This window comes from Diplodia corticola (genome assembly GCF_001883845.1).
Source record: "Diplodia corticola strain CBS 112549 chromosome Unknown scaffold46, whole genome shotgun sequence".
In the NCBI taxonomy this organism is placed as follows: domain Eukaryota; kingdom Fungi; phylum Ascomycota; class Dothideomycetes; order Botryosphaeriales; family Botryosphaeriaceae; genus Diplodia; species Diplodia corticola.
The window spans coordinates 1-232440 of record NW_017971525.1 but is presented as its reverse complement, the minus strand read 5'-3'; the positions used below and the strand labels follow the sequence as shown (position 1 = coordinate 232440).

Sequence of the window (232440 nt, the reverse complement as noted above, 5' to 3'; positions counted from 1 at the left end):
CAGTCGTGTTACGCTCCACGAGCTGGTAAAAAGACAGATGGAACTCGGTCTCCCAGAAGTTTTTCGCAGCTGCTGTGTCGTCATGAAAGTACTTTTGCCAGCTGGCGTGCCGGTTGAAGAACTCCGATATGGATTCTCTTTGCGACCCGCACGTGGCTAGGTAGGATAACAGTGCCGTACACCTATCTCCGCGTGGCATCCATACCAGTCGCTTTTTAGCATCCTCTGCAGTGCGGTACTGGTTCAGAAAGAATTTAAGAAAGTAGTTGCTGCATAACGGGAGTCTATCCTCCCAATCATGCTTAGAGATGCCCCTCCTCGTGTGAGCAGTCCGCCGGACATCCAAGATTGCAGCTTTCTCGTCAAAATCTTCTTCTCTAAGCACACACTGCAGGCCATCGCCGTTGTCTTTACTCTCGAGCAGTTTTCCCAGTACGGAGTTTTCATCCAACGACTCCCTGACATTCTCGGCGTACTGTTCGTCTTCCAGTCTGATGCTGGGATGGAAGTCGAGGAAGTCGGGGTATTTGTACAACCATTCGTCCACCAGCTCAAGATCACTGCCTTGATTGATCGTATACCTCATAGGAATCGCTTTCATCTTTTTCAAAGAGTTGCTTGAAAGCTGCAGATCTTTGGATCTACCGAAAGGCATGTCAGGACCGGAAAATAATCCTTGACTTGAGGTTTGGAAGCCAGTAGCAACCTTCTCATTGTTGGAAATAGGTATTGCCGTGGATTCTGTGGAGTTGTGGCCGGCATCGTGGGCCTTGTCCAATCTCTCCTGGTCCTTCTGTGGTGGGGGTGGGTCCATCGGGAATGCTCTGGCGTATTCCCAGAATATGAGAGGGATCTCGAACCCTACGTGCCAGTAGAAGTTGTGATGCCTTCGATTCGAGAGGACCCTAGGCTTTTTCGTTGTGCCGTCGAGCTCGCCAGCAAAGACGCCGGTAGGAAGACAGCTCCTGTACAGGATGTCTGCTGCCTCATTGAAAGACTCCCAGTGTTGCTTAGGCTCCATTTTTAGCTGCTTGCCCTTTGCTGCCATGATTAGAGCCAGCGCATATCGAAGAGGATTGTCCCACTTCCCCATGTTGTTGTAAGTGTGCTGCTTTTGAAAGTCCATAGTACTCTCCCACAATGGGGATCGAGAACCGGCATCAAAGAAGCCTTCTTCCATGGCGTAGAACAAAGACGTGTCGCGTGAATGGAATAGAAAACGTGTCTCTTGGGCTGACCGTGTCGTTGCCAGCATTGACTTTTGTAGGACGATGTTTTCCGTTGTAAATCTCCGAAGTATGTTGACCTGTAGTTCTCCAGGCGTGAATGACCTCAAAACTATCTCTTTCTGTCCGCGAAACATGAGAGGTTTCAACTTCTTGGCCAAACCAAGATCTTCGATGCTTTTTGCTGCAGTCCAGATCCAAATGTGGTCATCCAAACGATAGCGACCGATACCATCTTCTGTTGGTCTCGAGAAGGTGTAATTTCCTCGTCGGTCCATCTGGTACAGGATAAAGACCCACGTGGTAATCAGGCCACTGACATGCCTCCGTGAGATCTCTGCCGAGTCGAAGCCCTCCTTGTATTTGTCGAAAGTTCTGTGAAATTCACCAGCTTTGATAAACTGAAAAGGGGTGTTGGTAAGGGATGTTGAGGGAGCATTCCGCGAATGCTCAGAGAAGCCAATGGCATCTCCAGATATCCAATACTCAGACTGGAATCCTTTGATTTCATTTTCATCTGATACAGGAGACCAGGTGTCCTTGTGCTCAGCACAACCCGACCACGTTTCGTCCATGACCAAAGTCTTCGGCAAAGCCTTGGTGAATGTCCATATCAGGTGACCTTTACAGACTTCAAATATGCACTCGCGCAACAGACCTGATCCAGCTATGCCCTTTAAGTGAGTAAACATTGCCAATAGAAACCGGAAGGCAAAGCTAAAAATAAATCAGCAAAAGAATACCAGGTCATGGGCAGCTATTTCACCCACAAGCTTGCTGATGTGACAATGTGGTGGCCTGACAAGTCTCCACACGTCAAGGCGATAGCTTTCCCCTCCTCTTTTTCCGAATCCACTTTCCTTGATGGGGTTTCTCTGCCCTGAGAGCCCCAGATTGGATGGTCTGATGTCTCAATTGAGCAGACTGCAAGGATATGCTGCAGGTTGCGCCGGAGCACAAAATCGAGCTTGGGAGAAGATGAAAGTTTCAGTTCCGGCACGTAACTCGCCGTCATTGCATCAGCAATGCTTGCTTGCGAAGCAGTAATGACGGATGACTCCCAATGGTTTGCACTACTGGACAACAACTGTAGCCTATACGCCATTGTGATTCGGACCGTGTTCGTGGCGCTGAGGAGACTTTCGAGGTCAATTTTACTCCCGCTCCCTGCTGGTTTGGGGAAGTATTGACGAGTCGATACAGCTTGATCGTTGATGAAAAGTGACATAATCACCCCGACAGCCGATGGCTTCCTGGCTTTTGCTTGATCTGATGCCTTTTGATTATCGTGCCCCGTCTCGCCATCTCCCTTCGCCGATTGGCCATGCATGCTCCGTCCATCATTACTCCCAGCTTCTGATCGGCCAGGATGATCTGGATCGGCGCTTGGTGTACCATTTTCACCGTTCTGGACAACATCAACGACTTCCTCCTCGGAAATGCTTGGCCTCCGGCTTGCGTTGTGTACATTGGTACATTGAACACTTTCGTGGTAACCTGGCGGGAATTCGTGCGCGACAATAAACCCAAGACTGTCGAGACCTTCAACCATATGGTACGAATCAAACCGACTGTTGTACTGGTTGAAGAAAGCCTTCCCCTCACAGTCTATGATGGACAGATTTGCCACATCGATAACCATGTGAGGAAGGGAATGTGAGCTACTCGTCTCTTCCCGCTCGATGCTGTAGTGCTGAATGATCGTGCCGTCTTTGACCGCGTACTGGCACTCAATCTTTAGCCCCGACATCTTTGTGGTGAATCGAGGCCAGCGATCGAACACAAAGTCCAACTTTGGCGTAGGAACTTCAGGCTTGCTGCACAGGCGGAGTCCAATACCACTTTCGGCGTGATTCAAGTCGTCGAGAAGGTACTTAATGCGCCAAGGGACGATGTAAGGCTCAGGCGTGCGCTTGGAATTGACCGCGAAGAAGCCGGAACGTCCAGCCGCCAGGTACCGCGTCAACTGGATGAGATTGCCGTATGCGTTCACGCTGGCGGTGGTGCCATTGTCGCCGAAGGAGGCGCATGAGCTAACGCGAGGGAACTCTGCCTGATCTGCCTGCTCAGGGCAGCACAAGCTCCAGGATTTCTTTTGTTGAGGTCGAAGCGGATCATTTGGCGATCTGTCGAAGTTGGTTCTATCCGCTGCAGGTGGGGCAGCCTGAAACCAGTCCGAGTATTTCTCAAGATTCCGGGTATTCTGTGGCCCCTGCGACGATGATCCTGTCTCAGGCGATGCATCAGCTGCTGATGAAAGCATTCTGATGCCGTCTGACGGGGAAGTGTATTGATGAGAGAGACTTTGCGGCTACACAAAGCCCATGTTCATCGCGCGGGTTGATGTGACGACGGAAATTTTCGAACCATAAGCTTGGTGCGGAGAATCAAGGAGGCCATGGGGGGTCGTGCCGCTTTCATACATAAATGTGCCACTGCTGGTGGGTCTAGCCTTGCAGCCTTTTCTGAATAAGCAATCATCACGCATCACTCAAGCGACGTGCATACGCCTTGATGCAGTAGCCAGCCAACCAACCCCTTGTCTAAGCCCTAGGCTTCTGAAGAGGGCACGGAATGGTCTAAAGCATAAGCGAAGGCTTTTTTTGTGTGACAACAAGTGAGGGGAATCGGGTAAAAGAAGTCCGAAATATCAGCCCGCGATGGAAAAGGTCAAACTTGTCCTCGGCTTGACCCTGACTGATCTTGACACATGGCTTGCATCTGTTGCGGCGAAATCGCCGATTGTTTCACAAAGCCGTACGGCAAACACGTTTCCTCTCTCCCTTCTCTACCACTCTTCATGTGACTTCTTTGACTTGAGTAGTGACGGCAGCATCTCCCTACCGCTCGACAGATCCGTGCCACTCGAGCCAGCCTCGGACTCCGGCGGCGGCGGCCGGCTGTGCCTAGGGAAAAGAAGAAGAAGAAGAAGAAGAAGAAGAAGCATCTCCACCGTCGCGTCGTAGCCTCGTCTGCAATGATTCGACAAGTTGCGCATCCACGCCGCCGAAGTCGAAGCCCTCCGGAACGAAGACGCGATCCGCTGTGATGACGATCCTGCGCTCCAACCCCCCATCCCGCACCTCCTCCTCCTCCACATCCTCCACCTCCCCCTCTTCCTCCTCATCACCCACGGCAATCTCCCCCCGCACGCCCTTCCCCTCATCCCCCCGCCTCGACCCGCTCTCCACCACACCGCGCGCCGCCTTGCGCGCCGCCTTCTTCTTCTTCTTCTTCTCCTTCGCCTCCTCCCGCCCCACACTCCCCGCCGTCCACCAATACACCGGATACTGCCGCTGCACGTTATTCACCACCAGCGCCACCGCCAGCATCAGCGCCGAGCCCAGCAGCACCAGCGGGACGTACAGCCAGCCCAACGCGGCGACGGCCGGGTCCGTCGCGGCGAGCAGCGCGGTGGCGCCGCCGGGGGGGTAGATGGTGCCGGTCACGGCCATGAGTGCCGACGCGCACGCGCAGCTGAGCGGGCCGGCGAGCCAGCGGTGGGCGGTGAAGGACGGGGAGGGGGAGGAGGATGGCGATGGGCCGTCGTCGGTGAGTAGCATGAGGAGCTTGGTGATGCAGACGCCGGTGAGGGCGGAGAGGGTGTTGCCGAGGAGGGCGTTGCGCGGTTGGGCGAAGGGGGTGGCGATGACGTTGTAGTCGAGGATTGCGGCGGCGCCCTGGATTGGGGTGGGGGAGTGGTTGGTGGGAGTGTTTGGTTGGATGGTGGTGGTGGTGGTGGGGGGGATCGAGCGGATGTGGTGCAGGGGGGTGGGCGGGCGTACCAGACTGGCGATTATGACGGGGGGGTTGTGTTTTGCTATGCCGGGAGCGAACTTGTAGACGGCCGTCACGACGGTGAGGCCGCAGAAGGCGCCGATGAGAGCCCATGCTGCTTGGAGGATGTTGCCGATTGGCGGTGCGGGCTCCGCTCGATATCCCAGGAAGCGCGAGAGGGGTTTCGGCAGCCGGTGGATGCGGTTGTGGGGCACGAAGCGGTTGAGGTACTGGTCAATGTCGAAGTGCACGTCTTTGGCGGCTGGGAGCTTCATCTTGCCGTCTGCTGCAAGGAGAGGGAATTGGAGTGAAAAGGAGGTCCCGCGGCGGGCGTTTGACAAGACGAGAACCGGGCAAGGCTCGAGACATGTCCGTCGCAGCAGAAGTGCAAGAGCGGCTCAATGGATTCCCGACGTCTTTCCCGCTCCGCCGAAGTTTCGTGGGAGACGCGAGGAGACGCTGCGCCGAGGCTGGATTGGCAAATGGCGTCGACGCAGTGTTGCCAACGTGACTTTTCTTCCTGGAGCTTGCTGCTTTTCCATAACGTAAGAAAATCATGATCGAGAGACCCGTTCTCACCCGCTTTGTGTGCTTTCTCCGCGCAGCTGGTGGACCTGAAATTGCGGGGAACTTTGGCCGTGGGTTGAGGCTCAGCCTCCCCCTCAACACCCGAGCTGTATAGGGCCATGGTGTTGACTTTGCGATAGACGTCTGCGCAGTCTGGGGGCGATGAGGCTCCACCGCTAGTGCAGGGAAGAGACGAGATAAGGGAGCACAGCTCGTCCAATCATCGCTGCGCTTGCCGACAGTGCTACTGGAGAGAGGAGCTAGTCAATAAGTTTGCACACTTCCGCGGAGATGGTGCGACCTGCTTTTGTTTGAGTATATATACGTCAAAAACCGCCCTCTTTGGCACGACTAGGGTGTCTCGGGCATCCAATTCAGAGAAGATCTCAGGTCTTCATCCAGTCTCTGTGGTCTAGTCGGTTATGACGTCGGTCTCATATCATCAGATGTGACTTCTTCTCAGAAGAGGCGATCCGAAGGTCCGCAGTTCGATTCTGCGTAGGGACATTTTTGCTGCGCTCTGAGTGCAGCAACCTTTTTGCCCTTCACAAGCGAGACAAGGAACCCCTGGTTCGGCCCGGACCCAACCGACTTTTTTGCATTCCCCCATCTTAACGCCAAAGTGAAGTGTAGCAACAATCAGATGCACCAGTCTACCCATATTCTCGCTCACCCCATGTTCGTGTGCTTGGGCTGAACATTCCCCAAACGTAGACCTTGTAGTGGTGCTTGATTTGGAAAGTTCCGCCGCAATTGAAAAAACTGGCAGGCAATTGGAGGACTTCTCTCCTGCTTCAAGGACAATTTATTTGTTAGCTGCTTCTTCCTTAACGCGTTCGTCGACTTCATCATTGTTGAGTTCCAACAATATGTACTACAAAGCCGATAGATGGTTTTAGTTGACGTCTCTCGAAGGAACTGAAGGAGAAAATCACTTTTCCACACTCCCCTTAGTTCCCTCCATCCGCTTTATGCCCACAAAGGCAATAGTCACTACAGAAATGGCTCATTTTACACAGTGGGGGCTTTGTCGAGAAGTGCCTCTTATGGAGCAGGCAGGAGTGAGATGAGCTTACAGCCTCTATCAACAAAATCAATTCAAGGCAAATCCCGATGCTCGGAAGACAGGGCGTTGTTAAATTTTTGACAAGTACTAGGTTGGTTTTCCGAACACGAAGCACTTCAATTAAATTGTAGTTCGGAGTATCACATAGAATGTGCTTGCGCTTTGTGACAATTGCCACTGTTTGCCAGCACCCGCACAGTCAGCATATCTCACTAGCCTTGTCCTCACTGCACATGAAATCTGCATCCAAGCTGACCACTCCATCCACTGTTTGGGTGTACGTAAAGCTTAGCTACGACCCAAACACTCGTCGACCCCAACCCTCCGCCACCAACCCCTCACAGACATCCTTCATGCCTGGAGCCTTCTAGACAGGCGCCCTTCCCCAATCACTTGCCCGCATTTCCCATACCACCGGTCTGGACACCTCCCTGAGCAGCGTTCGCGTTCTTGTCACCGGCAGCCTGAGCCCTGGCCGCGAAACCCGTGGAGGACATGTTGCCGCCTCCAGTAGCCTGGGTAGACTGGACGCGAGAGGCATCGCTTTTGGTCATTGAGGATTGGCCGGAGCCGGTCTTGCCGTTGTTGTTGTTGCTCATTTTGATGTGTTGTGTGAGTTCAGATGTTGGAATTGTTGAATGTGTTGAATGTGTTGATGGGTGGTGGTGGTATGATGGGCGCAAAGGGCGGAGCTTATATGGGCTGTCTGCGGCTGTGTTTTCCAAGTGGGGTTTGATTGTGAGGGGCATTAGTGGAGTCAGCTGGGAGTGTGAGCAAACATTGCCAGGCTCGCGGGTCTGATTACGCATATTGTGTGCGTGTGCTGTGTGCATGTGCTGTTTGACTGGGCATGTCTGCTTGCTGATATCCACGTGCCTGTAGACCTGCTGCGGTAAAACTTTCCTGTATGCGTATGGCATGGGGAGGTTGTGCGCAATAAGCCAGCATGTGACCGTAAATGAGATAACCGTGTTGATATTGGCGCGGTACCTTGTGTCCTAAGTTCTGCAGCGTTCTTCTGTGGGGCTGAATAAGGTTGACCGTAGTTATCTGAGTAATGTGAGATAATCAGACTGCGAGAATATTGCTTGAAGGGCTTTTCTTCTGTACATACTTTGGTGGATTTTGGGCCCAGCAGACCCGTCAGATGGGTATTGCTGTTAACAAACGAAAGTGATGGGTTAAGTCTGAGTTATTAAGCGCAACCCGGAAAAGATATGGAGTACGATGTCATCACCAACACCTCTACCAACGAGAGCAAAGACCTGGATACAAAGACTTGTGATAGCGCATACTCTTTCATGAAACAATATGCCATTCGGTAAATAGTGATTCTGCATGCATGGTTGAACCGGGTGTGAGTAATCCATACGAGACATGGGGAACAGTGTAAGCCAAATAGACACTTTGAATTCACATCTCAAGCGAAACTGTAGCAAAACACAGCCTATGGCGCAACGCAACAACACTACGTGGTCTCCCATACGACAGATAAGCCATCTCTTCCAACTGTTGAGGCTCTTGGTTGCAGCACTGAAGGTCCCCGAAAACACCACCAGCAAGCTCACAGCTGACGGAAGACTAATCCCTTCCCCTGCTTGCGGCTTCGTCACATAGCCTCGGGATTCATATGCAACGAAATCTGGACAACCCCGGTCTTGGAAGCAGTTCCGGACGTTGGTGACCAGTGCACCGCATCTGCAAAATTTCTTCAAGCGGCAAGTAGGTACTGTCGCCGAAAAACGTACGATTCGGCCGGGCGAGAGAAGTACAAATGCCGGCACATTGGTCAGCACGCGCTGAGATTTCACCATGCTACCTATCTCATGTCTCGCGAGCAGAGGTGTACGGGTACAAGGGGATGCTGCCGGACACGGGCTTCCGCACCGACGGGCAGTGCGAGATGGATGTGCGGACCCTGGAATTTTCTACAAGTGTCATAGTAACTGAGACAGCAGCGGCTCCGCACTTGCTGGGGAAGGCCAGACCGTTCTCACGATTGCTCATACAAAAAAAAAATCTACGTCAGCAAGGCCTACTATGCGCCGAGTCTAGACCGACGGGCCCGGGACTCAGCGAGTCGATGTTCGGTTGCTTGAATAAGATCCCTGCTGTGACAATTACTATGCCCCAGAGCACCGGGCCGCTCGTCCGGGCAACGAACGGCTTTCGAGCACGGCAAGCGCGACGCGAGTAAAGCCGGCGTAGGTGGATGGTTTCTCGGGAGCGAGGTCCGGCGGCCAACATGCAAAGAAAGTGCGGTGTTTGGCAGTCGGGGGGGGGAAGTGCGGGATCTACATCCAGAGATCGTAAGGCTGTGATCTGCCAGCAGTCGACGGCTGGATATGGAGCGCATGGCCGGAGGCATGGCCGGAGCCAAGGCCGGCGTCAGGAGACTTCTGGGCCTTGCGACTCGGCATGGCAAGTCTTCCGCTGACCAGGTGGGCGGCGGGCTCACACAGTTCGCAAAGCGAGTCGGGGGATGAAGAATGGGTTCGGCAAGCCGGGGGCAGCTCATTTGGCAGGCCCGCATATGTGGGTTACTGGCGGAGTGAGGCGGAGGAGCGGCTGAGAGGCTGGGCTTTCGTCCGGACGATCACAGAGCCGACGGCTGTGCGCAGCGCTCGCAAAACATGCCGCATGCGTGGGGACTTGGGAGGCACGGAGGTTGTGGACGGGCGGCGCGAGTGGTCCGTAGTGCTGGCAGAGGTTGAGGGTTGCGGCTGGGGAGAGCTGGGGAGAGCAGCTGCCGGGCGTGGGCGGGCTAGCCAGCAAGAGCAGGCGCGAACAAGAGACGCGCCAGGCAGGCACGCCTTCGTCTCTCGCGTTTTCTTTTCTTTCTCAACTCCATCCACCCCTCCACGCCCTGCTCCCTGCTCCCTGCTCCCTGCTCCCTGCTCCATCGCCCGTTACACCCATCTCGCAGCGCATCATCGGTGGCCGCCGCCGCCGCCAGCCCAGCTCGTATCGTGGGCCGTCGCCGTCGCCCTCGACGCCTTCCGCTTGCACGCCCGCCCGCAGCCTCCGCCACCTGGTGGTGATTCACCACAAAGGGACCTGTCTCATCCCGCGGCCAGATCTGCTCGCCTGCAGCGTCAGCATCCCCGGCCGCCGTCGTCATCGCCCTCTGTCGTTGCTGACCTCTCCAGCTGGCATCTTCCGCGCCCCGGCCCTTTGCTGCCCGCGCCGCCTGTGCCCGTCGCTTCCTTCAACCACGCCCATGATGCTCCCCGGCCGGTTTCAACTTCGCTCGCTTCACCCTAGCAAACACTCCGAGTGGCCAGATCTAGCCGCATCCCGGCCTATATCGCCCCCGTGAGTGGCCAGCCCTGCCCGCGACCCCCGCCGTCTGCTCACGCTTCCGACTTCCACCCGCCCGCCTTCCCGACGCCTCAACCCTCTTTTCGGATTCCGCCCTCCTGTTCCACCGCACCGGCTCCCTCATCTCACGAGTCCTGAGCGCGCCCGCTTGGCGATGGCCACACCCTTCGGCCTGCCAAGCACCACCCTTGGCCATCGCATCGCATGCCCGCTGTTTTGGTCCACTCTTCCATCGCATTCCCAAACGCCCGGGGACGCGCCACACCCAATGCCCCTGCAGCGCCCTTCTCGCCTCTCAGACCCGCCTGCCGCCTGCTCTCGCCCCGACCGTCCACCCGGATCGGCGCATCGACTTCAACCACCTCCTGCACATCCGTACCGACACGGCTACCGCCATCGGATCTCGGTCTTGCGCCTAGCCAACCCGCCGTCGCACAAGGCATCCGCCGCTCAATCCGGCACCTTTCCCTTCCAGCCCCACGCCAATCACCATTCAAATCCCCCGTCCGTTGCCCCATCCCCTCGTCTTCATCGCCCGCTACGGACAGCCCCCGGCTCGTTCTTATTCATTCCGACTCCACCCACCACGCGACTCACCGCAGCGGGGCAGACGATACGATGCTCAAGGCCAACCCATCCGAGCGAGACAGGTGCCCCGTCGCCCATGCCCGCCGCCGGCCCTCGCAATGGCATACGCCGTGACGCACGCGCGCAGCGCACGCACTCGGGCACGCGTCCCATTTCATCCACCACCCTTCACATTCACGCGAACCCCTGCACCAACCGCAGAAAGTGTTCCTACCTGCATATTTCACCCTAACATCGATCTCGCATACGTTAGCTGCAGCAATCCCACGGCAAGCGAGACGAAGCGATCAACCCATCTGGAGCAAAGTAATTTTGGTTCTTCTTTCGCGCCACGTCTTCCCATTCGTTGAGCCAATCTGCCGGGCCGAAGACCAGTCCCTCGAATCGAGCTCGCACGCGCCGGCGCGGCTTGTCGGGACGAGGCTGAACCCTACATCTTTTGACGTCTTCGATTAGCTTCTATGCAGGGGACCCAATCGAGAGGTTTGCGCGGCTGGCGGAGAGCGGCCGTCGCCGACGACAAGACCGTGACGACACTTTGCCTACCCCTGGCTTATTGTCTTCCTGTGCCGCCATCATTCACGCTTTGACGGCGCGCGCCCATCTCCCCCTTGCGACGGGGAGCGAGCCGCAGCGGAGCGGGAGCTGGTGGCAGTGGAGGCGCAGCGTAAGCAGATTCGCGGCCTTGACTACACCAAGGCTGCAAGATGCTCCCCGACGGAAGGGAGAAGCATGGGCCGCGTTTGACCATGAATGGCTCGCGGAAGCGGGATATTGATGACCTGCAACGCGAAAGCTGCAAAAAAGCTGCAATTTCGAGCCTACCGCAAGCGCTGCGCTTACTGAAGCTGCTAGTGCACGATTTTTGACAAGCTTTCGCCCCGAGCAGTCTGGTGCTTGCAGCTGCGATGCAAGGTTTTCGTGCGTGCCCCTGATTGCCCGTCCAAACTCAATTTCTCAGTCCTTCCTCAGGAGAGGAAGAGACGGCGAAACGGCGCGTCGGGTGCATCTAGACGCACTAATTATGGCCCACGAAGACGTTCTCGATTCCATCGGGCCAGGGTGGCAAATGGCTAAGGGGCGATGGTGAAAGTCTATGAGCGTGAGCTCTTCAGCCATGTGCGCCGCCATCCATCCTTCGGGAACTCCGGGCGGCGTCATTCTCACAGGATCAAGATCTCTAACAAGAGCTGAAGAGTGATCGACATGATATTCGCAAGGTTGGTTACCGCAATTGTAAGACGGAGCCAGCGCCGTCTCTTTTCGTTCGTCGCCTTCGGCTCCGCCTCTCGCCTCACATTTACAAGCTGCTCAACGCGTCAACAATCCCTGAGATACGAGAGCAAACAGACCGCGGGACGCTGATGCTTTGCCACAGCTTGCCGCGGTTGTTTGTTATTGAAAAGAGGGGAATTGCGAGCTGTTCAGGTAAGGTAGGGTACGGGGGGGGGAGGCGCTGGCGGGCAACCAATGGGAATGCGGTGCGCCGACGTGCCGATCCCTGGTTTATGCAGATGAGCACTGACCCTTCAGATCTCTTACCTCGAAGGACGCTACTCCCAGCGAGAAATGCTCGAATGTGTCGACAAGAGGCCCGAGGGGAACGACGCAGACACGATAATCCAGAAGGGATCCTGTTGCCCGCCTGTGAGATGAGGTGACGATGTCTTGATCAGGCCAGCTCCCCCGTGACTCGGGATGATCTTCTTTGGAATTTTATTTGCAACGCCAGGTTTCACGGTGTAGGACCGCGTGTGGAGGGCAACGGGACACACCAGATTGTAGGTTCTCGCCGCCAAGTTCAATACTCCCCGAGTGGTCGGGGGGGTATGGTGCGAAAAGAGGTAGGTTCCCTCGGCTGGGGACTTGGGAGGGGGCGATGATGATGATGATTCTTTCCTTCACCGTACATGGATTTTCATTTATGTTTAATTTTCTGGGCCCATCATTTCCATTGGCAGTCTTTGTTCGTTCTCTACTGCTTCTTCCTTTGGCCTCGTCTGATGACAGCTTTTTCTGCGTCGTGCTCACGTTTTGGATGAGACAGTACACACGCGCACCGCTTCTCTCACGCGATGTCTCCTGTCGGGGCGCCGAACCAGTATCATGGACCCGGCTTTTTGGTTTTTTTATTTTTTTTTGCCCTGCGTCCGACGTGATACAGAGAGACTGTTGTGATCCGTATGGCTGTGTGTCTGTGTGTGCATGTGTTGCGCAGCAGGACGGCGTACCTGGCAGTCCCGTTTAACGGCATGTGCACCACACACGCACTCTCTCTCTCCACGCCCACGCGCGTGGAACTCCGTACGTTGTAGTACACCAGTCAAGGCGAAGCAAGCAGGGCGAAGCAAGGCAAGGTGAGGCAAGGCAAGGCAAGACAAAGGTGAGGCAAGGTGAGGCAAGGCAGGTAGGCTGTCTGAATGCTGCTGCCCGAGTGGAGAATGGGTGGGTGGTGGGTGGAGAAAAATTGGGTGGATGAGGCTGGATGTGGGGGCGGCGCTTACATATTTTGGTAGGGCAGAGACGGGGGGGGGAAGGAGTGGTACGTAGGGCGAAAAGAGAGAGAGAGAGAGAGAGAACACGATGTTGTGGGGGCGGTGGGTCATCACAGGGGGGCCATCGTTTGGACCGGGCATCTTGATGGACATGGTCTGGGCCAGCATATCATCATCCATCTATGACGTTGGATTTGAGGGGGGAGGGAGGCGAAACAACATCGCGTATTGATCACGTCTCTCGGGTTCTTTCTGGGCTTTCAATCGAGGCATTCACTATCTGCTTTTGTTTTGTTTTGTATTGTTTTGATTTCATCTCTCGAGTGTTGTTGTTGTTGTGCCTGATTTGATGAGGGGACGAGTTTGCACACCAAACGATCGAAACGTGGATCTCAGATCTATCTATCAACGAGGGGGGAGGAGAATGGATGTTGCTCATGACACCTAGTCTCCTTCTCCGTGGCGGGTTGATGGACGAGGCAATAATGAGGAGCCAAGAATGCGTGAAGCCGTTGTCAATGCCTTCATTCCCAGTTTTCATTTTCCTTTCCTTTTTTTCAATTCGTGTCGTTCGTTCAAAGAAAGGTTGGGCCGCCATGATTGGATGATCTGTGCATTGGAGAGAAAGGAAATAGTTGAGTGGCTCGAGTGGAGGGGGGAGGGCATCACTCTGGGTAGACAAGGTAGGGTGGTGGTGGCGGCGGGGGGCACGAAGGGCAGGACAACGAGAGAAACGAGGCCAAGATTTTTTGCTTTCTTCTTTGATCTTGTGATGGATGATGGTTTGATGGGCACGCCGGCGGTTCGATACTGCACGGTTCAAAGTAGGTGTGGTGGGTGGGTGGATGAGTGCGTGGGTGGGTGGGTGCGCCGTGGGGTCCGTCTACGTACATAGGAAAGCGGGCATCGGACGCGTGCGCGCGCGCGCGTGCGTGCAGTACATACATATCTGTGCATGTACCTAGTGCGTCTCAGATGGCTGCTGCTCCCCCGCCCGGTGGGTTGGAAGAAGTGATGGCGTGAGGGGGGATATGTAGGTGGTGATTGGAGTCTTGGTAGCACGGGCGCCTGAAAAGAGAGAGAGACCCTGCTTGAAGGTGAGAAAAGGGCAGCTCGATGGTGACTGTTGGATGACGATGGCGGTGCAGGTTCCGTTTTTGCTTTTTCCTTGTTTTGCCGTTGCTGGAACCACGTTACAGACTTGGCCCTGGGTTGTCAGTGATCTAGATCTATTCGGAGGCGGGGCCGGGTAGGGGTAAAGGGCAAGGTGACGGGTCCGCGCAACGGTATTCCTGGCGGGCTGGCAGGCATTGACTATTTACGGCAGCGCTTGGACGGCGGCGCTTGGATAGCAGCGTTGGAACTGTCGGGCTATGTGGAGTGAGAGGGGATATGGAGCAAGCAAAGACGTCTTGCGTCGCCCTGCATATGGACCGCGGCAGAGGTGGTTGGCTAGCATCCAACACCGGGGCGTTTTCACGTCAGGCGCGTTCTTTTCTCTGGTGCCACTTGGTATGCAGGAATCGAATGTTCGATGTCGATTTCCATGCGTGTGCGCCGTTGTGTCCAAGGGGCGGCTGGGATCCGGAAAGTCCGAAGAGGGGCTGCGGTGGTTGGAGATGATGGGCGGATCTCGTCAGTTGTTGTTGGCGGTTTCGGCCTGGCCCGGGGGAGCGGTGGTGCACGGGTTGGCTGGCCAGCGAGTGGTGGAAAGCGAACAGAGGGACAGTGCTTCCTGTTGGTTGACGTTTTTGGGGCAGCGTGGACGACAGAAAAGGGGACCCTGCGGATGTGCATCCGGGCCAGCGCTGGAGGGCAGCGAGAGAAAGCCCGAGATCAGAGATGGCTGTGCGTTTGCGCTTCGAGTCGGTGCCGGGCTGCCGGGACGGCGGGCGGCGGGCACTCGTCGGAGCCACGCGCCGTGCCTAAGGTTTGACTGGGAGCGCCGCCCTCCCCCGATCCCGAAGCTCCAGATTCGCGCGCGCATGGGGCATCTGTGTCCAACGTCGCACACCGCAGGGCTGCGCGCGAAGCCGTCGCAGATTGAGTGCCGCGCCTGAAGGGGACCGCATCTGGCATTGTTGCTCGAAGAAAACCCGAAACACGAGTCCCAGATGCGTCCGTTGGCGGCTGCCCTCTCGCATCGCACCTCGCATCGCATCGCCTCACCTCTGCCTCACCTCTGCCTGCATCTTCTGCGTCCTCCCCCACTTCGACATGTGCCGACGACCAGCCAGCACGGATGCTGCCGCAGCCGACGGCCACCAGCAACTCTGCAGATCCTGCACGGATACATGGCCGCCGGGCACTCTAACACAAACCCGTTAAGCTCGACACGACCATTTGCCCCGGTGGGCAGTTGCTGGCTATGGATACCAAGGAAGGCGCTATCTCCGCCGCAGAGCACATAGCAACCGTCCGGCTGCTTGCCTGCCGGGCAGAGTGAGCACGAGTGTCTCAGCACGGGCTGATCGACCTCTCCAATTTCGTGGAATGCTACTCAATCGGACTCTTCAAGTAAGAGCCGCGGCAACATGGCGACGGGGGGACGTGCGCCAGCAGTTAGTGGGGAAGACGAAGCAAGGACTCTATTGTCTGTGTGCCGTGTTCGTGTGGGGATGGGCAAACCCCCCCCCCCCCCCCCGGCACGCAAGCCGGGCTGAGACAAAAACGGAACATGATGGAGATCGCGACTTCTTGCGGACGCCGTCTGGCCAAAGCACCAAGAGAAGGGGGAATGGACATGGCATACAAGGGGCAATGCCGCCGTCCCAGCCCAGCCGGCAGTTACGGGCGTCGTTGGCCGTTGCCATCTGGAAATTGTCTGATGCACCTCTGCGGAGCCGCTCGTACAGTGTGTGTCTGTATAAGGCACAAACCGGGCGGTGCGGCGGCGCGGCGGTGTTTCCCGGTGGTATGTGCCTGGGGCTCCACTGCTTCGTTTGCCAACGACACGGCGGTCGCGCGGCTGCTGCAAACGACGGTATGTCCGGCACGAAAGATTCAGCAGCAGAGAGCTAGTAGTGATGCCGCGTTGAGCTTGTAAACAGGGTGCAGGCGTGCGGCCGTGTACGTACCGCGCACCTGACCTGCATCTCACGCAGAACCGTTAATCGCGCCGACTGGCAGACTGAGACAAACAGAAGTCGACGGAAACTTTCTCGAGCAACCAATTGTGCAGGCGTTGGTGCGTGCCATTGGCCGGGTTACTATAGTTGTCCCCGCTTACACATCCTCATGCAGCCCGCCTATCTGCCAGAACTCGCACCTGCAGGTGCGTCGACCTGGTCCTTGTCACCCCAAGCCGTAGGCCCCCTTGCTGCGGAAGCGTCGTGCCGACGGGAGCTTGACCGCATCCGGGCTAGACGTGTCGATTCTTCCCACGGGCCGCTGCAGAGGGCGATTCCGTTGAGCTGACTGGTCGGGTCCTCCGAGTGGAGCGGCGGCAGGATCATGCTAGGGCGCTGACTGCGGCGGCGCGGCCGGGAGAGCTGGCCGGAATATGGGCTACCTACGTCAGTTCGGGGCCTGGGCGGTCTCATTGGACGCTGGCTGCTGCGCTCAGCTCTTGCGGCGCCGAAGGCGGTGCGGTGCGGGCGGTGCGCGTGGAGGTGCAAGTGACAGGCTGGGTGCGGCGTAGACGTAGTAGAAGAGGCAAAGGTGCGCAGGGTGGGCCCGCCGCGGCCGGGCGGTGCCTCGTGCGAAAGATCGGCTGAACGGTGCACGGCACTTGCCTCGCCTTTTAGATCTGAGTGGTTGCTTGGACATTGCCGTCATCTCGCAGGGCCAGGAGCAGTCGCGAGAAGCACGTTCGCCCATGTTTCGCACGCGCATGAACGAGGTCGGCAGGATGGAGTTAAGGGCCGGACGCTTAGCTACGCGCACCGAGGCTGAGGATTCCGCGGGTGGCAATCAGCCCAGAGCGGCCATTATTGCACCAAGCGAGTGCCATGCGACAGGGCGTGCGGGTGATGCGAGCGGGTGGAGGGTGGAAGCTGAGCTCCGGTGAGATGAAATGGATGAGCGCCGGCAGCGCGGGTCGGTCGGTCCCTGAAGCAGTCAGAGATCGGTCGTGGCGAACAATGGCGGGCGTCGCGTCGAGGCTGGGGAGAGAGAGAGGGGCACGGCGAGGCGCGGCGAGGCACGGCGAGGGGCAGCCGGGCGGCGGCGCGCAGCCATCACCGTCACCAGCAGCCGGGACGCAGGAATCGCAAGGCATCCATTGAGGAGCGCGCGTCGGGCTGCTCGCCAGGCACACCGACCTCCGCCATAACAAGGGTGCCGGCGGCGACATGACGGTGGGTGCCGGGGACGGGGTCGAGTTCGGGGCGCGTGTCCATGCGGCAGTCAGCCGGTGTTTGCAGCAAAATATTGGGTTGCGCTGATGGTGGGACGCCGGAGCCCACAACTCCCCAATGCGGGGCACCAGGAGAGTAAAGATTCCGATTCGACAGGCCCGCGATTTCGGGATCTGGGTAGAGCAGAGGCACGGCGATGCGCTGCGATGCGCTGCGATTGGCGAGCGCTCGCGCTGGCGGTGATCGGTCACATCGGCCATCCATCATCGCGCAGCGGGAACTGCGGGCGGCGCCCGTGGATGATGCAGCGTCGACGCTCCAACGGCCGCCGTCGCTGGAACTGGCACGTTTGGAAACGCTGCGCGGCCAGGCTGGCGTGCGACCGCTGCTAGCCGCTCAGCCGCTCGCAGTTTAGCGGCGGGTGGATAGCGCGGCGGCAGCGGGAGGAGGGCAGCCTAGCCCGCGCTGCTGTTTGCACGTCCGTGGCAGCAGCAAACCGCACCCACCTCGTCCGTCGACATCCTGCCCGACGGCGTGCAGACAACCACTGCCCTCTGCGCCCTGGCCCCCCCCTCCACGCCTGCTGCGGCGACCTCTCCGTGGCCTCCACCACCCCGAGCCGCCCCGTTCTTGGGCTGCATTCCCTCCAGCCAGGCCCCAGGCCCCAGGCCCCAGGCCCCAGGCCCCAGGCCCCAGGCCCCAGGACGACCGACATGCCCCTGAAGGGACGCAGGCCCTGGCGCCCCCGCTGCATTCGGCAGTGGCACGTGGATGCAAAATCTTACCATGCCTGCAGCCTCGCTGCGCTCTGGGAAAGGAGTTCCACCCACGCGTCCCTACGACTCGATCTTGGGGGCCAAAGGGCCAATCCGGCCTTGTATTTGGATTTTCCCATGGCGACTCGAGATTGAGGCTGGAGGTGGGGCCGCACAGCAACCGCGGCGCTTCTGGACCGCTGAGATCGCCGGGCTTTCTCGAGCTGAGAGCATCCACCCCTTCGGGTCCACGACCTGGAGTGCCATGGCGCTCGTATGTTGCGCAGCGCGCAGACGGAGCCCTGCGCATGCAAATTGGCGAGTCAGGCCGCAACTTCGCCTTCGACGACAGCTCGTTCTCCCGCCTTTTGCTGCCCGACAGCCATTGCCGTCTGGGGTGCGTGGCATATTGCTGCTGTTCGGGCTTCTGTCCATATCCCAGCCCGCCGTCCTATTTCGAGCGGCGGCGGCGACGCATCTGTGCGCTAAGCGCGCTGGCAGGATGAGAAACATGCACGACTGAGCCCGCATTTCATCTCACGTGTCCGCTTCGAGGTGTTGACAATAATATCGAAACTGCGCACAGGCGCGCCGCCGACCTGCCCCGTCCGATGCCCTGAGGTCGGCAAGGTCATGGAGGGCCCGGCCTGGGTCTGCGAACACCTGCGCCCACGGCCGCCCGAGTCCTGGAGAAATGCATGCTGCAGCAAGCAAGCAAGCAGGCTGTCGGCGGTGAGGCAGCAGAACGAATCAGGCGCAGCTGAAGGAGGGTGGTGGTGAAACCTTTCAGGATCAAGGATGCTGTCGGCAGAGGACGTCGCCTGAGGGATAGGACGCCACCGTTTCCAAAGGATTGCAGGCGCAGAATCGTCGCCAACTCGGGCATGCGCCATTTCAGGCGGCATCGATTCTGTCATTTTCCCAGAGCCTCACCCGCCACCGAGGGTCCTGCTCGACCAGGGCCCCGGTATATCGGCAGGTCGGGTGCTCTCACGCGCCCGAGGCTACTGCAGGTCCGCCGAAGACGTGTGGCAGATCGTCAAAGAGATTGTTGATGGTGATGAGATTGACTGCGGCCGCCCAGGGTGGACGGATCGTAAGGCGGTGATCTTCTGGATAGCCGTTGCTCGGGGAAGCGGCACGCAGTCGCCTCGCGTTTGGCGAGCCTGCGAGACCGGAGCCAAACTCGAGGCCCCGGCTGAATCTGGCAACCATCTGAAACCGCGCATCTACCCCAGATTGCGCAAGACGAGTGGGTGGGTGGGCTCTGAGGCGAAGGACGACGGAGACGGACGCAGCGTCTGTGTGTGTGTATGTGTGTGTGTGTGCGCGCGCGAGGCGTTGGGAACACTCGCAGCGTGCAGCGCGGCTTGGCCAAGACAGCGGCGGGCCCCAGCGCGCGGTTTCAGCGGGCGCAGGTCTGGCGTTGGCTTGGCCGGCGGTCAGCGGCGGCGCGTGGAGGCTTGTGGAGGCTGATGGAGGGCGCTGGAGGGCGCTGGGGCGGTTGGTGGTGGAGGGCGCGCCGGGATGGCGGGAGCCCGAGGTCTGGTGAGATCGGATTCGAGCGGCCCCTGGCGCAGCAGCAGCAGCACGGAGATGGGGCGGGTGCTGGCGGTTTGCATTGCCTGAAGGAGCGGGCGTGCTGCCGGGCGTGCTGCATTGTGCGTCGGCCGGTGGCGCGGCTGCACCGATCGTGCGCTGCGGACCCGAGCGGGCGGGTCGACGTTGACTCGCCATTCCCATGCTGGGCGCGCGCTGAGCGCTGCCGCAACAGTCGGCCTGGTTGCTGGGATGATCCATGTGGTGGCGGGCCATGGCGGGCCATGGCTTGGGGGGCTTGCGGCGCGCGCGCGAATCAGGCGGCGCGCCGGCGTGTCGGGACGGCGCGTGGGAGCGGCGACGGCGGCGCGGACAGTGGCTGCGCTGCTAGGCGTGGATAGGCGTGCGACCCGCCAGTGCGGCTGGTCAGAAGCGGCCTTCGCGCGCGCGGGCTGCTCTGATCCTGCTCTGATGAGATACGGTGCTGACGGCGTGGTGCGTGGAGCGCGGTGCGGCCGGGGAGCGGGCGCGCAGCCGTCGCACTCGCTGCCGGGCGGTTGACGTCGCGCGCGCGCTGCCAGCTGCTGGGCTCCCAGCACGCCAGCACGCCAGCATCCAGCATGCCAGCACCAGGGCCCTGTCCCGCGCGCGCACCCCCCTGCGGCATCCCTGCCCGCGATCGCGAGCTGAGCGTGCTCGCCGTGCTCGCCGTGCTCCCCGCGCTGGCCGTGCTGGCCGTGTCTGGCGGCCGGCGGCGCGCGTCTGGCAGCGCGTGGCTGGAGGCGGCGAGAAGCAATGCTTGTCCTTCTTCTGCCTACACTCCTCCCAGCCCGGCGGGTGGCCCGCGGGCGCGGGTCGAGGCCTCTGGGCTAAGGTTGCGGTTGCTCCCTCCCGCACGGGTGCTCGTCTGCGCTGCTGCGGTCGCGGGTGCCGCGCGATCCAAATTTAACAGGCGCGTCGCACACGACAGGGCGTGGCGATGCGTGGCCGGGGGTGTTCTGGCGGCCGGGTCGCATCGCAGGCGCCTCGCAAGATCTCCAGCGCGTCCCAGGCCGCCGGGGCGGCGTTATCAATCGCCTCGCCCGCCGTGACAGTGGGCAGCCCGCGCGGGCAGCGCGGGCAGCCCATCTCCGGGCCCGCGAGCAGAGCGCAGAGCGCAGCCGGAGCGACACGCCGGCGGCGGAAGGCGGGCAGTGGGCGCTGCTTGGCCGGCGAGGCTGCGAGGCTGCGCTAGCTCTCGACCCCCCACCCCATGCACGACCCTCCACCGCCGCGCGCTCTCCCGGCCTGAGACCGCGCCCATGCCCTCGCCTGCAATAAGCAAGCCTCGCAAGCCCCAGGAGCGCCCGCCCACGACGCCCGCCCACGACGCCCGGCCCGCAGCGACGGCGGCCGGCGCTGGCTCCCGCCTCGCCCTCCCCGGCTGCCCCCCCCCCATGCGCCGCTGCCATGCCCGTCCGCGCATGCCCATGGTCCCATGGTGAGCGCCGGGGGCTCCCAGCGCGGCGGCCTAGCTGCCGGGCGCGCCTTGCAATCGAACTCCCATCTTCCTCCATCACTCGCCGGGTCTCGATCACAAAGCACCCCCCGTCGCCGGGCTCCCTCCCGGGCCCACCACCGCATCGTCATCTCGTCCATCCTTGCTCAATCTCCAGCCGCCGCCGTGTATAAACCGTCCTTCACGCTGCAACCGCTCCGCCGGGTTCCAGTGTTCGATTAAGGTTGTGCCGCCACCTCGCCAGATGACCATCCGCCCTCCACCAGAGCCCGTCCAGTAGCACCGCTCCGCCTGCCTGTCCAACCAGCGCCTACTTGTACTCGCCTATACCCGCCTCTTCTCCCTCTTCCTTGTTTCAACCATCCAACAGTCGCACAGCATTGCCTGCCCAAGCGCCTCTGGTATCATCTTGTCTCCCCCGAGTCGCACTCCTCCAGAATGACAGCCGTGATGGCTCCCCAGCACAGCGGTTCATGGCAACGGCACATGGCCGGCATGAGCGTCCCCGCCATGTCTGCCTCCTACGACAGCCAGTCCCGCCTCCAAACCTCTCCCATGGTCAACAACAACATGCCCTCGTCGCAGGCCTACACCACCTCCCAGATCGACCAGCAGCTACCCTTCTTCCAGACCTGCGGCCCCCAGACTTCCATGCCCTCCTACTCGACCTCTTTTGCCTACGAGCCGCTGGACTCGACATCGCCCTTCGCCTTCAACCAGGGCTTCGGCGTCAACTACCAGCAGACCCACCAGTCGTCCTCCTCCTACCTCCCCCATTCGTCCTACCCCTCCGGCCTGCCCCAGAGCAGCTATCAACTCGACAGCAGAGGCCACCCCGTGAAGCCCGAGATGGGCTCGCCCGTCGAGCCCTACCAGCAGATGGGCGAGCTGAGCCTGGGCAGGGAAGACTACCAGATGGTCAGCTCCGGCGAGTCGGACAACGGCAGCGCCGGCATCAATTTCAACACAGACGTCGACACCCTTATGAGAGCCATCCAGGCCAAGCAGAAGACGCCCGAGGAGCAGCAGCAGCAGCAGCAGCAGCAGCAGCAGCAGCAACAGCAGCAGCAGCAGCCGCACCCGCAGCACCGCCCCGCGCCCCAAGAGGTGAGTTGAGACATGCGTAAGCAGAGGCTGTTTCCAAGCTGATCCCTTCCCGAAGAAGCCTCAGAAGAAAGTTGGCGAGAAAGGCAAGAAGAGATATGAGTGTGACATGCCCGGCTGCAACAAGAGCTTCTACCAAAAGACCCACCTCGACATCCACAGGCGAGCGCACACCGGCATCAAACCTTTTGTAGGCTCCCTGCGCTCCCAAGACTCGAATCCAGCCAGGACTGACCCGCGGGTGCAGGTTTGCAAGGAGCCGTCATGCGGACAAAGGTTCTCCCAGCTTGGGAACCTCAAGGTACGCTCTATTCCGGCAGCCAGCCGACTGGGCAGGCGCTGACGGGGAACAGACTCACGAGCGTCGCCACACCGGCGAGAGGCCATACAATTGTGACATCTGCGGCAAGACTTTCGCCCAGCGCGGCAACGTGCGGGCTCACAAGATCGTCCACCAGCATGTGAAGCCCTTCACCTGCAAGCTTGACGGCTGTGGCAAGCAGTTCACGCAGCTTGGAAACCTCAAGGTAAGCCGGACAGCGGACCCGAGCTCTACAGATGCTGATGCAGAGAACCAGTCGCACCAAAACAAGTTCCACGCACCAGTACTTCGCTACTTGACAAACAAGTTTGCACAAATCCGCGATACCGACACTGTGCCTCCTCACGACAAGGAGCTGTTCGAGTATTTCGCTTCCCTGTACAAGAACTCGAACAAGGGAATCAAGGGCCGGGGCAAGGACCGCCGCATCTCTACCATTCCTTCCGCATCCTCTGGCAACGGTGCCGCATCCCCAACTGGCAGTTTGTCGTCTTCCTCGTCGACAACACCGGTCGCTTCGACAGCACCACAGTCTGCCTTGTCCACGCCCGTAAGCAGCACGGCCCCAATTGGACCGTATGGCGCTAGCAGTGCAGCCGTCGGGATGACGAGCCCGTACAGCACAGTCTCGACGGCCAGTGGGCGCTCTTACACCAGCGCTAGCACAGGTGCAAGCATCTTGCCTGGATCGGCGCGCTACAGCCACAGCGTCAGCAGCCGCAGTCCATCGCTGAGCAGCGTGGACTCGGAGATGCATGGTCAGCAGCTCCACCAGCAGCACAGCCCCTACTCCGGCTACGGTACCGCAGCAGCACCCGCAACAAGCTACGGTCTGCCCCCGCCCCCGCCCCACCATCAGCAGCACGCGCAGATCTCTCAACAGCATGTGCAGCTGCCACCGCCTGGTCAGTACTTGCAACAGCAGCAACAGCAGCAGCAGCAACAACAACAGCAGCAGCAACAACAACAGCAGCAGCAGCAACCACAACAACAGCAGCAGCAGCAGCAGCAGCAGCAGCAACAACAACAACACCACCAACACCAACACCAACAACACCACCACCATCATCATCAGCAGGCGCCTCATGGCTACGGAAACTTGATGTATTAGACGGCCGCGTTCCGCATCGCAGCGATCCTCACGGCCGCACTTTTGAACGAGCATGGCGAATCGAAAATGGTCTTCTGCTCTCACACGAATCGTACACGTCTGAAGGAATGGCTTCAACACGCGCATATATACAGGAGGATGCACAGGAGTCAGAAGCATCTCGAGCATGTCACATGGTGACCTACTGAAGCTTGCAGTAGTCTGAATGTCCGGGTTCTTCCGGACAGGGCTTGTATGGCGGTGTTGTCTTACGATGTTCATATTGCTCCATTTTCATTTCGATACGTCATGTATTTCTCCTTTCGGTTGTTACGCGGGCGTTGACTACGGTGGCCGGCTGTTTTACTACCAAGTTGGCATTAGCGAGTTCTGAATCTAGGGTTCAATTACCCCGCTCGTCTGCTTTCGGCTTTTCCTTACCATCTCCATGTCCTTTCGGACAGCACCACACTGTATGATTATTCCCTACGACCACGTTGGCCTTCTGATTTTTCTTTTTTCTTTTGTCAGCCTCATGTTTCTTTTTACGGTTCGTTGCTCGAACGCGGATACCCCCCTATGCTTCATCATACTTGGTCCTACAAGTCCTCTTGCCCGCAAAACTACAATACCATTAGCCCCTCCAGATCTCGGGTCATCGACCCAAACCCGAAGACGCTTTCAGCCCTCTCCTACGCGTCCCACAACTCATGTATCACGTCCAGCGTCGCTTCCGCTAAGCAGGACCACCACTCCTACACTAGGCCGAGAGACGAAAAAAATTTGTCGAAATCTAGTTTTAGCTAGTGGTCTCCTCTGTCCATCTCTCTTTCATGTTCCCTTTAACGTCGGTTGTTCGCTCTTTTTGTGTCTGCAACAGTGGCTTTAGATCACAAAACGAGCTCACGCTCACCAGCCAGCACTATTAGCTCCGTATGGCATCGGCGTCAAAGCATGTCGTCGTCCCAGACGACAACTATCAGCCATCTTACCAAGACAAATTTATATCGATCAAGGGATAGTTTTTTGGCCCATCTCCTGCTCAATGGTGAATGTCGCTGTGTCTTGCCTCCCCCTGATCTACCGGAAGCTCCAGCATTGACTGTGTTCTCTGCTTTGCTTTCCTCGCCACGACCACATCGTCAATGCAGTTGACAGGCCTACGAGCTTCGTATCGCCTGGTGCTTCCCTCTGCTGCCTTGCTGCACCTCCGCCTCATCACCCCCGCCTCGCCGTTTCACAGAGAGAAAGAGTCGCCGGTTTTGCCACCACATGCCTCTCCGAGTAGTTGATCGTCGAGAGTCATTTTCAAGATGATTCCTTCCGCCTTGAGCGTGGTTTGCCAAAAAAAAAAGAAAAACCTCCTCAGCCCCCTCGGAGTGTAGCCTCCGGATGTGCAAATTTGAAAGCCGTTTTGGAGGCGAACCGTAGCGCCCCTACTTGCTTCCCTACGATTTAGGCAAGGAATGTCGCCTAAACAAAATGCATAGGTAACAGAAACAGACTAGCAGACATCCCCCGGCGGTAGCGCCGCGGAAAAAAAAAAGTGGAGATGTAGGTATTGGAATCCGTGCTGTGACGACTCGCGCCAAGTCACTGCAGTAGCTGTTTGCTTAGTTCGGAAGGAAGAGGAAGTGAAGGAATAATTCTCGTTGATGTTAATTGGTCGGCAGGGGGGACGGGTGGGGCTCTGCGTTCTTCGCCTTTCCAAGAAAGAACCCGAAACCCCTGGTAGGCAAGGCTGACTTGCCAGGCCTATGCTCCTATCACACAATCTCATTCTTGAAACCCTCCAATCGGCTTTGCGGTAATTCACCTCCCCCGTGACTCATAAAGACATACCTGAAGCATCAAAGCAAAGAGTCTTGCTTCATCTAAGCAATATGGACCCCGAGACATCCATATCACTTCCTGATCAGGCTAAATTTGCGAGTAAACTCACATGGGTCTCCAAAACAGAGGCTTCCGATATAGAACAAAGAGCAAAGCAACGTCTCGGGAGCTCCTGAGGGGGCCGGGTGAGAGCAGCTTCGAAGTCTCGAAGCCTTGCTCGTGAAACCTCATTACGCGTCGTGTCGCCTCTCAGGCTCAAGTCTTTCCCGGGGATCAACGCCGAATGCTCTTGCTTTGCTTGGCCAACACGCAGCCAGGAGATTGCGTAGCCCACGTCCCTGATTCTAGGTTCACTTGGCGTTACATGCAAATTGTCAGCGGTCAACCGGGAATCAGAGTGGGCTCACGGAATCTACAGCTTATGTTGTCGTCCATAGATCCCAGAAGTACCTGCCTCGTCGTGTGTAGCCAGGTAAAGTGAGAACAACCAATCGCCCTGACTAAACTCTCCAGAACAACGGGTTAGCAAAGAACAAAAGACAAGGTAGAACAACGGCCGTCCACAAGTTTTGTTTTCCTAGCCTCAGTTACGATGTGCCGTGCCGCACAACCAAAGTTCTTCACAAGCAACGTGTCCTCAAAAAGCGGACAAGGGGATGTAAACCCGGCCACATGCCTTGCGAGGCTGAGCAGAGCGGAGAAATTGAAAGAAGGCGAGGGAGGGAGCTGATCCGATGGCCGAGCCAAACACATGACGATGAGGCGGAACTCGGTCCCGCCAAACCAGTTCTGTAGCACTGCTCGGCTTCTCCCTTCCCCCTCCCCGGTATAAGCCAACGCACATGTCTCGAGAAGGGGGGGGTGGGAGGGTAGGGCTCTCTCGGATGAGAGGCGCTGCCATGCGGACATCGCCACGAGGACACTGTACGAGGTGGGGGGTGAGGGAGAGACAAACGTCGACGCCCACGCTCATGCCCACGTACTCAGGTTCTGCACGCACGTGGGAGAGGGCCGCGAGGAAGGACTGGAAAGGGAGGACTAATTGGGCGGGTTTCAATCTGGTGTGAGCGCCCCGTCCCGCACGTCTCTCCCTCGAGCGACCCGAACTACGTAACCGGGTGCTGTTCGCCGCTGTCAGATGATGCGCTCTCCTTCGGTCGTGTGTACGCTCGTCCGACGGATGTTCATGTCACTGAGGCCTTCCACACGATAGCCCCCCTTGCAGGAAGTAGACGGTGGGGCGAACAGACTGCCTCAGCAGCGGGGTCGTCCGAGAGAGCTCCAGGATCCCTGCCCTTCTGAGCTATGGTCAAGCTCCCAGGTCTCACGGTTACTCAACGCAATTAGTTCCGAGATCCTGCTGGAGCACGGTGGTGGAATCGTTGCGGCGAGCTACAGATCAATGGCAATTGCAAGCAAGCAATACCATGCTCTTCGTTGCTTTAACCGTGGTACAGGCATTGCACAGAGCTACGTATGCATGGATCTGCTTGCGCTCGCCCCATATTCTGGGGTAATACTTGGGCAGCCAGCGGTCAACGCTCAAATCTCGGAAGCCCGATGTCTGTCAGCTCAGGCTTGAATAGCGGTCAGCACGTCTATAAACGGTGCACGCACTTACGCTATGATGACCGCTTTCAAGAGCCGTACATTCTACATTATATGCGACACGCAAGTAAGCGGCCAGCTTCAATTCAACGGAAATCGGCAGAAAACGCCCATGCAGAGCCGAGGACAATGGCCGGCTTGGCGGTCTCATGGTGTCCTGGCCCAGCAGTCTCTCCCTGAATGCCAAGGTTGTTGGCACAGCTCGAGCTTCGGAGACCAAGAGGCCGTCTCCGAAGTATGCTGGCTGGCGGTAGTGGCAACGACGCTGCCCTGGATCCATGCGGCATAAACGCCGTCTACGCCTCACTCCCGACGAAGTGGTTCGATTCCAACATTGGCGCGGGGCTGAAAGAGGCCAAACGTGCTCTGTGGAAATGTGGCGAGAAGGAGGCGCGATACGCGTGCGTTGTCGGCTGGTCGCGTACCTAGGATCTGCCTGCTTGACGACTGAGTGCCTGGTCCCTGCCTGGCACTGAAGGTCCCGAGGCAGCGATGCCCGTACCCACTTTTCGAAAATGCCACGATCCCGGTTTTTGTTGTCTGCTGGCCTAAAGGGCGGGGCGGTCCTCTTGGTCTGCAGGATACGTCCTCGCCTGCAAAGCTCGACCCAGTCTGAAACATCCGGATGCCTGGAAAGGACATGATGGGCTGCAGGCTGCAGCAAACAGGGCCGTCAGGCCACCAGAACAGCATGCAGTGCGGTTGATGTGCGGGCTGCTGTGCGCGCCGACGATGCTGCATGTCACCGAAAGGCTTCGCGGCACGGCAGCGCTGCACGCGCAAGCACGCGCAAGACGACGACCGGTCTCCAGGGCGTCGACGTCGACCCAGCAAAGCGGTGCAGATGTCGGTTTCGTATCGCACGGCAGCAAATGGGCAGGGTAGCACAACACGCTTACCACGCACCCCGCTCGGAGCGCCAGAGACCCAGCAGCCAGGTTTGAGGATAGACGGCCAGCCAATTCCGGGCGTAGACGGGTGAACGGGACCTGGCCGCACGCCCCCCCCACAGGCTGTGCAGGTGCTACCACAGGCTTTTCCTCCAGCGCCGGCAGCATCACTAAAAGCGGGCAGGGCATGCTGCTGACAGTCGCGGGTGTTCTGGCCGGCAGTGGGTCGTCGTCCTGCCTTGCTCGCTGCATAGCGTCACACAGCCGAGTCGACTAGCTCTTTCCGACGCCCGCTCTGTCGGATTTCCCGTTGACGCCCTCGCTCGGCGGCAGCGCCCAGTAGTGCGCCCAGTGCGACTCGCCGGCGCGAGACTGACGGCTGCCGCAGACCGACGACAGCGGCCGGGCGGAGCGATTCGTATGCGCTGGCCGTGTCATGCGGAACCTCAGCTCCGGAACTGCAGATTAGGTTTTCTGGGCAGATCGTGATGCTTTGGCTTCCCTGTCGCATTGCGCAGGCGGCGGGCCAATGGGGGCCGTGCGTGCCGCCAAGCGGTGAGTTCTTCATCCGCGTGCACCGCGTGCACCGCGTGCACCAGCTCTTTCCGGAGCGCAGCGTTGGGGGTCAAAAGCAGGCGGCCAGACACCACGAGACGCCGGCGCTTGAGTCAGCGCTTCTGTCGCACATTGGTTCCTAGACCAAAGCTCCATCCGGCGCTGCTTGCTTCGACTGCCGCCAATAACGAGGCGCAATCTCGTCAACGAGTTACGCGACAGGGCAGATGGTGACTTGACGGCCCTAGCACGCTGGCTAACGGCATACGGCGCATGGGCGACAGGTCCGGCGGGAGATTCATCGCGAAGGTAATTAGTGGCACGGCAGGAAACGTGCGTGCTCACGAGGGCAGGTCGGCCGGCTGTTGAAGAAGATAGCGCGGTGGTGGGAGCGAGGGCCGATGCTGTCGCGGGCAAGCCACCAAGCCTCGCTGCACGCCCTGTCAACGTCGACCGGCAGCTCGTGGCCTTGACGATCGCGGCGGCGGAACATGGGAGTTGGCTCGTCTTTGCAGTCCTGCTGCCCGCGGTGGCGGAAGGATGGCCGACGAGTGCGTGGCACAAAGGTGGCGGCATGACGGAGGCGCTGCAGCCGAGCGAGGAGGCATGGGGGCGGGAGCTGTGCGAGTGGGAGGGAGGGCGGAGGGCGGAGAGCTGCTGGCCCGGGGGAGAGGAGAGGCCGAGCCCGATCGCCGATATACCGAACTGACGCCTGCCGAGCGCACTGTCGGGTGGCACTGGGTTGGTGCTGGTGAGGCGCGCGCGAAAGAAGAGAGCGGAGTGCGGACGGCGTGTTTTTTGGCAAGTGGCAAGTGGCAGGTGGCAGGTACCGACAGTGACGAGAGTGACGAGAGTGACGAGCAGCCCACTTGCTCCAGCGGGCGCTCCAGGAACAGGCAGCCGGGCTCGCTCGCCCCTTATCTTATCTCGATCTGGCAGTCGCGCCGTCATCTCCCTGGCGGCGCCGAGCGCCGGGCGAGCCTTGATCAAATCAGATGGGGAGCTCCATGCCACCACTCGCGGGCGGGCGCCGTTGTCGCAGGGCCGGAAAGGGGCAGCTCTTGGCCGGGCGGCGGAGAGGGCTTGCCACGGCTTGCCACGCCGGCGACAGCTCATCACTGCTTCGTTGCTCTCCGACTTCGCCGCCACGCCGCGAGGTGTTACGTCACGTGGAGCCAGCACGGCAGCTCAGGCCGCCGCAGCTTATTTGGACGTGGGCAGCCGGGCAGCCGGGCAGGCACCTGCGCACTGCGCACCTGCGCCGGCGCGAGTGGGCAGGCGCGGCCGCAGGTGGCAGCGCCGTCTGGAGCCCCGCGACGGGCGGGCGGCGACGTGCGGCGACTCGCGGCGACTCGCGGCCACGGCGACGCAGGGCGCCGGCGCCTTTGTAGCTTTCAGGAATCATGCGGTTGTCTCGCGCGAAACTGGCCATGCGTGGGCGGTGGTCCCCAAGTCAGCCCCAAGTCAGCCCATCCGATCGCCCACGGAAAGATTGCTGCCGTGCGCCTACCGGGCGGCGCTAGCCTCGGATGAGCGTAGCCCGAGTGGCCTTTTCGTGCCTGAACCAATCACGGCCGGCCGCGCGCCAGGGTCTTGCGCCGCCGCAGGTCGAAAAGCGCTCGAAAAACGGCCTCACTGTTCAGATGGAGTCTTGTTTAATTCCGCCTGCCCACGCTGCCTCATCTCCACCGCCGAGCCTTCCGGTCTCGCTTCTCCACCTACAAAACACCGCCTCCTGCCCGCGATCCCTCTGCGCCGCCCGACCTTATCTGATTGCGCCGCCCGACGCCTGGCTCAAAAGGAACCCGCGACCAGCTCCGCGCTCTAAGCCCCTTTCACTTCGCTGTGCGCCATTGCGAGGCCCAACCACCACCACCCGCCTCTCCGCCAGAAGCCTGACACCCCGGCGCGAGGCCGCCCCTGCTCTGAGCCATGGACGTCGTGCTCGAAGCCTTCGACACCTACCTCTTCGACTACATCTACGCCTTCGCCCTGCCCTCGCCCGCCGCGAGCCTGGGCAAGCCCGCCGCCGTCGCCAATGCCTCGTACGCCGCCATCCCAGAGATGCCCTCGCCCGCCAATGCGTGGCAATTCGAGCCCGCGAGCCAGTACCTCTCGTTTCCGCCCTCCGACTACGCGTGGATGAGCTGCTGGGCCCGCGACAACCTGTACCGCCAGGCGCTGTCGCTGTTCCTCATCACCTGGTACGCGCCGCGCCCCAATTGCATGCGCTGAACTCTGGGCTAACAGACTGGATGCAGGATCTTCGGCCTCGTCGTCTACTTCCTGTGCGCAACCTTCTCCTACGTCTTCGTCTTCGACAAGGCCACCTTCGCCCACCCGAAATACCTCAAGAACCAGATCTCGCTCGAGATCGCCCAGACGATGCGCTCCATGCCCATCATGAGCATCTTCACCACTCCTTTCTTCGTCCTCGAAGTCCGTGGCTTCAGCAAGATGTACGACGCTACTCAGACCGGCCCCGGCATGTGGTACGACATGATCCAGTTCCCCTTCTTCATCATCTTCACCGACTTCTGCATCTACTGGATCCACCGCTGGCTTCACCACCCCAAGGTATACAAGTACCTCCACAAGCCGCATCACAAGTGGATCATGCCCTCCCCGTTCGCTAGCCATGCTTTCCACCCGCTTGATGGCTTCGCCCAGTCTCTGCCCTACCACGTCTTCCCCTTCATCTTCCCGCTGCAGAAGTTCGCCTATGTCGCGCTTTTCGCCTTCGTGAACATCTGGACCGTCATGATTCACGACGGCGAATACATCGCCGAGAGCCCCGTCATCAACGGTGCCGCTTGCCACACGATGCACCAGTAAGCTCGCCCCGCCCTCTCAAACAATTGCTGTTCCTAACCAAATGTCTGCAGCCTGTACTTCAACTACAACTACGGCCAGTACACCACCCTTTGGGACCGTCTCGGTGGATCGTACCGCAAGCCCAACGACGAGCTATTCCGCAAAGAACTCAAGATGGCACAGTCCGAGTGGGAGAAGCAAAGCAAGGAGATGGAGGCCATTGTCAAGGAAGTCGAGGGCGAGGACGATCGCACATACGACCCGGATCCCGCCACGTCCAAGAAGCAGCAGTAAGCGGCTCCACTGCATCCCGGCTCGAAACGGCGCCTCGCGAGCGCACTGTCAGTGCGGCCACCCGACTTCGGAGCCGGGCCAACACGCTTTCCCTTCCTTTTTGCCACGCGTCACCGCCCCAGATTCCGAATCGACAAATACTACCTTATAATTCTTTACGACATTTTCGATGGGGGTTGACGACTTACGACACTTTGGGACATTTGGATTTTGAGTCGCTATCGACGCGCGGGCGAAGAAAAGAGAAAGCATTTTTGAGAGCTTTTCCGCTAGGTTGTCTGCCTGGCGGACGTGGCTCACGGAGGATCCATATTACTCTCGATGTGGATCCCTCCCATAGTCCTCAGCGTTTCTGATTTCTTTTCACCGCCATTGACTTGGTCGGTGATTGGAGAATAAGATGCATGCAACGACTGATGCATGGCATCATTTGCGAAGCCGGCTCCAAGGATGGAGCGGCTTCAGTTATGGTTTGGAGAAACCACCAGGGAACGGGAAAGAGCACCAAAAAGGAAAAGGCCAGTGATGGGGCAGAGAGTATAGTCTTGTGCTCCCCCCATTTCACTGCTAATTGTCGCAATCAACACGATTGCCCAACACTGAAAGGAAAAACAAAACAAAAACCCTTTTGATCAACAACCCCTCCCCGTCTATCATTTGTTTGAGAGATGTGGTATGGTAGTCGATGAAGAAAGGAAGTGGCGGTTCAAAGTCTCCCCCACACACCATCTCACCACAATAAGCTCGACTTTGGTTCGCTTCTGATTCATGCCGCCACCCCCTTCACAACCTTATTTCCACCAATGTATATATTTATAACCGATAATCCCCCCTTTAATACCCCGGCGATTAATGCATGGAAAGAAAAGACAATCGTTTGACACTACTACTACCACTCTACCTTGGGAATCGTTCCGTGACTAGGCGCTCCGTTTTCGTGTGACGTGAAAACTGAAAGAGCTAACCCAAAACAAAACAAACAAACAAACAAACAAACAACAACACGGTGCCTCCTGTGATTGCCCTTGTCCCACCCAGTCCCACCCAGTCCCCTCCGACACGCTCCTAAGAAGATAGAAGCCGTCGGGGCCGCGCAACAGATACGTTGCTGTTCGCGCTGTGCATCCGCCAATCGCATCAATCAATAGATCTCCCCCTCACAACGCAACGGGAATGTAAAGTCTATGCCGAAAAATTCCAGCTCAGAAAGTAAAAATCGCCAGCCATCAAACTGTAGAGAGATTCCGCACACACCTTTTGGCTTTTTCTCTCATCTACGCTTTTGCAATATGGAATAAGAAGAAGAAATAAAAAAATCAAAGGGCTCCAGGTCTGTCTGTCTCTGTCTGTCTGCGTGCGTTGGATTTCAGTCGTACGCTTGGCTCGAATCATGTTCCCCCCCCCATCGCCAGTACACATCTTTCCTTGGGATAGACTGAGGCGGCAGTAGCCATCAAAGAAAACTCCACATACACACAAACACACACATGCTGTCTCTCGCCGCAGCTTCTCCTTCCAGCGGCTCGAAATGGAATTGATCGAGAAAGAAAAAAGGGGGACAAAACACTTCCAGTTCTCGTGATACCATTAAAAACCCAAATTTCCCTAATGAAGCCCGACCCTTTTTGCTCCCCGCCCCTGTGTGGAGAAAAGGGCGGAAAGCTCTCTCCCAGGAGGTATCAAATCCTAAAAAAAAAAAAAAAAAACACCACGCTGTGCTGTGCTCTCAGGAAGCGGAACGAGATGAGGAAGCAAGAAGATACATAAGCAGCAATATGACCCTTCCATTGCCATCTGAAAGGGTTACGCTCGAGCTCGTACTGCCATAATTCGGCATGACCAAAGCTGAGCGCCTTGAAAGAAGCCTAAGGCAATGAGCCGCACCCGACACTCAAACCCCCCTGCTATGGTGGCGAGCGCATGTTGAGACGGGCGTCGATCAACGGGTACGGCTCGAGTTGTACCATTGTTGATCATCGTAGTAATTGTGGGTCTGTGGGGTGTTGTAGTTTCCGTTCACCGAATGCCTAGGCCTAGAAGCCATTGGAGGGCCTAGCGAACTCGGTGGACGATTAGCACTCTGATCATGATGGTAATGTGAAGGGGTCACCGGGGCCGGCGGGTGGGAAGGGTACGCATTATGCGCCATGGAAGGCTGACGGAAACGGTCTGGAAGACTATTGGGCGTACTGTAGGCGCTGTTCGTTCTCTTGGCCGGACGAGGTGGTTCGTCATCATCGCTCAGCGTCAAGTCAATGACCTCTTGCTTGCGCTTCCCACGGTTACTGCCCGGGACAGCCGAAGTCGTTGAAGGCTCACGAGACGAGACTGGCGGTGTGTTGACACTGTGCAACGGTGTCGTAGACTCCTCCTTCTTCATGATAGGCGGGGCTGAGATCTCCACAAGGTCATCGTCGCTGTCATCTGGCGGGCCTCTGACTCCGCTTGCTTCACTGCTCGGTGTCGTATGTTGGTTCTTCATCTTATCCGCCGTGCCTGGGGACCAGGTGCCGTCCGGATAGATCCTGGCTTGATCAGTTGACGACGTCGTCTTAGCGAGGATATCTTGCATGTATCTAGTAGCTGATCAGCGGCGCTCTCATCTTGCAATAGACGGAATCAATTACCTATCCACAGCGAGCGCCTCGTAGCTGACGGTTTTACTGCAGATTGGACAAATCCACGTGGGCGCTTGTTCCTGCAACTGAAGGAACGACATAGCGTCGAAGCATTCATTGTGTGAACAGACAGTGGAGCGACACGGCATGGCAATGCGAATGCCGGCAACGGGATCTCTGAGTGAGACGATCTGAGACTCGATTACAATGTCCGGGTCTTGAGCTCGTGCCCGCACTGCACCCATGTCAGGGTTAGCTAGCCTTGAAACTGGAGGTGAAACATACTTTCGTCCATGACTTTATCCTTGGTAAAGATTCGGTTGATGCGGCCTGCGAGCTCCGAAACCGAATGCTTCCGAGCCAGATACACGACCATGTGAAACTTCTGTATGCGGTCAATAAGGACACAGCATCAAAGGAAGAGGAGTAAGGGAAAAGCCTGTCTTTATGGCATGCTTCGTGCCTGAGATAGATTTACCCTTTCCTTACTTGCCTTCTGCGTCAATGCGTAGGTGATCTGGATGTTGTTATTGTAGCCCGGGATCTTGCGTAGGAATTCCGTAATATCTGCAGGCCGAGTGGAGCCAGGCTTGTTCTTAAGGCCCTTAAAGTTTGACCTGACCTCATCCCCATTGATCTTCACCTCCAGTTGGTGTGGGAAAGCTATGTCGGCAGCGGCGTAGTGGGCGAGGACCGGATCGGCGGCTGAGAACAGCATGGCGCGCGTCGAAGTGCTTGACTTGAACCTATCACAAATGTCCGCCGGTAGCTGAACCGAGATGGTCGTGCTAGTCCGGTTGTTGGGCAAGACTTCAGCCCCTAGATTAGTATCAGAGGGCGTCGAGTGGTGGGTTCGAGCATGCGACCTCACCTTGGAGCTCGACTGTCGGAGCCAAAGCCTCCTCCACATCGTAGAACGGGCTCTGCTTAAACGAGAAGCGGGCTGTGTCTTGCCTCAGTATCCTCGACGGCCGAATTGGGCAGGTATACGTACGCTGATAGCGCGGACGCGACGGAAGATTCACGGCGGATACCGAACGATAAGGGTTCTGCATGGTGGCCGGGTTGATGGGCGAGACGGAGTCGGGGTAGTCGGGCAGCTGGGGTGGATGAGGCGTGGCGGGGGGTGTCGCGCCGTGGTTGAGGATGCGATAGCGAATGCGGGCGACCGCGTTCTCGTCACCGCGGTGGGCGAGGTGACTCAAGTCTGGGTGTAGACGGACGGATCAGCGCGATTCGCATGTGCCAGGCTCGGCAGTGGTGGAGGTTGGTCTCACATTGGATGATGCGCTGCTGCAGCACTGACTTGACGCCGGACACGGGCAGTTCTTCTGACCTGCATATTTCCTTCAAGTCATTGTTTATCAGGCTCTTGAGGCGCGAGTGGAGGGAGTTGGCTTGCTGCTGGAGCGACTGTCCAGAGGCCATGGCGGCGCGGCGCAGCGCGGGCAAGGTACGAGGGCGGAGGGGAAGCGAGAAGGCGATGTACAGGTGGAGGCTATGCTGCGAGGCACGGGCGTGGTGCGGAGACGGCACGGGCGCGGGGTCTGGAGTTGCGCGGGCGCGGGAGGAAGAGGGGAGGTCGGGACATGCTGGGGCGCGAGCTGGTGTTGAAGGGCAGACGTCGTAGTTGCCCGTTCGGTCACTGCTTCACTCCAGCCGCCCTGGCGCCTGCCCCGGCACGCGTTTCGCGCCGTCACAGCGCGGCAGCAGAATTCTAAGCATTGGTCTCCGTCTATTGCGCCCTGCGCCCGCCGCATCCACGCCATCCAGCGCGCATCGTGCCCTGCCGCTCGGGGGCGTGCTGCCGGCGGATCGGAGGCCAGCGCGGGCACCGCAAGCCCAGGGCGCCAAGCCTGATGTAAAATCTGGCCGCGCCGCCCTCACCGCCCTGGCTGCCTGCCGGAACTGCTCCGCCTGCCGCCACCAAAAATTCCCAGCGCAGACTCAGCTCTCTACTCTCCCCCATCTTCACGACACATCCACCTCGCCCACCCTCCCGCTCTCGCACGACACACGTTATCCACCATGGCAAAGGGTGCTCGCTCCAGCGCTCGCAAGACGAACAACCGCGCTCTCAAGGCCAAGGTCTTCGGCCCCGTCGAGACCGCGCGCACCGAACGCCTGTCGCAGAAGCTGCTCGAGCTCGCTCAGCAGCCCGCACCCCCGAAGAACGAGATGGACATCGAGAAGGATGGTGAGCGCGCCCCGGCCCCGCGCCATCTCGCGCTGGTTGCCGCTGACACTCCCACAGAGCCTGAGCACAGCGCCGCGCAAGGGAAGGCTCCGGCCGACCAGGCAGAAGGTTCGTCAAAGTGCTTCACTTGGCCCATTCCGCCCTCGCTCCTAGCCAGCACAAAACCCACCAAGCAGCACATTGCCGAGGAAGAGGCATTTTACCATTTCCTCGGGCTGTCGGGCGATATCGCGGGCTTCTCCGCGGAAGGCGATCTGGGTTTGCACTTTTGACAGCCTTGAACATCGCGGCTAACGCATTTGATTTGCGCAGCTATGGAAGTTGACGGCGCGAAACCTTCCATGTCGAGTCTGAAGAAGAAAACCGGCCGCATTCAGAAGAAGAGGCGCGGCAAAGCCACCTCCACCATCAAATTCGACAACTTGCGCAAAGGGAAAGCCGCCGGAAAGAAGAGCGGAAAGCGGTAGTGTTTTGAGCAAGGATTGCGGCAAACGATACCCCATCGATGAACATAGCATTTGCAACGGCGTTCGCTACAGGTCTCCGGCGTTAGGTTCTGGTAATTTCTGGCATGTTCCACACACCACGGAGCTGGATCAGGGTTGAAGTAGAAATACTTGTCTCTCAAATCGTCTCGCACATGCAGTTGCCCAACATTTCGTGACTCCCATGCCCTTTTGATTTATTTTTTTGGCCACCGCCACTGCACAGTGGGTGACAGCAATCGGCCCACCTACATGGGCCGCGGAATCCTATTTGGATACATCTGTATTGTTTTGATACTCGCATCTACATCCAGATATCTGCTCCAGCTACTGATGAAGAAAGATCGTTTAAAACTAAACCTACATCTACGTTGGCACATTTGCTTCAACTGCCACACAAAGGATCGCCGTAGGTCAAATTAATTCGTCACGTACTGTGACTGTACATCTAACAGTCCGCCATCTTAGCCACCTACTTGGATTTTTGGCTTATACCACGCTGTCAATACAAACACCTATCACACATAAATACCTCCACAGCCTCGCCCATGTAATCCATCGGACACCATGCCACACTTCACTACCATGAGAGGCTACCCCGGGCGATCGACAAACGAAGCAACGCCACCTCCCCAGACAAATGGCATCCACGTCCACCGCCCAACTAGCACGCAGCTGGCCAACCCCCTCGCGACCAGACCAATCACCGCCGGTGGAAGGATCTCACGTATAATCGTACGTCGACCCCCACATCACCCCCTCAAATCATATGTCTCAACAAAGGCCCTTTTTCCCCAATGGGCTCCAGAAAAACCAAGCACCCCTAAGGCCCCTCCCCTCTCCACACCAGACCCCTTTCCTCAAAGACCCGTACTGATAGAAATGTGAAAAATCTCCCCAGGAAATAATCGACATCACCGACCTCCCCAACGGCGTCCACGCCCCCATCTCGACGCACCGGCGCACTCGCGCCAGCAGCGACAGCGGCACGAGCGTGGGCGTGGGCGTGGGCGTGGACGCACCATTTGCAAACAACGACGGCGACGGCGACGGCGACGGCGCCGGACCCGTGCGTCCCGTGACTTCTTATTCTTTTTCTTCATCTTCTTCATCATCTTCTTCTTCCCCTCCATCGTTCGTCGTCGCCGGTTATGGAATCAGCGAAGACGGACGCAGAGCAGCGACTGCGCCACCACCGGCGACGACGGGGAACGACCGACGATCGGGCAGTGAGTATGATGACGATGACGACGACGACGACGACGACGACGACGACGATGAGGAGGAGGGCGAAGGCGGTGGTGGTGGATACCACGGTGGTGCGGCATCGTTGACGTCGTCGTCCGTGGCTGGCCGCAGTCGTTATTCTGGTGAGAGGGGGAGGGAGGAGGAGGAGGAGGAGGAGGAGGAGGAGGGGCGGGAGTTGCGCGCGGGGAGAAGCGCGAGAGGAGGGGGTTCCGGGGCGGTGGGCTCTGGTGAGGAGCGGACGGCGATGAGGGACGGAGAGCTTGGGAGCGGGTATTATGGAGGAGGAAGAGGATGAGTGAAGGGGATTGTGGGTCGGAGCAATAGATCTTAATGGGAGGCCGAAATCGACTACCGTAGGGGCCAGAGACACCGTTGGCCATGGCGATATCCTGTAATCATGGATTGTTGAACGAAGTTTCACATGATTTGAATGTAAAGCTCGATAAGTGTACTCAAGTGCCTTGAGACTTCCATTTTCACTAATGGTATGCACGAGGGTGGATACAAGATTTTCTTTGTTATGTATGGTTGTTTTGTTGCGATGACGATATAAAATCATCGTTGAAGTGTGAGTAAATTTTCCTCTATTGTTGAAGCAGAACGAGTATCAGACAATCCATAGAAGCAGGATAGCATTAGTAGAGTATGTTGTATGATTCAGAGAAATAACACTTCCTGTGCGGGCAGATTCATATTCGGAAAGTGTGAATTCCTGTAGCCTAACTAAGCAGACCATCCAGAACCTTTCACTACGAGTCACCACAGACGATCTTATTTTGTTCCAATGCAGAGCTTCTCATTACTCGACGCCTCACTAAACACACTTACATGGCCTACAACCCCTCAGAAAGGGAAGTAGGAGTTTTTAAAAGAGGAAAATCACATTAAGGTTTCGAATGTTACACGAAGGAATGATGACTCTTTCTCCATTGAGCACGTGAGAAGTAAGAGAGGAAAAACAGAGGGACAGAAGAGACCATTCAAGCCATGCCACCGTAATGATGATTTCCATGCGCTGTCAAGCTGAAGCTCGAAAAAAAGGAAGGCCGCCAATCCTCAGGAAGGGCGGCAATCTCCTTTATTTTTTGGGTTTCCGTTTGTCGCTTTCAGCCAAGAAAGTGAGGATTTAACCCCTTAGCACCCGCATTCCCCAAGACGAAACCGCACAACCAGTTCTCGTAAAACTCCGTTTGTTTGTCCGCGTAGTATTCGTTCAAACCAAAAAGCCCCGATGTTTATCATGACGACGAAGACATGCCGGAGAGAGAAATTTGTCTATCAAAAACAGACTGCAGTGAAAAAGACGCCCAACAATCAGCACCACACTCCTTCGGCGTGCATTAGCGGGATGCCATAGGAGTGCCTGCACTTGAAACTGGTCCTGTCGAGGGCCTGACACTTGAGTTGCCCCGGTCGTCGAAGTCGGCAAACTGAGGGTATTCCTCCGTCTCCTCCTTGAGTTTGCTGACACACGTGTCCTCGATGAGGTTGGCATCTTGATACAGGATACTCGTGTCCTCGTTGTATGTGCGGCAGTTATTGCACAAGACCGCCATGTCCTGCCTGAACTGCCGTGTGTGCTGGTACTCTTTTTTGTTGATCTTCTTCTTGATTTGGTCCATGCAAACAGGCTTGGTGATGATCTGATAGTAATCTGGATACTCGTAGCGGTCTGGCAGTAAAATGAACGGGTCAATAATGCCGCGCGGAGCAAGGTCTTCCCCAGGTGCCGGGGCTTCTTCCAAATCGTTGAGCGTCTCGAAAACATTGTTGAGGATCTTTTGCAATGCCTGTCGGTCCTCTGGGCTGAGTGTCTCATTGGTTTTGGCACCACGCCCACGCTTGCGAGGAGCTGGAGTCGTGTCGCCGTCCAGAGATGCTTCGTCCGCTTTCCGCTTGTCGGCCTTTGGTTTGCGACCGCGCTTCTTGGGCTGCGGCTCTTCCGAGCTCTCGCGAGATACAGGTGGAGACTCGACAACCTCGAAGTCGCGAGTAGTGCGCTTGTCCTTGTTTCCAGCGCGCCGTTGTTTGGCAGCTTCCTTGCGGGCAATGGCTGCTTCGATCGTATCCTCGTCGTTGTCGACAGCCTCGAGCCATTGCTCTTCCGTGAGACCATCGTCGTACTTGACAGATCTCCTTTCGCGAGCACCGCGACCGTACGTTTCCTCGACCTCTTCAACAATAGCGGTATCGTCATTGACGTAAATGTCCGGCAATTCCGCCTCGGAGAACAGGCGAGGGATTTTCCGGTCAGGACCGTATCGGTCGTCGTTGGCTCGCGCCTCATCGATTTCACGGAAGACGACCAGCTCGTTATCGGAACGCATCATGATCAAGTTGAGATCCTCATCATCCATCTCAGCTTGCTCGAGGTTTTCGGCAGCTTCGGCGGACTCAAGCATGATCCTCAACATGGCGTCACGTTCTTCGTTCGTGGACTTGTTATCGAATTTACCGGCCTGGATGACCTTGCCGTCCATGTCGAGCTTGAAGTTGGCCCGCTCTAGAATCTTCTCCTCAACAGAGTTGGAACTGATGAGACGGAGAATGCGGACCTCGTTCTTCTGACCAATACGATGAGCACGATCCTGGGCCTGCAAATCCTGATGGGGATTCCAATCAGAGTCGTAGATGATGACGGTATCGGCAGATTGGAGGTTCAGTCCAAGACCACCAGCACGGGTGGAGAGCAAGAAGCAGAAGTACGGGGAATCGGGAGCGTTGAAGAGCCTCAAGAGGTCCGAACGATCGTCAGCTTTCGTTGAACCATCCAGACGCAAGTATTTGAGTCCTCTCAGCCGCAGGAAATCTTCCATGATGTTCATGATTTGCGTCATCTGGAAGAACATCAAGACTCTGTGACCGGTTGCTTGGAACTTGGGTAATATCCTGTCGAGCAGCTCGAATTTGCCTGCGGTACGCCAGAGAAGATCGTTGGTGCCTCTTCCCGGGTTGATTTGATCTTCAACTTCTTCGAAAACGAAAGGATGGTTACACAGCTTGCGGAGTTGCATGAGCATGTTGCTCAGACCACGCATGCCGGTCTTGCCGCCCTTGCCGTCGCTGACCACGAGTCTGTTGTGGTTGACGAGCTGTTTGTACAGCTTGGCCTGGAGGGCAGAGAAGGTACACTTAATGACGCGCTCCTGCTTGTCGGGAAGGTCCTTCTCGACGTCCTTCTTGAGACGACGCAGGAGGAAGGGCCGAAGCACCTTGTGAAGACGGCGAATGACAAGCAGCTGCTCTTCTTCGCTGAGCTCCATCTTGTCTTGACCACCAGTATTCGCGAACGGCGTGTTGAACCACTCATCGAATGACTTGACAGACTTGAAAATGTTGGGAAGAACGAAGTTGAGCAGCGCCCAAAGCTCAGGAAGATTGTTCTGAAGGGGAGTACCGGTAAGAATGAGACGGTAACGCGTGGTGTAGTACTGAGTGATAGTACTGCTGAGCTTCGAGTTCGCGTTCTTCATACGATGACCTTCGTCAACGATCATGTGCAGCCATTTGATCTTGCTGAGAATCGGGCGGTCCTTGATGATGAACTCGTAAGTGGTAAGCAACACCTGGAACTGCCCCCAGCGGATCTGCTGCTGTTGCTGTTTACGCTGTTGAGGAGGGCCCTTGTAAACGATGCGTTGCACACTCGGCGCCCACTTCTCGAACTCGTTGTTCCAGTTCGTGAGAGTACTCAGAGGAACAATGACAAGAAAGGGACCAGGCTGCTGCTTCTTCTCGATCAAATAAGTGATCAGACTGATGGTCTGGATGGTCTTGCCAAGACCCATCTCGTCAGCCAGAATACCATTCAGGTTGTTGTTGTACAGCGAAATCATCCACTGCAAACCCTTGAGCTGATACTCCTTCAGCGTACCACCAACCAGGTTGCTGGACTGTTCGTAGACCTCTTCCTTGACACGGTGAGCAACCTCGTAGTAGTCGACCTTGTTCGCCTTCCTGTTCGGGTCATCCTCATCGAGATCACTCTCGTCTGCTTCAGACTCGGATTCGGGGGCTTCTCCACCCCATCTGTCGGTAGCGCTTCGCTGTTGAGCTTTGACAGAAGCAGCTAGCTGGTTGAGGAAACCGTCGGTTTGCTTGAGCAGGTGGGAAATACGTGTATCCTTTGCTTGACCCAGAAGCTTCAGGTACGTCTCCTCGTCGTTTGCCTTCAGAGCCTGGAGACGCTGTTTTGCCGTGCGTTCTACGCGCTTCTGCTCCTCCTTTTCGATGTTCTGGTGAGTCTGCATCATGGCGCGGCCAAGGCGCTGCATGCGAAGGCGCTGGTTCTGTGCTGCCTTCTGAATTTCCTCTCCACGGGCGAGCACAGCCTTGAGCTGATCGGTCTGCTTCTTCTTTTCCTTGCTCTCCCGAGCATCGCGCTGTTGCTTCTCGAGCTTCTCGGTGATGCGAGCTTCGCGAAGAGACTGCTTCTTCACACGGCGATACATGGCCCGGTTGGCTGTCATGGCCAGATTATCCGCATACATCATCTGCCTTCCAATCTCCTGCCTAAGTGCACGCTGCTTCGGTAAAAGGCACAGCTTCTTATACTCGATCAGGGCCTTCAGCTTCAGGTTCTTCGCATGCTCATCCGTAGGAGTATCCGATCTGCTTGTATCCCAAATGCCGACATTTGCTGGCAGCGCCTCGAGCTCCGCCTTCCTAGCCTGGATTCGATTGTACAGAACAATTTCGCGTTCCTCGCGGACCTTGTCGACGTCGACGCCCGGGGGCATGATGCTGGGCAGGATGGAACGGCGCTCACGGACGCCATGCTCGGTGTATGTGATGGACTTCGGGAACATTGAGTACGGGTCGGTCGTCGTCTTGAAGCCCTTGTGGGCATTTGACTCTTCCTTTTTGGCATCAGTAGCGGCAGCCTGGGCGTTATCCAACACTTGGCCAGCAGCGGCAACACGCTCAGCAGGAGTCGGAGACTTGGTGGCTTGCTTAGAAGGGAAAAGGGCCTGCTGCATCTCAGGTGTGATAGTCATGTTGCGGGAAATGCGCTTAAACGCAGCGATTTGAGCCCGCAAGATATTAACCTGCGCTTGGGTGAATGCAGGGTGCGCACTCGGAGTCGCAGCCTTGTCAGCGCCAGTGGATTGTTGTGTGCCGGTGTTTGCACTGGTGTCATTGTTTGAAGGCAGTGTAGGCGTCCCGGCGGTAGCGGCGGCTTGACCATTAGCAGAGGGCGTCGAAGATGCTTGCGCACCGTTCGTAGCAGCAGCATGGGCAGTTCCATTTTGCTGCTGCTGTTGTGCCTGCTGCTGCTGTTGTAATTGCTGCTGCTTCTGCTGCTGTTCCTGTATGTACCGCTGGCGCTGTTTCTGCAGGTTCGTTTGCTGCGAGACGGCGGCAAGCAAATTACGCGCCTTGATGAACTCGGGGTCGGATTCGGATACGTTCTGCGCCTTCATCTGTTGATATTTCTGCGAGGTGGGTCAGCACGCATGTGCAGCATGGGGATGGAAAACCGGCTGGAGCGACAATGCGTACCATATACGTTGCCTGAACCTGCTCCTTGGTGAGGCCTGGGGGCAGGGAGGGTATACCACCTTGGCCAGGGCCAGGGGTGCCGTTGAGTGGCTGTACAGAAGCCATGGTGGGGGAAATCGCGTGTCTTCAGAAGGCCGACACCGTGTGTTGATCGCAGTGGACGCGCCACCGAAAGAGGCCGGAGCCGAGGGTGACGCGAAGATGAGAATGGAGCGGTAGAGGTGACCAGGCGTTGAGTGCTGCCTCAGAGCATCCTCGTGCGGTGTGCAAATGCGCCTTGCGGATGCGCGTCGCGATGCGGCCGGCGGAGGAGGGCCGGGGAACAGGGCGGCCGTCGCTCACGTCGCGGTGTGCAAATTGGAGGGAGGCGAAAATGAGCGTGGTGCGGTCGTGCAATGGCGCGGCGCGCGAGCGTGCAGGGGAAGCGGCACGCGTCGCTGAGGGTCGTGGTGATGGGGCGGGGAAAGCTTCGGGGGTGCTGCGATGGGCGGGTTCTCGTCAAGCCGTCGATGCTCACAGAGGTTGAGCGCGAGGCAGACCGTTCAGCGAGAGGGCGCAATGCCAAGTCCAAGTCCCGGCCGGGCTAGCGCGCCTCCCAAAAACGTCACGTGCGATCCCCAACAACGGGCAGGCACCACTCCACTCAACCACTTTCCGGCTCGTCCTCGTCAGCACACATCAGAACTCGACTCCGTGCTGTGATCCCCGCCTCGATGCACCTTTTGGCCACCGTCTCCATCCTCTCAAAAATGATGGATAAATCATGTGACTCACGGATTACTCTGAGTGAGACCCGCATGGGATATCTATTGGCCCTGGCGGCTCACGCATGAAGCAACCAATCCCGCAGTCCAAGTAGCGGGTCCTGCCGCCCTTGCACCTGAGCTTCGAATGGTGCTTCTAGACTTGGGTCAGGTACAGGGTGCTGCAAGTGTCAGACCTGTCAAAGCATGATGCAAACATACAAAGTGAGACTTCTGCCGTAATCATTCCCCCCCGCCTTTCCGCGCGGCAACGGCCATGTCTTGGATGAGAGCATAGGAACCGCATTTGGATAGATTTTCATGCCTGTCAAAATGCATCTACTGTAGCCGTCGGCTCGTGCATCCTTGTGATGTGCTCCTCCACTAAGAGCAGAACAGGCATGTGCACAGACGAATGCAAACAGTCGAGCCGCAGCAGATCTAATTAGACGAAGGCTTGAATTATTATACATGGGTCACCGTGCCGACCTGCCACGGTAGCTTCAGTCGATCAATCCTAAATCGTGAAGGCTGCTCGCAGCCGGCCAGGTCGCAAATCACTCCACTCCAATAGGGACTTTTAAAATTCTTTATATTTCATGGAGACATATGGCCGCCACTAGGCTTGGAAATTTCCGTCCGTGGAAGCTTCCCTTGTCATCATGAACCCACTGGCGAGGAAAAGTCCTGTCCCTTCCGTGAGCCGCGTAGGGTACGGAGAAGCCGTTTCGTCTCCGTAAGACGAGGCCGTCCCGCAGCCTCAGCCCCGTCCGTATGGTCAACGACTCCAAAAAAAAAAAAAAAACCAAATTGCTCCCTTAGAATGTGCCCTCTATCCCGTCCGTTCCTAATCCCACGCTTTGACCACCCCGCTTCGCTCACAGTAACAAACCATTCACCCATTTCCCGGGCAAATCGTAGAGACGCTTAGTACTGAGACATCTCGGACGAGCTCAAGCCGCTCTTCTTCATCGGCGGTGGCGGCGGCGGCGGCTTCTTCGCACGAGAAGGCGGCGGCGGCGGCGGTCCTTTCCGTCCGCTCGCCGGGGAAGTTGCCTCAGCCGAGGTCCAGCTAGCAGATCGTATAGGCGCGGGAGAGACGGACCTCTCTCTGCCGTAAGACCTTCCACCGCTGCGGTCATCGTCGTCATAGTCGTCACCGCGGCTGCGCACAGGCCTCAAGTTGTTACGACTAGCAGCGACGGTGGATGAGTCTGTAGGGACACGCGAAAGTCGTGGCATGCCTCCAGGGGAGTCATCCGCACGACGTGACGGCCCCTCAAATGTTCCGGTGGTGTTAGTGCGGCTGATCGACGGGCGCTTAGGGGAGTCCCCTCCATAGTCGCGACGAGGAGAGACACCGCGAGAGCCAAGCTTTGGAATGGTAAGCTTGGGTTCGGGCATGGGCGGCTCTTCTTCCTCCTGGTACCGGTCGTTATAAGAATGAGCCGTGTTGGAACGAGACCTGGGCCCACGGCGGCTGTTCCCAGAAGCGCCAGCTGAGCTGTGCAACGTCAGCATGTCTCTCGGTATGGGCATGGCGCTGCGATAAACGGGGCTTCTGCAGGGGTGCATTCCACTTACGAGCCAGGCCAGTCCCGCTTCAGCTGCATGAGAACCTCTCTGCACTTGTCATGGTAGGCCAATTCGGCCTCCAAGAATCCAGTCAGATCCTCGATGTTGTCCCTCTCGGCTTCCTTGATCTCTTCCATGCGACGGTAGACGTCCTCACTAGCCTCTTCGTATTTGGCCTTCTGGGAGCGCAGCTCCTCCTCAACACGGAAGTCTTCCTTTTTGGCCTTCTGCATCTTCATCAGGGCAGTGTCGTAGGCAAGACGACGCTGCTCCAGCTTCTTACGGGCCGAGTTGTATTCCTTCATCTGGACAAGATTGCGTTCCAGGGACTCCAGCCAGGTCGAGGTGGAATCAGCGAGGAGGGTCTCCTGTGCGCGTGCCATTCTTTCATGGGAACGGCCCATTGCTACACCACGGTCAGCTCACCATCGAGATTGTGATCGTGTGAGGGCAGCACGTACTCGACAGACAAGCGCCATACTCCGAGTCGGGATCAAAATCCTCGCCGTGGTTGACCATGGTAGCGCCCATGAAGCCAACAGGGGTGTACTTCTCCTTGTCCCCCGCATCGTTGCGCTTGGACAGCCATTTGACGAAGGCGCTCATAGACCTGTGCAGGTTGTCCATTCCTACGAGCCGCGGATTAGCCACATCCAAACAGTCGCATGCCGGCTGCGCATACCGTCAGAGCGGACGGTCATCTCCTGCTCGAGCGCCTTGAAGTCATCGGAGGCGTTGGTCCGGACTTCGCCTCCCATGCGCTCCCCCGCCCATTGCTTGAAGCGGTCCAGCTTCTTGTTGACGATCATGTTGGCGTTTCGAGTGGTGAGTGCGTCGGTAGAGGCGTCCGCGGGGCGGGCTGAGGAAAAGGAGCGGGACGAAGATCACACGTGTAAGTGGCGGGTAATTAGGCGCTGTGCTGGCTGAATCGTGGGGCCCTGGGCACTTTCGCGGTGTGTGGAGGGGCGCTGGCTAGTATCGCATGCGAGGTTTCAGGCGGGCAACGGCTCGAGAAAAGGCGGCGGCGGAAAGAAGGTAAGGGCGGGTAGCGAGCGTGTGCAAGGGCTGCGACGGAGGAGAATAGGCGAGAAGGTCACGACCGGGAGTCTACGGCATGGGCAGCTGTCCCCATATAAGGAACGTGGAAGTCGAAGGCCTGGATGATGCCACCAGGAACCCTCCATGCCGTGCCGATCCTACGCAGGGGCCTGCCTTCAACGCGGGAACCGCGCGGCCAGCACGAGCTGACCCATCGAAATCGTGGCTGAGTCTCGCCCAGAAGTGCGATTCGCGCCTGCCCCTCGTTCGAGCCCATTTCGCCAAAGGGGCCTCCGCGCCCGGCGTGTCGATGATACGCCGCGCTTCGTGCCAATCGCACATCTGAAACAGGCCGGGGCGGAGGGGCCTGAGGGGGGCAACTGTCGCGCCTTCTTGCTTCGGTCACGATCTCCTATTTTTGGACGTCATATCGAACGCATTCATTTTGATGAGACTCGAAGATCTGCCTTTTGAGCTTTTGATGAAGCTGCGTGACTTCGCTCCACAGCACTCCCCCGGACAACCTCCGCACCCTCCTGCGGCACTGCCGTACGCGGCGAACATCGCTGTGGAAAGCTCGCATGCACCATGTTTTTTATTTCCCGGTACATAAAGGGTACTATTCGCCCCGAGGAAACCCGAACCCGCAGCAATGAACACCCGAACCCATGCGTCACCCGTGAATCTAGTCCTTCGTCTTCTGAGTACCACGGAGCAGACCGGTTCTCCTGGCGGCGATAAGACCGGCCTTTTGACCCTGTGCGGCGTAACGGGAGATGGTCGAGGCCTTACCGATATGCTGGTGGTTACCACCACCGTGAGGCTGTAGAAAAATGCATCAGCACCACCCTTTCTCCCCGGCGTCTCCAGAGCACTTACGTGATCGACGGGGTTCATGGCAACACCACGAGTCTTGGGCCAAGAGTTGCGCTTGACGGCGAACTTGTGCTTAGCACGAGAAGCCTCTGTTGACGATGTTAGCTTCCGTTTCCCTCGCAACCAAGGCAATCTCTGCACGTACTCAGGAGGGGCTTGTCCGTCCTTCCACCACCAGCGACGATACCGACCATACCACGGACGGAGCTGGAGACGACCTTCTTGGCGCCAGAGGGGAGCTTGACACGAGTCTTGCCCTCATCGGGGTTGTGGCCAATGACGGTGACGTAGTTGCCGGAGGTCCTGCCGAGCGCACCGCGGTCGCCAACCTTCTCCTCGACGTTGGTGACGACGGTACCCTCAGGAACGGAGCCGAGGGGAAGAACGTTGCCGATGGTCAAGCTGGCGTTCTTGCCGGCGTAGATGAACTGGCCGGTGTACATGCCCTCGTTGGCAATGAAGGTCTCGGTGTGGAGCTTGAAGCGGTACGGGTCGCGGAAGACGACCTTGGCGAGAGGAGCACCACGACCAGCGTCGTGGATGATGTCCTTCACGACACCACGGACGTAGCCATGGCGCTCAGCGAAGTCGTTGGTCCTGAACTTGGCAGGGGCCTTGTTCAGACGGGTGTTGGCCGTGAAGATGGAACCACGACTTTTGCGAAGTTAGCGAATCGGTTCCGAAGGGCCCTCGAGCATTTTCGCATACCCCTTCCTCTGGTTCCTGATAACGCGACCCTGGTAAATGTCAGCTCGAGTCCCTCGCCTGTTGTTCGTGGTGAGGCAAGAGGAATTTCGCCGGTCCTGGCTGGAGGCCACGCCGCGCAGCTGTGAGTTTGGCGCAAGACCATTGCAGTGTCCTCGCGGCGTGTTCCATTCCAAGAAGGCGAATGCCTGCGTGCCTGCAGTGTTTCGGGCGGAATTTACTGACCATGGTTGCTGCTGTTGTTGTCTTGCAGGTGGTGTCCGGTCGGTCGTCCTCTGCAGTTGAGATTGATTTCGATTGTGGGCTCAGTTTCGCGAAGGTCGCGGCGCACGGGCCGCAAAAAATCCGCGCTAGCCCGACTTGGCTAATGAAAATGCAGTGGGCGACTGGCCGCACCTCATCAACCTACCGTCTCGTCCTCACCACCAAGCTTTTATCAGCCAACGTGCATCAACGCCCCGCACGTCCAAACGCATGCGACTGCACATCGCATGGACTTAATGCGCGTCGAATTTTCTGCTAGCACGTTCCCGTGACCACTAGGCGTCGGACAGCCTCGATCGTGCGTCCAGAGGCATCATCCCTCCGAAATGGCTTTCATCGCAGCATCGCTCAGGAGATCGGAGACATCAGAGGTTGGATGTATCAGCTGTGCTGCTAGTCTGTCCGAGCGCATTTCCGGTGTTGGCAAAGAGCACATGCCATGACAGAACTACAAAAGCGCGACAGTCACCGGTCCGCCAAGTCATCGCAAAAACTTGACATTATCGCCTTCACAGCGTTCGGCATCTGAGCCCATCCCGTCTTGGTGTTCCTCGTATCATCACTTCTCTTAAGCGCATTGAGAAAGCGTCTCTCTCTCGGGTTTCCCTATGCTTCATCCTACCTGTCGGCTTCAGGTGGCCCACAGTCGGCTACAGCTCAGATTCTATTGTTTCCGGGCAGTTTCCAGGTGTGAAACGATGTGGTTGCGAAAGAGCAGGTTGCAGAACCGGTTTCCCCGGGCGCATGCCATTCACGGTCGCAGGACTTTTTGCCGAGGGCCTTTGCCGGCGCCTTGCGCGGCGCCTGCCATGCACCTTCACATACAAGAGCTTGGGAACTCACGTTTGGCTCGTGTAATCTCGCATATTGGGAGAGAACGCTACATGAGTCATTGTGGGAAGCGTTTTGGTCGATGTAGGTTGCAGTCGCGAATGCTCACTTGCTGTGCCAGCTTGGAAGCTGTCCCGAAAGGGTTGTTGTCACCAAAGTGCCAACTCCACTCAACATGTACATGATGACCCTTAGCAGTAGTGCGGAACCCATCGCTGTCGGCAGTAACCGGCAGAAGTCGTCGCCTTTTCCTTAGGCGCGTACTCTCACTTCCTATTGCACCCCTGGTTGTCAGAGCGTCAGCACCCAGTCGTCGTCATGTAGTTTACAAACTTACCTCACGTCCGGACCTCAGCTCTAATTCACTTATAGAACGAAGGCCTATACTCTCGAAGTCAAGTCGATCAGGGCAGCATCTTCTGTAACCGCTTCCGATCTCCGTCCCGGAAAACGAGCCTGCCACACTTGCGCGTAAGCGAGCGACACTGACATCACGAGAACCACGACGGCATCGACACTCCACATGGAACGTCGAGCTGTTCACTGTCGTGGGTTGTACAACATGCTCCTGCAGGATCTACGTGTCTGTGGCGGCCTCCTAGAGGTTGGACGTTGACACCCGAAAGTGCAGCGCGGCAGTCCCCATACGAGGAGAACATATGGACTCAATGGTGCTGGCAGTTCTGCAGAGGAGAGCAAGAGCGGCGATTTTGTAGCCGGTGAAGGCGATGAATGCAACTCCCTTTGTACTCAAGGACGCAATAGCGCGCGTGAAATGTGCCAAAATGCCAAATAGAGCCCAAGCCTGGGACACATGACGTGCACCGGGCTCCAGAGACGCCCAAGCCAATCATGTAATCTTATCGTTGCCGTGCTTCTTCTCGCCGCGGTGCTGCAGCCGGCCGCGCACTTCGCATCCACAACCCGCCGACCCACCGCATCCTCATCCAACTTCGACCACTCTCCGCTCGCCACACAACATGAGCGACTCCGAGCTCTCCTCGGTTTTGTCGTCGCCGCCCGCGAGCGACGACGAGGCAAAGGCCATTGGGCCCATGGACAAGTTCCTGCAGAAGTCGTCCTTGGCTAAAAGGAAGATGACCGTCGCAACCACCGCGCAACCACCGAGTCCGCCTGTCAAGAGGAAGCGCTCACCCTCTCCACCGCACGAGGAGGTCCTGGCGGACAACCCCATCATACCCGTGAGTTGACTGCGCGACATGACACGTTTTGACGCGACGAACGCGTCGCATTGCCCTGCACGCCGTGCTAATGCGCGTGCTACATCATAGGTCCTCGTCACCTTCCGGGCGCGCTTGTCTGAGGCCTTCCCACCCAAGTGCCCTCACCTTGGTCCTCAGGATATCGAAAGGGGGATTGTCGATTCCGCTCCGTCTCCGCAGGTCGAGAGCCTCCTGTGTGCCCTCCTGGGCTTCGCCCTCAACCGCAAAAAGCCCGTCGAGTACGTCCTCCGCCGCCCACGGCTTGTCGCATACTGCCGCGTCTCCTGTCCAGCAGAATACAAGCTCGAACAATTGAAGAATGCTCGAGCAGGGCTAATGCACGTGCAGGAAGGGTCATTACGGCCGCGCTCTCGAGGAAACCATGTCAACGTACAAATCGGAGTGGCCGTTGTCTTGGGGTGGAATCAACCCTCTGTCTGGCAGTAGATCCTTCAACGATATGAGCCCCCAGGACCGAGTAAGTGGCCCTGGACTGCTGATTCGAGCCTGTTGCTAACCCTCTCGCAGCTGTCTGTCCTACAGGCTATTATCCACTGGTGCCTCCACGGCTCGGACGTCATTAAGTCAGTGATCAAAGAAAACTATAAACAGAGTCGCCATGACGACGACCTTAACCAGCCGTTGTCTGTGCAGCCCTGGGGTGTGGATGGCGAGAAGCGTCGCTACTGGCTCATCGAGGGCAAGGACGACACTCCGTTCCGCCTATACCGCGAAAGCAATCCTTATCACAAGAAGGTCCAATTCCGGAGTGTCGCAGGTACTATCGACGAGCTGCGGGAAGTCGCCACCAAGTTGGCACGGGACAGTACCCAGGCGTCGCGCCGGCTGAGCGAGCGGATCAATGCAGCCATCCCTCGTTTCGAGGCTACTGAGGATGTAAGATTTGCCCTTGGCGTCCCTCAACCGCCAAACGCCTTTCTAGTGGCATTTACTAATGACTCCCCCTTAGAAGCGCAAGCGCCGCGAGTATCGCATGCAGCGCAAGGCGCAATTCGCTCGCCCTGAGCCTGGTTTCTCCCTGTACGAAGGACGCACTCGCGGAAAACGTATGAAGTACACCTTCTCCGATGATGAAGAGGAGACCTCCGACGCGCTCTCCACCCGTCGCTCCACACGCCGCGGCTCGCCTGTAGACAGCAGCAGGCCCGTCATCACTTCTAGCGGTCGTCAGGTTCGCTCTCGCTTGGGCGGTCTCTACGGCGAAACCCTGCTTAGCGGCCAGAACACGGAGCTAGATTCCCCTGGGACCGCCGACTACGAGCGCTCGGATGCCTCCGAAGGCGTGAATGGTCGCGCTACTCGCACCGGTCGTAGCAAGCACGGTGTTCCTCAGCGGAGCAACAGGCATATCGATGGTTACAACAGCATCGATGAGATGGACGATGAGGAAGAGGTGGACGAGTGGGACGGAGGTGATGACGACGAGGACGATGACTTAGGCCTCAACGACGATGACGAGGAGTCCCTTGCTGATGACGAGTCAGACGGCGACATTTATATCAAACCCAAAGGCAGCCTTGTGGTCACACTGCGGATCCCCACCGAACGCCTTGCCGCTGCGAGCAGCCCCCCTCCGCAGCCGCGTAGCCCGTCGGCTGTGAATGAAGAGAATAAGGACAGAATGGAAATCGACAGTGGCGTCAACGCTGTCACGCAGGCTACTGCGCAGACTTCCATTTCCTCTGTGGAGACATCCGCACCGTTCGTGGAAAGCAAGGCGCAGCCCACTGCACACAACATCGATCTGGCACCCAAACCTGTTTCGGGTGAGATGATAACTGCCGAGCCGATCGCAAAGCTTCCTTCACCCCCTGCCAGCGTTACAGTAAAGTCCGAGCAGCCTGAGATCAATGATAGGCAGGGAGTGCCAAGCATGACATCCGCAATGGCTGCACCTACTACGAACGGTCACCCCATTCCGCCGCGACAGTACCCTGTCCAATCGGCGCAGTCCACATCGCAGTGAAAGGGAGACGCGGTTGCGAGGACTTTCTATTCAGAGTGTAAGATCCGATGATGCGAGCGTATCGTGAGGATACGATGCAATACCCTTGTGTTTTTCTTTTCCTTTCCGTTCTGCTCTGCCTCTGCTTTTACTTTACGAAGACGAAACTGTTGGGAACTATATGGCGTTCGAATTGGGATCAATGGGCGGCGATTCAATTCACTACTGAAAGAGGCCATACCGATATGCGGAAGGACGATAGACTTTATAGCACTGCTACTGATGCCGGTGCTAAAGCTGGGTGGAACGGGATAATGCACCAGGCTTGAGGTCCGATGCATAACTTTGTAGGATAGGCGCGTGCATCAAAGATAAAATACCACTGTTCTAGAGACACCAAAAGACTTAATCTTCTTGAATCCATCTCATTCGGAAAGCGCGCTCACTTGCATGGTTAATCAGAGTCCATATTTACGGTTCAGGTTTACATCCATATTCAGGTATTTGCTTTAGAGATATGCCCGTTCAGAAAGAGTGTGATATCCTTCGAACATGGCACCTCCTCCACGCTACCTCCAGATAGCAACCTGATCGTTCTGTTAGAGAAGTAAATCTATGCTGTTAATCTGTGTTATGAAATCACTCGGCTGTTACCAGCGCATGTGCGGTTGGAGAATTTGTGATTCGTTTGGAGAGTGCTGTGAGCGCGCGGGACAACTGCGTAGACGTCAGATTGCTCTGATCGCATTCGCGACTTGTTCAACAACAACAACAACAACATCCTCACGACCAGAAACTACTGCCTCGAAGCGCCTATTCACTTCAAATTGGAAAGCCAGATAGAAGTTTTACAAGTGTCTCATCGAACCCCTTTCATCTGAAGGTCCGCAACATGCTCCAAACGCCATGCTTTTGCAACCTAAAAAAAAAAAAAAAAAAAAAACAACAACACCAATGATGATATCAACCATTCCCTACCTACCTCCTCTTCCCGCCCTTCTTCCCCCCAAACCCACCCCTCCCCTCCCCAGTGATACTCGCAACATCCCTCTTACTCAAGCGCAAAGTGCCCCCACTGAACCTCCCAACGCCAGGCCCGCCAACCCCGCGCTCCCTCTTCTTCTTAGCGGCAGCAGCATCACCCGCCGCCGCCGCCGGATCCTTCCGAACCCTCTCCAAGACGATGCCGTTCTCGCGCGCCTCGCGGCGGCGCGTGGCCTCCTTGGCGGCCGCCTTGGCCTTGATGCCCTTGCGGTGCGCCATGGGCATCTTCTGCTGCTGCGAGAGGACGGAGGATGCCTTGGAGCCGCCGCCGCTGCAGAGGGCCTGGAGGCGCAGGGCGGTGGCCTTGTGGCGGTTCTTGCCGGTGGGGCCGGCGAGCGGGTCGGCGAGCGGCGATGACGACGATGATGCGTCGAGGAGGTGCGATTCTTGGAGGAGGCGCTGCAGCGCGAGGTCGTTTTTGAGGTTCATGGCGTCGGCGGCGGGGTCGTCGGGGTCGTCGTCGGCGCCGCCTTTGCCTTTTTTGTTCTTTGAGGAGGAGGAGGAGGAGGCGGTGGTGGGGGTTTTGGAAGGCTGGGTCGGCGGCTTGGAGGACTGGTGGCGCGCGGCGTGTTAGACGAGGAAAGGAAATGTCGTGCTGGGAGCAAAGAGGGTTGCAAGGGCGCGCGTCCGTACCATGAAGGCTTTCAGTTCCGCTTTGCTCAACCGCTCCGAGCGCGTGGGCCCGGCGACTTCGACGACTTCGACCGTGTTTTCGGGCTCTTCGTCGTCTTCGGATATCCCTTCCCAATCGTCGTCGTCCTCGTCGCTGTCACCGCTTCCTTCCTCCTCGGGCTCCGGCGCCTTCTCCTTCTTCGTCGTGCCATGCAGCGGCTTGAATTTGGCTTCGAAAGCGCGGCGGAAGGCATCGCGCATGTCCTCCGAATCCGAATCGTCGGGCTTCTCCTGTTTCGCAGGACGCTTGCTGCTGCCCGTCGCAGCCGTCTTCGCCTCGGCGCGCTTTCGCTTTCCAAGAGCAACGGCCATTGTCTGCCGTGTGTGTTGGTGTATGCGGAGAAGAGTGGTGGAGCAAAGTGTTCGTGAGTAACTTTTCTAAGCCGTGAGTTGCGCGCATTGGGCGGTGGCCGGCGGCAAAAAAAGTCGCCCGCAGGAGACCCCCGAGGCGGGCCGGGGTCTGGTCTGGTACGCGCCCCACTACTATTCACAGTCGCTCATGAACTCGCACACCTAATCCTTTAAAACCTCATAAATCATAATAGATACTGGAACGATAACGCGCTTCCGCCCATGCATCGACCTACACGCCGGCTCTATTAAGCAGATCGTCGGTGGCACGCTGACCGCCACCGACTCGGACCCTAATAAAGACCAACCACGTCTTGATTAGAGCTACTGGCCGGCCACTTCGCGAAGCTATATGACTAGCTATGGAAGAGCTGCAGCCGCCGCAGCAGTAGCGAGACCCCAAACCCGAGTTTCCCTGCTAAGAAACTCCTCCTTTTCTTTTTTTTTTCTTTAGAAAGGAAAAAAAGACAAAGCCCGCTCGATCGATTACCAGCTTGCCGCTTGTCAATATTATGGCCACCCGTCGTCAGCCGCACCTCGATTGACCTACGTCTCCTCACAGACCCTCCCACGGCCCCACACCTCCTTCCAAAACGCCACACTGAAAAAACAAAAAAAAAAAACAAAGTCCAAGCGCCCCGACGGCGGACACGTAGGTAGGTAGGTAGTCATGATGGAGCGCCATTGGACATATTGTGCGGCCAGGGTCTCAGTTCAGCTCGCTAGCACCTCGCTCGCTTGCCGTCGAGGAGCTGACAAGAAGTAGGTAGTAGTATCTAAGACGAATCACTGGAACATCCTTCGCGAGACCGGGACGTCGAAGGCCCGTCGATAGTGCTGAATACGCCTCAGGATTACTGTAGATGAAAGCAAGACACTAATGTTGCAGTACATACGTTAGTTAAGAAATGAATCAATCCTTTTTTCCTTCCTTTTTTTCTTTTTGGGTTGGGGGTGTAGGACAAGGAGGCGGAGGCGACGAGTATCAGCCTCAGCCTTCCATGGCCGTCAATGGTAAGCTAGGGCGCGGGCGTCCATGCATGCCATACGTGCACGCGAGCTACGCATGCAGGATCTGACGCCGGAGATGGTGCATGCAAGCAAGAAAAGCAACTACAGACAGCAGATGCACATCATTCTACTATTCTAGAACCCTGTGCCTCGGCAAATACAGCCACTACACACTATAAGTACCGCGAATGTAATACAGGAAACGCGGGGCTATGGACACAACCGTAAGGAAGTCGAGTTTTGTAGAGACTCGGGTCAAGACCGGTCAGGTTGTTCGAAAAAAAAAAAAGGAAGATAAGAGAATTTCCCTCAGGGTATCATCACTACCAGTTCAATCTCTCCTCTCCAAAAAAAAAAGGAAGCAAGCGTGAAAGCCACAGCCGACGAAAAGAAAAAAAAATTTAAAAAACGAGTAAAGTAAAAACATATTAGAAGACAAGAAAAGAACAAGCAACTTTTTACAAGAGGCAACTCCTTTGCTCTCACGCACGCAGAGTACAACATACTCCCCGCACTCGTATACACCACCAAAATGCGCTTCACGAAGCTTTGCTGTTTCAAGCTCCTCTTCGGCCCTGCTGATCATGCAATCCGTGGCGATGGCATGTGTTCAAAACCCCGAAACCCCATTCCCAAACAGTTCTTGTTTAGAACGCCAATGCAATGCTTCAAATGTGAGAAAGAAAATGGAGAAGGAAAATTATGTAGAAGGCGAGACGAGCGCGCTATGTCGCGATCTGAGGCAATTGAGGCGCACCGCTCGCGCTCGTGTCCATTGCGCCAGTAACAGGCCTGGATCGTATCGATGCGTTGGACTGTTCGAGGCCGATGTGCGGGTCTGGAATTTGGATGTCAAGCTGTGGCATCGTCAGCAAACAAAGAAAGTCTTCCCCACAAAAAAAAAAAACATCCACGGTAAACAAGCGTCAGCGCTACGCACCGTCAAATACCCCGTTCTCCTCAACGGGATAAGCTTAACGCCCTCCTTCGCTCCCTCGGTCCGGTTCCACTGCTCCATCCACTCCTCCAATTCTTTCAACGTCTTCTTCACACCCGTGAGTCCAAGGTCCTCCCACAACCACAGCGTCGCGGCGCCCATGAGAGCGTCGACCCACGCCCGTGTCGTGTCCGGGTCGAAGGCCATCTGCAACTGCGTGTTGATCTTCTTGATGATCTCGCGGAACTGATCCTCGGTGATCAGCGGGTCAAGCACTTCCGGGTACAGGTTTGCGAACGTCGGCGCCAGATCCCCGGCAATCATCCAGTCTCGCTTGATCCGAATGACGCGGGTCGTGCTGTACAGCGGCGACGTGATGGGGACGTGGGGGTTCAGGTGCGGGAAGCACGGGTGCGACGGGCCCCACGCGTACTCGTCCTCGTCGCCGGCCTCTGACGGCTCCGGAAAGGTCACGGCCGAGGGCTGGCGCGAGCGAAACGTCTCGTGCGGCATGGTGGCGCGCGAGGCCGAGTGGTGCAGACGGTGGCCGGCCTCGGGATCGTCGGGGTTCAAGATGATGCTCGTGGGCCTGTCGTCGCGCGGGGGCTGGTCGAGGCCGGCAATCTTGGCGGCGGTGGGGGCTTCCATGGCGAAGACCGGGCTCTTTCCTGCCTTCTTGCTCGTCACGGGCGATGCGGGCTGTGGGTCGTCCTGCTTCTGTCTCTCGAGCAGCAGGCTGCGGCGTCCGCTGGGCAGACCGACGCTCGCGCGGCCGCTGTCTGGCTCGACGACGAGGCTGCTGTGGGCCTTGCTGTGGCGGTGCGACTCGGGCAGGGGCAGCAACGGGTAGACGTCGCGGCCTTCGTCGGAGGAGGTGGGCAGCGGGGGCGGGTCGGCGGCGATGGGGACGTTTGGGCCCAGCGGCAGCGAGTTGTTGCGGTGCGAGGTCGAGGGCGCGGAGACGGGGGTGCGCGGCGACGAATTGACGGGGTTCAACAGGCGCGAGGCGGGCGCGCCGCGGCGAGCGGCTTGGAGCGGGGCGGCAGACGAGGGCTGCGGCAGCGGTTGCGGGGCGCGGAAGGGCGAAAAGTTGAAGATGCGCTGGGTCAGGCTCCAGCGGGCGTGATTGGGCGGCGGCTGGGACGGGCGGGCTGGCAGCGTATGCGCGGGCGGTGGTAGGTGTGGAAGGGCGTGGGCCGGGTGGGACGCCGTTGTGGCGGCGGTGGGCACGTGGTGTGCAAAGGCCGGGTCGGGGAGGGCGATGGTGCTGGGCGCGGCTGGAGAGAGAGGGCGAGCGGTGGGTGGAGGACTGGCAGTGGTGGAGCTGGGCTCGCCAGCGGAGATTGGGAAAGGAGGGCGAGGGCGCGGAAACTAGCGCTGCGCTTTTCTCGACGAAGCAGCGCGTCCGGCGGCGACGAGCGCGGCATGGACGCGCAGCTTCTCGCTCTTGGGCCGGCGAAGGAGCGACTGGGCTGCAGGATGCTGCGGCTCCCGTAGGGACTGGCGGAGGGAGAGTCGTGTACGTAGCCCGGTGGCCGCGTGCCTGGCCGGGCTCGCGAGTTTAAAGGTCGGCCATAGCGAATGCTGCCGGTACGCCAGCGCCGCCATGAGCGTCGCACGTCCGCGCTTCCGCCCTGTTCCTGCGCCGCCCACGCAATTCGACGACTCGCCGCCCCTGTCTGTTGTGCAGCCCGGTGTGACGTCGTTGCAAAGCACTTTGCAGCTTCAGGCCGGCGTTGCCATGCGTGGAAATTGCCAAACACATCCGTGCCACGCCTGTCTACGTCCGCTGCCATGCGCCAGCCTCGACCGAACCACCACCACCGCTGCGCGCCAGCCCGCGTCGCCATGCCCCCTGAGAGCACCGGGCCAGCCCGCGCCCGGCCGAGCTTGACCGCAAAGTTTGGGATATACTCCATATGTTTTCTTTTTCTAGCCCGCGTGCTATTCACTCCGTCTCGTCTCCTTCAAACCGACGCGCACCCGCCCGTCTTCCCACCCTCACGCCAGAAGCACACACGCCCGCCTTGCCTCCAGTGCCCGCGCGCTTCCGAGCGAGCCGGAGGATTGGTCGTGCCGTCAGACCTCCTCCCGCTTTCAGACTCGCCTTGATCCGATCCGCCGAGGGTATAAGCCACCACCGCCATTATTACCATAAGTAGAAACCAACCAAAATACGTCTATAGCCTCCCGCCGTTGCCTATGCAGAGCCGCAGCTGCCCCAGTAGTAGCCACATTAATTCCGTCAACGTACCAGCGGCGAAGCCAATGGGAAATACAAAAAGAATAAAAAGGCTATGCACGTTTGACGTCGTGTTACAAGGGTGTCTGTGTGTCTGTGTGCTCGGAAGAAATGCTCCAGAAAAAAAAAAAAGGAAGTGCAAGGGGATGATCGGGTCTCATGCTGCTGATTTTAGAACGAAACTCGGGCATCATGGCCCCGTCACACGCCCTTGCTGATTGTTTTGCTGCGCCCATCCACATCTTGGGGGCCTCCTATTCGGTCTTGGCGCCTGACTGCAGTCGTCGCAGCCTCTCACGGTGCAGCTGTTGCATCTGGCCCGACCGCATCTTCTCGTGGATCATCATGTCGATGTTTTGCCGGTTGATCTCGCGCTGCTGCTGCACCAGCTCCTTGTTTCGACGCTCGCTGATCATCTCTGACCGCCGCCCCTCCGTCAGCTCGCGCTGCGCCGGCTGCCGGCTGTGCTGGTCCTGCTGCAGCGACCCGCGCCACGACGCAAACATTTGCTCGCGCTTGTCCTGCTGCATCGGCGGCTCCCGCTGCGGCTGGTGCGAGTTGAAGTTCTGCGCCGACAGCGTCGGGTACGACGAGTTCCGGTTCTGCGACGACATGCGGTTCTTTTGGATCATCATCCGTCGCTGACTGAGCGGCATGTTGTCCGGATCAGCTTCCTCCGCCCCAGTCTGCGACCCTTGGACTGAGTTGGATATGCTTGGAGCCCTGCTGGCCCGTTGGGGCTGTGGGCTCTGAAGCATCGCAACCGGTGACTGCCCAGGCGCCGTGATGAACGACATCTTTGTCGGTCTGCTGCGCATTCGGCTGTCTCTCTCACCCATGAGCGTGTTGGTCGGCAACGGGGTTTGCACAAGTCTGGAAGAAGCACGCTTCTCGGCTTGCATCTCCTCCGATGGCTGTTCAACAATGGGCGCGTTGACTGGGCTCGATGAGATCCTCAGTCCTCGCGTGCCATTGCCGGCCATAGCGGAGCCAGGGCGCGACGGCGTCGTCAGCGATGACGAGCTCGAATTGCGCTGCAGGTTGACCTGGGGGTTGCTCGCGTTTGCCGTTGGCACGGTGGCGCTTGACGAGTTCCTCGACAGCGGGACCGGCTGAACGTTCTTCGACTGGCTAGACGGCGAGCGTTGCAGCGATTGCCGGTATGGATTCATCTGGACCGGGAATTGAGATTCATTCTTTGGTTCGAGTTCCGGTTCTGCTTCAGCCTGAGGAGGGGTGGAGTCTACCGGCTTCCGCGACGTTTCAGCTGCTTGCTTGAAGCCGAGATCCACCATGACGCCGGGCGATGACGGTTCGGGAATGCTCTCAAGCTCGGGCTGATCGGCCATGCTCACATGCTTGGCCCATTCGTTGGTGCGGTATGTCAGCATCACCTTTGACAGCTTTTCGGGGAGGTGGTCGCTCAAGCTACCAACGCCGGAATGGGCAATTTCCGATTGCGTGGTCGATCTCTTCGACCGTGCCTGTTTGTCGCTTGCCGATCCCACTTCGTCGCGATCGGTTGAAACGCCAGATTTGCGGCGATCCTTGCCAGCTGCGTGCTTCCTGTAATCTGATTTAGGGTTGGTGCTCGATGTCAAGGAGCGAGATGCTCTCGGCGCCGACACATCATGATTGCCATCCGCCTGAGCTTCTTGAAGATCCGGATCGACAGTCTCTGGTGAATCGTTCTGGATTTCGCCATCGCCATCACCCTCCTCTGTAGGTGCGCTTCCTGTTCGTCTGTGACCGCCCTCGGCTGGCTCTAGCCAGCTGAACGGCGTTCCGACTCTTGAGAGCGCGGGCAGGGAGATGACGTCTTCGTTCATGTCGTCCAGAGTAGCTGCAATTGAAGATGCCCTATCATCGTCGGTGGACGCGGCTTCTATAAGTTGCTCTTCCGAAGTTGCACGCGAATTCCTGGCATGGGAGGTCGGTTTCACGGGCAACCGTTGCGCGCTGTCTTCCCTCATCAGTAGATCCTCTGGCATGGATGCGACAGACTCCTGCTCCAGTAGCTCGGTCGAAGAGTCATTTCCTGTAGGCACCACGAAAGGTAAGCGGGCGGCTTGAGGCGGCGGGTGTGCTTGCATCGAAAGTCGTGGCGAAGGCACGGCGCTGCCGTCGCTGTATGCTGTTTGGTCCATTCCGGTATTTTGCATGGAGTCTTGGCGCTTCATCACTGAGTTCTGATGGCCCACGGGGAAGTAGCCGGATGTTGGTGGACGAGGCCGTCCCTGTCCGTCGATATGTTGTATCTCGTCGGCGGCTTCAGCCGGAGTAGCATACTGGGAAACGAGCTGAGACTGGCTCCCTTCTCTGGTTGCCGCCTCAAGCTCACACATTTCGATGCTCTCTTCCGAGGTTCCCCGTGAAACTTCTCGCACACTAACGGACGCCTTTCGGGCATGCTCAGAGCCAACGCCGGAATCGAGATGGTCCACTCGGGCAGCATTCTTTTCGGCGTAGTCCTTATTGCCATACATGGCCTCCCACTGAACCCTCTCTCGGTCGGTTTCTTCAAGAATCTTTCTGCCGGTCTCTTCATCCATGCGTTGTTGGTCCTCCTCTCTCTGCCGCCGCGCTGCGTCTCTTTGCGCACGGCGTGCCTTGACCACCTTCCAGAGCTTCATTTGGGAAGCAATTCCAAGCAGAGTGATTATGATTATGCAGGCAATCTCGACTCGAATGCCACGCGTGTGCGGATATGTATCGGTAAATAGCGGAAAGGTGTTGTCGTTTAAATCTGGTCGGCGGTCAGTACAGTGCGCCGTCGTGGCTGCGCGGGTGTGCTTACCCCAGAGATACAGCCAAAACTCTTTCAAACCTGCTCGTGAGAAACAGTCGATCCCAATGACGGTGACGGTTGCACCAGCGAAGGAAGTGCAGCCAATCAAGCCGTAGGTACGGGTGTAGCGACTGAAAGACAACGCCCAGCCGGCGGCAGACAAGACACCGATGAAGATGGCTTTGCCAGTGGTGGATGTAATTAGACCGCCTGGCTTCAGGACGAGAAACCACATGGACAGGCAGAAGCCTCCAAGCATGCACCCCGAACCTTCGGTAAGGTCCTTGAAGATGTAGGCAACACCCCCGGCCAGCAAAGCGGGAATGAAAGCAGCAACAAAGAAAGCTCCTTGGACTGCATCAGTGACAGGCGGGTTCATGACATATTCAATAAGGACCTGGCGAGTCGTTAGCAGGCTGACGCGCGTCGGCGTGGAGCACCCCAGCAGATCGTACCGTGATCGAGAGCGCGACAAGGAATCCTACTGAGCCTCCGATGTTTATCCTGCAAGCTGTCAGTTGGCCGTCATGTGGGGGGCGGCGGGGCACCGACCAGACGTTCTTGATGCCGATGAAAGTGTAAACGGCCCCAGTGATCATAAGAACAGCACCGGCGATGCCAATGGCTGGGGTCACTTTGGGAGGGAGTGGAAGGCCATGGCCGGAATATACGGCGGCTGGGCTTTTATTAGCCGGGGCGTCGTCCAATTGGAGGTGCAGGACAACTCACCCGTGCTGGACGCCGCTGGCGCGTCGCTGGGAGCTGCCGCAGACGGGACATCGGTTAGGGCAGTAGTGCTGACGGCTGCAGTGGTTGAAGGCGCTGCGGAGTCCCGAGAACTGGTTTGTGTGGCGGTGGGCGCTGCATGGGACGCCGTGTCGATCGTCGCCGTCGTCGAGCCTTCCCTGGTATTCCGGGCAGTTGCGGTGGACTCGATGCTGCTGCTCTGCACCGAGGTTGCGGCGCCGTCTCCGTCCTGGCGAGCATGGACAGCGGCAGCAGAAGCCGGGTGGACGTGGCAAACGACAAGCAGGAGCGCAACGAGGGTCCGAGAAAGCTGCATGGCGGCCGGGTTGGTATGGGAATCTCACGGCCGGAAGTAACCACAATTCTGCGCTCCCATGGTATAGCGGATTCTTTTTTGCAGGGACGCAATCGAGGGCTGCCGATGCTGTCAGGCTCCAGGGGACGCGATCTCACGCTCACGCGTGGCAGGCCTGACGGTTGCGAGGGCGCGGGGGGCGGCGATTAAGGCTGAGGAGATAAGAGGAGGAGTGTAGGAACAGCAGCAAGCAAGGGGAGCAAAAGAAGGACAGCTGCGGACGAAGCAGGTGCGCCGAGGGTTAATGACAATGCGGGCATGCCAGACAGCATGGGTTGGTGAATTGCACGGCCAGCACATATCAAAGCTTCCATGGGAAATCAGCATGGGGCAGCCGGCCGATCTCCCTCTCCGCGGCGCCATGGCGAGAGATTTGCGGCTCCCGCGAGCAATGGGCTTGGTCCGCTGGCCGAATGAGGTGGACGGCGCCAATGGCGATACTGGATGGGGAAGCAGAGCGCTCGCATCCAAGCGTCAGGGAAATTGCATTCTCTACAAGGCGGCCGCCATGGATGTCGGCGCTAGAGCCAACGGTCCGCAGGAGAGCCCCAGAGGCATGCGCCGGACCGGGCTGCGCATCGTCGATGGCGTGGAGCACATGTTCGGAGGGCCGGGCGTGAGGGCGCGGCAGGGCGAGCCGTCGCAGTAGCGTTGCGCGTTGTGCGAGCGCTGCTGGGCCCGCGGGCGGGGAGTGGTTGCGAGCAGCCAGCGGAGACGCGGCTGAGGCTGCATGCTGGTGGTCTGTCGCGGTGCTGTCATGGCCTGTCCCGGGCACGCCAGCCGAGCGCACGGGGCGGTGCTTGGGCGGTGGTCGCGGTGGGCCTCCTCGTGCCTGCGGAGAGCTTCGTGCTTCGTGCTTCTGTCTGCGCGTCTCACACGCGAGTCACCGCCCGTGCGCCCGCCGTCGCTGCTTTGCGCCTTTGCGCCACTCTGGCAGCCAGCGACGGGCTGCAAGGCGGAAGGCGTCGGCGCCAGATGCCAGATGCCACAATGCTGCCCGCCCATCACGCCAGCCCAGCACCCCAGCCCAGCACGACCCCCCCGGCCAAGACGTGCTCCGCAGCTCGTGTCGTCCCTCTCTCCTGCGCGCTCCCGCCGCCGCTGATGCTGCTCACTGCTGCTCCCTGCTGCTCACTGCTTCTCCTGTGGCTGGATGACGCGGTCTCCGGTCGAGCCTCGCCGGCAGTGGCTGGAAGCCTGTTTCAGCGCGCTGTCATGATCAGCCCTCGTTCCAGCTGGCCTACTAGCAGCACCCCGCCGGACTCCATCAGGCCCAAACACCAAACGCCAATCCCAGGCGCACGAGCACCGCCGCCTTCAAAACTCGCCGGTGCGCTGTGCGCCCGCGAGGGCCCTGAAAGCGGCGGCCCCGCCGTGCCGGCGCTGGTCTTGCACGCGCCCAGAAACACAATGAACTGCGTCCAGCACCCGCTTTGCCGCTGCTGCAGATTGATTATCGCGAGCGTGCATGCAGGGTAACATTGAGCAATTGCCTTGTGCCCGGGTCCCGTGAAGACGGGCGGGTCGTGGACCAGGCCACGAAAACGCGGCGCGTTCGGCCAGCTCCCGACGGTCGAAATGGGGCGCTGACGGCAATGCGGGATCGCTGCCCGCCCGCACCGGCCCAGCTGGCCCAGCTGGCTTGGATGCAGAGCGGAGAAGCGCGGATGCGTGCCACCAATTGCCGCCCCCCCTGTCCGGGGCTGTGTAGTCCACGGCGCCTCTCCATTGGCCGTCCCCAAACGCTGTTTCGAGCCCGGTTCACCGTCACAAGTACCCTTGGATTCTCTCAAAGTATCTATGTTTTCAGGCAAGGGAGTACGATGCACGCGCGGTACGTCGTCCCTAGGGCCGGTCCCGGCCTTCACCGCATCTCTCGACCACCGTTCCCAGCACCGTGTGAGGCTGGACCACGCGCCGGGAGGATCGCAGGATTACACCTCTACCAGACAACAGCTGTCGACGGCCCCAAATCCCGCTGCAACCCCGCCTTCTTCACTCTGGTCTCCTTTGGTTCTGAGGAGATATCCAGCCTCCCGATTTTCCAAGATCTCGCCCGAAGACCCAGAGCCACCCCCATCTTTCCACAGACACACGCCATATATCCCCAGCTCACAGATTACCCCGCCCTTCTGCACTTCCCCGTTGCGGATGATGACATTGCTCTGCGCTGGCGGCTCGATCATCTCCATCAGGATGTACGCAGGCCAGTGCGATTCCGGTAGCTTCGACAGGAACGGGGGTATCGCGCCCCGATAGATGTTGTTGCCGCCACCCTCGCGCTGGGGCTTCAACACGTAACGCTGAGCCGTCTGCGGATCCGTGGCAAGTCGTCGGGCCTCCTGCCCCGCTTCGCTCTTGTCCATAGGATATATCGGGGCAAATGTCTGCAGCACGCGTGTCGCCGTGCTCTCATTGGGCAAGAACCGAGCCAGGTGAGGCGAATGGGGCGTGGCAAGGACCTGTTGAACCTTCTTGCAGCCAGCGAGCTGAAGCAGAATGCTGGGACACTTGATGGCTCGGCTGCGTTCCAGGTGCAAACGTACGGCCCATTCCTTGTCCGTGGGAAAATCATCTGGCGAGTAGCCAGTGCGGTAGTAAATGGTGGTGACTTCGAAAGCCTTGCCCGGCGCATGGGGCGGGTGGTATATCAGGTTACGCGCAGAGTCCAGTTCAGTGCAGGAGAGGACATTGCTGAAAGGCGCACGGAAAGTCCGCACGCCATTTTCCACAAAAAGAGAGTACTCAAGGTGTCTCTGGTCAAAGACGTTCCTCTCAGGATCTTGGACCACGAAAAGAACGCATAGCGGGTTCTGTGACTTCGAGCTTCCGTAAGCCTTGTGCGCTGCCGCCAGGCCTGCAGCCAAGGACGGCACAGACTGACTTTGAGGCAGGGAGTCATGCTTGATGAGCGAGCCGACCTCGGCGGGATAGGCATCAATCGAATTGAGGTATCTATGCAGAGCTGAGACTTGACTGGAAAGGCCACCAAACGAGGAGGCAATGGTGTTGAATTCGACCTGCTTGATCTGTGGCTTTGCGTTGCCGCCCGAAGGATCCAAGTGGACCATGTAGTCAGAGCGGAAGAGGCCGAGGGTGAGATCCTACAAGAGTCAGAAACCCCCAGAGGTACATAGGGGGTTTGGTTTACCTGGACGTATCCTTCCTTCTTCACATCAAGGTGGACCTGCCAAAGCTTGGCGACAAAGTCATCAATCTCCACAAGCCTACGACAGGATCATGTCAGCCTTCCCCCATGTTTCACTCTTGAAACAGACGAAGAGGTGGGAATTCTTCCACTCTTCAGTCGAGCTGTGTCCACGCCTTGAATTTGAGAGATGAGCGGGCACATTGATTTGTTATACGCTGAGGCGGGGTGACTTCGTATGGAGGGAAAATGAACACGACCCGACTCGGACAGGTCGACGATGCAATATTGGACGCTGGGCCATGAATGGACTCACTCTTCCACGATAGACTTCAACCATTCCTCGTCTCTTGCAATGGCCGAATAAAGTTCATTGTACGCTTTCTGTATGGCAAACCCCTCGTCGAAGCATTGGCGAGGGAACAAGCTGGGAAACAGCGTCACTGGTGCAGTCGACGCAAGCACTCCGGAGGGATCTTGCGCCGCCGAGACGAAAGACGGCGGTGGTCTCACAGCCAGACCGTGGGCTATCGACCAGTCGTTGAGATTGGTCAGCAAGAATTGAGCCTCTTCTTCGGTGACATCTGGCGGGTAGGCGGGGTATTTTGACTTCGTCATGATGAGGGCGGCAATGTTCTCTGGTTTTGGTGCAGTCCCCTTGAACAGCCCAGCAAGAAGGAGAAATACAAGGGATTGCGAGGAGGAAACGAGGAAGAATAGGAATGAGTTGCAGCGATGACATTCGCGGCGGCTTCTGACAAAGCAGCCGCGTGACGCCGCTAGAAGCCTCGCGCTTTGCCGGATCGGGAGCGACAAGCGAGCACGACAGCGCTGGCCGGAGCCTGACATCTCTTTCCAGCTTTAGCGCCACGCGCGGATGCCTTCCGTGTCGAGTCGCCGCATCTCTTTTCGCCGACCGCCTTCGTCCGTCAGATCACAGCACTTGTCTCGCTGGTCTCGAGGCCAAGCTCCACCTAGAACCCCAGACGCGGCCGACACTGTGGGCACAGACAGCAGTCGCAGCACGACGCGACGACACGTGCTCTGCACGCGGGTGCAGGTGCCCGCTACCTTCCAGTAATTGAACCCAGCTGCGTCCTACCCCCACCAATTTCCGTTGCAACAGTCTTTCATCAGAAGGCGCGAAAGGCCACCTGACCGGTCGGGCCTGGACTGCTCGGGTGGCAAGAATATCTTGCAGCCACTCTATCGCAGCCTTTGAATGCTCCACCTCACCAAGACCTTGACTCAATCCCTCACACTATATACTTCGCCTCCACGCCTTCGACTGCGACATTCAGCCACTGACTTGACATGCCCGTCCACGGCCAGGCTGATTCGCTGGTCATTACTCAACAATGTCCTCGGCCTCAGACCCGCTTGACTGGAGCGTCGAAGATATCGTCGATGCGCTGTGCAGGTCCAGAGGCTGGTGGATTCAAGGGCGGCCAAATTCGCCCATGCCAGATCCAGTCCCACTCGAAAAGCACCTACGGGAGGAAGAGGTAGATGGCTTTGCGCTTCTCACCTATTTCACTTCCGAGCAGAGATTAAAGGATGGACTCGGCATCAAGACCATCGGTAGAGTTTCAGCTCTTTGCTGGGCGATTGACAAGCTCCGCGAACAGTCTCCAAAGTACGCTGAGCACCTAGCAACCCAAACAGCCCTTTCAGCTCCCCAATCAATGGCGCAAAGCATGGCTGGATCTTCTACGTATGGTCGCCCTGTTGGTGGTTGGCTTGGCAGCTTGCCTCCGCCCTCTGAGCATGTCCGCACAGGTTTGGCAACCCCAACCCACGAGGGCGTGCTGCCTACAGTACTTGAAGCTGAAGAGGAAATGAATGGGGAAGCTACCGTACCCGTGGATCAAATTGTTGGACCCGTAGACCCAGCGACAATGACCGCCAAGCGCCCTGGAGAGACCCTCATCCAAGATGCCAGTGGGAGAAAGAAACGCAAACTTACCTTAACTGCGGTCTCCACTGCATCCAAAAAGCCAGACTCCGTGCAACCCGAACCACGTCTTTCTCGATCAACTCAGAAAAGCCTTCCTGTGGATGAAATATTCTACGGCGATACCTCCTTCGGCCAGACTCTTGAAGATGACGACGATATGGACTTTCAGCACTATGGCGAAGCCCATCATTTTCTTGGACCATACGTATACCGCCAGTACCTTCACTACATTCGCAATCCTGACCGCAGAGAGCTTTTGCAAGGCAACGGCAAGATCTCAATTTCTCTTCAACCATATCGATCGGCTATTGTGCCTGACAATAGACCCCGATCCGTCACCGTATTCGAGCACACTGACAATGGAATCAAAGCTACGAGGCAGGATGCATTGCGAGTGCAAAGAAACGCCATGTTCGACAGCAGCCTTCCATACCACGATGACGAGAATGAGGAAAACAGTGGATGGTATGGCTTGGCTGAGAAATGGGCGCTTGGTGACGACAAGGTTCTCCCGCCCTTGGGAGAATCCGATGATGAAGAGTACAACTCCTCATATGAGGCGGAGCTGGACGCAGAGGAAAGGGAGCGAACACTGCAGCAATCGAAGCAGGCGCAGCTAAGCAAGGAAGAGGTCTCAACAATTATTCAGGAGAGAATTCACGACCTAGTCGAGATTTGGAAGCAAAAGAAGCTGCCCCTGCGCCAGCGCACGGCAAAAACAACCTGGCGAAAAGCACGGCGGCCTGGTGAGAGACGTTTGCTTCGTATGGCTGCAGCAGATGAAGTCAGGATGATCGATCGTCGCCTGGACAAATTGAAAGAAGCAATGATGGACGAGGTGTGGCATAAGAGGGAAGAAGTCATTCGTCAGTGCGCTACTTTGGAGGAGAGCGTATCACAGAGAGAAGAAAAGTTGTGGCGGATATCTATATGGGACTTAAAGGTCGAGCCGGTCGGTGCCACAACAATCCCGCGACAAAATCAGAGGAGGCCAATCGAAAGCCATCGCCGCAGCCACAACTCTGAAGAGGATGGTGACTCGGTGGATAGCGAGTCCGAGCTGGACTCTGACGGCCTTGAAGATTTCGTGGAGCGTGATGAGGATTCCATGGGCATCTCGCATGAGCAGCAGCCTGAAGCCTTGAGAGGAGATGATGGAATGTCTTTTGAAATGGACTCAGCCAGTATGGCAGATGCTTCGGATGAATATGGCAGTGTTGGAACAACAGCTGCCGAGGACACTGATTTCGATCTCGTCGATGCCCCCCTTGCTACAACAGCCGACTCACTGCCAGCCACGCCGAACCGCTTGCGGATACATGAACCCGAAGCTGCCCCCAGATCTACACATTCGGTCATTGACCTGACTGCTCTTTCGGACAGTCCTGCATCTCTCAACTCGTCGCCTGTTCCAAGGCCCTCCTTCTCAAGGCCCTCAGTTGTGCCTGGTTCACTGATCAATACGAGCCAGATTGGACCGGAAAACTCCACCATTGCCGAAATTACGGCCTGGGATATTGGAACCCTGGAAGAGCGCAGCGACAAGAAAAGGCTGGTGCTAAAGATTCTTCGCACAAGCATTGAAGGAAAAGACTATGCGCAGATGCGTCAATACGTTATGGATGTGACGCGTAAAGAGTTACATGATCAAATGTGGAAGGCTATGGGATGTTTCTGCCGCGGCAAGGTATTGCAGGGGGTCACGGAAAGAGAATGGAATGGTCTCGTCAAGTTTGCGAGGCTCTACGCTTGCTGGAGTAAGGGACTCTTCAAGCACTGGTCACGTCCACCTGACAAAATTGCCGAGGTCCTTCACAAGATCGTCGCGAAATTGGACACGCAGACATCCAAGCGTGATCTCGCGGATTTCCTCGACTTTGTCATCAAGGTTCTTAGGAGATTCCCACTGCCTTCTTCCGATTCTGTCTCGCCCAGTAAGTCTTCCTTGTTTCGGCAGATCCTGTGGGTGAAAACCAACTAACGGAAATCAGAACTCACATCAGAAGAGGAAGACGAGCCAGAAGCAGGCAACACCCCTCATAAAAAGCGGAAGAATGCTGTCCAACAGAGTGCTTCAGCAATCAAACTGCGCAAAAGCGCGCAAAAACGCGCTGAGGCTCAGGTTGAGATGGAGAGAGCGTTCAAAGAGCGTGCCATCGCTTCCCAATCACAGACCGATCGTCTCATTGTTAACCCAGGCGAATTTGGCACAGAGGGGGCCATTCACATCAACCCATCCATCGGGTCAAGGATAAAACCCCATCAGATCGAAGGCGTCAAATTTATGTGGCGCGAACTTGTTGAAGCAGGACATACTGATGCTCAAGGCTGCCTTCTTGCCCACACCATGGGTCTCGGCAAGACTATGCAAGTGTAAGTGTATTGACTCCCCTCCAACCAGAAACATTACTGATCCCTGCAGGATCACTCTCCTTGTGACGATCGCCGAAGCCGCAGTTTCTCCTCATGAACACATACAAGCACAGATCCCTCCAGAATTGCGTCGCATGCAAGCCCTCGTCCTTTGCCCCGCTTCTCTAGTGAACAATTGGGTGGATGAACTCTACGACTGGATTCCAAAATCTGCCTCTAGGAAGTTCGGAAGTATCGGGTTCATAAATGCTGAAGACGGGGCTCATACACGCGTAAGAAAGATTCTGGACTGGAATTATGACGGCGGGATTCTGGTCATTTCTTACGAGATGTTTCGCAATCTCTTCAGTGAAAGGCATACTTCAAAGATGTCTGAAGAAGATGTGCGCGAGCTCCACGAGGCACTACTCGAGGGACCGTCCATCATCGTTGCTGATGAAGCCCACAAGATGAAGAACGTCAGCAGTTCTATTCGACAGACTGTCGATAGGTTCAGATCCAAAGCAAGAGTAGCATTGACCGGATCGCCTTTAGCCAACAACCTTACTGAGTACTGGTCCATGATCGACTGGGTTTCGCCCGGGTACCTGGGGAGCCAAAAGGAATTCAGAGCTCACTATGTGGAACCCATTGAGGAAGGCCTTTACAAAGATAGCACTCCCTACGAGCATCGCAAAGCCTTGAAGAAGCTTCGGGTCCTCAAGAATGAAATCGGGCCAAAGATTAGCCGGGCAAACATCACGGCGCTCAAGGACGACCTCAGACCGAAGGTGGAATTTGTCATCACGGTGCCGCTTACCACCCTACAGGAAGAGCTCTACAAGCTCTGTATCCGGCAACTTCTGACAAATGACAAGAAGAAGTTCACCACAACGAGGATGTGGCAGTGGATGTATCTCCTCAATACGCTGTGCAGTCATCCAGCTTCATTCGTGGGCAAGCTGAAGGATGAACAGTCACGACGTGACAACAAGCAACGTACAGTCGCTGAGGAGAGTGACGCAAACGAACAGCAAGATGTGCCACCAGAGGACCAGAGTCTACCCCTCCCAAGCTCATTCATTGGGCAGGCCATGTCAATATTTGATCAGGCGCAGGCCGGTGACTCCTCCCATCATTCATTCAAGATGGATATCCTGCTGCAAATTGTCCGGCTTTCAAGGGCAGCTGGAGACCGAGTACTTGTTTTCTCACAACAACTCAGCTCGTTGACCTACTTGGAAACCGCACTGACCAGCAGAAACTACAGATTCGAACGCTTGGACGGCAAAACTAAGATGTCCAACCGACCCGCCCTCATGGAACGCTTCAATAGAGGCGAATTTGACGTTTTCCTCGTCTCCACCAAGGCCGGCGGTACAGGCTTCAACTTACAAGGGGCTAACAGAGTCATCATCCTGGACTGTGGCTTCAATCCCCAGCACGAAGAGCAGGCGATAGGTAGAGCATATCGGATTGGTCAGAAGAAGGAGGTCTTTGTATACCGCATGCTCGCCGGTGGCACTTTTGAACCCAAGATTTGGAACACAGCCCTTTTCAAAACCCAGCTTGCGTCGAGAGTTGTCGATAAGCAGAATCCGGAGAGGCATGCTGCGAAGATAAGAGACTACTTCTTCGAACCTACACCAGTAGGGCAAGAAGACCTTGCCGATCATCAAGGGAAGGACGGGAAGGTCCTTGACGATATCCTCGCCGGACAACATGGAGGGAAAGATGCTGGTCTTCGTGCTATCACCACCACGGAAACGTTGATGACGGAAGATCTCGATGCTGTTCTCAATGAACAGGAGAATGAGGAGGTCCAGAAGATGATACAAGCAGAGAGACTCCGGAAGGAGAACCCACAAGCTTGGGAGCAGTATTTGAGAGAAAACCCATCCATTGATGACAGTAGGAACCACCCCAACTCAGCTGTGCAGAGAGCTCTTTTTTCACTGGCTGCTGCTCGGAATGGCTCAGCCCCAATACCGAGTTTCCTGCAACTCCAGTCTCAACCAACGCCAAGGCCTTACATCGAGTTTGGCGCCGTCCCTTCGGGTACTGCACATTCCCGGACTGGCGGTGACCAAGGGTCCTGGACTACGCCCTTTGCTGCGTTTGACAACACTCGTTCAGAGGGACTACCCTCTTCGGATGCTGGGATCAACAATGCGGGCCCCTCACCCGCTAGCATGAGACGTCCAGTGCCGCCAAAGCCACCCGCGAGAAATCCGCTAGATGTTCCTGCCGAAGGAGACTCGGCGACTAACCTAAGTGGTTCAACTGAACTTTTCCCAAACCAAGTATCGAAACCACTTTCTGAGACGAGAGACGATGTCCCAGGAAATTTAGCCCAGCCGAAGAGTTCTATGCCGCTGCGAGATGACAAGCGTGTGGCTAGCCCAGAACTTGGGGAAGATCCGCCAGTGAGACCCGGGGATAACAACAGCGGGCCGCCCACTCCCTGGGCGAAGCCATCTACCCCGGTCGCGATGCGGCCTCTGTCGCTTGCTCCTCGAGTTAAGGACCAGGAAGACCCCACCAACCCATCTAGGCCCGGTGACGGCCCCTTTCTCCACGCGTTTCTACGTCGACTTTCGAGTCCTCCACGCACTGGAGCAAAGGCTGCGGGTCACGACGAACTAACAGCTCCATCCAATCAAGATGGTAAACAGCATTCCACCGCGTCCCAACTCGAAAGGCCCTTGACTTCTCCTCCGAAAAGAGAGGTACAAAGATCCATTTCCTTAAGCGCCTTCATCAGCGATCCACCGAACAGCAATGCTAACAGGTTGCAATCGGCAGATGCAGCCGAGGAACAGGTTCGCAAGACAGATACAGAGAAGGGTTCGGGCTCAGACTCCAACCGCCAGACTGCCGGATGGCCGAAGTGGCTCCCAGCGGCCTACGCCGCCCTCAAACACAAGAAGGCGTGACTTTTACATTGACCTTTCGGACGATGACTGAGGTCATCGGTACATATAGCATATGAGTTTCCTTAGCGATTTTTCCGGGTGCTCTGGCAGTCGGTTGAGTTAGAAATGGCTGGAGTAGGGTCTTTCCTCTTTTCTGGTAGCTTTCTTTGTGCGAACACACATCGTCGGGGCCATGTACATGGTTTATAACGTCACCCGAGGCGTAGAAAGGGCGGCCATTTGGGGAGTTCTTGAGACGGCGGACCGCTTTGCTTTTAGGAAGCGCTCTGGATCCAGATACCCACACACATGGCTTGAGTCTGGTACAGTCTTAGTTATAAACACGATATTGTTAGTTGACACGATTGCTTGTGCCGATGCGGGACTCGAAGTACATGGAAGGTAGACGCCAATCGGAGATAAGCAGGCGGGCTGGGGCTATGTCAGCGTGCACAATCGGAGCATCGTGCCGCCATCCAAACCGGTCAGATTGTGCGCGATCATACAAAGCTGAAGTGAGCGACGTTGCGCAAGCGTGCTGAAGATGCATAGCGATGGGGACAATTGGTTGGGGAGGCCAAGGGCTGCCGTCAGCTTGCAATGCGTAATGCGCACTGCGCGATTGGGCAGCTGCGGGATGGGACGGAGATGGTTACCGCTGCGAGTCAAGACCCATCTAGATCTGGCAATCGGGGCCTTGGAGTTCCTAGTTGGGTCACTCCGTGGAAGCGGCTGCCCGGAGCCGTGGTAGCCGAAAGATGCCACGCCTCGCCTTACCCCGGATTTCAGCCCGCGCACTCTTGTGGCGGTCGAGACCGAGGCGGCGCGCCGCGTCTGCAGAGGGCCGGAGGGTGCTACGAGATGCTTTTCCCCGGCGTACTATGTAGGCTGCGCGACCCAGATGCTGCTGCGGCTGGCCGAGCAAAAAAAAAAAAATAAGGCCCGTGGCGCATGAGTGGCCCCGCGCTCCGATCGGAGGGGTCAGGGCGGCATGTTCGGCATTAAGTAGGTATTATTATTATTATTGTTCGCTTCGCAGAACAAAGCGGCCGCGCACGGGATACGCCGGTCTGTTCGGCCCCGGAGAGGGAGTTTTCTATGAGGCAAATTCAGGCCGCTAGGGCCAGGCCGATGAGCTGATGGCGGCCCCAGAGCGCGCAAAGTCTCAGGCGATGCAGGTGCCGCGGGGCGAGGATCAGCGAGCTGTCTCCGAGGCGTCTCGTCTGGCCCTTGGTAGTAGCGGTGGCACAGCCAATAAGCGGCCACTAGAACGGGTTGCTGACACTCTCGGCTCCGCATCGCTCGCGTCCATCAGGGCCCTCTCTCTAATCAAAAGTCGCCCGCTTCCCTCACCTCCGCCCTCCCGTTCCAATCCCCAACACCAACTCCCCTTTCCCACCTTCCGCCGCTTCCGTACTGCCATATTCCCGCTCGACCCGGATCGAATCCCCCACTTCGACTGCCCTCTTGCCCACAATGGAGGCGCTTCTTCACCAATCGCGGGCCATGTGTCCGTTTTTGCACAAGACCTCGCCCGCTACGCTGAGGTCGCTCTCCACCTCGACCGCCGCTCACAGCGCTTCGACCGGCGGAGGAAGCATGTCCAACCTGCAGCTTATTGCTCGCCGCTGCCCCGTCATGGGCAAGGCCCTCACTGTGCAGAGCGCCCGCACCGGCAACACCGTTCTTGCTGGCGCTTTCGGCGGCTCCCGTGCCTACCACGCCAAGGTTGGCCACAGGGCCAGGCTGCACACCTCCTCCTCGAAGGAGGCCCAGGCTGTTGACGTTGCTTCTGTGCGCCGCGAGAGAGGTACGTCTCAATTGCGTCGGCCGCAGCCGCCGCAGCCGCGATCGGCGCTCAATGATCTTCAGGTTTTAACATGTAGCGCGTAGTTCCCTTCCCGCAAGGCACCCACCCAACCCAGACCCCTGCGAGCTCCGCCGCCCAGCACCTTTCCGGCAAGCCGCCAACACCGCAGCCTGTCAAGTTCGATTATGAGGGCTTCTACCAGAACGAGCTCGATAAGAAGCACAAGGACAAGTCGTACCGCTACTTCAACAACATCAACCGTCTGGCCAAGGACTTCCCGCGTGCCCACATGGCGACCGAACAGGAGGAAGTGACAGTCTGGTGCTCGAACGATTACCTCGGCATGGGCCGCAATCCGCACGTCCTGAAGAGGATGCACGAGACGCTGGACAAGTATGGAGCCGGAGCCGGCGGCACCAGGAACATCTCTGGCCACAACAAGCACGCCGTTGAACTGGAGGGCACCATCGCGCAGTTGCACGCGAAGGAGGCTGCCTTGGTTTTCTCTTCCTGCTATGTTGCGAACGATGCCACTCTCGCAACCCTCGGCAGCAAGCTTCCCGACTGCGTCATCCTCTCGGACAGCCTGAATCACGCCTCGATGATTCAGGGTATTCGTCACTCGGGAGCGAAGAAAATGGTGTTTAAGCACAACGATATGGCCGATCTTGAGGCGAAGCTTGCTTCCCTTCCTCCGGACACTCCGAAGATCATCGCGTTTGAGAGCGTTTACAGCATGTGTGGGTCCGTCGGACCAATCGAGGAGATCTGCGACCTCGCGGAGAAGTATGGCGCCATCACCTTCTTGGACGAGGTTCATGCTGTCGGCATGTACGGCCCACACGGCGCTGGTGTTGCCGAGCACCTGGACTACGAGGCCCACGTTCAGGGTAAGCCAAAGGGCACCGTCATGGACCGTATCGACATCATTACCGGCACTCTCGGCAAGGCGTACGGATGCGTGGGTGGCTACATTGCGGGATCGGCCAAGTTCGTTGACGCCATTCGTTCCCTGGCTCCCGGCTTCATCTTCACCACTTCGCTTCCTCCAGCAACCATGGCTGGTGCTCAGACTGCAATCGAGTACCAGATGAGTTATCAGGGTGATCGCCGCCTCCAGCAGCTGCACACTCGTGCCACCAAGGACGCGCTGGCTGAGAGGGACATTCCGGTCATCCCCAACCCCAGCCACATCGTCCCTCTTCTCGTTGGTAATGCCGAGGTGGCCAAGAAGGCCAGTGACATGCTTCTTGATGAGTGGAACATCTACGTCCAGGCCATCAACTACCCGACTGTCCCCGTCGGCCAGGAGCGTCTGCGTGTTACCCCCACCCCTGGTCACACGCGCGAGTACCGCGATCACTTGGTGAAGGCCATCGACAGCGTCTGGACCCAGCTCGGTATCAAGCGCACCAGCGAGTGGGCTGCCGAGGGCGGGTTCATCGGCGTTGGTGAGGCGGATAAGGTTCCCGAGGCAGCTCTCTGGACCGATTCCCAGCTCGGCATTGATGGCGTCGTCGAGCAGCTGAAGGCCGGCCAGGGCGCGGCTGGCGTGCTCGAGGCTGTTCTCGAGCATGAGAGGAAGCAGACAGCCAGTGCGGTTGCCGGTGCGGCTTAAGCAGCTGACGCGATACCTTTTGGTTCGATCGGGCCCGTCCGCTCCTTTCAATTGGGGCCCTGAATAGTTTTGGAGAGATTTCTGAAATATATGATAGCACTTAGAGTTGAGCTCTGCTCCTCACCACACTTGTTACAGCTCCGTATAAATCTGCAAGACCATGTTTCGTGAATTCGACGTATGCGCGTGGCGGCGAAAATTGATGGCGTGAGCTTGCCCCGCAACACTGTGCTGCTCCTCATTCCGTGACTTGGACACGTTGATACATGCAGCTCGGTCTGGCAAAGGCCTGCTCGCATACGATTACCCAGGGATGTTCGTGCACGGCCAATTGGAGTGCGACCGAAGGAAGGCGGCAACCCGGCAAACATGAGCAGGTGGAGAGTGCGGAGTGGAGGTGACGACAGTCGGGGAGCACCCTGGTCGGGGCGCGCGGGCCTTGGCGAGAAACGTCGCGCCGGCTTTCACCAGCGCGACAACTTCAACATCGCCCACAACCCGCCCCCGCCGACCCTCGCGGCCGCACCCTTTGTTTCTTTCTTCCTTGCACCCTTTTTCCCCCACCGGGAATTCACCTTCGCCCGAGGGTCCACAAACGCTGCCCGCCCGCGCTGCGCCGCAGCCGACGCATTTCGCAGCTCCGGTTTGTTCGAGCTTTCAAACCTCACCCACCTACCGACACAACCTTGAATGCGCACCACGGCCTCTTTTCCCATCAGCCCGCCGCAAGGCTAGCTCTACCCGCACCCACCTCTAACAATGCCGCCGCCCATCAAGCGCAAGCGGTCCGAACGCGGCCCCTACAACCCGCAGGACGTTGGCGACGGCGCCGGACCGCGGCCGTCGCCCCACCGGCCGCAGAACCTCAACCTCGCGCAGCAGAACCAGTACGCCGGCAATGGCGGAGGCCGGGGCGGCCGGGGCGGAGGAGCACGGCGCGAGAGTCGCGGAGGCAGCAGCGGAGGCAACAGCAGCGGTGCGCGCGGTGGCCGCGGTGAGCGAGAAGCCGGCAGCCCGGTGACCACTACTACTGGCGGTGACTCTAACGCGCAGTCTCCAGTCTCGAGGGCCAGCCCGGCCTCCTTTTCCAGGCCGGAGAACAACCCGCCGTCGCCGACCTTGACGCGCCCGCCGTCGGCGCAGGCGGCTCGGCCTGCCACTCCCCAGGACCATTCGCGCCCTGCTCCTCCGGCACCACCGGCGCCGCAGCCCGTGCTGCTGCAGAAGGCTCCCGCGCTGAAGCCGCCGATCAAGTTCGTGTACAAGTACATAACGGATGAGCAGAAGGCTGTGTGGAGAACGACTGGAAGGAAGGCCGTCTTGGACGCTGCTGTGGAGGCGCAAGAGAAGGGAGATGTTCTGACGCAGAGCATAATCTTTCAAGAGATCATCAGAGCGGGGTTGGATGACAGGATAGACCCGGCCGATGCGGGACGCGTCGTCAAGGAAGTATTGGCGGAGGCCGGCGACGCTGTTGCAGAGAATGCTTCAATGTTCCTCGACACCATGTCGGTTTCCACCAGCATGGACCCCGTCACCCGCGGCCTTTGGGACCTTCTCGTCGCGACAGGCATCTCGCCCATGCAGATGAAAGAAGAGCTGGACATACCGCAGCTGCAAGAGTTGGGCATGGTCCGGAAAACATTCGAGAGGATGGGCACCCGCATGGCAACGAACCAGCTCTATCGCCAGTCTAACTACAACTTACTCCGCGAGGAATCTGAAGGATACGCCAAGCTCATGACCGAGTACTTTACCACCTCCAACAACGAGGAACCGACATGGACCGCCGCCGCCGCCGCTTTTCAACGCGTGAAGGCCCTGATTGGTGCCTTTGACCTGGACGTCGGACGCGCCCTAGACGTAACGCTGGACGTGTTTGCGAACCTCATGATAAGACATTACCGCTTCTTCGTCAAGTTCATGCGTGCGAGTTCGTGGTGGCCGGAGGAGAAATCGTACGAAAACCTGGACTGGGAGACCCTAGGAGTCGACTCTTTACCGAGATGGGCGCATCCTGGAGCTTCCGGATACCAGCACACAGATAAGGACGTGGAGGAAATAGCAGAGCTGTGCGAAGTCAGAGACAACAAGTTCTGGCAACGAGTACGGGAAGTGGGCTTGGAGGCTTTCTTCGAGCTTGGCGGACGTCGTATCACGAAGGGCGAGGTGACCCTGGAAGCTGGCGAGTCCGTTGCAGAGAGACTCGAGAAGATCGAGAAGGAGAGAGGGATGAGGGACGGGTCCAAGCCTGAGGACATGACGGAGGCCGTGTTCAACAAGGAGTGGATGGCAGTGACGAAGACCCTCCCACCGCCCGGAAACCGCGTCGCTGCACAACTTCTTGGCTTCAAGCTCCGTTTCTACGCCTCCTCTGCGAGAGACCCTGAAGACAGATTTCCTGAGAACTTGGTCTTCCTTGCGGCCCTGTTGATCAAGATCGGCTTTGTCTCCCTGCGAGACTTGTACCCCCATCTTTATCCCGCGGACAAAGACATGGCTGCTGTAAAGGAGAAGTTGATGAAGGAGAAGGAGGAGCGTGAGAGGAAGAACAAACCTGGTGGTGGTCAGATGAACGCCCTTGCGATGGCAGGAGCTTTGGCCGACGACACAATTCCAGCACCCACAGCAGCCTCGAGGCTGCGCGAAGCTGAAAACAGCAGAGCTTCTTCCGCAAAACCGGAGGACAAGGCCGGTACACCAAAATCCGACAAGCCTGAGGAGATGACGAAGGAGGAGCTGTTGGGTGAGCCCACGGACCAGAAGATCGCTCTGCTCAAGAGTTTGCTCTGCATCGGCGCCATTCCAGAATCTCTCTACATCCTCGGAAAGTTCCCTTGGTTGATGGATGTGCACCCTGACCTGCCGGAGTACATTCATCGGATATTGCACCACAGTCTCCACAAGGTCTATAACGCTTTACGGCCCATGCAAGGCCATGACCAAGTTAGACTTGTGAAGAAGGCTGAAGTCGAGAAGGGTGGAGCTGAGAAGGGAGAGCTGAAGAGCACCGATCCTCCACCTCGCAGGACGTTGCGCTGGGCTTCGGTCGAGAAGCAGGGTTCTCACAACGACTCGCAGATTGTCGACTACCGGTTCTACTGGGAAGACTGGTCGAACAACGTCCCAATATGCCAGACTGTCGATGATGTCTTCCTTCTCTGCAGCTCTTTCCTCAACTTGTCTGGAGTCAAGATCGGCCAAGACCCTGCCTTGCTGACGAAGCTAGCACGCATCGGCAAGTGGAGCTTGTCAAAGGACGATTCGGACGCGAATTTCACCCGCTGGATCGACCTCTCGAAGAGACTCTTGGTTCCGGCCCTTAGCTTGACGAAAGCCAACCCTGGCGTCGTTAACGAAGTCTTCGATTTGCTGAAGCTCTTCTCCACATCAACTCGGTACTCCATCTATGCGGAATGGTACACTGGCCAGACCTCGAGGTTACCTGACATCAAGTCGGCCTTCGACCAATCGACTGCCGAGACGAAAGACGTCTTGAAGCGTATCAGCAAGACCAACACAAAGCAGATGGCAAGAGCACTCGCAAAGGTTGCTTATGCATCTCCTGGTATCGTCTTCAAGGTCGCTCTGAACCAGATCGAGTCCTACGACAACCTCGTTCAAGTCATTGTGGAGTGCGGCCGATACTTTACCTACCTCGGCTATGACGTTTTGACATGGTCCCTCATGAGCTCCCTTGGTGGAAAGGGCCGTTCCCGTCAACAAGACGATGGTATGCTCACCAGTCGCTGGTTACAGTCCCTTTCTTTCTTCGCAGGCAGCGTCTTCAAACGATACACCGTCATGAATGCCACGCCAATCCTCCAGTACGTGACATATCAGCTGAAGAACGGCAACACCACCGACCTGGATGTTTTGGAGCAGATCATGACGCAAATGACCGGGATTCCTGTCGAACCTACATTTACGGACAACCAGTTGCAAGGCATGGCTGGTGGCGACCTCCTTCAAGCTCAGATCCTGGAGCAAATACAGGATTTCCGTAACCAGTCGAGCTTCAAGGGGCCTGCCAAGCGACTTTTGAGGGCTTTGGTCGAGCCAGGTCTGGCAGGGCAACTGCTCATTGCCATCGCACAAGAGCGCCAGCTGTTCCCTCATTCTGAGCTGATCGCTGACGCGCCTTTGAAGGTTGTCGGAGTGAATATGGATAGGCTTACTAGGATTTTCTTCCAGTACCTTGAGGCTCTCAGGTCTAACCTCACCGTCAAAGATTTCGATGCTGCAATCCCTGACGTCGTATCTCTCATGTCGGAGTTCGGCATCGAAGCGAGTATTGCATTTGCAGTTTCCAGGCGGAGCCTTTCGCAAGCGGTATTGGATGACTTGGCTGCTGCGGAAGAAGAGAAGAAGCAGAAGGAGGAACATGAGAAGGCTAAAGAGGATGCAAAGGAGGGGTCAAAGACCGAGGAGAAACCAGCAACGAACGGAGATGTCGACATGGCTGATGCTCCTGGAGATGGTCAGGAGGGGAGTGGTGAGAAGAACGAAGGGGTCAAAGAAGAGGCTGCGGTCAAAGAGGAAACAGAAGAGAAGGAAGAAGCTACTGTCAGTGCTCCGACACCAGTACCGTCCACGCCAGCACAGCCAACACCGGAAGAGACCTCGCCTCCTGCAATCAAGGACCTTATGGACAGGCTGAGGACAGCTTTACCGGAGGGCTTCGAGGATAAGATGAGCCTTTCTTTCTACGCGACATTCTGGCAACTATCCCTCCACGACATGTCCGTCCCCACCCAGGCCTACGAAGACGAGATCAAGACTCTGCAAAAGAAGATCACTGCGGTCGTTTCAGACCGGTCAGACGTGTCTGTTGCAGGGATCAAGAAGAGGGATGCGAAGAAGAAAGAACTGAATGATCTGCAAGATCGCCTAAGGGCCGAGATGAAGGTCCAAGTGCAGACATATTCGATGGTCCGCTCTCGCCTGCAGAAAGAAAAGGCCCATTGGTTCGCTGGTCACAAGCTTGCCATGAGCCCCGCCCTTCACGACTATCTCATCCAGGAGTGTTTCCTTCCGCGCCTGATCCTCTCCCAGTTCGATGCGCAATACGTCTTCCGGATGCTTATATACCTTCACGGCGCCGGCACACCGGGCTTCCGCACGATGTTCTTGATCGATCGAATCCTGAGGGAGAAGCAGTTAACGGCACTCATCTTCATCTGCACACCTCAAGAAGTCAGTAACCTGGGCCATTTCCTGAATCTGCTTCTTTTGGAGCTTGGCAAATGGCATGCCGACGCAGCGATCTACGAGAGAACGGCTTACGGCGCGAAGAAGGATCTTCCTGGCTTCGGTCGTAAGTTCAATGAGGATAGGCAACCGGAGGTCTTCCTCACCTACGAAGATTTCCGGCGCTTGCTCTACAAGTGGCATGTCAGCATCAACAATGCTCTGAAGGCGTGTCTTTCTGGCGGCGAGTATATGCATATTCGCAACGCCATCATCCTCCTCAAGGTCATCTCTCACAACTTCCCTCGTATCAACTTCATGGGCAAGCAACAGCTTGAGTGTATTGTGAAGCTATCGAGGGAGGATCCCAGAGGTGACTTGAAGCTGGCGGCAGCATCGCTCATTGGTGATCTGAAGAAAAAGGAGGGCGAGTGGATGCTCCCCCAGGCTTTCAAGCTGGTTGGTCTAACCTGGGACCCGTCACTGGATCGTTACATTGTGGTTAATGATGGACAGGCCGACCCCAACGCGCCACAGAAACCCAACAGTCGTGCTACTACCGAGGGTGCGAGCACGCCACAGCCCGGTCAAGTCAAGCTCAACGCATCCGCTGTGGAATTCAAGCCCACTCAGCAATCGTAAGTTCTCTTCGCTCTTGTTGTAGCCGATTCGAATTTCGACATTCCCTAACGATCCGGTAGCAATGGCGTCGCACCAAACGGCATGAGGGGTGATAAGGACGCCGAAGATGGTGAGATCGGCGATGTGAAGGACAGGACCGACCAAACAACGGTTTCAGTGGCGGGAGGAGAGAGAGACAGGGGTTCAGAGTCAAAGGCCAGCACACCTGGACCGACTCCGTCGCAGCAACCGAGCAGAGGACCTCACACGGACTCCAAACCTTCAACTCCCGTTCCTCCGCATGGCCAAGGCCCGTCGTCACGTCCGGATACTGGAAGGGGACCGCCGCCTGCTGGATCCGGCGGACGTCTGCCCCATGCCCTTCCGAACCGACCTGATACGCAACCCACGAGGGGCCGTATGGGCGACAGACAAGATCGTCCACCAAGACACGATGGACGTGGTCCGCCTAATCATGACTACGGCCGCCTTGAGCGCCCAGGAGATATGCCTCGAGATTTCCCCGATCGAACAAGGGATGCGTCGTTGGGTCGTCGACCCCGTAGCAGGAGCCCAGCTTCCACTCATATGGACCGAGATCGGCGTGATCCTCAATGGCAGGGACCCCGGGAAGCGTGGGAAGATGACCGAGGGCGGCCGCTCCCCAGAGACGCTCGCCAAAGTGTGAGGGCGCCTCCGCAGTGGAATGAACCTCCTCCGCGGGGCAGGCCTTTTGAATCGTCCAGTGATGGTCCGCGCGGCCGTGCTCCATACGATCAGCAGAGCCAGTCTGGAGAGGGGCGCAACTGGCAGTCTGGACCGATGCCCCCGCCTGCTGCAGGACCGTACCAACACCCTGAGCGTGCGGGCCGGTTTGGGGAACGCGGGCCCCCCGGACCGCTTCCTGATAGACCATCTGGACCCGCAGACCGCACCGGCATGAACCCAGATCGTGCGGCTCTAATCGATGCTGACGTTGGACCCCGTCGCCCTGAGAGATTCGGTTCCGAAAGGGACAGCCGTCGCGACAGAGGGTCAAGGCCTCATTCCCCTCGACGTGGGGACGAGCGCGCGCCAGCATTCCCTCCTCGCGACGACTACCGCGATGAGCGTGCGCCTTCTAGCCAAGATCGCCTGCCTCCCGCATACCCGTCCAGCCGTGATCGCCGAGACGACCCCAACTCGATTCCGCCAACTGGGCCGCGTAGCGATCGTCCAAGCAGGAGTGATTACCCTGGACCATCGGGACCTCGTGGTGGAAGGGAGCTCTTTGAACCCTCAGCCCCGCGACCGCCTCCGGCGGACCCGAATCACGGCCGTCTCAATCAGGACTTTATGCCATCGCGCTCTTCGGACCCCAGTTACGGTCGCCTCAATGCACCAGATGCGCCCTCTGGCCCTCGTGGTAGAGGTGCTGCCGGCCGCGGCAGAAACCAGCCCGGCTCAGTTCCTCAGTCTCCTATCAGCGAACGTGGTCCCCCTCTTGGACCCAATGCTGATAGAGATAGAAGGGAGCACTGGGAGTCGTTTGACCACGGCCCTCCAACGCCATCGAACGACGGCCCTGACACATCGGGGATCCATCCCGATCGCCTGAGACAGATACCCGCCGCACGGAGCGACATGCCCGCCCCGCCTCCTTCATTCCCTCCCCCATCCGGCCCTCGTGGATCTCACAGACAACAGCCTTCGGCCAGCGGTTCCGACTTCTCCATGACAAACGCGCGCAACCCCCCCACGGGCCCGGCGTCGTCCTCGGAGCGCCGCCACGAAGACAAGCGCTTCGCCGGCATCAACAACATGCTCCAGCAAAGCGGCAGCTCGCCCGGCGGCGGCGGTTACCGCAACGACGCCGGCGGGCCCTCGTCCTCGGACCGCGGCGCGTCGATCCGCGGCCGCGCCGGCGGCGGCGGCGGCGGCGGCGGACGTCCCGGCAGCACAAACTCGCCCGCGGCCTCCCAGCCCAGCACGCCGATCCCGTCTCATCATCTGGACGCGCCGCCTCGCGGTGGCGACGGACGGCCCGACCTCTTGCCCAGAGGACCTGGAGGCGGCGGCGGCAATGGTGGTGGTGGTGGTGGAGACGTCCTTCCGGCAGCAGCGGGCGACGAGCGCGACCACCGCGGCGGACGTCGCGGCGAACGCAGCGAGCGCCGCTCCGGCCGCCACAGGTCGACCAGCCCGCGCGAGTCGTCATCGCGCCGCGGCGGCGGAGCGGAAGATTCCAACAAGCGTGGCGGCGGGCCATCGTCGTCGTCGATGGCGGACGTCGGACCGCCGCTCCCGCCCCCGCCGTCGTCGTCTCATCTACCTCCTCCGCGAGAGAGCAGCAGCAGGCGCAGCGGAAGGAGCGGCGGCGACGAGAGGGAGAGCGGCGGCCATCATCGCGACAGCAGGAGGAGCTTGCGCGGCAGCGATGGCGGCGGCGGCGGCGGATGGGGCAGCAGCGACCATCACGACGTCGGTGGCGGCATGCCCGGCAGTCAGGCGTACGGACCATCGTCGAACGGAGAAATGGGTGGCGGCGGCGGCGGCGGACGCGGCAGCAGCAGCATGCGTAACGGACCGGGCGATGGCAGTGGCAGGAGCAGGGAGCCGCGGGAGCTTCGCGAGCCTCGTGAGGGTAGGGAGAGCAGGGAGAGCCGAGGCGGCGGCGGCGGCGGCGGCGGCGGTGGTGGTACGGGGTCGGAGAGGGAGCCGAGGGAGTCGAGGGATAGGAAGAGGAATAGGGGCGGTGGAGACGTGGATGGTGGTGGGGCGCACGCGGGTGCTGGTGCGGAAACCGGCGGCAGCGGTGGTGGTGGTGGTTCTGGAGGAGGCAGCAGCAGCAAGAGGTCGAGGAGGGGAGAGAGGACGTGATCGGATCGAAGATGTCGTCGGGCTTTCTTCTTCCCTTTCCACTTATTATTTTCGGCTTCTTTTTTTTCCTGCTGCTGACCGGAACAGCGCTGGCTGGCTGACTGGCTGTCTGGCTGGCTGACATATGCTTCCGAGGCGGGATATACAAGCGCACGACTCGGGCGAGAGCAATGCGGGTTTCTCAAAAAGAATGTGGTTGTGGTTTTCCCTTTTTCTTTTTTTTTTGTTCTTCATACGAAGGAAGGGGGGTTTTCTCGCCGTGTCCGGAGTGGAATGGAACGGAACGAAACCCACCCCCCTGGTTTAGCTTTTTCCTTGTCGTTCTCGACAAATTTTTTTCTTTCTTCTTCCTTTTTTCTCTTCTTCTTCTTCATCTTCATCTTCATCTTCCTTTTTGTAAGGATCAGACGGCTGAGCACAACACACACATGCATTGATGGGCGCATATCTTGTGGACTGGGGCTTCTTTTTTATTTTTTGCTTCCCTTTTGGTTTTCTTTCTCCTTTTAGTTTTTGTGTGTTTTTTTTGCTATCACCACTTCTTTCTTCTCTTCTGGCTGCCAATCTAGCTAGGTAGAGGGAGGGGTTGGTTGGTTGGTTGGTTCCGAGCTGGCCGACAGCCAGGTGAGGGGTGATAAAAGGCAGTGTCAGTGGCAGGGAAGGTAGTTAGAGTATCTTCGATGGAGAAGAAGAAGATGATGAAGAAGATGAGATGAATGAAAAGATGATGGAAGGGTGAAAGATGAAGATGATTGTGCGTGCATGAGTGAGTTTGCTGTAACTGATTGAAATGGAAGGGTGAAGATGAGGACGATGGTGCATGCATGGGTGTGCTGTGACTGATTGGGATGCGAGGCTCAACTTCAGCGTGTTGCCCGACGTATGGGGCACCACCTCTGGCTTGGCAATGGGGCTCGTCGCAGGCAACCGTCGGCGAGGCTGGACCAGGCGGGCGACAGACGGAGGGTTACATGGCCGAAAACCCACGTCTGCGGGTTTACAGTATCCGTCCAATCAGATGGCAAGGTGAGCATATACGACATCACCGATCCGCATGTTGTTTTATTTTTTATTTTTTCGCAAGCGACAGTGCTTTACCGGTCAGGCTTCACGCACAGCAGTCTTTCGGCAGTGTTCAGAACGTACCACCTAGCGAACTGTTGGGTGGAGGCGCTGGTCGGCTTTTGGCGGCCTCTCATCAGGCTGTCAGGGAACCCCATGCTGCTTTTGCCTGCTTTTGTCTGCTTTTGTCTGGCCTTGCCGACCGTCGGCAGTTCGCATGGTGCTGAATGCGGTCTTCGGCATTTTTTCTCTGCACCGGCATATCGCAAGATCGTAGACTGGTCCGGTTGTGGTTGTAGAGTGTCTGTGTAAGGCAGCACTGGCGCGGCGTGCTAGCCTTGGGCTGACGTTTCAATTGATATAAATCAGCTGGATAGCCGCCGTCGTTGCCGCGCTTCGAGCCGCAATGTCGCAATGCCGTTTACGAACCGTCGCCAGGAATCCACACCTTTGCCGCGGACTTGTTGTGTCGGCGGCCCTGATGGCCGGGGACCTTCTGCGCGAATGGGGCAACCGCCCTCGAGCCTGCGCAGCCGCTTCCGACTGCACATGACAGTTGCCCGAGGCATGTAGCGAGCGCTGCTGTGCCCAAGCAAGAGTCGAAGGACTTGTCAGCCGTCTCGCCTACCATGGTTTTCGACAGCGCAGCACAACACCGCCTCAACCACCAAAACCAGCGCACGCGCACCGGCGCATTTCAACGCCCTGCTCTCTCTCTCTTTACGCGCAAGTATGCCTTGCCTTCGCCCACCGGAATTGCTCCGCTGCGTAACAACCATCTCGCGCGCGAGGCCGCCAGCATCACATGTATTGCAACCCTGGATCTCGCCCTTCCGCACCTCTTGCTGTCGTCAAGGCTGCCCATCGCCGTCCAATGACCGGCCCCGACGAGTCCTTCGCCCAACATGGTTTCTGCTGGTTTCCTCCTCCCCTCAACACTACCTACTGCTGGTTTTCCGTATATTCATAGCCCGAAATTGCGCGCTTCGCCTCCGCGCGCAGTCGCGGGGCGTCGAGAGGATGTATTCCAACCATGGCCGACCAGACTGTCCGCATAAAACCGTCTGCTTTGGCTGCGCAATTCAACTGCATTCGAACCGCGATACTTGAGTCTCCAACCGACAACTCTACAACAAATCCCTGACGAAACCATGCCTTCTGATCAAACTCTCCCTCACTTTCACCCTGACCTCGTTGCCAACAACGGCAATGCCCATGGCTACAACCATGGCCATCCTGACCGCAACCAGTACCCGCCAATGGTAAACGGCAGCATTTTGGAGGCTCATGCCGCCATTTGGGTCCCAAATGGCACGGCCGTGTCTCCTGGTGGTGGCCATCATCGGGATCGGGTCTCTGGTGTTGGCAGCTCCCGTTCCTACCCTGCCCCCGACCCCACGATGGTCAACCCCAGGGTGCCAGAGCCAATCATGCAGTACGGCATGCCATCTCCTCCCTCTTCTGCCGGCTTTCCTTCGCCCGAGCAGCGGCGCGCCACGATCCCCCGTCGCCCTCTCGGCGCACCGTCAGCTCAAGGCGCACCGGTGATGCCACGGTCCAGAAACCCAGCCCGCAACGACCGGAACTTCGTCTGCTGCGGGACGCAGTATAGCTCCAAGTTCACATTCGACCGGCATCGACGCGAAAGCCGGACATGTCCGTATGGCGACGGCGGCCGCGAGTTCCGTTGCTTCTTGTGCGGTACGAGGCCGTTCGGGCGGCGGAACACGCTGAAGCAGCACGTCCACGAGGTGCATCAGTGTTCGCCAAAAGATGCGAAGAAGTACGTCGACACGTGGTATCAGCGGAACGGCGCCGAGAACGACTATCCCGAGGCGTCGGTGGGGTTATGACGGCTGCTCTTCATCCCTTGCTCTTTCTTTTCTTTTTTTCTTCCCTCCAGCTCATGGCGTCGTCGTGCTACGACTCTCTCTCTCTCTCTCTCTCTCTCTCTCTCTTTAGCGATGTTTCTTTTGATGATACCCTCGCGTTGTGTATACCCTCACCCCCTGCCCTTTTTCTTTTGTTCGCTTTCCGCTCGTTGTCGCTTTTCCTTGTGCTTGTCCGAGGAGGCGGGAGCATGATGGACGTTGAGTTTTTTTTCGAGGATGGGAAGAGGTGGGCACGGCCGAACCTTATCAGACGGGCGGGGGATAAATACCCAAGCAACGTTGAGTGCGGGGGTTGTGCGGGATCGAGATCGAGCTCGGATTATTGGACGGAAGTCGCAGCCCTTGCTTGTAACGCACGATTAACGTTAGGCGAACTATTGATTATTCCAGACTTAATGCATTATCTCCGTTCCTCTTATCGTACGCATTTCATGCTGGTCCTTTCGAAAGGATGACGGTCGTGGAGTCATATGGGCATTCCGAAATGGGTCTGGAAGGGCATATTTTAGAACTTACAGCAGCAGAGCAGCAGTAGTTCTCGTTGCAGGTCACCACACCGGCCGTTAATAACGTCGACATCTTGGCGAGACTGCCCCCGTCTCCAGCCGGTGTATCATAGGCTGCTCCATTCGCCCATGCCATGGATGCTCGGAACGAGTATTTTCGGTCTGCAACTAGCATCCGTGGAGTATCAGAAACTTCTTCGGCCATCCGCTATGGCAGGCCGTTGCGGCAGCCTTCAAGCTAGTCCCGATCCGGAAATCGAGCATAAAATTTTGCCCGACCTCCACGTCCTCTCGACCTTGCAACATGGCGCTCTCCAAACGTTTTCTACCATAGATTCGATCATGAAGAGCCCTCTACGCATGCAGGAAAGGCGTTTTCTTACGATCATATGTGTTGGCCGCCAATCCTCCTCCATCAACAGCATAGGAACTCATCCGAGTTCTCAACATCCGCTGCCCGGCTAGCTCAATCGGTAGAGCGTGAGACTCTTAATCTCAAGGTTGCGGGTTCAATCCCCGCGTTGGGCTCAATTCCCGACTCGTCTTTTTGCGGTTCCGTTGGAGGTGCAAATTTCTTTTGCTTGCGGCCTCATACGAGGGCGCGGACGCCCTCTTTTATGCCCGACCCGGCGGCCCCCGGGCCTACCTCGGAACTTCTAGCCTACCTCGGACCCCCTAGTAGAACCCGGGGGCAGCTGGGAGACACGTGGGTGCTGGAAATAGCTAAGCATCATCGCCTCGCTTGCAAGTACCGTCCGCCCATCGCAATCTTGAACCAAGGCTGAAGCAGAAACCGGAGCAAGCGGTGAGCTTGAGCTGCCCATCGGTGCTTGCTCTCCCAACTCCTGAACGCATACCAAAAATGCGCCATGCGAGGTGGTTTAGGGAGGAGCCGTCTGTCCCGTTTGTTTCGGACAGAAACATCCCTGAATCACCCGTAACTCGTACTGACCAGGGGTTTCGGATGAGAGGTCCGCGAAAAGATGGCGGTATGCCAAAGCTCCTCTAGAGAGGCGATCCGTGCTGATGCGGGACGACGCGAGGCGGCATGAATGTCATGCAGTGGTCGGCCTAAACAGACCGATTCTGGTCCTCTATTGGCTTAAACACCAGCAACCACCATTGGAGGGGAAAAGTGCCAGCAAGACCGCGTTTAGCATGTACACAACTGATTAACCTACAGTCCTGCTTTGATGTCGAGTACCTATGCGGCCGAGGCTCGGACTTTTTTAGTACCAAAGATCACGGACTTCGTGTGAATCTACTTTCCCAGCGTCTGGCTGCGCCGCTAACAGCTCGATCGGGGAATGGGCATGTCGACGGCTTCGGGCCAGAGCCGACAGCTATATCCTTGTCCGTTCCCTGAAACAGCGTCGATCCGAATGTCAAAAAATGCCGTCTCGGCTGCAAGAAGCACCTGCATAAGGCTAAGATGGGCAAAACGTCTGAAGCTGCCTTCCCTAACAGGATTGGGTGCATAGCGCGCAGCACGTGGGGGAGCTCCTTTTTTAATCCAACAGATAGGGTACATCAACCGGGCGGAGCGCACATACACACACTCTCTCTCCTCTCCATCCTGACTCGTGGTCGCGCCAAATCGCTTCGAGCAGTGCCATATAGCCGACCTCGCTCTGCAATACACTCACTCGCTTGCAGGACGTCCGTATATAAAACTCGCCAGGGCCCGTTCCGCTCGCCGAGCATCCCCGCGTCTCGACTTTGACATCCCGTTCTTTTTTTTAAGTTCGTTCGCTCGCTCGCTCGCTATACGTTTGCACGAACCCGTCATCAGTGCACCACGGCCACCACCACCACCACGATGTCGCTCTCCATCCGCCACGGCCTCGTCTGCCTCCTTGCGGCCGGCGCCGGCGTCAGCGGCGTCGGCGCTGCGGCCATCCACCACCGGCGCGACGCCATCGACCACGACGCCGTCGTCGGCTTCCCCGAGACGGTGCCGGCCGGCGCGGTCGGCGAGCTCTACGAGAAGTTCAAGCCCTTCCTGAAGGTCGAGTCCGGCTGCGTCCCCTTCCCGGCCGTCGACGCTCAGGGCAACACCAAGTACGTTTTGTCATCAACCTCTTCTTTCTCTCTTTCCCTTCCTCTCGCGTTTCACACGCTTTCGTACCCGAGTCGTTTCCCCGTGTCCCAAACAAACCGCATTGAGATCATCTTGCTGCCGTCGCGATTTCCCCAACAACAGCAAGATCAGTGCAGTTAGCAGTACATGGCAAGAAATCCGCCTTCCATTCCTCCCCCTGTCCAACCACACATACCACCGCCCATTCCCATGAACTAACAGCCGCTCCCCCTCCCACCCCACAGCGCGGGCCTCAACCCCTCAGGCACCTCGACCGGCGACTGCGACAGCAGCCCGGGTCAAATCTACGTGCGCGGCGGCACGCCCGCCAACGCCAACGCCACCTCGTCCTCCTCCACCACCCCCTCCTACGCCATCATGTACTCATGGTACATGCCCAAAGACTCGCCCTCCACCGGCCTCGGCCACCGCCACGACTGGGAAGGCGTCGTCGTCTGGCTCGGCGGCGACCCCTCATCCCCCGCCACCGCCCAGCTCCTCGGCGTCGCCGCCTCCGGCCACGGCGGGTACGAGACGCGGACGGACGCGCCGGTGGATGAGGATGGAACTAGGACGCGGCCGCTGATCCGGTACTACAACGTGTTCCCCGTCAACCACCAGACGGGCTTCACGAGCGAGGTGGGCGGCGAGCAGCCCATGGTCGCGTGGGAGAGCCTGCCGGACGCGGCGAGGCGGGCGCTGCAGGAGGCGGATTTCGGGAGCGGGAACGTGCCGTTCAAGGACGGGAACTTTGAGGAGAATTTGGCGAAGGCGGCGTTGTCGTGAGGGGTGTGAGTTTGTGAGCTGGAGGAAGGAGGAAGGAAGGAAGGAAGGAAGGAAAAGAGATAGAGGAATGAAGAGCGGGGGGTGCGTGAGTTGGTCGGGGCTTCTTTTTAAGGGGGAGAAGGGAATTGATTAATGGTGGCCACGGATCGCCCTGGTAGTGAAGTATCGTTGCTCACTGATATCCGAATTCGAGAAGTTGATTGAGATTGTAGTCCGACGTTTTTCATAATCAGGCTGATATGCTGCATTCCTAGGGGGGTATGGAGGCTAGCCGTCTTCGTCCCGAGGTAGATCTCCCATTGCGCGCGAATTACTTGCGGTGGACTGACGGCACAGGGCGGCCAAGACTTTCCAGCTGCTATTTCTATTATTGCAACAACATGGGAAAAATAACAAAGGGGCGAATTAGGACGTACGAGCGCAGTTAAAAATGGCATCAAAAGATATCCAAGCCGAGCTTCGACTCACCGACGGCTGTGGAAATTCCATGCGAACCGAAAGCTTCTGTGTGGGTGGTTCGGCGCAAGCGGCGACAGGAGAGCGTCCCACGCGCATAATCGCACCGTCCCCGCACAGGACTCTCGAGTTTCAGCCTTACGCAAAAACCGCTCTCGTTACGATACTAGGAAAATCTGCTCCCCGCCCCGTGACCGCCACTGGAACCTCGCCCGCAGCAACGTGGCCGACCTATCCGACCACGTTCGGGTATACGGGCCGATGATGCCATGGAAAAACCGGCACATGTCCAGTCCACATCGTGGAGAATTAGAGTTGCCGCCTTCGGTTCCGCAGATGCTCTGAGCTTGGAGGATGAGCGCAATCGTTGATCGCTGACGACACCCACGGGGCGTGGGCCAGACACCACCTCCTCTGCCCTACAGCAGCACGGGGCAGCTAGGATGGGCACAATCTTGCCGGAAAGTATTGGAAGACGGGTCCTTATTCATGATCTGCGGGGTTCCGTTGGTCAGGAGGCGCTGCGGAAGACCCTGTTTACTGACGAGTCGTGGTCAGTGCAACGCCTTACGATGCCGTCTTTGCCGGGATGTGCTGTATATCCCAGGTCGTGGCACCCAACACCGTCTTTTACCCTCTCAAAGGGGTATCTTCGTATTGCCGTCCCTAGAACCGCTTTAATCGGCGCCTTCCGCACAGAGAACGCCAATTCTGCGCGAAACGGACTCATGGATGTCTGCCCTTACTACGTGCTCGCGTTCGGGGATGCAAGGGTGCCACTTCAGTGTCATGGTAAGTCGCAACTTTCTGGCCTCTGTTCGTCGAGTCTCACCCGACGCCAATCAGACAAGCCGGCGGTCGTTTCAGCGCACCAAAACCACAGCTTCCTCGGACGCAAAATGCCACGAACAACGAGAATATTCCCTACTGTCTTTCACCTACACAAAGCCGCACAAGTGCAGCAAGTTGAAGCAGCCTGGAGGTCCCGAGAAGCCCAAGCCGACGTTGAAGGCGAAGGTGAAATCAATCGTGTTTGCCATGACCCTCTGCCACGCAAGGAAGAAACGCCGACCGTCCGCGTTTTCGGTGTCCAATGACACTTGGACTAGGAAGGAATATCCCGATCCGCCCGAGCTTGAATCCATCGAGAGGCCGGTAGAGCTTCGTTCGGAAATGGAGCCTCAAGAGCTCGAAGGCGACTATCCGGTCGACTACACGCCTCGAGACGAGCAGCCCGCCCAGGCTGGATCGCAGCCTCAGGCTGGATCCTCCGACCCGGACATTCCTTCAATACAGGTGACAGAAGACCAGACACCACTTCGTCGGTCACCGGAGCCCCAGCCGCAGGTCAGGAGAAAGCCACGTCCAAGCGGATCAGCAGAGCTGAGGATCCCACGCCCTGTTACTCCAGCCGGAAATGGCGCACGGACGACGCAAACCCCAAGCCGTTTCGTTTCCAGGCTGTTGGTGCCCTCATCACCGACGACCCCCTCTCGGAAGTCCGAGGACTCCCCGTGGAATCCAGATGAGGCTGCTTCTGCAGCGGACGAGCCTTATTCTGCTTCCCAATCTCGCATCCCCACATCCTCGTCAGCCCCCTCGACAAGCTCTCCCAAAGCGCCACCGTGCCCCTTGTTCTCCTGTCTCTGCTGGCGTGAGCACAAGTCGGATTCGTTCAACCAACCGCTGTCCGATTCTCCAACATCGACGACCAGCACATTGGTGGACTCACGCCCGTCATCATCCTGGTTGACGGAAAAGCAGGTGTACGAGCCACCGAATCCTGATGATGATGGCACCGCAGCACCACCAAAGCGAAGCTCTGCGCCTCTCGAGTCATCAAAGTGGTTCGAACGCAACTTTCAACCCATGTTCTCCGACAGCGTGAAGGCCGTGCTGAAGCAACCCCTTCCGAAACTCCCGCTGTTCCGACGCTCGGCGCAGAACGACATCGATACCGTCCAAGCGATACGCACCGGGAAGAATCAAGAAAAAGGCACACAGGCGCTAGAAAAGCACAGGGAACTAGACCCTTCACCCGTTCTTTCAGAAGTAAGAGGTGGATGGGACTTGAATCCGGAAAAGACGGGGCTTTTCGTGAGAGAACAGAGGACGCCAGCGAGTCATCCTCCCAATGTCAGGCATGTTGAACGGGCAAAAGGCTGAGTGGAAGAGAGGGGGTTAAAGCTTTCCCAGCTCACGCTCCTACTCTTTCCTCCGGTCTGTTGTCTCGAGAGGTGGGAATAGTAACCAGCAGAGACAACCATGCTGCTCCCGGTGCAGACAGGGATCACCTTTGCTGTGGCCCTTGGCTCCTTGAGAAAGCGTCGTCCAAGTCAGCCTACGCGAAGACCGTGAGGTTTGTTACCGGCTCCAACGCAGGTTTGGACGCCTATCATGTGCTTTTGGATTGTGCGGGATTTCTTGTCCCAGCCCGGTGCCCGCGTACCTCCCGTTGGCTTCCGCAGCCTCTGCCTTTATGCATGGGTGATAAGGTTGAGCGCATTTGCTCGAATATATTGCTGTCTGACCGGAATTCAGCCACCAGAGTTGACACCTGCTCATCGGCGTTCTTTCCTCTTGGTTATTGCTGCTACCAGCTCCGTGGGAGTCGGGATCTCTTTGGTGTTACGCCAGAGCATTCATAGGGACTCGCATGTTGGGCTGAAGTACGGAGAGACGTCAACTTGTGTGCCTGGTCCTTTTGGTTGGTTGTAGGAGACTGGCGTTGCTGGCGAACACGGCATTTGGTGTTGGTAACAGGTGTAAACGATTTCCTGGGCGGGGAATAACGAGCAAACTGGCGCAGGGGACTATTTGAGTGACCGGGGTTTGGCGTATCAAAAGGAACGGAAACCTGGGACTTTAGGAATGTTGGAATGCGTAACTTTACTAGCTTGACATCGAACGAGGATCCCATGTAGATCGACGAGCCCTAAGCAAAAGTTTATTCCCAAACAAGCAGTTATGATCGCCCGAGAAGCGATGTGGCTGGCTGAGTAGCGCCACATCAACACTGTGGATGGAAGACTCTTCTCTGTTCAGAACGGATATGAGAGCAAGGTCGAGCTCCACGAAGGCCAGGAGGATGGACGAAAGAGGTTTCTGGGAGATGGGGCTCAAGACGTGCTTTCCCGCACGGCCAAGGCGGCCCGGGTCGTGGAGATGCAGGTCCGGAGCATGATCCCCCATCAGGCCATCCCTGAAGCACAGAGCGGGACCTGCATCGCGGCGACGGGCCCATAACAAGGGGGATACCGGACGGGACGACACAAAAAGCTCGAGCTCGGGCAGGCCGGGCGCCGAGGCTGTGGTCGGCGGGTCTCTTGATGGATTCCTTGGTCAAGCGGACGACGCGACTGGGGCGTACTATGCCACTTAACGAGGCTTTCGAGGTCGCACAGAGTGAAGACGTGCATTAGTGCTCACCGGCCGCATGTCGCCCTTTCTCGCCAGACGTTCGACGTTGGCGGGGCGAGTGTCGCCCTTTTGACGACGCTGCAGGTGTTCTGTGCCGCATGGCGACGGTTGCAGCAGCCAGCTCCGGGCGGGACTGGGATGTCGCGGCGAGGAGACAGGCAGGGCCGGCTGCGAGAGATGACTGGCTGCAAGCAGCCCGTGCATCAGAGAACTGGGGCGAGGCGGAGGAGAGGCAGAAGTGATGCTGGAGGTGGGCGGGTGGGCAGGCCGGGGCGGAACAGGCCGAGCAGGATCGGCAAGCTCGGCAACGACTTAATTCTGGCCGTCGTGACGTCGCGGCCAAGAAAGCGCCTCTCTGCCGTCGCACCGCCCGCCTCCCCACGCACTTTCCATGCCCCCGCCCTGTCGCCATGCGGACACACGCCTCGCTGGAGAGGGATGAGGAGATCAACACCGCCGCCTGGGTGGCCGCCAGAGGCGCTGCTGTAGGCGCTGCCAAGGTAAGTCCGATGCCGCTCCATCCGCCTGCGCCCTCACGTGCTCCCCGCTGCTCCGGACATGTTTGTCCTTCTGAAGTTGAATCATACATCGAATCCGAGTCAGACGTTCTCGTGTCACCACACGCCGCGCACGTCAAACATGCACTGGCTGATCTTCTGCCCGCAGTGGGGCATCGCCTCTGCCGTTCTAGGCGGAGCGGGCTACATCTTCAGTCCAATCTACCGCGGCCTCACAATCCAATTCAAAGTGTGCGTGATGTGGCCGTCTTTCGGATGTCTCGGCTAACCGCTGCCTAGATTCCTCCAAATGTCGGGCATGACGTTCGGAAGGTATCCATTTATCCCAGACCCCCGGTGCCTATCGTGACTTGTCTTGCTGACACAGCCCCGTCTCTCGCCCGCAGCATTGTTGAAGCCGATCGCCGTTTGATATCCCACGAGCAGTTTGTGCGCGCCCAGAAACGCCTGGCCAGAGATGCCGAAGTATGGCGTCGGTACGAGGAGGAGTTTGAGGAGTTGGGCACGCCTGGGGTTGCTGCGGAAAGCAAAGTGAGCAACCAGAGCCAGCAAAAATAAAATGCGACGTGCGGAAACATGACCCTATCTGGCCCATGAACATGGACAACAGACAGTCATGACTGAGCACCTCGTCCTCGAACCCACAGCCACTCCGGCCATTCTCGCTCTGTTGATATCGGCACCAATGCCCAACGGCTCTCACCTGATGTAAGCGGTTGATCCGTCTCAGCTCGGCTCCGCAGGCGAACGAGGTCCGCGCTCAAATCCGATATATATCAATGCATATGAGCTATGTCAAATGTCTCCGAGTGTTCTGTCGTCGCAATCAACAGTGCTGTGCCGCGCGGAGCCATCCGCGAGCTTCGGCAAATGGACTCGAAAGCAAGACTACTAGCTTGATCCTTATGCAAAAAGCAGTAGGGGCCAATTTAGTTCATGGCTCATCGTTGGAATTACTCAGTGAGAGCAAGCGCTGACGAACTAGGTCCGATTAGGCAATAGTAATGATCGCGGCAGACCCGAGCCGGGCGACCGAGACGACCAACATCGCAAAGTCTGGACGACCCTCATACAACCAGACATGGCCACCTCCCTGCACAGGCTTATTCCTCCATTCTAGATGTTATCACCAACTCTCATTGCCATCATCGCCAAATACCTAGCTCCCTGCAGAGAACACCGGGCATGGCCCAAAATGGCCGAAGCTCCGCCATCCGCTAGATCCTGCGTCAGACCTGTCATCCTGCAGTTATCCACATTTCCGCCAACCACTGACACAAAAGGCAGGAAGAAATACACTGCCACGAAGCCATCCATAAGCCGCCCCACAACCCCCTCCTCCGGCTCCGCTCTCCTCTCACTTAAAAGCTTACTCTTTCCTCCTGCACCTCGCCATTTCCTGCTGCACATAGCAACCTTCCTTGCTACATATCATCAAAATGTCGTCCAAGCCCACCGTAATCCTCGTCCCTGGTGCCTGGCACACCGAGCACACTTATCACAAGCTCGTTCCGGACCTCGAGCGCCGCGGCTACAAAACCCGTGCAATTCGCAACCCGTCGCTCGGCAAGCCCGCCGCCGACGGCCTGGTGGAAAAAGACGCGGAGCACCTGCGATCTGTCATCGACCCCTACCTCGCTGCCGGCACCGACGTCATCGTCGCCGCGCACTCGTACGGCGGAGGCGTCCTGTCTCCCGCCCTGGCGGATTACTCGTGGAAGAAGGACGAGGGTGGAAAGGGCCGGGTGCTGGGCCTCGTGTACATCGCGGCCTTCATTTTACCTGAAGGCAAGACCTTCGCGCAGACCATGTATCCGCCCAATGGCGAGAGCAACATGAAGGCGGATGAGGTGTGTTTTGTTTTCCTCTTACGTTGCGTCATTTGTTTTCGTTCCTCTGCCTATTTCCCCTCATCTCACGTGTCAACTGTTCATCTTTTCCCTTTCCCTCTTCTGCATTTAGTAATTTTGGCACAAACACCCCATCCTCCACCACCACCCACGCAAAGTGAACTTCTCTCACACCAACGACAACCACCCACAGAACGGCTTCCTCCCACCCCCCGACCCCCACGTCTTCTACAACGACCTCCCCGAGTCCGAGCAGCGCGAGCTGTACGCCGGCCTCCTCCCGCAGCCGGGCAACATCGGCACCGAAGTCGGCCGCGGCGCCCCCTGGCAGCGCGTCCCGACCGTGTACGTCAAGACGGCGCAGGACATCATCCTCCCCGCCGACGTCCAGCAGCGGATGGTGGACGCCGTCGAGGGAGGCGAGAAGATGCGCGTCGTGCTGCTGGACAGCTCGCACTCGCCGATGCTGAGCATGCCCGAGAAGGTGGGCGATGCGGTGGCGTTGGCGGAGGAGTTGGGGAGGGCGAGGTTGGCGGAGGAGGGGTTGGCGTAGGATGGGGGTGCGGGGGAAAGTAGGTTTGGCGCGTAGGGTGGAATGGGATGTCGAAGTGGAGGTGGGAGTAGGCAAGTGGTGGTGGCGAGGGTGATTCTTAGGAGTATTCATGATAGTGCTCTGACCTGTTAATTACCTAGTGCGCATTCCTAATATAGCGCGTAGCGAAGCTCAGGACGCTGCACCTCCGCGCCCGATGACCTGGACTCCCTGCTCACCCTTGTCCCCCAAGGCCCAGAGTAACACCTAGCGGTTAGCTTTAAAGGGGGTTTCGCATAGAAACGGCTTTTACGAAGACTACTACTGCGATAGCTGCTGCTGCGATTGCTGGATGGCGGTGGCGTCTTCTACGATCGTGAACTGCGAGAAAGTCGGCGGACGGCCGCGACCGCGTTCCTTGGACACAAGCACCGGTATCTGGCTTTCCTACGTCGCCGGAGGTGTTGAAGGGTCTTCTACAGGTCGTTTTGTACCTGCTAGCGATGAAACGCGACGGTTTGAGCGTCTAGGAGGCATGCTAGGGGGTCCCGCGCAAGGCGGCAAGTAAGATAGAAAGCTAAGATTTATGATATGTATTGTTGATAGATCGGCCAGGCGAAATCTATTAATGGGACCCCCGGCGAACCTGGGGCCTTGTCTTTGGGAGCAGATCGATCGGCCAGGCGAAAGACAGGTGAGAGCTCAGCTGGGCGTGACCGGCCAAACCTCGGCAGGGCAATATAATTCCCCAGCTACGCCTCGGCAGGCACGCCACCACGTCGCTGCCGCTTCGGACCTTCGGCCCTCCGCTTTGCAGCTCGAGTGGTGTCGTGCACTACCTCGGCTTCGCCGGGGGAATACGTCCATGGCCGTTGTTGCCAAGCGTCGCCAGCGGCTGCCCGTTACTTAGCGTGGTCTGAGCTTCTAAGCTTCCGTTTATAAGCATTATACCTATGTCTCGCACGCGTGCGAATAGTAGCACACGGAATCCCTAACGTGTCTGACGGTGTAATGGGTTTGACGGTGTAATGGGTTAGCCAACGAGATTCTGTGACGGCACTCGTGGAATTTCTTCGGTCGTCAACAAGAGGCGACTCAATGTAGCCTTATGATTGGATGACTTCGTGTACCCACGCTCACCGCCTCCGGAGTTTGGGTTTGTCGCGGCAGATTCGCGCAAGTTGATTGGCGAGGTCACACGCTCCGTTATAAGAGAAGCGAGCATTCTGCTTGATTTCACCCCAAATCCGGAATACCACGGCGGACATAAGCGATTGCATGAGAACTGCAGTACACGAAGGGATACGTTAGTAGGACTGGACTCGTGCCCCGCCCCCCGATCGGGTTTAGCGCTTAGGTGGTGACCCGCTGGCGGGTCCATCGGCAACTGGTAGGCGACCCGCTTAGAGCCTCGTTTGGTCTGTCAAGTTCATGCATAAATGGATGGTAATTCGTTATATTCCCTCAACGCCTCAAGCTACCCACAGGCTGATAGAGTCGATTCCGTCCGAAATATGCCACAGGCACAACAGCTTGCAAAACCCACAGATTCTAAGGATGGTCCCTTATAAGTAGACCTGCGCGCACACAGTGTAGTTTGTCCATTGCCTTCTTCCTTTCCACATCCGCTATCCGCCTGGTAGACTGTACAAATACATATCTACCAAGACACCATGGCCAACACAGCTGGCAGTGTTCAGCACGTTGCAACCCACCGACCCGTAGCGGCTGACCCTCAAACTACCTCATATGCAGAAAAGTGGAAGGACAGTCTGCTGGCGGAAAGATTTGACTTTGTGCCTCCTACCTCTACCACTGCGGCTGGTAAATGGCCTGTCCATCATTCTTGCTGGGATGCAGCTGACGACTCCTCTAACTAAAGTAAGCGAAGATCAGGTTACACAGACTGCAGCACCGAATACTCCTTTGCCGCACTCTCTTGATTGCTGCGGCCACACCTATGTCAACCAACAGACTTTACAGAGACACCAGCGCGAAGCCAAAAACTGCCCGAGCCGGACAAGCTTGCAACCAAGATTTATCTGTCAGCTCTGCCAGAGGAGTTTCTGCCGGAAATGGAACGTGCAGCAGCACCTATCCGACAAGAGACACGACTTCAGCAAAGAAGAGGCCGCCAGGCTCGCAAACGCTTGGTTTCCGAAAAGGGCCGGTGGAACTCCAGAGTGAGGAGGCGCTCCTGCAGGGCTGTTGCTTAGCTACGACACACGAATGTTATACGCCGCACACAAACAGACTGTTTTTCTTTCAAAGCGACTTTCATAGCCAAGAAAATAAAAAATCCACTAGTCTATCATCATCGTCAGTGCCACCACAACCACCACCTCAAAAATCAAGCCGAGCCTACCTCTCTAGCCATTCTCGTGTCATCCCCCTCACCTGATCCAGCACACTGTTTCCCCAGACTGCGTCTCCAGACGTGTTCTGATCGATCGTTTTCCATCCCAAGGCCGGCGCAGTAAAGCAAACAGAAAGCACAACCTACTCCCCCCCATCTCCCACACCCAGCCATCGACCCAATGCCTGAAACCAAGACTAAAAAGAAAACAATAATAAGAGCCTATGCCTGTGCAACGAAGAAGAAAAAGATGACCTGCTACCAATGCGGCAGCAATGGATAGCTTCGCATGCCCGGTGCAGCCCATACCTTGCGGTAGTACCAACTGGTGGTTTGAGTTTCATTCCATTTGGCCGGATGAAGATGGTAGTGTAATTAAAAAAAAAAAAAGAAGGAAGCTCATGCCATTTAGCTACACGGAACTCCAACGCCCCGCTTCGTGTCGCGTCTCTGTGTCCTCTGTGATGCCCTTTTTTTTGGTCTTGCCTCAGAGGGGGCAAGGAAAAGATGCCGAGGATGAATGGGATAATTTACGCATCCCAGGGGAAGGCTCCTGTCCAAGGGCAAGATCATGATGCCCTTTTAACATATCAAGCAAGACTCCCCCCCGGATCGTCTCTTTGCTATGCTCAAAGGACATCCCTCAACTTGGTCTTCTGGTCGGCCGTCAGACTGGTGGGGAACTTGATCTTGACGCCGATCACGAAGTCGCCGCGCTCGTTTGGTTTCTTGCTCTTCGGCATGCCCAAGCCAGGGTAGCGGTCAGTGTATTCGGGTGACGTCGGGCCCCCGGACCGGACGGACACGTTTTTGCCGTCGATGGTCTGGACAGTTCGGCTCCAGCCGGTGAGAGCCTCCTTGAGGTCGATTTCGACGATATGCTTGAGGTCGTCGCCTTCGCGCTTGTACAGCGGATGCTCTTTCTGCTTTTGAGTTAGTAAGGGGCGGTCCGACAATTTCGTACTGAACCTCTGGATGACCTACCTCTGAAACGATGAAGTGTAGGTCCTGGGTGCCTCCTTCAACCTGATCACCCACATCGGAGAATTTGATCTTCGAGCCGGCCTTCAGGCCCTTCTTGATGGGCACCTCCAGGATCCTGTCTTGCGTGCTCTGTTTGCCGGTGTTTTTGTCGTAGGTCTTGCGCTTGATCTTCATCTTCTTGGTCGTGCCGCTGAACAGCTCCTCCAGCGAGACGGGCAGTGGCTTCTCCACCACCGTGACCTCTGGCGTCTGCGCCCTGCGCGGGTCCTGTTGGAAGCGGCTGCTGCCCGCTCTCTTCCCCCCGGGCCTCGCGCCCGCGCCGGGGAAGCCTCCAGGCATGCCGCCGAACCCGGCGAAGTCGTCGTCGTCGCCTCCCATGCCGCCTCCCATGCCGCCGGCGGCACCGCTGCGGAAGAACTCGGAAAATATGCTTTCGGGGTTCGAGAAGTTGAAGCCGTTGGGCCCCCCGCCGCCGCCGCCACCAGTCGAGAAGTGGAACGTCCTGGCACCGCCGCCCGGGCCGCCGCCGCCGCCCATGCCACTGAAGGGGAAGCCTTGAGCTCCGGCGAAGGGGTTACCGCCGTCGCTCGCAAAGCTTTCGGCGCCTTCTGGCGGGGGTGCGCCACCGCGTAGTATGAATTCGAGACCGAACTGGTCGTACATCTTGCGCTTCTCGGGGTCGGACAGGATTTCGTAGGCTTGCGAGAGTTCTGTTCCGCATGAAAGTCAGCCATGTCGACATCGCGAAAGTGATCATCGTCGCGTGGTGCGACAGAGCATGAGGCAGTGGTTTCACTTACCTTTGAACTTTTCGGCGGCTTGCGGGTTATCCTTGTTCTTGTCGGGGTGCCACTTCAGGGCACCCTTCCTGTACGCCTTGCGGATATCATCTTGTGATGCGGATGAGCCGATGCCTGTGGGTGTGTGTTAGCCAGGTGTCGCTGCCGAAAGCAGGGGTGGAAGATCGGGGCGGACGTACCCAGCGCATCGTAGAGCTTGGTCTCTTTGACCATGATGTGTGTGGGGAAGTGTGTGGAATGGAATCAAAATGGTAGTGTCGTGCGCGGAGTAGTAGTTGTGGGTAAGTAGGAGTTGTTCTAATAGCCAGTGGCAGTGCTGGTAGGTGGTGGAAGTATCATGTGCGGCGACAGGTTTCTGGGCGGTTCCTCAAGGCCAGTCTCCCCACGCCGGTGAGCTTGGGCTCCCGCCTGACGTATTTGGTGCCCGCTCTTATCGATTGTGGAAGCTTCTGGTAGCTTCGATCTCTGCCGTTCTTGGCGCCCACCATCACCGACGACCATGGGAGCCGCAACACCATGATCTACGACCAATGTGGATCACGCCCGGACTTCACGGAGTTTTCTCGCCCATCAAGTCAAACGCAGCTGTATAAAGTGCCGGTCATTTGTGTCGTGCATTGTCCCCGGAGGCTATCCACGTCTCAATGGGGCTGCAACTGATCATCAACCATGTGCTTCAGGAAGCACTCGTGAAGGATAAGTGGCAGGCTCACTTCCGTTACTGCCTAGCAGTTCCACAGATCTCGCGACAATATAGCCGTACAGCGTAACGAGGACGGCTTGCCCAGAACGCCGCAGGCCGCGCATTTCGATCGATACTGGCGTATTGTGATGCACCTGCTTGCGAGTCTTCCTGAATTGTGGTTTCCGCGGGCGAATCGATCAGTTTGCGAGTCAGACGTTAGGATCGAAAACATCAGTAATGAAGACTTTTTTCGTTGATTGCTTTTAGCAATTATCAGAAACCCATCCCAGTATTCCGTGTTACGCCATCATAATCCGCAAACTCCCCATCCGGAAGTGGTATGGTACAGGCTCACTCAATGCTATACTCACAGCCGGTCGGCTGGCTCTCCAAAAGGCCGGAGCTTAATAACCCAACCGAACATGCCATTCCCATACATGCACGTGAAATGTTCAGATCTCGCAGCTGATCCCCGCTTAATCGCTGTCACTATCCTTGGCAGACTTGAGCGACTTGCGCTTCTCCTTCTTCTCCTTCTTTTCCGCCTTCCTGCGCTTGCGCTCAGCCTTGTCCTCGGCCGACTCGTTCTCGTGCTTGCTCTTCCTCTTCTTGTCCTTGGATTCCTCAGCGGGGGCATCGGGAAGCTCCTCGCTGTCAGCGACGGGCGGGACCGGAGGGGCGCTGAGAACATCCTCCTTCGAGGTGGTCTCGGCAACGGGCTCAGAACCGGCAACAGCCTGCTCCGAAGGGTTCAGGTCCTTGTAGTTCTGCTTCCAGGTGGCCGGCGTGTTCTCGTTGACGCGGCCGTACTTGTCGAGCTTGCCGTCGGCCTTGAGCTTCTTCTTCTCAGAGGCAACAGGGCCCAGGCCCCACCTCTTGGGGTAGAGGTCACGCTCCATGATGACACGCTTGATCTTGGCAACAACGCCGTGGTCGCAGGTGGTCATCTCGACGGTGGACATGAGCGCGATACCCAGAGCGATAGCCTCACCCTTGGTGGTCATAAGGACGACCTCCTCGTGGATCTCAATCTCCTTGTCTATCCTGAAGTCAGCCGTGTGCCAAAAGCAAAAAACCAAGAGGTAAACTTACCGAAACGCAGGAGACCGGGGACCATGAGCTTGGCACCGTAGCAGACGGCGTTGACAGCGCTGTCCTTGACAACAACCCTCTTGTAGCCAGTGAGGAGAGACTCCAGCGGGGAGATGACGTTGCGGAGGTACGACTCATCCATGCTGTTGTCCTGCACGTACTGGGCGTCGAGAACGTCGTGAAGAGTGACCATGTTGTCGGCCTCGCTCATGGCACCGGACCTGACACGCCTGAGCTCCTGCATGTGGGCACCAACGCCCAGCAGCAGACCCAAGTGGACGCAGAGCGTACGGATGTAGGTACCGGCCTCGCAGCTCACCCAGAAGACACCGAGGTGGCGCTCGTTGTCGAACTCGTAGATCTTGCTCTCGTGGATGGTACGGATACGGAGCTGACGCTTGACGGCGGAAATGAGCGGGGGGCGCTGGAAGAGAGCACCGGTGAGGGACTCGAGAGCGCGGGCAAACTGGGCCTCGCCGCCGGGAATCTTGTCGTGGAGGCGGATGACGCAGACATACTCCTTACCGGCACCCTGCTGCGACTTGACCAGACGGGTGGCGCGGTCAATGCAGACAATCAGGCAGCCGGTGACCTTGGGGTCGAGAGTACCGCTGTGGCCGGTCTTCTCGCAGCGCAGGATGCGCTTGACCCAGGCGACGACCTCGTGCGAGGAGGGGTTCGAGGGCTTGTCGAGGTTGATGACACCGCTGGAAATGTAGCTCTTGAGATCGCGCTTGTGGGGCGCACAGCCGAAGGGAATGGGGACAAAGTGGTTGCTGCGAGCCAACATGTTGCTGTAGTTCTTCAACAGCAGCGGCCACTCGCTGGTGTCGATGGGCGCGGTGGTCGCGGCCGGCTTGATGGTGTAGTCCGCATCGTTGGCAGAGACAAGGTTAGCCATTGTGAAGGTCTCCGCGCGGGGGAATGCTGGACGTTGCTGTGTTCGCGCTGGACGGTCGTCGCGTGCTGGAGGTGGAGGGCAACGCAAAGCTCGACTTTTTTTCGCTTGTCGCTTCGGCTTGCGCTGGCCCGTGCGCACTGTGCCGTGGTTGGCCCGCACTACTGTGTCTTGCACGCCGTCCACCACGGCTTTGTCTTTGAATCATCTTTGCAACGTCTTGCGCGTTTCCTCGGATCCGGTCGCCAATGCATCATCGTTTTCTCCACTTGAATAAGCTAGCAAAGACGTCCTCGAGGGTTGAGAGAGAAAATTTCCATATTGAGCCAGCCAGCACTTGTAAACGACCATGTTGCGTTAATTGGCAGCTCTTGAGCGTTCAGCTGCTATCGTTCACTTCTGCCTCCGATGCGTGTGTTTGTGGCCCGTTTCTGAGCTACTGAAATCTTGCATCACATGAACCGCTACCAGCCGGGTGGGTGAATATGGGCCCCTGCATTGCTGTGCCGCGCGCTACCTCAACTGTCAAACCCACGCTTCAGATGAGCATACGCTCTCACCCCGGAGCACTTAAGGGAAGGTAGGCTCGTTAAATACTTCCAATCTCGAGATGCCACTGCAGTATTTGCCAGAACTTTTCCCCCTTCGTCTCTGCTCCACGCCAAGGTCGCTCGACTGTGCCACAATGTAGACAGTACATATTAGAAGGACCACGCGGTAGCCCCTCTTCTGGAGTATGCACCCCAGACTCCAGCTGGTTTAAGTAGCACAGCAGGTTGCAAATGAATTGAGCCCACTCACATCTGTTGAAGAGGCACCAACATAGAGCATGACTGAACTGAACAGGTCTGCAAGCAAGATCGCTGCGGACTTCTACACGCAGATTATATCCTCTCCAGGCAGTCAAGAGGCATGGACGTGGAAAAGCTTCAATTATATTACGAAGCTGGAGTACAAGTACAGCAGCAGATTTATTGTTGGTTCCGAGACAAATCAGGCTCAGCTTTGTAGCCCTTCATTCTCCACCGAGACGACGGCCCGGACCGCGGGTCGATGTCCAAGCTGAGCCAGCTGAGCCAGTAGTGCGCGCTTCTCCCGCCGGAGCGAAGGCCGTACCAAAGCCACGCTGTTGAGGAGTGGCGCGCACACCCCCTCCCTCGAAGTACTCCCTGACAAATCTCGGAGTCTTGACGGGGTTGCTGCCGCCACCAAAAGTCGGCCAGATACGAGTCAAAAAATCGTAGAGATGGGCGGCGAGAAGGCCGGTGAGCTGGAGCATGGCTTCTTGGGGCCCATCCGCAACGAAGGTCCATACCAATAGCAGATAGGGCAAGAATTTGGCCTGAATATTGAAGATGAAGAACGTGACCATCTTATTGCTGTTGTCCTGGGCGTAGGTGTACGTGACAGACATGAGGAGGGCGGGGAGGAAGATGGCGGAACCGAGCCCACAGCCAGCCAGAGCCTTGAAAGGGAAAGTCAGCAACCAGATGTCCGTCTTCGCGACAATAGTGTAGGGTTGGTATATGGAGGTATGTAGGGAGCCAAAACCACCAAACGAAAGGAATGATCCGTTCAGTTTTCTCAGGACATTCCCACCATGGCCGCACCACACATGGACCAAAAGGATTTTGCGAATGATCGGCCCATGTGAAATGCAGCGGTGATCTACCTCGATTCCAGGAACCGCTTCAGCCAAAGAGACTGGGCGGGCAGATATTTCGAGGATAAAGTTGAAAGCAGCGCGAAGAAGGGCAGAGTGCGCATATCCAGGACAACGGACTTACCGCAATCACAAGGCCATTGAAGGCAATGTACGTGAGGAAGGCGCCGGGTTCAGAGAAGCGCGACGAGGAGACCTCCAGCTGTGTACCATACTGGTACAAGAAGTATGGGTCAAATATAATGCCGGTCCGTGGCCTAGTTATGAAGAAAGCCGTGACCAGCCTCCAGATCTGCGGCGGAACGGTGAAGACCTTATACGGGAGGAAGAGCAGAGGGTAGCCGGGAAGGACGCCGCTGTAGACACCAATAGAGGTGATGAAGGAGCCTATGACGAGGGTTCTGCAAATCAGCATCGAATCAGTGTCTGCGCAAAAATATGTATGGCTGCGAACATACCTCGTCACTGGCGGCCAAGACCAGACAACATCCATGTTTAGCAGTGCGCGTTAGCAGCGTTCGGCGGGCGAAGACTAAAGTTGCGCGGAGGCAGGTGAGTGAGCACACGTCGAGCCACGCGCAAAATTCGAGGACGCGGGCTGAGTGGAAGCCTCCAGAAGGCAGTCGTTGTTTGTGTTTCGTGGCAGGATGCGGCAGAGCTCCAGCTGCGCCGCTCACCTACCTACCTAGCGCCGCGCCGGCCGGGGGCACAGAAAGGCCGATCGCCGGCATGAGGCACCGGGCGCCAAGTCGTGGCGCGAAAACTTAGCCGCTTGGAAGCGGCCCCGCACAGGCACGCAGGGGTCTGGCAGCGATGACGGAGGCGGTGGCCGCACCCCACCATAGAAATCTTTTGAGTCGACCGTCAGGCGCGCCCAACGACACCTCGAAGTAAACATCATCGAAGGTGGGTCTCCAAGCTCCCTGCTGCCTATAAATCCACCCATTTTCGCCGTACTCTGATCCCCGATCCATTGCACTGGGTTTCGAGCTCAATTGATCGCTCACGCCCCGTCTGCAGGACCGTCGCTACTTTGAACCTTCACCAAAATGGACGCTATCCGCCCCGTTACCGGCTCTAGCCAGGCCATCCTCCTGCTCGGCTCCGGCTTTGGTGAGTGATGATTATGGCTGCTCAAAGGCTTCATTCTGATTCGGTGCCCAGTGGCCCGTCCCACTGCCGAGATCCTGAGCGAGTCCGGCTTCAGTGTATGGTCCACCACCCCGCTGATCACGTCTGCAATTGCTAACGTCACCTAGGTCACCGTTGGTAAGTGAAAGCGTCCACCCCGGAAGCCAAACTGGAGACCAACCATCTACCTAGCCTGCCGTACTCTTGACAACGCCAAGAAGTTCTCTGAGGGCATCAAGAACGCCACCGCCATCTCCCTTGATGTGTCAGACGACAAGGCTCTTGACGCTCAGGTTGGCAAGCACGCTCTTGTAAGCCATGTGGCCCACCAACTCGACCATTGGCCCTGGACTAATCGCTCGCAGACCATCTCTCTGATCCCCTACACCCACCACGCCACTGTCATCAAGTCGGCCATCCGCAACGTGAGTCCCCGCGTGCTTCTGCAACTGATTAAGCCAGAAAATTCTCACACCCATACAGAAGAAGCATGTCGTCACCACCAGCTACGTCTCCCCTGCCATGATGGAGCTGGACGCCGATGCCAAGGCTGCCGGCATCACTGTCATGAACGAGATTGGTCTTGACCCTGGTATTGACCACCTGTACGCCGTCAAGACTATCGATGAGGTCCACAAGGCTGGTGGCAAGATCACCTCCTTCCTGTCCTACTGCGGTGGTCTTCCCGCCCCCGAGAACTCTGACAACCCGCTCGGCTACAAGTTCTCGTGGTCTTCTCGTGGTGTCCTCCTTGCGCTCCGCAACGCTGCCAAGTACTACCAGGACGGCAAGGTCGTCGACATTGCTTCCAAGGACCTGATGGGCACTGCCAAGCCCTACTACATCTACCCTGGCTACGCTTTTGTTGCCTACCCCAACCGTGACAGCACTCCCTACAAGGAGCGCTACAGCATCCCCGAGGCTGATACCATCGTCCGTGGTACCCTCCGCTACCAGGGCTTCCCCGAGTTCATCAAGGCTCTCGTCGACATTGGCTTCCTGTCTGATGAGGAGACCGACTACCTCAAGCCCGGCAGCACTCCTCTGTCCTGGCGCGAGGTCACCAAGCGCGTCCTTGGCTCCTCCTCCGACGCCGACACCGATCTTGTCTGGGCCATCGGCTCCAAGACCAACTTCGTCAACAACGAAGACAAGACCCGCATCCTCAACGGCCTCCGCTGGATCGGTATGTTCAGCCAGGAGCCCGTCGAGCCCCGCGGCAACCCTCTCGACACCCTCTGCGCCACTCTCGAGAAGAAGATGCAGTACGAGGAGGGTGAGAGGGACATGGTCATGCTCCAGCACAAGTTTGGCATCGAGCACGCCGACGGCTCCAAGGAGGTTCGCACTTCGACTCTCGTCGAGTACGGCGCTCCTGAGGGCACCGGTGGCTACTCCGCCATGGCTAAGCTCGTCGGTGTTCCTTGTGCTGTTGCTGTCAAGCAGGTCCTGAACGGCGCCATCAGCGAGAGGGGTATCCTCGCTCCCATGACCCCTGCCATCAACGACCCGTAAGTCCTTTCCAGAATCTACATCAACGGTTGACATGCTAATGTGAGAATGGCAGGCTCATCAAGGAGCTCAAGGAGAAGTACGGCATTGAGTGCAAGGAGAAGACCATTTCTTAGATGCTCAATTCTCTCTTACGAACAGTATGACGCAAAAACAAAAGGGTACTTAGGAAAAATATTACAGATTCAAGAGCAGCCACATACATGATGCTATTCGTGATCTGCAGGACTTATGAAACATCATCTATCTTCCCGTACTCAGTCAGCAATAGCGACCAGCATCGTATTTACTGCCTGGGACATTGCCATTCAGGTCCATTCTTATCACACGCCAGACTAGATATGCTTGAAGACTCGAACTCGAACTCGAACCCATGATCCGTCTTCCAGAAAGTATATTATCGTTCACGTGTTTGAGCCATGATAATAAATCTTGTCAGTAGAATCCCTTACCGTGAAGCCCTGTGACTTGAGCAAGCAATAAGTGACCGTTTCAGCTGCCATGAAATCCTCGACGGCGTTTTACGAGCCGCATACTAGGGCATGACGTTGACATAGCCTCAGTACAATCTATTTCGCCTCGGAGACCCAAATTCACACTAGTTGGAACCTTCCGCAAGAGCAGGGGCTCTTTTTTTTTTTTTTCAAGATTTGGGATTTGACAATCTCTTGATCGTCATTCTCCACTGTCCTGGGTTCCCGCTGGCTGTTGTGATGGCTGCTGTTGCTCTTCATCGGGGTTTTGTGGAAAGCTTAGGTGTTTCCAATCCTCGATCTTATACTGTTTTAGCCAGTGGCAACATCAGTGAATGGATCTCACACTTACCTCCTCAATCACACTTCTCAAGCGGTCTCTGATGCTGTCCACCGCATAAGAGCCCAATAATAGTCTCAATGGCGGATACGAGCAATGTCCCAGCTGCCAGACCAGTTCCGCACTTTTGACTGCACTAGTAGGTTGCCGATCATTCAACCATTGAACCATGCGCTTCGCATGTCCAGCAGGCGCAGTCAGGCCATTGTACGGCTCGCTTGCCGGCTTCACGAAGAAGTGGCCATATCGCTTCAACTTGAGGCCCTCCCCGTCACCATCGTCCGGCTCATCCAACCGCACATGCCCTGGCTCTACCAGCGTCGCCTTGATATTAAACGCGTCCACCTCATACAACATACTTTCAATCAATCCCTCCACGGCATACTTCGTCGCGCAATACGGCCCCAGCCCGGGAACGCCCAACGCGCCAGCGGTGCTGCTAAAAATCAAGTATCTGCCATGCTGCTGGGCACGAAACAGCGGCAGCGTGAGCTGGAGGATATGTACAGTGCCGAAGAAGTTCGTCTCGACCTGCGCGCGCAGCTCGGCCTCGTCCTGCTCCTCGCACGCCCCGATGACGCCGTAGCCAGTGCAGTTGGCCACGATGCCGAAGGAGCCCCAGCGGTGCGTGACGGCCCTGACGGCGGCGGCTACGGTCTCGCGGGCGCGCACGTCGCACAGCAGGCCGAGGCAGTTGGGCCCGTTGCCGGCCTCCCACCGCTTCATCTGCTCGGCCGTGTTCTCCTGCGTCCATCCGACGGCGGCCACGCGGTCGCCGTGCGCCAGCGCCGCCCGCGTCAGCGATCGCCCCATGTGGCCCGTCGCGCCGAAGATGATCCACGTCGCCTGCTTGACCGGGTTGTTGTTGGCGTCGGCGCCACAGCTGCTGCTCGTTGGTGGCTCGCATGTTGTGGGGAGCTGCAGACGCGGTTGGTGCCGCAACGCGGTCGAGGGGGAGAGGCTGGGGCTATCGGCGTCGTTGTTCATGGCATCGGTCGGGCGGAGCAGATCCTCTGTGAGGGAATTGAGAGGGTGGCGGATCGGGATGCGAGGAGAGCGAGCGGGATGAGTCCGGGGAAGCTTGAAGCTCGAGATTAGATGATGGCTGCAACGCGTGAACGTCATTGCGGAGGATTTGCTTCGGCCCGCGAGTCAGGAAGCACGTCTCCCATCCGTTCCGCTCCAAACACCTGCATTTCCTTCTCGCAATTCACTCAAAACCATGTTCTTGCGGTAGACAAAACCCCTCCCGCTCCCTCTTGCACAATGGCAGCTGCAACGGGTGAGCCTCCCCCCACCTCGCACACAGCACACACAAACACTGACCTCAACCCCGCCAGACATAACGGTGCCAGCACCGGCACCGGCGCCGCAGACCACCGGCCTCTCCTTCACGCAGGGATTCCTACTGGGCCAGCTTTCGGTGACACTCCTGATCTTCTGCTTCATCAAGTTCTTCATCTTCGGCGAGCCGCCGCCAGCCGACGAGCGGCATGAAACACGAGCGATGGAGCGACGCGAGCGCACCCTCGCCCACCAGCGCACCCTCTCGGCCACGGCAGCGGGACTGGTGCCGCCCACCTCCTCGACCCTCCTCCGGCACAAGCGCAGCACCATCTTGCGGCGGCCGCCGCCCGTCACCAGCGCGACCATCCTCGCCAAGACCTACTACAACGTCAAGGGCCACCAGCCCGAGAGCCTGGACTGGTTCAACGTGCTGATCGCCCAGACCATTGCTCAGCTGCGCGCCGACGCCCGCCAGGACGATGCTGTGCTGACGTCGTTGACAAACATCTTGAACGGCCCCACGCGCCCCGATTGGCTGGGTGAGATCCGCGTCACCGAGATCGAGCTCGGCGACGAGTTCCCCATATTCAGCAATTGTAGGGTCATTCCGGTCGATGAAGGCGGATTGGGCTTGGGTAGTCCAAGTAAGAGCGATGGCGGTGGTTCACATGAGGGCCGGTTGCAAGCGCGGATGGATGTGGACTTGAGCGACGTCATTACACTGGGCATTGAGACGACGGTGATGCTGAACTGGCCAAGGCCGAGAGTCGCAGTGATGCCGGTTGCGCTGGCAGTGTCGGTGGTGCGGTTCAGCGGCACGGTGAGTCTTTCTGTTTCTCTTTGTTCGACTGTTTGGTCGCAGTGGGCTAATTATGTCATGTGTATAGCTATCCCTCTCCTTCATCCCATCCGCACAGCCGGCAAATGCAGACCCCAATTCACCCAATACGACTCACACCCCTACCACCCTCGCTTTCACCTTCCTGGACGACTACCGCCTCGACCTCTCAGTCCGCTCCCTCCTTGGCAGCCGCTCGCGCCTTCAAGACGTCCCAAAGATAGCTCAACTCATCGAGAGTCGCCTGCACGCATGGTTCGATGAACGCTGCGTAGAGCCTCGTTTCCAGCAGATTGTAGTCCCCAGCGTATGGCCGCGCAAAAAGAACACCCGCGGCGGCAGCGACGAAGACAGCGCCGCCGATGATGAGGACTCCGAGCAGCAGGCCGAAGAGCCCGCCGTCGACGCCATGGCAGAAAGCATAGAGACGGTGCTTGATGGCGGCAGCGGCAGCAAGAGCGGCGCACGCACGAACGGCTCGGCTTCACAAGCACCAGCAGCAGCGTCTTCAAGCTCGACGGCAGCGAGACCGAGACCGCAACGGCAATTCGCCCCCGGCCCGGCGAACGAGCTGGAAGCCCGCATGGCTGTGGAGGGCCAGAAACTCCGAGACGCTGAGCAGAGGGCGGAGCGCGCGGAGCGCGCCCGGCAGGGCAGGGAGCTGACGGATGAGGGCGTGAGGTTAAGAGCTGGACACTCGCACACTGCGAGCAGAGAAGCTAGCGCGAGAGGCGATTGGGGGAATAGAATGCCAGGTGGGATTTCGGGTGTTGGCACTCCCACTGCGGAGTAAGAGCAGCGGAGCAATGCATGGGAAATGGAATTGACCCCGGCACTCTCCAACTGGAAATATGGCACGATACTTACGGGGGTGGAATATTTAACGGTTGCAGGTGTGAGAAGTTGATGAACAGCTTTGAGCATGCCTTTTTAGTCTTGAGAGCATGTTATGGTTGGATTGTGTAGTGACGATTTCAGCACAGCATGGCGTTGGAAGGACATCTCCCACAGGTACGCAATCATCCCTATTTCTGTATTATACGAAAGTCACGAAAAAGCCCTACTCCTTAGATTAAATGTAATGGAATCACCATCCCCTTATCGCAAACACCTTTGCCATTCCCTTCAAGCTCTCGTGTCTTGCTTTCTTTCAGAATTTAAGAGAGGCACATATCTCCCAATGTTGCTGTTACGCTTGAAACAACATCATTGAGACTAGCCTCCTCGTTGATTCGGTCGAGCCAGACAGGGGAAATGTCGGAATTTCAATGCTAGACACCACCCTCCCGAAGGCCACCGCGGACGCTCTAAACGAGCACGACTAGGGTCCCGCCAACTGCCAATTCAAGGATGGCAACCTTGTCAGAAACCTCAACAAGGCTTGAATTTGAGAGGTTGGAGATTCATTAAGCGTCGGCACAACCGCTCGGGGGTGTCTCTCGCTGTGCCTCTACGCGAACAGGATGATGTTCTTGCATCGTGGATCGATGTTCAGTCATGTCCCGCTCGGCCATGATCCGTTCGACTAGGGCCACGTCCACCATCATCTCTCCTCGCCGCTCGCCATCATCGTCCTCTTCACAACGCCATTAGTCGCGTATCTGAGTACTTCCTTGAGGAGAGACCCTCAAGACGAGTGTTGAAACCCTCCAAAATACGCTCATGTGGCGTTTCATTGATCCGTGGTAAATAGGGTGTGTTGATTCATCTTAGATATCATGCAGGCGAAGGACGCAAATGGAGCTCGAAACAGCGATATATATATGTGTTCTCCACTCCTTCCCTATACGTTCGTAGTGGGACCCTTCCACGGTCCGTCTCCACATCTCCATCGGTAAGGACTTTCACACTCGCCGTAATTTCAACTCGTCCAATCAACCAACCAAGCGCACAAATGAAGAAGACGGTAGCCACAAAAGGAGGATATCCAACGCCCAGCAGAAATCGATCGTAATCAATTCTGCACGCCAATGCAAAAGCGGACAAGACAGGGAAAACAAAATGGAAAAGGAAAAAGGGTCAAAGAATACCTCCCTCGATTCAGCATCTCGGCACCGGAAAAGTTAGGGGGGGCAGAAACGAAACCCTCTCGACTCGACTCGACTCGCCCTCACTGTTTATCCAGAACTTAATTTTCCTCTCGTCTTCTTGACGTAACCGTCACGAACTACTTCACATCCTCACTCTCCCCTCCTTATGCCTCGGACTCTCCGGATCCGCATCGGTGCTGCCCTCCAGGTTCGCCGCATCCTCCTCGTCGCTGATCAAGCCCTCCAGCTCGAATTCCTCCGCATCCCGCAGCCGTTGCGCATCCGATCTCGAGTGCGGGCGACGGGCGTGGCCGTTGAGCTGACCGCGGCCGCTCTCGGGGTCCGACTTGGCGAGTTCGGGCCAAGCCCAGGTGGCGTAAATGTGCAGAAGCATGTTGACGACTGTGATTCGATCCCTGTCAGTACGACGTTTCACGTGAATCAAAATGTAGAAAAGGGGTTGACGTACAGAGGTAGAGGAGGAAGGCAACGCCATAGAGAATGAGGACGTAGGAGACGTGAGTAACGTGGGCGTCGGAAAGGAGGGCCATTTGCTCCTCGGTTGCGCCCATGAAGAGGAAGCCGGAGGCATAAAGAAGCTGCGGAGGTTAGCTTTGAGCGTTGCGGGAGCATGCAAGGGCAAAACTTACGAAAGGAGGAAGGTGCTGCCAGCTGTTGTTCTCAGAGCCGTCGTCAGAGACACCGTTCTTGTCCTTGAGGATGAAAGAGATTTCAATGATACGGGTGAGGCCGGCTGCCATGAGGGTGTAGCCGAAAACGGAGTGAACCATGGTGGAAAGAGGCAGCGACTGCGGGTGAGCGGACATTGCGAAGCCAGTGAGAAGAATGACAATGCCGGGGATCAAGTTCCGCTTGGGCCTGCCGTCCCTACTCCTACTCAACCAGATACCAAGGAGACCAGCGCACCACCAGACGATGCCCATGGAGGTGTGCTGGAGGTCGTTGTGGACCCAGGGACCTCCCCAGCGGTGTTCGGTGAAAGTGTTGACGCATCCCCAGGCCGCAATCATACAGGAGTCGAAGAATTCCTGGCTCCTTCCGGAGCGCTTCAACCACACCTGCCCGACCAGCAGCAAAATGGTCATGAGAATTCCATAACCAATGAATGCGCTGCCCATGATGAAATGCGCCAGGCACTGGCCCAAGTGGTCGCCGCGGCAGAATCCCAGCGAAGTGATGCCGCCGAACAGCATTTGCGTCCAGGCGGCGACGGGGAGGAGCTTGCCCACAACGCCGTGAGCGATGACAATATATCTCCTGATCTTGCCATGGATACCCTTTTCGAGGTGAAGCCTGAGGTAGACGCCGAGGATGACCTGCGAGAAGACCATCCACATCAACCACGGGGCGAAGCTGCCATGCACACCTGGAGCAAACTGGCGGCCTTTATGTTTATGCCCGAGCATGTATCCGATAATGGCCATAATGGTCGCGACTGATTGGATTGGCACATGCCATCTTGAGCGAGTTATCTAGAAAGGCGCGTGAGCGGGACTGCCGGGTGCAAGCGGAAGAGCGCGGAGGAGTGGAAAACGCACGCCCAAGACCATGCCCGTTGGATACAACACGCCCCAGGCGAGGGTTTGAAGAAGGATATGTATCCATAAAATCGCGTCCTGCCAAGTCCGTCAGTTTGCGGTTCCAGCAATACCGGATCGTGCAGCTTGTCGGCGGAATGTACCATGGGATCGGACGAGGCATACTGCCCGTCAGGGATGTCGTCCATGTGGTGTTCGTGGGCTTCGGTGGTGGCAGCCAGACAGAGCAATGCCAGGCCGACGGCGCGCGCCTGCTTATACGTAGCCCCCATGATGGGTGGGCTGTTGCGACGGGGATGAAACAGAAGATGCAGGCTGGGCAGCGGAGGTCTGCGACAGAGGGTGCTGCAGCGGCGGGAGGCGAGCCAGGGTGACGCGTGGAGGTGCGCAGCGTTCGGGCAGGGAGGGGTTGTTTACAACGAGAGGCACGGAGAGCGAGAAGATCACCCCGGAAGTGAGGGTTGGGGCTGGTTCGCCGCAGCGGGCGTTCGTGTACGCAAGGCGAGCCAGTTAGTCAGCGCCACCCCGGTCGCGGCTGCATCATCGCCTGCCCTATCCGCCCGGGACCCGCCCGCATGGATGCTTCCCGCAACAAAAAGCCCAGAGCCAGCATGGCCTCGTCGCCTTCCAGGAATGCCCTCCGTGATCACCGCGACGCTGACCCCATGGAGCGGACGGGGGCTGGAGGAGCAACAGAGCCCCCAATGCACCCGCACGCGGACAAGCGCCTGGTACGAGTAGTTCTCCTATCGGCGTTTTCGCATTATTACTGACCGTCCACCCCAGCCGAACGCGCAAGCCCGCACGGCCGCGCTCCAGGCCACGCTCGCCGATCTGACCGCGCGGCGCAACGACGTGGTCAAAGAATTCGCGGCCGTTCCCTCGGTGGCTGAAAAGCTCCCGTTGTCTTGCACAGCTGCCGCGAATTCCGCCGCCAGCTCCGCGCCCGACACGGATGCCGAAAAAGATGCCGCTGTCCGGGTTGCAAAGGCCATCATCCAGCAGCAGATTCGCCGTCTGAACGACTATAACGAAATGCGGGATGTCGGCCAGGAACTTATGGGCATCATAGCTGAGTCCAGGGGAGTGAGGATCAAAGAAATCCAAGACGAGTTTGGCATTTCCACCAACGATTGAAAGACATAAAGGACGCGTGCGTACGACCGCAATTGATGAGCTGGGCCCATTAGCGCTTGTGGCGCCCTACTGAAGCCACGAAATGGTACCTATGCGCTTCCGCAGACCCTGTGCATCGTTCAGGAGGTGCTGAATTGAGAGGGTTAGGAGCAGGAGCCCACGCCACCGTTTGCTAACCATTACGACTGCCATATGGAATTCGGCTCCTCGCATTAGCGGCAAGGCCGCGCTTGCTCGCAGAAAGCTGCTGGCCAATTCTTAGCCAGTAGGAAATTGGGCTGAGGGGCGGGTGCGTCAAGATCGCACTTAGCTGCTGGTGAGGTCGCACCTAGCTACTTTAAATGGAACAGCTCCAGGGCGGTGTGGAGTAAATACTCTAAATTCGTAGTGTGATTCTTGGATGATCCCCTTCTATTGCCGTGCCGAAAAACAACCCAGTCCAGAACCCCATCTCTCCCCCTCCCTCCCCAACCAAAAAAAAAAAAAAAAAACATGAATGTGTAGGATATTTTGACCTACTGCGAGCCTGATGGACGCCAAGCAAATGCCTATATTCCGAGCTTGGAACCATAACGCCTCGCTGCAAATTAGAAGAAACCCTCGGGGCTGACTGCAGATGCTGAGGGGCATAGGTGGCGAGATGCGGAACCGAAAATCATGCAGTAATGCAAAGAGAACAAGGAAATCATGTCGCGGACGACGGAAAACGAAAGCCCGCATCGCGTCAGGCCTTCTTCTTGCCGTCATCACTAGCCGAGTCGTCCTCGTCCATGTCTTCGTCGAATTCCTCGTCGTCGTCGTCGTCGTCGTCTTCGGCATCGAAATCCTCAGAGTCAGAGGCGCCAAAGTCCGAGTCGGCATCGCTGTCTTCCCACTCCATGAAGATGTCGTCGTTCTTCTTCGACTTGAATGCGTCCTCGTGTGTAGGCATGACGTAGTCCTCCGGGATGTCCTGTTTGCTGACTTCCAGATCCCTCTTGATCATCTCCTTGTACTGGGCAGGGTCCTTGCGTAGCATAACACCAGCGTCGACGTTGGCGGGAGACGAGGGCTCCCCATCATCGAGCAGAGAGAGAATGGAAAGCAGGACCGACTCGACGCGCTGGGCGGGCGACCAGCGTTCGGATGCGAGCTCGCCCGACATTTCGTCCTCGCCCGGTGGGTGGAGAATGGAGATGCAGAGGCGGCCGTCGGGATACACGTTGGGGTGCCAGAGTGGGCGCATGAACTTGAAGTCTGGGCTGGTGAGTGCGGGGCTGGGTGGAGGATGGCCGGGCGTGCTCACCTGGCGGGCTGAAGGGATAGTTTTTGGGAAAGTTCATCTTGGCCTTGAAGTATCCGCCATAGTAGATCGAGTCCGGGTTCAGCACGATGAGAGCGACATCCCACTCGAAGATGTTCTCGTTGACCAGCTGTGAAAGGGGCGGGTCAGTCGGCGTGACGGTCCCACGATGGCAAGGGCGGCGAACGAGGCGGCGGGGACGAGGAAGGGGCTCGGAGTGAGAGAGCGCTCTCCAGCGGTGGGCTCGAAACGTCGGTGGGCGGGTGCAGCGATAAGGGACGGCTCACCTCGATGTTGGTCCAAGACTCCTGGGAGAGGGCCTTGTACTCGTTCATCAACACGCGCTCGGCCATGGTGACAGGGTGCTCGGGGGGGCAGTCGCGGTGCAAATGGAGGCGGGAGGGGGGTTGTGGGAGGGAGGGCGCAAACGGGGACGAAGAAGAGTCGGGGTTTGAGTGATGACCGACAGGCGTGACCTAGCAAGGTACAGTAGCGTTCCGCAATCGTCAGGCGGCGGCCAAGGTCGAGGCGCATAAGGCTGACGGCAACGGCGGTCCGAAGCCGGCTAGACCGCGCGCGGGCGGATCAGCGAGCCCCAGCACCGCGCCCATATTCTCCCACGGCTGTCCGGCCAGCCCCGCGACCGCCGCCGGCCGCCGCGAGGGAGGCAGAGCCTTCACGCCGCCGCCGGGCGTCCATTACCGTCGGCTACAGGGTGCAGCGCTTCCGAGGTCAGCCGCTGCGGGGCCCTGCGGCGCTAGCGAGGCGGGGGCGGATGAGGTGCAGGTGGCTGCGGCGCATGCTGGTGAGGCGAGGATGCGGCGCGAAGGCCGGCGGCGGCGGAGGACGCGGTGGTGTTGAGGAAGCTGAAGCGTTGCAAATGATGGAGAGCCCGGCTCGCTTACACCGCCCTGGAGGCCGTCACGCCGTCTTCCCGCTCGCCAGCCCGCCGCTTGGCCCAAGCCCGGCCCTGCGCTCCATCCCCCAGTCCCCGCGCTATTCCGCATCCATCGGCATGAATGCATCGCATCCGACTTTGTGCGTCTGCTCTGGCGATCGCAACGGGACTTCTTGCAGCTGGGCCCCTCTCCGGCCCGGGCCGAGGCCCTGCTCGCATTGACCACGGCATTGCCCCCTTGCCCATTCCTGCAGATGTCGTTTTGGATGGGGATGGGGAAAGATTCCGTTGAGAAAGCCGAGGTTTTGAAAGGGCTTGCACCTTACTGCTTTAGGTACGTACTGCATCTCAGAGCCCGCTATAAAACCACCAACAACACCCGATGAACAAGGCACGGAACAGCCTTGAAGCAAATTTCGAAACCATAATCACATCTAGAGGTCCGATTCTACTGTATACGCACCACGTACCCCGGGCGAAAGTCTCCGCCAGGAGCTCAATATGTCCACAACCCCCCAGCTCCTCTTCACCATCTCCACCTCCGTCTCCGATCCCCATCTTTATCCCGCCGACATCTCACCTCCACATTCGGCTCGACATGCTTCCTCCAACACAACGCGCACACGTTCGTAAACTCCATCGGCGGGTTGGGGCAAAACGCGCACTTGTAGCTGCCGCCCGCTCCTCTAGCCGGACCCGGTGGTGGCGAGCCCGCCGCTCGCACCCTCGCAGCCTCCTTGCTCCCTTCTCCGGGCCTCATCTGCGGCGCGGGGCCCGGCGGTGGGCGCCGGGACAAGGTCCGGGACGAGTTTGCGTTGCCCATGTCGTTGTGGTCGCGGTGGTGGTGATCTGAGTAGAACCATGCATGGGTCTATATTTCGACTTGTGCATCGTTCTGGCAAAGCGGCGAATATAATGTTAGAGCATGGCGAGCTCATCTAGATATTCGTCGTCACCATGTGTCAAAGGTCTTGTGTAGGTATCTGCCCTTTGAGACTACACGTACGCGCTTGAGCAGTGTCTCTTCTGCGCTGTCAGTGCAGATCTGCTCGGTGCATACAACACATCATCGAGGGGACACGGAAGTCGAAGCTGCACAAAGCAAGCATGGGAGCGCAGCACGTAAAGGTGTACAGCTAACATGCTCAGCGCACTCTTTGAATGTAACAATACAGAACCGCACTCTCTCCCAAAAACTCCAAACATCGTATTTCGACTCTAAGAGGCGAACATCACAAGGATTTAGGATTCCCATTCCGCCGAGTGGCTTCCACTGACAACAGCCATGGACAGCACTACGATTCCACGCCCAACCCTGCAGCTTTTCCAGGCGAGGACACCGTTAGCACGACAACACATCACCAAACTCTAGCTGGCTGAGGAATAGTCACGCTGACTGACTGCCATCGGATCGGCTTGATTTCATCATCTGCGCTTCGGCGGCGGCGTCGGCTGCGTTGGCTTGGGGGTGCCGGTCGTGTCGTAGGCATCGCGGCCCATCGCTGGTTTTGGTGAGGATTGCAGTGACGCTCGAGTGGTCTGTATGGGAGTGGAGTGTTTGCTGATGAAATTTCACAGAAGATGGCCATGGAGGCTTAAGTACACCGCCAGAAGTCAATAGAGTTTCTCGAATCACCGATCATGAAACTCAACCAATAGATCCTTCCCTTGACGCTCGCTACACAACGGGCTTGAAACCGTCGAAATAATACGGGCTTCCTCCTCCCGCGCCGAGTAAGCTTACGTACACCTTGAGCCTTCGTGAAGAGCTGAGACTGGATTAAGCCATGACATTTACACGTGCACCAGCTACCCTATATCCATCACTCCCCCCCCTACTCACTCACCAACCCCACGTCAGCCCCCCCTGGCACCAACGCTAAGAAAAAAAAAAAACAAAAGCCACCCGCCATCCTCCCAATCCCTCAAACCTTAACCGGCTCCACCACCCCCTCCGCCGTCTTCACGTTCCCCAACGCATCGTGCTCCGCATCCCACCTGGCCAGCTCCTCCCCCTTGACCACCCTCACCAACTCGTGCGTCACCGCGCCGTCGGGCAGCTGCACCACGCGCTGCCGCATCTCGTAGCCGCCGAGCCGCGGCAGCAGGTAGATCCAGACCCAGTAGTAGACGCCGCAGGCGAGGATGATGCCGATGCCGGCGACGCAGTAGGTCGCGTACCAGAAGCTGACGTCGCCGCCCGTCGCGCCGCCCTCGGGCGGGTACCACGGCATCACGAGCAGGAAGACCTTGACCAGCAGGTAGAAGACGACGGCCGCGTCCCAGCACCGGAACTCGGACCGCCCGACCCCGAGGCGCGCGCGCTGCCGCCGGATCAGGTAGAGCCCGGCCGCCATGAGGAAGAGGAAGAGCGAGTCGGGGTAGTTTTGGAGGTCGACGACTGTTTTTTTGGTTTGGAATTAGCTGCGTGTTAGAATGAAGGGAAACCACCTAGGCGTGGTGGGGGGAGGGAGGGAGGGAGGGAGGGAGGAAAAGTCCGCACCGAAGTTGAATGCGTCGCCCGCGGGCGGCGCCAGGATCATGAGGATCGTCATGCCCCATTTGAGCAGGTACGGGCCGATGGGCGTCCCGAACGGGCGAGTGCTGGCCCAGAAGGAGGCCCACGGGAGGACGCCCTGGCGGCCGACCTCGCGGATGACGCGCGACTGGCCGATCAGCACCGAGACCAGGTTGCCGAAGGCGGACAGGACGACGAGGATGTTGAGGCCCTTGGCGGCGGTGGCGCCGAAGATGGCGGTGAAGAAGAGCGAGGCGGCGACCTGCTCGGATTCCATGATCTGCTCCTTGGGCACTTTGTGGTGGAGAAGATGGTCAGTCGTTGTCGGCGGATCAGGGATCAGGTGGGTAATGGACAGAAGGCCGGACTTACCGGCGGCGAAGTACGCAACGTTGCACAGCATGTACAAGATGGCAACGATGAGGAGCGAGAGCGGCGCCGACTTCTTGATTGTCTTGACCGGGTTTTTGATCTCGTTCATCACATTGAAAGCATTCTGATAACCTGAGTAGGCAAAGGTGATCTTCACCAGCGCGTTGGCGAGACCGTTGCCATTGCCTGTGGTACCAGCGAAGGCGTCGTGGAAATTGATGGTAGGGTCAGCTACGGACGTGTGGCCGCCGAGGCACACGAGACCAGTAATGCTGATGCTATTTTATTGGTGAGCAAAGAGACAGCTTCAAGGTCAGAGAATCACCTACAACACTAGCGTCGCAACTTTGATGAGCCCGATTATATCGGATAACCAGAGAGCGAGCCTGTTGTTCGCAATGAGAACTACGGATGCAGTCAGTGATGCGTTTCCTCATTAAGTAAAAAAGACTTACGGATAACGGCGAGGGTGTAGCCAGCCACTGCAATGCCTTTCAACTCCCAGTCACTGCCCTCACGATCGGTCATCTTGAAGATGTACTGTGAAAGCACTGTTGATACCTTGTCAGCAGCTCTTTCCCCAACTCTTGATTTGACGGGACACTTACCGATGGCGTTGCTGCTACTGAAGGACAAAATGACAGTCTGCACAGCGAAAGCCACTGGGAAGAAATATTTTGGTCGCGGATAGGCCTGTTCGAGGTACACGACTTCGGCGCCGGAGCGAGCTGGGAAGTACGAGGCCAGTTCGAGATAGACACCCAGCCCACAGCAGGAGATGATGAAACCAATAAACCAATACATCAAGCTCAGACCGACAGAGCCAGTGCTGCTCAGAATCGAGGCAGCTGCGAGTCAGAATTAGCCTGAGCCCTGTAATAAAGTCGTTGAGCTAGTGTTGAGCCCTTGCTAGGCCCTGGAGAGCCCTGCCAGCAAGACAGGGTTGGGCACAATACTCCAAACACCGGCTTGCATTGCGTGGCCCTCCAAAGAAAACAAAAAAGAAAGAAGAAGAAAGAAAGAAAACTTACGCGTCGAGAAAACACCAGTACCAATCATCTGGCCAATGTTCAGAAATATGATGGTGTACCACTTGACCTCGTACCCGAGCGGTGAAAAGGACTCAACGGGTGCACCGGACGCCTCCTGGTAGGTTGGAAGAGATCCATTGCCACCCTGCTCGGCAACATACTCGAGGCTACTGTTCTTGAGGGCCGTTGAATCTCCTGACGGGGAAGCGACGCGTGCGGCCATGTGTTTATCGTCTGGATCGTGGTGGACCGACATGGCGGAAGGAATATGCGGGATTCCGGACTGGCTCTTTCACTTTCCGGTCGATCGATCAGACTGTGCCACGACGTGGCTTTCGTACAACAGCAGTTGTTGGGTTCCGAGCGATGGGAAGGCAACCAGGGGGAATCAAAAGGTGCGGGCTCGAGGACAGGGCATGGCGATGGTCTCTCATGTTGGGAGCAGAGGCGGAGAGGCCTCCAAGGTTAAATGTGCGATCGGCTAGCAGCGTTACACCAAGTTCGTAGAGCTCTCTTGGCCCGCAGCAGGCGGTTCCTTCCGTCGTCGCGATAAACGGGGGTGCGGGTTATCATGCAATGCCTATTCTGGATGACGCCATTGGCTAACGAGCGGGGATGCAACGATGCAACCCAAAACAAATTCCCTTCCACGGCGCCAAGGTCCGTCTCTTCTGACTGGCACATGGAGGCCCATGTAATTGCGCCAGACGACCCCGGTCCGTAGCAATAGCGGCTCTGCCCTCCCGCCCAGGGTCTTGGGCTATACCTGGGCCTGCTTGGCACCTGCGGAAAATGGTCAAAGCCGATGTCGTGCCTACTCTTGGATTACGAGGAAGAGATGCTGCTGACCTCTGTCCATCCAAAGGCGACCATGCGTGGTAGTGCCAAAAAATCCTGCTGCGGAGTGACCCAGTGCCTTGTCTCTCCACCATTTCTTGACTCCGCGTCTAGATTCGAGCGCGGTTCCGAGCGTCTAGAGGCTCTCTGTCTAGGTTCGGATCACTGCTCTTCTTGACTAGTAGTAGCGAAAAGCATGGTCAAAGTCCGGCCGTTGTCATGACCGTAGCGGATCCGCCGAGACCGATGTTGGCGTACCATACTAAGGCACTTGCAAGAGGATCTGGCTAGCTCTTCCGGCACTTATTGATGAGCTAGCTTGCGTTGTAACAGAGCCATTCTTCGGATCTGACCGATATTTTACGATGCACCATCCCCGACAGAGTACGCGGCAAGTGGGGAAGTCTGCGGCGCGATCGAATCGCATCGAAGCTTGAACGAGATTGCTGAATTTGCACTAAACAATAATCGGCTTGGATTGCATCATCTCGCACTCAGCATATGTGCTATATGGCTGAGGGAATAGCAAATGAACGGTTGCGCGAAGAAGTCCTAAAGTTACCATTAATAAACTCAAGCTGTGTGGTTTGAAAGCATGGCAAGTCATATTGAAGTAAAATGAAGACAGCATAACATTGAAGACATGTGTAGGTAACGGGACAATCAGTCCGTGTGTACCCAAATTCCGGAACGATGCATTTCCAACCGTGGTATCTCTAAACGCCAAACCTAATACTCCAACCCAGTTGTCCTCCATAACCATGTCCCAAGTTCTTGAGATGTGCGGTGCGGTCGCGTTGACAATATGTTCGTGGGGTATGCCTTGGTTATGTATTACCCCAACGATGCGACTTATACTCCAGCGTTTTCCTTACCCATTTCGCGTTCCCGCTTCTTTTGCATGATGCGGTCCATGGCCTGCTTCTTGCGCATCTCTTGTGGTGTGAGTCCCTCAGGAGCTGAAACAGAGGGATTGGCCAAAGACTGAAGATGGCGGTCACTCTTCACCCGCCTTGGATGAGAAGCACCATGTGGTTCGGCAGATTTAGCAGCCTTGGGTTCGCGTCTCTTGCCAGCACTGCTTGTGTTGTCTTCTATAGCAGTATCTCCGTTTGCCATCCAGGGGTCTTCGGCAGCCGATGTACTGGCGGTTTTTGCATTTGCGCGAGAAGTTGCAGGCATATCCGTCCTGTTCCCGGCTGTGGAGCGGCGTGGACGCCTTGGCGAAACTCCTAGCCGGCTTTGGGGCTCCCTCGACGGAGGCAACAAAGTAGCCTTCGGCAGCGGCTTTTGCTCAGTTGTTGATGACCCGGTTTTGGCCTTTGGTTTCTCCGGCCGATTCCGATCGTTGACAGGGGTGGCATCAAGCGTGTAATGGCGTGCCTCCTGGGGATCCAACATCACCCGATCGAATTCGAGTCCCAGCTCAGTCTTGGGCATACTCTGGTCAGCGGGCGAGTCGGGCACCGCTTCACCCTCCAGAACGGCCAAACGTTGTCTCAGCGTGGCATTCTCAGTAGTTGACTTCAAGTGCTCGGCCATGGCTTGTCTCAACCGTTCCTTGTAATCCTTGTTTTTCGCTTCCAGATCCTTCTCGCGTTGTGCGTGGCGCTTTCGCTCCGCGTCCAGCTTTTCGGTCAACTCTAAGACCTCGATATCTTTCTTTCTGGCGTACTCCTTGACAGCGAGATACTTCCTGATGATCTTTCGAGCCTCCCTCTCGTTCTCAACCGCAAACATCTCGTACTGTTCCTTCCAGTATCGCCCCGATTCGGAGCGCGGCTCCAGAACGTCTAAAGTGACGTCGCCGTCATCCTTTGCTCGCGGCTTAGGTCTCAGAGATGGCTGTGCCAGCGGCTGTGTGCTGGGCTCGGTGCGCTTGGATGGGTTCCGAGCTTCGTACAGCTTTGCAGTAAGTTTGGAGCTCGAGCTGGATCTTTCTTCAGGTTCCTCAGCAAGACCATCAACCTTGGGCGTGAATGGACTCGGGAATTTCCCGGGACAGTTGCTCGGGAGGCCAGTTCTGGTCGCCGTGGTGGGCTTTTTGCCTTCATTGTCGACGACCTGAGCGCCGAATGACACGGTCTTGCGATCTTTCACAGTGCCCGGGGTCGAGAGGATGCCACCCGGTAGCCTCGGTTTGTCGGGATCGACAACATTCTTGAGGCCGAAGTCGGCGGGAAGAGGTCGCGAGAAGGCAGGGGGGTCAGGTTTGGGCTCAGTTCTGGCAGGTCTGACGGTGTCGGGTGGAGCTGGAGTGCCGAAGATTGCGTGCTTGATGGCGCGGGCAGCGAAGACGGGAGCAGGCGTCTCTGGAGGTTCGGGCTGGGCGTTGTCCACAGCTTCTAAGTCCATGACGTCAATGGCATGCGGTGCAGACACAGGAGAGCGGGCGGACCTTGTGGGTTCGGGGCGGGATTGCGCGAGCCTGACCACCAAGACAACATGGTTGCTAGGCAGGCAGGCGCAGCGGGCGTTCGGTCGTAGATGGGAACAGAGGGCGCAGCGGGCGCAGCGGGCGCAGCGGGCGCAGAAGGCGCGGCTACGGGCGCATAGGCGGCGCACGAAAGGCGCGTGTCGAGCAGGCGCGATGCGAAAATGCGGGGGATCTCGGCGGCGGGAGGGAGTGTTTTGGGATGGGTTGTTGACGGTTGCGCGCGCAGCCAAAACAGCGCGAGCGAACCGGGATCCAGCGCGCGGGCCCACACGCGCTTCACCGCCTTTGGGCGCCGCTATCGATAAGCCCGGCGCGCGGCCAGCTGCTGTCGGCCCCGGCGCGCGCCTGCTTCACTTTCCACCATCCACCATCCTGCGCCCTCACCAAAACATCTGCACTTTCACCACGCGTGATGAGCTCCGCCGCGTAAAGGGCTGCAGCTTCGGCTGCATTCTTTAGGTCCCCGCTACCACAGGCCTATCTTCCAGCTTTCCAACCCTGACGCACTGCCCACCATGGCTCCGACCAAACCCCCGCGGAAGAAGATCGTGACCGACCCCAAGACTCCGACCAAGAAAAATGGCAACCCTGCTGCGCGTCCCTCACCAGCCAAGGGCCAGCGCCAGCACCCCGCCGACCCTGCAACTCCCGGCCCGCAAGCTGCGCCCGTCAATTACGCCCAGGCCCAGGCGGACGAGATCGAAGCCTTGAAGGCCATTTATATGGAGGACTTTGAAGAAGTCGAAACCAAGGGAGCCTGGAGCCAGAACACTGACCGCGCTTTCAAGCTATCGCTCAAGGCTTCCAGTAACTCAGACATCAACGCCCTCCTGTCTGTCCGATTCACAGCTACTTATCCCAAGACCATCCCCATTCTAAAGCTCGAGAGCACCCATGGTTTGCGCACTAAATCCCAGAAAGATCTGGAGAACCTGGTGAAGACGAAGCCCGGCGAGCATCTCGGCGAAGTCATGATCTTCGACATCGGCACCGCCGTTCAAGAATTGCTCGAGGACGCTGTGGCCGCCCGCCAGGAAGATCAGGCCGTGCCGAGCCTGGAGGAGGAGCGTCAAGTCCACGAGGCCGCTGCTGAGGAGCTGGCCAAGAAGCAAGAGGAGGAGAGGCTGAAGAAACTAGAGGAAGAAGAAGAAGAGCAGCAACGCATCTTCCAGCACATGGTTGATCAAGAACTAAGCAGGCGCAAAGAGCAGAAGAGGCAAATCAGGATCCTATCAGCTGCTCCCGAAGAGACGAGCATTATATATGGTACGTGTCGCCGAGTTATTTCACCTGCTACGTCGATGTTGATTTTCCCAGAAATCGAAACGGGCCCAATGAGACCGCTGCGCAGCGGCCCCGTCTCCCAAGTCTATGCCCTCGTCCACAAGTCGATGCCACTTGCCTTCAAGAAGGCTCAGGTCAAGGCTGAGGGCCATCCCGCCCGCGTCAAGAAGCTCGTCGAAGAGTTTGACCAGGCCATGGAAGATCTGAGAAAGGTGTCGCACGAGAACGTCATCACCATTCTCGAATTCAAAATTGATAGAGCCCCAGAGGGTGCAGAGTGGAACATCAGCATTCTTTCAGACTTCGCCGATAGAGGGTCTCTTGTCGACCTGTTCCAAGTAGTTGACACTTTCCCTGCGGACAAGGTCCGCTCTTGGACAATCGATCTCCTTCAGGCTCTCGACTACCTGCATCGCAGTGGTGTGATTCACAAGAGACTCCATCCTGGAAATGTTCTCTTTTGTGAGCCTGCTGAAGGTGGCCCTCTGTATGTAAAGTTGGCAGATGGCGGCTTTCAGCAATGCCTTCATAATGCCATCGACGCCGCTCGAGGAGCAGAGAAGGCCGAGTCGGCAAGGTCTGCCTATTGGACAGCCCCCGAGCTTCAAGAAGGCAACGCTAGACCCTCAAGGAAGACGGATATCTGGGACTTGGGCATTGTCTTCTTACAAATGCTGTTCGGCCTTGATGCACCCCAGAAGTACAGCTCCCCACAAGCGCTCATGGCCGATAAGGATGTCTCACCACCCCTTGAGGAGATGATCCGCAAGTTCTTCAGGCCAGATCCGAAGAAGCGCCCCTCAGCCTTTGACCTCATGCCATCGGAATTCCTTCGCACCAACGCGCCCGTGCTTTCACTGCCTTCTCCTCCCTCACGCCTTGGCTTGCATTCCACCAGCAGCTCGATACCGATACCCGGCCGCCGCATCCATCGAGAGTCTTCAAGCTATGAAGGTAGCTATAACAACGGTACATTCTCCCGCTATGCAAGCGAATGGACAGAGCTCGGTCGCCTCGGAAGAGGAGGGTACGGGGAGGTCGTCAAGGCACGCAACAAACTCGATGGGGGTGTGTACGCCATCAAGAAGATCAAGCAAAATACCGCTTCGGCTCTTTCCGATGTCCTGTCAGAAGTAATGCTGCTCTCCAAGATGAACCATCCTTATGTCGTGCGTTATTATTCGGCATGGCCGGAGAATGAATTAGGCAGTGCCTTCGACACTGGTATGTTCTTCATTGTTTCGACGTCGTACTACTTATGATAAAGCCACAGCACCGAGCCAAATTACCTTCGATCGTTGATGATCCCGACAGCTAACTGCAGACTTTAGAAACCGAAACGGAGACGGAGACGGAATCGGCTGTGGCTACAGAAGACACAGTATCGAATAGCGGCCCTGATATCGAGTTTACACGCAGCAATACCGGTGGTCTTGACTTCATAAGCTCCGGGGTAAACATCCAATTCGAGGATGATTCTGATGATGAGAGCGACACAGAAGACGAGTTCTCGGGTTCCGATAGCGAAAGCGGTACCGGTACTGCCGAGATGAAGTCACCGCTCAAGCTAAAGCGAACAACATCAGCTTCGAAATCACGCGGAATCCGAACCACTCTCTACATCCAAATGGAGTTCTGCGAACGCCAAACACTGCGTGACTTGATCCGCCATGGCCTTTACGACGACGCCAACAAAGGATGGCGGCTCCTTCGCCAGATTCTTGAAGGCCTGGCTCATATCCACAGCCATGGCGTTATTCACAGGGACCTGAAGCCTGACAACATCTTCATCGATACTGCCAACAACCCTCGCATTGGCGACTTCGGCCTCGCGACAACAGGTCAATATCAAATTGCTGACCGGGCCACCGGCGTTGGAAGCACGGCTGCCAGTACTCAAGGGGACCAGACGCACAGTGTAGGCACCACCTTTTACATCGCCCCAGAGCTGAAGTCCGGTGTCAGCGGCACCTATGACAGCAAGGTCGACATGTTTTCATTGGGTGTTATCTTCTTTGAGATGTGCTATCCGCTGAAGACGGCAATGGAAAGAAGCGAAGAGATCACGAAGCTCCGTCAGAAGGACCACGCTCTACCCAGTTGCTTCCAGTCATCGGCAAAGGCCCTGCAAGGTGAAATCATCCTGTCATTGATCAACCACCGGCCGAGTGAGCGACCCAGCAGCAACAAATTATTGCATGAAGGAAAGATTCCCCACGAGATTGGCGATGAGACGGTCCGGTTGGCTCTTGCGGGCCTATCCGATCCCAACTCTCCACACTACAAGAAGATGTTGACTGCTCTGTTTGCTCAAGGAGCCAACAAACAGGTACAAGTCAAGGACTACACCTGGGATCTTAACGCAGCGAAGGGTACAGTTGAGCAGAAAGCGAGCACTTTGGTGATCCAGGAGCTAGTGGAAGATAAGCTGAGCTCCATTTTCCGAAGGCACGGCGCTGTCAAGACGAGAAGACAGCTGCTGTTCCCTACATCAGACCACTACGAGGAGCAGAACGTCGTGAAGCTTTTCGACTCCTCTGGCACTCTTGTGCAGCTACCCTATGATCTCACGCTACCGTACGCCCGTTCGATTGCCAGGCAAGCTCCCCCTGTGGAAAAGACATACACTATCGGACACGTCTACCGCGATGCGTTCGAGGGAGGCGCGCCTCGTAGCAACGGAGAGGCCGACTTTGATATCATCTCGTACAATAGTCTCGATCTTGCCCTCAAGGAAGCAGAGGTTGTCAAGGTCATGGATGAGGTGATCAGCGAGTTTCCGTCTTTGTCGACTGCTCCGATCGTGTTCCAGATCAACCACGCGGACCTTTTGGAGTTGATCATGGAATCTTGTCGTATAGCTACACCGCTGCGCCGCTCCGTCAAACAAATCCTCAACAGGCTTAACATCCAAGACTGGACTTGGCAGAAGATTCGGAACGACCTGCGATCTCCCACAGTTGGCGTGTCATCTACCTCGCTTGACGACTTGGCCAAGTTCGATTTCAGTGACTCTCCAGAGAAAGCCTTTAGCAGAATTCAGTCTCTGCTTGCAGGCACTGAATTCTTGGATAAGACTCATGCAATCTTCGCTCACCTACGCACCGTCCTGGGCTACCTCAAGAAATTCAACGTCGGCCGCCAGATCAAGGTCAATCCTCTCGGCACGTTCAACGAAAAATTCTATACTGGCGGCTTCATGTTCCAATGCCTGTACGACACCAAGAGGCGCGATGTCATCGCTGCTGGAGGCCGGTATGATGCCCTAATCGAGGAGCATCGCTCCAAGGCGCAGGTCAAATCCAGTACCTGTCATGCTGTGGGACTGAATCTCGGCTGGGACAGGCTGGTAGCATCCATGGCCCGTCTTCAGAAGAAAGCCGGCAAGAACAACTTCCTCAAGAAGTCCAACGAGAATGAGTCCGGACCCGGCCAATGGGCACCGCGCCGCTGCGACGTCCTCATCGCGTGCTTCGACTCGGCCGCCCTCCGCTCCACGGGCGTGAAAATGCTCGGCGATCTGTGGGCTCACGACGTCAGCGCCGAGCTCTCCATCGACGCGCGCTCGCCCGAGGAACTCGTCTCGCACTACGCCGACGACAAGCACTCGTGGATCGTCATCATCAAGGCCGACGCCCTCAGCACCGGCAAGCCCGACCTCAAGGTCAAGTCGCTCGTGCGCAAGGAAGACACGGACATCCGCAGCTCCGAGCTGCTCTCGTACCTCCGCCAGGAGATGCGCGAGCGCGACCACCGCGAAGGCCGCCCCGCCGTCCCCCGCCTCGGCTCCAACCGCCTCTTCGGCGCCGGCGCCAGCCTCGTCGGCCACGACGGCCACAACTACACCCACGGCGGCTCCGCCGATTCCAGCAACAACGCCGGCGGCTCTGGCGGCGGCGGCAGCGGCGCCGGCGCCGGCAGCAGCGGACCCGGCTCGTCATCCACCAACACCAACAACGTGCAGGTGCTCATGGCGCAGCACCGCTCCAAGAAGAGCAACAAGTGGGGCATCGTCGAGGCGGCGCAGGCCCGCACGCGCGAGCTGCTCGCCTCGTACGCCGGCGGGCCCGTCGCCGCCATCGAGACGAAAGACGAGGTCATGGAGTCGCTGCGCGAGGCCCGCCTCGGCGAGCCCGACTCGTGGCGCCGCGTCATCCAGGCCGTGCCGCTCGCCGAGCGCCAGTACCTGCAGGAGGTGCACGCCATGCTCGACGGCTACCGCCGCAAGTGGGACGCCGACGGCCGCCCGCCCGAGGGCAGGGTCGCGTTTGTGTATAATTTCAGGACCGGGGCAATGGTCATGTATGACTTGGGGCTTTAGGTGGTGGATTGATTTTTTTTTTTTTGGTGAGATGGTTGGTTGGTGGTGGAGGCCTTAGATGACCTTTTTTTTACTACGGGTCCATGGCATGCAGTACGACGACGACGAAGATATGCATCTGGGTGGGCTGATGAATGACTGAACGATAGCGTGTGGTAATTGAGACTTAATCGAGAAAATGGAATTTCGTCCGACTAAGGGCACTTCACTCGGTGGCTGGCAGCGAGCGCGTTCGTGATAGATGATGGTTGCATACCTTCTTTGCGTTGTAGGCATCGTTTGGACGCCCGCGTGCTCACACATTGCCATTTGTCCATGCTTGATTCCGTTGTTGTCTTGCCACGCCACGGCATACGCATTTTTCGTCCCACTGGCAGGCCAAAGGAATCTGCTTGGGAAGCCTACCACTCCAAGCTTGATCGTCTTCCATGGCGATGTTCCATGGTCGTGTCATGAAAGTAGGCAGGTGTGGACCACCTAGCCGTAGCTGGGGCATATAAGACAAGGTTGAGGACTTAAGATTGATGCTATACACATCCTGGTATTAGGCTAAATAATGCATCCACTCTCAGAACGTATTCGTGTGTTCTAGTCCGTGAAGCAGTGCACAAGCAGGATAACGTCAAGAGCTCGGTGTCCTTTGACGTGAGGGGAAAGAAAAAAGAACCAATCCCCACCCTAATTCGAAGCCAGGAGGTACGTAGCCCAAAGACGATACTGTCACCCCGGACCTTAATGATGCGCTTTATGGTGCAGACAAAGCCAACTCATCTCTCTCAGCGCCAAGAGCGACGACGGTCCCGCACTCCCCCAGCAGCAGCATCGCCGGCCTTCCCGCTCGCCTGTACTACGCAAGTGACCAGCGAAGATATGCAGCCATTATTGCGCAGATCAGGCACCTGTTACACACGGACGACGTGCGGGGGCTAGAGCGTTGGCCGGAGGAGGGGAAAATCCGGCAATGTGGACGCGCTTGCGCGCAAACCACGCCTACTGCGGGATTAGTGTCATTCTAAGCATCTTTTAGGGTTTGCCCAAGACGCAGGCCCTTGGGCGGCCGCTTCCGTCATGCTGAGCTGTTTAGTTTTGATGGGAGCGGAGATGCTTCCGTTAGCTGGTGATAATGCCACTCAAGACGTGCCAGCGCATGCGCTGTTTCGCACATCGAGATTTGGTGCAGATAGAGACGAAGGGCGGGGAGAATGAGCAGCAACATGGTGCAGACCTTCCGTCATCTCCTCGGAGCTCAAAGGGCGCCATGGAACAGGTAGCGATGCCATGGTGCTCCTTCAGCTTTGCCGACTCACTGCAGCATCAACCCCTCCCTTACTTCAGAATGACAATGTGATTTTCATTAGTTCATTCGGAGGAGTCCCCACGGGAACTTGTTGCTCACCTCCTCCCGCTTGGCCCCGCTTGCGCTCTATACCCATTCAAGCTTCCATGCCCCCTTTCCGGCACGCTTTTGGCTTTTCCTTTGCCCTTTTTATCAACTTTTTTCGTGTAACCAAACAAAAACTTTTTGACGCTTATGGTCATGCTTGACAGCATTTGAAACGGATACACCATGAGCGTCCACATGGCTTGCAGAGGGATCATGAGCAGAGTGCGCAACCAGTCATACAAGATGGTGACGACACCTGGCTTTTTCTGCTGCCCGCCTCGCGCCGCCGCAGCTGCCAATGCGAGCGCATCTTTGAGCCGTGACTCAAGGTCCTGCAGACGGGCTTCGGTCGTCATGGTTTGAGTCGTGGCGCGCTTCTCGTAGCGGCGCACAGCACGGTTCAGCGCATCCAACTGAGGCTGAAAGGTTTGGCGGACGGAATTCACAACTTCGGCAGAATTGGTCGGCCCCGCAGACTTTTCCTTCTGTTTAATGGCGGCATTGGCGGAAGCGACGTCGGCCATGTGCGACTCGAGTTCGCTGAGGCGCCTGCCTAGGTCGGAAACGACGGATTCATCGGGTTTCAAGTCGGGCTCGGCTTGCTCGCGCACGACGCGCTGCAGATACATTGTCCTGGCACGGAGCATGCGGAGGAGATGGGATGCGGGGCGGACTTCGGCAGCGAGCAAGAATATAGTGAGATTGTAGTTGGAAACAAGACCTTCGGATGGACGCGACAGCGAGGCGCGAATGGCGTGGAGGAGGTATGCACCAAAGACTGGACCCAGGAAGCATGCGGCAAGGGCATACAGCTGGTCAAACTGCAGCTCTCTGACGGCGGCGACATATTCAGGCGAGCGTTCTGGGGCCGGGGTGTCTTGTTGAGCATTGTCGCTGTGTTCCGAGACAGTCTTTGCGTCGGCGGTGAGCGAGTCTTCGAGGACTTGGTCGTCTTCTGAGTCTTCCTCTGGTATGGTATCAGACAGGCCTATCCCGGCTGCTTGCACCAATGATGCAGGGGTGTGGGCGGCGTGATACCATTCCCTGCGTCTGCAGTCAAAAAAAAAGAAATGGGAGGGAGCGCGGAGCAAGACAGAGACATACCACGGCATGCGCACACACCAATTCAGCAGCAGCGAGGCCAGACCAAGCAGCAGAATGTCGGTGACGACAGCGCTGCCATTTTGGAAGAATATGCCGCTCACAGCAGGTAGGATGGCGAAGACCAGGGGCAGCGAGTGCCAGTGGGTGGGCTCGGCGCGGTCCAGCTTGTCGGCGTCGCGCGAGCCGGGATTGAGGATGTTGTCGGTGGAGTCGCGGATGGAGGAGAAGTCGGAGATGATGGAGCTGCGGCGGCGCAGAACGTGCGGCGGCGGGGCAATTGACGACGACGAGGCGGAGGCATCCCAGGGCGTGGTGTGGGAGCGCGGCAGGCGGTGACGCAGGGCGGGCGGCTGCTTTGGTTGCACAGGGAAGGGGCGTGCGGCGGCGCTGGAGCTGGCTTCAGGCGGGTCGTCGGCCATGGCTCTTTCTCTTCGCGCAGGCGCGGTCGCGTGCGAGAGCAGCTGGAGGGGGATTGCGCGCGGTGCGGGCGGACTCGGGGGCCGCGGCGAGGTGGGTGGCAGCGGGTGGGCGAGGGCGGGATTGCGCGTCTTGCATGGTGCGGCGCGACGGGAGCTGAAGACCAGCTGTGGCAGAGGTGGTGGTCGGACTTGGTCGACGAAGCGGCCCGCGTCACTGGGCAGTCACTGGGCAGTCCCGGGCAGTCACGCGTCGCCAGCGCTGGTGATTTGCGCCCTGACAGCACAGCCGGCCCCACATCCGCTACACCCTTCATCCCTCTGCCCTCGTCCTTCCAATCACCGCCCGCCCCCACCATTCCAGACCTGACCGGTGCATCCCCGCCATTCCTCCCCTGTCGCCGCCTGCGCTATCGCCCCGCCAGCTAGCACCACCGCGCCCGCCCCAGCTCCATATATTTGAACGCGAAGCAAATCCGGCATCAAGGGCGTCGTCCGTCGGGTCAGGTAGCCGGCAGCTAAGGAACAGTCACCTCTTCCCATCAATCGCTCTCCCCGCGCCCCAGCTCCATAATTGCGCCTCGCCTTGGTGAATGCGCAGCAAATCCGGCATCAAGGGCGTCCGTCGGGTCAGGTAGTCGGCAGCTAAGGAACAGTCCTAGTCCGTACACTTCCTCCCATCAATCGCTCTCCCGCGCCCCAGCCGTGTTGAGACCCTCGCCCCAAATCGCCCATGAGCTGCGTCGAAATGTCTCCTGACTCTTGCTGTCGAGAAACCCGTCCGCAAATATGTGTTGCTGGACGGCCGTGTTCCTGCTATTGACCCCCGGAAACGGCTGGTCGACGACTCACCCTCAATAACGACCGCCAAGCCAAACTGCATCGCCGCAAATCACTTCCCAGAAACTCACCCGCATCTTCTTATTGAGCTTATTGAGACCTTCTGTCAATGCCTGTATAGACATGTCTACACTGATCAGACTTACTTCTCCCGCCATGGCTTGCCCAACTCTTCTTCCTGCAACACAATCTCTTTGTCTCGTTGGCTCTGCTTCCAGCTCCGTCAATCCCAGGATTTCCCAAATTGAGCTTTGGAAGCTGCTGCGACTCGTTGCTCTCATTTCTGTCCGGCCATCTCAGCTCGACCGGGCCCTCTCGGAAGCCCCTCCCAACGGACACACTTTCCTCTTCGTCGACAATGGCTGAGGAAGAGTTTCCGCTCTATCCCGCCGCCATCTACCTTCCCCCAATTGCGGGTTTGGCCATCATCCTTGACGTTCCCCCTCTCATCTGGCATGTGCGCAACCACAACCTTGCTGCAGCTGCTCTGGTCGGCTGGTTCATCGCCTACAACTTCTTCGCCTTGATCAACGCTCTGATCTGGGGCAATGAAGATGTGCGCCACTGGTTTCCCGGATACGGTGTCTGCGACGTCGAGGTCTACGTCATGGTAGCTGGCTGGACCGGCATCAGCACCGCCCTTCTTTGCATCATGCGTGGTCTCGCCAAAGTCCTTGACACCAAGAACCAAGTCGTGAGGCCTTGTCGAGCCCAGCGTATCCGCCAATATCTCATCGATGCCATCATCTGCTGGGCTCCTCCCATCCTCCAGCTTGGCCTGTTCGACATCGTCAAGGTCTACCGTTACTACATCTATGACATTAGCGGCTGTGTGCCAGCCATCGACAACAGTTTGGTCGGCGTTGGTCTGATCTATATCTGGCCGCTAGTCATTGACTTCGTCGTTGGATACTACGCCGGTGCGTGTACTTGCTGACTCTCCTGCCAAAACACAAGCCAACTGACATGCCATCCACAGTCCTCGTCATCGTGCGTATGCATCGCTACCGCGCCGAGTTCTCGCGCCTTGTCCACTCACACAACACCACACGCTCACGGTTCCTGCGCCTCTTCCTTCTTTCAACCTTGATCCTTCTCGGCATCCTCCCCGCCCAGGCCACCATCCTATACTTGAACCTGCTCCACCCATTTCTGAAATACTCATGGTCACGCAACCACGACCCCGTCCAACGTGCCACGATCCAGCCCTATCTCACCCACGGCGAACCTATTCCCGACCGCTGGGTCAGCCTCGCCTGCGGCTTCCTCCTCTTTCTCTTCTTCGGCCTCGGCACCGACGCCTCGGACATGTATCGCTCATGGGCCAAGAACCTGAGCCCCGCCCGACTGTTCAAGAGAAGCGACGGCCATCCTCATCAAGGCATGTTCCACATCATCCGCAACGGCGGCAGCAGCAGCGGCAGCAGCAGCGGAAACACTCCCATCTCCCCATCCGCCCGCTCCACCTTCAGCTGCAAGACGTACCTCACCTCGTCCACCACGACCGCCCGCAGCAACAGCACCGCCGGGAGCGGCGGCAAATCCTTCTTCTCCCTCTCAAAGTCCCTCTGCAAGTCGCCCCTGGACCTGTGGCGCACGAGCGCCGGTGCCGACACCACGACCACGTCTTCGAACAACACCAGGTCCGGCAGCACCGCGCCCATCCTGCCACTCCATCATCACCGCCACCCGGACAGCAGCGACGGCAACCGCAACGCGCGTATTCCGAGCATCGCCACCGCCACTACCGCCGCCCCATCCGCTGCGCTCGCGCCGCCGACCATCGACACATCCATTTCGATGACGCCGCTCGCCAAGGCCATCCGGAAAGCCAGCGTCGGGACGCTGATCGAGGACGACGACGACGATGCCACGACGGTGAGCGGCTCGCCGGTGGTCGTGGTTGACGATCTGGAGAAGAGTGGCGGCGGCGGCGGCGGCGGAAGCGTATCAGCTGGGATCCGGAGGACTGGTGAGCTGCAGGGCCTGGGGATCGAGATGGTGGGGATGCGGAGCCCGAGGACGGAGCTGTAGAAGGATGGTGAAGGTTTCGTCTTTCTCCCTATCTATATTTTCCCCTCGCGTTCATAGTTGCATTGGTGGTATGGGGGGAGAGGCCGGGGGAGTGCCGTATAATAATTGGGTTGGTCCTCTGGCATTCGCACCGCGCGCGCGGTCATTGATTTCCTACCTTCGCGTGACAGGCATGCGTGGTTCTATCTTCGACGGGCCCCTGCACTCGTGTTGAAAGTCAAGCCGAACGCAGGCAAACTTCCCGTGGATTGCAGGCAAATAAGCCAGCAATCAGCATCCAGGTCTATAAAAGACTGGCAAATAGCATAAATAAAATCTCCATGCGATCTATTTAACTACTTGTTGGAGAATGAAGGCCGGTCCAAAATTTAGTTCTTGTTCAAATGGCTTCCCATGGAATTGGGGAACATGGGTCTCATAAGGGTTTTTCCCTGCCGTCCACCAACATCCACAATCCAAACACACAAATAGGGTCGATAGCGTAACGTATGTACCATTAAACAAGTATATACCGAGAACCTAAAGCATCCAGTCATCACTCCTAAACATCTCATATCCAACCCTCCCCTCCCCTCAGTCGCTCACGACTCGCCAAAGAAAAAAGTCTTTTTTTTTTTAAAAAAAAAAAGGAAAACACCTCATCACAACCTGAACCCGCCCGCGCTCCTCCCCGCCCAAAACCCGGTCGGATCCACGCTCGCCCTCACCCCCTCCGCCAACGCCCTGCTCTCCGCGTCCAACCGCCCCCAATAGTCCTGCCTGAAATACCCGTCGTTCATGAACAGCGGCCTATACACGTCGGGCGCCCTGCCGTCCGCCACCGCCGCGTCGACGATGTCCTTCATCCCGCCGTACAGCTCGACGGTGGCCTCGTCGGCGGCGACGTCGACGGCGGACAGGCCGCGGAGGTACGAGTAGTCGAACTCGAAGATGATGCGGTCGGCGGCGTCGTCGAAGGCGATGAGGTCGCCTTGGGGGTCGACGGCGCGGGCCTTGCTCGCGAAGGAGGCCGGGTAGGGCTGGAAGGCGAGGGAGGCGACGAGGCCGGGGATGGCGGCGTGCGACTTGGAGGTGGTGACCCAGTGGGCGTAGCACTCCTCGAGGTGGGCGAGGGTGGTGTTGACGGCGGAGTCGGACGCGTCCTGGGCGAGGAGCGGCGTCGTTTCGGTGGCGATGGTGTAGGCGGAGCCCTTGAGGACGGCCCAGTTGTTGTAGGAGAGGAGGTCGTAGTAGGAGCGCGTCTTGGCGTTGTTGATGCCCGGGTTGAGGTCGGTGAACATGTCGAAGACGCCGGCGGGCGGCGAGGGCCCGTCGTAGAAGAGGAACATGATCCAGATGTGGACGAGGTTGGTGAGGGTGATTTCGGACGTGAGGATGATGCCGGCCTTTTCGTCGGGGTAGTTTTGGGTGAAGTTCTGGAGGGCGGCGAGGAGGGCCTTGTCGGTGGCGTCGGACGCGGTGAAGATGAGGTTGCCGCCCCAGACGTCGCCGATGGGGTGGGCCTTGAGCGTGTAGGTGGTGACGACGCCGAAGTTGGCGCCGCCGCCCTTGAGCGCCTTGAAGAGGTCGGCGTTGTTGGTGGCCGAGGCGGTGGTGATGGTGCCGTTGGCCAGCACCAGCTCGACCTCGACCAGGTTGTTGGCCGCCCAGCCGTATTCGGCCGTCAGGAAACTGAGCCCGCCTGGAGGAGGAGGAGGAGCAACGGTCAGTTCTCTTCACTCGGGCATCGGGTCCGTACTGGAAGGCTGGAAGAACTCACCGCCCAAGATGTAGCCTCCCACGCCCACGTTGCCGATGCGGCCGCCGATGATGGTCGTGTTCGTCCCATCCAGCACCTTGTGCACGTCCTCCCATCTGTTTCCTGGGCCGACGCGGACCGTCATGGCGTCCCTGTCCAGGGTGACCTCGTTCAGCTCGGCCGTCGAGATGAGTGGGCCGCCGTCGATGCTCGAGAAGTTCTGGTTGGGGTTGTGGCCGCCCGACTTCACCGCGAACGTCTCGTTGTTCTGGCTCAGCGTCTTGATGACGGTCGACATTTCTGCCGCCGAGGCCGGCTTGATGATGCAGGCCGGCTTGAGGGCCGCGCAGCCAGTGGACCTGGGAGAGCAATGAAATCAGCGCTGCGTGGTCAAAAGTTCTTTCTCACACTTGGACAGCCCACAAGGAACAGAGTGCGGTCAATCGAGAACATACCAGTATTCATTGTTCTCTGTCGTGTAGTCCAAAGTCAGAGGCAGGTCAATGGAAATGCTAGACATGCTCGCCAGGGACTGGCACGTCAGCGAATCAGCATTCGCGACGGCACCAAGGCCCAACAGCGCCGCGGCGGCCACGGAGCGAAACGAAGGCATAGCTTGTGCTCCCAAAGCTACGCTGATCAGGCTCCTGTTAAGTCGGACGGATCCCCCGCAACAGGCAAAGGAGAAGAGGCGGAAACGACAGATCAGATCTCTGTTATAGGCACAGAGGCGAGCTATAGCTCGGGGATAGATGCAAACGAGGGCAAGAGAGCGAACGAGGGGAAGCGAGCGTGCGGGTGCTTATCGGTGTTGCGGGAAGGCAGGTGGGCTGGGTAGGCATATGGCATGGTTATATTCACAATAGGGGATACTCGGTCCGCTGCCAGTGTCCGGGACCGGCCATTGCATCCTTCTCTCGACCGCAGCCCAGCCATTGTGCATGACGAGAGGGCAGTCTCCACACCATGACGGTTAGTCGGCGGACGGTTAGTCGGCGGGCCGTTGTATTAGGCCGGCATCAGCAGGGGCCCCACGGCTAGTCAGCTTGCGGGCATGTCACCCCAGGCACCAGGTGGGCGTCGACTCGACCCGCTGACAGGGTTGATGGCCGGGCTCACCAATACAGAGGAGGCCACACAGGGGCCTAGCCGCTGTCTGACATCTGCAACTCGCGTTTTACTGGGTGATTGGGCGGCAACGGGCCACGTCCATTGCTGGTGAAGACGTGCTACTGGACCGCCCGCCCGGCAATGTTTCGATTATCGCAGTGGCGTGCCATTGCTGCAAGGCTGTGAAAGTGTTGGATTGCTATTGCATCCATTGCCGCCGAGGCGGCGGGCGCACTAGCTGCAGTTCAGGGGCCGGGAGATGGCATTCAGCTGGCAAAGACATGTTGGCTTGCCGGATTGGGAGTGCTCGAACGACCAGGAACCGATTATTGGGCCGGAAGTAGGTCCACGATGCTGATGCGGCGGCCGACGGAGCCGCGTGCCGAGAAAAGAAGAAGCAGCGCGAAGTTGGGGCTGGCAATTTCGCTTGGTAACGATCGCCGTCGAGCAAGATCAGCAACAGCATCGCCGGAACTCCATCGCAGCGCTAATCCCGGGGATGCTGTCGATTCGGACAAGATCGCTGGTCCAAATCCGTCTCCAGCCAACACGTCCACGTCCATGGCGCAGTCGTCGGACAGAAGGAGGTCTTGGCCTTGATAACTCGACGCATCCTCAGGGTCCTCGGTCCGCGACGCGTGCCAGCGGTGAGGAGCGCTGGCCAGGCGAGAGCTGGCTGTTCGTATAAGCGAGCATCAATACTTGTCCGGAGAAGGCCCCGTCGCCTGTTGTATAGAAAAAATGCCCGATTCGCCACGGGCCGGTACTTGCTGCCCCTGCCCCCACCCCCATCGTGTCACCTACCGTCAGGCTCTTGCCTAATAAGCAGCCCCCCGGCATCTGGCCAAGAGCGTGATATTTCTGCCACTTACCTACCTTCCCCATGCATCATCAAGCCCGACACAGCTTCGCGTCACATGTGAGCAGGCTGGAGAGGTTATGCGCAGTCGAAGAACATGTCCCGACGTACGTGGTAGCGTCAAGCAGTCGAAGCAGAAACAGACGTAGTCGTTGGGGAGCCAAGGTAGCACACAAGCAATCCGCATTTCTTGGCCCTAGTATCACGTTATCCGTATTGTGCCAGACTTGGGTATCATACTACGCGCGCTTCAAGCCTTCTCGTCCGGCAGCACGAACAGCTCCACAACCCGGCACATCCGCTGCCTCCTCGTCTGCTTTTCTTTGTCTTTCAAATTCGCCTTCTCCGGCACCCGCACAATCGCGTCCGCAAACGTGCTGGACAGCCCCCGTTCCACGTTGAGCGTCTGCATCTTCTGCGCTTCGCTCGCGCTCCTCACCCTTCCCGCCACTCCGGTCAGAGTCCGCCTGAGAGGGCTCGTCGGGCCCTTGAGCGCCTGCTCCATCCTCGTCGCCGAACGCACCTCCGCCGCGATGCGCGCAAGCATCGACGTCAGGAGCACGAAGCAGACGTTGTGGTTGGGCGCGCCCGCCATGATTTCCAAGATCCACATGCGCTCCTCCTCACGGCTGAGCTGCTTCTTGCTCCGCACCTGCTCGTCGTAGCCCGTTTCTATCTTCTTCCACAGCTCTGCCGGCACCACCCCGTCCTCGAGGCTGCGTAGGTACAGCGTCATCGTTTCTGCGAGGCATTCGACCCGCAACACCGCGGAAGTCTCTGGCTCAAACGCTTGCTCTAAAGCCGAGTCCGTGTCGAGTGCGTCAATGATGGCGCATTTGACCGAGTCACGCTCGGCGGCGTCCTGTATTGTCCACGTCTCCGGCGCAAAGGGCCAGCCACCGCCCGAGTTGAGCTGCGCCTGCGACAGCCAGGGCGCCTTTGTGCCTTCTTCGTGCTCCGTCATGTCCCACTCAGCCATCACCCGCTCGACCAGGTCTTCTAGAACCTCCGTCAGTCGGAACAGTTCCCGGGGAGCTGACCACTTTACCCCTGCCTGTTTGGAGGGACTGTCGCTGCTGCCATTGCCTTCAGGTATCTGCCCTTGCAGTTTCCTGATGCCGCCTTCGGGTATGCGGATGAGCTTGTCGATGGACCGAGCGAGGCTCGTTTGAAGCCAGCTGGCGCGCACCTGTAGAAAGTGATCGCGGCCGTCAGAGACGCGCAAGACGAGGATGTCCTCAAGTTGTGCCTTCCCGTCATTCAGCTCGTGCACTAGACTCATACTGTCTACCTTCAAAACCATATCAATGTTGCACGCATCACCAGGCTCCAGTGTATACGACGCAGGAGTGTTCGGTCGCGTTGGTGTGTCCGCCTCTCGGTCGAAACGCAGCGTGAGCCACGGTGGGGGTTGAACTTCGCTGCACTCCTCTCCAGGGTTCCCAAAGAAGCTGATAGTTGCAGCAACTTGGCCGGTGTTGGCCACTGTCACATGCCGTCGGCGTACGCTAAGATACTTGGCGTTGCCGAAATCCACTCCCTCAAAATCTGTCTTTGAATCATCCCTCGTCCCATTCTTACTTGGGTCCTTCTCGACGATCAATGTGACGCCTGGTCGCCCCTCGTTCTCCGCTCGATCCAGCTCCCAAGCAACTTCGGCGTGCACCTTGGCTTTCAGTTCCGGCACGACGCTGTCGTATTTGAGCCTGAAGACAGCATCCAGAGGCTTGTGGTCCGATGACAAAACCCGTTGGTGTGCTGTGTAATACTCCAGTGCGATCTCGTCCTCGAAGCCATCTTTCGTCAGCACTGGAATGGGATCGTCCCGGGCGTCTGTGGCCTCGTCATAACCAAAGTCGCCATCCGTCTCTGGGTCATACTCAAATAGGACGTCGTTGTCGGCGTCCTTGTCTAGACCCTGTTTCTTCATTTCCTCGTCCCTCTTTTTCGCCTCCTCTTCCTCCTTGACTTTGGCGTAGTAGGCCAACCGATCGCGGCGTGTGCGGTACAAGATACGGTCGCACCAGCTCGGGCAACGCCGCTTCTCGCTTGAGTCGAATATGCCCACTGTGCCCACATCGTACTTGTAGGTGGGCAGGAATTCAATATCACCTTCCCGCCATCCATCGTAGAAAGCTTTCCGCAGACGCTGCTGCTTGCGCAGCTCGTCGTGTGGCAGTAGAGACTCGATAGTTGCCTGAAGCGAGGCAGGATCAAATTTGGCTGCTACAATCACTTCGGGCTCTGCTTCGGGCTCTGCTTCGGGCTCTGCTTCGGGCTCTGCTTCGGGCTGGTCCTCATTGCTCGACTGCTCCGAGATTTCAACCGCGGTATCAGAACGCACGTGGCCAGAGGAAGCAATGTCCTTCTCGATCTTCTCTGCTTGCCGCTGAGAAAGGTCGTATTCGTTTCGTGTATGCAGCATCAAAATTCGCCGCACGTCTTCACCTGGCATGCCGCCCAACCGGTAATTGAGGTCGCCGATCCAGAAGGCAAAGTCCTCGTCGCCAATGCTTTCGGCGCTGGCCTGTGTCACGCCGAGAGCGTCGGTAATCGGGTCGAATTTGGTGCGGCTAACAACCTGGGCAGCATCCCAGTTGCGCCTTTCCAATGACGTTTTGTCTGCGCCAGCCGCCAAATGCGAGTTGATGAAGACCAAGCGCGTTGTCTCGCCCAGCACTATTCTAGCCGTAACGGCCCCCTTGTTCCCCATGTACCCCATGAGGCCGGTCCCGACGCTCGTTGTGCTCACGGCGCGTATCTCGGGGGCAATCGAAGGTGCGGCGTAGACAAGCAGGAGCAGGCCAATGAGCTGCTGCTCGGCGACGAGCTGGTAGCCCTGAGGCAGATCATATTGCATGGCGGCCTTGAATTTGGCGGCGGTCGCAGGGTCGGTGTAGGGCCTCAAGGCTTCGGCGGGCGAGGAAACGTCGAGGACCTCCTGCAGGCCCAACACGTATAGAGCAATGTCGTCGTCAGCTGGTACGCTGGCATGATCGTTCTTCGGCAGCGTCGATTCCTCGTTTGTGTGTCGGGCCTCTTGTTCGAGGGGACGTTCGCGCAGGCCATCGTCTACGGTATCGCCAGCCTGGGGGTTATTTGGATCCGAGACGCCCAGGCCTGACAGAGCCTCCTCGACGCCTTTTCCTCCAACAAACCAGCCGCCCAGGTCTTTCTCGGTGCCCTTGAACGCTGCGACGTTCCATGTTCCGACCTTGATGCGGATCTCCTTGGGGCGCACGTACTCGTGACGCCGCTCGTGGATTGCTTGCCAAAGATTCTGGGGGGTCGACGAGGGGCCGGGTGCGGTGGAGGGAAAGGCGCCCGGCATGGGCTGGTCCAGGTCGGGGGTGGCAGGCTCTTCGGACGACATTGCTGGGGACGGCGCAGGGAAGAGGGCGGGTTTGGAGATCTTGCACCTCACATGGCAAGCATCAGCAGCGCTGGGGCGTGGCGGCGGCGGGGGCAAAGGTCTCAGGATTTACGGAGAGCTGTGGGCGGCGAGGGCGGGACGCGGCGGGCTGGTGTGGCTGTGCGGCGGGATGACGCACAGCGCAGCAGCGGGCGGAGCTGCAGCTTGGCTTGGCCAGCGGCGGCGGGCGCCAGTGTGCCAGCCAGCCAGCCAGCGAGCCCCGACGCAGCCGTTTCGCCCGCTTGGACCACCGGCCACGAAAAACAGCGGGGCTGGGCAGGGCACAATAGCAACCGCCGCCGTCACTTTCACACCCAGCGCCCATATATTCTGCGCCGCCCGCCGCACCACCAGCTGTTCTTCCATTCTTCTTCATCCACACACACACGGCTTTTCTTCACAGCTGACAGCATCGTCCCACGCGTTGATCGCAAGGCCCTTTGTCGCTACACAGCTGTGCTCACTGAACGCTCATCCATCCTCACTCGACTACTTTCGATCCTCATCCCCGTTCTTCCACTCTTCCACTCTTCACCAATCACAATGGCCCCCGCCAAGAACAAGTCGCGCGCTGCTGCAGCCGCATCCGACTACGAGACCGACTTCCCTTCCCAGAACTCACTCGCTAACCTGGCGCCGCCGCCTCACCGCACCAACGAGGAGCTCAACCTGGCTGTCCTCCGCCGTCACTACCCTGACCTGCTCTCCATCGTCTCCATTGCCTCGTTCTGCGTTGTTTACGCTTTCTCGCCCGAGACCCAGGCCTGGGAGAAGTACGGTGTTGATGGCACCCTGTTCATCAACCAGCTCATGCCCTCGGATGATGGTATTGCTCGCTGCTCTGTCATCGTATTCAACCGCCGCTCCATGGAGAAGTTCTCGGTCGAACTCAAGTCCGCCGACGATGTCGAACTGACCGATGACTATGTCATCCTCCAGAGCCAGCACGAGGACGGAAGCCTCCAAATCTTCGGCCTCTGGATCTTCACCGAACCTCACCCCTCCTCCACGGCCCGTGCTCGCGAAATCAACGCCGAGATCATCAAGCAGTGCGCTGCTCTGGTTGACAACAGCCGCAGGACCCTTGAGGCCATGAACAACGGCTCGTCCTCTGAGCCCGATGAGCCTGAGAGCGTTCCCATGGGCCGTCAGCTCTCTCTCCGCGAGCTGTTCGGCAAGCAGCGTGAGGCTGACGCCGGCTTCTCGATCCACCACCACGAGACCCCTACCATTCAGGCTGCGTCAACCCTTCCGACCATCCCCAGTCATCCTCGTCCTCAGGCTCAGGCAGCTCAGCCGGCCGTCCAGCAGTCCATGGCCTCCTCGGCCAATGCTCCCACCCCCCGATTCACCAACACGCCGGACACGGACTTCTTCTTGTCGGCCCCCAAGGTCACTCCTGCCTCACAGACTCAGGGCCAGCGCAAGGCCAGGGGCCACCCTACCCGCCACCAGCAGCCCAAGGAGGCATCGCCCGTTGCGGCCCAGTACACGGCCGACTACGCGAGCATGGATCGCACTGAGTTCTTCAACGTCTTCAACAAGACTCGCGCCGAAGGCTGGTCTGGTTCGTAACTTGCTCTTGCGTTCCTCCCCCCCTCTTTACGATTCCCATTGATCCTACATCTGCAGTGATCAACACCCCCTTTGGATCCTTCTCAGTCGGCAACTACATGCTGGCCCAGGACGCCTTCTTGGGCTACAAGAACAACCTTCAGGCCGACAAGGTCGAGAGTGAGAACCGCAAGATCACCTTCGAGTCGACCTTCACTCCGACTGTTGGTGGCAGGAAGATGATCTCCCAGAAGGTCGTCTCCAAGTCCGTCACCAAGCTGTAGATGTAAGTTCACTCGCTTTCGACTTGAGTCAGAATCTCTTACTGACTGATACAGTGACAGCAGCAGAACAGAGCAAGTCGACATGGGGTGAAGTTGGCATGGGTGAAGTTGACATGGGTGAAGTTGACATGGGTGAAGTTGGCACGGGTGAAGTTGATGACATGGGGTGAAGTTGGCACGGTCGAAGTTGACACAGTGGATGTCGACACAGCGGATGTTTACTCAATGGCAGTTGGCACGATGCGGACTGTTTGGTGGTTTGAATTAAAAAAAACTTCTTCTGGTGGAAAAGAACTGGTATATATGCTTTAACAATGGCGAGCTAGCCTCGAGCTAAGCCACGCCCAGGCCACGAGGGCCGCGAAGAAAAAAAATCAAACTGTTTCTTGTCTAACGATCTCCTCTATGTATCTGGCCACCCTCTCGGCCACTGTAATGCTGTGGTTTGGATCTGTGATTCATCGCGCGCCAGTCAGTCAGCCTGTGCCCAAACGTTCCGGCATTCCAAGATGCTCCAAAGCATTCATTCTTCCACAGCGCCCTTCTCGAGAAAGTCGGATAGGAGAAAGAAGAGACAGAGAGAAAAAAAAATAGAAGAAACTCACCGATGCAAAACCCATGCGGAATCCCCGTCTCATCCACCTCCATGACGGGCCTCCACCTCTCGGCCTCACCCCTCTGCGCCCTCGTCCGGCCCCTCTCCCTCATCAGCTCGTCCCTCGTCTCGTCCGCGACCCAGTGGTCGTCCTTTCCAAACAAGAAAAACAGCTTCGTCCGCGGCGGCACGGCGCCGACCGCGGGGCTCGGCCCTGTTGTCGCCGCCGCCGCGGAGGAGGAGGCGGAAGAAGAGCCCCAGACCTCGTCGTCCCAGCGGTCGGCGGTGATGGACAGCAGCTCGTCGGCGGCGAGGTGCAGGGCCTGGCGGACGCCGTGGGGGGATTTCAGAAACTCGGCCGTGGTGCGGGCGGCGTCGGGCGGGTGGGCGAGGACGAGGGCGAGGAGCTCGGCGAGGAGGAGGGTGGGGAAGAAGAAGGTGAGGACGTGGGCGAGGACGGAGGCGAGGACGGGGAGGGTGGGGAGCGATTCGAGGAGCATCTGTTTGTTTTGGTTCGTTGGTTGATGAGTTTTGTGTTTGTGTGTGAGAGAGGAACGATCTGGTTCCTTTTTTTTTACGGCGTTTCTTTCTTTTGATTGGAGAGAGATGTGGAGAAGAGAGGATGAGAGAGAGAGAGAGAGAGAGAGAGAGAGAGAGAGAGAGAAGAAAAAAAGAATTTGATAGGGTGATGGAAACAACGTACGGTGAGCTTCATCCCGCTGCTGCTTTTGGCAATGTGCGTCACGGTCGGGAACAAGCACACGCCTCCCACGATCCTGCCTCCCTCCTTCTCCTCTACATCGGCGTCCTCGGCGTAGGCGCTCGCGTCCAGCATCGTCACCGGGCCGTCCACCGCCTCCTCCTTCTCGCTCTTCTCCCGCGCCCGCCTCTGCTTCACCTTCAACGACTCCCGCCACCGCTTCACCACCTCCAGCGCCATGTACGCCCCCACTGAATGCCCAATCACCACCACCCTCGTCTCCTCCCCCTCCTTCCCGTGCGCCTCATCATCATCACCACCCTCCCCCTCCTCCCCCCCTACCCCGTTCACCAGCACCGCCGACGACGACCCGGACCCGGACCCGAACCTCTCTCCATCACCATCGTCGTACTCCTCCTCGCCCTCCTCCCTCATCCCCCTCACATGGTCCCAAAGCGCCCACTCCACGCCATCCACCTGCTCCCTCAGCCCAAACGGCGGCCGCTTCAGCCTGCCCCACCCGCGCTTGCTGCCGGCGCGGGCCCTCCCGTCCTTGGCGTTGGCCGGCCAAACGCTGCCTCCCGCGCTCTCGGCGCCGCGCGCCTCGAAGCCCGACAGGCTGCGGGCGAAGACGTCGAAGGCGTGGCGCGGCGCCAGCGTCGGGTGCGCGGTGAGCAAAAAATGCAGGTGCGACAGGAACAGGTCGTAGTAGCCGACCAGGCCCGGGTTGCCCGTGACGAAGTAGATGAGCCAGCGCTTGCGCGGGCCCGCGGCGGGCCCGAAGCGCTCGGCGAGGAAGGTGTTGGTGGTCGGGGACGTGGGCGGGAGGGGCGGCGGGGACGAGGCCGGGAGGGTGATGATGGTCGGTGGGCGGGTGCGTTTGGGCATGGTGGGTGGTGGGTGGTGGTTGGCTGGTTTTTTTCTTTTCTTTCTTTCTTCTATTTTTATGAGAAGGGGAAAACGGTATGGAAAAACGGAGAGAGATATGGAGAGAGATATACAGAGAGAGGGAGAGAGAGAGAGAGAGAGCGTGTGTGCTTATGAGTATGTAGGCGGATGAAAAAGGCTAGGAAAATAGTGGGGATGGTGTTGTTGTCGGTGTTGATAATGCAGATGCAAGGAAAGGTGGGGAAAGAGTGGATGATTTGAAGCGGCGCCGGCTTTCTATCCGTCGGGCTCAGCGAAGGGATGCGGTGAAGCGGCGCGTCGGTAGATTTCGAACGGCGCGTTGCGGGACTGCCGCGTGGGTAGGTCGGGTGGTCAGCGGGCTGGTCTGGTCGACCGGTCGATGGCGCGGCGGCGCGGCGGGATTTAATGCAAGCCCTTCCCTTTTGTTTTGCACGGGCTTGGCGAAACGGGAGAGGTCCGCTGGGGACCCGAGGGCGTGTTTCGGGCACGATGCACCATGCACGATGCAAACGTCTGGTCTCGGCGACGTCGAGCTGTCGAACCCGCGGGGTCGATCAGGGGCCTGGCCAATTGGGGCCTGGGGCTCGCCGGGGCGCGGGGGCGCGGGGGCAGCCGGGCGGAGACGGTGAGGGCAGACAGCTCGGGGCGCAGCGACAGGCGGGCAGAAGGCGGAAAGGGTCACATAGGAGCGGCGCGGGCGGGCTTGGTGGATGATGCGTTGATGTTCGGGGATGTGGGAACACAGCGTTCTGTTGGCCTGGAGCGGCGGCAGCAGGGGCAGCACAGGGCAGCACAGGGCAGCCGGGGCCTGCGCAGCCGTCTAGCCGCAACCGGTAAGAGACTCGCCGGCGCTCGTCGCACACCGCGCTGGCCGTTGCGCCGTCGCGCCGTCACCGTCGCCGCCAGGCCTGATGCGTATGTACCGTAGAGGTCATTTTCTTCGCGCTGGCAGCCGGGGCATGGCACATGGCAGTCATGGCCCACTTGTGTCATTGCCGATCGACTGATAACCTCACCGTTGCAATTCTCCCGTGCGCTGCGTCTACCTAATCTGTATCTGTCCTGCCAACGGGAACATGTGAAAATCGCCGTCTATCCAATCCCATCAATGAGCGTGCGCGCCCCACTGCAAATCCCAAACATTGCCCAACACCACCCTCTTTTTTCTTCACTGCTCGTTCTCCGTCAGCAGCTCGACCTTGGCGCACCGCTCCGTGTCAATGCCCAGGTTTCTGATGGCGTCGTGCCACTGGAGCTCGTAGCACGATTGCTGCCCGTCGCGCTTGCGCCGGTTGCCGCCGCCGCCGCCGCCGCCGTTCTTCTGCTGCTGCCCCTGCCCGTTGCCGTTGTTGCCGGTGTTGTTGTTGCCACTGTTGCCACTGTTGCCGTTGTTGCCGTTGTTGTTGTTGCCATTGTTGCCATTGTTGCCATTGTTGCCGCCATTGTTGCCGCCCTGCGACCATGCACAGCCGGGAGGCGCGCCGCCCTTGGAATGCGCCCGGCACACCACCCACCCGTCGAACCGGTCGTTGTCCCACGTGAGCGAGCCCCAGCCGACCTGCATGCGGTGCGTGCCGACGCTGTTGGTGATGAAGGCCGGCGAGTAGGCGTCCATGTCGTTGTCGCCGAACATGGTCAGCCCGGAGAACTGGCACCTGCCGTGCCACAGCCCGACCGACGACGTCGACGAGTCGTAGAAGAAGCGTCCGCCATCCGCCATGTTGCGCGAAAGCGTCGGCACCGAGCTGCTCGCGTCTGCAGCCATCCCCAGTCAGCATCCAGATATATCTTGCAAGGAAGAAGGAAGGAGAAAGAAAAAAAAAATCACTTACTGTACTGCGACTCCGCAACGTAGAGGTTCTCGAACTCGGGGCTGCCTGCGCCGCTGACAACGTGCGTGCGCAGCCGGAACAACTTGCCCGGGTGGTTCAGCACACCCTTACATTTGTCCGCCGGCGGCCACTGCGGCGGCTTGTTGCACGCCGGCGACGGTCCTCCACAACTAGCGGTAGTGGTAGGAGGTGGAGGAGGAGGTGGGGGAGGAGGGGGAGGAGGAGGGGGAGGGGAAGGCGAACTGCATGGCGTCGACGACGACGACGATGACGTTGAGCAGCTGCTAGTAGGAGGCGGTGGGGGAGGCGGAGGAGGCGGAGGAGGCGGAGAGGAAGACGAACTGCATGGCGTCGACGACGACGACGACGACGACGACGACGTTGAGCAGCGGCTAGTAGGAGGCGGTGGGGGAGGGGGAGGGGAAGGCGAATTGCACGGCGTCGACGACGTCTGGTTGGAATCATCATTAGATGACGTGCCCGACGGCGGCGGCGGCGGCGGCGGCGACTTCTTGCACTTCCCTCCTCCGCAACTCGGAGGCGGCGGAGGCGGGGACGGCTGGTTGCATCCCGTCGATGGGCAGCCGGTAGTAGAAGGCTGGCTGCACCCCGTCGATGGGCAGCCGGTAGTAGAAGGCTGGCTGCACCCCGTCGATGGGCAGCCGGTAGTAGAAGGCTGGCTGCACCCCGTCGATGGACAGCCGGCGGAAGAAGTCTTGCTGCATCCATTGTTGGCACACAGATTCACAGAGGTGGACGAAGTCGTGCAGAGCGTGGTAGGTTGGAAGCCGTTGATACAGCCGGGCGTTGTCCGGCGGGCGTTGACCACGTCGTTGGATCCTTGGACCTTCTGTCCCGCCGCGCTCTTCGGCTGGCAAGTGCTGGTCGAGAACTGGTAGGAGATGTCATGACAGTCGCAGAGCTTCGCACAGAACTCGACGCAGCTTTCAAAGCTAACGCCTTCAATAGGATCGCGCTTGGCCAGCTTTCTGTAGTTTCTGGGAGGCTTGTAGCCTTGCGGGAACTCGATGTTGTACGACTGGTAGTCCGAACCACACTCGAGGTAGAATTGGGCGTTTTGCACCGATTCCGCAGTGTATGTTGAACCGTTGGAAGCGGGGCAGCTGACCACTGTTGGCATGTTTGTCGGCGCGCTGCTTGTGGAGCTGGAGCTCTCTGAGCTGGAGCTGGAGCTGGAGCTTTCTGAGCTGGAGCTTGATGAGCTGGAACTTGTGGTACTTGGCGGCATAGGCGAGACGACGATTGTCGGAGGCGGCGGTGGGGGCGCACTCGTCGTCGGAGGCGGCGGCGGCGGCACGCTCGTCGAGGGAGGCGGCGGCGGCGGCGCACTGGTCGACGGAGCCTCCGACGTCGTTGCTGTCTGCAGCGGCGTTGCCGTGATGCACACTAACGAGGTGCTTGCGCCCGCGTAGCTCGTCGACATGGTCGAGCTGCCGCCGGCGCTGCCGTAGGTGACCGCGTAGACGTCATTGCCGTACCCGTCATTGCCAATCTTCGACTCGCTGAACTCGCTGTCCGGCCCTGCTAGCGTACAGCCTCCGCCCGGCGTCGCGTAGCTGGTGTTCGTCGCGACGGGCGTGCTTGTATAGCACACTGTCTGGGGGGCACCTGTAATGGTGTTGTTGGCAAAGCTTGCCTGTGTGGCGGTGGAATTGCTGCCCGTCGAGCAGGGGTGGCCGGGCAGTACGGTCGAGGTGTATGTCATAGCCTAGCCGGGTTAGCTACGCCCGTACGTTACTTCTTATATACTCAATCGACTCACCGCCCTTGCTACGTGCACAAGGTGTCGCGCATTGATGCCAACCATCTTGTCGGCAGTTCTCGGCAAACGGCCGCAACTTGAAGCCCAAGACGGAGCCTGGGTATGGGAGATGGTTGAATAATACGTCGCCTGGAAGCCCAAGGCAAATTTTGTATCCCTCTTCCCCTCTTTATAGTGCTCTTTCAACACTTTCTGAGACGCTGCCCAACAGCACAAGTCAAGTAACGCTAGGCCTTCGGTTTCCAGATAATAGGTCCAAGTCAAGGGAGAAACGAGGCATTTCCTTTCCAGTGACAGGCTCTAGACTTGGTGCCGCTTGGCAGTACTACCGCACGGTTGGCGTAATGTTTGCATCCTGACTGGAAGGTCATACCAGGCCAATTCGTCTAGTATTGAAACAAGGACGAGGTAGTCGTAGCTCTTATCCGCATGTTGTTTGTTTTTGTTTTTCCCGTGAATGTGTCGTGGCTTAGTGTTCTGATAGACATTCTCCCTGTTACAACATCAAGTGAACGCCCAAGTCTGGTTCGTTAGCTGGTAGTGTACGGGAGCGAGCGGGACGAGTGTCGTTAGTCTCCAAATTAGCTAGCGAACATCTGTTTGGCGATGGGTTGCTATGGTCGTTCAACAAGGAGAACGCTGAGCGACCGTATGGTTTTGCATCGCACTGGCCGGAGCAACCATCGCTTTTGGAGATAGTGAGCCGGGGCAAGGCAGTCACCTAGCGGCCATACTAGGACAATGGCCTCCTTATCGAGCGTCATTATTCAACAGATATCCCTTTACAGCACGGATGCCAAGCCCATTAGCGAACAGAGCCTTCAGAGCAGGAATACGTCTGCTTACTTGCCTTCAATAATATCCAGGGCCGACCCAGACAGTGGAAAAAAGGCGCACTAGAAGGCGTTGGGATAATAAAGACGTTAGGCCCGTAGCGGCGCCAGTCCCCACCGCAACCCTTCAAAGAGCTGCCAGTTGCTACCTTACGTCCACTCACATCAGTCAAGCCTGTCAGTCAACCCATAATCCCTTATCAACGTGCTCGCTTGGTATCCATTGCAGTAATCTTGATGAATGGGGTAAATACGTCAAAGCGGCAAGACGACCAGAACTTCGAATGGGAATTGTTTTTGTTTGGTGCCAGCATCCGACCACACACCTTCGATGAACCAAAGTTTTCAAACAACGCCGTTGCTTATGCACATCCACCCTTGCCTCGAAACCCGTCCGTGATGGGACTTACTACTACTCCTCGTCGTCGTCTAGCCCGCCCATTGGTGTGTCCGCTTCGCCGCCATTGTTGGCCGGTGCAGCAGCCCCACCATCCTCATCTTCATCGTCATCATCAACGACGCGTTTCCGGTTCCTGCTCGCTGCCGGAGCCCCTTCATCTCCACTCTCCGCGCCCGGCCGCGGCGAGCCGTCCTCGGCATCATGGACCTTCGCAGCCAGGGACTCGTTCGCCGCCTGCGCCGTGTCGTCCAGGTCCGAGTCGTCATCGCTTTGCACATATTCGCTCGACTTGTACTTGCTGTTTTGCACCTTGGTGGCCGCCGTCTTGCGCTCGAGCTTTCTCTTCTTCTTCTTGCGCGGCTTGTCGTCATCCGAGCCGCCGGGCGTTGCCGAAGTCGTAGTCCGGCGCCTGGAGCGACGTCCTTTTCCACCGGCATCGCTGTCGGAGCCTGCTTCCCCCTCACTGTCCGAGTCGGCGCCCTTCTTCTTGCGCTTGCCACCACCACCTGCGCCGCGGCTCTTCTTCTGACGTTTCTTGCGCTCGCCCGTCTCCGAGTCTGTAGTCATCTCGGCCTCCTGTACGCGCTTCTCTTCATCAGCACGCTTGGCGGCGAGTTCACGGTCGCGCTCCTGCATCTTCTGGCGCTCCTCTTGAATTTGACGGAGACGCTCGGCTTCGGCCTGTTCCTTTTGACGCTTCTCCTCCTCACGCTGCTTGATCTCAGCTTCGCGCTTCTCGCGAGCTTCCTTGAGCTTGTTAGCATTCTTCTCCTCGTACTCGCGCTGGCTCTGGATAGCGCGCTCGAGCTGCTTGCGCTGCGTGTTGCGACCCATGTTAGCACGCGCTTCGATGTCTTGGCGCGGGAACGGCGGGTTCGGCGATTTGGCGATGGCACTGAATGCTTCGATGGCATCGTCCAAGCCTTTTGCTGCAGCCTCGACTTCCTCGAGAGTACGGGCGTTTTCGGGAAGCGTGTGGATGAGCTGGGCGATTTGAATCTGAACGAAGGCGACGTTGAATTTGAAGTGGTCCTGTTCCGGAGCGACCTCGAGAGCCTGGAAACTTGTTAGCCTTTGTTCCTCCAATCAACTCTCCGTCGCACTCACTCTTTGGGAGTACTCCAAGGAGGTCCTCATGGCTTGACCACTCTTTTCCTGCTTGCCCTTAAGTAGCCAGACACGACCAAGACAGGCAAGGATAGTGGCATCGCGTGCACGGTCCTTTGCGAGCGCTGCCTCATAGTTCTCGATGGCGCGAGAGTATTGCTTGAGCTCGCAATAAACGTGACCGAGGTTGATGTAGACACTTGCGTCCTTCATGGTCTCCCTGACCTTGGTGAAAAGCTGCACGGCGCTGGCAAAATCCTTGTTGCACTCAATGAGCGCAATGCCTATGCCTTGGGCGGCATAAGAGTTCTTCGGGTCTAGCTGAAGCGCCTTGTCGAAGAATTCAACAGCCCTTTGATACATCTTGCGCCGCTTGTCCTTATCCTGTTCGGTGTCTCTTCGCATCTCGCGAGCGAATGCCAGATAGATGTTGCCCATTCCTGTGAGGGAATACCGGTCGTGCTTGTCGTAGTGCTGCAGAGTGTGTTTGTAGTGCCGTTGTTCCTGGTCTTCGTGGATGTTGGCTGTCCGTTTCTTGGCCTTGCGCTGATACCAGCCGTACAAAGCGCGCACTTCCAGGTTCGTGGATTCCGCCTTGTACAAATCCGACATGGCCTTCGGGCCCTCGTCCTGAGGACTCTGCCGAAGTTTGATGTACGTAAGACGAATATTGGCATCCACATAGTCGCCGTGTCGCTGAAGAAGGCCCTCGTAGACCTTCTTAGCCTCGTCCAGCATGCCCTCGGTCTCGTAGGTACGAGCCAAGCTGTAGGAAATTGTAGTCACGAGGGCATCGGTGTCCACGGATTGATCCTTGTCACCCACCTTCACGCAGGCGTTCAGAGCGGACTGGAACAGCTCACGGGCCTGGGCGTATTTCTCCTGTTGGTAGTAGAAGCAGCCCATGTTGTTGAGTAGTTGAGGTGGTAGATTCTCGCGAAGGGCATTGAGGTGTGTCCGCTTCGCCTCTTCGTAGACCTCCTTGGCGACATCGTAGTTTTCCTGGTTTGGGTCCGGTGCCTGCGGTTCATCTGGTCGGTCCTCTTCTGGAATCTCGTCCAATTCCATCTGCTCAACATGGTGCAGACACTGGAGGCTCTTCTCAGGATGGTCGGTCTCGTACAGGCGGGCAAGGTTGAGAAGGACCGCGGTATCCGGAGAGACCTTGCGCTTGGGATCTCTCCAGGCTGATCGAACACTCTCGAGGAGAGAAATGGCTTTCTTCAGCTCATTTGATTTGTCCTCTTTCGAGTTCGAGGCTTGAGCCGCGAAGACATCTTCGGCGTAAAGAGAGCCCAGAAGAATCATGGCCTCGGTGCTCTTGCTTTGCTGAATGATCTTCTCGAGCCGAAGCTTGGCACCCTCGAAATCTTGCATCATAATCCGGATCTGAGCCATACCAAATTTGGCCGGGAGATAACCGCGATCTTCGCCGCCACGTGCAGTGTCGGCCCTCTGGTAGTACTCAAGCGCCTTGGAAATTTCGTTCTCATAGTGCTCCTTCCTACCGAGGAGATACCAACCGTCACTGGCAACGGCATTGACGTCGGTGAAGTCGATGGACCGTCTTGACAACCGTTCCACCTGGGCCATGGCTTTCCTCATGAGGAAGTATCCACCAAAGGTGGCACATGACAGCGGGTATTTGTCGTCCAACTTGAAGGCCTTCTGCGTGTATTGCGTCATCGCTTTCTTGTAGATGGGAGCGAACTCGGGCGAAGTAGTCGAGTATTGAGAGGACACGTTAAGATGGTAAAGGCCAAGGAGGATATTGGCGGTCTTGGAGTCCGGACACTACAAACCCCGTCAGCCATGTTCCGCATCTTCGGCGCACAATGACTTACCAGTTCCAGCGCTCTTTCCCACGCATTCTTGGCGTCTTCCTTGTATCCCAATTGCCAAAGACAGCATCCGATACCGATGCGGGGATCGGGGTCCATCATGTCAGGAGCTTGACCAAGGACTTTTTGGTAGGACGCCAGAGCGTCGGCATACTTGCCAAGCGAGTACTGGACTCTCGCTTTGCCGAGCATGGCCATGAGGTTCTTGCCTCCGTACGCGCGAAGAGAGTCGTCGAAGCACTTTGCCGCTTGGCGCAACGCATCGGTGCGCTCTGCGCTGTCGGGGGCGCCCGATTTTGTTTGAGTGATAGCAGAGGCGCGGAGGAGGTAGAGAACTCCGCGAGCGAGGAAGAGGGGGGCATAAGAAGGACTGATGCGCGATGCGTCGTTGAGGTTTGCGGTGGCGGCCTGGATCCACTGCTCCTTGGTCTTGACTTCTGGCCCAGTGTTGTCTGCAAAGTGTCAGTCAAAGTGAACAGGAACGCAGTGAGGGAGCGTGCGCTCACCTGGTCTGAGGCGAGGAGCCTCGCGGCACATGCAGAGGTTGAGCCAGAACAAAGCGCTCAGGATGCTGAGCTTCTCCTCGGCGCCGGCTCTGCTAAAGGCGTCGCGAGCCTTCTGCAGGATGTCGATGGCCAAAGCGGTTCTGTGCTGCTTGGCATAGGCGAAAGCAATGGTCATCCACGTTGACTTCACCACGTTCTCGTTCTCCAGGAGAATGCAGAGCTCCGTAGGGTCATCGTTCAGTTCGACAAGATCGATTTCGACCTGCTCGACATCCCCTCCTTCGTTGACCGTCACATCAAGGACGTTGGGAATATCCGAGAAGCGCTTTGGCTCGATGGTGCCATTGGCAGAGCCATGGCCGTTGACGCCGTTTCCGAGGCCGTTCGGAGCAGTCATGGTGGGTTGTATCCGCGCGGAGGTGAGGAGGACGCCGGGTCTTCGAGAGGGCCGAGGCGCGGGGGGATGGAGAGCGCGTTACACGCCCATTAAGATCGCGCCGGCGGTGCGGAGAGGAAGGTTGCGGCGATGTTCGGGTTGGAGGTGAGGATGCGGAAGCGTATGGCGTTGGCGCGATACAAACGAGCGTGAATGCAACACCCAAGCTGCGCGACGCTCGCCGGCCACTCTGGTCTTGGCGCCCCGACCGACCGGCGCGCGGATCCCTGCCGCCGATCGGCTATCGCCATTGCCGAACACCATCTCAAGCACCTTCCCGGCCGTGCATCGCCATCCGATTCACGGGCGTTCTCATGTCCAACGGACCTTGCATACTGGTCAAAATCAACGCCTGCCTCATGTCTTCCAACGTCGAGTTGGTGAAGCCGCCCGATACCTACTGCACTGCCTGTCCCTCCATCGCAGACATTGTTAGTAGTCACCTGCCTAGTCAGGCACATGCAAAGACTCGTTTTCTTCCTTGAGCTTCCATTCGACACTAAAGTCGAACGTTGCATCTCACTCGTCAATGCCGTACATTCTATCCGCTCTACAATCACGAAGCTGCTGCACCGCTCGAGATGCCTGTAAAGTTGGAGGAACAGACAAAGAAGCACATGCCATTGTCGCCACAACATTCTGCCTACCTAAATCGCGGAGCCCACCACCGGCCCGCCGCACCGAGCTTAACCCGATAATGTGCATGGTTCCGGAACGTCACCGTCCTCGGAAACTGCCTCTCAGATAACAGTCCGCATCACTGAAATAGGAAACGCTTGCGAATGTGGGGAAACGTCGTCTGTGCTCAGATTTCAGGTCAATGTTCTGTTCTACCCGGGTTGAGGGCCACGTAAACAAGGCTTGGGCCCCTGGCTAGGGCAAAATGCACTCCCGGGTGCTTGCATCCGGATGTGGTTATGCTTGCGGATACGACTATTGTCTGGGCACGAAGGAATATTATTGTAACTTGTGGTCTCCACTGCAGGATCCAGATGCCTGGCCATGCTCCTGATCGCGAAGTACCGTCGTCATGCCATACACCACAAGTATTCAGATTTCATGTCGCTCACTACGAACGATGATCCTTCCCATGAACTGTAACCCAGGTCCGTTCGACTCGCTGTCGATAACATGACCAAATGCTTTGCCACTGGGGCCTCGGATGGTTCCACGATGGTCAATCCGAAGTACGACTCCTGAAGCATTGCCGGATGATAGACTGGGCGCCAGTGCACTTTTGGTGCGAACGATTAGCAGCCTTTCGCATTGCTATACCATTGGTCTAGCTCCAAACCGGCGCATCTCTCTGACCGCTCTGAGCAGGCAGGGGCGAGATTCGGTTGTTTTTACTCCGGTGTTGGTACACCGCCAGGACTGAAGCTCAGTCGCTGTCATCGCTTCCGTAACCGACAAGCGGGCCCTTGGGGCGATCTTCTTCCTTTTTCCCAGATGTGAAAGTGACGCCTGAGTTCTTCAGCATTGCCAGCGTGGACCCAGAGAAGATGCCATCGTTGTCCTCCTTGGTGGCATATTGTTGCTGCTGGTTGACGGCTTCCTCCTGATCGGCGGCTGCTTCGAGCAGTTTCTGTTCCTCGGGCGCTTCCAAAAGACCTCCGTTTTGCGCCGCTTCCAGCTGGGCAGCCTTTTCCTTTGCGTACCACACATCGTCCGGAGCATCGTATCCTTGCAAGCCAAAGCTTCCCTCAATCTTCCTGCGCTTCTTTGAGTCCGGGTCACGACCTTCGATTTCAGCGACGTAATCGGCGGGCAGGGCGCGACGGATGGCCTCAGCAGCCTGTTCCTCGATTCGATGCGCCTCACGCTTCTGAGCCTGTGGATTCGGGTCCACAGTGGCCCAGCGCACGTTGAGGACTTCACTATGATCGAGAGCTTGGTGGGCCATGGCCTCCTTCGCAAACTGCGAATTCGCTTCGTTGGTGTACGTTACGAAGGCGACACCGCGGGTGTTGAGAACGCGTGCTGCGACCTTGATTAGCACGGTACAGCTGTGGCTGAGCTGGGCGCGAGCAACTTACTCCTGTCAATTTGGCCCCATTCTTGGAAATGTCGGGCGACGATCTCTTCGATGTCGTCGGTGACGTGGATGCGGCCGACGTAAAGGGTTCTGTTTTGCCTCATGAAGCTCCCAACACCTCCCATGTCATCACGGTAATCCGCGTGCTTGTCTCGACCGAAGCAGTCGACGTTGGGGTTGAACATGTCGTGGATGGTGGGGAGGCGGTGCAGGTAGTCGCAGTCGGCGCCCTTGGGACACAAGCCGCGGGCAAAGAAGAGGCAAAAGTAGCTTCCGGGAACGCTGTCGGCGCGCGTATAGCCGGTGTCGCGGGCAATGTTGCAGCGTGAAGGCGCAGCATGCTTGGAGAGATACTTGTCCTCGCGGTCGCCGCCACTCCACTTGTTGTACCAGATGTTGAAGATGGTGCCGGTCTGGGGCGGGGGCTCGGACTTGAAGGTGCTGGGGTCGACCTGAGGGCGGGCGGGCCTGCGCTTCTTGCGGATGATCTTCTTCACTTTTTTGCCCTCGGCGTTGGTGGTGATGACGACCTTTTCAGCGCCGTCGGCTGATGTGGTGACCAGCTCGTTCGAGGCGGCATCTGCAGCGGCAGGAGGAGCAGCGGTCTGCTCAGCGACATCGGCCATGGCGGCAGGCGGGATGGGTGAGGTTGGCGGAGGTGCTGGGGTGGTCACAGGCAAAGCTGTCAGGCGTGGCGGGCCGTTGGCTCGGCTTGGCGTGTTTGCAGGTTTCGCCAAGGCCGGGGCAGGGCCAAGCGCCCGCCAGACGGCGGCCTCACCTGGAGAGATCAGCGGCGGCAAAAGTCAAACGTCGATAACCTCGCGCCGACGTCAACCTCACGCACGCAGTGCTTGGCTTGGCGATTTCAGGTAAACACGGCGGCCGAATTGCGTCTGGCGCCGGCGAGCTGCCTCGGTCCAATGTCGCAGGCAGCAGCAAAAGCACTACCGCCTGCGCCAGGCGTGCGCCAGAGGGCCACCCAAGCTGATGCGTGGACGGTGACCGTTTCGAGTCTGTGCTGACGATATGCTAATGATGTGGAAATGACTAAGGCAGAGAAGCACGGAGAGGCGGGGGCCTCCGAGGCCGATGCGGGCATAGGTGTGTTCCTTTCCAGCCGCCACAGAGCCAGCTCCTTCTCGGTTCAGCCGCGCGGGCTCACCGCACACCGCACGCCGGCCTGCAGCTGATGAGGGCGGCGGTTCTGCAGGCATGCGGGCCGACGCAGCGCAAGCGGTGGGTGGGGCGGCGGGATTCGAGAAGGATGCTGGAAGCATGATGGGACATGATGGCTCATGATGGCTGAAGCGAAATAGGAGCGGTGGCCCAAACGGGAAGAGCTTGCGAGGACGGCGGGCCTGGCGCCGCAAGCAGGCACGCGGCTGCCGGAGATCAGACCAACCAGCGGCGTCCCGAAAGCGAAACAGACCCGCCCGTCGTACTCGCTCGGCTCCTACAGGCCCTACGACAGGCCCTCCGACAGGCCTTACGGGCCCCGCGCGGCCAGGACGATGGCCAGAAGGCTCTCGGCATCAGTGCTTGCCGGACACAAACTTGTACAACGCCCCAGGCTCCCAGATATAATTAATAGAGTAGAGCGCCCAGCCATGCGAGCTTGCCACCCACGCCGTTTCGCCTCGCACCCGCCCTCGACGCCTGCCGTTATCCGTGTCGCCCACCACTGACTGGCCTGCTGCCTCTTGCCTCTTTCGCCAGCCCTCGCTGTTGCACAACCGAGAGCCGCAACACCACGCCCGGGCCGCCTGCCCACCCCCTGCCCACCATGGCCAGCGACGGGGACCAACTCCACCCGGAAAAGGCGCCGTCTGTTGCCACCGACGTGACGGCCAACAACGAGAAGGCTTTGTTCAACGAGGCCGCCGCCGTCGCCGAGGCGCCCGCACTGAACCCCGTCCCCGCCCACCACGTCGATGTCCAGCAAGGCGAGGAAGAAGAGACGGACCCTTTCGCACACCTCCCGGAGAGCGAGCGGGCCATCTTGAAGAGGCAGCTCGATACTCCTGCCGTGAGCATCTCCTACCTGGCCCTCTATCGCTATGCCAACCAGCTCGAATGGACAATCATCATCGTCTCGTCTGTCTGCGCCATCGCCGCCGGCGCTGTCCTGCCACTCATGACTGTCGTCTTCGGCTCTCTCGCCGGCACCTTCCAGGGCATGTTCCAGGGAACCATCTCCCACAGCGAGTTCAACGACGAGCTGACCAAGTTCGTCCTGTACTTTGTCTACCTCTTCATCGGCGAGTTCTTCACCTGCTACATTGCCACCGTCGGCTGGATCTACGTCGGCGAACGCATCTCTTCCAGGATCAGGGAGAACTACCTCGCCGCCATCCTGCGCCAGAACGTCGGCTACTTCGACAAGCTCGGCGCCGGAGAAATCACCACCAGGATCACCGCTGATGCCAACCTCGTCCAGGATGGCATTTCCGAGAAAGTCGGCCTCGTCCTGCAAGCCCTCGCAACATTCATCACTGCCTTCATCATTGGCTTTGTCAAGTACTGGAAGCTCACCCTGATCCTGTGCTCCACCATCTTCGCCATTGTCTTCACCATGGGAGGCGGTTCCACCTTCATCATGAAGTACAACAAGAACTCGCTTGCTTCGTACGCCCTAGGAGGCACCGTTGTCGAGGAGGTCTTCAGCTCCATCAGGAACGCTGTAGCCTTCGGAACTCAGGACAAGCTCGCTCGCCAGTACAACGAGCACCTCGTCGTTGCCGAGTACTGGGGCAAGAAGCAAAAGACTGTCCTCGCTTCCATGCTTGGTGCCATGATGACCATCGTCTACCTCAACTACGGTTTGGCTTTCTGGATGGGCTCCAGATACCTTGTCGCCGGAGACATGTCTCTTTCGGACGTCTTGACCATTCTCCTTGCCGTCATGATTGGCGCCTTCTCCCTTGGAAACATCGGTCCCTGGCTGCAGGCTTTCACCACTGCCACTGCTGCCGCTTCAAAGATGTACAGCACCATCGACCGCGTTTCGCCCCTTGATCCCACCTCCAAGGAGGGCAGGAAGCTTGAGAGCCTCCAGGGACAGGTCGAGCTCAGGAGCGTCAAGCATATCTATCCTTCCCGTCCTGAGGTCACCGTCATGGATGGCGTTAATCTTATGGTCGAGGCGGGCAAAACCACTGCTCTCGTAGGTGCGTCCGGCTCTGGAAAGAGTACCATTGTTGGCCTCGTCGAACGCTTCTATGATCCTGTTGGCGGTGACGTCCTGCTGGACGGCGTCAATGTGCAGGAGCTCAACCTGCACTGGCTGCGCCAACAAATTGCTCTTGTCCAACAGGAGCCCGTCCTCTTCGCCACTACCATCTTCAACAACATCAAGCATGGTCTCATCGGAACGCAGTACGAGCAGATGGACGAAGAAAGGGTTCGCGAAATGGTCTTCAATGCCGCCAGAATGTCCAATGCCCATGACTTTGTGTCGGCCCTCCCCGAGGGTTACGAGACAAACGTCGGCGAACGTGGTTTCTTGCTTTCCGGTGGCCAGAAGCAGCGCATTGCAATCGCTCGTGCAATTGTCAGCGACCCGAAGATTCTGCTTCTGGACGAGGCCACCTCGGCTCTGGATACAAAGAGCGAGGGTGTTGTGCAAGCTGCACTGGACAGGGCTGCGCAGGGCCGTACCACAATCGTCATTGCTCACCGTCTTTCAACGATCAAGACTGCGGACAAGATCGTCGTGATGTCACAGGGCCGCATCGTCGAGCAGGGCACCCACAACGAACTCTTGGAGAAGAAGGCCGCCTACTACAACCTTGTGGAGGCCCAAAGGATTGCCGCCGCGAACGAAAAGATCGAGGAGGAGGAAGCCGAGCCCACTGAAACCGACGACGAGCAACTCAAGCGCATTACATCCTCCCAGTCTGGCAAGGGCGCGCTCTCCGCTGACCCAGATGACGATTTGGCGGCAAGGCTCAAGCGCACTCACACCGGAAAGTCGGAATCCAGCGTAGCTCTTTCCAAGAAACACCCCGAGAAAGCTCAGAAATACTCTCTTGGGCAACTCATCAGACTCATCGCAAGCTTCAACAAGCAGGAATGGGTGCTCATGGTGACGGGACTGTTCTGGTCCATCATTGCTGGTGGCGGTAATCCAGTTCAGGCGGTCTTCTTCGCCAAGTCCATCTCCGCCCTGTCAAGGCCACCGTCGCAGTACGGCGAGCTTCGCTCAGAGGCAAACTTCTGGAGCTTGATGTATCTTATGCTGGCCTTCACTCAACTGATTTCCTTCACGGGTCAGGGTCTGTGTTTTGCCGTCTGCTCTGAGAAGCTTATCCACCGCGTTCGTGACACTGCATTCCGAACCATGCTTCGCCAGGACATCGCTTTCTTTGACAAGGACGAAAACAGCGCTGGATCCCTGACTTCCTTCCTCTCCACCGAGACCACCAACCTCGCAGGTTTGAGCGGAGCTACCCTTGGAACCATCTTCACCGTTCTGACGACACTCATCGGCGCCCTTGCACTCGGCATCTCCATCGGCTGGAAGCTTGGTCTCGTCTGCGCTTCGACGATTCCCGTTCTCCTTTGCTGTGGTTTCCTTCGATTCTGGATTCTGGCTCGCTTCGAGCAGCGGTCGAAGAAGGCGTACGAGTCGTCAGCTTCGTACGCTTGCGAGGCCACCTCGGCCATCCGTACTGTTGCTTCTCTGACTCGTGAAGAGGATGTCTACGCCAACTACCATCAGCAACTAGTCGCCCAGGGCTCCAAGAACTTGCGTTCGATTCTGCGATCTTCGACCCTGTATGCACTGTCTCAATCCGGCATGTTCCTGTGCACTGCCCTTGGCTTCTGGTATGGCGGAACGCTCATCAGCACGGGCGAGTACACAATGTTCCAGTTCTTCGTGTGTTTTGCTTCCATCACTTTCGGTGCCCAGTCGGCTGGTACCATTTTCAGTTTCGCTCCGGACATGGGCAAGGCCAAGCAGGCTGCTGTCCAATTGAAAACACTGTTTGATCGCAAGCCCGAAATCGACACCTGGTCGCAAGACGGCGAGAAGATTCAGACTATGGAGGGCAACGTGGAATTCCGCGACGTTCACTTCCGCTACCCGACACGTCCTGAGCAGCCGGTTCTTCGTGGTCTTGATCTCACCGTCAAGCCTGGCCAGTACGTCGCCTTGGTCGGCGCCAGTGGATGCGGAAAGAGTACTACAATCGCTCTGCTGGAGCGTTTCTACGACCCTCTGAGCGGTGGCATCTACGTCGACGGCAAGGAGATTTCCTCTCTCAACATCAACGACTACCGCAACTACATCGCCTTGGTTAGCCAAGAACCCACGCTGTACCAAGGCACCATCAGGGACAACATCTTGCTCGGAGCGGATCGCGAGAACGTGCCAGAGGAAGCCATCATCAAGGCCTGCAAGGACGCCAACATCTACGACTTCATCATGTCCCTTCCGTAAGTACCCCGCGTGCACCACTCAACCAAGAGGATTTGCAAATGCTAACGGTTGTCATATAGTGAGGCCTTCAACACCGTCTGTGGTAGCAAAGGTGCTCTCCTTTCCGGTGGCCAGAAACAGCGCATTGCCATCGCACGCGCCCTCCTCCGCGACCCGAAGATCCTGCTGCTTGACGAAGCTACCTCTGCGCTCGACTCCGAGTCGGAGAAAATCGTCCAGGCGGCACTGGACGCCGCCGCTAAAGGCCGCACCACCCTTGCCGTCGCCCATCGTCTCAGCACCATCCAGAAAGCCGACGTCATCTACGTCTTCGATGGAGGAAAGGTTGTCGAGTCGGGCACCCACAACGAGCTGCTGGCGCGCAAGGGCAGATACTTTGAGTTGGTCAGCTTGCAGAGCTTGGAGAAGCAGAAATAGACGACATGTGATGTTTGGGCGGTTATTGCGCGGTTTGGCATTGCTATTTTGCATTTAAAGCGGCGTTTGGGGGCATACCGGATTCTCTCGCCTCAGGCTGAGGTTCTTACATATACCACACTCTTGGTCGGTCGTTGGATTCAGTATGGGTTCTTGCTGAACTCAAAAGTTCTCACGGTTTCTATCCACATTACCTCCTTTTAGTATCCTACTCAGACTAGACCTCTACATTCATCCACATTTTGAACCCTACCCCTGCCTTCTTTCATATAACGTGTGAGTGCACCATCTCATGAGTCTCGTGTTCCTGCCATGGCCGCTACAACATCACCCGTTGAACTGGAAATCAACGATCTCGCACAGTGCTGCATGCCTACATGGTCGCCAATTATTTGCCACTCAACGGTACTTTACACAGCACCATGCACCATTGCTGGTTGGGGGTAGCGGCCAACAATACCGCTGCCGTGTCACGGTGCTGCATGCAAGGAGTTGCTTCTGTGAGTCGACAGAAAATGAATAAGGCCATGCCACTGCGATGTCACCATCATCATATTAGTAATAAGACGTACTTATGCTTTTTATGCTTTCTCAAGTACAGTGAAAAGGAATTGTGGCATAGTTGGTGCAGAAAGAAATTAACATACCTACACGGGGTAGCGGAGCTCAATATCTAGGTTCATTTATGTAGATATAATTTCGATAATACATCTGCGTTTGGATATCTGCTTCACCTGCTCGCGAAGAAAAGCTGTTTAAAACTACATCTACGTTGAAATATCTGTCTCGACTACCTGCACCGAGGATCGCTGTAGATCAGTTCCTTCCTGTGTGTGTGTGAGGTGTGTGAGGACATTGTCCCCGATTGCCTTTATCTCCGTGTGCCATCGAATAAATCCTAAGAAAAGAAGCTCTATTGGTGGAAAGCTGCCACGATGACACGAGCTGGAAGTCCAAGTCCTTGCACGCCAAAGGAGCTTTTTCACCGCGGTGAATTGCAACAGAATCTCACTTGTCCAAGCATGCCTCATCATCAGCTTCCCGCCACAACCTATACGAAGTGACCTTTTAGGCCTTGACATGCTCATCAAAAAGACATCTAACAGCTTGCAGAAAAGCCCGCTCCTTCGCAAACTTGACGTTTTTCTTCTGACAGATCACCACGAGTGGCAAACGCATGCACGGTACCTGCGTACAGCGCCAACTGATACGTTGCCCGCATCTGTGCAAGGACATCCTCGGATTCGCGGCGCTTCTCCGTGGGAAAAACGTAATCGTCCTCTTCCAAAGTAGGTCAGGAGTTAAGCACTTACTTTCCCCTCTCCCTTGGAGCACCGAATTCTCGACTTACCGGCTGCAGCAATGCTGGGAGGACGCGTGATAGCCTTGAGTTCATCACCATCCGCGAAAGACTGATGAGCGGCGATGGTGTTGGTCTCAAAAGTGGGGTGGACAGCATGAACGTAATAAATGTGAGGTGCCGGTCAAATAATGCGGTCTGACCGCATGGCAAACCCCCACCCCATTGGCCTGCAGAGGATGCTGTACCTAGTTATGAATTTTTTTTAGATGCTATTCCGTCTCACTGCGGATTTGATAGTGGTTAGAAATATATCACTATCAATAGAGAACGGCAAATTCAACCTAAGAGCAAGTAGAATTTTATAGTGCATGGGTGCTGGCACGATGTTGCATTTGGGGGAAAAGAAAGGAAAGAACCATAGCAAGCACCAAAAGTAGTTTGCTTGTGCGTTATGCATACCAACTATCCCGAGACCCTGTGACCTGCCATGGCAGGTACTACAAAATTAACCACCAACGCCGCGCTACGCCGTCTTGTCGTATGCACATTATCTCCCAATTTCTCTTCTCAACCGTCCAGCCGCCGTGGCCGGGGTAGGCTCAGGCCAAGACTGAACAGCATCCTCAACCTCTTCCAGAAAACTCATACTGTTGTGTATCGAAGTGCCACCAAGAACCACCCTGACGCCGGGTGAACTAGCGTTGACCTGCGCAACCATCTTCGCTTCCTCATACGTCGCGCCGCCCACCATGAAGATGATGATATCTTGCGGCTTGTCTCTGGTGGTGCCACCGCCATCGACGAATGGGTACAGATGGTCGCGCAAACGGCCTTTGATCAGATCTTGTAGTGTGCCCTCCAATCTTGGCGAATGCTGGGTGTAGACGTTTTCCACACCCTTGAGGCCCTTGAACCTGTTCTGTGCATTGCTGAACAGAGAGCCGGACTGGAATAAATCAGGAATTCCCGCTGCACCAGACGTGGTGACCTGCAAAGACTGGTGATAATGTAGGAGCTTGTTGACCAGGTCAATTCGGTGGCGAGACAAGTTGCCAGCCACAGCAAGAAGATCAAGCAACATGGGGATCGAATTAGAAGGGTGCTTGTGGTATCTGAGCGCATAGATTGCGGTGAGGCGAAGCTTGTTGTCCGGGGCTATCGAGGGATTGGAAATGATTTGTTGTAGATGCTGTCAGACATTAGCTGGGAACCTAGCAGAATAGGGAGGTTTGCCAACCTTGACATCATTGGAATGGTTTTCGTTGCAAGCCAAGCTCTGCTCGAGCTCACTGACGTCCAGAAGGTGGTCCTCCCCTACACGCCGGCTCAACTCTCCCACAAGCGTGACATGCTTGGTGACGTTGCCGGACAACTTGCGAAATTCCGGATAATCCTCAACGAAGCGCTTCATATCGGTGATGGACTCCAATTTGAGGCTGCCTTGTTGTTTGGATGCGAACTGCTCGACGTAATCCTTGGCATTCTGGCCAAGATCTCCAAAGTTGAGGTACATGTTCTTCTTGAAGAATGGGTCCTGATCTTGTGATAAAGTGATTTCCTACATGCCCGTCAGCGGAGCAGCAGTGCAGGCCACCTCTGTCGACTCACCTTGAGCTCAGGCCGAATGTCAGGTACATCACTCAGGTCAACCCTGCCGTTCTTTATGCCCATAAGTTCATGCACCATAGCTTGATATGTCCACTGGGTGAGCAACGGAGTGACGGGATCATCTCTTCTGTCCACGAGGAGCAGGATGGGAGGGGTGTCCGTCTTGCGAAAATCGAACAATTGCTCCTCCTGGGTCATCTGATAGCGGACCTCGGTTGCCAGCTTCTTGGCCAGGAGACTATCCTTTTGATAGCGGATCAAAGGCCGCTTCTTCATTGACAGCAGCAGGGCGATGATGCCCTCGGTAGAACGCTGCAGGGCATCCGGGTTCCACAAGTCCGGGTTGGTGCTCCATATCCTGTGCTGCAGATTGAGCGACATGAGGTCGGGATTGACGACCAGGTAGTCGGCAAAGTACTCGTGCACAGCGCGCACGACTTCATGGTCGTCGGCCTCGGCTAGGCGCTCGAGCGAGGACTTGCGTATGATGTTGCTGAAGTAGATGTTGTATTCGCCGTACTTGGGCTCGCGCAGCTCGTCGATGAGGAATTGGATGGACTCGGGCGAGGGACGGATAAAGCACAGGCAGCGCAGGTGGCGCATCTTCTCGCGCGTCTGGCTGTCGAGGCGGCTTGTTCTCTGTCAGCGGGGCCGAGGGCTGGCACGGGCTTTGGACGCACTCGGTGAGGTAGACTTCATGGCTGAGCAGGGCTGACTGGGTGGTGGCGGTCGAGACGATGGGGACCTTTGGAGCATCAGCAACGGGCGCACTGCTGCTGGCGGGCGAGGCGACGGACCTACCGTCTCGCTGTCGAGCAGTAGTATCTTCATCTTGGCCGGCTGAGAGCCGGTGGAGCTGTCGCCGGCCGACACCATCTTGGTGATGTAGCCCGACACGGACTGCACGATATCCATGGTGGGCTTTGGGCGCGGCGCGCGCTTGTGGTTGAGGGTGCAATGGCGGAAGGCGTGACAGTCGAGTCGGACGGCGGGGTTGCATGGGCTGGGCTGAAGCTGCAGTGGCAGTGTGCCTGGAGCTGCACAGCTGTCCCTCGTCGCTGCCGATCGCGGCAACCTGCGCCGCCAAGCGCTACGTAAGCCACATGGATTCTCCCTCCGCCTGTCGCTGCGCCATCCCACCGCTGCTTCATCAGCTCGAGACGCACGTGGGACTGGCATCTGTCATTGACCCTGCGCCATGCCTGCCATATCCACCGGCAGCCGTTCCCGGTTCAGCTCGAGCGCTGCCTTTGTCCAGCAAAGAAATTGACCTACCTACATCGCTGTATCTGCTTCAGCTGCTCATGGTGAAAGGTTGCTTGAACCTACATCTACGTCGGTACACGTGCTTCAATTGCCCACACAAAGGATCGCCGTAGGCCACTGTGCTGTCGACTTCGAGGCCATCGCTGCTCACGCTTAGCTATCGAGAGATCCCGGCCTCGCTTGAACGCATTATTCTCCAAAGGGTACGGCTTGCTGAACGCCATTTGCCCGAGTGCCGTCGAAGCAGGGCTTTGGAGACTCGTCGAGTTCGGTCCATGCTCCGTTAAGTCCGCTGCGGCATCCGTTTGGGGTAAAGAGCCGCACTCGGTTGCATACACATTCCATGCCTCCTACCTATACCAGCAAGATGACGTCATGGATTATCACTGCACCTTCCCGCTTTCTTGAACGCAACCACAGCTACACCGAGAGCAGGTGTAGCATTGTCTCTCTATATCCACTCGGCTTCGCGGCTCGCAATATACAGCAATGGCTCCATCAGGACTGGCAATCCTCATGGGCGCAGGCCCGAATACCGTAAGCTCCAACCCATCAACTGGCCCCTGCGTCCAGGATCTGATGGTTTCAAGGGCGCCGGCATAGCTCGAATCCTTGCCCACCCCTCTCACGGCAACCTCGCCGTCGCACTTATCGCCCGACGCCCTGAGCCTCTTCAGGAGCTCACCAAGAGTCTCCGCTCTTCTGCCCCAGGAGCTGTGCTCGAGGCATTCCCCACCGACGAATCGCCCGATTCTCTGGAGATGACCTTCTCCGATATCGAAAAGCACCCTTCGTTCAAGGACTTGAAGCTTCGTCTGGCAATTTATAGCGTCAAACACAGCAGCAAGAAGCCCTTTCTCGAAGAGACCCATGAGGTATTCCGAAAAAAGAAAATAAAATTGCACACCTCAAGCCCAGTTGACTGATCGTCCCCCCCTAGGACTTCATCGATTCTCTAGAAACGTACGTCGGCGGGGCCTTCACCTTCGCGCAAGAATCCATCAAGCGCCTCTTCGCCGACCATGGCGCCGCCCCGCTCGCCTCGTCGGACGGCAGCGGCGCAAAGAAAGGCACTCTGATCTTCACCGGTACGCTCGGAGCGCTGCGCTGCTCCGCCCAGTTTGCAGCCTACGGCGCCGGGCGCGCGTCGGTGCGTCAGCTGGCGCAGACGCTGGCCCGCGAGATGTCGGAGAAAGGGATACACGTCGCCCATACCATCGCCAACGGCGCCATCGCCGACGCGTACGGCGACGACCAGCGCGCCGGCAGGAAGATGAGCGCCGAGTCCGTCGGCAAGACGTACCTGTGGCTGCACCAGCAGGAGCCGGACCTGTGGACCCACGAGCTGGACATGCGGCCCGCGTGCGAGAAGTTCTGATGAGGGGGGCGCGGTGGTGTTGATACAGATACATAATAGACCATGTAGTCGTAACAAGCTGGTATAACGTAAGAAGGACCCCCCTCAAATTCGCTCCTTGGCTCATTTCCAACCTTTCCCCCGTCTTCGCTTCTCCCCCGAGAGTTCTAGAAGACAGCCGGGGCCGCATGTAGGTGGGTGTTAAAAAGGGGGGGCGCTGGACGGCCGTGCCACACGCCTATCGGACGCTCACAGACGCGGCATCCACCGCAGCCCGCTCTCCTGTCCCTCGCACCACAGGCCTTTTCGTCCGACGGCAGAGCGGTACGGCACGAAAAGGGCGTCTGTGTATAGCCGTCGGCTCCGATTGCGCGGGCAAACGTGCACGTCGCTTACCCACCCATGCCCCGGCGTACCCGCACCTCGAAACGCTAGCCAATGATACAGTGTACCCACATGCTTCATGTCCTGGAGAAGTGTCCCACAGTGGGTTGCAGAGAGAAACTTTGCCCCCTTCTTCCAGAGCCGTCATGTCTACAGCATCCTTGCCAATTGCTTTGAACGTCCATGCATGGAGGGGTCGAGTAGTATCCTTCGCGGATCGTGGACAAGGAAATTTCTACAGACCCATTGGGGTACTGTACCTGGCTTTCACCATTTAGTAGATTTGATATTCCTTTCTCATTTCATTTCCATAACAATGAACCTCACCAAAGCCAAAAGAAAATCCCCCCGAATTAATCTACAATACCCCCGATACCAAAACGTTGCTGCCGCTGCTTCAAAATTGCACTGCCTCATGGAATATAATGACGAGCTTTGTGTTTATCTATCACTGCTGCTGCTAGTACAACTACACACATTTGCGCAAAGGGGAGCTTTGAAGGAAGCGCCGAGCACCAGTTCGCCGCCGTCGTCAACGATTGCGGCAACCAGGTATGAAGTAGAAACAAGATTGGCTCGCTTACTGACTGATATAAAGCTCGACTGAACTCCGATTAGCCAAGCAGAAACCCACAGCTTTGCAAAATTGAAAGCAAAAGCACCAATGCAAGTTGAAAGGGAGGAAAAAAAGCCCAGGTCCGCCAAGCAGCCCATGCTCGCCCCGCCGAAGGCGAAGCCGAGAAATCGAAAGCAGCAGCAGTAATAAAACCGGCCGGTCTGGTCAGGTCGAACGGGCCTGCTTGTTGGAAATTGCAGCCCGTTGAAGCAGATTAGTGTGCCCCTGCCAGGGAAAACGAAGAATTGTTGCCGACGATTTTGATGCACCTTGGATGTTTCCCCGTAGAAGCAAGCGTAAGGACATAACCCACTCCTTCTCCCCCAGGTCTCATGATGAGTGAGATTCGTTGTTGCTTCGATCACCGTCGTCAACTGCCAAACCCAACTCCGAAGATGTGTCTTTAATGTATCATTTGCTCTTGTAATCCGTAATGTAAGACATGGCCGCTCGTGACAAGCTTTGGACGATGCAGAGCGGCGAGACGCTTATATCTCGACAGTCTTCATCTCTTCCGACGACACCACGCTCTTACCCTTGCCCTTTTCGCTGCCGTTCTCCTTGTCGCTCTCCATGCTGTTCTTCTGACTTGCGTTGTTGGAGTTCAGGTCAGAGCTGGGCCGGGGCGTGTTCATCTCGATGAGCTTTTCCTCGTCCGTGTGGACCTTGACCGCCGGGGGGGCTTCCTCTGCCACACGGGCCAGAGGACTTGAGATAGGCACACGAGGGCTGGTGCCATTCCTGCTCAGCCTGTGAGGCGAGCGACCCCTATCTTCACCACCAGAGCCAGGGCTACCATACGGGCTGGTTCCGTTCGAGGCAGGGGGGGCGTTGGGGTTGATGGAGAGCGTGCTCTGAGGCCTTCTCTTGGGCTTGCGGCCATACTTCTGGTCGGCACGCCAGCGGAGAATTTCAAGGTACGGAGGCTCAACGTTCTGCTTCGCGAAAATCTTGAGTTTCATTTCCATGGTTTCCTCATCCACGTATGTCTTGTCGGAGACCAGGTCATCGGCGAACTGAGCGAGGAAGGCGGCCCAAGAACGAGCGACGACGAACTTGGTGTCGTAGTCGCGACCGAAAATGATGACCTGTCCCCACTTTCCAGCGGGGCCAGGCGCGAGATCGACAGCCAAGCAGTTTCCACCCCAGTCGCGGGCGAGAGGGATCCAGGCGGGGTGAGCATAGACCTTCTGAATTGCGTTCGGCGGCTGCGAGTCCTGACGCGAGAGCAAGTCCTGTCTCCACATGGGATTGTTGGCCTTTTGCGCATCGGTCGGTGCCGGGGAGGACGAGGGACCAGCAACGGCCTTGATCGGCACCTGGGGGGCCTGGTAAGAGGGCTGGGCGGCGAGGACATCCTCATTGACCTTGCGCCAATTGGAATATTCCATGACTATCTCTTCGCAGTCCAGGATCATGCACCCGAAGAACAAGCCTGTCGGCAGACCACCACGCTCCTGACCGTCATGGATCTGAAGTGACTCGCGTACCTCGACGGGCAGAGTAACGTCCAGGATGTGCTCCAGCTCATTGACATCGTTGTGAGTGGCACCCTCGCACATATTGTCCCAAAGCTCCACAAAGCGATCCTCAAGCCACCGGTCAACGCGCTTCCAAGAGTGGCCGACCGGCGGAGGCGGCGGAAGACCATCGCTGAAGCTCTGCATCTGGATCTCACCCGAGTTGACACCGTCCATCGTGGGGTTGTTCTCGTCGGGCGGACGGGCCATGCTGGAACGCATGCCGGGCGAGTATGGAGACGAAGGGGACATTGGGGCGCGGGGCGAGTTGACGAAGCCGTTGGCGGAAGGCTCGTCCTGGGCGTAGGGCGAGTTGAAGTCGGTGCGAGACTCCATTGCGCTGGTTGCGACGGAGGTGAGCGGCGTATGACGGCTCTGGGGAAGCGGGACATGCTGGCCGGTGCGGAAAGGAGAGTCGTGGGAGGCATGGCGGTCGTTGGAGGTCATGGTGTGCCAGAAGTCGCGCCACGCGGAGGTGAGCATGCTACAGGGCGATTAGCAGCTGGCTAGAGGGTTGGGCCAAGGGGGACGTACTTGGGCTTTTCAGCCATGGCGAGCAGATTGCTGGAGCGAGCGTTTGACGCGGCGAGAGCGAGTGTCGGCGTTCAATGCAGGCTCATACGGGGCGGCACGCGTGAGCGAGAGAGGGCGCTGACGTGGAGGATGCCGGTGTTGTGGTGAAGAAAGTTGGCTTGGGGCGTGGTGCAGCACAGGGGAAGGGTCGCGCCAAGAAGCGACGACGCTGCCCCGATCTGCGCGGTTGGACTTTGGGCTACGGTGCGTGCGCGGCGAGGGAGCCGTGGAAAATGCTTGGCCCGGCCGGGTGGTGCTTGTGCGCGAGCGCTCTGCTGGGATTTGGCGCGGAGCCGTTTGCTGCGCAGTGGTGTTTTAGTAGGGAGGCATGCGAGGACCGCGGTGTGTGTCTGGTCGCGCTGTTTACCTCGTCCCGTCGCGCGAAGCTGCCGCCCGGCAGCCGCCCCTTAAGCCGCCGCAGTCGCGCCCGGCAGCCCGTAAAAATAGCACGGCAAGCGGTGGGCGGCCTGCTTGCTGTTCCTGTGCCGCCGACTATCACGCTGCTATTGCCGGCTCGCGACACCGTTGATATCACTGGCCGATGATCGTGTGTTTCAAGTGGTTCTACGGGCGCGCCGCTGGCGATCGGTCCCTGTGAGGCGACTGCGGCAGCCAACCTCGTCGCGCGCCAGCAGCCTCCCTGCATGCTGGTGGCAACCACATCGCGCGAAACCTGACTCCGGCACCCCAGCCTGCTGCGCCGCCCTGTCCACGAGCATCACAAGATTCGAGAGATTCCACCCGCCGCACATCTGCTTGGCGCGCTAACCGTCCCGTATCTCGGAGCAATCCCCCGCCGATTGCGCGCGACCGGGGTCGTCCAGTGCCGACCCGCAACCTGCCATCTCGAACGGGTTTGCGCATCTCATCATTTGGCTGGGACGATTGTTGCCGCTGGGGCAGGGGATTCCCCGCCGCAGGAAACCGTCATCCAGTGCTTCAATTTACCGTTGATTAGCATTACCGCAATGACGCATGATGACAAGCGCCTACCGTCTCACCGCTCCCAAAGCGTCTCCCGACCGCCGATTACGATAACGGTTGCTATGGTTTGCAGGCCGTTGCCCGGCCTCGGGAAATCCTCATCCAAACAAACCTTTGTTTTTCGACACATGTTTTCTCACTTTGGCCATGAAAACCTGGCAGTGGCGCTTTGCCACTCAGACGCATCGCATAGGCTGGCCATTAGGCCAAGGCAAAAGAAAGTCGTGTTATTACAGGCATCTGTATTAGACAGTGTTTCATTGAACGGGCGTAAAAGTTTGCCTTAACGGCTTGGTGCACGTAAAACATGATAGCTAGGATGCTGGGGCTTCTCCCTCCCCGTAAAAATGCGAAGAGACTCTCTTGACTACAATCCCCTCATCGTACGTCCGGGGAACGAGTCCAGTGTCTTTATATACCTCCGGATCGTCGACTTCTTTGCAGTCACGCCCGAACGCCTGACAAACATTCCCAAACAGCTCTTTTTTTTTTGTAGTTGCCGGGCCGGATCGCCCGTCTTTCCTCGTATCTGAGCACTTCCGCCAACGCCAAGACGCTAAGTTCGTGATCGACTGTACAACGAAGGTAATATAAGAAGATTATCGAAGAATGGCAGTTCGAGCCGTGAACACCGCCGTATTAAATCTCAGTATTGGGTTTCATGGGTCGACATGGATGATTGGAAGAATTTGAATGCGGTTGTCCAAGCATCAGACCTTGTGGTCATCATCGTCTTTCCGACCAACAAGCTCATACTCGGCATCTCCGGAGCGGCGAGTCCCCGGAATAGGCAGGAAACGGGCGATCCCGCCTCTCCTGCTTTGATGGGACATGCAACGGTACGTCCACCAGAGGCTTCCGATGACCGAGAAACCAATGATGAATCCAAGGACGGTGAGGAAGAACCAGTGGCGCGCCATCTGGAGAAAAGAACGTTAGCAAATGGCTCAATATACCTTGACGGAGCTGTCGTACCCAGAAAATAAGCTTCACGTCCCCACCATGCCAGCTGTTTCCGAGGTGGTGCGTGAAGAAACTCCACGGGTGGTTGTTGTATTCGTCAGGGAACAGGATGCGGATCTCGGCATCCTCCGCAGCCGCGGCGCCCTCGTTGATGTAGTGCCTCCAGATGACGCTGAGGAAGAGCGGACCCGTCGAACCCATGACAGTGATGTAAGGCAGCAACCAGTTACGGTTGTATCTTGGCAGCGCATCGATAACCTTGAGGAAGAAGGGGTGTCGCGGGACAGCACCCATGGCGTCATTGGACACGCCGGTAGGAACGGTGCGGCGAAGCCAGCTTGGGTATGAGAGGAGAGGGTCCAGGCGGCGGTTGCAGCCATCATCGAGATCAATGTAGATGCCACCGAAGTGCGCGAGCACGAAATAGCGAATCGAATCGGCACGCTGGATCGGGAACTCATAGCCGTCAAAGGTCTCCAAGAACCATGGGTATTCCGCGGCGATGAACTCGCGAGACTTCTTGTCTGTCCATAGCCTGTACTCGTAGTCCTCGTGCAGATCGATGCAGCTCTTCTGTGCCTCCTGCCAGCGCTCTGGGATGCTCTCGTTGATGTAAGTCTGGTGGATGATCTTGGGGATCAATTGGGGCCGCTCGCTGATGGCGCCCGAGTTAGGGGCCGGAAGCTCAGCGCGCGAGATGCGGTCCTCGGAGCCATCGACGACGAGAAGCTCAAGAAGGGTCCAAACGTTGTGGACGAGCACGCCGATGACGATGAGGTTTATGACGAGGAAAATAAGCACGCCCTTGCGCATGGTGAAAGCGGTGTAGAGTGGGGTGGAGTGGAATTAAAATGCCGTACGGGGTGGCGGAACGGGGCAGCAGGTCGACGGGACCGGGGCAGGCGCGAGGTGCGATTAAGAAGCCGGTAGGAGATCAAGCCATGGGCGGGAGCACGGTGAAGGACCGGAGAAGGAGAGGACTGACCCACGGCGTTGAAGGAGAGGTGAACTGGTGGCCAAGGAGGGCGGCGGTGCAGGCTGGAGCAGCGCACATCTGAGCCGAAATTAGGCGCGCTTGCGGGTCTAGTGCGGCTGGGGCTCAGCTTGCGTGCGGAGCCTTGGGCCAGGGCCAGGGCCCAGGGCCCCAGAAAAAAAAAACGCCTTGCGAAACCGTTGACTGCAGCGCCGCCTGCGACGATGGGCGCCCGCCTTCCCTCGCATTCGCTCTCTCACGCTGCACCGATGGATGGTGTGCTCCATGTCTCCTTGTCGTGGCTCGTGCGTTGGCGAGCGTTAGGCGCTGTGAGGCCAAGGTGACGCGGCCGCTACGAAACGCCATCGCATTCTGCCCTGCCGCGACAAATCGCGTGTCCGTGTCCGTCTCCGCGCGACATGGAAGAGACAAGCCTTCACTTGCGACGCTACCGCGCCGGCAAACGGCCAGTTTCATAACCGTTCCGCCGCTTCCGGCCGCGAACCTGCGTCTGATCACCATCGCTGCTATGAAGCGTGCTCTTCCGATGAATGAATTCTACTTTGCTCTAGCGGAGAAGCGCCATCATGCCGCCGCTTCGCCGTAACCCGGCCTGAACCGATAATGCCCATTCAAGGTAGCCCCAGCGCCGTGCTAAATCAAATTACGTCTGTCCGACGGACAAGGAGAAGGGCATACACTCAGCTCACCCTATCCGCTGACGTTTAGCTCCCCCACCGGGTCCTCCGCCTTCCCGAAGACGCTTCCTGTCCATCTCCTCCCTCATAATCCGCTCAGCTTCGCTCATCTTTTTTGGCTGCTCCTTGACAGCAACCTTCTTGCTTGCGAGAGGGTTCTTCTTGGACGAGAACACATTCTTGGGTTTACCGTTACCAAGTCCCATGGAGAATGTGGGCTTCGCCGGAGCAGCAGCAGCGCTCTCTTTCTCTCCCGTCTCTACCGCTTCCTTGGCAGCCTGCGCTTGGGATCCTCCATCCGGTGGTTGGGATGGGCCGGTGGCCTGAGGTGGGCTTGGTGTCTTTGCGACTGATGGCTTGAGGTTCAACTGGATCTTCTCTCCCTCCTTCCTTTGCAGCTGTGTGTTCTCGTCGTGCCGCTCAGCATCCACCTTCACTTCAGCGCGCGCCTTTTCAACCTGCTCTTGGATCATGCGCTGCTCGCGCTCCTCGTCGCCCTTCTCCTGCCGCTCTTTCTTGCGAATGGCGTCCTGACGCCGCAGTGCCTCAGGGCTATTGTCGATCCATGAAACGCAAAGGCCGTTCCCTTTCTCGTCCTCAGATACACGACAGATACCTTCTCTTCCGAGATATTTGCCGAACTCGGTAAGTGACGGCCACTTAGTCCTATAAAAGGGTCAGAAAGAGCAGCTAGCAAGTACCGACGTGTGCCACCTACGCATTCATATGGATATGCTCTGCAAAACGTCAGATACAGTAGATTGTCTTTAGAGAGTAGTTCTTACCTTTGTTTCTAATGTATTCCTGATAGAAGTGGTTGAGATCTGTGTAAAGCCGATGTCAGTAGGTGGAATCGGATGTCTGTAGCGTAGTAAATGGAACTTGATTGCTTACTTGTCTTTTTCTCTCCGTGGGCTGTCCGCAGCAGCTGGAGGAAGTCTAGACAATGTGTTAATTCTGTTGCACTCGCAATGCCTCTAGAGCGGCTGAACTAACCGTTCTGGAACTGCTGGGAAAAGTCGCTTATGGCCTTGCGAGGGTCTTCCCCGATAAGCAACATTTGCCGTACGTGAGATTCTGACTGCACATGGCCTATTTCTAGGGTCAGCAAGCATGTAGGCGGCGAGGGCTCGGACGAGCTAACATTTGTATCCGTTGGCGTCTCTGCACTGTTTCTCACATGCCTGGCAGTACCTACAAGTGGTCGGTCAGCAAAGTACTAGTGAAGACCTCGAATTGTAAAGACTAAATCTCGAAGGGAGTAGCTCAGAATTGTCGCAGACAGCTGCATTGCAGGCCTGATGGCCTGATCTTTCGGCAGTAATATAATCGCCAAAGCTACCGCACGGCATGCGCTTTTCACTTTCGAAGAGCACGTTCGTATTTCGTACAGGCAGTATGAGTTGAGTGACTTACCATCTCAGTCGCTGTAGTCCCTTGGACTTCATCTTGTTGGCCTGCCATTTCGTGGAGCCGACTTCAGCGCGCCCCATTTTCCTGACGTTGGGTGAAGCTCAGGAGGGGTGGAGTCAACGGCGCAAATCGAGGAACTTGGTGCTGGCAGTTCGCAGAAGCTGGAAGCTGGGTGGCAAGGTTTGCGAAAAATGGAGGTGAGGACCTCGAAGTCGTAGCGGTGGGATGTGGGGTGGAGAGGAATGGTGGCGATGTCCGACTTGTACGTTAGGTAAGGAAGTCGCGCATGTCAGGTCCGTGCTGACTCAGGGTAGCACTCAACTCAAGCATATCTTATCTTGATCATCTCCGCCCATCGAAAGAAGCAATCCATACCTTTGGTAGTTTGACGTCAGTACCCATCATGATGCATCAAAGAATATGGATCTTGGTTGTAATAAACTGCTCTCTCATAGGACCAATGGTATGTACATAAACACGGTGATAAGTGCGTCCAGTGCTCTGCATAGGCTTAGCAATAAGCGGGCTGGAGAACCGTTGAGCTGATGAAGAGCTGCTCGTGAGCCGTGAAGAATGCTCTGAGTCATTCCCATGAATTACGATCAGGCAGACCGACGCGGTCGAGGCCATCATCAAGCTAAAGGTACAACTAGATACAGGCGCAGAAGGATTTGAGCGGCTGAAGGTCAATCATGTTCAATACTCTGCGCCATCCTCTTTCATGATCGACTGGGCCAAAAGGTCCCGCTTCTTGAGCAGGGCAGTTTCCCTCAGTCGTCCCGAGCTGTCTGTCGACACAGAAGCGCCAATGTTCCCTTGGGAGGCCTTTTTCTTGCGCCGAGCAGCTCTGTACTCCGCAGCAGTGGTCCCGGAGAACTCGTCGCGTGAGTCAAGGTTGAGAGCGGTCTTCAGCACGCCGAAGCTGAGATAGAGGATGCCACCAGTGGTACCCCCAACAATTCCCGCAACGCCAAGGTATACCCAGAGTGTCTGGTGGCGCAATCAGATGGGCAACGGGGGGGCAAAGTACGCATAAAAACCGGCTTACCTCTAGCTTGGCGACCACGACGAAGGGGAAGACGACAGCGCGGCAAACAAAATGCGCAAGGTAGATGAAGGGCAGCAGGACGAACTGCAGGGCATAGTAGAGTGGCGACAGGATGGTGAGGACGATGGAGGCGGGCACGACCAACAGATAGTACGGCACAGCCAGCAGCAGGGCGGTACCGTCGCTCATGGCGGGCTGCAGTGGGGGATTTGGATCAACGGGCGTGGAGCCTGGATAGGTCAGGTGTCATCTGGGCTCGTTGGGCCAGGGAGCATACCGAGGAGGTGCAGATGACCTCAGAGCAGGTCGCAAACTGAGCTGTCCTCTCGCCGGTCACATCGTCAAGGCGCCTTCAGACGGGGGTGGAGGCCGCGGGAGGATGGTGATTGCCTGGGGCTCGATCGGCAGACGCGGCGCTCCTCCTGCGGCAGACAGACCCGCCAGAGCCCTGCCTCCGCAACCTGCCCACTGCTGCACCGCACGCACATCGCCCGCCCAGGTCACAGGCCCATGACGAGGCCCGCCTTTGGCTGCCGCACCGCCATAGCAGACTCGGATCGGACCTGCTGCCCGCTGCCGCCCGGCCCCAGGACGCGCGCCGCGAGACACAGCGTGAGCGATGGGCAACAGCCCCTCGTCGTCCCGCCAGAGCACCAGCTCGCCCCAGGGCCCGCCGCACGCGACCGCGCCGATAAGTAACCAAGCGGTGAACAATGTGCGCAGAGAACCGCGTCGCCGCGAGTCCATCCAGGCCCTCTCCAACGCCAAAGCCAGCGCTGCCCCGCCCTCGGCGAGCCTCGAGAGCGCAACTGCACACTCGACCGCCGCCAGGCCGCTCCGCCCCGACTCGCGTGGCCGCGCCCACTCGGTAGCCACGCCGACGCTCAAGCCGCACGACATTGCCACGCTCGAGAGGATGGGCAGCGGCCAGAGCCACGAAAAGGACCAGCGCGAGCCCTCGCCGCCGCCGCCGGAGCCCTCGCCCCTCACCCAGCCCGTCGACGTGCCGCAGTCGGCTGCCCGCGCGCCCTCGTCTTCGCCGCCCGACGCTGGCGAGGCGCCGTCGTCGCAGTCGGATGCCTATCACACGCAGGCCGCGACATTTGCGCGCCCGCCGCGCCTGCCGCTGCCCATTGAGGAAGAGGTTCACACGCCCGGGTCGCCCATCATCTCGCCTGCCGACCTGACGGCCCCGATCGACCCGGAGAGCATCGACGGCGTGCTTCCCCGCCGCACCTCGGTGCTGAGCAGCACCACCGCCGACGAGGATGAGGTGGTGGACGACAACTTCGACACCGAGGGCGGTCTGCGGCCAGCCGTGCCCACCGTCGTTGAGTGGCTGGGCCCCGGGGAGAAGGTCTACGTCACCGGCACATTTGCAGGATGGAATAAGAAGTTTCGACTGCATAAGAAGTAAGTGCGAGCATGCCAATGCTTTTGGTGACACCGCGGCGCTGCCCCCAATGCTGCCTCATGTCTCAAGCCAGGCTGCTTGAGTTACACCAGATACTGACGAAGCCTACAGCGGATCGAGCAAACACAAGGATGCTTTCTCTGCCATAATCCACCTGCAGCCCGGCACCCATCACCTCAAATTCCTCGTCGACAACGAGATGCAGCTCTCCCCCGAGCTGCCCACAGCCGTCGACTTCACCAACATCCTTGTCAACTACCTAGAAGTGTCGCCGGACGATATCCCACAAATCCAGGAGCCTCAGCCCACCGCTCCTGTGGATATCCCTGGGCACCAGCGCCCAGCAGACGAGAAATCAGAGGCACAAGCACCCGAAGGCACCTATCCACCTCAAATAATACCTCCTTCACCTGAAATCCGACAGATTCCGCAAGCAAACACGTCAGCCTCGGAGACGCCAGCCGCAGTAACTAGCAATCCTGTCCCTGTGGCCCCGGCACCTCCAAAGAAGTATCACTGCGTCATTCCACAGTACCTGGCCGATCTGGATGCGGAAGAAGAGTCGAACAAATTCGCAAGGGCAAGCGCAGTTTTGAACACGACGCCGCCGCCTCCGTCTCTCCCTGTGATGCTCAGCAAGAGCATTCTGAACGGAAGCATGCCTATGAAGGATGACAGCAGCGTGCTAAACATGCCCAACCACACTGTGCTCAATCACCTTGCCACAAGCAGCATCAAACATAATGTGCTGGCGACCAGCGCTACGACGCGGTACAAACGAAAGGTACATCCTCCCAATGTTGATTGGCTTTACTGCACACGCCTGCATCGGAGCGATACCTTTTGGGAACCTAATGCTAACGAGAAACAGTTTCTTACGACTATCATGTACAAGCCAACGAGTGACACCGGGGAATAATAAGTCTCTCGGTGTGAACATTGCTTCACTGATCTAATTATCACAGAGTTTTTCCTCGCGAGCCCGGCATGACGACCGTGACACCTAATCACGGTTGACAGCGCTGTTGCGTACTGCCATGGCGACAGAGCCCGCGACCCACAAGCCGCTGGTCCTCTGAACGGACAAGTCGGAGAAAACCGATGACAGCTCGGCAGGAAAGAATACCCGCTTGGGATTGGTAAAGGGTGGCTGGACACCACGAACGATGCATTCGAAACAGAAGAACGAAGATTAATTAGGCGCAATTATGACGAGGCCATGCCGATGGTGCTATTGATTTGCTTCTTCTAAATGCCATTTGAATATAGAAATTGAGAACGCGAGCGCATATACCCCTGGCATCAAGGTTGACGGCCGCGAAAGACTCTGGTCTGCACAGGCAACTGGCAATGCAGTGTAAGTGTCTTGGCTTTCTTTTGTTTTCCTTCGGCGGCGACGGGGGTCTAAGAAAACAAAAGGGCGTCGAGGTGGCACGCGTCGCTACCCAGCCTCCGTTCTGGTTGTGGCTTCATGCATTCCTCTCCGGATCCTTCCCCCCCCATCCTATCGTCATGCCGCCGTCATCTTTACTCGTCCTTCCATTTCTACGTGAGAACCGCATCCTTTTCCTATTGCGGGCGGAATCCCTGCAAAGGCGAGTCGCGCGGCACAAATAACCAAGGCTTGTGTTTGGGTAGCGGTATCTGATGTGTTGCTTGTGTGAGTGGTCAAGGAATTTAGCGTCGTGCTGGGCATGGCACAAGAAAAAAAAAACAAAAAACTGAGAGAGAGGCTGGTGAGAAAGGGCAACGACCAGAAGGAGACAATCAGTCTTGGCGCGGATCGCTTACGTGACGCGAGCGAAGCCAGAGGCGGCGACGCGGCGGCCCAGTTCCTTGCCAAACGGGCTGCCACCACCCACCCTAAGCCCGGTCGCTCATCGCGCCCGCGCCCCCCCTACTCACTCACACACTGCGCTGCGCTGCGACCGGCGAACCACCGTGTCGCCCCAACCCACCGACTTCATCAAGAACTGCCCCAAAATCCATCGCAAAACTCCCGGAAAAGTCGCAAACCGACATTTGAGCGACTGAAATTTCGCCTCCCGGTGCAGCCGCGAGTTTTGCAGCGCGTTGAGGCGGCGTGCGCGACACGTGTTGCCTTAGCCATCGCGTCGCTTTTCCTCCACGTCGCTCGCAGTGGGGGATTCGCAAGGGGGTGCCCGACCGCCCAGACAAAAAATTCCTGTCCGCCTCTGCACCACAATTCACCCGCGACCGCGGGCCACCAACGCATCGCGCCAGCGGTTCCCGCAGCCAACCCGGCGAAACAGTCGATATCGGCATTTTCCCGTACTCTCTCTCTCACACGCCGACCAGTCTACCTTCACGACCGGCCCTGTTCATTCGTTTTCTAATTTCGCAGCAACCATCATACCTCCAAAGCAGGCTGCTTTCCAAGTTTCTGAATTTTAATTTTTGTCGTCACATGGAAGGCCTCACCTTACGCCTGTAGGCTGCAGCAACAAATAATCACCACCGCGACCGTCAGCCTCGCTCGCAGCAGCCAAGATGACGCAGCGCATCTCTAGCCAGCGCTTCCGTCAGCGCAAGCTGTCCACCAAGCAGAATTTGGCCATCTTGCGCGAAAGTGAGGTCGAAAACCTCGCCGATGAAGAGGCGCAGCGTCACATCCCAAAGGTCGAGACCGGTGTTGAGAAGGGCGAAGAGATAGTGAGTTTCCCAACAGCACTCCCAACTTACCTCACTTACAGATACGTCCTATCTCTTTGTTGTCACGTGTTGCTCCTACCGGTTGAGAAGCCAGGACCCTGACCAGCTCCCTAGGAACACCATCTCCAAGCCGTCATCAACGCGGCTGCCGTCGGCGGCCAGGTCGCGCAGCTCTACATCCCTACCCCCGATGCCACCGTGAGTAAGCTGAAGTATGACGATGTGTATCCGAAACGGTGGGTGCAGCCCGCCACGTACATCCGCTTCTCGTCGACCGTCGAAGACTGCAAAGGTACGCAGTACTGCATGACGAGTGAGGATGAGGTTGCGCTCAAAGCTCTGAACGCGAAGAAGCCCGCTGGCCTGCAGTGCACTGAGGACTGGTTCGAGGAGGTCTTCGACTTCTTCGAGCGCACGGCGCAGGAGAAGCAGCCCTTCGCTGCTGTAGACAACACACCAGCCCTGCCATATGAGGAGTTTGAAAACAGCTTCGATGAGACCATTAGTGATCCTGCGCGGAAGTTCGCAAAAGACATCTACGACTACTGGAAGCAACAGCGGATAAAGCGAGGCAGCCGTAGCTTGACGCCAATGCTCAAGTTCGAGACCAACCTTGAGACTGATGACTCGGATCCGTACGTCTGCTTCAGACGCCGCGAAGTCCGCCAGGCTCGCAAGACTCGCGGCAGAGATGCCCAAGTGACCGAGAAGCTGAAGAAGCTGAGGCACGAGCTCGAGCAGGCGAGGGAACTGATGTACTTTGTGAAGCAGCGAGAATATGGACGGAGAGACCAGCTGGGCAATGACAGACTAATCTTCGAGAAGCGGATGGAGGTCAAAGAGACCAAGCGCAATCTTGGCATCAAGGGTGACGACGAAGATCTCATCAACCAGAGAGTGAGACTCACCGTTCCACGTACCTTCTTGTCGGGCGCGATGCTAACGATGTCGACAGCCTGTTCCGAAGCCGAAGCCGAAGCTCGATCCAAATGGCCATCGTGTCCCTCCTGGTATGGTCTCCAAACCTCAGCTCTCCCGTGTCGATGGTCGTCCTCTGGACAACGACCTCATCACCTTGGAGGAGCAGCTCGCGAAGCGGGAAGACGAGATTACCCGCTCGATCGAGTCGAACAAGGAGAAGCATCGCGAGTGGAACAAACACTACGTGGACGTGACTTGGCGAGCCATCACGCCGCCTCTCGAGGAAGAGAGCCAACCGGCATTTCGTGCCGCCATCACAGAGTACTTGCCAACGCCTCCTGCGTCAGTGTCGTCAGAAGAGGCAGCAGATGCCAACAAGCAGCACCCTGCCCAACCTGAAAAACGTGGTGACGAGAGCACTCTGATCCGCTACGCCACTCCGCCCCAGGAAACCTTTGTTGGACGGCCGTCATTCAGGCGAAGGACAGGCCGTGGCGGACGTCTCATGATAGATCGGCGAGGACTGAAGCGGCCCGCAGATGAGAACAATGACGATCGTGTAGCAGAGCGCTTCAAGTACGACCGGGACAGCGACGAAGAAGAAGACGTCATCCCCATCGACTTTTACGCTGATGCTGCAATCAAATACCGTATCCTGATGGACAGGTCTGTTTCCAGGGAGGCCGCAATGCATCAAGCGGTAGCCCGGCGGACTTTGGCTGCTGCAGCAGCCGCAGCTGCGCAAGGATCACCACACCCTGGACAAGCTGGCCAGCCAACACCACAGAGGATAACAACCGGGCCCAGCTGAAGGAGAAAAGGGTGTGATCTGCCATCCTAACAATGCCGCCCAAGTGCCGTGCCGAGATACCGCCCGCTCTTCACCATTCCCAAGCTCTTCACAATCCCGATCGATGCAGGAAAATCCAATTTACCGGCACGCACCGCAACCCCGAGTCATCCCCCTCTTCTTTCAGCCACCCATTTCTTTCCAGAACGATAACGATAGACGGATATACCATTGTCGGATCAACGGGTTAGGGATATTCTTTTTTGCTTTCTTCTCCAGACCAGTAAGAAGGCAGGCTTTTGTTTTATGTACAGTAGTCAGTGGAGGAGAGATTCCCAAGTGAGCCGGACGCACGTGCCGAACAGTATGCATGCGGAGGAAAAGGGTCGTCAGTCCGGTCATGGTGTCAAATCGTTGGAAAGGCGAAAATTGGGCTGCTTCCACCATGTAGAATAGCGCATCGACGGAGACGGGCGAGCGATCGTCGAAAGGGGAAACGAAACCCATAGCCGAATGCAATTGAGACTCGGCGAGCCGAGTGAATCAAGCCTTTTTTTTTCAGTTCCGTTATTCTCCTTTGTGTGTTTTTTCGCTTTCGCACCCTTCTTCCTCGCTTGTTTCTCCACAGTCAAGGACGAATTGCGATCGTGGATCAGGCGACTCTCCTTCTCTTGTTCGACGAGCTCTCACCGCCTTCGTCGCCGTCCCTCTTGGTCGTGTTGGGTGCCGTCGCCGCCGCCGCCTTTGCCAACAGATTTGCGGCACATTCTAGGATCTCTTTCTCGCCGATCCGCACCGCGAGGGCCATGGCCTTCCTGGCGTTGCCCAGGTCGGCGGCGCCCGAAGACACACGATGGACGTCTTCGGCAAGGGAAGTGGGGTACTGAGCGGCGCGCTTGGCGACGGCCTGCCGCAGCAGGGCAGCCGTCTGAGGGGTGAGGTCCGGCTTGGGGAACTTGCCCTTCTTCCGCATGCGCTGGAAGTCGGCGTGCGGGAGATGGAGCGTGGCGAGCAAGAGGCCCAGCTCGGGGCTTGCGACGGCCGCGGGGTCCTGTTCGGGGTTGCGGCCGATGTCGTAGCCGGTCTCGAACAGGTCTTGGTCTTCGAGGTAGGCGAGCTGTTGTGCGGGGGGTCGGCAGAGTAAGCGAAAAATGGTTCGTGACAATATTTTGCGGAGTTTTGTTTTATTACCTTTTCCTCAATCTCTTGATCGGAAAGTTTGGCCTCGGCCTTGAAGGTTTCGACAATGAGGTCGGTAGGGATCTCGACGACGTCGTACTGTTCGTAGAAAGGAGTGCTGTAGCCATAGCGCCGCAACAAGTCGCTGCGAGGCAGGGGACCGTAGTCGTTGAATATTTCATCGCCGGCCTTGATGTCGGTGACTGCCTCCATGGTCAGGACGTCGGGTCCGTAGTGGAGACGTGCGTTGTTGCGGTCGGCGTCGGCATTGAGCATGTCAGCAAGGGGCACCATGCCCTTAGGCAGAGCCTCGTCCTCCTCTTCCGAGGCGTAGCCGTCCTCGTCGACCTCCTGGGGTGCTTGGTCGGGCTCAATGTCGAAGGCGTAGGCCATGATGGTGCTGCCCATGCGGTGGGCCAATGCCAGGAGCTCGTCGTCGGTGACCCCTTGGGCGACATTTGGGTCGGGGAAGAAGACGTTGGCGTGGCGACGAAGAAGGGGGATGATGGTGCCGTTGAACAGCTCGTTGGCTGAATCCTTGCCGATCTTTTGCACAACGGCGCTGGCCTGCAGCTCGGCCAGCTCGTCGTCGGACCAGAACATCAAGGTGTCGAAATGAGCCGGAAGGAGGTCGAAGTAAGGCTTCCATGGCGAGGCGTCGCCACGCAGATACTCGTATATCATGGTGACGATGAGCGTGCTCCATGGGTCCAAGTCTTCAAAGATTTGGGGTAGAGTGGTGGACAGGGAGGAGTTGGCAGCGCTAAGGACTGCGGAGCGGGGGATGGCGAAGAGCACCTCGCCCTCCTGGATGTCCTGCACGGCAACTGAAGAGTGGCAAGTCAGCGTCTGGACGTGGAGTCAAACGAGGCGAGAGAGCGGAGAGTGCTCATGAGGGGCCGTGGATCTCTGGGCATAGACATACCCAGGCCTCTGCCAGCACCCCGGTGCCTCAAGTCGTCCAGTGTGACCTTCTCGGAGACCGTTGCGGAAGCGGAAGGGAGCCAGCGCATGAAAGCGGACGACCTTTCCTTGAAATCATCCTGGGGCGCCATTTCTCCGGGAGTGAAGCGCACGCTGGAGACAGCAGTGTGGCCGGAGAGCGGGGCGACAAGTGAGTGGTTGCAACAAGCGGGAGACAATATTCCTGCAGCAGCACGCACGCACAGTGAGCAGTAAGCCCGGCTAGCGTCCCACTAGCGCCTCGGACGCCTCGGACGCACCATTGTTCCCGCCAGCTCATGCTTGGGCCAATCTTATCGATACCATTTCTCAAACATCTCACTGCCCTTGTGCCCCGCCGCGACGCACGCCAGCACCATGATCGCACTCGGTCTCGAAGGCAGCGCCAACAAGCTTGGTGTCGGCATCATCTCGCATCCCGCCCCGGGCAAGGAGCCCATTGTGCTGGCGAACCTGCGCCACACCTACAACTCGCCGCCGGGTGAAGGCTTTCTGCCCAAGGATGTCGCCAAACACCACCGCGCCTGGGTGGTGCGCCTGGTCAAGCAGGCCATGCGCCAGGCCGGCGTAACGGTCGACGATCTGGACTGCATTTGCTACACCAAAGGCCCCGGCATGGGCGCCCCACTGCAGAGCGTCGCCGTCGCCGCGCGCACGCTGTCGCTGATGTGGGGGAAGGAGTTGATCGGCGTCAACCACTGTGTAGGACGTATGCCATTGTCCAAGACTCCCGCGTGTGGCGGGAATCGCCATGAGGACCGACGGTTGCTGACGGGCTCGCGCACAAATTAGACATCGAGATGGGCCGCGCCATCACCGGTGCTGAGAACCCGGTCGTGCTGTACGTGTCGGGCGGCAATACGCAGGTCATCGCCTACGCGGCGCAGCGCTACCGCATCTTCGGCGAGACATTGGACATCGCAATCGGCAACTGCCTCGACCGCTTCGCCCGCACCCTGCGCATCCCCAACGACCCAGCGCCTGGCTACAACATCGAGCAGCTCGCCAAGAAGGGTAAGCACCTCGTCGAGCTTCCCTACACGGTCAAGGGTATGGATGTTAGCTTCTCTGGCGTCAAGTCGTCAGTGGACGAGTTGGCGGCCATGATCAGCGAGAACTTGCCTGAGGACCAGAGGTTGCGCAGCGAGGAGGACGGAGAGTTGATCACGGCCGCGGACCTGTGCTTTTCGTTGCAAGAAACCATCTTTGCGATGCTGGTTGAGATCACCGAGCGGGCGATGGCCCACGTGGGCTCCGCACAGGTGTTGATCGTCGGAGGCGTTGGTTGCAACGAGCGGCTGCAGGAGATGATGGGCTTGATGGCACGGGATCGCGGCGGCAGCGTGTATGCCACCGACGAGCGCTTCTGCATCGATAACGGCATCATGATTGCTCAAGCCGGCTTGTTGGCGCATGCGTCGGGCGTGAAGATGCCCTTCAAAGACACCACTTGCACTCAGAGATTCAGGACAGACGAGGTCTTTGTCAAGTGGCGCGATTGAGGCCCTGGCTTACGTCGAAAAGGTAAAGAAAAGGCAAAAGAGAGCACGCGTTCATCTGACGGCGTTTGGGCAAAGTCAAAGCGTGATATCCTGAGGTGGAGATTTAATGACATGACGATGCACGAAGAGCAGGGTGCAATTCCTTCCCCCAAGTGCAACGAATGCAATGCAGGGTTTCAACGCTCCACATGGCTTTGCTGACCATTTCCTGTAAGACGACATCTATGCTTCTTTGGCCTTCAAGACATTCACAGGCGCCACCGGGTGTCCGGTCTCGAAGAATGCCTTGATGTTCTCAAAGCATTCTCTCTCCGCCTTCTTGAAGCTCATTTGGGTGAGTCCTCCCAAATGGGGTTGGATTATGACCTTCTCGCTCTCCCTGAAGTAATGATGAATTTCGGGTTCGCCGCAAAAGACATCCAGACCAGCTCTCCAGATCTTCCCGGACTCCAAAGCGTTGATCAGGGCCTGTTCATCAACAACTGCACCGCGAGAGGTATTGATCAAGATGCTCGAGTCCTTCATTAGCGCCAGCTCGCTTGCGCCAATCATGCCGGTTGTATCAGCGTTCAGCGGCACGCTGATCGAGACAACATCAGAGGTCTCAAGCAGCGTTTGCAAGGTTGAGCAGTACCTTGCGTTGTACGTCGCTTCCTCCGGCTCTGAAAGGCGCCTGCGGTTGTGGTATTGGACGCCGAGATTGAAGACGGCAGCTTTCCGCGCAAGGTGCTTTCCGATGGCGCCCATTCCAATGATGCCCAGCTTCAGGCCCGTGGGATCACGACTCGGCACGTGGTTCGCGCGCCACCTGCCCTCACGAGCGGCCTTTTCGGCACGGGTGGTGTCGCGTATGGCGGCGAGCATGAGGAAGATGGCCATGTCGGCTGTGGCTTCGGAGACGGCATCGACAGTGTTGCAGAACCAGATGTTTTGCGAGGTCATCCAGTCGACGCTGAACTCGTTGTAGCCCGCTGAGGCCGATGCGACGCATTTGAGATCAGGGAGAAGCGGTGCAAAGAAGGCCTGGTCGAAATTGCCGTAGGGATGGGTCCCCATTCGGATCACCATGGCTTGGAATGGGCCGTTTTGTTTGACCTTCTGGTCGATGTTGCGGAACCACTCTTTTCGATCAGGGACGTCGATTACCTTGCGATGTATTAGCTTGCGCCCCATCCGATTGCACGATACACGCACATGCAGCTCGAACTTCTCACGGAAGTTGTCTAGATATTCGGCGGCGACCCATTCGGGGTGGCGCAGGCAAAGTGCCTTGGGTTTTGCGGTTGCCACCATTGCAGACATAGCGATGGGCTCTGGTCTCGGCAAGCAGGTGAAGAGCAGCGAGATAAATGATAATCAAAGACACCCCGCAGTTCAAGGATGGGGCTGCATACTCTTGGCGCTCGGAAGACCAAAGCGATCAGCGGCATCGGTCCGTATCAGCCGAGCTTTGGTTGTTGATATGGGTTTGTATATATACATCCCACAACTCCCGCTCCTAAGCGCTACCTTCAGCCTACAGCATACGCATATGTTGACCATGGACGGAGAAGTTTCCTGTCGTCGGATGCTCATCGCGATTGGATTATTCCAGGATGCAGACTGAGCTCTCCTGGCAGTAGTCACTCACAAGTGCATACAGGCTCACGTGATGGGTGACTAAGCGGCGCGATGCACCTCGTGGCAGATCGACTCTCCGTCTTGGGTAATGGCGACTGTGCATGGTCAATATGCATGCGAGATGGCCATGTCGCGAACCAATGTCCCTGGCCTACGTCAGGCTGCACGCATTCGCGAATCCCGTCTAATACCACCGTCGTCAGCTGACGCCCTACCGATGGTCATGCGCAAACAACCCTGCCTGACCTACCTGCCTAGCACCGCCGCCACGGGGGGCTGGTTAAAGCAGCCTACCTGAAGAAAAATCCTCTTCATCCTCGCTCGTCCCTCGTCAACCATGCGGTCTCACGGAGGAATCAAGCTTGGAGACCGCGAGTATGCGCGTCGGCGCTTCGGTTCAGTCATGAGTTTCCTCGCCGACCTGATTGTCGACGTGAGGGAGATGCGCAAGGTGGAGGACACGCTGGAATCGACCGACAAATCCGTCATGGCCTTCAAGGACAGCCATCTGAGCGCCGTGGGCAGCGTGTCCACGACGGTAGGTCAAGTCAAGCCCCCACCAAGCAACGACACCAAACACTTACATATCCACCACACAGGCCGCCATCGTCGCCCAGCTCTCCTCGACCACGCTCCAAATGCCGGGGCTGAGCCACGTGCACTGGACCGCCCCCGGCTGCATCATCGCCAGCCTCGTCTTCGGCGTCCTCGCCGTCATCCTCGGCACCGTGCAGCAGCAGATCCTGGGCACCCTCACCAACCCGGAGGGCGTGCGCATGTGGCTCAGCAACGGACGCTTCTACCCGCCGCACCGGCTGTGCCGCCCGCGCTACGACGAGCGCATCGGCGAGACGGGCGACAGCTTCTGCCTCAGCGCCGAGCACAACCACCTCGCGTCGACGCCGCAGTTCCGCGGCACCGCGCCCCGCGCCCGGCGCCGCCTGCAGGTCTCCATCGCCGCGCTGCAGCTCATGTCCATGCCGCACAAGTTCCTGACCGTGGCCGTGGCCTTCTTCCTCGGCGGCCTGGCCCTGTACCTGGGCTTCGCCTACCGCCAGGACCTCGACGACACGCCCGCCCGCGACAACAACGAGGCCGTCTTCATCTCCTTTGTTGCCGTCGCCGGCGCCGCCGTCATGTCCGGCTTGGGCGTCAGTGCGTGGAAGTTTTGGGAGGTGCGCGGCGCCGAGCGGAGGTCCGACAAGGACGCGTATGGGGACGAGGAGTCGGAGGCGTGGACCGAGGAGGACGAAGAAGAAGAAGAAGAGGGGGAAGTCAGCGAGCAGAGCGGCTACGATGCGGACGAGTCCCAGTTTCTGAGCAGCTCCCAGATGACGGGGTCACGGCAGCAACAGCAGCAACAGCCGAGGGCTAGGAAGTCGCGGGGTGGTGGCCGGCATGATGAAATCGCTGAGATGTTGGAGGAGGCTGCGAGGCTGCACAAGCGCCTGGCGCAGCTGATGCGGGAAGAGACGAATGGCTATTGAGCGGGAATAGGACTGCATGTGTCAAAAAAACAAAAACAAAGGTGATATCAGGGTGCCACCAAGAACCCAGTGCAGTGCAGTATCGCAAAGCTATATAATCGGCCCAATTATGTACACTCGACTAAGAAATTTCCATGGAAAGTCTCATGTTTGAGCCAATCCTGGCCATAATGTGGGCAACTGATTGAGTGATCAATAGAACCCAAATTTGCCAGGCACCACCACGAAAAGCACCATGACAGCAAGTGCCGCGGCCCTTCCGGCTAACACAAGAATGATGGTCCATTTGTTTGAAGATCTTTCAATCAGGTATCCGGTGAGGCGGCGTTAGTCCAGTGCCTCAGCAGCATGGAATGGTCGACCGAAGTGCATTGCGGGACCAACAGACACCATGGTGGATTCCAAGCGGCAACAACAGTCATTAATGGCACAAGCCAGCGATGGGTTTCGAACACGAGGAGTTGCCGGAATGGAGTAATATCGGTTGCCAGAAGTGAAGTTAAGTATCATAACCGGTGATCCGCATACGCCACAGACACTTGGACCCAGACAATCACTCCACCCAGATACCCTCAATCTGATAGTATCTCAGGAAAAACCCACACGCAGACGTTCGAAGTTGCAAATGATCTGCTGTCGCTTTGGGCCATGTACATGAACCATGAAGACCCTGAATTGAGACTTGTGTGAAGCATTCAACGATGGATGCCTGTACATTATCAGCGACGCTCCATATTAGACGCTTCCTCACACCTTCACAGCCTCAGACGGATCATCATCCGACGCTTCGGGCCTCCTCCACTCCCATCGCTGTCGAATTGGTCACTCGTACCATGCGTAAAGGCCCACTTCCCCCTCAACTCAACACTCGTAGTATCTTCAAAGTAGTCCGCGATATATTTGCCAATGACCGACAAGGGATTGAATGCATACGGATCAATCGCCACACATCCTTTCGAGCGGAGGATATGTGCAAAATGTGCTATCCAAAGTGAGTGAAGCTGAGCATGGTTCGAAGTACTCTGCGCAAAGGAGTGTTTGAACTCCGGCGAGGAACAAGACTGGATGATGGAGTAGCGCCTTGCATTGGCGAAATCGAGGTGCGACGAAGGCATCGGTCGCTGAGGTCGTGTCGCGGAGATGACGTGCCGTGTTTGTCACAGGCTTGTGGCACCTGCCGGAACGCAGCCCGGCGACAACCGTCGCTTCTTCTTCTTCACTACGCGAAAAAGCTAATTATAAAAGGCTGTCCGGGCATCAGTCCAGACCGCAGATGCCCTTTGCCCACCGGACCAGACGACTTGGCGGCCGGACATGATTGCGTACATAGTACCATGGGACCGGCCAGGGGGCAAACTTGAGGGACTTCGGTCCCAATACGCCTTCACTCGCAACCGCTCCACCGCTCCAACAGCAGACGAGTCCACCCTATGCCTCCCCACCACCGTCATGTTTTGCGCAGGGCAGCGCGTCGCCCAATGACAGCGCGACTAAAGAGTGCTAGAGGTTGGTGTTTGTGTGTGCTGGTTTCTGAAACAACCTATGAGGTTAGCCTGCAGTAGGCTGCTGTGGGCGGAGGCTTGCAGCCATGGATCCCCTGCGCCAAATGCCAAAAAGGTCCACTCCACACCTGCGGCTGATGAGGCGACGGCAGCGTCGTTTCCGAAGCCATGTGCTTTTGTTTCTCTGGTCCGCTGTCACTCTCTTTTCCCTCCGCACGTCGTCCACCATGCTGCCCTCGCACAGCTGGCTTGCCTTCGCGCTGCTGGTGCAGTTTGCGTTGGCAACAAGCTATGTTTCTTCCTTTTCCGACGCTAGCTGCACCCAGCTGTTTAACGAGTGGGGTAAGCGCATGCTCCTTGGCCTGCAGCTCTCGCACTAACGGGGATGATTTGCGACAGACGGGCCAAACGGCTATCCCAATGGCTCGTGTACGAGCATCCGCACCAAGGCCCAGGGTCAGGTTACGAGCTTCATGATCACCGGCTTGGATGAGGGTTGCACCGGTAAGTCACACTGCTCATTCCTCACTCCTCGCCCCTTCCGCCCTGCTAACCCGATGCAGTCACCCTCTACGCCAACGACGGCACAGACATCTGCACCCCGAACGCATCAACTTTCCTGGCCGACGTGGAGACGTGCTACAACTCTTCGTGGGCCTTCTATAGCATCGACTGGTGTACACTGGGCGGCACCTCCTACATTCGCCCATCCGCTTCGGATTCGGACGACAACAAGGCCATCGTCGGCGCAATTGCCGGCGGCCTCGTTGGCGGCGTCGCCCTGCTCGCTCTTATTCTGATGCTCCCGCTCTACTTTTGCATGATCCGACCGCGCCGGACACTCGTCCGCGAACAACAGGCCGCCCTCCAAGCTTATCGGCAACAATTACAGCAAAGCGTGTCCCCGGGCCAGTCCGACGCGCCTTCCGCCACCGAGGCCTGGGTGGAAATAGGACCAGGGCAACTGAAGCACGAACTGCCTGTAACAACCAAGGCCGAACCGGTAGAGCTCTCGGGCCCCTTCGACCGTAACATGTCGGATGAAGAGAAGGGCCTGCACATGCGATGAGGACGGAGCGGTGCGAGTTAGGTTTATTGTGGGGACCTTCCGTCAAATCGTGGCGTCCGCATGGAGCCTTCTTTGCTGAACATAATGCACGTTGATCCACATCGGCTAAGTGTACAACACTACCTACCTTGCTACGAGGATTGGAAGCTTCCATCAGCTACAACAAAGGTTTCTTCGAGACAGGGTGCTGATTCAATCAAGTCGTCTGATTGGCGCCATCACACGACGCACCAAGTCCAGATCTGGCGAATGACGCGTCACCGATAGCAAACCTGACTCTACATACAACGCCATGTCCCCAGATATCCGCATACCTTAACTCAAGCTCAAATGCTCCGAACCGCTCTGCATTAGCCCATCATGAGGCTTACCACGACAGTTGCGGCGTCTTTCGCCCTGCTTCATCCATCAGTGGCGTCAACCTCCCACCATCTCGCTTCACCATCACCACAACCACCGTTCCTCAACTTCTCATCCCCAGCACCCTACATCTTCTCCTCCACCAACGGCCTCCTCCAGCAATGGTCCAACACCTTCTTCCCCAACGGCCACACCATCGCCGCCTGCGACATCCCCGCCCACACGCTCCTGTACCACGGCCGGCACGATGCGGACTCGCCCGCAAGCCCGGAATGGCTGGCCTTCGACGTCGAAATGGCCTACGGCATTATGGGCAGCCTGTCGGACTCACGCATGCTGACGTACCGTACCGCGCGCGCTGTCAAGTGCTTGTACTTTGACGGCATGTCGGCGAACCTGATGAGCGACGGTGTGGAATCGCAGATGACTTTCCTGTTTGGCGATAGCGAGAGTGTGCCGTCTCGCCCGCCCCCAGGAAGGGGGCCACCGGGCAGAGGACCTCCGGGAAGAGGACCTCCGGGAAGAGGACCTCCGGGAAGAGGAGGACCACCAGGGCACCGAGGCCCGCATCCAGACGAGGGACGCCGCGATCCGGGAAATCGTGAGGACGGACGACCCCCATTTGGGCACTGGAATCCTTTGGATGATGAATACCTCCGCGCCGAAGGCTTGTGCAAGTGGATCAAAGAGAAGGGTCTCGGAGGTCGAGGATGGGGCTTCGAGGGTGTCGTGCGGATGAACGCCGGTTTCGAGCTCATATGGTGCGACTTCGACTCGCCGTCGCTACGGCTCATGGCGAACTTGAATGTATCGGCGCCGCGGATCGATATGGGACAGCAGACCACGACCGAAGAGTACGTGCAAGAGCAGCTACTTAATCTACCCGTTGACCAAACCACCCTGCAAAGGACGGGAGACGTCCACCAGTCGGATTCTAAAGAAGGCCCACATGGCCCGGGAATGACTGACCCTAGAGAACCGTTCCGCGGCGTTGCGAACTGGATGTGGTTTACCGCCGCTGCCCGACGGTACGGCTTCAGCGGCAGTTCTGGGACAGGCACTGGGCGTGGGGAAGCTCGCGCGAGAATCGATCCCTGCGGTATTTTCACCTTCTATGACCCCGACCTTGAAGATCAGGACCGAGCGCGTATCGAGGACGAGCGCGCAAATCTGAACATCTCCGCCGACGGAAGGTGGCACAGCCCAGCAGATGTTGAGAGTCGAGCCGTTGCGCTCGAGCAGCTTTTGAGGCGAAGGCGCTCACACCGGCCTAATCATGTCAGTCAGGGCGATGGAAAGTACATGAAAGCTGCCGTCGAGCGGCGGATGCGCTCTGTTGCTCAAGGCGGAGAACAATCCCGCAATGCTTCCTGCAGTGGGATCGATTGGCAACTCACGACGCAGGAGATAGTCACTTACTACGGCGCGAATATTCGCAACCTTCTCCACACCCTCGAAAAAATCCCCGAGTCATCGGAGAAACGCTGGCTTACCGTCCGCAACTGGCTTGAATCAGTTCGTGTGCTGACGCACTGGTTCATGATGCCGTTTCTGGAATACCCGCGCGGACCTTACACCAATGAGTCTTTGAAACTCGACTTTGCCTTTGATTCTCCGGCCATGCAAGAAGCAATCGAAAGGTGCCAAAACCAATATGGCACTGAGGGCATGTCGGATCTTGCAGACGGCGAGAACATACTCTCCTGGGCAGTCGACGAAACCCTGGGTAGCATATGCAGCGTTATTTTCAAGGTAGGACTGCAGGTGGAGTATGAATGGCTGTCGAACTACAACCTGGACCCAGAGAAGCACAACGATGATCTCAGCGAGTACTCCGCTTTGAGTACGGGGAGAGAATGGAGGATGGCGATTGAAGAGCTAATGGCGTGGCTTGGGTGGGTGGAACAGTGGACTGGGTGTGAAGGCCCTTGCGGGCAAGGTGTGAGTTTCTCCATACCAATTGCATGTTTCCACGACGCTAACAGGCTGGTCTTGTAGGAGATCTGCTATATCCCAATGTGGCCTGCCATGTTTAATGGCATCGGTCCTCATCAAAGTTCAATGGAAGGAAGAAGACCCCCTGGCCGCCCAGGTTGGGGTTTGGAAACGAACCTGTGGCAGCCTTTCTGCATGAATGCATCAACATGGACACATCCATAGCTGGGGAGACCGTAGTCACGCAGGATGTTTGACGGATAATGCCGATATGAGAAACTTTTTTTTTCTTAGAAAGAGAGAGAGACCGTAGTAAATTAAAGAAGGGTTTAAACGATGACAAGGCTGAAAACGTCTGTTGTTGTGACTGTTGTGAAGTGTTACAGCGGTCGACTGCTGGGCCATTTGTGGCGGCAACGACTAAAGGGCCGGCGGGCGGCGTGGCTGCAATGCGGCGGGCGGCGGTCTCCTCCGAACCAGGACCTCGTGGCGCGCATCCCACCTTCCTTATTGACTCAGCTCCAGCACTAGCTAGCCACTTTACCTCGGCGCCTTGGCCAGCCTTCTTAAGACTCCCCAAAGTCCTCACCGTCCTCTTCTACAGGAGGCCTGCTGCCACTCACTCGCATCTCCCCAGAATACCCTTGAAATCCACCCCGCCGCCTACCCCGCCATCAGCTAGCTCCCCCGCCATGTCCTCCGACAACCTCATTGCCGCTCCTGCCAGCGTGTACAAGCGCGCCATCGAGACTGCCGAGTTCCTCAAGGCGAACGTGCCCGCCGAGCTGAACAGCCCCAAGGTCGCCATCGTCTGCGGTTCTGGCCTCGGTGGCTTGGCCGAAACAATCCACAAGGAGCCCGTTTACGCGACGCCCTACGCCAACATCCCCAACTTTCCTCAGAGCACCGGTGCGTAAAATGTCCCCTTGTAGCTCGAGGCCTACATACCGAGTCCCTGTCGGAACTGCCCAAGAAAAAGCCATTTTTGAGGAGCAAGAATACGGCCTTCCGCGTGGAGAGAGAGGATGGGGGAGAAAAAAAAACATATATTGATGCGGAATGTTGGAAAGTATAGTCGCTGGTCATGCGGGCAAGCTCATCTTTGGCTTGATTGGGCCCGCGAAGCTGCCCGTCGTTCTGCTCGTTGGCCGTGCCCACTTCTACGAGGGCCACGCCATGGACATGGTCACCTTTGCTACCCGCGTGTGCAAAGTCCTCGGCGTGGAAACAATGATCGGTGCGTTATTTCCCCCTGTGTTTATCTATCTGGGCCACAGATAGTGGCGCCGGGGATATATCTGTGCGTGTCTAACATCCCCATGAAACTAAAGTCACCAACGCCGCCGGTGGCCTCAACCCCGAATACTCCGTCGGCGACATCGTGTGCCTGAACGACGTAAGCAACCCCGTCTGTTTGCACGCAGTACAACTACCCCCATCCCATCCCTCCGCTTGCCCAGTGTAAACCGCAAAATACAACTGGCCAAGTCATCTGCAGGCGTGCAAGAGAAGAAAAAAAAACAAAAAAACCTGACAACACAAAACCCAACTGCAGCACCTCAACTTCGTCGGCCTCGCCGGTTTCCACTCCCTCCGTGGCCCCAACGCCGACGAGTTCGGCCCTCGTTTCCCGCCCCTCTCCGACGCCTACGACCTCGAGCTGCGCCAGCGCGTGCACAAGGCCTGGAAGAAGCTCGGCCTCGACAAGACCCCCCGGAACCTGCACGAGGGCACGTATGCCTTCGTCACCGGCCCCAGGTAAGTCAAATGAAAGTCTGTCTGCATGGCGTAAAAAAGAGAGGGGGGGCGGGAGGCAGGATAAGCCCTTGCAAGCGTCTGGACATTATTAACACGGCGGAATTACACGTTCATGGGCTGACGGCATGGGCGTACGAAAAATCGCAGTTATGAAACGCGAGCCGAGTGTCGCTTGTTGCGCACCATGGGCGCCGATGTCGTGGGCATGTCGACGGTGCCTGAGATTGTCGTTGCGAGGCACTGCGGCATCAGGGTTCTTGCGTTCAGCTTGGTTACCAACAAGGCCGTGCTCGAGGCTGGTCCTCGGGGCGACGACCCAATCATCCAAGACATGAACAAGGCTGAACTGGAGGCCTACTTGAGCAAAGGCAAGGCGAATCACGAAGAAGTTCTCGAAGCTGGCAAAGAGGCAGCGAAGGACATGCAGGTAAGCCTCAACCCCCGATGAGGTGGCACTAATATTGTTTCAGCTGTGCTGACGCTCCGTTTCAGGAGCTGGTGAAGCAGGTTCTATCTGATCTTGGCGCTGCATAGAATAGCAAATATGGCTGGGGACTATGCAACAAGCGCTCGGTGATTTGCACCCCACTAGCTTTGGATGTCTCCGGCGAGCGGGATCAGGCAGGGGCCTCACGACGCAGGGGTTACCCCCGATGTGCTTAACGTCAGACGTGCAGTTAGCTGCAGTGAATGCCGTAGCTGGTGCGCTGCGGGTAAGGCTGTAATTAGACAACCACTGGGGAGCCGGCATTCATGGGCCGGCATACCCGCATGTAGTGTGGTGCGTAGTGTAACCTGAGTGACGTGGGAACATCAACAGTCACCAGCCTCAACCCTTGGAAATCTTGCCAGACTTTCTCATGGCCTGCAGAGCCTTGTAGTGGGCCTTTTTGCCGCTCGTCTTCTTCGACTGAATCTCGCCGTACTTCTTCTCGAACCTGCCCGAGTTCTTCTCCCGGTCGAGCACCTCTTCGACGAAGGTCTTCTTGCGTTCCTTCTTTTGCAGACGGGCGCTGTAGTACTCGGTGGGGCCCTCGATAATGGTACCGACCTGCGAATATTCGGGGACAAAGTCCTTGCTGTTCTCCTTCTTGTAATGACGGTGGGGATCAAGCACGTTGCGCATCTTCAATAGTTGGAGGTCTCTCTTCAGCTCCGGGGTGAGGTCTGTCTTGGGCATGTTGAACCACTGCTCTCCAGCGGTAGCCTTCTTCTCCTATGAAACGCCCGATATCAGTATATGCCGGACAACAAACGTCGATATCAATGCGGTTCAGAAGGTGTGCCGTCAGAGTAACTATGAATATAGCTCTCATTGGTGCAGGGAAAGTCCAAGACGGACAATCGTGTCTGCTCAAGGAGAAAATTGGGAATATTTTCCTCATAGGCGGGGTTGCGTGGGCGAGTGTGACGTACCTCAATCTTCTTCTTCTTGACGGCGACGGGATCCTCGACCTTCCGGATGTGGTTTGCCAATGCGCGCTGCTGGTCATCAAGCAGGCGGGATGGATCCGCGCGGGCAACGTCGCCCTCGGTCTGGACGTACAGAGCAGGAAGGCCGGGGGTTGCGAGCCTGGGTAGCGTGTAGTCGGCGGCAGATGGAATCTGCACCAGCGAGCTCGACGTGTCCTTCTCACGCGCTCTGACCTCAGCCTGCTTCAGCAGCATCTCGATCTGCTCGTCGGAGAGCTCGTCATCCTCCGCGAGGCCATGGGTGACGGGATGCGTTGGCACGTCCATGTTGGGCGGACGGGTGCATGTGAGGGATCGCGAAAAAAAAAAGTTCAGAGCCGACGCCTCGCAGCGAAAACGCGTCCTCGGCGGCGCGGAAAATTGGGCGCGCCGAGGCCGGGGTTTAGGCGGGGGCGCGGCAGGCAACCGGTTCCCGGTCGTCGCTTGGATGAGGCCAGAGCTCCGCGCCCTCGACAGCACCAGCACATGCAGCCATCTCTGAACGATCGCCATCACTCCACCGCGTCCCTCTGCATCGCAGTGATCCTCGATTCGCGAGGCCGTTGAAGCAGTCTAGCCCTCTCGAATGATGACATGCAAAATTTTCAAGCCAGGCCAACGCATCGCAGAGCCTGAGCATGCAGGAGGCGCGTCGAATCAGCGTGCGGGGGGCGCCGTGAAGCTGTGCCTCCAGCCCCCACGAGCCAGTGAGCCGCGGCCCTGGGGATCCGTCGAGGCTGAGAGAAGCACATTGCCTGTTTCGCCCTGCCTTTCTCCGTCAACATGGCAGGTGTGATAGTGATTTGAGCGGCATGGCTGAGTTGTCTTGTTGACGCCGGCACGGCGGAGCGGCTCGCGCGAGCTTAAGTAGCAGCGCGTGCTGCCGTGGGCGATCTCTGCCCCAATTGCCCAGACGCCAGCCGGTGCCATCACAGACTGTTGGTGCCGCTACCAGCCTCCCAGATCCGCCTACCGCAGACGTCACCCGCGTAGGGCCGGAGTCTCACAGGCAGCCCCAACGCGCCAGCCAGCCAGCCAGCTCCCGGTTTGCCAGTCCCCCGTCCCCCGTCCCCCGTCCCCCGTCCCCAGTCCCCAGCTCCCCAAAGTCCCCGCGGGAACCAAGTGTTGCGGCTAGGAGATCGCGCACGTAGCGCGCCCGTGGTTCGTCGGCCTCGCAGCTCCCCCAGCCCCAGCCGCACCCGATTCGCTGGCCGCCCGCTCCACACCAGGGACGAGCTTGAGCCTTGAGCAGCAGCCAACGCGTGCGCCAGAGAGAGCAGCAGTAAACACCTCCAACCGTACGCCGTCAACATCGCGCAAAGCAGCGCCCGCATTGCCGCCCAGCAAGCGCGCGAATTCTGGTGCCTCCGATCGTCGGCTTGCCTTCCCCACTTCCGTTTCTTTTGTGCCAACTTTTGGCGTCACCGCATCTCTGACGGCTCCGCGCGCGCCTGCAACACCCACACATCGTCTCTCCATCACCGCGCAACTCCACTTCCCCGGCGAATCAATTCGAGCCAGACGCGCCTGCCCTGCACTTGCATCTTCAGAGACCCGCAGACGCTTCTCCCCGCTGCGCATGCGACGAGCCTTGCCGCAATCGTGTGCCCACCCACCCTAGCCATGGATCCCACAAGTCTCCAAGGCCATGGCCAGCAGCAGAAGCTGCGCCAGAACTCTGCGCCTCGTCGCTACGACGGCCAGAACGGCAACCCGCTCTACGAACCCTCGAATGGCGGCCACTATGGTAAGTCGCAGCTATTGCTCCCGCACCCAATTCAAGCTTTCCCGGCCACGCCGACAGGCAAACGGCCCGGCTCGCGGCCATCAAACACGCGACTCTTGCTGACATGCGATCCTACAGGTGCAAGTGCCAGCGTACGTCCTCCATCTGCCTTATCCCGGGCTTCCACCAGCTCTGGCCGAGCTCATTAGCTGATTCTTTGGTTCAGATAGCCGCGCAGGGACATGCTCCGGATCCGCAAGTCTTCTCGGGTCAATGGGCAAACGTACACATAGCCCCCCTTCTTCCCATGTGCGAGTTACACGTCTGACCTGATTCCAGGTCAACCAAGGCCTCAACGGTCAATACCGCGACATCCTCAACACCTACTGGCAGCAGCAGGTCACGAAGCTCGAGACAGACGAACATGACTACAAGCTCCACCAACTGCCGCTGGCGCGGATAAAGAAGGTCATGAAAGCTGATCCCGAGGTCAAGATGATCTCGGCCGAAGCTCCCATACTGTTCGCCAAGGGCTGTGACATCTTCATCACGGAGCTGACGATGCGCGCCTGGATACACGCGGAGGAAAACAAGCGCAGGACGCTGCAGCGCTCGGACATTGCGTCGGCCCTCGCCAAGTCGGACATGTTCGACTTCCTGATCGACATTGTGCCGCGGGAGGAGGCGTCGTCGCACAAGCGGAGCGGCGCGCAGAGCAGCGCGGCGGCGGCATCAGCAAACACGCAGGCGCAGCCCGGCGCCGTCCAGCAACAGACGGGAATGCATCCGCCGCCGCACCCCATGGCGCCGCCAGACTATGGCATGGCGCAACACATGCAGGAGCCAGACTACCGCGCTCAGCAGCAGGGCATGTTCGCGCCGCCGGTGCAGAACGACCCTGCGGCGTACGGGCAACCCACCCAGCAGATGTTTGACCCGTCCATGTACGGAGGCTACCAGATGCCGCAACAGGTAAATCGGCCATGATGCCTTGTCCAGACGTCTTCTGACTGCCCTTCCAGCAGATGTACTCTGTCGGCGGCCAACGGGCCCCAGACCCGACTGGGGCCGGGGATCCGAGCCACACCTATGGGGCACACGACCCGGGTGAGGGCGATGCTGATGCTGAGGGGGACAGGGAAGACTACGTGGCGTAGTGTGTGCTCCGGCTTCATGTCACGTATATTTCGTAGCTGTTTTGTGTATGTGTGCGGCCCGTCTAATGATTGCTGTTTGCGAGGAGCGAGACTGGAACTTTCGGTTTGCATCCAGGCGGCATGCGGTTCTCTTGTTTACGTTTACTTGGCTTGCAACTTGCAACCCCGAACGCAGGGTCTGTGCAAAGCATAGGGACGGCGGGTTTGCTTTCGGTAGGAAGGTCGGGCATCGGGAAGTCCAGCCGGCAGGTCGGCGTAGAGGGGGCAGGCGTTTCCATCTCTGTAAGGCGGTCAAGATTGCTTTCTGCTCAGCATGCTAGCCCGTGAAATGCAGGCACATTGCCGGCGTGCCCGAATCATTCCGAGGAGTGGCAGCCCCGCGAGCTTCGCCGAGGCATTCGCGGGCCTACACATGCGCTCGATGACGTGCGTGTGAGGGCGGGCGAGGGTATATAGCTCAAGCAAGCCGCGCGAGCGTGGTTGTGGGCTGCATTGATCCACAAGCATTCAGACAAGAGCGAACAGAGTTCAAGCTACGATTACCCAAGTTGGTGTTCCCCGACCCCCCCATCTTGCCAATCTCGTCCATCCCGTTGGTTGGTTGCAGCCAGGGGTCTCGCGGTTTCCCCGCCGTCCGTGCTTCAGAACCCCTCCATTCCAACAGACAAAGTCGCTCGGGATCTACTCTCCGACTCCAGTCCCTCCACAAACCCTTCCCGAAGCTCCACGCTCCTCAACTCTTCACAAACCATCCTCCTTCACAAGTGCCTCGCCCTCACCCGCCTCGAAGCTAACCCGCCCTCCAATTAAGCTCTCCGCAGACCCTCACGACCGACAATATGGTGAAAGCAGGTGGGGCTCCTCTGAGCTTCCGTGCGACCCGCGCAGAGCTTGCAAGCTGACCCTCACAGTCGTCGCTGGTGCCTCTGGCGGTATTGGCCAGGTGAGCGTACCTGCATCTGATAGCATTTCGCGTCGCTGACCTCGCTCCGCACAGCCTCTGTCGCTTCTTCTGAAGGCTTCCCCGCTCATTGACGAGCTCGCTCTCTACGATGTCGTCAACACGCCCGGCGTCGCGACTGACTTGTCTCACATCGCCACGCCTGCCGTACGTCCGCCATTCCCCGCCCCCACACAGACAGAACGCTTACGCTGGAGTTAGAAAACCACTGGCTACCTGCCCAAGGACGATGGCATGAAGAAGGCCTTCACTGGCGCCGACATCATCGTCATTCCGGCTGGCATTCCCCGTAAGGAGTCGCGGAACCCGAATTGTGGGGCAACCATGAGACTGACATTGTTTTAGGCAAGCCTGGCATGACCCGTGATGATCTTTTCAAGATCAACGCCGGAATCGTGCGTGACCTCATCCAGGGCGTTGCTGAGCACGCCCCGGATGCCTTCATCCTCGTCATCTCCAACCCTGTGAACTCCACCGTGCCCATCGCCGCCGAGGTGCTGAAGCGCGCCGGCAAGTTCAACCCCAAGAAGCTCTTCGGTGTCACCACCCTCGACGTCGTCCGCGCCAAGACCTTCGTCGCCGAGATCATCGGCGAGAAGAGCCCCCAGAACCTGACCATCCCCGTTGTCGGTGGCCACTCTGGCGAGACCATTGTCCCGCTCTTCACGCAGGCCAGCCCTAGCGTTAGCATTCCTGCTGACAAGCTCGACGCTCTCGTCAACCGTAAGTTATTTACGTAATTGTGATGGGCAATCAGCTGATATGGCGTGCAGGTGTCCAGTTCGGTGGTGATGAGGTCGTGAAGGCCAAGGATGGTGCCGGATCCGCCACTCTTTCCATGGCTTTTGCCGGTTTCCAGTAAGATGTCGCTTGTTTTCTCGTATCGCAGCCCGTATTGACTCGGCTCTAGCTTCGCCCAGCAGATCATCCAGGCCGTCAAGGGCCAGAGTGGCATCGTTGAGCCCACCTTCGTCTACCTCCCTGGCGTCGAGGGCGGCGATGCTATTGCTAAGGTGACCGGCACTGAGTTCTTCGCTGCTCCGGTCGAGCTTGGTGTAAGTGGACCCATTAAACTTCTCTCATGATGAGATGATAGTGACTTTGCGTGTAGCCCGATGGTGCCAAGAGGATCATCGACGTGGTCAGCAAGGCCAACGACTATGAGAAGAAGCTGCTCCAGGTTGCGTACAGTGGCCTGAAGACCAACATCGACAAGGGTGTCGAGTTCATCGCCAACCCTCCTCCCAAGTGAGTGCCAGCCCCCTCTTGCGATTCTTTGGTGGTTCCTTTTGAGAGTGGGCGGGCTCTGGAAACCGGCAGAGTGTCGAGTTGAAAGCGATTACCCCTCTTGGAAAACCCTAGAATTGCTAATGTATGGGAGCTGATTTTCCGGGCAGATAGGTTGTGAGTTGACACAACCTACTCAAACGAATTTCGGTGTGACAGGGAAGCGAAGACCGTGCAAGGAAGATGCGACTATGGGGGGCATCTATAAGGAGACCAATATCCTGAGAGTATGATTAGCACGCCGAGTGCGATCTGGTTATGAACATGAAATGGAAATCAATTGTAAAGGCACCTCGCCCTCTTTGAGGATAGTACTGGCGACGTGCTACTCTATTCGCGGTTGAGGGTATGTTTAGCAATAACAGTACAGAGTCATTGGAATGAAAAGAAGAAAGTGAAAGCAAACATTCCCGTCAAGTCCGAGGGGAAAGTGTGGGGAGGTATAAACGCCGGCGCTGTGGGGGAGGAGAAAAGTCACGGTTGCAAGACATTCAACCCCACGGGAGCTTCCCCCCCTCCGCCCTTTATATAGAAGACGGAAGTACGCGCCGCAAAGACTCCGGGGCCAGCGCGCCCGAGTGTGGCCTGAGAGCCACTCGCCCCAATGCGAATCAAATTTTGCTCCACACTTGCGGTCTTTTCGTGTGTTCTCGCTGCATGTCCCGCTCCCCACGCCTTCCGAGATCTCCCGGTCTAGCCCTTTGGCCCCCGCGCATCATCTCCCTCCTCCCCTCCTTCCATGTCTGCATGCGTGAGTGCTGCAGCAGCTGTCCGTCCGTCCGTCGGTTGAAGACATTTTCCGCCTCGATTTCGTTCTTGGCCATTGCGTCTCTGATTCTTCGTCCTCAAGCATTTTTCGGTGGGTTTGAGCGAGGGGGGGCGGCGGGAGCGGGAGCGGGAGGAGCAGGATGAGTGAGGATCAAGGTCGGTTCGCTTAGTATTATTACAACACGGTCGGAGAAAGACGATTGAAGCTTTCTTTTTTTTTTTCCTTGTTGTTATTGTCGTTGGAGAGACTATCGCACATTCACCGTCTCTTCTATGGAAAAAAAATCGCTTCAAAAGACTCTTCCCGACCCCAACCATGTTGCTGCAAGTTTTTGTTTTGCCTTTTTGTTGCAATAATACTGAGCGAACCGAGCTTTCGTTGGAGAGTGAGAGTGAGTGAGTGATTGCGGCCGGGCAGTTCGGACGAGCGGATTTCGCGGCCGCGGGCCGAGGTGACATCACCGCGATGGAAGCTACCAGTAGCTGTCTATCGCTTCGTCTGCTGCTGCCACTCCCGCTGCTGCTGCTGCTGCTGCTGCTGCTGCTATTAATTATCATGTCAAAGAACGCGATTGACCGTGTTCTTGAAGTTTTTTTCCCGTCAAATTTTGCACCGTCATTTTCCTGGAGGGACGGCACTATGCTCTGGAGGAGACGAAGAAGAAGAAGATAATCGGCGACTATGACTTGGCGCCTTGAGTGCGAATCTGGAATGTTGCGCCAGGGAGGCCGGTCGACTCCGCCGTAACGGTCGCGATAATGCCCATGCTGGCGAGTGCGCCGCGGATGAGGCCGGCGGGGAAGTAGAGGAACTGGTCCGAAATCGTTTCTGTCAGCACGCGGTCCGATCTAGGCCCCTCACGACTTTCTTATCGTCTTCAAGGAAAGACCATTGGTGGCTAGGGAGAGGGCAGAAGGGATTGCAGCTTACCGGTTGGGCTTTTGCGGTTATAATGTTGTCGCCGGTCCCCCTTTCCAGGCTCATCTTGGTGAGAGGTTTGAAGTGTTGGTCGGTGAGAACGTAGATGCCACGATGATTGGTCTTCAGGTTGTCGATTTGCTTGCGAAAGACGAGGGTCCAAAGGTCTTTGCAGAGAAATTTTATGACGTCGAGGGTTTCGCTGAAGCGAGGTTTGTCGCGAGAGAAGCTGTGAAAATGTTAGTGCGGATATTCTACCATGAGTGCCAAAGGTGTTGATCCGGCTTCCGCGAGCTTGACCGAGTACGGAGAGCGGCGATGCATATACACGGGCTAACGTAACATGAGAGCATTTTCAAGAGGAGACAGGCTAGACGTTGATCCAGCGGGTATCCTCCCTGTTGTGCTCAAGCCTCAGTCGCATGTGCTCTTGCTTGTGGACTTCATGCTGTACCCCAGCCGTGCCAGCCTCCCCAAGCTTCGCCCAATCAAGCAGCAAAATAGAGGACATACCGCTCAGTTATGCCCAAGCCCACGCGATAGCCCAACGTCTCCAAGCGATATAGTACCGCATCCTTATAATCTTCCTCCTCCGCGCTGCCCACGGCGGCGCCCTCAGGTATCCTTGGAGTAGTCCCGCTCTTGGGCGTCCCGCCATTCGTTGCTGTCACAGCGGATGACCGTCGCCCTGATGTAACAGTTGGGTTGCCAGGCGTCACGTACTCATCCTCCCGCGCGGCTAGCTCGGCGGCCATACGATAAGCCATGGGTACCAGCTCGATTAACAGCATGTCCATGACTGAGGAGTTGATGTAACCTGAGCCGCCGTCGTTCGCAGTGGGTGGGGGTTGCGCTTCGTATGACATGGTGGGCGATTTTTATCTAAGAACGAAACGTCGTGCTCGCGCAGGTCGTGGGAAGCTCTGCGCGAGAGCGTTTGGGAGCTTTATCGGAGCTGGGATGTGGGTGGTTACTGCGCCGTTCACAGGAGCGTCGGTCACTCTACAGCGCGGGCAGAATTCGCGATGATAGGTGGGTTATCGGGAGATGGGGCGCGAACACAACGTGTTTTACAGGCGGCGGAATTTGGGGCGGGAACGGAGTTTGGACTGGGATGTTAGGAGAGGGTTCGGGAGGCTGACGTTGCGGTGCGGGAACCGGACGGAGGTTCGCGGCAACGACTTTTCCCTTGCTGGCGGGCGCGGGCGGTGAGATGGAAATTGTGCGGATCACCGCGATCCAAGACCCAAGTTCGCACGACTTCGCGAGCATCCAACCACCCGCCCTCCCCGCCATGGCTGCCCCCGCATACGTCAGGTCGCCCTTTGGCGCCCTGAAGAGAGCCAAGGTCAGCATTGGCGCTTTCTTGTGACCGCTTCGGCTCCAGCAGCGCTGAATCATGCCGTCCAGATATCACCGCCGACGGCTGTGCCGTGCCAGCGCTTCTACAACAACACGCTCGAGGGCTTCAGGTTATCCAACATCGATGTGGAAGATACGGCAAAGTAAGTGTCCGGCCGCGCAATCCCACAACGCCTTGCTGACCCATCCCAGGAAACACGGCCTGAGGCTGCCACCAACCGAACAGATGTAAGACAAGCTCCGCCGCGTCGCTACTCCAACAGCACCCCTCAATCTGACCAACCCGCAAGCGCGGACATTTCCACCGAGACAAAAAAGGCGCTGGAGGACATCCGCCGGCCACGCAACATCGAAGCCATCTTCAAGCGGCCGCTCCGCCGCCCCGCACAATATGGCATCCCCGTCTGCGACCTGCAGCTGCGCACCTTCAGCGTGCGCAACCTCGAGTTCTTCGCCGACTTCGCGCTGCGCGCCGCCTACTACCTCGGCCTGGCGGCCAAGGGCCCCATCCCGCTGCCCCGCATCGTCGAGCGCTGGACGGTGCCGCGCGCCAACTTCGTCTTCAAGAAGTCGCAGGAGAACTACGAGCGCATCACCCTGCGCCGCTTGATCCAGATCCAGGACGGAGACCCGGAGGCGGTCAAGATGTGGCTGGCTTTCCTGCAGAAGCACCAGTACTACGGTGTGGGTATGAAGGCCAACGTCTTCGAGTTCGAGAAGCTGGACGTCGGTAAGGCGATGGACGAGCGGGCGCAGAAGGAGCAGGATCTGGTGGATGAGTCCTGGAAGGGCTTCGGTCGGAGGAAGGACGCGCCCGAGCAGACTGAGGAGCTGCTTGAGATGATCAACGCGGAGCCGGTGAGGAAGGCGGGTACGGACATGCCAATGGGCAGGACTTCATGGGAAAAATGAGAAGAATACCCTCCCGAGTTTGTAATGATACTGTAGATATACGGCGCAGGTGCAAGTGGTAGGTTCAAAATGGACAGATACCCTGACTGACGCTATCTTTCACTACAGTGGGGCTGGGGGTGCGGAAGCGTTCCTGGTAGATGGACGGGGTATTTACCGTATATACCTTCCAGCCCCAATGGCACTAGATTTGCAAATCACCTGTAAAGTTGAGCCATGTGAGCACGTTGTGGTAGAGCATGCCGATCGGCAAATGAGGCGTATCTTTATGAGAAGTTGCCCCCACGACTCCGCCTTGGTGCTATATTTCAAAGGGCACGCCCGCCTAGAGAGATGAAAACCTTGTAGAGGGATAATGTCATCGTACGAGGCACCAACCTGGAACCAGTCTTCAAGAACCACTTCCACGAGAGAAAAAAAAAAAGATGGCATCTGAGTGGGTAGAAGAGAAGGCAGAACTCGGGCATCTGCTCAGCCCGCCCACAGCAGCAGCAGCCTACGATATTGCTAGAGAAGGCGCTACCCTACGCACACAATGACGCGCGCGCATCGTTCCTTAACGTCGACCAGCGGCACCCGGTCGATGCACGGCAGCAGTCCATGACGCCAGAGAATTAAAGGGTTCGAGGGCACAAGGCACAGTTGGCGAAGATTTCAGGCAGTCACCGCGAGGAAGCCTCAAAAGCACGGTCGCACCAAACGAGCCGCCAGAGAAGCCTACCAAGCACACCCAGACGGCACCCAGCGAGCCTCGCCAGGCCCTGCAATGCCCGCAACGCCGGCGCGACCGCTGGGCACATTTTCAGGGTGCAGCAAAGAAGCGGCCGTTTAACATGACGGTCCACACGTCTCGGAACGGGGCAGAGGTGATCAGCAAGAGCAGACTGGCGGTGTCGGTCGCGAAAAGAGCACCGGATGAGGCGGATTGGATGGTGATTTTGGGCTTGGTTGTTGGGTAAATGTTGGATGTTTGGGACTTTTGCACGAAGCGTGGAGTCGTGGATGATCTTTTGCTACGTGGCATGGACAACCGCGGGCTACAGGGGAGTTCAGCCTTCGTACACTACATAGACGCCTTCATTTTGCACATGACGAGACGCTAGCAGTAGAGTATAGCCAAGTTCTGTCCATTGTTGCTACGTATCTGTGTCTAGGTCTTTGCATCTACTGCCCTTACTTGTTCGTGGTTCAACATTGAAGACTCACATGAAAGTTCCTCGAAGCAGGATAAGTCAACACCACGCCAAACTATGATGATGACACACTCGTATACTGATGAAACACCACGGAACCATCACAGTTGATCAATGGGCAATGCAACACGCAAGGGAGGGCTTCATCAGCAAGTGGAAGCTCCACGGGCTCACACTTGTGTTTCATCTCTGGAGTTTCAGTCATTGCATTGTACGAGTGAGACGAGCTTCAAGATTGGGAGTATCAAACACGTCACATATCACCACATGCACGAGAAAGAGTTCGGAAGAAAATCAGCAGCCAGACCCATGCCACAAGGACACCAGGGCCGAGCGCCGTTATTCATTCCACTATCTACCCAGTACCCACACCTCACCCAACCCTTCCGGAGTATAGCCCAGGGCTCTGTTTGCCCAGATAGCCTCAACCTCCCAACCCCTCCCCAGTTCTTTTCTTTTTTTTAAATTTTTTTTGTTTTTTGTTTTTTCTGTTTTTTTTGTTTTTTTTCTATATAGTGAAAGTGAAAGTGCAAGAGGAGTGAAACGGAACGCCCAAAAGAGAAGGGGTATAGTGCTGGTAAAAGAAAGAGGGTATCTAACAACGCTAAAAGAGAGTACAAAACGCCAAGTGAAGGTGCAAGAAGGAAAACGAGGGGTATAAAACAGTGAAGGTGCAAGTGCAAAGGAAGAATGAGAGTTATGGTACAGTGAGTGTGTAGAAGAAAGACGAAGGAAAGGGGAAAAGAGAACAAACAAGCCCAAAAGAGCAAAGCACGAAGGAAACGGGAATAGTACCCGAACGCCAGAACGCCAGAACGCCAGAGTAAAGAAAAACAGAGAAAAGCACGAAGGAAACGGGAATAGTACCCGAACGCCAGGACTCCAAGACCCAAGCCCCCAGACCCAAAGAAAAGACAGGAAAAACACGAAGGAAACGGGAATAGTACCCGAACGCCGAGACGCCAAAGCCAAAAAAGACAAGTGGAAAACAAGAAACAAACAGGATTAGTACCTGAACGCCAAAACACCAAAACGCCAAAGGGAAAGGAAGCAAGGAAAAAAACACGAAGGAAACGGGATTAGTACCCGAACGCCAGAACGCCAAAAGGGAAGAAAAGCAAACAAAGCCAAGAGAAAAACAAGAAACAAACAGGATTAGTACCTGAACGCCAGAACACCAGAACGCCAGAACGCCGGGACGCTAGGAAAACAGAAAAGACTGAAGAGGAAAAGAGAGAAAACTACTTGCGGGAAGTGAAGGGGAAGCGAATGTTGGATTTAAAATGAACGTGGCGGGGAGGGCGAGGGGCGGGAGGAGGGGGAGAAGAAACGAGTGTTGGAGAATATGAAAGAATGGTGACGTACTGACCTGACTGGTATCCAGCAGGCCGGGGGGAACGAGCGGCGGCGTCGGGGACGGCGGCGGAGCGAGCGATCGAGGAACGAGCGGGGGGCGGACGGTTCGCGGAGGGAGCGATCGGGTAGGGCGACTCGGGGGGCGACGAGCCGCAGGGAGGGCAGGGGCGGGAGGAAGGACGGGAAGCGTAGCAACCCATTGTGCCTGTTAAAAAAAATATAAGTTAGTAAAAGAACTTATAAAAGGGGTGGGTGGAGCGGAAGGGGGTGAGCGGTGGTGATGGAAGGGGGTGGTGTTGAGAAGGGTGTGGAAAGTGGTGGTGAGAGGGGTGGTGGTGGTGTTGAGCAGGGGGTGGATGGCGGTGGTGGTGGGTGTTGGTGGGCTGGGCTGGTGCTGATGGTGATGGGTGAAGAAGAGAAGAAGAAGAGCTGGCGAAGGGCGAGATCTTATATACTGCCTGGCCGTACTGAAGGCACTAAGGTCTCTTGGGCGAAAGAGAGGGCATACTTTCCCACATTCGAGCCAGACTTTCCCACATTGGACGGGCGGTAAGGGCTGGAGGGCGCTCGGGCGGCGAGTGAAGAGGCTGGCGGCGGGCGGGTGGGCGAAAGGGCCCTCGCAGAGTATGGCCTGTAGACCCAGAAGCGGTTGCTAATTGCTTCGGGGACCTTGTCTGATGGTTGCTCTGGCTTCTGCAAGTCGCGCAGCAGGCGCGTTGGCGCGTGCTGGGAGGTGTTTTGGAAGGCGCAGACGGCTGTACAATCTGCAGTAAACAACCCAAAAACACGTCGAACAGCGCGTATACGGTGTCCCGCCACGGGAGAACGGTGTCGGATCGGTTCACTATCGCCCAGAGGCCAAGCGGCCAGCTCCTGGAGGCCTGGCAGGTGTCTCCGGCCACAGGCTACAGGTTGCTGCCTGCCTGCCCGCCCGCCCGCCCGCCAGCGACAGCGGCGCGTCCGAACAAGCCTCCGCGACCCAATTCCATCGAGAGAGAGACTCAGCGAAGGCATAATACCGCCATTGGACACTCAGACACGCGAGGGAAGCGCTGGGTGGGACGTTGTGGCAATGGAGGCATACACAGCTACCTACGCACCGCCAGACCCTACACGAGCCGATATCCCGTGTGCCTCTCCCAGACAGCGCGAGCAGAGACCGAGCCCGCCTTTCCATAAGCCAACAGATAGCGAGGGCAGCTTTGCTGGGAACACTTCGCCGTGAGCGCTGCTCTGCAAGCAAACACGTAGCCTGATGCCTCAGGTTCGGGTCCGGCAGCACCCCGGAGGCTTTGGGCAAGAGAACCAACACCGCAAGGCCTCAAAAAATAAAACATTTACCCAGCAACGCCGATTAACATCTGTGCAATTGGACAGAAGCCCGCACGAGCCCGCCGACGAACGGCTGCGAGGAGCCCGACGGACCGTCTGGAGAGCGGCCAGCACGCCGCAGCCCAGCGGACACTCGACGCAGGCTCAGAGGGAAGAGATCGAACAACTTGGTTGACGGGCTACTTTCTTGATGTCGAGCATCCTCGCAATGGACGACGCTGATTGGCTGAAAGCGAAACCCTGGCGTTCGTTCGATCTGCCCGAATACGACCGAGACGCGCCACTTTCCCTTGCACCAACTCTAAAACCACCTCGCGCTCGCCTTACCTGCCGCAAATCGCCGCCGTGCCCATCATGCTTTCTGTCGCACGCCAAGACTTGGTTTGCCTGGAACAATGAAAGCCTGTGCTGGGCCGTGGGTTGCTGGATGCGTGGCTGCGGCACCTCCACGACGGGCCATCAACCATCGACACGACTCCAGCTCGCATCAGGCTCAAAAAAGGCAATGGCGTTGACTCGATGCTGCAGAGTGAATCGACAGCAGCTCATGCCAGGCGCGTGGATTTGCTACAACGGTCTTGCACTACTACATTCCGTACCGCCTCATCCTCTGAACCGAGAAACACGCTCCCTCGTATCTAGCAACGCCGTCCCTGCCACATCGCCCAGCTCGATACCCTGTCTCTACATTCTTCTACTGACGTTGGTTGTACATACATATGTTAACATTGCCGTCACGGTAGCGTGGAATGGGACATTCGATGGGGTGCTTGTCGAAGCAAGATTCGTGCTTTTGCGACTGGGAGGCGAGATGAGCCGAGACCAGGATTGAAGCCGGGGGTTCCGTCAGGCTTCTAATGGTCGGTACAGGTATGTAGACGGGCAAACTAGAGATGAAACGCAGGCGTTGTATTCAGCGGTCCTTCCCGCGATCCCACCGCTGCGACCTTTGTATGTACATTGAATCCTCACGCCCGACCCTTCTCTCCCTTCCTGTCCCTCCTCCTCAGCGTGCAGATCAACCCCTCCTGCTGCACAAACCACCTGTTCTTCACCTTCCACTCGCGACTCTCATTGCCGCCCTCCAGCTCGACCTCAAACTCGCGCAGCAGCTGCGGCACCACCTTCATCATCTCCATCATCGAAATGTGCTTCCCCAAACACGTCCTGCTGCCCGCCCCGAACGCCAAAAAACTCGCCTCCATCCGCCGCCTCTCCTCGTCGCCCGCGTCGAGCCAGCGCTCCGGCCGGAACCGCTCGGGCTCCTCGAACACGGCCCCGTCGTGCTGCACCACCCACGCATTCACCCCGACGACGGTCCCGCCCGGGATCCACCGCCCGCACACCTCGGCCCCCTGCGGCGGCACCACGCGCTCCAGCCCCAGCCCCACGCTCGGATGCAGCCGCATCGCCTCCTTGGCCACCGCCTCCAGGTACGGCAGATGCGCCACCGCCTCGCGGTATCCCACAGCGGCGTCATCGCCATCGCCATCGCCATAGTCATCGCCACTCTCCTTGCCCCGCCTCCGCACCAGCAGTCCCGCGTCAGCAGCGCCGTCGATCTCGGCGACGAGCTTCCGCAGCGTGCGCGGGTTCTTGAGCAAAAAGTACAGGATGGCGCGCAGCGCGATGGCGGTCGTGTCGGACCCGGCAAAGACGTTGGTCGAGAGGTGCACGACCATGTCGCGCGTCGTCAGGCGCGGCGGGTCGGCGAGGCGCAGCGCCGACCACCGCGAGAGCATGTCGCCGCGCGCGTCGAGGGCGGAGAGCGCGGCGGGGGAGAGGTCGCCGTCGCGCTCGAGGAGGGGGGAGGAGGAGGAGGAGGGGGAGGAGGCTTCTTTTTTCTCGTCGGTTGGGGAGGAGGACGACGATGACGACGTGCTGAGGACGGTGTTGACGGCTTTGAGGGTGAAGGTTAGGACCGAGTTCCAGGACTCCATCGAGGGGATGAGTATGGGGAAGAGCGGGTTGCCGAGGAGGAAGGGGTGCCATTCGGGGAGCTGGCCGCAGAGGGAGGCGTAGACCTGGGTTTTTGGTTGGGGAAATGTTTAGCTGTACTGTTCGACTGGGGGTTTGAAAGGTAAGGAGTCGCGGGTGCCCACTTACAAGAATGCCGGCGATCGTCTCCATCATGCCGTCGACGTCGGTGCCTGCCTGCAGGAAGCCCAGCTTCCTCGCGAAGCTGATCTCGCCGATGACGTCGAAGGCGTAGTACTGCAGCCATTGCCCAAGGTCGACGGGCTTGTTCAGGTCGACAAACGATCCGAGCTGCTCCATGAACAGTTTCGAGCATGAATCGACCGCGTCTTCCTTGACCAGCAGCGAGGTCAGACTGTAGGCGTTTGCGATGGGCCGTTTCTGGTCGCGGTGGTATTTCTCATCCCGCGTGGAGAATATGTTCATCTGCGGTTTCTTGTGCCAGCTGATGCTTTGAATAGGGTAGAAGCCAGACTGGGAACTGTCAGCATTAATTGCACGAAGTCGTGCCAAGGATACATACCTTCGTATACCCCTTGTTCAAGCCATAGATGTTTGGTATCTCCGCGGGGTCTCCGACCGATACATGGTTGGGCCCGATCCTCACGAGGGGTCCGTACTTCTTGTGCAGGTTGATGTGCGTCCAGTGCGCTTGTCCCTTGGCGACGTCGAAGAAGCGCCAGAGCCCGGTATACGCAGCAACAGGAGGGCCAGGAATGCCGCTCAGACCGGCTCTGAACTTGTTGCGCAGCAGGCGAACAGCGATGAGAGCAAGTAACAAAGGAACCCAGTAGGATTTCAGGAGCGACCAAGCGGTCGAGATGGATTCCTCGGCCGTCATGATTGAAGACAGACTACTCGTGCAAAACACTTCTTCAACAAAATAGAGAATTACTGACTGGCGCTAGAATCCTGCACGGCCAGCCCTTAAATAGCGTGTTTTCACCCCCCAGCGAAGGCACATGCCATGGATTGGTTATCAGGAAAAAGCAACGGTTGCGGGCCCCTGCACGGCAAGCTGCGTCCTCAGCTTGCCGAGGGCCTGTATGCACCATATATGACCACTTTTGTCCAAAGACGTCGATAAGAAGGCGCTTTCGTCAGGAGTGTGTGCAAGGAAAGTTGCGATTGGATGACGCATGACGCATTCAGGGAGAGGGCTTGTGCCGATATTCCTCTTTGGTCAGGAGGGCTGGCTGGGGAAGTGCGGGGTCCGTCGACCTTTGGCTTTCGTGCAACAAATCCCATTCGCCAGCGGCTGGTAGGGCGAAGCTCCGTCGTATGCAATGTAAGCGCCATGGACCGCCAATGGGCTCGGCTACCATCTGAGCCGACACTGCCTGCAAGAATGACGGTGCCAGCACATGCAGCTGGGGGCCGCGAGGCAGTCATGTTGATTCCCTCATCTTGCCCTGTTGGCGGACCCAATTTGGTTAAGACTGTAGTCATTGTCGGTTTGACGTTGCACAGGGTTGTATGGATCGGCAAGAGTCATGGGCCACTTTTGATTTCCACATCGTTTGTTACGTCAGTGTGTTTGAACGCGCGTGAATCGGGTCGGTTATAACCGGGCTTCCGCAAATGGACGTCATGGAAGTCAGGTCGACGGTTGTTGTGCTGTACCTACGAGTACGGAATGTGTACCCTTCCTGACTCGCGGAAGACGAAAAAGCAAATGCTAGCCACGTAATTAAGACCCGCTGCCTTGATTGATAATTGCTAGATTGCTTTTGTAGCCCACTCTGTCAGTGTGAATTCGGGCTCGCTGTCTTGATTGATAATCGGTAAGTTGCTTCTGCAGCCCACTCCGTCAGTGTGGAGAACAGATACGGCAAATTCGTCGGCAATGCCCACGCCTTGCACAGCTTCGACCATCAACGATCATTGAGCAACTCGCAGAACTGCAGGAGAAGAGACATTAGTCTACGAATCTCGAATATCAACAATCCACAACAACCATCTAGCCAGGTAGCACTAGCACTAGCACCCATCCACCCCCAACGGTCCATACGTCTACGAATTGAAAATGCGACTATACAGCTTCTCATGCCTCCCCACCCACAGATCCATCACCGGCACGCTCTGCCCCGCATCCTCGACCGGGGTGTCCCAAAACGCCTTGACCAGCCCGCCCACCCGCTCCCTCAGCCCGGCGTCCGCCAGCACCGCCTGCGCCTGGTACGGCCCCAGCACGCTCGCCCGCACCGCCGCCGACGTCACGGTGCGCGCGTGCGAGAACAGGAACAGGTACGCCGCCTCGTGCGGCTCGACGCCGAGCACGCGCGTGAGTAGGCCCCAGAGCGGCGCGAAGTGGGCGTTTGGCGGCGGCAGCAGCGGCGGCAGTGGTGAGGAGCGCGTTCCGGCGCGGAGCGCGGCTTGGAAGCGGGCGAGGGCGGCGAGGGCGTCGTCGCTGGCTGATGATGATGATGATGGCGACGAGGAGGAGAATTGCTGCGGCGGCTGTTGGTAGGCGCTCTTGAAGCTGCGGTCCCACACGGCGAGGAGGGCGCGGCCCTGGGCGACGCTGGCGCGGCGGGCGACGGTGCAGGGCGTGCTGGCGTCGAGGTCGTTGTCGAGCGTCTCGATGAGGTGTGGGCTGCGGTGGCCGGCGAGGACGTACGGCAGGGCGGTGCTGGCGAGGGTGTGGAGGGAGAGGCGTAGGAAGTGGTGGAAGGCCGGCACTTGCGAGGTCGACGCCGTCGAAGGCCGGTGGTGGGCGAGGTACGATTCCAGACCGCTGCTGAAGGCGAACGATCCCAGTGGCAAGGCCGAGTCGGCTAGCAGGAGGAGCGTGTGGAGCGCTGCAGCAACACGTCAGTACCATGCATACTCAGAGGGGTGAATGTAGGCGACATGCCGGCATCGCTGGCTTGACTCGGTGGCGGCGTCAGAGCGCGCTCGGAGGCCGTGGAGACGGATAGAGTGCCCGAGTCGCTGGGCGACGGCGGGGCTTTCAATTGGCTTTTCGCATGCTTGAGGCGACGCTCGAGGTCAGCTATCTCATCCCGGAGATGTTGCTGGTCGCTATCGTGAAGGTCCATGAAGGCGGCATGGCCGTGGGTAGAGAGTGGGGTGGGCGTCGCACGCCACGCGGGGAAGCTCAACACCGCGGCAGCGGCGGATCTCCGGCTTTGCAGCACAGCATCCAACGTGAAGAGAAGACTTGTCAATTTCGTACATCTGACTGTGATTGTGGCTATCTGTGTATGCCAGAAAAGAAAAGAAAAATCCAATGCGCCAATGCCCCATAAAAACCCCAGTGGTTGATGGGCGACCCCATCCCAGAATTTCGTGTCCGGGTATCATAGCGCCAGAAAATAACCATTGACCATCCAACCCAGCCCAGACCCAAGTGTATAGTATTACAGCGACACGGCGCAGCCGGCCTCCCCAGCCACGTCGCCTGGGAGAAGTGGGTGCGCGTGCCAGGAAATGTCATCGAGTAGTGTTAGTCGCACGCAGCAAGTGGAGATGCAACATGAGACTACGACGACTGGGTGTTGGTGGCCTGGGCGTTCTTCTGGGGAATGTCGGCGAACATGGCAGGGCCGTTGGCGGCGTTCTCCATGTTACGGGCGCTCATCTTGCCGAAGAGGGTCTTGGGCTTGGACCTGTGGAGCAATCGTCAGCGAGACTGGGACAGGACGAAGGGAAGAGCAGTGGCGGCTTACTTCTGAAGACCGTGCTTGTTCTTGAAGGCGGCAAGCTTCTGGGTGGCGGGCGATTGGATGCCGTCGGAGGGCGAGACGTACTTCTGCTCGTCGATTCTGGCGGGAGGGTCCACCCTTTAACATCGTCGGATCGGCCTCGTCATTGGGGGAAGGCGAGAACTTACTGGCCGCTCTTGAGGCGCGACTCGAGCATCTGACGGTGGTACTCTAGCGACTTGGGCTTGGCATCGTCGACGGACTGACCGAGCTGCTGGTTGGCGTCGCGTTGGGCGAGGACGTTGGCAGACATTGTGGATGCGGTGGTAGAGTAGTAGCTTGGCTAGTATGCAGTGGATTGAATTGGAGCAGAGTGGACGGCGGGGAAGCGTGTGTTGGGTCTGCGAGGAGAGCTGTCTGCGGCGGAGACTTTATGGCAGGCGCCCCCGGCGGTGCGGCCCGCCAAAAAAGTTGCAACCGCAAACAAACCGTTGGCCCGGCAACCACCTGACATCACCACGCTTTCAATCTTCTTTCTCGAGCGATGCATGGATCGACAGGGACCCTACCTCACAAGGCCAATTTGCGCAGGCTTGCATCATGCTCCAGATGATCGATTCCCTCGTACTGTGCCTTTTGTTGTTACCATCGTCGCCAGCAGGGCATTCCGTCCAGACCGACGCGTCCAACGTCTATTCGTGATTTCTTTCTAAGCTCGGGGCTGGGATCCAAGTGCGTATCGGAATGCCGAGGGACTTGCTGCGCCAACCCTGCGGGACAAAGGCTCCCGACAGGCCCTTGAGTCAGCTCCGACGGCTCATCTCACCATGGCAACCTGGCGGTTGGGGCTGAATGCGACGTACCCCACCTTATTTGCCACTGGGAACGGTACGAGCGAGTCCAGAACATATGTCGCCACAAATAACGCCCTAATCTGAACTTTACCCCAATTTACTGTGCACAACTGACACGGGGGATCTTTGTTGCGGAGATAGAAGGGTCAGGCTTATAATGGTAGCTCCGTCTACAACAGCGTCGGTGCTACACGGAAGCGGCAGTTGCATTCGCAGTCGATTCATCGTCGATACAACGATGCTTTCCTCCCAAATACTCTTAGCCGTACCCGCATCAGTGTGAGCAATGCACCCACAATTCGCCTGCCATTTCCTATCTGGTATGACAAGGCTCGAGCTCGAGTCCTTTCATGTCTGATGTACACGCGGTCTGTTCACTTAGCATCGAAATCTGATACTACTGTGGGAAAGGCCATTGGAAACGTCGATAGTGATGTGAGTTTGCAGCAACAGCGAATCGACCCTGCATACATGCGTGGCACAAGACGAGCTCGCCTTCAGGGTCCAAATCAAACTGATAAGGACATCACCCTCTTTCCCGCACCATCCAACACTCAAACATTTTTACAGACGTTGTTGGAAAGCGCGATGACCAAGAGGAGTACTTAGTGCTTTCTCTCGAGTAGCTCAACACATCACCCGTTTACCTCCTCAGAATCTCGCCCCAGCCCTTTCAACGTAACAGCCTGACTTGGAGGGCCGGTGACCGTCAACTACTTTTCACTCCACCAACACCTTTTCCAACTTACAGTCGAAATTCGCACATCTGTCTCACCTTGACACGCATACCCAATCAACGCGACCATCTACTGACCATCAGACCATTGCTGCTGTCATGGCCACTGAGGAAGAGACACTCACAGGCTCGCCATCAGACATGATTCTAGCCGACCAGCAGCTGCATGAAGAATCCCATCCAAGGAAGCGCCAGCGTACTATATCCTTCACGGACGACTTGGCTTCCGAAGAGCCAACAAAGGGTGTATTTCCTTGCTTCAACGATGGCGACGTTATCGTCACTTTGAAGGATTCTAAAAGACTGCATGTTTGGCGCTTGCACAGCGGTACTCTTGCCAAGGGTTCGGCGAAAATCAAAAAGGCCTTGACAATCGAGGACGACCTGGCTCGGGAGGTGGAAACTCCCGACGGCATCAAATTCCACTTGACCCTGGCTGAACCCCAACAGCCTCCCACAATGCCGCTCTTGGTTTCCCGCGCCCTGAACCTTATTCCGGAGGACGCAATGACACGAGTTGTCAGTTGTCGCGATCGGAATTCCTGGGCCGCATCTCCAACTCCGAGTGGAGATAACAGTGTTGCCACTCAAATCAAGGTTGAGGAGCAAGAAGGCTGGGATACGTCTCAATGTCCTGGGAACTTGAGTGCCCGCACCCAGTCAGAGATCTGCTCGGCCTACGACAACCTCTTTCGTCATTTGTACGGCTTGCCTCTACGCCTTAGCACGACCGTCACGGTTCAACATAGTCTGTTCCGGGCAGAGGTGCTCGTTTCAGTGTTCCGTGCGCAGGGATGTCTCCCGAGCATCCGACCACACCTCGGCAATGTCTTCTCTCAGTACAGGCGTGGGCTCTTCGAAGCTATCGCCCGTGATCCCTGCCGATGGATCAATCTCTCCATACCCTTGGAAAACGAGTCCATATACACGGAGGCATATGTGCATCTCGTTGGATCATTGAGCAAATATACGAAGCTAGACACCAGGACGATTCAACCTGCTCTAATGACCAAGATCAAAAAGAAGCATGAGAACCTCATGCATGCGCAGGAGAAGGTTATAGGAGAGCTGCTTCGGTTAACCATACACGTGGATGGCAAACCGGTGACCATGGGCGCTCAGCTCGAGACGTGGATAGCTGTCGCGCTGTTCAGAGACTGGCTGGCGATAGAGCTCGACAAGACTGAGAGAAGAGCACCAGGAACTGTCCGTCACAGAAGAGAGACGTCGTCTACTTCCAGTACTACCTCTCCGCTTGGCATAGGTTCGCTGCTTCGCCGGATTCACCGCGGCGGAGACGAATACCTGGAATACGACGCAGTTTTGAAGGAGGCGAAGGAAGTTTATGAGGTTCTCGGCAGCGATTGGGAAGACTTGGCAGAGGATCTCCGCACCCTGAAGAAGTTTGCATCGAAAGTGGTGGAGAAGCTCTGCGCCAATAACCTCATGCTCGATCCCGAACTCTACGGGATCCCGTACCTTACGTGCATGGACGTTGGGACGAAAGACTTGCCATGGCTGGCAGAGAAAGAGGGAGCGTGAATTTGGTGAAGCTTCAGGCAAGATTGCAAATGATTCCAGAGCGAGTGACGGCTTACACACGACATGGGTTGGGGAATAAAACCCTTCACTTTTCTACTACCCAGGATGAGCTGCAGGGAGATTTCTTTCACAGACAAAATACTCCTTATACAATGAAACTACTTGTATTACTGAAATTGAGCACGGTTGAGCTGACACATCTGGCTCATCTTCGCCTTGTGTCTCCAAAGCCCGTACTCTCGTGCCTCGTGGTGCTTGGAGACGGCGATGAAGGTCCTCTGTAGGTCCCAGATGATCCTTCTCCCGCGTTGTTCCCCCACAAACCGCCTCCCCGTGTCGAGTCCCCCCGGTTGCCACGGTTACCCGCATAATAACCAGCAGCAGCACCTCCAAGTGCGCCGGACCAGAACCCAGGCCGCCACCCTTGGTTGTCTGCATTGGTGCTGGGGTACGACTTGCGCCCGTAGTTGTATGGAGAACGCGGGGTATAAGGCGGTGGAGGGTCGTCATCGCCAGGGCCGCCCCAACCTCCCCCACCACCGCCTCCACCTCCATCGAAGCGCGGTCCGGTCCAAGTATTAGGGTCCCTCGAATTGCCGCCGCCGACGACGCACGCTTTGAAGAGCATCCAGATGACGACTCCGAGGAAGATGAGCCAGAAAAGAACCGAGATGCCCTGGCTGACGTCGTCGCCTCCCGATGATCCACCCCCGCCCCCCCAGCTACCCTTGCGGTGTCCATACTTATCCAGCCCCTTTGACGTTAGCATCAGGCGGTACTCGACACCGCAGCTGCCTTTCAGGATGTACGGGTCGTCGGGCGAATCGTAACCTTCGCAAACGACGTCGGTAGAGCCGAGCTTGAACTCTTCGGGGAGGGAGGCTTGGCAAGTCCACTGGATGTTCTCGTCGTCATAGTCGGCGCCTGCATTCTTGCAGCGCATCACGTCGACTTCGTACAAGCCCTTCGCGTCGCCGCCGATGCAAGTGAGCTGCCGGGTTGGATTAGCGGGTGCGGCGAGTGCCATGGGAGGGGCGCATGTACCTGCGGAATGGGCGACACGCGGCGAGCAGAGGTCTTTTGGCCATTTCGGAGAGTGAGGGACTTGACGTTGGAGAGGAGGACGCTGTTTTTCGGGTTCCTCGCAGCTTCGGCGGTTCCGCAGGCTGTCAGAGCCAGGAACGCTGGGGCAAGAAGGCGCGCCAGATGCATGGTGAATTCGGTGGTCTCTTCCTCAAGCAAGGAGAGGGGCCTCGTGGGCAGCTACATAAGTAGCCAAGCGGGCGGCAGTGGCGTCAGAGGACACGGTGGCGGGGCGAAGCAGGCAACGAAACAAAAGGCATTGAAGCTTGCGAGCGGCGACCAGCGATCGGCATGGGAGCTCCAGGGCGCTAGGCCACAGGCGGAATGGCGCGTCGGCGCAGTTGGCCCTGGTCCTTATTGCGACCACCTGGTCATCGGACCTCTCCACACAACACCACCCAACATGAAGGAGAGGATAACGTATTTGCTCCATGTGGGCGAGGACGCCTTTGATCCCGCCAGGCTCACAGTCAGCAAACATAGCCTGGCGGTTCCCCCGCTCAAAGCTGCCAAGGAACACCGGCTCACTCTCGGCTTGTCCGAGCTCCCGCCAGAGGTAGCCATGCCTATGCTCCCTCGCCGCCGTGCTTTGCTGAACAACGCTGCAGCTCCTTCCCGTTCTCAAACAAACCCACGAGCTGCATATCCGCTGGGCTACGTCGCAACCTTACACCTCGACTCCGCCCTACGTTTCCCGTGTTTCTCCCGGCCTCCATGCCTATTTCACGCCGCGCAAAGGCAAGAGAGCGTATGCCACCTGCGTCCCGTGTCACATGTTGCTGTGCTTACCCCTCACTAGAGATGGCCTCTGTTCGGCCTTGAAGACGACCTTCGGCCATGAGTTGGATTGCGAAACCCCGTCGGTTCGTATTCTCCCGCCCAACTAAACGACACTGCCCGGGTGCTAAGCCATGCTTCCCAGGACACCTTCATTGGCGTTCCCATCCTTTCCGAACGCTTCTCTATGTCTGCATCCAGTCAATATCACAGCCTTCTTCCGTCTTTGCAGAGTCTCGTCAGCTACGTCTCGGAGAAATTCTGCACTGCCGACGACTGCAAGGCAAAGGCGTCGTCTCTGTTGTCTGCAAGCTACGTAGATTTTGATTTTGATGCCATCTCCAACGCTCTGATCATCAACGCCTTCTGGGCCGAGGGGCCTACCGAGGGAGGTTTATGGAACGAAGAAATCTCCCGCGGGAAGGCCGACACCATGGAAGTTGGCGTCTTGAACAACGAAGTTCCGCTCGAGCCTGAAGAGCTGTCTCTTTCCGGCTTCCTCACCGTTGTCGGCGACGACACAAAAGCTAGTGTGTCCTCCGTTTCCGCTTGGAAATCCATTGTGCATCACTGACACGCTTCAGAACCTACACTTTTCTCCTTCCCCTCTCGCCACCACCCTCTTCCCTCAACCGCACACCCCGTCCATCCCACCTACTATACTACATTCAACGAACCGACCGGCCTGCACCCTACCCTCAAGCTTTCATTTCCTCAACCCAAGAAGACTCTCACCCCGCCCGGGCCTTCGTGTCTCTTGCACGCCTACGTGACTCTCCCCTCTACCTTCTTCCTCGACAAATACCAGTTCTCCGACCCACTTTACTTAGCCTCCCACAATCTCCGCAACATTTTCGCCCACGCCGGCGCCACCGATCTCGAGGCCCCCGACTGGGTGGTCCCTCAATGGGGCAGCGTCGCCCTCTTCGAGCTCGCTCACCCCGTCCCGCACCCCGACGACCCGGATCCAGCTCCCCCGAGCGCCGACGCTGCCGTCTCCGACTCAGTCGACGACGATACCAGCTTCGAGGCCACTATCCCCTTGCACCTGCGCTACCTCCCGCCTTCTGCCAACAGCTCCGGCCTCGTCAACGCCTCGTTGCCCTGGCCCACCGTCTTCTGGACGTGCCCGGCCGAGGAAGGCTCCAAGATGAACGTGAACCCTTTCGACCGCACCAACCTCGGCTACGAAGGGCTATTCGGGAACAGGGCCATGTTCTACCACGTGCCACCGGCGAAGGACGGTGGAGCGGGCGAGGGCGGGTTGGTCGAGACACTGAAGGTGCCCGTGTTGGACCTGGATCGGGCCTGGTATGTTGAGTACGGGACTGTGGCTGCGGTTGTGCTGGCGACTGCATGGTTGTTGATGAAATTGGGTGGTGTGGTCAAGAATGCCGGCTTTGGGCGAGGCAAGCCCGTGGCTGCTGGCGTTAAGAAGAGCCAGTAGAGACAAGGATGTTCATGTAACTAGCGAGCGATAGCCATTGACGAACATATAATGTAGATTCCCGGTTTTCTAGAGCCACGAATAGAGTAGCTACCTCAACTCGTACTTTTTATTCCGCCTCCCGTCTACTTGCGAGAGACTCATACTGTTCAACGCTATTTTCCCATCCCAGACCGCAGTCGAGATCGTAGCTGGCCCGACGCAAGGCCAACTCAAAGCCCAAAGCTCACTCGTCCTTGGAGAAATAACCCACATCCCCCGCATCGCTCCCCATCTTGACCAACCTCTCCCTCATCCCCTCCGCCCTCTGCCTGATACCATCGGGCAGCCCGGAGAAGTCGCACTCCCCAACCCACTCCCCAACCCCATGCTGCAACACGTTCCTCGCCCTCTCCTTGCCGCCCCTCGCCAGCCCCACGCTCCCATGCAGCGTCATCCGCTCCCTCTCCTTGTCATACACGCCCCGATGCAAGATGTTGTTATCATAAAACACGCAATCCCCCGGCTGCATCACCACGACCTGCATCCCGGGCAACTCGGCCGCGTACGGCGCCGCCCCCCTCTCCGCCTCCGTCCGCGCCCGCCGATGACTCCCCGGCACGACCACCAGACTGCGGTCCTCGAACAGCGCCAAGTTCCACTGCGCATGCAGCGGGGCTCCGCCGCCGTTGGCAGCCGTCAGCCGCGCCAGCTCCTCCTCCGGCCCGACGTCGGGCCCGATGTCGTCGCGGTGCCAGCGCAGCTCGAAGTCGCGGTCCGGCCGCACGAGCATGTTGTACAGCTCCATGACGAGCTCCGCATCGCCATCGCCATCGCCATCATCATCCTCCGCGTCCACCTGCAGCAGCGCTTTGCACACGCCCGTCACCGCGTCGCCAAAGTACGACTCGGCGAATGTCGTGGTACTGGCAACAGCGCCGCCCCCGCAGCCGCCGTGCAGCAGCGCGTTCACGGACGGGTGCAGCAGGTGCTGCACGCCCCAGATGCCGTCGGCGCCCGGCGTGGAGGGCCATGGTGGGAACTGTTTGGGCAGGGTGCGGATGTGCGGCCAGTCGCCGCGGCGGGCGGCGGCGGTGAGGCTGGTGGCGGCGGCGCGGAGGGCGGAGATTTGGGAGGCGGGGAGGAGGGAGGGGATGTGGACGAAGCCGTCGCGGGAGAGGGCGGCGCGGAGGGCTGAGGGTGGGGGGATGTTTGGAGGGGTGGTGGTGGTGGTGGTGGGGGTGGCCGGTGTTGTCGTTGTCTCGGTTGCTGTGGCCATGGTTGGTGATGAGGTCTTTGATATGTGTATTTTTTTTCTTTCTTTTTGGTTGTCGTCGGCAGTGTTCTTGAGTTGGAGGCTGAGCTCAATCTGGTAGCAGAGAGTAAGAGGGCATTTCTCCTGGTGGGAGTTGGGTTGCAGTGGTTGGTGGTTGTGTGGTGGGCCAGGGTTGCATGTGCGGGGTGTATCTTGATCGGCACGACTGGGCTGCGGGCCGGCGGGGTGCTGCCTTTTTTGTTCCGTACTTCAAGCACTAATAATCATGAGAACACAGCCAACAGACCTGACTACTAGAGCCCAGCGCGTTGGCATCTCCTGAGCATCACATGTCTTGCCTACTGATTTCAATTGGACTTTGGAACAGTTTTGAGGGCATCGTTGCCCCGCGATAGCTTCTATTACTCGGTGAGATCTTCACCTGCCTGACCAAAATCAACTGTCTAGGGAGTATCTTGGTCAATGTTCCAACTTCGTCCTCATACAAGTTTTCTCCTCCACGCTCAAGTATGCCACCCAAATTCCCAAACGCCGATATGCCACTCTTTGCCACTATGACGTCATCACGTGGTGAATATGGGGTGCATGGCATAGACCGGCGCCTTGGACTCGTCGCCATCAAAGAGCATCAGGTTTTGGATGGGCTGCTCCCGCCGGCCGATGACGTTGATGGAATCCTGGGCCAGCTGGCCACCGATGAAGGCTGTGACCGGCGCCAGCTCGCTACCAAGATCCTGTAGGAACTTGCGCAGGAACTCGCTGGTCAGCGTCTCGATTGGCAGCTGCAGCTCCTTGTGCTTCTCGGTCGCTTGAGTCGTGAAGAGCTGCAGATCGGCGGGTATGTGCGAGGGACTCCTTCCATTGACCTTCTGGAACTCCCACAGCGCACGGAAACACGTGAGGAGCGGCGTGACCTGTCGGAGCTTGCGACGGTTGCCCTGGTACTCCGGTGGGAGAGGAGATGTGTTCGCAAGAAGGAGAGGAGAATACATCTCGCGCTTGGTGACGAGTTCCACGCGCTTCCCGTTCTCAACGCCCTTGTCTGAAAAGGCGATGAGGGAGCGTGTTGCAGATTCCTGCCTGAGGGCTGTGGCGACGTTGGACTTCTCGCGCTCAATGACATACTCGTGCTGGATGAGGTCTGCGAAGATGTAACCATACATGCCTTGGGTGCCGGCAGCGTAGAAGGGCTTTTGCGCCAACCTGGTCGAAGCGTCGACGGTGGAAAGCGTGGTAAAGTCCAGGTCGGTCGCGATCACAAGGTCGAAAGGCTGGTAGAATTCGGGCACTTTGGTGCTGATGTCGGAGGTGTCCACGATAATGTCAACACGGGGGTTGAGCTTCTGAATCTGCGGGGCAGCAGCTGCGGCGCGCTATGGCGTGTCAGCGGGTGGCGAGCGTCTGCGATCAATCAACTTACGTTCTGGCCTACGTCGGCCTCAGAAATGAAGAACTGGGAGCCGAGATCATCTTCAGTGACGGCCTCATGGTCCAAGATGGTGAGGGACTTGATGCCGGCGAGGACGAGGTTCTTTGCGACTTCGTTGGCAAGGGCCTTGACCGTGATGAGAAGCACGTTTGCAGAGCGGAGCCTGGGAGAATCAGCGCAATGCAGTCTGGAGGAGCAGCACGCGCTCTCACCTTTCCTGAGCTTGGACGCCCCAGAGGCGAATCTGCCTGTCGTAGAGTGCAATCTCATCTGCAAGTCACGTCAGCAGGCGCATGGATACGACTCGTGCGGCAACGTCATTTGCGGAAAAGCGCGAGACAGCGGTTGGCGGTGGATCAGACAACGGGCACGCAGCGAATGGGTGGGCTGGCGCCAACGAAGAGGCGGATTGGGAGCGAAAGCAGAGCGGAACAGGGCCCGGGCGGGGGACGACAATGGGCGAGAGGGTACCTGGGCTGATGGCCTGGGCCTGGGCAATCGAGGCCACCACTTCGCCGGCCGGGTCGTCGGCAGGTATGGTGCCGTTGTGCACGGGCAGGGTGACCGAGGGCCCGGACGCGACGGGGTCTGTCATGGCGGGGGCGGCAGCCGTCTCCATGGCGGCAGGTCCAGGAGGGCGGAGGATTGCTGGATTGCTGCGGCGGGCTGGCGATATAGAAGGTTGGCGGCGGCAGCAGAGAGTGGCAGCGGTGCCTGAGAGCCGCACCGGCGACGGGCGCTACGCCGGGCTCGGTTCGCGTGGCGCGGATCGACGCTCCGTGCACCTTCCCTAGGGCCCAGATAGGCGGGGCCGCCCAACTGACGACGTCCGTGGCCACCAAAACTGCCTCCTCGACTCCCCCCCAGTTTCTCCACTCCCGCCCTGTCGCTCCTTCCCCTTCTGGGCCTGCACGATTCCCAACCCGTCTGGCCCCAGAGACGCCGAATCTGCTCGCACGCCCGCACCTGCACGCCTGCACGCCTGCACGCCTGCACGCGCCCCGGCCTCGCAGGCCTGTGACATGACGCGCGCCCCATCCTGGTCCCTTTGTTCACCACCACCATGTCCGCTCCACGTTATAACTTTGACTTCCCGCCCGCCACCCAGTCGGCTTCTGACCAGGACTCGGCGAACTTGCCTGCCCGCCTGCAGCACATTCGCCAGGCCCTCCAGCGCGAACGCGAGCAGCAGCGCGCCGAGAACGACGTCGCCGCCTCCGAACGCCGCAGCCGCTTGGCCGACCCCAGCCAGCCTCCCATGCCTCGCCGCAATCGCCGCGGCCCCCGCGGGCCCAACAGATCCCATGGTGCGTTCGAGGATCAGCCTAGACGCATTCGCTCGCCTCCCCGCCCAGAACCCTCCGATCCCCCGACTTCGGCAATCCGCAACAGACCCCATGCCGAGCCGAGCCAGCGCTTCAGTGCCTTGCGCCGTGCACGCCAGCAGCGGGAGCAGAGCGGCACTCCTCTGTCCGAACTCACCGAGCTGGAGCGTGCCGGCGAGCGCCTCGCCGAGATAAGCCAGAGCATCTCCCAGCTCATCGGTCCCAACAATCTGTCCAACGCCGACCTGTTGCGTCTTGAATTCGGCCCCCCCAGGGACGACCTGTCAGAGCGCAGGAGCTTCAAGCGGAGGAAGCTGGACCGGGACGATGTCTCGGCCATACTCAGCTCCAGATACGGCCACTTTGGCCAGGTGGTGCCCGGGCGCCTGAGGATGGAGATTGTCAGTTGTGACGGTGGCGAGTACAGTGACAACTCGGGGGACCTTCACAGGGTTGGTAATGCTTTGAAGAACGATGCTAGCGTGTACTGCACCAAAAAGTCGCATTGCAACATGATCTTGAGACACCATGGAGAGAGCACCTTTAGCTTGGATAAGATCGTCATCAGGGCGCCCGAACGGGGATTTACAGCTCCGTACGTTAACTCTGACGAAGAAACTTTGTTGGAGCCTACTGACCCGGATGCGGCGAACAGCGTCCAGGAAGGCATGATTTTCTTGGCCATGGACACCGAGTCCCTACTCACCGGCACTGCTCCCTACCAAATCGACTACGGCGCTGGTTCTTCGACCTCGTCTCGTGCCTCCAGTACCTCTTCCTCTTCGTCCCGCCGGCCCGACCGCATCTCCCTCCTCGAAAGCCTCCACGATCCCGAAGTACTCGCGGGAATGGCCCGTCGCCACGACTTCCGCGATCGTTCGGAGCAACAGACGCCAGAGGAGCGTGAGGCAAGGTATGCACGTCTGCTACGCATGAGGCGTCGTCTGGAGTCGAGACAGCACAGAGATACCACCAGCGACAACTGCGACTACTCCGAGTCGGCCGATCGACCTGCCATCATCTCCCCCAGTGCGCCAACACCGCCCCCGGCTCTCCAAGGCCTTCATGTCACCCAGGAAGAGGATGATCAGTCGAGCGAGTCGGAACCGGACCAGCCCAGTGCATCAATCATGGCAGATCGGTTGCGAAGGGACAGCCGTTGGCGCGCAGAGAGCGAGGAAGACGAGTACGAGGACGAGGTGCGGAACGTTAATCACCTCCTCTGGGACCGAAGAACAGGGCCTGGCATCATTCGCTCTGCACGGAGGAGCACTCCTAGCAAGATTGAGCCGGAAGATTCTGCGGTGCTGGACGGCGACGTCTTGGCCCCCCATGCAAGATTCTTTATGCAAAAGAACAAGAGCAAGATCACCATTCGGTTTGACCCGCCTGTGTGAGTCTCTGTCCCCATTTCTGGTCCAAGGTCAGCATTAACTGTCACAGATCCGGCAAATTCATCCTCCTCAAACTCTGGAGTCCCTCCAAGCATGGCAACATTGATATTCAGAATATCGCTGTTCACGGATTCTCCGGACCGCGCTACTTCCCTGCCGTTGAGATGCGTTGAAGTTGGATACTATGTACGACGTGGGTGGGTGCATGGGGTGGCATTGGCGTTTCTGCTTTTACGACGATGGGACGAAGACGAGACACGGTCAGATACCCGTTCATCACCACGGGTGGCATACTCCGCCCGACATGTGATACATAGGAGCATTGATTTATTCTTCGGGGACTGGGGAGACAGAGGTACCACATATGTTGGACAACGTCTGGAAATCGGAGGCTCGTACAGCTCTTGTATCTTCACTGGGGCCTGCGTCAAGTGAGGGACGATGTCGGATCTTGCGGGAAGTAAGACCCAAATATTCATTCAAAATCGAGTAATATTGCCAATCGGGCATCGACATCAATGCCGGTTGTGCAGCTAGCTCTCCCGGAGCCAGTACTTACTGCGTGAACATCTGGAATGAGTTGAACCATGTGTGCAGCAATTCGCTCCATAAGAAAGATATCAACGATGTGGAGACTCCTCCAACATTTGGGAGAGAGAAGAGGTGGAGGCGAGAGACAAAGCTACCTCAACATGTCACCACC

The 232440-nt window shown here is 57.8% G+C and overlaps 76 protein-coding genes across 76 annotated transcripts in view; 34 read left to right on the top strand and 42 right to left on the bottom strand.

The window, feature by feature from the left end:
* Positions 1–3489, bottom strand: part of BKCO1_4600076 (mg2+ transporter zinc transport protein) — a gene marked incomplete at both ends in the record, with an annotated part of 5297 nt that extends 1808 nt beyond the window's left edge. The window contains 2 exons of the mRNA XM_020276338.1: positions 13–1943; positions 1997–3489. Of these exons, the coding sequence (XP_020127907.1) occupies positions 13–1943; positions 1997–3489 (3424 nt within the window). The remainder of the gene's footprint in view (positions 1–12; positions 1944–1996) is intronic.
* A 643-nt stretch (positions 3490–4132) lies between these two features.
* On the bottom strand, positions 4133–5278 carry BKCO1_4600075 (hpp family protein; the record flags this gene model as incomplete). Its single annotated transcript, XM_020276337.1, has 1 exon — positions 4133–5278. One exon carries the CDS (start codon positions 5276–5278, stop codon positions 4133–4135), a length of 1146 nt encoding a protein of 381 aa, XP_020127906.1.
* Positions 5279–7025: 1747 nt separating this feature from the next.
* On the bottom strand, positions 7026–7235 carry BKCO1_4600074 (uncharacterized protein; the record flags this gene model as incomplete). The annotated part of the gene is made up of 1 exon (XM_020276336.1): positions 7026–7235. One exon carries the CDS (start codon positions 7233–7235, stop codon positions 7026–7028), a length of 210 nt encoding a protein of 69 aa, XP_020127905.1.
* A 9989-nt stretch (positions 7236–17224) lies between these two features.
* BKCO1_4600073 (uncharacterized protein) lies at positions 17225–17602 on the bottom strand (the record flags this gene model as incomplete). The annotated part of the gene is made up of 1 exon (XM_020276335.1): positions 17225–17602. One exon carries the CDS (start codon positions 17600–17602, stop codon positions 17225–17227), a length of 378 nt encoding a protein of 125 aa, XP_020127912.1.
* A 3966-nt stretch (positions 17603–21568) lies between these two features.
* On the top strand, positions 21569–23667 carry BKCO1_4600072 (c2h2 transcription factor; the record flags this gene model as incomplete). Its single annotated transcript, XM_020276334.1, has 5 exons — positions 21569–22237; positions 22293–22424; positions 22482–22535; positions 22588–22761; positions 22813–23667. The coding sequence occupies 5 exons, from the start codon at positions 21569–21571 to the stop codon at positions 23665–23667; spliced, it is 1884 nt and encodes a 627-aa protein (XP_020127911.1).
* A 6797-nt stretch (positions 23668–30464) lies between these two features.
* BKCO1_4600071 (c-5 sterol desaturase) lies at positions 30465–31640 on the top strand (the record flags this gene model as incomplete). The annotated part of the gene is made up of 3 exons (XM_020276333.1): positions 30465–30736; positions 30794–31363; positions 31418–31640. 3 exons carry the CDS (start codon positions 30465–30467, stop codon positions 31638–31640), a joined length of 1065 nt encoding a protein of 354 aa, XP_020127910.1.
* Positions 31641–33579: 1939 nt separating this feature from the next.
* On the bottom strand, positions 33580–35686 carry BKCO1_4600070 (miz zinc finger protein; the record flags this gene model as incomplete). The annotated part of the gene is made up of 7 exons (XM_020276332.1): positions 33580–34216; positions 34268–34493; positions 34544–34643; positions 34737–35068; positions 35130–35201; positions 35253–35465; positions 35536–35686. 7 exons carry the CDS (start codon positions 35684–35686, stop codon positions 33580–33582), a joined length of 1731 nt encoding a protein of 576 aa, XP_020127909.1.
* Positions 35687–36286: 600 nt separating this feature from the next.
* On the top strand, positions 36287–36922 carry BKCO1_4600069 (gpi ethanolamine phosphate transferase; the record flags this gene model as incomplete). The annotated part of the gene is made up of 2 exons (XM_020276330.1): positions 36287–36713; positions 36768–36922. The coding sequence occupies 2 exons, from the start codon at positions 36287–36289 to the stop codon at positions 36920–36922; spliced, it is 582 nt and encodes a 193-aa protein (XP_020127861.1).
* A 585-nt stretch (positions 36923–37507) lies between these two features.
* Positions 37508–38483, top strand: BKCO1_4600068 (uncharacterized protein; the record flags this gene model as incomplete). Its single annotated transcript, XM_020276329.1, has 2 exons — positions 37508–37675; positions 37842–38483. The coding sequence occupies 2 exons, from the start codon at positions 37508–37510 to the stop codon at positions 38481–38483; spliced, it is 810 nt and encodes a 269-aa protein (XP_020127901.1).
* A 1045-nt stretch (positions 38484–39528) lies between these two features.
* BKCO1_4600067 (rsc complex subunit) lies at positions 39529–43795 on the bottom strand (the record flags this gene model as incomplete). The annotated part of the gene is made up of 2 exons (XM_020276328.1): positions 39529–43623; positions 43691–43795. 2 exons carry the CDS (start codon positions 43793–43795, stop codon positions 39529–39531), a joined length of 4200 nt encoding a protein of 1399 aa, XP_020127883.1.
* Positions 43796–45360: 1565 nt separating this feature from the next.
* Positions 45361–46817, bottom strand: BKCO1_4600066 (bar domain-containing protein; the record flags this gene model as incomplete). The annotated part of the gene is made up of 4 exons (XM_020276327.1): positions 45361–45937; positions 46018–46414; positions 46470–46637; positions 46691–46817. The coding sequence occupies 4 exons, from the start codon at positions 46815–46817 to the stop codon at positions 45361–45363; spliced, it is 1269 nt and encodes a 422-aa protein (XP_020127884.1).
* Positions 46818–47731: 914 nt separating this feature from the next.
* On the bottom strand, positions 47732–48855 carry BKCO1_4600065 (60s ribosomal protein l2; the record flags this gene model as incomplete). Its single annotated transcript, XM_020276326.1, has 5 exons — positions 47732–47869; positions 47926–48011; positions 48068–48576; positions 48631–48815; positions 48853–48855. 5 exons carry the CDS (start codon positions 48853–48855, stop codon positions 47732–47734), a joined length of 921 nt encoding a protein of 306 aa, XP_020127885.1.
* Positions 48856–50702: 1847 nt separating this feature from the next.
* On the top strand, positions 50703–52932 carry BKCO1_4600064 (uncharacterized protein; the record flags this gene model as incomplete). The annotated part of the gene is made up of 5 exons (XM_020276325.1): positions 50703–50924; positions 51015–51184; positions 51294–51423; positions 51474–51842; positions 51916–52932. The coding sequence occupies 5 exons, from the start codon at positions 50703–50705 to the stop codon at positions 52930–52932; spliced, it is 1908 nt and encodes a 635-aa protein (XP_020127900.1).
* A 957-nt stretch (positions 52933–53889) lies between these two features.
* BKCO1_4600063 (uncharacterized protein) lies at positions 53890–54939 on the bottom strand (the record flags this gene model as incomplete). Its single annotated transcript, XM_020276324.1, has 2 exons — positions 53890–54507; positions 54589–54939. 2 exons carry the CDS (start codon positions 54937–54939, stop codon positions 53890–53892), a joined length of 969 nt encoding a protein of 322 aa, XP_020127886.1.
* A 1775-nt stretch (positions 54940–56714) lies between these two features.
* BKCO1_4600062 (ap-2 complex subunit mu) lies at positions 56715–58845 on the bottom strand (the record flags this gene model as incomplete). The annotated part of the gene is made up of 4 exons (XM_020276323.1): positions 56715–56846; positions 56930–58250; positions 58320–58601; positions 58643–58845. The coding sequence occupies 4 exons, from the start codon at positions 58843–58845 to the stop codon at positions 56715–56717; spliced, it is 1938 nt and encodes a 645-aa protein (XP_020127887.1).
* Positions 58846–59422: 577 nt separating this feature from the next.
* On the bottom strand, positions 59423–63019 carry BKCO1_4600061 (uncharacterized protein; the record flags this gene model as incomplete). Its single annotated transcript, XM_020276322.1, has 5 exons — positions 59423–61914; positions 61966–62353; positions 62412–62460; positions 62509–62632; positions 62686–63019. 5 exons carry the CDS (start codon positions 63017–63019, stop codon positions 59423–59425), a joined length of 3387 nt encoding a protein of 1128 aa, XP_020127888.1.
* Positions 63020–63383: 364 nt separating this feature from the next.
* On the top strand, positions 63384–63707 carry BKCO1_4600060 (uncharacterized protein; the record flags this gene model as incomplete). Its single annotated transcript, XM_020276321.1, has 1 exon — positions 63384–63707. One exon carries the CDS (start codon positions 63384–63386, stop codon positions 63705–63707), a length of 324 nt encoding a protein of 107 aa, XP_020127889.1.
* Positions 63708–64992: 1285 nt separating this feature from the next.
* On the bottom strand, positions 64993–66824 carry BKCO1_4600059 (glutathione synthetase; the record flags this gene model as incomplete). The annotated part of the gene is made up of 3 exons (XM_020276319.1): positions 64993–66162; positions 66210–66285; positions 66523–66824. The coding sequence occupies 3 exons, from the start codon at positions 66822–66824 to the stop codon at positions 64993–64995; spliced, it is 1548 nt and encodes a 515-aa protein (XP_020127916.1).
* A 740-nt stretch (positions 66825–67564) lies between these two features.
* On the top strand, positions 67565–73451 carry BKCO1_4600058 (snf2 family helicase atpase; the record flags this gene model as incomplete). Its single annotated transcript, XM_020276318.1, has 3 exons — positions 67565–70097; positions 70155–70536; positions 70586–73451. 3 exons carry the CDS (start codon positions 67565–67567, stop codon positions 73449–73451), a joined length of 5781 nt encoding a protein of 1926 aa, XP_020127915.1.
* A 1455-nt stretch (positions 73452–74906) lies between these two features.
* On the top strand, positions 74907–76858 carry BKCO1_4600057 (5-aminolevulinate mitochondrial; the record flags this gene model as incomplete). Its single annotated transcript, XM_020276317.1, has 2 exons — positions 74907–75240; positions 75324–76858. The coding sequence occupies 2 exons, from the start codon at positions 74907–74909 to the stop codon at positions 76856–76858; spliced, it is 1869 nt and encodes a 622-aa protein (XP_020127895.1).
* A 759-nt stretch (positions 76859–77617) lies between these two features.
* Positions 77618–85528, top strand: BKCO1_4600056 (tho2 protein; the record flags this gene model as incomplete). The annotated part of the gene is made up of 2 exons (XM_020276316.1): positions 77618–82686; positions 82750–85528. 2 exons carry the CDS (start codon positions 77618–77620, stop codon positions 85526–85528), a joined length of 7848 nt encoding a protein of 2615 aa, XP_020127894.1.
* Positions 85529–87741: 2213 nt separating this feature from the next.
* Positions 87742–88443, top strand: BKCO1_4600055 (uncharacterized protein; the record flags this gene model as incomplete). Its single annotated transcript, XM_020276315.1, has 1 exon — positions 87742–88443. The coding sequence occupies one exon, from the start codon at positions 87742–87744 to the stop codon at positions 88441–88443; it is 702 nt and encodes a 233-aa protein (XP_020127896.1).
* A 2364-nt stretch (positions 88444–90807) lies between these two features.
* On the top strand, positions 90808–91854 carry BKCO1_4600054 (npp1 domain protein; the record flags this gene model as incomplete). Its single annotated transcript, XM_020276314.1, has 2 exons — positions 90808–91049; positions 91314–91854. The coding sequence occupies 2 exons, from the start codon at positions 90808–90810 to the stop codon at positions 91852–91854; spliced, it is 783 nt and encodes a 260-aa protein (XP_020127860.1).
* Positions 91855–93099: 1245 nt separating this feature from the next.
* Positions 93100–94476, top strand: BKCO1_4600053 (mucus-binding protein; the record flags this gene model as incomplete). Its single annotated transcript, XM_020276313.1, has 1 exon — positions 93100–94476. The coding sequence occupies one exon, from the start codon at positions 93100–93102 to the stop codon at positions 94474–94476; it is 1377 nt and encodes a 458-aa protein (XP_020127891.1).
* Positions 94477–96140: 1664 nt separating this feature from the next.
* On the top strand, positions 96141–96960 carry BKCO1_4600052 (imidazoleglycerol-phosphate dehydratase protein; the record flags this gene model as incomplete). Its single annotated transcript, XM_020276312.1, has 5 exons — positions 96141–96230; positions 96397–96479; positions 96528–96560; positions 96635–96779; positions 96859–96960. 5 exons carry the CDS (start codon positions 96141–96143, stop codon positions 96958–96960), a joined length of 453 nt encoding a protein of 150 aa, XP_020127890.1.
* A 727-nt stretch (positions 96961–97687) lies between these two features.
* BKCO1_4600051 (microsomal signal peptidase 12kda subunit) lies at positions 97688–98651 on the top strand (the record flags this gene model as incomplete). The annotated part of the gene is made up of 2 exons (XM_020276311.1): positions 97688–98098; positions 98292–98651. 2 exons carry the CDS (start codon positions 97688–97690, stop codon positions 98649–98651), a joined length of 771 nt encoding a protein of 256 aa, XP_020127893.1.
* A 2964-nt stretch (positions 98652–101615) lies between these two features.
* On the bottom strand, positions 101616–102983 carry BKCO1_4600050 (dnaj heat shock family protein; the record flags this gene model as incomplete). Its single annotated transcript, XM_020276310.1, has 4 exons — positions 101616–101909; positions 101971–102680; positions 102771–102884; positions 102950–102983. 4 exons carry the CDS (start codon positions 102981–102983, stop codon positions 101616–101618), a joined length of 1152 nt encoding a protein of 383 aa, XP_020127892.1.
* Positions 102984–103931: 948 nt separating this feature from the next.
* Positions 103932–105448, bottom strand: BKCO1_4600049 (centromere microtubule-binding protein cbf5; the record flags this gene model as incomplete). Its single annotated transcript, XM_020276308.1, has 2 exons — positions 103932–104494; positions 104548–105448. 2 exons carry the CDS (start codon positions 105446–105448, stop codon positions 103932–103934), a joined length of 1464 nt encoding a protein of 487 aa, XP_020127902.1.
* A 1012-nt stretch (positions 105449–106460) lies between these two features.
* On the bottom strand, positions 106461–107601 carry BKCO1_4600048 (der1-like family protein; the record flags this gene model as incomplete). The annotated part of the gene is made up of 3 exons (XM_020276307.1): positions 106461–106910; positions 107233–107509; positions 107567–107601. 3 exons carry the CDS (start codon positions 107599–107601, stop codon positions 106461–106463), a joined length of 762 nt encoding a protein of 253 aa, XP_020127903.1.
* A 556-nt stretch (positions 107602–108157) lies between these two features.
* On the top strand, positions 108158–109867 carry BKCO1_4600047 (saccharopine dehydrogenase; the record flags this gene model as incomplete). The annotated part of the gene is made up of 7 exons (XM_020276306.1): positions 108158–108221; positions 108273–108316; positions 108368–108377; positions 108432–108550; positions 108605–108664; positions 108723–109750; positions 109807–109867. 7 exons carry the CDS (start codon positions 108158–108160, stop codon positions 109865–109867), a joined length of 1386 nt encoding a protein of 461 aa, XP_020127899.1.
* A 559-nt stretch (positions 109868–110426) lies between these two features.
* Positions 110427–111551, bottom strand: BKCO1_4600046 (short chain dehydrogenase reductase family protein; the record flags this gene model as incomplete). The annotated part of the gene is made up of 2 exons (XM_020276305.1): positions 110427–110525; positions 110577–111551. The coding sequence occupies 2 exons, from the start codon at positions 111549–111551 to the stop codon at positions 110427–110429; spliced, it is 1074 nt and encodes a 357-aa protein (XP_020127904.1).
* Positions 111552–111830: 279 nt separating this feature from the next.
* BKCO1_4600045 (mitochondrial outer membrane protein mmm1) lies at positions 111831–113482 on the top strand (the record flags this gene model as incomplete). Its single annotated transcript, XM_020276304.1, has 3 exons — positions 111831–111846; positions 111905–112671; positions 112739–113482. The coding sequence occupies 3 exons, from the start codon at positions 111831–111833 to the stop codon at positions 113480–113482; spliced, it is 1527 nt and encodes a 508-aa protein (XP_020127862.1).
* Positions 113483–114861: 1379 nt separating this feature from the next.
* BKCO1_4600044 (uncharacterized protein) lies at positions 114862–116550 on the bottom strand (the record flags this gene model as incomplete). The annotated part of the gene is made up of 5 exons (XM_020276303.1): positions 114862–115121; positions 115189–115318; positions 115370–116212; positions 116279–116356; positions 116422–116550. 5 exons carry the CDS (start codon positions 116548–116550, stop codon positions 114862–114864), a joined length of 1440 nt encoding a protein of 479 aa, XP_020127863.1.
* A 303-nt stretch (positions 116551–116853) lies between these two features.
* On the top strand, positions 116854–117415 carry BKCO1_4600043 (uncharacterized protein; the record flags this gene model as incomplete). The annotated part of the gene is made up of 2 exons (XM_020276302.1): positions 116854–117009; positions 117065–117415. The coding sequence occupies 2 exons, from the start codon at positions 116854–116856 to the stop codon at positions 117413–117415; spliced, it is 507 nt and encodes a 168-aa protein (XP_020127866.1).
* A 724-nt stretch (positions 117416–118139) lies between these two features.
* On the bottom strand, positions 118140–119050 carry BKCO1_4600042 (ubiquitin conjugating enzyme; the record flags this gene model as incomplete). Its single annotated transcript, XM_020276301.1, has 3 exons — positions 118140–118651; positions 118701–118827; positions 118985–119050. The coding sequence occupies 3 exons, from the start codon at positions 119048–119050 to the stop codon at positions 118140–118142; spliced, it is 705 nt and encodes a 234-aa protein (XP_020127867.1).
* Positions 119051–121520: 2470 nt separating this feature from the next.
* Positions 121521–123772, bottom strand: BKCO1_4600041 (high-affinity methionine permease; the record flags this gene model as incomplete). Its single annotated transcript, XM_020276300.1, has 7 exons — positions 121521–121996; positions 122099–122407; positions 122486–122763; positions 122815–122890; positions 122941–123036; positions 123094–123333; positions 123517–123772. 7 exons carry the CDS (start codon positions 123770–123772, stop codon positions 121521–121523), a joined length of 1731 nt encoding a protein of 576 aa, XP_020127864.1.
* Positions 123773–125205: 1433 nt separating this feature from the next.
* On the bottom strand, positions 125206–126708 carry BKCO1_4600040 (spindle-body formation-associated protein; the record flags this gene model as incomplete). Its single annotated transcript, XM_020276299.1, has 1 exon — positions 125206–126708. The coding sequence occupies one exon, from the start codon at positions 126706–126708 to the stop codon at positions 125206–125208; it is 1503 nt and encodes a 500-aa protein (XP_020127865.1).
* A 597-nt stretch (positions 126709–127305) lies between these two features.
* On the top strand, positions 127306–132395 carry BKCO1_4600039 (pek gcn2 protein kinase; the record flags this gene model as incomplete). Its single annotated transcript, XM_020276297.1, has 2 exons — positions 127306–129298; positions 129406–132395. The coding sequence occupies 2 exons, from the start codon at positions 127306–127308 to the stop codon at positions 132393–132395; spliced, it is 4983 nt and encodes a 1660-aa protein (XP_020127825.1).
* Positions 132396–133787: 1392 nt separating this feature from the next.
* On the bottom strand, positions 133788–135302 carry BKCO1_4600038 (uncharacterized protein; the record flags this gene model as incomplete). The annotated part of the gene is made up of 2 exons (XM_020276296.1): positions 133788–134823; positions 134884–135302. The coding sequence occupies 2 exons, from the start codon at positions 135300–135302 to the stop codon at positions 133788–133790; spliced, it is 1455 nt and encodes a 484-aa protein (XP_020127824.1).
* A 1195-nt stretch (positions 135303–136497) lies between these two features.
* Positions 136498–138173, top strand: BKCO1_4600037 (a-pheromone receptor; the record flags this gene model as incomplete). Its single annotated transcript, XM_020276295.1, has 2 exons — positions 136498–137059; positions 137119–138173. 2 exons carry the CDS (start codon positions 136498–136500, stop codon positions 138171–138173), a joined length of 1617 nt encoding a protein of 538 aa, XP_020127831.1.
* Positions 138174–138814: 641 nt separating this feature from the next.
* On the bottom strand, positions 138815–140524 carry BKCO1_4600036 (fad binding domain-containing protein; the record flags this gene model as incomplete). Its single annotated transcript, XM_020276294.1, has 3 exons — positions 138815–139854; positions 139933–140270; positions 140367–140524. 3 exons carry the CDS (start codon positions 140522–140524, stop codon positions 138815–138817), a joined length of 1536 nt encoding a protein of 511 aa, XP_020127830.1.
* A 1606-nt stretch (positions 140525–142130) lies between these two features.
* On the bottom strand, positions 142131–145253 carry BKCO1_4600035 (phosphatase family protein; the record flags this gene model as incomplete). The annotated part of the gene is made up of 1 exon (XM_020276293.1): positions 142131–145253. The coding sequence occupies one exon, from the start codon at positions 145251–145253 to the stop codon at positions 142131–142133; it is 3123 nt and encodes a 1040-aa protein (XP_020127829.1).
* Positions 145254–145835: 582 nt separating this feature from the next.
* On the top strand, positions 145836–147130 carry BKCO1_4600034 (decapping enzyme dcp1; the record flags this gene model as incomplete). The annotated part of the gene is made up of 2 exons (XM_020276292.1): positions 145836–146859; positions 146925–147130. The coding sequence occupies 2 exons, from the start codon at positions 145836–145838 to the stop codon at positions 147128–147130; spliced, it is 1230 nt and encodes a 409-aa protein (XP_020127828.1).
* A 374-nt stretch (positions 147131–147504) lies between these two features.
* Positions 147505–149313, bottom strand: BKCO1_4600033 (mfs transporter; the record flags this gene model as incomplete). Its single annotated transcript, XM_020276291.1, has 3 exons — positions 147505–147560; positions 147736–148225; positions 148429–149313. 3 exons carry the CDS (start codon positions 149311–149313, stop codon positions 147505–147507), a joined length of 1431 nt encoding a protein of 476 aa, XP_020127827.1.
* Positions 149314–150502: 1189 nt separating this feature from the next.
* Positions 150503–152994, bottom strand: BKCO1_4600032 (glycoprotein x; the record flags this gene model as incomplete). The annotated part of the gene is made up of 3 exons (XM_020276290.1): positions 150503–151089; positions 151167–152895; positions 152950–152994. The coding sequence occupies 3 exons, from the start codon at positions 152992–152994 to the stop codon at positions 150503–150505; spliced, it is 2361 nt and encodes a 786-aa protein (XP_020127859.1).
* Positions 152995–154194: 1200 nt separating this feature from the next.
* BKCO1_4600031 (rna polymerase ii transcription elongation factor) lies at positions 154195–158033 on the bottom strand (the record flags this gene model as incomplete). The annotated part of the gene is made up of 4 exons (XM_020276289.1): positions 154195–155238; positions 155290–157083; positions 157134–157582; positions 157637–158033. The coding sequence occupies 4 exons, from the start codon at positions 158031–158033 to the stop codon at positions 154195–154197; spliced, it is 3684 nt and encodes a 1227-aa protein (XP_020127826.1).
* A 1420-nt stretch (positions 158034–159453) lies between these two features.
* BKCO1_4600030 (cell cycle control protein) lies at positions 159454–160733 on the bottom strand (the record flags this gene model as incomplete). The annotated part of the gene is made up of 2 exons (XM_020276288.1): positions 159454–160052; positions 160109–160733. 2 exons carry the CDS (start codon positions 160731–160733, stop codon positions 159454–159456), a joined length of 1224 nt encoding a protein of 407 aa, XP_020127858.1.
* A 1157-nt stretch (positions 160734–161890) lies between these two features.
* Positions 161891–165967, top strand: BKCO1_4600029 (abc multidrug transporter mdr1; the record flags this gene model as incomplete). Its single annotated transcript, XM_020276286.1, has 2 exons — positions 161891–165546; positions 165610–165967. 2 exons carry the CDS (start codon positions 161891–161893, stop codon positions 165965–165967), a joined length of 4014 nt encoding a protein of 1337 aa, XP_020127868.1.
* A 1850-nt stretch (positions 165968–167817) lies between these two features.
* Positions 167818–169793, bottom strand: BKCO1_4600028 (vacuolar protein sorting-associated protein 45; the record flags this gene model as incomplete). Its single annotated transcript, XM_020276285.1, has 5 exons — positions 167818–168459; positions 168508–168828; positions 168879–169509; positions 169559–169623; positions 169680–169793. The coding sequence occupies 5 exons, from the start codon at positions 169791–169793 to the stop codon at positions 167818–167820; spliced, it is 1773 nt and encodes a 590-aa protein (XP_020127869.1).
* Positions 169794–170633: 840 nt separating this feature from the next.
* Positions 170634–171522, top strand: BKCO1_4600027 (short-chain dehydrogenase reductase sdr; the record flags this gene model as incomplete). Its single annotated transcript, XM_020276284.1, has 3 exons — positions 170634–170681; positions 170735–171019; positions 171085–171522. The coding sequence occupies 3 exons, from the start codon at positions 170634–170636 to the stop codon at positions 171520–171522; spliced, it is 771 nt and encodes a 256-aa protein (XP_020127897.1).
* A 1467-nt stretch (positions 171523–172989) lies between these two features.
* On the bottom strand, positions 172990–174572 carry BKCO1_4600026 (uncharacterized protein; the record flags this gene model as incomplete). The annotated part of the gene is made up of 2 exons (XM_020276283.1): positions 172990–174505; positions 174556–174572. 2 exons carry the CDS (start codon positions 174570–174572, stop codon positions 172990–172992), a joined length of 1533 nt encoding a protein of 510 aa, XP_020127898.1.
* A 1716-nt stretch (positions 174573–176288) lies between these two features.
* Positions 176289–177354, bottom strand: BKCO1_4600025 (mipc synthase subunit; the record flags this gene model as incomplete). The annotated part of the gene is made up of 2 exons (XM_020276282.1): positions 176289–176498; positions 176554–177354. The coding sequence occupies 2 exons, from the start codon at positions 177352–177354 to the stop codon at positions 176289–176291; spliced, it is 1011 nt and encodes a 336-aa protein (XP_020127849.1).
* An 866-nt stretch (positions 177355–178220) lies between these two features.
* Positions 178221–179705, bottom strand: BKCO1_4600024 (zinc finger protein rts2; the record flags this gene model as incomplete). Its single annotated transcript, XM_020276281.1, has 7 exons — positions 178221–178878; positions 178931–178949; positions 178998–179036; positions 179107–179151; positions 179209–179304; positions 179357–179406; positions 179629–179705. 7 exons carry the CDS (start codon positions 179703–179705, stop codon positions 178221–178223), a joined length of 984 nt encoding a protein of 327 aa, XP_020127850.1.
* Positions 179706–180321: 616 nt separating this feature from the next.
* Positions 180322–180862, bottom strand: BKCO1_4600023 (uncharacterized protein; the record flags this gene model as incomplete). The annotated part of the gene is made up of 2 exons (XM_020276280.1): positions 180322–180615; positions 180674–180862. 2 exons carry the CDS (start codon positions 180860–180862, stop codon positions 180322–180324), a joined length of 483 nt encoding a protein of 160 aa, XP_020127845.1.
* A 430-nt stretch (positions 180863–181292) lies between these two features.
* Positions 181293–183006, top strand: BKCO1_4600022 (carbohydrate-binding module family 48 protein; the record flags this gene model as incomplete). Its single annotated transcript, XM_020276279.1, has 3 exons — positions 181293–182086; positions 182199–182871; positions 182959–183006. 3 exons carry the CDS (start codon positions 181293–181295, stop codon positions 183004–183006), a joined length of 1515 nt encoding a protein of 504 aa, XP_020127846.1.
* Positions 183007–184598: 1592 nt separating this feature from the next.
* On the top strand, positions 184599–186492 carry BKCO1_4600021 (histone acetyltransferase complex component epl1; the record flags this gene model as incomplete). Its single annotated transcript, XM_020276278.1, has 3 exons — positions 184599–184760; positions 184875–185657; positions 185716–186492. 3 exons carry the CDS (start codon positions 184599–184601, stop codon positions 186490–186492), a joined length of 1722 nt encoding a protein of 573 aa, XP_020127847.1.
* A 631-nt stretch (positions 186493–187123) lies between these two features.
* Positions 187124–188705, bottom strand: BKCO1_4600020 (set domain-containing protein; the record flags this gene model as incomplete). Its single annotated transcript, XM_020276277.1, has 3 exons — positions 187124–187588; positions 187663–188477; positions 188576–188705. The coding sequence occupies 3 exons, from the start codon at positions 188703–188705 to the stop codon at positions 187124–187126; spliced, it is 1410 nt and encodes a 469-aa protein (XP_020127848.1).
* A 265-nt stretch (positions 188706–188970) lies between these two features.
* BKCO1_4600019 (o-sialoglycoprotein endopeptidase) lies at positions 188971–190115 on the top strand (the record flags this gene model as incomplete). Its single annotated transcript, XM_020276275.1, has 2 exons — positions 188971–189322; positions 189406–190115. 2 exons carry the CDS (start codon positions 188971–188973, stop codon positions 190113–190115), a joined length of 1062 nt encoding a protein of 353 aa, XP_020127840.1.
* Positions 190116–190337: 222 nt separating this feature from the next.
* Positions 190338–191417, bottom strand: BKCO1_4600018 (glycerate-and formate-dehydrogenase; the record flags this gene model as incomplete). Its single annotated transcript, XM_020276274.1, has 2 exons — positions 190338–191261; positions 191310–191417. 2 exons carry the CDS (start codon positions 191415–191417, stop codon positions 190338–190340), a joined length of 1032 nt encoding a protein of 343 aa, XP_020127839.1.
* Positions 191418–192072: 655 nt separating this feature from the next.
* Positions 192073–193222, top strand: BKCO1_4600017 (aspartate racemase protein; the record flags this gene model as incomplete). The annotated part of the gene is made up of 2 exons (XM_020276273.1): positions 192073–192273; positions 192335–193222. The coding sequence occupies 2 exons, from the start codon at positions 192073–192075 to the stop codon at positions 193220–193222; spliced, it is 1089 nt and encodes a 362-aa protein (XP_020127833.1).
* A 1729-nt stretch (positions 193223–194951) lies between these two features.
* BKCO1_4600016 (uncharacterized protein) lies at positions 194952–195793 on the top strand (the record flags this gene model as incomplete). The annotated part of the gene is made up of 3 exons (XM_020276272.1): positions 194952–195066; positions 195124–195228; positions 195288–195793. 3 exons carry the CDS (start codon positions 194952–194954, stop codon positions 195791–195793), a joined length of 726 nt encoding a protein of 241 aa, XP_020127832.1.
* A 360-nt stretch (positions 195794–196153) lies between these two features.
* On the top strand, positions 196154–200380 carry BKCO1_4600015 (purine nucleoside phosphorylase; the record flags this gene model as incomplete). The annotated part of the gene is made up of 7 exons (XM_020276271.1): positions 196154–198094; positions 198475–198997; positions 199164–199325; positions 199420–199484; positions 199644–199846; positions 199994–200273; positions 200339–200380. 7 exons carry the CDS (start codon positions 196154–196156, stop codon positions 200378–200380), a joined length of 3216 nt encoding a protein of 1071 aa, XP_020127835.1.
* Positions 200381–200675: 295 nt separating this feature from the next.
* On the bottom strand, positions 200676–201586 carry BKCO1_4600014 (rrna-processing protein fcf2; the record flags this gene model as incomplete). Its single annotated transcript, XM_020276270.1, has 2 exons — positions 200676–201062; positions 201263–201586. The coding sequence occupies 2 exons, from the start codon at positions 201584–201586 to the stop codon at positions 200676–200678; spliced, it is 711 nt and encodes a 236-aa protein (XP_020127834.1).
* A 1335-nt stretch (positions 201587–202921) lies between these two features.
* BKCO1_4600013 (ccaat-binding factor complex subunit) lies at positions 202922–204181 on the top strand (the record flags this gene model as incomplete). Its single annotated transcript, XM_020276269.1, has 5 exons — positions 202922–203045; positions 203163–203176; positions 203251–203307; positions 203364–203996; positions 204047–204181. 5 exons carry the CDS (start codon positions 202922–202924, stop codon positions 204179–204181), a joined length of 963 nt encoding a protein of 320 aa, XP_020127836.1.
* An 839-nt stretch (positions 204182–205020) lies between these two features.
* On the top strand, positions 205021–206394 carry BKCO1_4600012 (malate dehydrogenase; the record flags this gene model as incomplete). Its single annotated transcript, XM_020276268.1, has 8 exons — positions 205021–205033; positions 205093–205124; positions 205179–205289; positions 205344–205431; positions 205488–205865; positions 205916–206000; positions 206053–206197; positions 206254–206394. The coding sequence occupies 8 exons, from the start codon at positions 205021–205023 to the stop codon at positions 206392–206394; spliced, it is 993 nt and encodes a 330-aa protein (XP_020127857.1).
* A 1483-nt stretch (positions 206395–207877) lies between these two features.
* On the bottom strand, positions 207878–208982 carry BKCO1_4600011 (bet3 family protein; the record flags this gene model as incomplete). Its single annotated transcript, XM_020276267.1, has 3 exons — positions 207878–208009; positions 208129–208345; positions 208630–208982. 3 exons carry the CDS (start codon positions 208980–208982, stop codon positions 207878–207880), a joined length of 702 nt encoding a protein of 233 aa, XP_020127838.1.
* A 428-nt stretch (positions 208983–209410) lies between these two features.
* BKCO1_4600010 (ribosomal protein s10p s20e) lies at positions 209411–210390 on the top strand (the record flags this gene model as incomplete). The annotated part of the gene is made up of 4 exons (XM_020276266.1): positions 209411–209464; positions 209527–209621; positions 209671–209706; positions 209769–210390. The coding sequence occupies 4 exons, from the start codon at positions 209411–209413 to the stop codon at positions 210388–210390; spliced, it is 807 nt and encodes a 268-aa protein (XP_020127837.1).
* A 4849-nt stretch (positions 210391–215239) lies between these two features.
* On the bottom strand, positions 215240–217089 carry BKCO1_460009 (cytochrome p450 oxidoreductase; the record flags this gene model as incomplete). The annotated part of the gene is made up of 3 exons (XM_020276353.1): positions 215240–216295; positions 216378–216722; positions 216772–217089. 3 exons carry the CDS (start codon positions 217087–217089, stop codon positions 215240–215242), a joined length of 1719 nt encoding a protein of 572 aa, XP_020127844.1.
* Positions 217090–218261: 1172 nt separating this feature from the next.
* Positions 218262–219289, bottom strand: BKCO1_460008 (urease accessory protein; the record flags this gene model as incomplete). Its single annotated transcript, XM_020276342.1, has 2 exons — positions 218262–219049; positions 219079–219289. 2 exons carry the CDS (start codon positions 219287–219289, stop codon positions 218262–218264), a joined length of 999 nt encoding a protein of 332 aa, XP_020127843.1.
* A 443-nt stretch (positions 219290–219732) lies between these two features.
* BKCO1_460007 (spo12 family protein) lies at positions 219733–220208 on the bottom strand (the record flags this gene model as incomplete). Its single annotated transcript, XM_020276331.1, has 3 exons — positions 219733–219859; positions 219920–220033; positions 220084–220208. 3 exons carry the CDS (start codon positions 220206–220208, stop codon positions 219733–219735), a joined length of 366 nt encoding a protein of 121 aa, XP_020127871.1.
* Positions 220209–221584: 1376 nt separating this feature from the next.
* BKCO1_460006 (uncharacterized protein) lies at positions 221585–223027 on the top strand (the record flags this gene model as incomplete). Its single annotated transcript, XM_020276320.1, has 1 exon — positions 221585–223027. One exon carries the CDS (start codon positions 221585–221587, stop codon positions 223025–223027), a length of 1443 nt encoding a protein of 480 aa, XP_020127870.1.
* A 205-nt stretch (positions 223028–223232) lies between these two features.
* BKCO1_460005 (uncharacterized protein) lies at positions 223233–224239 on the bottom strand (the record flags this gene model as incomplete). The annotated part of the gene is made up of 2 exons (XM_020276309.1): positions 223233–224018; positions 224072–224239. 2 exons carry the CDS (start codon positions 224237–224239, stop codon positions 223233–223235), a joined length of 954 nt encoding a protein of 317 aa, XP_020127842.1.
* A 274-nt stretch (positions 224240–224513) lies between these two features.
* Positions 224514–226334, top strand: BKCO1_460004 (protein pbn1; the record flags this gene model as incomplete). Its single annotated transcript, XM_020276298.1, has 5 exons — positions 224514–224666; positions 224719–224858; positions 224910–224973; positions 225033–225417; positions 225472–226334. The coding sequence occupies 5 exons, from the start codon at positions 224514–224516 to the stop codon at positions 226332–226334; spliced, it is 1605 nt and encodes a 534-aa protein (XP_020127841.1).
* Positions 226335–226560: 226 nt separating this feature from the next.
* BKCO1_460003 (phytanoyl-dioxygenase) lies at positions 226561–227592 on the bottom strand (the record flags this gene model as incomplete). Its single annotated transcript, XM_020276287.1, has 1 exon — positions 226561–227592. One exon carries the CDS (start codon positions 227590–227592, stop codon positions 226561–226563), a length of 1032 nt encoding a protein of 343 aa, XP_020127874.1.
* Positions 227593–228152: 560 nt separating this feature from the next.
* Positions 228153–229637, bottom strand: BKCO1_460002 (sumo activating enzyme; the record flags this gene model as incomplete). Its single annotated transcript, XM_020276276.1, has 4 exons — positions 228153–228962; positions 229010–229181; positions 229231–229288; positions 229490–229637. 4 exons carry the CDS (start codon positions 229635–229637, stop codon positions 228153–228155), a joined length of 1188 nt encoding a protein of 395 aa, XP_020127873.1.
* Positions 229638–230081: 444 nt separating this feature from the next.
* Positions 230082–231910, top strand: BKCO1_460001 (regulator of chromosome condensation-like protein; the record flags this gene model as incomplete). The annotated part of the gene is made up of 2 exons (XM_020276265.1): positions 230082–231736; positions 231787–231910. The coding sequence occupies 2 exons, from the start codon at positions 230082–230084 to the stop codon at positions 231908–231910; spliced, it is 1779 nt and encodes a 592-aa protein (XP_020127872.1).
* Positions 231911–232440: the final 530 nt, after the last annotated feature.